This window comes from Salmo trutta, chromosome 23, assembly GCF_901001165.1.
Source record: "Salmo trutta chromosome 23, fSalTru1.1, whole genome shotgun sequence".
Lineage (NCBI taxonomy): Eukaryota > Metazoa > Chordata > Actinopteri > Salmoniformes > Salmonidae > Salmo > Salmo trutta.
Window position 1 is genome coordinate 23,956,625 of NC_042979.1, and position 288,358 is coordinate 24,244,982.

Consider the following 288,358-nt stretch of genomic DNA (forward strand, 5'->3'; position numbering starts at 1 on the left):
GCCTGGTATGGCATCCGACAAAAAGGCACTACAGAAGGTAGTGTGTACGGCGCAGTACATCACTGGGGTCAAGCTTCCTGCCATCCAGGACCTATATAATAGGCGGTGTCAGAGGAAGGCCCAAAAAATGGTCAAAGACTACAGTCACCCAAGTCATAGACTGTTCTCTTTGCTACTGCACGGCTAGCAAATAATATAAAATAAAATGTTATTTGTCACATACACATGGTTAGATGTTAATGCGAATGTAGAGAAATGCTTGTGCTTCTAGTTCCGACCGTGCAGTAATATCTAACAAGTAATCTAACAATTTCACAACAACTACCTTATACACACGCAAGTGTAAAGGAATGATTTAGAATATGTACATATAAATATATGGATGAGCGATGGCCGAACGGCATAGGCAAGATGCAGTAGATGGTATAGAGTACAGTAAATACATATGAGATGAGTAATGTAGGGTATGTAAACATTATATAAAGTGGCATTGTTTAAGTGACTACTGATACATTTGTTACATCCAATTTTTAATTATTAAACTGGCTAGAGATTGAGTCTGTATGTTGGCAGCAGCCACTCAATGTTAGTGATGGCTGTTTAATAGTCTGATGGCCTTGAGATAGAAGCTGTTTATCAGTCTCTCGGTCCCAGCTTTGATGCACCTGTACTGACCTCGCCTTCTAGATGATAGCGGGGTGAACAGGCAGTGGCTCGGATGGTTTTTGTCCTTGATGATCTTTTTGGCCTTCTTGTGACATCGGGTGGTGTAGGTGTCCTGGAGGGCAGGTAGTTTGCCCCCGGTGATACGTTGTGCAGACCTCACTACCCTCTGGAGAGCGTTGCGGTTGTGGGCAGAGCAGTTGCCGTACCAGGCGGGGATACAGCCCAACAGGATGCTCTCGATTGTGCATCTGTAAAAGTTTGTGAGTATTTTTGGTAACAAGCCAAATTTCTTCAGCCTCCTGAGGTTGAAGAGGCGCTGTTGTGCATTTTCCCCACGCTGGCTGTGTGGGTGGACCTTTCAGTTTGTCCGTGATGTGTACGCCGAGGAACTTAAAACTCTACACCCTCTCCACTACTGTCTTTTCAATGTAGATAAGGGGTTGTTTCCTCTGGTGTTTCCTGAAGTCCACGATCATCTCCTTTGTTTTGTTGACATTGAGTGTGAGGTTATTTTCCTGACACCACACTCCGAGGGCCCTCAACTCCTCCCTGTAGGCCGTCTCGTCGTTGTTGGTAATCAAGGCTACCACTGTAGCGTCGTCTGCAAACTTGATGATTGAGTTGGAAGCGTGCATGGCCACGCAGTCATGGGTGAACAGGGAGTACAGAAGAAGGCTGAGAACGCACCCTTGAGGGGACCCAGTGATGAGGATCAGCGGGGTGGAGATGTTGTTACCTACCCTCACCACCTGGGGGCGGCCCATCAGGAAGTCCAGGACCCAGTTGCACAGGGCGGGGTCGAGACTCAGGGTCTCAAGCTTAATGACGAGTTTGGAGGGTACTATGGTGTTGAATGCTGAGCTGTAATCGCTGAACAGCATTCTTACATAGGTATTCCTCTTGTCCAGATGGGTTAGCGCAGTGTGCAGTGTGATTGCGATGGTGTCGTCTGTGGACCTATTGGGGGGGTAAGCAAATTGGAGTGGGTCTAGGGTGTCAGGTAGGGTGGAGGTGATATGATCCTTGACTAGTCTCTCAAAGCACTTCATGATGACGGAAGTGAGTGCTACGGGGCGATAGTTGTTTAGCTCAGTTACCTTAGCTTTCTTGGAAACAGGAACAATGGTGGCCCTCAAGTGGTACCAGACTGCCAAATCTAGGTCCAAACTGTTCCTCTACAACTTTTAGCCCCAAGCCATAAGACTACTGAACAATTAATCAAATGGCCACTCTGAATATTGACATAGACCCTGCTGCTACTCTCTATTTACTATCTATGCATAGTCACTTTACCCCTACCTACATGTACAGTGGGGGAAAATAGTATTTGATCCCCTGCTGATTTTGTACGTTTGCCCACTTACAAAGAAATGATCAGTCTATAATTTTAATGGTAGGTTTATTTGAACAATGAGAGACAGAATAACAACAAAAAAATCCAGAAAAACGCATGTCAAAAATGTTATAAAATGATTTGCATTTTAATGAGGGAAATAAGTATTTGACCCCTTTGCAAAACATGACTTAGTACTTGGTGGCAAAACCCTTGTTGGCAATCACAGAGGTCAGACGTTTCTTGTAGTTGGCAACCAGGTTTGCACACATCTCAGGAGGGATTTTGTCCCACTCCTCTTTGCAGATCTTCTCCAAGTCATTAAGGTTTCGAGGCTGACATTTGGCAACTCGAACCTTCAGCTCCCTCCACAGATTTTCTATGGGATTAAGGTATGGAGACTGGCTAGGCCACTCCAGGACCTTAATGTGCTTCTCCTTGTGCTACTCCTTTGTTGCCTTGGCCATGTGTTTTGGGTCATTGTCATGCTGGAATAGCCATCCACGACCCATTTTCAATGCCCTGGCTGAGGGAAGGAGGTTCTCACCCAAGATTTGACAGTACATGGCCCCGTCAAATGATGCAGTGAAGTTGTCCTGTCCCCTTAGCAGAAAAACACCCCCAAAGCATAATGTTTCCACCTCCATGTTTGACGGTGGAGACGGTGTTCTTGGGGTCATAGGCAGCATTCCTCCTCCTCTAAACACTGCGAGTTGAGTTGATGCCATTTTTGTCACATCTGACCATAACACTTTCACCAGTTGTCCTCTGAATCATTCAGATGTTCATTGGCAAACTTCAGACGGGCATGTATATGTATTCTTGAGCAGGGGGACCTTGCGGGCGCTGCAGGATTTCAGTCCTTCACGGCGTAGTGTGTTACCAATTGTTTTCTTTTTGACAATGGTCCCAGCTGCCTTGAGATCATTGACAAGATCCTCCCGTGTAGTTCTGGGCTGATTCCTCACCATTCTCATGATCATTGCAACCCCACGAGGTGAGATCTTGCATTGAGCCCCAGGCCGAGGGATATTGACAGTTCTTTTGTGTTTCTTCCATTTGCGAATAATCACACCAAATGTTGTCACCTTCTCACCAAGCTGCTTGGCGATGGTCTTGTAGCCCATTCCAGCCTTGTGTAGGTCTACAATCTTGTCCCTGACATCCTTGGAGAGCTCTTTGGTCTTGGCCATGGTGGAGAGTTTGGAATCTGATTGATTGATTCCTTCTGTGGACATGTGTCTTTTTTACAGGTAACAAGCTGCGGTTAGGAGCACTCCCTTTAAGAGTGTGCTCCTAATCTCAGCTCGTTACCTGTATAAAAGACACCTGGGAGCCAGAAATGTTTCTGATTGAGAGGGGGTCAAAAACGTATTTCCCTCATTAAAATGTAAATCAATTTATATAATTTTTGACATGCGTTTTTCTGGATATTTTGTCTCTCACTGTTCAAATAAACCTACCATTAAAATTATAGACTGATCCTTTCTTTATCAGTGGGCAAACATACAAAATCAGCAGGGGATCAAATACTTTTTTCCCCCACTGTACAAGTTACCTCAACTAACCTGTACACATGCACATTGACTCGGTACAGGTACCCCTGTATATAGCCGCGTCATTGTTATTTTGTGTTACTTTTTATTTAATTTTTTACTTTAAAATATTTTCTTAACTCTTTCTTGAACTGCATTGTTGGTTGAGGGCTTGTAAGTAAGCAATTCACGGTAAGGTCCTGTTGTGACAATGTATTTCTTTTTTTGGTCTTGGGTTTTAGGTTATTGTCCTGCTGAACGGTGAATTCATCTCCCTGTGTCTGGTTGAAAGCAGACTGAACCAGGTTTTCCTCTAGGATTTTTCCTGTGCTTCCGTTTGTTTTTTTATCCTGAAAGACCCCTAGAGCTTGTCGGTGACAAGCATACCCATAACATGATGCAGCCACCGCCATGCTTGAAAATATGAAGAGTGGTACTCAGTGATGTGCTGTTTTGGATTTGCCCCAAACATAACGCTTTGGAAGGAAATTCAGGACATAAAATAATTTTCTTTGCCACATTTTTTGCAGTTTTACTTTAGTGCCTTATTGCAAACAGGATGCATGTTATGGAATATTTGTGGAATTTCTTTGCAGGAGGAATATTTTTTCTTCACTTTGTCATTTAGTTTAGTATTGTGGAGTAACTACAATGTTGTTCCATCCTTAGTTGTTGTCCTATTTCAGCCATTAAACTCTATACACTTTGTATGGTGTATCAATATACCCAGACACTACAAAGATACAGGTGTCCTTCCTAATTCAGTTGACAGAGAGGAAGGAAACCACTCAAAGATTTCACCATGAGGCCAATGGTGACTGTTTTAAAGTTCAAGGTCGGAATACGCATGGAGAGAAAAGTGTGTAAAAAGGAAAATAAGTTCCATTTACACTGAACTCTGGCTGGAATTCTCCCCTCAGTGTCTATGAAGCTGTGTTGCAGTGTATTCCAATGGTAGACAGACTTCTCTATTTAAGATGAAAGATATGAAAGTCCCCAATCATCTCCAACCATAAGTGCTATTGATCAAACTGCAGTATTGAGGTGACCTGAGAGAGACAGAGCATTTTCTGGGTGTTTGGTCTCAGCGTGAGTCAGTCACCTCACCTCCACACAGGCTCTTCCTATGTCCCCTCTCATAGCCTGGTGTTACAGATCAATACGGCCCCTAGAACTATGGAAGGACACACTGCTTCACAATCAGCCTCCAGAGCCTCTGTTACAGCCTTTGCTTGACTCTGCAGTGAGGCAGGAATCAAAGGCCTTTTAAATGAATACATGAGAGGTCTTTGTGGGCCCAAAAGCCCCTGACTGGAGCCTAGAGCTGTGTGTCATTCCTGGTATGTGTCTATTTCTTTCTCTCCGTTATAAAGAGAAAATGTGTTCAGCCGTTCACTGTGGAGATGGTAACTTATGTAACTTGTCCATTAGGTCCAGCCTCAAGAAGTTCATTAGAATTCTTATCATTCAGCTAGTTATGTAAGGTGAATTTTAATGGTGGGGTGCCTCAAAAATGTTGTAACTGTAATCATACATAGATTCAGTATTTAAACAACTGTTACTACTGCCCATTTAGTTGTGTCCTACAGTACATAGAATAGTGTCTCTGTAATCATCTAGTGGCATTACATATTATTTGTATTTCCTGTTTAAAATTACTGTGTTGGACCGTTGAGAGTACGTGAGGGAACTGGAAATGCACTAAGTCCTCTTTTTCCCCTCATGGTGAATAGTTTTCTGAGAGGATTAGACTGTATTATTAGATAGATTTTCCTCCAGGGGAAATAATATAAATCCTGTGAGCCCCAGAAGTGCTATCTGTAACCTTTGTTTTAACCTGCTGACTTAACTTCTATAATGCAACATGAGTGAAAATGCAAAGCTCTCCCATTTATCCCGTTTGTTTATGCCTGTCATGGATGGAACAACATGCTAGATTTCATTTCTTATGACAAAGGAAGGGATTGCCAGCAGTGGCTTTGTAACAGTACCTTGAGAAAAATTCTTGAAAAAGTCCAAATCTAATTTAAGTTTGCCTTTAGGCACATACATTAGATGCATGTATTTGTCCTTTGAATATTTTACTTATGAACCCAGCCTGGTCTCATAGACTAGACGTAACATAGTAAATGTAAATCCGTGACACTCAAATTATTATGATATGTTACGTTTGGTATACTCTTATAAAAAAGGCTTTCAAAAAGGTTCTTCATCTGTCCCCATAGAAGAACCCTTTACTTTATGGTTCCAGGTAGAACTCTTTTGGTTTCCATGTAGAACCATCTGTGGAAAGGGTTCTACATGGAACTCAAAAGGGTTCTGCCTGGAACCAAAAAAGTGTTATTCAATAGCACCTTTTTTTCTACGAGGGTATGGTTACATAAGACGAAAGTAGGGTGGTTGATCGGGGGGGATGGGTGTGCGTATAATACAAATGTCTAGCAACCCAAAGGTAGCGAGTTCGAATACCATCAAGGACAACTTTAGTATTTTAGCAAATGTTCAACTACTTACTACTTTTTAGCGACTTTTCAACTACTTAGCATGTTAGCTAACCCATTCCCCTAACCTTAACCCTTTTAGCCAACCCTTCCCACTAACCTTAACCCTTTAACCTAACTCCTAAACTTAACCCTAAACTTAACCCTAAACCCTAGCCTAGCTAACGTTAGCCACCTAGCCACCTAGCTCAACAAATCTTTTTGCCTGAGATGACGCTGCAAATGGCTATATTGGTCCGCTATTAAAGGCCCAGTGCACTACTTTATTTTTTATTATTATTTATAAAACGTATGCGGATGCAGAGGAATGCATTCTGATTTTTCAGGGGGTGCTACAGCACCCTCAGCACCCCTACTTCCCGTGGCTATGGATGTATCATATCTATAGTAATCCACCTAGACAGCTTGACTCAGGTCTATTCATCTGGCTGTTAGAATACAGTGCCTGAATATTTCCCACAAACTCTGCCATTCCACCTGCACCATTACACACACAAGAAAGGTGTGTGTCTCTCTCTCTCTCTCGCTCTAAGACTGACAAAAACAGACATGTTCCATCCACTCCCACTCACAGGAGCCCTGTCCACACATTAGATTATCTTGGATGAGAGCAGCTTGGGTAGGATAGCAGGGGAAAAAGGACAAACGCATTAGCGCTCTGGCTGTCATCGTTGTTTGAAGAGGAGACAAGACGGTTTGAGTGTGCTGGTGAGGCGAGTGGATTTACCCGAATTAGTCATCGGCTTAATAGGACCCTTGGGCTACCTTCATTATTCTACAAACAGCCAGCCCTTCCAACTCGGGTGAAACAAGGTATGAAATTAATGTATAAATATTAATGGCCGTTCAATGGAGGATGGCCTGCTTATCTTCTTAGGCTTGAAGAGACCGAATTTCAAATATAGATTTTTATTTAATTTATTTATTTCACCTTTATTTAACCAGGTAGGCTAGTTGAGAACAAGTTCTCGTTTGCAACTGCAACCTGGCCAAGATAAAGCGTAGCAATTCGACACATACAACAACACAGAGTTACACATGGAATAAACAAAACGTACAGTCAATAATACAGTAGAACAAAAGCAAACAAAAAGTCTATATACAGTGAGTGCAAATGAGGTAAGTTAAGGCAATAAATAGGCCATGGTGGCGAAGTAATTACAATATAGCAATTAAACACGGGAATGGTAGATGTGCAGAAGATGAATGTGCAAGTAGAGATACTGGGGTGCAAAGGAGCAAGATAAATAAATAAATAAATACAGTATGGGGATCAGGTAGGTAGATAGATGGCCTGTTTACAGATGGGCTATGTACAAGTGCAGTGATCTGTGAGCTGCTCTGACAGATGGTGCTTAAAGCTAGTGAGGGAGATATGAGTCTCCAGTTTCAGAGATGTTTTCAGTTCGTTCCAGTCATTGGCAGCAGAAAACTGGAAGGAAAGGCGGCCAAAGGAGGAATTGGCTTTGGGGGTGACCAGTGAGATATACCTGCTGTAGCGCATTTTACGAGTGGGTGCTGCTATGGTGACCAGTGAGCTGAGATAAGGCGGGGCTTTACCTAGCAGAGACTTGTAGATAACCTGTAGCCAGTGGGTTTGGCGACGAGTATGAAGCGAGGGCCAACCAACGAGAGTGTACAGGTCGCAATGGTGGGTAGTGTATGGGGCTTTGGTGACAAAACGGATGGCACTGTGATAGACTGATAGATGTTGTGAGAAAGTTTGGAGCAGGTCCCGTGGGCTGTTTGTTAGTGCTTGAACTGGACATGAGCGATCGAGTGATTAAGTCGTGCCTAACACTGATCTGGTCTTTTATCCGGCTCTTATCACTGCCATCAAGCTCTCAGCATCTCTTTATAAAGCAGGTAGGGCCATTATAGCCTGACAAATAGTTATTTTAGGGAGAAAAGAAACGTCAAACAAATGCAGGACTGAGAACACTACTTCCCTAAGGGGGCCTTGCTAAAAGCTCTATATCTCAGACAATATGTCTAGAATGGGGTTCAGAGTCCAGTACATGACAAATACTTGCAAGGCTGGCACCTATCAAACTTCTAAGTTGTCAGAGCTGTATCAACTGCAAAACATTCAGAACACATTTTATTTGATCTTATAGAGAAGCCGTAGTCAGGAAGATTGACTGAAGAATGTAAATGATTCCAGCAAACAGTACAAGAAAAATTATCTAAGACTTCTTTAATTTTGGCATGGTTATCACAGATGACAATAATCAATACAAGCTTTCCTTGAGTAGATTGACCTTTCCCTGTGGCCTTTTCCAGGAAGGACGGGGCATTGTGAGACACCCGACTCTTAGCAGGATTAAATTACTGCAGAGTAAACCCTGTCTCATCCAGACCGCTTCCTCTCAATATGCAGGACCTGCCATGGAGCCCAGACATGACATTTCACTCTGAGCCCCGACTCCAATATATTTCATTACATGACATCTGTGGCCACATCAGAGGAATGTAGGCGAACCGACCAGGGTGTCTGCAACTGACACACATCACAGATAGAGAAGAAGCTGTAGAATATATTGCTGACCTTTTACATAAAACATGACTCAATTTATTGACTTAATAGTGAGAGTCTCATTTAGGAGAGTGTTGAAAATACCAGTTATTGGAGAGAGAAAGTGAGAGGGAGAGGTGGTGGGGGGGAAGAAGAAGAAGATGAAGAAAAATAAGAAATGGGTCACTCTGTGTTTACTAACCTAAGATATTCTGCTTTCTTTTCCCTGTGCAAATGATAGATGGGACAATTTGGTATCGATGGCTGAACCACAGTCAGTGTGCAGCTAAGGGCTCATTCTTTATGTGGCTGTGCCAGCATGTTGATGGAATGCTGACCTAACACTCGCTGACAGAGAGCAAGCTTGAGGGCACCGAGAAGAGCTCTGTGTGATGTTGAGGAGAGGATTAGAAGATTCAGGACAGGGCCTTCACCTGTGGAGACCAACGGATTAGTGGATTTAACAGATATATCACATCACACAGCCATTTAAACAATGCTGGCCTTTGATTTGTGTGATCAACTTGTGTAATATCTACCCCAGTGAAACAGATTTATATGTTATGTGCCGGGAACGTTTTCACCAGCTATAATTACCAATACATCTGTCACTGACATCAACACTCCCCTCCCTCCATTCCACTCCTCTACCCCCTAACAGAGAATTACATTATTCTCACTATAGCCAGCCCTCTAATTTGTTTCCATCAGAGTAAATGTGTACTTATCATATTTCAAAGTCAAAATTCAATCAGCTGGAATATGGAGTATGGCCTCTGAGAAAGGTAGGCAGGGCACCACTAGAACAGCAGCATGCGGCAGAGGTGAAATAATTCCACAGTTAGACCAATCATACAGAAACCCATGCATGAGACATGTACCCCTAAGGGGATGAACTTGGCATTTGCTTACGGTTAATGAATGCACTCATTCATACCCACGTGCACACGCACACACACATGTTTCGCACTGCATTTCATCTTATTTTTCCCAAATTATCCTTATGTTAATAGTCACTGTCTACACCCCCCCCTCTCTCCAGTGTTGTGTTTCTAATGCTCTATGCATAGTGGGGTGTCACAGTAATAGGGTTTTGTCTGTATCAGTGTCTAGCATGGATCCTGTACCTGTGCGTCTAGAATAATTGCACCTGACAGGTATTGGAATCAATACAGTATGAGGGTCTTACTATAAACTAAGGTACCAGTGAGGATTTCCAACACTGGACAACTTGTTACAGCTGTTGTAAGTCATTGATAATAATCTGCCAATTGTGTTCGTCATTACATTAAGATATAAGGGGGATCATAGCTATTCAATAAAATCTACAAGTTGATTTAAACCCTTTATCATGGTTGGTGTCTTTATGGATTTGCCCACAATCGTGTGACATAAAACATTACTCTTCTACTAAACTAATATATGTTCATACCATGGATCATTTAGCTATTTTATTTAGAATTTTAGGACCCCTTCAGGTATGCAGATTTGTATTTCTTCTTATTTGATAAAATATTGAATTAGGTTACCTTCAGATGAGTCCCATGACACTTGTGGAGGTTGTAGAGCAAAACAGAGAACACCATTGTGTTTTGTGAGAGTCTCCCCTTTCCAAAGTGGTTTGTACGCCAACGTTTATGTGAGAAAACCGATTTTTCAAGATGTCTCATGGTCTGACAAACACGGCTGTAGCTCGGCCACAGATGCGGAAGGCCGACATATGAGGGTGTGGAGGATTGAGAAGCAGCCCATGCAAAGAACAGATATCTCTAGCTTAAAAGACCTCTCCATCACGGTTGATAACTCCACAGTGTCGCCCTCCTAGATTGCAAAGAGCCTTGGTGTGACCATGGACAACAACCTGTCGTTCTCTGCAAACATCAAAGCAGTGTCTCGCTCCTGTAGGTTTATGCTCTACAACATCCGTAGAGTATGACCCTACCTCACACAGGAAGCAGAGCAGTTCCTAATCCAGGCACTTGTCATCTCCCGTCTGGACTAGTACAACTCGCTGTTAGCTGGGCTCCCCGCTTGTACCATCAAACTCCTGCAACTTATCCAGAACACTGAAGCCCGCCTGGTTTTCAACCACTCCAAGTCATCTGTCTGACTACAAGCTCCCGCCTGCAGCATGAAAAATGTTGACCGTGCTGTAACGATCTCTGTTGGGTCCCGCAGGCATCCCGCCGGAATGCAGCCTTTTAGTGCAGTCAGTACACAACACTATGCTCATCATGTCTTAGAATGATCAGATGGTCCCAGCAGGGTCAGACAGCCAGGGAAGAACAGTCTACAGAGCTCAGGTGAATTTTACAGTATATTCAGTGAATGATTGATAAGAGAATTATCTAATAAAGGTAAATTAATCAATAAACCATGATGAATTATTAGTCATACAGCATGGTTAATGAATAATCAATGTAATGATCAATGTAGGGATCGATTGGTCTGATTAGTTCCGGAAAGTCCAGGAACCACTGGAGAGGGAAAGAAATGTGTGTATGCAATTAGTATAGAGAGCTAGAGAAGCAGATGGTCAAGGGAGTAAAACTTCAGAGAGTTCCTAACCTTGAAGGAAAGGAACAGGCTGAGCCAGAAGGTGATAAACAGTGTGAGAAGTTTATGGGGGTTGCAGGTCACCAACAGATTGTGTGTAAATGCATGTGCGTAAGTAAGCAAGAACTATATAATGACTGTTTTGTTATCCTGACGGCAGAACATTCTCATGAATAAAGCTACAGAAACCTTTTGCAGAAAGCTGAGTCCTTGCCTAATTATTTTAACCCATTGTCTTACAAACCTTGGGCATTAGTCAAGGCGAATTGATTATTGATTATTATCATCAAGATATAAAATTCCGATAACAATGATACAGAGGTAAATCTTGAATTGATGGGTAAACCTACAGTAGCTAAAGGACAGCAGCTTGAGCTTAAAGCTACAGTCTGGGATCTGGGAATAATGGTAATTTCAATTATTGAACCATGAATTAAATTATTGGATAATATAATGTATGAATGTAAACCAAGGTAATTATTTGTCATGCCTCATTTTAGGAGGGTCAGATGGTGACAGGGGTATCAGCAGAGTCAGGCAGCCAGAGAAGACCAGTCTGTGACAGCGGTGAGTTGAATTTTTGCAGATACAATACTTTATTCTTTCTGTCCAGGAAACACTGGACAAGCCAGATGCTATTTTAAGGCAGTCTGGCAAATCTCCAAAGTTGATTTCCAAACTGTATCAAGGGTTGATAGAGACTTTTCCTGATGATAGAAAACATGTCAAACAAAAATGTGCCGAAATCCTGGGAGACACTATTGATGATGATGAATGGCTACAGATATGTTAGAATGTGTCACGGTTGTCGTTGGTGAATGAGGACCAAAATGCAGCAGGTACGTGTATGCTCATATTTAGATTTATTCACTTACAAAACCACTGAATACAAAATAACAAAACCACTAGAACAAACGAACAACTAACAGTCTGGCAAAGCCTAGGGCTGAACACAGAACAATCACCCACCAAACACAAACACAAACACACCCTCATTTATGAGACTCTCAATCAAAGGCAGATAGAAAACACCTGCCTTCAACTGAGAGTCCCAACACCAATTCACCAGACATAGAAACAGACATACTAGACTCCACATAGAACTACCTAGACATAAACCAAACCCCGGACATACTAAATCAAACACCCTTTACACAAACACACCACCCCGAACCACATAAAACAAATACCCTCTGTCACGCCCTGACCAAACTACAAAACAATTAACCTTATATACTGGCCAGGACGTGACAGTACCCCCCCCTTAAAGGTGCTACCCCAGAAGCACCTTAACACAAAAAAAATTACCCCCAAACAATACCCAAAAGAAAATTCCCCCTTACTAAAGGGAGGGAAGGGAGGGTGGCTGCCGTCAACGACGGCACTGTGCTACACCCCCCTTCCCCAACCCACCTATATTGGAGGCGGCTCCGGCTCAGGCCGTTCCAGGCTGTCTGGGCAGTCTGGCAGCTCGGGACGGTCAGGGCAGTCTGGCAACTCGGGACGGTCAGGGCAGTCTGGCAACTCGGGACGGTCAGGGCAGTCTGGCAACTCGGGACGGTCAGGGCAGTCTGGCAACTCGGGCAGGTCAGGGCAGTCTGGCAACTCGGGCAGGTCAGGGCAGTCTGTCAGCTCGGGGCAGTCTGGGCAGTCTGGCCACTCCGGCAGTTCAGGGCAGTCTGGCCACTCCGGCAGTTCAGGGCAGTCTGGCCACTCCGGCAGTTCAGGGCAGTCTGGCCACTCCGGCAGTTCAGGGCAGTCTGGCCACTCCGGCAGTTCAGGGCAGTCTGGCCACTCCGGCAGTTCAGGGCAGTCTGTCAGCTCGGGGCAGTTCAGGGCAGTCTGTCAGCTCGGGGCAGTTCAGGGCAGTCTGGCCACTCCGGCAGTTCAGGGCAGTCTGGCCACTCCGGCAGTTCAGGGCAGTCTGGCCACTCCGGCAGTTCAGGGCAGTCTGGCCACTCCGGCAGTTCAGGGCAGTCTGGCCACTCCGGCAGTTCAGGGCAGTCTGGCCACTCCGGCAGTTCAGGGCAGTCTGGCCACTCCGGCAGTTCAGGGCAGTCTGGCCACTCCGGCAGTTCAGGGCAGTCTGGCCACTCCGGCAGTTCAGGGCAGTCTGGCCACTCCGGCAGTTCAGGGCAGTCTGGCCACTCCGGCAGTTCAGCGCAGTCTGGCCACTCCGGCAGTTCAGCGCAGTCTGGCCACTCCGGCAGTTCAGCGCAGTCTGGCCACTCCGGCAGTTCAGCGCAGTCTGGCCACTCCGGCAGTTCAGCGCAGTCTGACCACTCCGACGACTGTTGACTGACGGGCAGCTCCGACGACTGTTGACTGACGGGCAGCTCCGACGACTGTTGACTGACGGGCAGCTCCGACGACTGTTGACTGACGGGCAGCTCCGACGACTGTTGACTGACGGGCAGCTCCGACGACTGTTGACTGACGGGCAGCTCCGACGACTGTTGACTGGCGGGCAGCTCCGACGACTGTTGACTGGCGGGCAGCTCCGACGACTGTTGACTGGCGGGCAGCTCCGACGACTGTTGACTGGCGGGCAGCTCCGACGACTGTTGACTGGCGGGCAGCTCCGACGACTGTTGACTGGCGGGCAGCTCCGACGACTGTTGACTCGCGAGGCTGGGTTTACGCACTTGCCGTTTAGTGCGGGGAGCGGGAACAGGACGAGTCGGACTGGGTGGACGCACTTCCGGGTCCGCACGAGAGACAGGAGCTGGAAACCCAGGGCTATGGAGGCGCACAGCCGGTCTAGATCTTACCTCCTGCACAACCCGCCTTGGCTCGATGGAACTAGTAGCCCTGCACGAGCGGAGTGCTCGTACAGGGCAGACTGGGCTGTGCAGGGGCTTGATGGTAGCCGTGCGTAGAGCGGGAGTTGGGTAGCCTGGTCCTCGGAGGCGTACCGGCGACCAGATGCGCTGCGCAGGCATCCTCCTACCAGGCTGGATGCCCGCTCTAGCACGGCACCTGCGAGGGGCTGGAATAACTCGCACCGGACTGTGCGTGCGTATGGGTGAGATATTGCGCTTCTCAGCGAAACATGGCGCTCCCCACCTCATACGCTCCTCCATATAACCACGGGTAGCTGGCTTCCGGCTCTTCCTTCGCCTAGCCAAACTACCCGTGTGCCCCCCCCCAAAATTTTCTTGGGGGTGCCTCTCGTGCTTCAACGCCAGTCTTGTCCCTCGGAAACGTTCCCGGTCCATACCAGCCTTACTCCTATCCTCTCTCTCGCGTACCACCTGTTTCCAAGGAAGGCGATCTTTCCCTGCTTGGATCTCCTCCCAAGTGTAGGAGCCTTCTCCCTCCAAGATCTCCTCCCAAGTCCATCTCTCTCGTTTGTCCTCTTCGAAAATCCTCCGCTCCCTCCTCTGCTGCTTGGTCCTTTGGTGGTGGGTGATTCTGTCACGGTTGTCGTTGGTGAATGAGGACCAAAATGCAGCAGGTACGTGTATGCTCATATTTAGATTTATTCACTTACAAAACCACTGAATACAAAATAACAAAACCACTAGAACAAACGAACAACTAACAGTCTGGCAAAGCCTAGGGCTGAACACAGAACAATCACCCACCAAACACAAACACAAACACACCCTCATTTATGAGACTCTCAATCAAAGGCAGATAGAAAACACCTGCCTTCAACTGAGAGTCCCAACACCAATTCACCAGACATAGAAACAGACATACTAGACTCCACATAGAACTACCTAGACATAAACCAAACCCCGGACATACTAAATCAAACACCCTTTACACAAACACACCACCCCGAACCACATAAAACAAATACCCTCTGTCACGCCCTGACCAAACTACAAAACAATTAACCTTATATACTGGCCAGGACGTGACAGAATGCCCAGTCATGTTCATATAATCTCAGACACAAATTACTGTAGTTTAAAACCATCCATAGAACATACTATATTCCAGTGAAACTGAAAAATCATGCACCCAGAAATTATATTATTCTGCTGGAGGTGTAAAGCACAAAAGGGGACATATTTGCATATGTTGTGGTCTTGTGAAGTCTGGCTGAATTCTGGCAAATAGCATGTTCTTTTATCTCAGTATCTCTACAGATTCTCCTTGTTTTTGTTTGCTTGGAAATGTTGATACTGGAGACTTATCAGAAGAAACTGTAACCTAGCATTTATAGTGGCTAATAAATGCATTGCCATTAAATGGAAGGTTGGTGGTCCTCCCACAATGTATGGAAGAAATTAAAAATGATGTACAGTATCACTAGATTTGTTTTAAGATTAAGGGTATACTGTGCACATTTCACAAGGTCTGGATGCCTTATGGAATACTGTAAGAAAAAAGGAGGCTGTATTGGAAACATGCCCACGTCACGGGGGATTTAGGCAATCCCTAGCTGCTGGGCTGCTCAGTCCTGGCCCTGGGGGTCTGCTGTACTATTGTCACTCTGGTCATGGCCTAACACACCAGAAACCAATAATGAACGTCTCACTAAGATCCCAAAGCTGAGTGGGGTGTATTGGGTTGGGTGCTACAGAACCATGGACCCCTAGGGACAGGACGGGGAGACCCAGCTATATTACATGCAAGTAAAACGAGCTCTACAGTACTATTAGGCCTATGATATGAATTATATGGAGGGTGTACTGTTTCTGTGTGTTAAAAAAAGATGGGAAGGAAGTTGTGTTGTGTTGAGGAGAGAGTTTAGTTATTGACTAGACTGGTGGGGGATGGTCATGTGGGCGGCTCGGGTTGGCTTGGCGCCCTGGCTGAAATTTGATATAGAAGATGTCTTAAAGAATCAAAAGTTGACTTTGTACTTTATTTGAGTTGTTCATGTGTTAGGCTATTCATTAAAGGGGCAACACAATATTGATTATTGAATTATAATGTCTCTAGTTCAGACTTATAAATCACTTAAAAATATTTTATAATATCTTACCTAGCTGGATGACTGTGGGCATTTTTTCTTACTTTTTGTTGCTCTAAATAGAGATGGCTAGAAGGGCCATGGGTCATATTAGATTGTGTAGAAATGCAGGAAATGTGCTTCAGATGCCCATCAAAATGGGAGGACCCCCAGACCCCACGCCAAATTATGTCCCCCTCTGCAAATAGCACTGCTGGGTGAATTTAAAAGGTCATAGTCAATCGATCAATAATATAATAATACACTTAGCAAAAACTTGTGTTTTTTAATTTACAGTAAGTAGAATTTATGAGAATAGAAAGGTTCAGAACTTTTGTGAAACATCACAGAACAGTTGAAAAAATATATGGCAAATAAAAAAACTGGATGGTGTTCCGAGATAGATTGGAGGGGTTGAGTGGAGCCGAAGGACGGGACTAAAAACAAACAAAAGGTAACTATTGTAAAATATACTGTGTCCGTGAAATGTATATAGTATGTACAGTTGAAGTCGGAAGCTTACCTACACTTACGTTGGAGTCATTAGTACTCGTTTTTCAACTACTCCACAATTTTATTGTTAACAAACTATAGTTTTGGCAAGTTGGTTAGGACATCTACTTTGTGCATGACAAAAGTAATTTTTCCAACAATTATTTACAGACAGATTATTTCATTTACACTGCTCAAAAAAATAAAGGGAACACTTAAACAACACAATGTAACTCCAAGTCAATCACACCTCTGTGAAATCAAACTGTCCACTTAGGAAGCAACACTGATTGACAATACATTTCACATGCTGTTGTGCAAATAGAATAGACAACAAGTGGAAATTATAGGCAATTAGCAAGACACCCCCAATAAAGGAGTGGTTGTGCAGGTGGTGACCACAGACCACTTCTCAGTTCCTATGCTTCCTGGCTGATGTTTTGGTCACTTTTGAATGCTGGCGGTGCTTTCACTCTAGTGGTAGCATGAGACGGAGTCTACAACCCACACAAGTGGCTCAGGTAGTGCAGCTCATCCAGGATGGCACATCAATGTGAGCTGTGGCACGAAGGTTTGCTGTGTCTGTCAGCATAGTGTCCAGAGCATGGAGGCGCTACCAGGAGACAGGCCAGTACATCAGGAGACGTGGAGGAGGCTGTAGGAGGGCAACAACCCAGCAGCAGGACCGCTACCTCCGCCTTTGTGCAAGGAGGAGCAGGAGGAGCACTGCCAGAGCCCTGCAAAATGACCTCCAGCAGGCCACAAATGTGCATGTGTCTGCTCAAACGGTCAGAAACAGACTCCATGAGGGTGGTATAAGGGGCCGACGTCCACAGGTGGGGGTTGTGCTTACAGCCCAACACCGTGCAGGACGTTTGGCATTTGCCAGAGAACACCAAGATTGGCAAATTTGCCACTGGCGCCCTGTGCTCTTCACAGATGAAAGCAGGTTCACACTGAGCACATGTGACAGACGTGACAGAGTCTGGAGACGCCGTGGAGAACGTTCTGCTGCCTGCAACATCCTCCAGCATGACCGGTTTGGCGGTGGGTCAGTCATGGTGTGGGGTGGCATTTCTTTGGGGGGCCGCACAGCCCTCCATGTGCTCGCCAGAGGTAGTCTGACTGCCATTAGGTACCGAGATGAGATCCTCAAACCCCTTGTGAGACCATATGCTGGTGCGGTTGGCCCTGGGTTCCTCCTAATGCAAGACAATGCTAGACCTCATGTGGCTGGAGTGTGTCAGCAGTTCCTGCAAGAGGAAGGCATTGATGCTATGGACTGGCCCGCCCGTTCCCCAGACCTGAATCCAATTGAGCACATCTGGGACATCATGTCTCGCTCCATCCACCAACGCCACGTTGCACCACAGACTGTCCAGGAGTTGGTGGATGCTTTAGTCCAGGTCTGGGAGGAGATTCCTCAGGAGACCATCCGCCACCTCATCAGGAGCATGCCCAGGCGTTGTAGGGAGGTCATACAGGCACGTGGAGGCCACACACACTACTGAGCCTCATTTTGACTTGTTTTAATGACATTACATCAAAGTTGGATCAGCCTATAGTGTGGTTTTCCACTTTAATTTTGAGTGTGACTCCAAATCCAGACCTCCATGGGTTGATAAATTGGATTTCCATTGATTATTTTTGTGTGATTTTGTTGTCAGCACATTCAACTATGTAAAGAAAAAGTATTTAATAAGATTATTTCATTCATTCAGATCTAGGATGTGTTATTTTAGTGTTCCCTTTATTTTTTGAGCAGTGTATATATATATATATATATAATATTAAAAACCAAAGTTGCACTCATGTTAGGCCCTATATGTACAATTGTATAAATGATACAATTGTGTAACATTGAGGTCTTTGAAAATTACAATTACTGTAAATGCTTGAAAAAGTCCCTGAAAACCCTTGAATTTGACTTCCCAACGTATGTATGAACCATGCTTGAAAGGATGTATAGTCCTAGTCCTATGTTGTTGTATAGATGGAGTTATGGGTCAGTTTGTATATATTCACTTTTATTCCTCTAATTAAACACATGGAACTTTGTCAAAATTATTTTTATTTTTGTTTCAAAACATTTTGAAAATGTTATCCCAATGTCACACATTGGCCCCATTATTTATAGAAAGACCAATAAACACGTAATGTGTCTTACCTCAGACAAAAGCTTACTGAAAGCGCTTCCCAGGATCACACAAATTAGCTACCTGTTGAAAAGCACTTACCTTGTGGAAAATGATTTATCTTCGAGCCATTTTTGGTTGGGATCATTTATACAAAGCAGTCAGTGCAGTACAAGGGGACTCCACCATCTGCTGCAGTTGAAAGGGATATTTAGCATCAGAATTTGTTTAACCACTTGCTTTATCTGACAGGCGTGAAAGCTTGTTTCGCACCAGACTGTATATGAAAAAAACTCTCATAACAGAGTTCAACTGCTATATGTTCTAAGATCGATTGCAGATTAGTTTAAATGTTGTTCCCCCTCCTACCAGCAAATCCTGATCTCAGGGCAGATAACACTTGAGTATAAACAGAGGGAGGTAATTGCAGTCGTGTAAAAGGTTATGGAAAAATACGTACAGTGGGGGAAAAAAGTAATTGATCCCCTGCTGATTTTGTACGTTTGCCCACTTACAAAGAAATTATCAGTCTATAATTTTAATAGTAGGTTTATTTGAACAGTGAGAGACAGAATAACAACAAAAAAATCCAGAAAAACGCATATCAAAAATGTTATAAAATGATTTGCATTTTAATGAGGGAAATAAGTATTTCACCCCCTCTCAATCAGAAAGATTTCTGGCTCCCAGGTGTCTTTTATACAGGTAACGAGCTGAGATCAGGAGCACACTCTTAAAGGGAGTGCTCCTAACCGCAGCTTGTTACCTGTAAAAAAGACACCTGTCCACAAAAGCAATCAATAAATCAGATTCCAAACTCTCCACCATGGCCAAGACCAAAGAGCTATCCAAGGATGTCAGGGACAAGATTGTAGACCTACACAAGGCTGGAATGGGCTACAAGACCATCGCCAAGCAGCTTGGTGAGAAGGTGACAACATTTGGTGCGATTATTCGCAAATGGAAGAAACACAAAAGAACTGTCAATATCCCTCGGCCTGTGGCTCCATGCAAGATCTCACTTCGTGGAGTTCCCACTGTCCGGAACCAGGAGAGACGGCCCACTGTCCGCAACCAGGAGTGTCGCCCTACGGTCCGGAGCTCCCAGAGTCGCCCTACAGTCCGGAACCGAGTGAGACGGCCTACAGTCCGGAACCGAGTGAGACGGCCTACAGTCCGGAACCGAGTGAGACGGCCTACAGCCCGGAACCGAGTGGGACGGCCTACAGTCTGGAGCTCCCAGAGTCGGCCTACAGTCCAGAGCTCCCAGAGGACAGTCCAGGGTCTTCAGTGACTGGCCTCTGGCAAAGGTATGAAGTGGGGGTGGTTTGGTCAGGTAGGGGATTTAGGCCTGAGCCTAAGCCACCTCCACTGTAGGAGGTTTGGGGAGGGGGGGGGTGTAGCACAGGAGCCGTCGGTGACGGCAGCCACCCTCCCTTCCCTCCCTTTAGTTTTGGGATTTATTTTTGTTTTGGGGTTATTTTTGTTTTTTTGTGTGAGGTGCATCCGGGGTCTGCACCTTTGGGGGGGGGGGGGGGGGGGGGTACTGTCACGTCCTGACCAGTATAGGGGTTATTTGTTATTGTAGTTTGGTCAGGACATGGCAGGGGGTGTTTGTTTTATGTGGTTCAGGGTGTGTTTTGTGTATGTGTTTAGGTAGAGGGGTATTTGATTTATTAGTCCGGGGTTTGTTAGTCATTGTTCTATGCTAGTATATTTCTATGTTCTATCTAGTCTTTTGTATTTCTATGTTTAGTTTATTGGGGTTGGACCTTCAATTGGAGGCAGCTGGTTATTGTTGCCTCTGATTGAGGGTCCTATAATTAGGAGTTTGTTTTTCATGGGTTTTTGTGAGAGATTGTTCTTGTTTAGCTGTTTGCCTGACAAGACTGTCAAGTTCGTTTTGTTTTGTATACGTTTATGTGTTTTCCTTCTTCACCAAATAAAAAAAGATGTGTGTACATTTTCCCGCTGCGTCTTGGTCTCTACCCTACGACACCCATGACACTTACATATAAAACCTTGTTTGTTCATCGAAAATTGTGAATAACTCACCACAGGTTAATGAGAAGGGTGTGCTTGAAAGGATGCGCATAACTCTGCAATATTGGGTTGTATTGGAGAGAGTCTCAGTTTTAAATCATTTTCCACACACAGTCTGTGCCTGTATTTAGTTTTCATGCTTGTGAGGGCCGAGAATCCACTCTCACATAGGTACATGGTTGCAAAGGGCATCAGTGTCTTAGATGCATGATTTGTCAAGGCAGGGTACTCTGAGTGCAGCCCATCCAAAAATCTGGCAGTGGCTTTTGATTAAATAACATTTTCACAGAATCGCTTGTTGCAATTTTGATGAGGCTCTTGTTCAGATATCGGTAAGTGGACTGGAGGCAGGGCATGAAAGGGATAATGAATCCAGTTGTTTGTGTCATCCGTTTCAGGAAAGTACCTGCATAATTACGTACCCAACTCACTCAGGTGCTTTGCTATATCACATTTGACATTGTCCGTAAGCTTGTGTTCATTTGCCCACAAACAATCATACAATGATTGAAAGACCGGTGTGTTGTTCTTGTTAATGCAGACAGAGAAGAGCTCCAACTTGTTAATCATAGACTCAATTTTATCCTGCACATTGAATATAGTTGTGGAGAGTCCCTGTAATCCTAGATTCAGATCATTCAGGCAAGAAAAAACATCAGCCAGATAGGCCAGTCGTGTTAGTGTCACGACACTGACGGATGGTGGCGCCCCTCCTCGCCCGGGCGGCGCTCAGCGGTCGTCGTCGCCGGCCTACTAGCTGCCATCGATCCTCTGTTTCACTTTCTGTTGGTTAGGTCTAGGTTAGGCACGCACCTGTTTTGTTTTAGTTGTTAGTGGGGGGGGATGGGTATTTAGTCTAGCTAGGTAGGTTTGTGTTTTGTGCGTGATTGTTCTGTGTCAGGACTTATGTCGTTTGAGGAACGAGTGTTTCCCTCTGCCTGTGTTTTGTTTTGCCGCAGAGGTTTTTGTGGGCTGCTTCCCTGCTTAGTGTTTGAGCTGGGGTTTTGGAGCATTTGTTTGTATGCGCCCTGCCCTACCGTGTTCGTATGTTGTGGATGCTCATTAAAAGTGTATTCACGGATTTTCTGTCTCCTGCGCTTGACTCTGCCTCTCCTGCTTCCTTGAGCCAACCTTGACAGTTAGAAACTCGTCATCATGCAAGCGGTCAGACAAGTGAAAATGATGGTCAGTAAAGAACTTTAAACTCGTCTCTCAATTAAAAAAAACATGTCAATACTTTGCCCCTTGATAACCAGTGCACTTCTGTATGTTATAAACGCGTTATATGGTCGCTACCCATATCATTGCATAGTGCAGAAAATACACGAGAGTTCAGGGGCCTTGCCAATGTTATTTAATATGCATATTCTAGCTTCTGAGTTGGTGTAATAGGCAGTTAAAAATGGGCACATATTTTTTCAAAAATTCTCAATACTGCCCCCTATACCCTAACAGGTTAACAAAGTTAACCATTTTCACTGTAGTGTCCAAAACATCTTTCAAGCTGTCAGGCATTCCCTTGGCAGCAAGAGCCTCTCGGTGGATATTGCAGTGTACCCAAGTGGCGTTGGGAGCAACTGCTTGAATGCGCGTTACAACTCCACTATGTCTCCCTGTCATGGCTTTTGCGCCATCAGTACAGATACCAACATGAGCAGCAGCTACGTTTGGCTACATATGGACGATTAGTGGAAGTCCCACGAGAGAGTAACGGTTCATGTGATTGGATGTTAATTATTTGACTAGGCTACCTGTATTTGACATTGTGTTGTTATTTTGCTGAATTCTAGATGGTTTAATTTTATTTTTGGCAGTGAAACTTGGCTACTCAGGTGAGAAAAAAACCTCACCCCGTTGGAAAATATAAATGGACAGTTTGAAAATGTGAATATTTTTGTATTTATTTTTTATCCAATTTTTATTTGGCTTACCCCCGACAGCATTGCGCGTACCCCAGTTTGGGAATACCTGGTCTAGGGTATCTGAGAGGATGCTGTTGATATGAGCCATGACAGCCTTTCAAAGCACTTCATGACTACCAACGTGAGTGCTACGGGGCGGTAGTCATTTAGGCAGGTTACCTTCCCTTCCTTGGGCACAGGGACTATGGTGGTCTGCTTGAAACATGTAGGTTCTACAGACTTGGTCAGGAAGAGGTTGAAAATGTCAGTTAAGACACTTGTCAGTTGGTCAGCGCATGCTTTGAGTACACATCCTGGTAATCCTTATAGAGTTGATTGAGTGCGGTCTTAGTGCCAGCATCGGTTTGTGGTGGTAAATAGATGGCTATGAATCATACAGATGAGAACTCTTTTGGTAGATAGTGATCTACAGTTTATCATAAGGTACTCTACCTCAGGAGACCAATGGTGAAGATGGTGCCGGAGGCATTGGCATTGGCATTCGTCCCGCTAGCTAACGTTGAATTGCTGGAAAATAAATGGGACAAACTGAAAGCACGTATATCCTACCAACGGGACATTAAAAACTGTAATATCTTATGTTTCACCGAGTAGTGGCTGAATGATTACATTAAGAACATACAGCTGGCGGGTTATGCACTCTATCGGCAGGATAGAACAGCAGCCTCTGGTAAAACACGGGGCGGGGGCCTATGCATATATGTAAACAATTAAGCTGTAGACCACACTATCTACCTTGAGAGTTTTCATCTGTATCTTTCATAGCTGTCTACACACCACCACAGACCGATGCTGGCACTAAAACCGCTCTCATTGAGCTGTATACCGCCATAAGCAAACAGGAAAACGCTCATCCAGAGGTGGCACTCCTTGTGGCCGGGGACTTTAATACAGGTAAACTTAAATCAGTTTTACCTCATTTCTATCAGCATGTTAAATGTGCAACCAGAGGGAAGAAAATTCTAGAGCACCTTCACTCCACACACAGAGACACGAACAAAGCTCTCCCTCACTGTACATTTGTCAAATCTGACCATAATTATATCCTCCTGATTCCTGCAAAAATTAAAGCAGGAAGCACCAGTGACTCGGTATATAAAAAAGTGGTCAGATGAAGCAGATGCTAAACTACAGCACTGTTTTGCTAGCACAGACTGGAATATGTTCTGGGATTCTTCCAATGGCATTGAGTGGTACACCACAGCAGTCACTGGCTTTATCAATAAGTGCGTCAAGGACGTTGTCCCCACAGTGACTGTACGTATATACCCCAACCAGAAGCCATGGATTACAGGCAACATTCGCACTGAGCTAAAGGGCAGGGCTGCCGCTTTCAAGGAGCGGGACTCTAGCCTGAAATCTTGCTATGCCCTCTGACGAACCTTCAAACAGGCAAAGAACCAATACAGGACTAAGATCCAATTGTACTACATTGGCCCCCGATGCTTGTCAGATGTGGCAGGGCTTGCAAACTATTACAGGCTACAAAGGGAAGCACAGCTGAGAGCTGATCAGTGACGCGAGCCTACAGATGAGCTAAATAACTTCTATGCTCGCTTCGAGGCAAGTAACACTGAAACATGCATGAGAGCATCAGCTGTTCCGGATGGCTGTGTGATCATGCTCTCCTCAGCCGATGTGATTAAGACCTTTAAACAGGTCAACATTCACAAGGCCGCAGGGACAGACTAATTACCAGGACGTGTGCTCCGAGCATGGGCATACCAACTGGAAAGTGTCTTCACTGACATGTTCAACCTCTCCCTGTCTGAGTCTGTAATAGCAACATGTTTCAAGCAGACCACCATAGTCCCTGTGCCCAAGAACACTAAGGTAACCTGCCTAAACAACTACCGACCCATAGCACTCACATCTGTAGCCATGAAATGCGTTGAAAGTCTTGCCTCACATCAACACCATTATCCTAGAAACCATAGACCCAAGTCAAATTGCATACCACACCAACAGATCCACAGATTATGCAATCTCTTTTGCACTCCACACTGCCCTTTCACACCTGGACAAAAGGAACACCTATTTGAGAATGCAATTTATTGACTACAGCTCAGCACCATAGTGCCCTCAAAGCTCATCACTAAGCTTAGGACCCTGGGACTAAACACCTCCCTCTGCAACTGGATCCTGGACTTCCTGACGGGCCGCCCCCATATGGTAAGGGTAGGTAACAACACATCCGCCATGCTGATCCTCAACACGGGGGCCCCTCAGGGGTGTGTGTTCAGTCCCCTGTACACCCTGTTCACTCATGACTGCACGGCCAGGCACGACTCCAACACCATAATTAAGTTTGCTGATGACCCAACAGTGGTCAGCCTGATCACCGACAATGATGAGACAGCCTATACGGAGGAGGTCAGAGACCTGGCTGTGTGGTGCCAGAACAACAATCTCTCCCTTATCGTGATTAAGACAAAATAGATGATTGTTGACTACAGGAATAGGAGGACCAAGCATGCCCTAATTCTCATTGACGGGGCTGTAGTGGAGCAGGTTGAAAGCTTCAAGTTCCTTGGCATCCACATCACCAACAAACCAACATGGTCCAAGCACACCAAGACAATCATGAAGAGGGCACAACAAAACCTATTCCCCCTCAGGAGACTGAAAAGATTTGGAATGAGTCCAAGAGAGAAAGAGGTAGTATTGGTGTGTGTGAGACAGGGAAAGAGAGAGATAAGAGTGATACATAGGAAGCGTGTGGGAGAAGGTGAAAGAGAAGGAGGAAGAAAGTGAAAGGTGAGAGTGACTATACAATAGGTTATCATTTACCTGTATCCTATGTCCCAATAAGTGATTTGAAATTGTGTTGGAATTATTGTAATCAAAAGGAGAGACTTTGAGATTTCTTCAAAACAATCAAACTTTATTATTTATTTACTACAGTAATGGAGCTGGTCAGTAATCACCCCTGGTGGTGATCACTGAGAACTCAACAAGCTGGTTTGAGACACAACATTTTATGGCAAAGTCCATCCTCCTTCAGTCTACATGACAAACAACAGATGTATGTGATGGGTCACAATGTGAAGATTTGCATGAAAGATACTTATAAACAGTTCTCCATATTGGAGCCGTCTCCCCCTGGTACCCCAGTACAGAAACATTAACTCATGCTTTGGAATGCGGTATCACCCAAAGACATCGTAAATCTTCCAGAGGCCCATCCTCAGTAGAACACACACAAACAAGCATTCTAACAACCCCTTATTCTTTTGCATAAAACAACCATTTGATGCAATAACAGCATTATAGCATAGTCTTGTAATTTCCACCATAAAATCCGTGGACCCTATAAATGTCTATAACAGATGTACTGTATGTACTGTAGATAAAGAGAATTCCATGCACACACATCTGACTTTGTACCTACACGATACATTCCATTCCTAGCCATGTCAATGAACAGGATTGATATGATATGTGGGCTTCCGAGTGGAGGTGGGCTTCCAAGTGGCGCAGTGGTCTAAGGCCCTGCATTTCAGTGCAAGAGTCCCTGGTTCAAATCCAGGCTGTATCACATCTGGCCATGATTGGGAGTCCCATAGGGTGGCGCACAATTGGCCCAGTGTCGTCCGGGTTTGGCCGGGGTAGGATGTCATTGTAAATAATAATTTGTTCTTAACTGACTTGCGTAGTGGTAACTTAGGGATACGACAACATCCAGTGAAATTGGAAGGCGCGCAATTCAAATAAATAATCGTAATATTAAACATTCATTCAAGAAATTTGTGGAGTGGTTGAAAACGAGTTTTAATAATCTTAGGGATAGGCGTCCCGCCAGCCGACAACATCCATTGAAATTCAAATCAATAATCGGAACATTAAACATTCATGAACAAACAAGTATCTTATATAATTTAAAAGCTTAAATTCTTGTTAATCTAACTGCGATGTCCGATTTACAATAGGCTTTACGGCGAAAGCATAGCATGCAATTGTCTGAGGACGGCACCCCACATCAACATATTTTTCAACAAGCACAGGCTTCATAAAATCACAAATAATGATTAAATAAATCCCTTACTTTTGAAGATCTTCCTCTGTTTGCAATCCCAAGGGTCCCAGCTACAACATGAATGGTCGTTTTGTTAGATAAATCCTTCTTTATTTCCCAGAAAGTCAGTTTAGATGGTGCCATCGATTTCAGTGATCCACTCGTTCAACATGCAGACAAAGGAGTCCAAAAAGCTACCGCTAAACTTCGTACAAACAAGTCAAACAATATTTCTATTTAATCCTCAGGTACTCTAAAATGTAAATAAACCATCATATTTTGTACGGAAAGTAGTATGCTCAATAGGAAAGTAAAATTAGTAATCGCAAGCCCTCTCCCTCGCTCGCCGAAAGACTGATATTGTTCAGGTGGTCTACTAACCAAATCTCCAAATTCTTCCTTTTTTTTCCAAAGAAAAGCCTGAAACCTTGAATAAAGACTGTCGACATCTAGTGGAAGCCATATGAATTGCAATCTGGGAGATGGATTTACATAGGAACAATAGGTTTCCATTATAAAACACTGGTTGATTTTTCTTCGGATTTTCACCTGCCATATCAATTCTGTTATAGTCTCAGACATTTCTTTAAAAGTTGTCAAAACTTCAAAGTGTTTTCTATCCAATGCTACCAATTATATGCATATACTGGCTTCTGGGCCTGAGTAACAGGCAGTTTACTTTGGGCATGTCAGTCAGGTGGAAATTCAGGAAACTAGACCTATCCCTAAATAAAGAATACAATAAAAAATATGCTTCACATGCTAGAGTGAACAAACAGAAAAGGAGAAATACTTGAGATTGATTCCGCCCACAAATAGTCAACAGGTCCGGAACTCAAATTAACCTGTTGGGGATAGGGGGCAGTATTTGCACGGCCGGATAAAAAACGTACCCAATTTAATCTGGTTACTACTCCTGCCCAGTAACGAGAATATGCATGTAATTGTTTGATTTGGATAGAAAACACCCTAAAGTTTCTAAAACTGTTTGAATGGTGTCTGTGAGTATAACAGAACTCATTTGGCAGGCCAAAACCTGAGAAGATTCCAAACAGGAAGCGCTCTCTCTGACTTTTTCTTGGCCTTCTTGATCATCTCTAACCAAAACAGGGGATCTCTGGCATGACGTGACATTTTCTAACGCTCCCATAGGCTCTCAGAAGGCGCCAGAACGATGAATGGTGGCTTTGCAGGCCCTGGCTGAAAAACATTAGCTCATTTTGTAAGTGGTCGATCTGAGGACAATGACACTGGAGGCGCGTGCACGAGCCGACACCATGTTTACTTTCTCTCTCTTTGAACGAAAACAACGACTCCCGGTCGGAATATTATCGCTTTTTTACGAGAAAAATAGCATAAAAATTGATTTTAAACAGCGCTTCGAAGTATGGTAATGGAATATTTTGATTTTTTTTGTCACGAAATGCGCCGTGCGCCTGACCCTTATTTATCATTCGGATAGTGTCTTGAATGCACGAACAAAACGCCGCTGTTTGAACATAACTATGGATTATTTGGGACCAAACCAACATTTGTTATTGAAGTAGAAGTCCTGGGAGTGCATTCTGACGAAGAACACCAAAGGTAATCAAACTTTTCTAATAGTAAATCGGAGTTTGGTGAAGGCTAAACTTGCTGGGTGTCTAAATAGCTAGCCTTGTGATGCCGGGCTATCTACTTAGAATATTGCAAAATGTGCTTTCACCAAAAAGCTATTTTAAAATCGGACATATCGAGTGCATAGAGGAGTTCTGTATCATAATTCTTAAAAGAATTCTTATGCTTTTTGTGAACGTTTATCGTGAGTAATTTAGTAAATTGTTAGTAAATTCGCCGGAAGTTTGCGGGGGTATGCTAGTTCTGAACGTCACATACTAATGTAAAAAGCTGGTTTTTGATATAAATATGAACTTGATTGAACAAAACTTGCATGTATTGTATAACATAATGTCCTAGGGTTGTCATCTGATGAAGATCATCAAAGGTTAGTGCTGCATTTAGCTGTCTTCTGGGTTTATGTGACATTATATGCTAGCTTGAAAAATGGGTGTCTGATTATTTCTGGATGGGTACTCTGCTGACATAATCTAATGTTTTGCTTTCGTGTCACGTCCTGGCCAGTATAAGGGTTAATTGTTATTGTAGTTTGGTCAGGACGTGGCAGAGGGTATTTGTTTTATGTGGTTCAGGGTGGTGTGTTAGTTAGGAGGGCGTTTGATTTATTATTTCAGGGTTTTGAGTTGTGGTCTATGTTTATGTATTTCTATATGTAGTCTAGTGAGTGTGTTTCTATGTTGGGTTAATTGGGGTGGACTTCCAATTTAAGGCAGCTGTTTGGTGTTGCCTTTGATTGGAAGTCCTATATTAGTTGGGTGTGTTTGTCTGTGCATTTGTGGGAGATTGTTTCTTGTTTTGCTGAGTGAGCCTTTCAAGACTGTTTCGTCGTTCGTTTCGTTTTGTTATTTTTGTATGTTCATTTTGAGTAAATAAATGTCAAGATGAGCAAACACATACCTGCTGCGTTTTGGTCCTCCATTTCCAACGACAAGCGTGACATTTCGTTGTAAAGCCTTTTTGAAATCGGACAGTGTGGTTAGATTAACGAGTCTTGTCTTTAAAATGCTGTAAAATAGTCATATGTTTGAGAAATTGAAGTAATAGCATTTCTAAGGTATTTGAATAACGCGCCACAGGATTCCACTGGCTGTTACGTAGATGGGACGATTTCGTCCCGCCGGCCCTAGAGAGGTTAATCTACAGACACGGACGATTTCCTTACCATTGAAGAAGAGGCTAGTGCTCTGGCTGGAATCCATGCAACACTGGAAAAGTTGTGTGAGGAGGTAGCAGGGCTGAGGGGGAGTTTGGAGTTCAGCCAGAGTGAAATTCTCACGCTTCAAGGAGAAAACAAGGCACCCTCAGCCAAGGTACAAATCCATGATTCCAACATGGATTGTCTACTCAGGGAAAACAGGGTGATGAAGGAGTCGCTACAAGCCATACAAAGCTGTAGCATGCGTGAAAATATTTTTTTTTCTGGGATTCCTGAGGACGCATCCAATAATCCAGAGGGCGCGATCAGAGAATTCATGCAATCCACCTTGAAACTTCCTATAGAGACTGTAAACAAGGTGGCTTCCACCGAGTACACAGACTTGGAGCTCGGGTCCCCGACCGATCATCACAAAATTTGAACACTACCAACAAAAGGAGCTGATCAAAAGCAGGGGAAGGGAGCTTAAAGGGACCAAATTCGGTCTAAATGACGAATTTCCAAGGGAGATAAATGAATGTCGTAAGAGACTGTATCTGGTACAAAGGCAACAAAGGGAGCGGGGTAAGCGTGTCTTTCTCATTGTGGACAAACTCTTTGTAGACGGACAGCTATTCCGAGACAGCTCCATAATACCATGACTGTTCTAAATTCTACAGGGACTTCAGGTTATGAAAAAAAGAAAGTATGGGAACTGTAAAAATATCTGAACATTATGAAGTGGATATGAACACACACATACTCAGTTACACATACACACACACACACACACACCTGATCTCACTCTCTCTCTCTATTCTCTTCTCTTCTCTCTCTCTATTGTCGAGAACTGTTTTAAAATGTAATGTGTTTATTGTTTATCTTTTTTATGTATTCATCTACAAGTGTATATATGTTTACAACAAGCAAGGGGAAGATATCAGAATAGGGGCATTGGGGATTAACCTGTTTGATCTAGGGGGCAGTATTGAGAATTTTGGAAAAAAATATGTGCCCATTTTTAACTGCCTCCTACACCAACTCAGAAGCTAGAATATGCATATTATTGTTCAGGTTTGGATAGAAAACACTCTGAATTTTCTAAAACAGTTTGAATGGTGTCTGTAAGTATAACAAAACTCATATTGCAGGCAAAAACCTGTGAAAAATAGATTTAAAAAAAATTAGAATTTTGTGACTGTACTATTTAGTGTCATTGTTTTATAGATACCATAGTGAGAAAGGATTCAGTTCGCAACTCCTAAGGCTTCCACTAGATGTCAACGATCTTTATAAAGTTGTTTGAAGCATCTGTGATGAATACAGACCGAATTAGAATGCTTGTAAGTTGACACGTCATCACTTCATTGTTTGCGCCTGCGCATAAATCTGAGAAGAGTGTCTTTGTTATAATCGTTTATTCTAGACACTTGATAGGTTGTGTGAAAATATTACTGATGTTTACTGATGTTTCACGTTAAAAATGGACCAAAAGATTAATGCTAAACAACGTTTGACATGTTTGAACAAACGTAAATAGATTATTTACTAGGTTTTTTTTAGCTTTTCGGCGTGACTTTACACTGCCCACCTCATTTTGTGGGAGCCTACTGAACGCTAACTATTTGGACATAAATTATGAACTTTGTCAAAAGAAACCACATTTGTTCTGGACCTGGGATCCCTGGCAGCGCCTTCTGATGGAGATAATCAAAGGTAAGGGGATATTTAGAATGTTATTATCGATATTAGATGATGCTAATGCTAACTGTATAGCTTAGCTTAGCTTAGCTTATAGCTTAGCTTATGTTGTTAGCATAGTACCCAGTTTATTGCAAAATGTGATTTCCCAGTAAAGTTATTTTGAGATCTGGCCATTCGGTAGCAATTACGAGATGATAATATATTATTCTTTGAATGACAATATTATAATTTACCAATGTTTTCGAATAGTAATTCCGTGATTTGTAATGCTGGATTCACTGGGAGCATTCGAGCCGAAAATAATTCTGAATTTCACCGCGACTGTAAATGCTGTTTTTGGATATAAATATGAACTTGATGGAACTAAAAATGCATGTATTGTATAACATAATGTCCTATGAGTGTCATCTGATGCAGATTGTCAAAGGTAAGTGCATAATTCTAGCTAGTTTTCTGTCTGTTGATGCCCTTCTTTGAATTGGCTAAACATTACACGCAGCTATTGTCAATGTACTCTCCTCACATAACCTAACTTTATGCATTCTCCGTAAAGCCTCTGAAAATCGGACAGCGTGGTTAGATTTAGGAGATATATCTTTCAAATGGAGGAAAATAGTTGATTATTTGATTATTTGAAATGATTACTCTTGCAGTTTTGAATTCCCCGCCATGGTCACATGACAATGAATCCCAATACCGGGATAAGATCCTGCCCCCTGGTTAATAACAATTGTACGGAATACATTTGTATTGCAGTGAAGCCATCTCTAGAGCAATGCAAGGTCTCTTTCATGATCATGTGAAACGTCAATTGCTATGGAAATGCTGGGATGTGATTTTCATTGATGTTAAAGGTAATTATGATGCAACTATGATGGTGATACGATATGGATTACAATTATCATCAAGAATACTAAGGCTATACGCACTACATGTTGCACACATAGACACTCAACTATTTATTTGGGCATTCACACATTGTAGTCTTAATCTTATACAGACATCGTATACACTCACTAAATCACATTCAATATCATACACATCAACCAACTCAGATTGACTACACACATAATATCTTGTCTCAATTTTCTAACATCTGTGGCATTGGCTCACAGGCAAACAGGCAGGGGAATAAAACAAATATTGCTAGAACCTATTTCTTGAATTCTAAATATCAGACATTTGAAAGCTCTAGTTTTGACTGTCATAATACCTCTGATGGCAGTAACTTTACAAGCACTAATTATGGTCAATTTAGACTGAGAATAGTATCTAGTTATGGTAAGGGGTGAAATAAGTATAGCCAGTTATAATTGTAATGGTTTAGCATATTATAAAAAAAGGAGATCAGTCTTTACATGGCTAAAAGAAAAGAAATATAACATACTGTGTGTTGTTTACAGGAAACTCACTCTACATCCTTAGATGAAGTTGCGTTGGAAAAGGATTGGGTGGTGAAATAAGTTTCTGTCATGGACTAAGGAACTCAAAAGGTGTGATTATATTAATTAGCAAAAAAGTCACACCCTGGCCTAACCAAAATAGAGAACAAAAACCCTCTCTATGGCCAGGGCGTGACAGTACCCCCCCCCCCCCCCAAAGATGCGGACTCCGGCTGCAAAACCTGACTCTAAAGGGGAGGGTCCGGGTGGGCCTTCTTTATGGCGGCAGCTCTGGTGCGGGACGTGGACCCCGCTCCACCTTAGGCTTGGCCCACATAGGTGGCGCCTCTGGAGTGGGGACCCTCGCAGCGGGCCCCGGACAGGCGGGCGACTCTGGCAGCTCCGGACAGGCGGGCGATTCAGGCGGCTCCGGACAGGCGGGCGACTGTGGCAGCTCCGGACGTGCGGGCGACTCTGGTAGTTCCGGACTGGGGTCAGGCACAGGACTCACCAGGCTGGGGAGACATGCAGGAGGCCTGGTCCGTGGAGGAGGCACAGGATAGACAGGGCTGTGGGGGAGCACTGGAGATCTGGTACGTAGGCTTGACACCACTCTTCCAGGCTGAATGCTCAGGCATAGGACGAACTGAGCCCTCCCAGTGCCCCGGAGACACAGTACGTAGAGCCGGCACAGGATACCCTGGGCTGAAACGGCGCACTGGAGACCAGACGCGCTGAGCTGGCACAATCCGCCCTGGCTGGATGCCCACTCTCGCATGGCACTTGCGGGGGGCTGGCATATAGCGCTCCGGGCTATGAGCGCATACTGGAGACACCGTGCGCCTCACCGCATATCATGGTGCCTGACCAGTACCACGCTGCTTCCGGTAAGCACAGGGAGTTGGCTCTGGTCTATCGCCTGACTCCGCCAATCTCCCCTGACTCCGCCAATCTCCCCTGACTCCGCCAATCTCCCCATTTCTGGGGGGGGCTGCCTCTCATGCCTGCTGTGCTGCCTTGCCTCATATCGCCGCCTCTCAGCTTTCGCTGCCTCTAGTTCCTTCTTCGGGCGGCGATACTCCCCAGCCTGTCTCCAGGGTCCCTTTCTGTCCAAAATCTCCTCTCAAGTCCAGGAGTCCTGAACCCTCTGCTCCTCCATACCACGCTGCTTGGTTCATTGGTGGTGGGTAGTTCTGTAACAGTATTCGTCGTCTGAAGAGGAAGAATCATCGGACCAAAATGCAGCGTGGTAAGTGTTCATGCTTTCTTTAATAAACTGAAGACTAAAACAAAAATAACAAAGGGAAGAACCGAAACAGTTCCGTAAGGTGCAAAACACTAAACAGAAATTAACTACCCACAAAAACCCTGTGGGAAAAGGCTACCTAAGTATGGTTCCCAATCAGAGACAATGGTAGACAGCTGTCCCTGATTGAGAACCATACCCGGCCAAAACAAAGAAATACACAAAACATAGAAAAGGGCACATAGAATGCCCACCCTAGTCACACCCTGGCCTAACCAAAATAGAGAACAAAAACCCTCTCTATGGCCAGGGCGTGACAGCAGGAGGTGGGAAGCCATGGTATCGCTGTAGGAAACCAGATCACCAAGCAGAGGAGTGTTGGTGCAAAGACTTAGTAGACTGCAGAAGTTGTGGAAAAAAGGGTCACATCGAACGTGCATGTAAAAACAAAAAGACACAATCAAACAAAATTGCTGAACAAAGGAAAAGCGACCTCAGGAAGTACAAAACGAAAGTACATCATATTGAGCACACAGAGGATGAACAAAGTGATACCCTGTCTGAAGGGGAAGAATCTTTTCATGTTTTGTCCATTTCAGACAATGAACACGGATACTGGGTGACACCGCTACGATGGAAACGCAGTACGGATGCAAGTGTACACTGGAGCAGCCATATCTTTGCTGTCTGAGGCTGTATACATGGAGAAACTACATCACCTCACACTACAGCACACAAAGATGATGCTGAAAACATACACCGTTGAGATTGTTCCAGTGAAAGGAAGCGTGATTCTTACAGTGGAGCTCAACAAACAGAAGGTAAAGCTACCACTCTACATTGTGAAAGGCAACCATCCAGCATTGCTAGGACACACATGGCTGGAAAAGATCAAACTAAACTGGCAGGAAATTCACATGGTTGCAAAAGAGGACACAGACCTACAAGGGATATTGAGGAAACACGCAGATGTGTTCAAAGGAGAACTTGGCAGTATGAGGACATAACAGTTAAACTGACCGGAAACCAGACAGCAAGCCAAAATGCTTCAAAGCTAGACCTGTCCCATACGCCATAAAACCAAAAGTTGAAATTGAGCTAAACAGACTAGTCGAGAGTGGAGTATTGGATCCAGTGAATGTTAGTGAATGGGCTACACCTGTTGTTCCAGTCATAAAAAAAGATGGATCACTTAGACTCTGTGGTGATTTCAAAGTCACCATTAACCCAGTCTTGACTGCTGAAAAATATCCACTACCCCTCATTGATGACCTCTTTTCTGGTTTAGCTGGAGGACAAAAATTTAGTAAGATAGACTTATGTCAGGTCTGTCTACAGATGCATGTGGACCAAGAGTCACACGAACTGTTGACCATAGTGACTCACAAAGGACTGTACAGATACAGGAGGCTTCCTTTTGGTATCACCTCAGCTCCGGCCTTGTTTCAGAGAGCTATGGACCAGATACTGAGCGGGCCCATTGGGGTCCAATGTTACCTCGATGATATACTCATCACCGGCAAAGACGAGCAGGAGCACCTGAGAAACCTGAACGCTACACTACAGAGATTGGAAGGAGTACGGTCTGAGGGTCCGGAAGGACAAATGCGAGTTTTTCCGGCCCTCTGTTGAGTACCTGGGCCGGGCCACGTCATCGACAATTCGGGACTCCACAAGGCACCATCGAAGGTGAAGGCCGTTGCGGAAGCTCCATCCCCACAGAACGTGAGTCAGCTGAGATCATTCTTAGGACTACTGACATACTATGCAAAGTTTGTACCAAACCTAGCTAACATGTTAAAGCCACTGCATGAACTTTTGAACAAAACCAAACAGTGGAAGTGGACAGACAGATGTGAGGAGGCCTTCAAGAAAGTGAAAACAGCCTTAGCTCAGTCAGAGGCCCTAACCCACTTCAACCCCAACTTGCCATTACAGTTGGCATGTGATGTATCGCCTTATGGCGTTGGTGCAGTTGTCTCACACATCATGCCATCAAGTGAAGAAAGTCCAATTGCTTTCGCATCACGGACCTTAACCCCTGGTCGGGCTCCGTCCCGCATCCAGCGAAAAATCCTATCTCCATTAGCATAACAAAATTTAATATATATTTTTTTCAAATATAGGACTATGTTATATCGTTTTAGAGATACACCTCTCCTGAATCAAACCACGTCGTCCAATTTCAAAAAGGTTTTACAGCAAAATTAAAACATTAGATTATGTTAGAGGAGTATATCGTAAAAGTAGCCACATAGCCATTTTTCGACCAACCTCATGCATCACAAATAACCAAAAAACAGCTAAATGCAGCACTAACCTTTGACAATCTTCATCAGATGACACTCCTAGGACATCATGTTACACAATACATGCATTCTTTTGTTCGATAAAGTTCATATTCATATATAAAAACAGCCTTCTACATCGGCGCGTGACGTTGACTAACTATTTTCCCTCAAATGCATCCGGTGAAACAGGGCTACAATTTACTAAATTACTATTCGAAAACATTTTTAAAATGTAATATTGTCATTCTAAGATTTATAGATGAATATCTCTTGAAAGCACCTGTAATGCCAGATTTAAAAATAACTTTACTGGGTACTCAGAAAAATAGGCTACCGTCACAGGTCAGCGCCATCTTGGAACAATCGCATATCAAATCTACTCTTGTATACTATTGTCAATAATCCCGTACCTTTGATTATCTCCATCAGAAAGCACTTCCAGGAAACCCAGGTCCACAACAAATGTATTTTCGTTCGAAAAAGTTAATCCTTTACATCCCAATAGCTTGTTCTTGTTAGCGCGTTCTGAAGGCTGCTCCAAAACTACCGTCGGCCGCAGGACTCCTCTTTCAATAAAATGCATTTTTTTTAATTTAGGTTCGTTCAAACATGTCAAACGTTGTATAACATAAATCTTTAGGGCCTTTTTCAACCAGAGCTCCAATAAGATTCAAGGGGGACGATTGCATTGTCTTTCAAAACGTTTCGAAAGGGGAGGGTAGCCAGGGGCGCCGGCGTCATAATGGTGATGGCCCTCCTCATGTGACCACTTTCCACAGCGTCTCATTCAGTCAGTTTTCACAGTAGGAGAGTCAAACCACTTTGTAAAGACTGGGGACATCTAGTGGAAGCAATAGGAAGTGCTCAATGAACCATTGCTCAAGGTGTGATTTATAGGCAAAGTGATGAAGTTGAGTCCGCAATTCAGAATTCCACATCCTGTTACGATCGGTCTCAGGGTTTTGACTGCCATATGAGTTCTGTTATACTCACAGACACCATTCAAACCGTTTTAGAAACTTTAGGGTGTTTTCTATCCACAAGTATTCATTATATGCATATCCTAGCTTCTGAGTTTGAGTAGGAGGCCGTTTAAAATGGGCACAAATTCTTTTCAAAAATCGCTGTAGCGCCCCCATCCTAGGCGACCGTCAAGAGATTTTAAGTAAAGCCGAGAGCAATTATGCACAGATAGAGCGTGAAGCACTCGCCATTGTGTTTGGAGTTAACCTCTCTAGGGTAGGTGGGACGAAATCACCTACTCAACAGCCAGTGGAATCCCGTGGCGCGTTATTCAAATACCTTAGAAATGCTATTACTTCAATTTCTCAAATATATGACTATTTTACATCATTTTAAAGACAAGACTCTCGTTAATCTAACCACACTGTCCGATTTCAAAAAGGCTTTACAACGAAAGCAAAACATTAGGTTATGTCAGCAGAGCCAGAAATAATCAGACACCCATTTTTCAAGCTAGCATATAATGTCATATAAACCCAAACCACAGCTAAATGCAGCACTAACCTTTGGTGATGGTGTGGTGTGGGGGATGTGCTTTGGCAAAGTGGGTGGGGTTATATCCTGCCTGTTTGGCCCTGTCCGGGGGTATCATCGGATGGGGCCACAGTGTCTTCTGATCCCTCCTGTCTCAGCCTCCAGTATTTATGCTGCAGTAGTTTATGTGTCGGGGGGTTAGGGTCAGTCTGTTACATCTGGAGTATTCTCTTGTCTTATCCGGTGTCCTGTGTGAATTTAAATATGCTCTCTCTAATTCTCTCTTTCTCTTTCTTTCTTTCTCTCGGAGGACCTGAGCCCCAGGACCACGCCTCGGGACTACCTGGCATGATGACTCCTTGCTGTCCCCAGTCCACCTGGCCATGCTGCTGCTCCAGTTTCAACTGTTCTGCCTGCGGCCACGGAACCCTGACCTGTTCACCGGACGTGCTTGTTGCACCCTCGACAACTACTATGATTATTATTATTTGACCATGCTGGTCATTTATGAACATTTTAACATCTTGACCATGTTCTGTTATAATATCCACCCGGCACAGCCAGAAGAGGACTGGCCACCCCTCATAGCATGGTTCCTATCTAGGTTTCTTCCTAGGTTTTTGGCCTTTCTAGGGAGTTTTTCCTAGGGAGTTTTTCCTAGCCACCGTGCTTCTTTCACATGCATTTCTTGCTGTTTGGGGTTTTAGGCTGGGTTTCTGTACAGCACTTTGAGATTTCAGCTGATATACGAAGGGCTATATAAATAAATTTGATTTGATTTGATGATCTTCTTCAGATGACAATCCTAGGACATTATGTTATACAATACATGCATGTTTTGTTCAATCAAGTTCATATTTATATCAAAAACCAGCTTTTTACATTAGCATGTGACGTTCAGAACTAGCATACCCACCGCAAACTTTCGGTTAATTTACTAAATTACTCACGATAAACGTTCACAAAAAACATAATTATTTTAAGAATTATAGATACAGAACTCCTTTATGCAATCGCTATGTCCGATTTTAAAATAGCTTTTCGGTGAAAGCACATTTTGCAATATTCTGAGTAGATAGCCCAGCCATCACGGGCTAGCTATTTAGACACCCACCAAGTTTAGCCCTCACCAAAGTCAGATTTACTATAAGAAAAATGTTATTACCTTTGCTGTTCTTCGTCAGAATGCACTCCCAGGACTTCTACTTCAATAACAAATGTTGGTTTGGTTCAAAATAATCCATAATTATGTTCAAATATCCTCTGTTTTGTTCGTGCGTTCAAGACACTATCCGAAGGGTCGAAATTTTCCATTAGCGTACTTCGAAGCATGTCAAACGCTGTTTAAAATCAATTTTTATGCCATTTTTCTCGTAAAAAAGCGATAATATTCCGACCGGGAAACCCTGTTTTAGTTCAAAGACAGAGAAAATAAAAACATGGGGTCGCCTTGTGCACGCGCCTCAGTCTCATTGTACTCTGATCGACCACCATCCAAATGCGCTAATGTTTTTCAGCCAGGGCCTGCAAAGACATCATTCAGCTTTTTCCCGCCTTCTGAGAGCCTATGGGAGCCGTAGGAAGTGTCACGTTACAGCAGAGATCCTAAGTTTTCAATAAAGAGAGTGAAGAAGCCCAAGAACTTGTCAGACAGGCCACTTCATGTAAGGAATCTTCTCAGGTTTTTGCCTGCCATATGAGTTCTGTTATACTCACAGACACCATTCAAACAGTTTTAGAAACTTTAGGGTGTTTTCTATCCAAAGCCAATAATTATATGCATATTCTAGTTTCTGGGCAGTAGTAATAACCAGATTAAATCGAGTACGTTTTTTATCCGGCCGTGTAAATACTGCCCCCTACCCCCAACAGGTTAAGAAATTTCATCAGTTTCTGTTTGGCCGACGATTCACACTGCTGACGCACCATAGACCCCTCACCTCCATCTTTGGTCCCCACACCAGACACATGCATTGATGGGCGTTATTGTTATCTGCTCACCAGTACGATATCAAGTACAGAAGGTCTGAGCAGCACTGCAATGCAGACGGCCTCTCAAGGCTTCCCTTACCTGTCGCACACACTGAGCACTCCCAGTTCAGTTTGGATGCTTGCTATAGGGTTTTCGAGTCATCATACCGCCGCCACTGAGAAGGCAGGTGCTTGAAGAACTCCATTCAGGGCACTGTGGCATGGTGCGAATGAAGGAGATTGCACGCAGCTACTTTTGGTTACCAGGTCTGGACGCAGCTATCGAAGACAAGGTAAAGTCATGTTCTGCATGTCAAAAGATGAGAAACATGCCTCAGCTATAGCCACTACACCCATTGGACTTCCCAGAGGAGCCTTGGCAGCGAGTCCACATAGACTATGCAGGCCCACTGGAGGATTGTATGTTCTTAGTCGTAGTTGACGCACACAGCAAATGGCCTGAGGTCACAGTGATGAAGAGCACCTCAGCGGAGAGAACCATCCAAGAGCTACGGTCAATCTTCAGTCGCTTCGGCTTGCCAACGCAACTCGTTAGTGACAATGGCTCCCAACTGGTGTCTGAAGAGTTCCGGTCATTCATGGAAGCAAATGGAATTCAGCACATCAAGTCAGCGCCGTATCACCCTGCAACGAATGGCCTTGCTGAAAGGTTTGTCCAAACAATGAAGCAAGCTTTAAAATCATCACAAGGGAACAACTCCCTCAATAGGCATCTAAACACCTTTCTGTTAACCTACAGAAACACTCCCCACACTACAACCAAAGTGGCACCCGCGTCAGCCATGAGGAAAAGACAGCTTCGCACGCGACTCGACCTCCTGAGACCTCCAAAAACGAAACAGGTTGTACAGACACAACAGAGTGCACAGGTGGAGAGACGGAGCAAAGCAAATGGCAGAAGCTTCATAGCTGGAGAGAGAGTTCTTGCTCGGAACTACTGCAAAGGTCCAATGTGGATACCAGCTACAGTGGCTGCACAAACAGCGCCTGTGTCCTACACAGTTCACACACCGGAAAACATCATCTGGAGGAGACACGTGGATCAACTGTTGCCAGGAACCAACCTCAGAGATGACTCATGTCAAGTGACAAACCAAGATCAGCTACTGGAGACCTACCATGACTATGAGCTATCACCTGAACATCCACTGCAGCAACCTATAAATGTGGAAAGTGCTCCAGACTCACCTGAACCAGCCAGAGTGCCTACTCAGGGAACTGTTGCACCCCAGTCTGGGCATACACCATCACCACTCAGACTCAGAGATAATGTGACTGTAGACTCACCTGTACGTCGTCATTAACCTGCAAGAGAAAGACGACCCCCTGACAGGTTGACTATTTAGTTCAGACTAACCTCCGACATTGGGGCAGAATACACCCCAGGGTTAAGTCTGGGGACTGAGGCAGTCTACCCTCTATCCCTAGTTTAGAAAAGGTTATTCTGAAAAGTTCATTAATTTACATTAACCTCTCTAGGGTCGGCGGGACGAAATCGTCCCCCCTACGTAACAGCCAGTGGAATCCTGTGGCGCGTTATTCAAATACCTTAGAAATGCTATTACTTCAATTTCTCAAACATATGACTATTTTACAGTATTTTAAAGACAAGACTCTTGTTAATCTAACCACACTGTCCGATTTCAAAAAGGCTTTACAACGAAAACAAAACATTAGATTATGTCAGCAGAGTACCCAGCCAGAAATAATCAGACACCCATTTTTCAAGCTAGCATATAATGTCACATAAACTCAGAAGACAGTTAAATGCAGCACTAACCTTTGATGATCTTCATCAGATGACAACCCTAGGACGTTATGTTATACAATACATGCATGTTTTGTTCAATCAAGTTCATATTTATATCAAAAACCAGCTTTTAACATTAGCATATGACGTTCAGAACTAGCATACCCCCCGCAAACTTCCAGCTAATTTACTAACAATTTACTAAATTACTCACGATAAACGTTCACAAAAAGCATAACAATTATTTTAAGAATTATAGATACAGAACTCCTCTATGCACTCGATATGTCAGATTTTAAAATAGCTTTTTGGTGAAAGCACATTTTGCAATATTCTAAGTAGATAGCCCGGCATCACAGGGCTAGCTATTTAGACACCCAGCAAGTTTAGCCTTCACCAAACTCCGATTTACTATTAGAAAAGTTTGATTACCTTCGGTGTTCTTCGTCAGAATGCACTCCCAGGACTTCTACTTTAATAACAAATGTTGGTTTGGTCCCAAATAATCCATAGTTATGTTCAAACAGCGGCGTTTTGTTCGTGCGTTCAAGACACTATCCGAATGGTAAATAAGGGTCATGCGCACGGCGCATTTCGTGACAAAAAAATTCTAAATATTCCATTACCGTACTTCGAAGCATGTCAACCGCTGTTTAAAATCAATTTTTCTGCAATTTTTCTCGTAAAAAAGCGATAATATTCCGACCGGGAATCTGCAATTAGGTAAACAGACGAAAGAAAATAAAGCACGGGGTCGACTCGGGCATGCGCCTAAGCCCTTTGTCCTCTGATCGGCCACTTGTCAAAAGCGATAATGTGTTTCAGCCTGGGGCTGCCTCGACATCGTTCAGCTTTTTCCCGGGCTCTGAGAGCCTATGGGAGCCGTAGGAAGTGTCACGTTACAGCAAAGATCCTCAGTCTTCAATAAACAGAGACAAGAAGAACAACAACTTGTCAGACAGGCCACTTCCTGGTAAGAATCTTCTCAGGTTTTTGCCTGCCATATGAGTTCTGTTATACTCACAGACACCATTCAAACAGTTTTAGAAACACTAGGGTGTTTTCTATCCAAAGCCAATAATTATATGCATATTCTAGTTACTGGGCAGGAGTAGTAACCAGATTAAATCGGGTACGTTTTTTATCCGGCCGTGTAAATACTGCCCCCTAGCCCTAACAGGTTAAACAATACCCACGTTAATTTCTACTCCCGTCTCATGTCCTGTCCTTATATTAGTTGTATAAGTAATACAGTGTGCTATACAAGAGCATTGACCCTAGATGCGTCTGTTGGATGACTGGTATGATGTAGTTGTTGCGCGGCTTCACTGCAAGTATATTGTATGTTTCGGATACTCAATAATTATTTTTATTTTTTTATAAAAAGTAAAAAAATAAATCAACATATCAAAATAATCTTGTTTGTTTTATTCAGACTTTTATATGGATAGATGTTAACTGCCCTGAAATTTTCCTGAACGTTTCTGTGCAAAAGACTCAGAGAAAGACTCTACATTTTACATCTGTAGTGGTGTGTTGTTGAACATGAGTTTTGAGGGCTGGATCCACATAAACATTTTTGTCCCAAAACCACACTGCTGCTTGGGTTTCTCTCAAGCTGGCTTCTCTTCCACTCTGACAGAAGTCTGGACATAGAGTGTAGGCATCCTCTCACACAACCAGTCCCAAGACTCACACACACAAAAAAATGCAAACGTACACATGCACACACACACATACGCATGGGTGCAAGCAAACACAGCACAGCATGACACACACATACACACAAATCAAAGAGCTCAGGGGGTGGCAGATCCCCACAGCTCCTGTAGCATAACGAGTCGTGACAAGGCTGCTGCTGTGTGAATCCTCTTTCCTGGAGGATCAGATTAGCCATTCTCCTCTTTCCCTGCTGGCGGGAAGATGGCCGCCCTATCTCAGTATGGTGTTATGGTGAGCTGTGAAATGCACTGTAAAATGTTGGATGGCACTATTGTTCATCAAAAGAGATTCTTTCTGATCGGTATGACCCAAAATTAGGCTTTGGATCAATTTGCCTGAAATCAAATAATGAATTTGACAGATCAATGTGTTTTTTTTAATTGAATGAAAGCTTCTAAATTGCTTTCAGCACCTCATGTGCATTCGCATTGCATAGCGGTGAGTGCAATGTAGCGGTGGCAGCCTATCAGATCATTGGCCTAATGGGGTATTCTTTTTTGGCCACCCGTGAGGGTGAATGTCAATCCAGGTAATGTGTTCTGTATTTATTTAGATTTTTTTGATTATATGTTCACTACCAGCACTTAAACTTAAATTATATCTGTTTTAGTACTGAGATACTTAAGAGCCTGGAAAGGTTTTCATCAGTATTGTAACCAGTTCATGTGAAAGTCTTATGTAAAGAAGGTGTTTGGTGTCATTATTTAATGTTATGTAAACAACTTAATATCCCCCCCCCCCGCATATAGGCGCGCTATTGTTATTTTACGGCTGCTCTTTAATTACTTGTTACTTTTATTTCTTATTCATATTTGTTTTGAAGAGGCGCCTCCGGGATGCTGGCCTTCTAGGCAGAGTTCCTCTCTCCAGTGTCTGGTTTCTTTTGCCAATCTTCCTCTTTTGTTTTTATTGGCAAGTCTGAAATGTGGCATTTTCTTTACAACTCTGCCCAGAAGTCTAGCATCCCTGAGTCGCCTCTTCACTGTTGACGTTGAGACTGGTGTTTTGCGGGTACTATTTAATGAAGCTGCCAAATGAGGACTTGTGAGGCGTCTGTTTCTCAAACTAGACGCTCTAATGTACTTGGCCTCTTGCTCATTTGTGCACCGGGACCTCCCACTCCTCTTTCTATTCTGGTTAGAGCCAGTTTGCGCTGTTCTGTGAAGAGAGTAGTACCAGCGTTGTACGAGATCTTCAGTTTCTTGGCAATTTCTTGCATGGAATAGCCTTCATTTCTCAGAACAAGAATAGACTGACGAGTTTCAGAGGAAAGAACTTTGTTTCTGACCATTTTGAGACTAATCGAACCCACAAATGCTGATGCTCAAGATACTCAATTAGTGTCACGTCCTGGCCAGTATATAAGGTTAATTGTTTTGTAGTTTGGTCAGGGCGTGACAGAGGGTATTTGTTTTATGTGGTTCAGGGTGGTGTGTTTGTTCAAAGGGGGGTTTGATTTAGTATTTCCGGGGTTTTGGTTTATAGTCTATGTTTATGTATTTCTATGTCAAATCTGGTGAGTGTGTTTCTATGTTGGTTAATTGGGGTTGGGACTCTCAGTTGAAGGCAGGTGTTGTCTATCTGCCTTTGATTGAGAGTCCCATATATAAGGGTGTGTTTGTGATTTGTGGGTGATTGTTCTGTGTTCAGCCCTAGGCTTTGCCAGACTGTTTGTGGTTGTTCGCTCGTTCTCGTGTTTTTTTTGTTATTTTTTGTACGTTCATTGTTGATAGTTAAATAAAAGTCAAAATGAGCATACACGTACCTGCTGCGTATTGGTCTACCTTTTCAGACGACGATTTCGTTATATCGTCGGAAGACGAAGACGACAACCGTGACAATTAGTCAATTAATTCCATTCCCCACCCCCAAGAACCCCCCAATGCAACAACAACCAAGAGAATGAACTAAACAGAAAAAAGGAAAAGACAGAAGAAAACAGCAAACAACCACGCACATTTTTTTTAATAATACATTTAAAACAAAGGACATCAAGGACAACTAAAATCATGACAGCAATGCCAACTGTATATGTTTGTGTGCATGTCTGGCACTATTACATGTATGTGTGTGTATGCGTTTATTTGAATGAGAGTGTGTGTACTGTATATGCATGTGTACAAACACCTGTATGGCATCAGCCTCAGGCAAACCGACATTAGTTGTAAAAACACTGTCCCTCAATGCCATTCAAACATACTTTTTATTTTGTTTTATTTTATTTTATTTTTTTACTTTTATCTTTGACCATCATTCTATCTCCCGCACAGCAACTCCACTCCCACTTGTCTCCAATTCCACATCCCAACCCTTAGCTTCCCTCAGCCAATCCCATCTATCTTTGCTGGCCACCCACTTCGGGTTTCTGCGCAATACATATCTTTCAACAATGCTGTGATGTTTAACGTACAATTTCAATCTATGTAATCAAATACAATCCACAGATTGCGAGTTGAAGATAAATACTTTTACTAAGAGTATTAGTATATTAGTAATTGACTGACCCGGTCTCTCTAGATCTCCTAACAGTACTATTTCCAGGGTCAATTTTAGATCAATGCTATGCATTTTCAGCCATTCCTGAACCTGAGATCAGAAACAGGCTACAATACAAAAATAAATGGTCTATTGATTTTGTATCCTCACAACAAAATCTGCAGAGCTTTGGTAATTTTATGCCCCAAATATTCAACATTTTGTTGGTGGCAAGAATTCTATATAATCATTTTAGCTGAAAAGCACGAAGTCTTGAATCTTGCGTTGTTTTATATATCAACTCATACTGTCATGCCCTGACCATAGAGAGCACTTGGTTCTCTATGGTGTTGTAGGTCAGGGCGTGACTAGGGGGTGTTCTAGTCTTTTCATTTCTATCTTGGTGCTCTTGGTATGGTTCCCAATTAGAGGAAGTTGATGTTCGTTGTCTCTAATTGGGGATCATACTTAAGTTCTCCATTGTTCCCACCTGGGTTGTGGGATATTGTTTCAGTTAGTGCCTATGTGCGTGCTGTACTTCACGTTCGTTCGATGTTTTGTTGTTTCACTGTGAATTAAAAGTATATGGAACTCAACTCACGCTGCGCCTTGGTCCGCTGTACGACGATCGTGACACATACACCCTGAACCATGGAATCGGTACATCAAAAATCTCTTCCCAACTATTTTGCAATCTGTATGGCACCGGTGTCAACATCCTGGTTCTTAAATGAAACTGGTAGACTTTCCTATTTATGCTATTTTTATTCCTCTGCAAGCTTTGATCCTTTATATTGGGCAGAGAGACCAGTTCCCTACCTCCTCCCGCTGCCACCTGCCTCCTCCATTTTTGGGGTAATGTTGTAATCAATTGGTTGTACTCTTGGATGGAGCAGACCTTCCTGTACAATTCTGATAACTCCATGAAGGACATAACTCTACAATTCCAATATCAAAATCATTCTAGAACAAAATACTCTTTTCAAACATATTTCCCATAAATACAGGTATTTTATCAACCAGCACAACCAGAGTTCAGCCATAATATTTGTTGTAATATTTGTTCTATCTTTTCAGGGAAATAAAATTGAAATTGTAGCCAGCTCTGCAACGATTGTTTCAAAAAGAGAGATACTTTGAAAAAAAGTATCATTTTCAATTAATCGAAAATAAGACATAGCAATCTGCACAAAGGCAAAAAGGCAATTTTTAAGCAAAGGATGAGCTTTTCTTAGTAATCTACTTGAGAACCATTTAGGGTTCAAGTAAAACTTTTGAATAAGTGAAGCTTTTAGAGAGAGGTTTAGTGCTTTTATATTTAATAATCTCAACCCACCCAATTCATATTCATTAAATAGATAGGCACGCTTTATTTTGTCTGGTTTAGCGTCCCAGATAAAGCAAAATATTTTTTGCTTATATGATTTGAAAAACAAATCATCAGGAGTAGGCAGCACCATAAGTAAGTGAATAAACTGAGATAGGACTAAGGAGTTAATCAAGGCTTTTTTCCAAAAATAGACAGGTATTTACCTCTCCATGGTTGCAGGATCTTGTCTATTTTTACAAGTTTTATTGAAATTCATTGTTGAAAGCTTATTTATATATTTTATGATATGAATACCAAGTATGTCTACTTCACCATCAGCCTATTTTATAGGTAAACTGCAGGGTAATGTAAAAGTTTTATTTTTTAAAGATCCAATACGTAATATTGTGCACTTATCATAATTAGGTTTTTGTCCAGAGAGTGCAGATAATCACTGTAGATAAAGTGGAGGAGACAGGTTAAAGAATGATTTAAGCCTTGTGTAACGGCCGTCGTTGAAGAGAGAAGGGGACCAAGGTGCAGCGTGCTCATCATTATTTTATTTTAATTAAAGTGAACACGAAAACAGACCGACAGTTTCACAGGCTATAATAACAGCAGTGCAAAATACAACTACCCACAATGAGACAGGTGAAAACAAGCTCCCTAAGTATGACTCCCAATCAGGAACAATGATGTACAGCTGTTCCTGATTGAGAGCCACACCAGGCCAACAAAGAAATACAAAACCTAGAAAACCTAGAAACCCAAAACAAGAACATACACCAAAAACCCCCGGAACACAAACACAATACCCCTCTACATACACATAACCCCCGAACCATATAAAACAAATACCCTCTGCCATGTCCTGACCAAACTACCATAACCAATAACCCCTATACTGGTCAGGACGTGACACCTTGAGAATATTGAGACATGGATTGGGTTTGTGTGCCATTCAAGGCGTGAATGGCACGCAAGACAAAATATTTAAGTGCCTTTGAACAGGGTATGGTAGTAGGTGCCAGGTGCACCAGTTTCAGTGTGTCAAGAACAGGTCATAGATGAAAAAGGACAAAGGAGGCTAGCACAAATTGTGCAGAGCAACAGTCAACTGACAGTCCAGTACAACATTGGTGCTCAAAGAGACATAAAATAATGCCCAACTCATCATACCTTAACACAAATGGAGTATGGCAGCTGAGGAAAACACAATAAACTAGGATGTCAGTGGGCTAAGGAACAAAAATACATGACACTAGTGCATTGGATAAACATTGCCTGGTCTGATGAATCCCAGATCCTGCTGTTTCACTCTGATGGGAGGACAAGCGTATGGCTCAAACCACATGAGTACATGCATCCCTCATGCCGCGGATCAACATTGCAGGCTGGTGGTGGTGGTGTGATGGTGTGGGGTGAATTTTCATGGCACACATTGAGCCCTTTCATAAAAGTAGAGTAACGCTTGAATGCCACAGGATAACCTGAACATCATTGCCAATCAGGTGCATCCCTTCATGGGACAGCAGTGTATGCATCTGCAAATTCCTTTTTCAGCAGGATAACCAGGAATGGTTCCACAAACATGACGGTGAATTCTGCTTACTGCAGTGGCCTGCCCAGACACCAAATCTCAATCCAATTGATTATCTGTGGGATTACATGGTAGCTAGTAGGGGTAGAAATCCACTACCAGCCAACTTGACACAACTGTGGGAAGCATTGGAGTCAACATTGGCCAGCATCCCTGTGGATCGCTTTCGACACCTTGTAGAGTTCATGCCCCAACGAATTGAGGCGGTTCAGTGGGAAAAAGGGGGTGCAACTCAAAATTAGGAAGGTGAGCCTAATGTTTTGTACACACAGTATATGTAGCCTTAGAAATAAGGTTCATGAAATCAATAACTTGCTTTAACAGATAGCATTCACATATTGACCATCTCTGAGACTCACTTAGATAATTCCTTTGATAATACAGTAGTAGCAATACAGGGATATAACATCTATAGAAGAGACAGGAATAGCTATGGGGGGGTGTTGCTATATATGTTCAGAGCCATATTCCTGTCAAGTTTAGAGAGGATCTCATGTCAAATGTTGTTGAAGTACTGTGGTTGCAGGTTCGCCTGCCTCATCTCAAATCTATTATTGTGGGGTGTTGCTATAGGCCTGAATATAGACTGGTAACCATCAAGCTGTCCGCTCAAAAGGAAGCTTTCCACTGTAGCCAGTGCCTGTAATCTGGTTCAGGTTATTAATCAATCAAATAAAATAAAATGTTTTTTGTCACATGCGCCGATACAACAGGTATTACCATGAAATATTTACTTACAAGCCCTTAACCAACAATGCAGTTTTAAGGAAATACAGTTAAGAAAATAAACTAAAGTAAACTAAAGTAAAAAATAAAAAAAGTAACACAATAAAATAACAATAATGAGGCAGCTATATACAGGTTGTACAGGTACAGCATCAATGTGCCGGGGTACAGGTTAGTCAAGGTAATTTGTACATATAGGTAGGGGTAACATGACTATGCATAGATAATAAATAGCGTGTAGCGGCAGTGTACAGCAGTCTTATGGCTTGGGGGTAGAAGCTGTTATTATAGAGCCTTTTTGACTTAGACTTGGCGCTCCGGTACTGTTTGCTGTGCGGTAGCAGAGAGAACAGTGTATGACTTGGGTGACAGGAGTCTTTGACCATTTTTTGGGCCTTCCTCTGACACCGCCTAGTATATAGGTCCTGGATGACAGGAAGCTTGGCCACAGTGATGTATTGGGCCATACACACAACTCTCAGTAGCACCTTATGGATGAATGCAGAGCAGTTGCCATACCAGGCAGTGATGCAACCGGTCAGGATGCTCTCGATGGTGCAGCTGAAGACGTTTTGAAGATCTTGGGACCTATGCCAAATCTTTTCAGTCTCCTGAGGGGGAAAAGGCATTGTCGTGCCCTCTTCACGACTTTCATGATGTCTTATGACCATGAGAGTTTGTTGGTGACGTGGACACCAAGGAACTTGAAACTCTCGACCCGTTCCACTACAGCCCCGTTGATGTGAAGTGAATGGGGGTGTGTTCGGCCCTCATTTTCCTGTAGTCCACGATCATCTCCTTTGTCTTGCTCACATTGAGGGAGAGGTTGTCTCTGACCTCCTCCCTACAGGCTGTCTCATCGTTGTCGGTGATCAGGCCAACCACCGTGTCATCAGGAATCTTAATGATGGTGTTGGAGTCATGCTTGGCCGCGCAGTCGTGGGTGAACAGGAGTACAGGAGGGGACAAGCACGCATCCCTGAGGGGGCCCCGGGGTTGAGGATCAGTGTGGCAGATGTGTTGTTGCCTACACTTACCACCTGGGGCCGGCCCGTCAGGAAGTCCAGGATCCAGTTGCAGAGGGAGATGTTTAGTCCCAGAGTCCTTAGCTTAGTGATGAGCTTTGTGAGCACTATGGTGTTGAACGCTGAGCTGTAGTCAATTAACCTCTCTGGCGCATGTGGGACGAACTCGTCCCACCTACGTAACAGCCACTGAAATCCAGTGGCGCGATTTTTGAATCGTTAGAAATACTATTACTTCAATTTCTCAAACATATGACTATTTTACAGCTATTTAATAAAGACAAGAATCTCGTTAATCTAACCCCACTGTCCGATTTCAAAAAGGCTTTACAACGAAAGCAAAACATTAGATTATGTCAGCAGAGTGCCCAGCCAGAAATAATCAGACACCCATTTTTCAAGCTAGCATATCATGTCACATAAACCCAAACCACAGCTAAATGCAGCACTAACCTTTTATGATCTTCCTCAGATGACATACCTAGGACATTGTGTTATACAATACATGCATGTCTGTTCAATCAAGTTCATATTTATATCAAAAAACAGCTTTTTACATTAGCATGTGACGTTCAGAAAAAGCATAACCCCCGCAAACTTCCGGGGAATTTACTAACAGTTTGCTAAATTACTCACGATAAACGTTCACAAAAAGCATAACAATTATTTTAAGAATTATAGATACATTACTCCTCTATGCACTCGATATGTCCGATTTTAAAATAGCTTTTCGGATGAAGCACATTTTGCAATAATCTAAGTACATAGCCCGGCATCACAGGGCTAGCTATTTAGACACCCACCCAGGTCAGCCTCCACCAAAATCACATTTCCTATAAGAAAAATGTTCTTACCTTGCTTGTTCTTCGTCAGAATACACTGCCAGGACTTCTACTTCAATAACAAATGTTGGTTTGGTCCCAAATAATCCATCGTTATATCCAAACAGCAACGTTTTGTTCGTGAGTTCTAGACACTATCAGAATGCAACATCACGGTCTCTCGCATGGCGCATTGGCGTGACAAAAGATTTCTAAATATTCCATTACCGTACTTCGAAGCATGTCAACCGCTGTTTAAAACCAATTTTTATGCCATTTATCTCGTAGAAAAGTGATAATATTCCGACCGGGAATATGCATTGAGCCTAAACAGCCGAATAAAATTTCTTCTCAGGAGCGAATCGTGCACGCGCCTCATTCAAAGGTCCTCTGAGCCGCCACTTACCAAAGGCGATAATGTGTTTCAGCCTGAGGCTGCCTCGTCAACCTTCAGGTATTTCCCGGGTTCTGAGAGCCTATTGGAGCCCTGGGAATTGTCACGTTACAGCTAAGATCCTTACTTTTCAATAAACAGATGCAAGACGCACGACTCCTTGTCAGACAGGGTACTTCCTGCTTGAAACCTTGTCAGGTTTTTGCCTGCCATAGGAGTTCTGTTATACTCACAGACACCATTCAAACAGTTTTAGAAAATTCAGAGTGTTTTCTATCCAAACCTGAACAATAATATGCATATTCTAGCTTCTGAGTTGGTGTAGGAGGCAGTTAAAAATGGGCACATATTTTTTCCAAAATTCTCAATACTGCCCCCTATCCCAAACAGGTTTTAACAGCATTCTCACAAAGGTGTTCCTTTTGTCCAGGTGGGAAAGGGCAGAGTGCGATTGAGTCATCTGTGGATCTGCTGGGGTGGGTGTCACATTGCATAAGGATGGGAGACAGGAATATGTAATAGTTGGTTTTAATTCTAGACCCAAAACAAAGAGCACCAAAAAACAAATAAAACAGAGCACAGGTACTTACAAGACTAACGGACATAAGACAATGATCAACAAGGACGATGGGGAACAGAGGGAACAAAATCAGCAAAAAAGAAACATCCCTTTTTCAAGAGCCTATCTTTCAAAGATAATTTGTAAAAATCCAAATAACTTCACAGATCTTCATTGTAAAGGGTAGAAACACTGTTTCCATGCTTGTTCAATGAGCCATAAACATTGAATGAACATGCACCTGTGGAACGGTTGTTAAGACACTAACAGCTTACAGACGGTAGGCAATTAAGGTCACAGTTATGAAAACTTAGGACACTAAAGAGGCCTTTCTACTGACTCTGACAAACACCAAAAGAAAGATTCCCAGGGTCCCTGCTCATCTGCATGAAAGTGCCTTAGGGATGCTGCACGGAGGCATGAGGACTGCAGATGTGGCCAGGGCAATAAATTGCAATGTCTGTACTAGGACAGCGCTACAGGGAGACAGGACGGACAGCAGATCATCCTCGCAATGGCAGACCACGTGTAACAACACCTGCACAGGATTGGTACATCCAAACATCACACCTGCGGGACAGGTACAAGATGGCAACAACAACTGCCTGAGTTACACCAGGAACACACAATCTCTCCATCAGTGCTGAGACTGTCCGCAATAGGCTGAGAGAGGTTGGACTGAGGGCTTGTAGGCCTGTTGTAAGGCAGGTCCTCACCAGACATCAGCGCCAACAACATCGCCTATGGGCACAAACCCACCGTCGCTGGACCCGACAGGACTGGCAAAAAGTGCTCTTCACTGACGAGTTGCGGGTTTGTCTGACCAGGGGTGATGGTCGGATTCAAGTTTATCGTCGAAGGAATGAGCGTTACACCGAGGCCTGTACTCTGGAGCGGGATCGATTTGAAGGTGGAGGGTCCGTCATGGTCTGGGGCGGTGTGTCACAGCATCATCGGACTGAGCTTGTTGTCATTGCAGGCAATCTCAACACTGTACGTTACAGAGAAGACATCCTCCTCCCTCATGTGGTACCCTTCCTGCAGGCTCATCCTGACATGACCCTCCAGCATTTCAATGACACCAGCCATACTGCTCGTTCTGTGTGTGATTTCCTGCAAGACAGGGATATCAGTGTTCTGCCATGGCCAGCGAAGAGCCCGGATCTCAATCCCATTGAGCATGTCTGGGACCTGTTGGATCGGAGGGTGAAGGCTAGGGCCATTCCCCCCAGAAATGTCCGGGAATTTGCAGGTGCCTTGGTGGAAGAGTGGGGTAACATCTCACAGCAAGAAATGGCAAATCTGGTGCAGGCCATGAGGAGGAGATGCATTGCTGTACTTAATGCAGCTGGTGGCCACACCAGATACCGACTGTTACTTTTGATTTTGCCCCCCCCCCTTTGTTCAGGGACACATTATTCCATTTCTGTTCGTCACATGTCTGTAGAATTTGTTCAGTTTATGTCTCAGTTGTTGAATCTTATGTTCATACAAATATTTACACATGTTAAGTTTGCTGAAAATAAACGCAGTTGACAGTGAGAGGACCTTTCTTTTTTTCTGAGTTTATATACACATACTAATCAGGGGGAATGGGAACCAGGTGTGAATATTGAGACAATAGTCTGGGGTTGGTGGTCACAATCTAGTGACGCCTAGAAGACTGGGTGACGTAGACCTCCGGAGCTGGTGAACGGGATGAGCAGCAGTACCGGGTTAACCTCTCTAGGGTATGTGGGACCGAGTCAACAGCCAGTGGAATCGAGTAGCGCAATATTCAAATACCTTAGAAATGGTATTACTTAAATTTCTCAAACATATGACTATTTTACACCATTTTAAAGACAAGACTCTCGTTAATCTAACCACATTGTCCGATTTCAAAAAGGCTTTACTACGAAAGCAAAACATTAGATTATGTCAGGAGAGTACCCAGCCAGAAATATTCACACACCCATTTTTCAAGCTAGCACATAATGTCACAAAAACCAAAACCACAGCTAAATGCAGCACTAACCTTTGATGATCTTCATCAGATGACACTCCTAGGACATTGTTATACAATACATGCATGTTTTGTTCAATCAAGTTTATATTTATATCAAAAAACAGCTTTTTACATTAGCATGTGACGTTCAGAACTAGCAAACATACCAAAAACTTCCGGTGAATTTACTAAATTACTCACGATTAACGTTCACAAAAAACATAACAATTATTTTAAGAATTATAGATACAGAACTCCTTTATGCAATCGCGGTGTCTGATTTTAAAATAGCTTTTCAGCAAAAGCACATTTTGCAATATTCTGAATAGATAGCTCGCCATCACGGGCTAGCTAATTTGACACCCACCAAGTTTGGCGTTCACTAAACTCAGAATTACTATAAGAAAAATTGGATTACCTTTGCTGTTCTTCGTCAGAATGCACTCCCAGGACTTCTACTTCATCCACAAATGTTGGTTTTGTTCAAAATAATCCATAGTTATGTTCAAATATCCTCTGTTTTGTTCTTGCGTTCAAGACACTATCCGAACGGTGACGTGCGGACGCGTATCGTGACAAAAAAATTCAAAATATTCCATTACCGTACTTCGAAGCATGTCAAACGCTGTTTAAAATAAATGTATGCGATTTTTCTCGTAAAATAGCAATAATATTCCGACCAGGAGTCGTTGTTTTCGTTCACTCCGCCTCCGCCGTCCAACGAAGCCGCAGGGGACCTCCTCTCAGCAGGGAGGTAAGAGGTGCAACCACCGTGCTGAAGCCCCGGATGAACCTCCGGAAATAGTTGGCGAACCCCAGGAATTGCTGCACTGCTTTCATGGAGTTGAGGATAGGCCATGACCTGACTGCGCTGACGCGTTGCTACTCCGTATCCACTCCCTCCGTGGATATGAGGTAGCCCAAAAAGGACATGGACCACTGGAAAAACAAACCTTTATCTTGTTTAGCATATAGATCATGCTCCAACAGCCTTACCAGCACAGACCTGACTAACGAGACATGCTGGGCGCGGTCAGCAGAATAGACCAAAATGTGCCAAAATGTGTCCATAAACACTTTGTTAATAAAGGCCTGGAAAGACCATTAGACAGGCCAAAGGGCATGACGAGATACTTGTCATGACCGATGGTCGTGGAAAAGGCAGTTTCCATTCGTTGCCTGCACGAATGCGCACCAGATTGTAGGCGCTCCTCAAGTCCAGTTTCGTAAATTACTGCACCCTGTGCATTTGTTCGATGATGGTTGGGATGAGGGTTAAAGGATAGCTGAACTTAACGGTGGCTTTAATCAGAGTTCGATGATCAATGCAGGGGCGCAGTCCCCCATCTTTCTTCTTCACAATAAAAGAAGCTTGAGGAGGCTGGTGACGTAGAGGGGCAGATAAAACCTTGCTGGAGGCTCTCCTGTACCTAGGTCTCCATGGCCTCGGTCTCCACATAGGAGAGGGGATAGACGTGTACTCTCGGGAGGGCTGAGTTAGACAGCAGGTCAATGGCACAGTCCCAGAGGCGATGAGGGGGCAGGCGTGTAGCCTGGGTCTTCGAGAAAACCCGGTGCAGATCCTGGTACTCCTCTGGTAAATCCACTTGAGGGGATTGGTTCGGACTTTCCACCGTGGTGGGGTTGACAGATACCGCGAGACACCTCCACTGACACTGCTGTGACCAACCCAGCAGTCTCGTCTCTGTCCAGGAAATAACAGGGTTATGCCAACCAGGGGAGACCTAAAACAGCAGGGTGCGTGGGGGTGTCTATAATCAAAAGGGGGATCTGTTCTAAATGAGTGAGTGTCATGGGTCAGCAGAGAAGCAGGAACCATGATGTGATGTACGAGCCTTGTCCCCGTTGGACGTTTATCCAGGGCTTGAACCAGAAAGGGTGACTGTAGGGGAACCAAAGGGATGCATAATGCCGTGTCCAGTGCGCTATCTGACAGATTCCCGGCAGCTCCGGAATCAATCAGAGCTAACGGGAGTGAGGGGCTAGGGTATTCAGGGAATTTAATGGGAAACGCAATGGTTGAGTTGACAGAAAACGAGGGGAGATCTTGCATCCTGCCTGCGTTGGAGCAGGGGAATTCCCTGGCTTGCTACCTCCTCGCCTATGAGTGGATAAAGGGCAGGTTGGGGAAAAATGACCTCTTTCTCCACAATAGGAGCAGAGGCACAGATTCCTCTTTCTCCTATGCTCTGCCTTGGGCAAACGTGCAGTGCCCACCTCCATCGGCTCTGACCATGGAGCAGGTGTAGCCATGGGCTCCGGATTCCGGATTCCGTGCAGGTCTTTGTCTGACCTGTCCCAGACCTGCTGGAACCCTGACCTGTTCACTGGACGTGCTACCTGTCCCAGACCTGCTGTTTTCAACTCTAAAGACAGCAGGAGCGGTAGTGATACTTTCAAAGATCGGCTATGAAAAAGCCAACTGACACTTACTCTTGTGTTATTGACTTGTTGCACCCTCGACAACTACTATGATTATTATTATTTGACCATGCTGGTCATTTATGAACATTTGAACATCTTGGCCATGTGCTGTTATAATCTCCACCCGGCACAGCCAGAAGAGGACTGGCCACCCCTCATAGCCTGGTTCCTCTCTAGGTTTCTTCCTAGGTTTTGGCCTTTCTAGGGAGTTTTTCCTAGCCACCGTGCTTCTTCACCTACATTGCTTGCTGTTTGGGGTTTTAGGCTGGGTTTCTGTACAGCACTTTGAGATATCAGCTGATGTAAGAAGGGCTATATAAATACATTTGATTTGAAATTTGATTTGATTTGTCATTATGGGGTATTGTGTGTAGATTTGAGGATTTTTTTAAATGTAATCCATTTTAGAATAAGGCTGTAACGTAACAAATAGTGGGAAAAGGAAAGGGGTCTGAATACTTTCCGAATGCACTGTACATGGATGAACGCTTCTCCCTCTCTGTCATGGATGCCATGGTTGCCCTTAGTTAAAATATGTAATCCAGAGACAGGTGTTTTAAACAATAGCCTTTTTTCTGTGTTCTCTTTTTGGACTCTCAGTTCTTCATGTATCTTCTAAAAAAAGACGCGGTAGACAGGATTATCTACACATACTTAGCAGCTCAAGTTATAGACAGAAGCATGCTACATGGCAGACCAATCCGAAGTCATCTCTCGGAATGTCCAACACATCCATTATGTCAGCCAATCAGGATGGTTCCTGTATTTTTCTGTGGCTAAACCAACTAAGCTCGTAATTTTAACAATTTTATTCGTATTTACAGATGACATACAAATGTGTTATTAAGGCACATGAAAGTTCACATGTTCCAGGAGTCATTTCTGCAAAAAAAACACATTGTGATAAAACATTTTTAATTAAAAAAAAAATTTGATGCCTCCCGTGTGAAGTAGTGACGTGCGACATATGTCTAGTTTCTTTAAACTGGTCACATATGTACTAATGTGTGGGTAACTGTCAGCAATGTGTGTAAATGTTAATAGGACCTTTTTATTGGTTATTTTGTTCTTATTTTAAATTTGTGTAGATCTGTCCTTGAGCTATTCTTGTCTATTGATGTTATATATTTTCTCATGTTTTATGTGAACCCCAGGAAGAGTCGATGCTGCTTCAGCAACAGCTAATGGTGATCCGAATAAAATACTAAATAAATAAAATTAAAGTATTGGTTCTGTACACAGTTTAGCAGATGTTATAGATGGTGCTGCGAAATGCTTATGTTACTAGCTCCTAACAATGCAGTAAAATATCAAACAGATAGGCATACATAAATAATAATACAAAAATAATAATGAAATGTAAAAAAACAGAAAGAACAACAAGAAATCACGAAATGTTGGAACGAATCCAATAACAGCCCGAATAGCACTGTAACAGTAATACAAATGCAATCTTTACGTATCAGTGAAGACTCCTCAGAGGAGGAAGAGAAGGACCATCCTCCTCAGTGAATTTCATAAAAATGTAAATAGTGAAACATTTAAAAAGTTATCCTTTTTAGATAAAACTATACTAAATATATTCACGTTGTATAAATGATTGGAGACAGGCGCAGGAATTCGTATTAGGTGGGTTTAATACTCCACCCAAAACATACAACATGCCATGAAAAGGCACGGGGACGAAGCCCAAAACAAACACGTATACAAAAACACAGGGATGTAACCCAAACTAAAGAGAGAGGTTAAACCTCTTATAAATACACGGGACGAGACCCGCAATACACTACATGGGGAGAGACCCATAATAACAAATACAAAACAATACACAGGACGAGACCCGCAATAACAATTGCACAATACACGCAGAACAAAAGCCGAAATAAAAAAGCACAGGTACACACAGACCAATGGACATGGGAACAATAATCGACAAGACAATGGTGAACAGAGGGCACATATATGCAATTATTAATCAGGAGAACTGGAATCAGGTGTGAGTAATGAGACAGTTCAGTGACGGAATGAGCAGCAGTACCGGGGGAATCCATGACACACGTTACCAAATAATTGATTAAAACACAATGTTTTGCAATAAAGGTCTACAGTAGTGTTAGGTTCTTATTTTTCAGAGTAAATAACTCACGGACACTAGAGAAGCTTAACCAAGTTGAATTATTCCCAAAGGGTCGTTACAGCTGTAATTCAGACAAAAGACATGGCTTCCCCCGTGGTGGTATTCATACCCCACTTTGGGTGGAGTCTCCTCCTTATCTCTAAACATTGCATCCTTCTTGCTAAGCAGGGAACTAAGTGATATGAGCTTTCAACGGTTTCTCCCCTTATCAGTACTGTCACATGCAATTGTTTTGCCTGCACTCAGCACATTCCAAGCTTAGTTGTCGTAATGCAGAGAACTATTAACTTCTCACTCCTTTATATACTATGCGTCTGATCTATCATCTTTAATATCTCAATGTTCAAAGTTTACCCCGAATCCAACAGTCTCCCCCTTGAACCATATCGTCCTAATGTTACATTTACATAAACTTGTAAATTACTTATAAATGAACACACAATGACAATAAAACATGAATTAAAAAGAACAAACAATCATAACAAAACCTGAATTTAAAAAAATAACAAATTATTATAAAATGAACAAGCACTGATAACAAACATTCACTGTGAGGTTTACAAGCTCAGAGACTTATGGCCTCTGTACTATGATCACATCATACAAAATTTTATTTCCATCTCTCATCACACAAGAAAATGCCAATCCAGCTGAATATGCTGTCTTGCTCCATGTCAGATGAAACGCTTTTTGTTTCTCTACGTTCTCCTTCTGGTTCCTAATAAAGTGATAGCATAAGACATGGAAAGCAACAAAAATACATACAAAACATAATAGTATTAACAATGTGATAAGCTATGCATAATTATATATGCATGACAACCCAAAGTTTGAAACATGACAATTCCCACTCTATCTTAGCCTGACTATGTATTCAGGATACTTTTTGGCAAAAATGCTTTCGCCCAGTCTTCCCCGTCAGACTACAGGATCCAAGAGGTGTTCCCAAGTCAAGTCACTTGTCACAACGTCCACAGAAGGTGGCGCTGCTCCCCGGTCGGGCGGCGCTCGGCAGTCGTCGTCGCCGGCCTACTAGCTGCCACCGATCCATGTTTCAGTGTCTGTTGGTTATGTCTGTTTTAGTCCGCACCTGTTCCTTGTTTGTAATTAGTGTAATTATTTAGTTTGTCCGTTTTTTGTTTGGGATTTGTGCGGGATTGTTTTGTGTTACGTCGATGGTAGTGGGCTGGATTATTTTGTATTTTTCTATGTGTTTTGTATACGCGACAATATTTGATAGGTTTTAGGGTTGCCGGGCTGCTCCCCGTGTATTTTGGAGTTTGGAGCTGTTCTCCCTCCTGTTTGTGGATTGCACCCTGCCTAGTCGCTGTATTCACTCTGGACATTATTAAACATATATTCTACGGACCTCTATTCTCCTGCGCCTGACTCACCTGTTTCCTGCTACCTTGAATATCGTGACATCACTTTGCTCCCCATCTTCTCCATTTTGCGTATCCCTAATCAACGTTACATCCTCTTGAGGTAACTCAGCACTGTATATGCTTTCACATCAATGCCATCAACATGTTGTTTAGAGAATAATTACCCTAGCATCTATCCTCTTTCATATGATGCATTAACCAATAAAGCAGCTAACCCCAACCCAACTATGATGTTTAAATTAGCTCCCAGACACAACCCATCTGCATGTCTTACAATGGTCGGTCGGTCGGTCGCTCTCGCTCTCTCTCATTATTCAGCTGGACCTCACTTCACATGAGAACTATCCCCCCCCCCCCCCCCCCCCCCCCCCAAGGAGAGACATGACAATCTTTACCGCTGCAGGTGCTGTAAGGAGTAGTGTGTGTGGCCCAAACCAATGCTGTCCCAACACCCCCGCATAGTGTCTCTTGATGTACACTCAATCTCCAGAATTCAGCCCGTGCCCTTGGTTATCTCTGCTTTCACCTGAGTATATACACACACTGCAACACATGGGTCACTTCCTGATAACATAAACTGTCCTCCTATGGCAATATCACTAATTTGTGACATTTGAATAACAGCCTCCCCTGTACTCCCATCGGTCTCCCAGTTACCAGTTACCAATCCATGTGGCACGAGTCCTCATAAACTGATATCCCAACAATGCTACCAAAGTAACCCCTGCTACTACCAACATGGCCCATGACTAGTCCATTTCCATGCTGTCAATATAGCATCCTTCGCTACTAGTACTGCTTCTTCAGTTCCTGTCCCTACAGCGACTGCCGTGAGAATAACTCCTGCATGTAATTTGTCAAATGTTAGAAATTGGGAAAAAGATTAATGATTTGGGAAAAATATCCAACCTAACAAAACTCTGAGTCACAGGTTTCCTGAAAGTTTACCATAATGTCTGAAATGCCACCACTATCTCTTCTACTCTCACCATGATCTGGGTATCTGTAATGTTCAATTAAATCCCCATATTGTGTACAGTTAGCTGTCCTTCCTCTCCTATGAGCTATCTCCTGTATAGTTATAAACATACTTACACATTCTCAAATCAGTTAGTCTATATACATCAGTCCCTCTTCTGGAACAATGAAAACTCTTATGTTCCACGAAACCTAACATATTGACTTGAAAAGGAAAGAAAAAAAAGTACATGTTTAATAACTTAGCACCACCCATTGATGTGATTTAACATTACAATTCTGAGTACATGGGAGTACAAAAAAACTTTCATGGTTGACCCAAGCTATCAGGGCAGTGATTGGGGACACTGCCCTGTGTGGGGTGCCGTCTTTCGGATGGGACGTTAAACGGGTGTCCTGACTCTCTGAGGTCATTAAAGATCCCATTGCACTTATCGTAAGAGTATGGGTGTTAACCCCGGTGTCCTGGTTAAGTTCCCAATCTGGCACTCATACCATCACGGCTGTCTAATCATCCCCAGCTTACAATTGGCTCATTCATCCCCCTCCTCTCCCCTGAAACTATTCGCCAGGTCGTTGCTGTACATGAGAATGTGTTCTCAGTCAACTTACCTGGTAAAATAACGGTAAAAAAAAAAAAAAAAAAAAAAAAAAAATATCATCCAGTGATTTCTCTAACAAACCACCTCCCTCTGGGATGACACGTAGAGATAAGGTTTCTGGAGACTCTCGGCCAAATAAATTATAGCAGCGCCCCCACCCCTCATCGTTCTGAAGCAACTCTCTCTCGCTGTATACAAATCATAACTAAAACAGATTATAAATTATCCGACCCAAATTTAGAATGACAGTCCTTAGTGCTTACTTTGAGTCTAGGACTCAAATTCCAGCTCCTCAATTTAGCACACATCACCTCTGTTAGAACATATATTTATAAACAACCTTTTATTGCCGGTAATAACTCTTGTCATTACAGCCCCCCTTTGTCCTTGTTTTCCTGTCACGAGTGGCCTGGTAATGAAAGATCAGTATCTCAATGCATCCTTAGTCTAAATAGTTCACAGTGTGAGACCCCCACCTCCCTGTCATTCACCCGGCTCTTATCATTCTAGCGTGTCTTCTTTCGATAACGTTTACAGTTCATTTTCCCAACGACACATGTAACTTTTGCCTGTCACATTTCATGGCCCTTGATAATGTCCCAATTTTAATATCTAAGTAGATACTTCCATTTCTCCCACGTACATGAGTCTCTCACCTGAGCCGTTCTCTCTCTGCACGCTCACTCCACACGCGCTCTCAGTACTACGGCCTAGGTTAATGGCTCAGATTCAGATAAAAGTGGTAAACGGCTCTCATTGCATGCCTTATTCGCTCTTTCTTCAGTCGGTTAGGTAGTGTTTTGAGGTTTACACACATTGTTTGTGGTCATATTATACCATGCATTAAGACACGATCTAACGTCACCTTCCACAATGACCTCAAAAGAGCACAGATAATAACAACAGTTTAGTTAATTTAATTTCTGTTTCAGGAAATCCAGACAAGCATTGACTATATGACGAATTATTACATTTCCCTTTTATTAAAAACATTATCTCCATGACAAATGTCAACAAGCATAACAACATACTGTTACTGCTAAAACCATTTTCAAAATTAGTCCATACTCCCTTATTCTACTGGCGACCTTTCGGAAGAGGTACCAGATCATGAAGTTAGCACCCAAACCCTTCGCAGAATTCCACACTCCAGTATACCAATCTGGTGAAGTTTGTATCGAAACAAAAACACAAAATGAAATCAGTAATACCTATCTCACAATCCATTTGAAGTACCTCTCTTTCTCTTATTGTGTGCAGGGGAGACACTCTAGACCCAAACTGCTACAGACCGATATGTATCCTACCCTGCCTTTATAAGGTCTTCGAAAGCAAAGTTAACAAACAGATCACCGACCATTTCGAATCCCACCGTACCCTCTCCGCTATGCAATCTGGTTTCCGAGCTGGTCATGGGTGCACCAATGCCACGCTCCTAAACGATATCATAACCGCCATCGATAAGAGACAATACTGTGCAGCTCATCGACCTGGCCAAGGCTTTCGACTCTGTCAATCACCACATTCTTATCGGCAGACTCAACAGCCTTGGTTTCTCAAATAACTGCCTCGCCTGGTTCACCAACTACTTCTCAGATAGAGTTCAGTGTGTCCAATCGGAGGGCCTGTTGTCCGGACCTCTGGCAGTCTCTATGGGGGTGCCACAGGGTTCAATTCTCGGGCTGACTCGCTTCTCTGTATACATCAACGATGTCGCTCTTGCTACTGGTGATTCTCTGATCCACCTCTACGCAGATAACACCATTCTGTATATCTGGCCCTTCTTTGGACAGTGTGTTAACTAACCTCCAGATGAGCTTCAATGCCATACAACTCTCCTTCCGCAGCCTCCAACTGCTCTTAAATGCAAGTAAAACTAAATGCATGCTCTTCAACAGATCGTTGCCCACACCTGCCCGCCCGTCCAGCATCACTACTCTGGACGGTTCTGACTTAGAATATGTGGACAACTACAAATACCTAGGTGTCTGGTTAGACTGTAAACTCTCCTTCCAGACTCACATTAAGCATCTCCAATACAAAATTAAATCTACAATCGGCTTCCTATTTCACAACAAAGCATCCTTCACTCATGCTGCCAAACTTACCATCGTAAAACTGACTATCCTACCGATCCTTGACTTCGGCAATGTCATTTACAAAATAGCCTCCAACACTCTACTCAGCAAATTGGATGCAGTCTATCACAGTGCCATCCGTTTTGTCACCAAAGCCCCATATACTACCAATCACTGCGACCTGTATGCTCTCGATGGCTGGCCCTCACTTCATATTCATTGCCAAACCCACTGGCTCCAGGTCATCTATAAACCTTTGCTAGGTAAAGCCCCGCCTTATCTCAGCTCACTGGTCACCATAGCAGCACCCACCTGTAGCACGCGCTCCAGCAGGTATATTTCACTGGTCACCCCAAAAAGCCAATTCCTACCTTTGACCACCTTTCCTTCCAGTTCTCTGCTGCCAATGACTGGAACGAACTGCAAAAATCACTGAAGCTGGAGACTCATATCTCCCTCAATAACTTTAAGCACCAGCTGTCAGAGCAGCTCACAGGTCACTGTATCTGTAAATAGCCCATCCAACTACCTCATCCCCATACTGTTATTTATTTTATTTATTTTGCTCCTTTGCACCCCAGTATCTCTACTTGCACATTCATCTTCTGCACATTTATCACTCCAGTGTTTAATTGCTATATTGTAATTATTTCGCCACTATGGCTTATTCATTGCCTTAACTCCCTTATCCTACCTCATTTGCAGACACTGTATATATACTTTTTGTATTGTATTATTGACTGTATGTTTGTTCATTCCATGTGTAATTCTGTATTGTTGTTTGTGACGCACTGCTTTGCTTTATCTTGGCCAGGGCGCAGTTGTGAATGAGAACTTGTTTTCAACTAGCCTACCTGGTTAACCTCACAAAGGTGAAATAAAATAAATACAAAATAAAAATTAACATATATTTTCCCTTCTATATGCAGACTGACCACAGTACCTCTGTATATTACCCAAAGACGAGGACCTGAGGGAACTGGTAATGTTCCCCTTTCAAACACGTGATTCAAAAACATGTTAACTCAAAAATGAACAAATTTGAATAACTAATCAATTTAGAATTACAACTCTTTATAACTCCCTATGGAAAAAATAATAATCTCCTAAAGTAAATGTACAATTTGGAAAGAGACTGGTGTTTCTCATTCATTTTATAATTAAATCCCCCTGTTCCAATCATTTCTAGTGAGGTTGATCAGTGCTCACGAGGAATTTTAGGATACAGAGCATTCAACACCATTAAAATGTTTACTCTCCCTTTTCTTTCCCTGTCCTTCAGAAACCATTTAAATACCTTTCAAAACATTTCCATCCTTCTGCATACTCAATTTAACTGAATTGAAAAGACGCCACCCAATAAATCCCACAGTATCAACACACCACTAACACACATTCGTAACCAGTAAATGTGTGCATGCTGGTGAACCTTAGGTCGAGACCACACATGAACAGGCCTCACTTATTATCACTGAGTCTAACGATTCACTGGTCTCTATCCCCCAAAAATTCAAGTTTATTTTAGGTTTGGTAACCCCTATACCAATTCCTTGTGACCCCAGTTCATTTTAGGTTGGTAACCCCTATACTAATTCCTCAGTGTTTGGCCATATAATATACATTTGTTACCTTTAGAATCCATTCCCCTGGCATGTCGCCTAGATTCTTCAACCCAAAATACGTTTTCCTGTGGCAAATTTAGACAATTTCTCATTGTAAGGAATTGGCAATATTTAATCCCTGGCCTCTACTAAAAAGTTAGGTAAAACGTGATCGCATACGTCTTCCTTCACATAGAGACTGTAATCTCTATGAACCACTAATCGATCGAAAAAAGGATTTACACCCCTATGTGAAAGTTCCATTACTGATACTTTCTGGAGGATTTGTTGTTGCGCTTTTGAAACGATGCAAATGCTTGCCTGGCAGCATTTTCTCCGAATACAGCAGGCTCCATATCCACTTCACACACTCTTTTCCAATGACCAATAGCCCCACACCTAAAACAGGACTCTGTCTCCCTACGCTTTGATGCTTTTCCGCTACATTTCTTTGTCTTATCTTGGGCATTGAAACTATAGTTAGTGATTATCTCTATGTCCCTATTAACCACTCGCACGTCTGCGAGGTCAGTGGAGTTATATTCCACTCTCAAAACATCATCTTGAATTAAGTCTACTACCTCCGCAATTACCGTTTTGATCCCAGGGTTCAAACCTTCCATCAAAGCAGAAGTGCAAATTCTATCAATACCCTCCCGTTCCCAATCTTTCTGTGGCAGCGTACTGGTATTCATTCCGGGTTTATCGTGATGCATTTTTTGTTGATAGAATGCTGACATCAAAGCACTGGTATATTGAGCTTTTGATTCTGGTTTTATGTCTTATGCCAACTCATAATTGCCTTTCTGAATTCTTTATTTGATTTGAATTCACCATCAGCAGGAAAATTGTGTCCAATTTTGTCTAATTTGCTAAATTTTTCCCATATTCTACCCGAATTGGTAGAATGCTCATGCGCTTCTTTCAGCACCTCCATGGCTTTTTTCAAATCTGCTAGCTCTATATTACAGGGAGAATCGGAGCCGTTTGTCGCCATATCAATAGTTATTATTCCCTAAACTCTCCTGACGGTGTTCTGAATTTCTTCATTCCCGTCTATAACACACACCTTCTATTAACTATTTTCTAAGATGGCACTACACACTTCCCCGGATAATAATTAATGGGTCACGGCACTTAATACCTTGTATTAGTACTGATACCATAGCGTCTGCAAATGTATTACTGGAGAATACGGAGGACTTAATGGCTTTTTCCCGTATTGCCTCCAATATCCCTATTATTGATAACACACATCACCAAAATTATTCACACTTGTCTTCCTATTTCCACATAATCTGCCATGGTTCACCACTCCAACAGGACACAAAACTAATCTCCCATTCACACACACACTCACACCCTGCGCTATTACAGCCACTGCAACTGGGCCTTTTGTTCTCTCGTTACAGGTTTAGCAGGGAACCAACTCCACCCAGAATCATTATACAATGGGCCAACCGAATTAAACTCAGACTCTCCAGGTCCGTATCCCATAAATTGTTCAGCCTATGATTCTCATCTCCACAATATGTCAAAATGAGTGGAAACAGATATAGGAACTTGCCTACATTGTTTGTTGCCAGCTCTGCTCCACTGATCTGGACTCTTTGGTTTGACTACAAATCGTGGTGAACCCTGTTCACATCTGTTAGGTTCTAATTTTGAGTAAATAACTCACGGACACTAGAGAAGCTTAACCAAGTTTAATTATTCCCAAAGGGTCGTTACAGCTGTAATTCAGACAAAAGACATGGCTTCCCCCGTGGTGGTATTCTAACCCCACTTTAGTGGAGTCTCCTCCTTATCTCTAAACATTGCATCCTTCTTGCTAAGCAGGGAACTAAGTGATATGAGCTTGCAACGGTTTCTCCCTTATCAGTACTGTCACATGCAATTGTTTTGCCTGCACTCAGCACATTCCAAGCTTAGTTGTCGTAATGCAGAGAACTATTAACTTCTCACTCCTTTATATACTATGCGTCTGATCTATCATGTCTTTAATATCTCAATGTTCAAAGTTTACCCCGAATCCAACAGTCGTCTCAACAGCACTCTGTAGAGTAACACAATGGTCTAGCCTGAGGACAGCTAGTGTCCATCCTCCTTTGGGTACATTGACTTCAATAAACCTAGGAGGCTCATGGTTCTCGCCCCCTTCCATAGACTTTCACAGTAATTATGACAACTTCTGGAGGACGTCCTCCAACCTATCAGAGCTCTTGCAGCATGAACTGACATGTTGTCTACCCAATCAAAGGATCAGAGAATTAATCTAGTACTGAAAGAATAAACTACAGCTAGCTAGCACTGCAATGTATAAAATGTAAGTAGTATACTCAAAAAGAGTAAAAAAACAATAGTTCAACAGTTTTTAACAAATTAAACAAATATGCATGGAAGCAGAACATTTACATTAGAATCCTCTGCCATGAAGATGCATTAAAACAAGATGCCATTGCACCTTGGATGATAATAAAGCTGTGTATCAAAGTTTCCCGCTGTGAAAACTAAACTGTGCACAAGCATGTGATGTGATTCTCTGAGAGCCATGTGAGCTCATTAGCACTGTTGGATCTTTCCAGTGTCGGCCCCAACACAAACAGCTGACAAAACAAACTTGAAGTCCTGGAGGGGCGTAAGTCACAGTCACACACAAACACAGGCTGAAGCAGACTTGCACGCACACACACAGGCCACAAAAAAATAGGATGAAGACATTCTATAGCGGAAGGCTCTCAACAGCAACCCTAACCCCAAAGACTTAAATGTTTTATTTGTACCACTGGCTCCTTTGAGAACTCCCTGTTTTTACAAAATATTGTGCCAGATGATCCCTGTCTTGCCAAGCTAGTTTGACTCTCTGCAGGTGAGTCGGGGGTGTGTGTCTGCCTTACCGGACACAATTCTGTATTAGACTCTGTCTGTGGGTTTTATTCTGTGAATAATGTGAAATTGTACACTGCTCCAAAAAAAAAGGGAACACTAAAATAATACATCCTAGATCTGAATGAATGAAATAATCTTATTAAATACTTTTTTCTTTACATAGTTGAATGTGCTGACAACAAAATCACACAAAAATAATCAATGGATATCCAATTTATCAACCCATGGAGGTTTGGATTTGGAGTCCCACTCAACATTAAAGTGGAAAACCACACTACAGGCTGATCCAACTTTGATGTAATGTCCTTAAAACAAGTCAAAATGAGGCTCAGTAGTGTGTGTGGCCTCCACGTGCCTGTATGACCTCCCTACAATGCCTGGGCATGCTCCTGATGAGCTGGCGGATGGTCTCCTGAGGGATCTTCTCCCAGACCTGGACTAAAGCATCCACCAACTCCTGGACATTCGGTGGTGCAATGTGACGTTGGTGGATGGAGCGAGACATGATGTCCCAGATGTGCTCAATTGGATTCAGGTCTGGGGAACGGGCGGGCCAGTCCATAGCATCAATGCCTTCATCTTGCAGGAACTGCTGACACACTCCAGCCACATGAGGTCTAGCATTGTCTTGCATTAGGAGGAACCCAGGGCCAACCGCACCAGCATATGGTCTCACAAGGGGTCTGAGGATCTAATCTCGGTACCTAATGGCAGTCAGGCTACCTCTGGCGAGCACATGGAGGGCTGTGCGGCCCCCCAAAGTAATGCCACCCCACACCATGACTGACCCACTGCCAAACCGGTCATGCTGGAGGATGTTGCAGGCAGCAGAACGTTCTCCACGGCGTCTCCAGACTCTGTCATGTCTGTCACATGTGCTCAGTGTGGACCTGCTTTCATCTGTGAAGAGCACAGGGCGCCAGTGGCGAATTTGCCAATCTTGGTGTTCTCTGGCAAATGCCAAACGTCCTGCACGGTGTTGGGCTGTAAGCACAACCCCCACCTGTGGACGTCGGGCCCGTTTGAGCAGAAACATGCACATTTGTGGCCTGCTGGAGGTCATTTTGCAGGGCTCTGGCAGTGCTCCTCCTGCTCCTCCTTGCACAAAGGCAGAGGTAGCGGTCCTGCTGCTGGGTTGTTGCCCTCCTACGGCATCCTCCACGTCTCCTGATGTACTGGACTGTCTCCTGGTAGCGCCTCCATGCTCTGGACACTGCGCTGACAGACACAACAAACCTTCTTGCCACAGCTCGCATTGATGTGCCATCCTGGATGAGCTGCACTACCTGAGCCACTTGTGTGGGTTGTAGACTCCGTCTCATGCTACCACTAGAGTGAAAGCACCGCCAGCATTCAAAAGTGACCAAAACATCAGCCAGGAAGCATAGGAACTGAGAAGTGGTCTGTGGTCACCACCTGCAGAACCACTCCTTTATTGGGGGTGTCTTGCTAATTGCCTATGATTTCCACCTGTTGTCTATTCCATTTACGCAACAGCATGTGAAGTGTATTGTCAATCAATATGGCTTCCTAATTGGACAGTTTGATTTCACAAAAGTGTGATTTGAGCAGTGTATAAGTGTCCAGATGAGATCACCCAATGGTAAAAGTTGAATTGCGTGTTTACCAGAGCATCAGGCTGTGTGAGTGGAGCAGTGGCAGGCCAGACTCCATTGTGTATTCTGCCCTGTGTCTATTCTTTGCCTCCTGGGCCGTCCTGGGAAAACAGGTTCCGAGAATACCTTTATCTTCCTCTCCCTGTAGCATCCATCACTGTGTTTCTTAATGCTCCTTATATATACAGCAGGGGAAAGTCAGCCTGCCCTTGCCTTGCCAGAGGAAACATCCCATTGCATTAATGTACATGATTATTAAAGCTAGCTAACAAGTATAATACATGCATGACTTTCATGTAGAATGGTCAGAGGGTATGTTGTTCTATACAACACCTGCTTTAGATGGAAATGTTTCAATTGCCCATCACTGCATAGAAATCTGTCATAACCAACTAGCTATTGAACATGAGGTATTGACATAACTCAAAACCATGTTAGCCTGCTGAGCTAAAGCCAAGGTGCTTCAAAGATAATTTGTAAAAATCCAATTAACTTCACAGATCTTCATTGTGAAGGGTTTAAACACTGTTTTCCATGCTTGTTCAATGAACCATAAACAATTAATGAACATGCATCTGTGGAACGGTCAATAAGACACTTACAGCTTACAGACGGTAGGCAATTAAGGTCACAGTTATGAAAACTTAAGACACTAAAGAGGCCTTTCTACTGACTCTGAAAAACACCAAAAGAAAGATGCCCAGGGTCCCTGCTCAACTGCATGAACGTGCCTTAGTAAGCATGCTGCAAGGAGGCCTGAGAACTGCAGATGTGGCCAGGGCAATAAATTGCAATGTCCGTAGTGTGAGACGCCTAAGACAGCGCTACAGGGAGACAGGACGGACAGCTGATTGTCCTCGCAGTGGCAGACCACGTCTAACAACACCTGCACCGGATCGGTACATCCGAACATCACACCTGCGGGACAGGTACAGGATGGCAACAACAACTGCCCGAGTTCACCAGGAACGCACAATCCCTCCATCAGTGCTCTGACTATCCGCAATAGGCTGAGAGAGGCTGGACTGAGGGCTTGTAGGCCTGTTGTAAGGCAGGTCCTCACCAGACATCAGCTGCAACAATGTCGCCTATGGGCACAAACCCACCGTCGCTGGACCAGACAGGACTGGCAAAAAGTGCTCTTCACTGACGAGTCGCGGTTTTGTCTGACCAGGGGGGATGGTCAGATTCGCGTTTATCGTCAAAGGAATGAGCGTTACACTGAGGCCTGTACTCTGGAGCGGGATCAATTTGGAGGTGAAGGGTCCGTCATGGTCTTGTGGGGAGTGTCACTGCATCATCGGACTGAGCTTGTTGTCATTGCAGGCAATCTCAACGCTGTGCGTTACAGGGAAGACATCCTCCTCCCTCATGTGGTACCCTTCCTGCAGGCTCATCCTGACATGACCCTCAAGCATGGCAATGCCACCAGCCATACTGCTCGTTCTGTGTGTGATTTCCTGCAAGACAGGAATGTCAGTGTTCTGCCATGGGCAGTGAAGTGCCCGGATTTCAATCCCATTGAGCACATCTATCTGGGACCTGTTGGATTGGAGGGTGAGGGCTAGGGCCATTCCCCCCAGAAATGTCCGGGAACTTGCAGGTGCGTTGGTGGAAGAGTGTGGTAACATCTCACAGCAAGAACTGGCAAATCTGGTGCAGTCCATGAGGAGGAGATGCACTGCAGTATTTAATGCAGCTGGAGGCCACACCAGATACTTACTGTTACTATTGATTTTGACCCCCCTTTGTTCAGGGACACATTATTCCATTTCTGTTAGTCACATGTCTTTGGAACTTGTTCAGTTTATGTCTCAGTTGTTGAATATTGTTATGTTCATACAAATATTTACACATGTTAAGTTTGCTGAAAATAAATGCAGTTGACAGTGAAAGGACGTTTATTTTTTTGCTGAGTTTAGAATGAAAAAATGTAGTATAATGCAGTCTGGAGCTAAGACATACAAGTATACTTCAGTGATGGTTTTCGACAGTGTAATGGTTTGTTCAGGGGCTTGAGTTGCCATCTTACTGTTAAGTCCCATTCAACAGCACGTCTACTGCTCAATTTTGGAAGAAACACTAAAGCCTGGCACTATAGAAAAGAGTGATACAATTGAAAGTGGGGACACATATTACAGGGGATTCAGCTTTCATTTAGAAAGAAAAATTAAAGCTTTGCCTACATGGATTCAAAGAGGGAAAAGAATTGAAGTCTATCAAAAAGTGACCATTCACTCCACATAAGCAAAATTATTTTGAGAAATATTGTTTGTTCTTGCATTTTAAGTGAGCTAGCCTCCTCTCTCCTTAAAATCCCTGCAGATCAGGGTGCAACTCCGCCCACCAATGCCTCTTCAACCGGGTGCTCACAGACATGGCAATAAAATATTAATATCTCCAGCATCAAGATTCTACCACCACTACCGTCCCCTCCAACCTGCCCACCTCCTGCCAATTTACACCCGGAGGATTAGTTTCAAGTGAAAGGAGCCCCTTCACAGACAAGGCAAGGGGGGATCTAGACAGCGGGGTGAGAGACAGCTGAGGCACGTACCCGATTTATTCTGATTATTACTCCTGCCCAGAAACTAGAATATGCATATAATTAGTAGACTTGGATAGAAAACACTCTAAAGTTTCTAAAACTGTTTGAATGGTGTCTGTGAGTATAACAGAACTCATATGGCAGGCCAAAACCTGAGAAGATTCCATGCAGGAAGTGCCTTGTCTGACAATTTGTTGTCCTTCTAGGTTATCTCTAACAGAACTCTCTATCGAAAATACAGCATCTCTGCTGTAACGTGACATTTTCTAAGGCTTCCATTGGCTCTCAGAAGGTGCCAGAAAGTGGAATGAGAGCTCTGCTGTCTCTGGGCTAAGTACAGCAGCTCTGTTTCTTACCGGCCTGCCTGGGGACAGTGACACTGGACATGCGCGTTCATGTGAATTCTCCATTTTGTCGCCCGGTTGGAATATTATCGCTATTTTACGAGAGAAATCGCATAAAATGTATGTTAAACAGCGTTTGACATGCTTCGAAGTACGGTAATGGAATATTTTGACATTTTTTGTCACGAAATGCGCTCGCGCGTCACCCTTCGGATAGTTACCTGAACGCATGAACAAAACGGAGCTATTTCAAAATAACTATGGATTATTTCGAACCAAAACAACATTTGTTGTTGAAGTAGAAGTCCTGGGAGTGCATTCTGACAAAGAACAGCAAAGGTAATCCAATTTTTCTTATAGTAAATCTGAGTTTGGTGAGGGCCAAACTTGGTGGGTGTCAAATTAGCTAGCCTGTGATGGCCGGGCTATCTACTCAGAATATTGCAAAATATGCTTTCGCCGAAAAGCTATTTTAAAATCTGACACTGCGATTGCTTAAAGGAGTTCTGTATCTATAATTCTTAAAATAATTGTTATGTATTTTGTAAACGTTAATCGTGAGTAATTTAATAAATTCACCGGAAGTTTGCGGTGGGTATGCTAGTTCTGAACATCACATGCTAATGTAAAAAGCAGTTTTTTGATATAAATATGAACTTGATTGAACAAAACATGCATGTATTGTATAACATAATGTCCTACGAGTGTCATCTGATGAAGATCATCAAAGCTTAGTGCTGCATTTAGTTGTGGTTTTGGTTTTTGTGACATATATGCATGCTTTGAAAATGGCTGTGTGATTATTTTTGGCAGGGTACTCTCCTGATATAATCTAATGTTTTGCTTTCGCTGTAAAGCCTTTTTGAAATTGGACAGTGTGGTTAGATTAACGAGAGTCTTGTCTTTAAAATGGTGTAAAATAGTCATATGTTTGGGAAATTGAAGTTATAGCATTTATGAGGTATTTGTATTTCGCGCCACACGATTCAACTGGCTGTTGACTAGGTGGGACGCAAGCGTCCCGCCTTGTCCAGGGAGGTTAAAGGGGTTACAGTCTGCTGTGAAGCGTTCATCCATGTATACGAGTAAGAGTCGAGCTACATTTTCAGATATTATACGTTCTTTTATCGGAAAGTTGTTTTCATTGCAAGTTAAAGCATACTATAAGCAAGCTAACAAACGTTAGTTTGCTGACTCGCTAGCTAACATTACGTGTATGATCTGTGTAGTAATATTATTTGTATCTCAGAAAGGCATTTGACTTGCTAGTTATAGCCTAATGTTGGTTCGCTAGCTAACATTGAACCTAGTTGGTTAGCTTTAGCTACCTGCAGATTCATACTACAGCATTTCATGAATGGTGGCTAGCTATGACTAGCCACCACGCTATGAGGGCTCCCGAGTGGTGCAGCGGTCTAAGGCACTCCATATCAGTGCTAGAGGTGTCACTATAGATCCTTGTTCGATTCCAGGCTGTATCACAACCGGCCGTGATTGGGAGTCCCATAGGCGGCACACAATTGGCCCAGCTTCGTCCGGGTTAGGGTTTGGACGGGGTAGGCCGTTATTCTAAATAAGAATTTGTTCTTAACTGTCTTCACTGTATTTCATGAACATGTGTCATGTTTAGACAATAGTGACAAATTCACTTAGCTAGATGTGGCTGGAGGGTGGTTATAGCATTTCTTTCACATGACCCATCAATTTAGACAAGTGTGTCTGGGTAAGCGTCATCTAATAACTATAACATATTTATATTATATTTTTTATCTGGACACATTCTATTTTTGATATTGCTACTATGCAGATATGCAAGTAACAATTTCACTGTACCGTTTACACCATCTCTATCCTGTGCATGTGACAAATAAACATTGATTTTGTTTGATATAGTGTGTGTTTACCAGAGACAGTAATGTGAAGAACAACATGACCTGCACCAAAGTCAGATTAGGATATAGGCCAAGGACTAGATAAAGTGCATTTTTGCTACGACTTTCACCACTTTTAGTCTTAATCTTTGGTTGTTTACTACACTACTCACACTGCTTAGCACATGTCCTCACATGTGAATCTGTAAAGAGATGGGTGGGGCTAAGGCTTAATAGGGTGTGAATAGGTGTAGACAAAGAAGAGCTCTCCAGTAGGTGTACCAAAAATATTCAAGGGCCATTTTCTCAAAAGTGGGGTTACAAGTTTATCAACTTTCAAAGCAGAATTGCTTTCCCATTATTCCTCAACTGCAGTGTATGATATACCATTTTCTAGCTCTGAGTCTCTACTTTTACTCAATGTAAAAAACACTTTCAAATTGTGCAACATAAAACCGAATTGAGGCCTCTTTTAAGACTCTGTAATGTTTAATCTGTAGGTGTTGATTTCAATAACAATTTTCTTACATACATTAATGGATATTTAAAAATATAAACATGAATATTGAAAAAACACCGTCTTTGAATTTGCAAATTTTTCAATATATTGTTGAACATAATATACTCTAAGGGCATATCAAAGTTCTTACTAATGTATGAAAAGTGTTATTGAAATCAAAATACTACTCAAATTACAGAGCAAGCGCTAAAGCTTCAAATGACACCACATTTTGCTTAAACCTACAGATGAAACATGATGGAGACTTATTAAAGGAGGCCTCGGTAAGGTAGACATATCATAAATATGTCAACTGATAAAAAACATGTTCAATTATGCTTTTAAATACAAATTTCAAATATATGTCAATAATCCTCACTCCAAAAAACCCTTCTATGGATTAAATTTTGTGAAAATCAAAGAAAGTATGGTATTTTTATGTCTTGGTTTTGTGAGGAATCACTCTTTTCTTTCCTTTTACTTTCCATTGAACTTGAGAGATGATAGACAAATAATTAACTGAGATGTCATTAAAGTATGCCATATCTTCATGTGTCTTTTTATGTTGATGTCAAGGGTATTGTGTAATAATGTCTGCCCCATCAAAATTCACTCAGTCTCAGCTGGAGTCCTTTTTTAGATGTTCTTGAAAACAACCCTTAAAAAGATTCATGAATATGCATTTCAGTGTAGTCTCAAGGCTCAAACAAACCATTGTATTGTTCTCAAGGGAAGAATAACTTTAAATTGTCAAGTTAGACATCTATCCACATAGAGATTCAAAGGCACCCACAAATATAATAACCTAACAAAATGAACAATACCGTCTGTATGCCCTCCAAAATGTTCCCACAAACAGCTAACTCAGAAACATGTCACCTAAAGAAGACAAGCAGTTCTCAGCATTGTTTACTCTTCTCAGTTTTCGCCAACACAAAATAATGACTCCCTAGTTGTTCAAGAAAATGAAAAAGGTCTTAACTGTGCACCAGAATTTTTAAAGACTCAATACACTCGAGCAGGATTCCCCAACTGGTGGCCGGCGAACCAAATTTGGCCTGCAGGTGGGTTTCCCCCCCCCCCCCAAGTTTTCTGAGAATTTTTTATTTTTTTTGTATTGATTTATTTGAATTGTTTTACATAAAAGATACCATGTGCTCAAGAAGAAATCAGCCTGTGGCTGAATCTAGTTGATGATTCCTGCACTACAGGTACAGTTGAAGTCAGGAGTTCACATACACCTTAGCCAAATACATTTAAGCTCCGTTTTTCACAATTACAGACATTTAATCCTAGTAAAAAGTCCCTGTCTTAGGTCAGTTTGGATCACCACTTTATTTTAAGAATGTGAAATATCAGAATAATAGTAGAGAGAATGATTTATTTCAGCCTTTATTTCTTTCATCACATTCCCAGTGGGTCAGACGTTGACATTCTACCATATACTAATTGAGTGTATTGCCTTTAAATTGTTTAACTTGGGTCAAACTTTTCGGGTAACCTTCCACAAGCTTCCCACAATAAGTTGGGTGAATTTTGGTCCATTCCTCCTGACAGAGCTGGTGTAACTGAGTTAGGTTTGTAGGCCTCCTTGCTCGAACATACTTTTTCAGTTCTGCCCACAAATGTTCTATAGGATTGAGGTCAGGGCTTTGTGATGGCCACTCCAATACCTTGACTTTGTTGTCCTTAAGCCATTTTTCCACAAATGTGGAAGTATGCTTGGGGTCATTCTCCATTTGGAAGACCCATATGTGACCAAGTTTTAACTTCCTGACTGATGTCTTGAGATGTTGCTTCAATATAACCATATAATTTTCCTACCTCATGATGCCATCTATTTTGTGAAGTGCACCAGTCCCTCCTGCAGCAAAGCACCCCCACAACATGATGCTGCCACCCCCGTGCTTCATGGTTGGAATGGTGTTCTTCGGCTTGCAAGCATCCCCCTTTTTCCTCCAAACATAACGATGGTCATTATGGCCTATTTTTGTTTCATCAGACCAGAAGACATTTCTCCAAAAAGTATGATCTTTGTCCCCATGTGCAGTTGCAAACTGTCGTCTGTCTTTTTTATGGTGTTTCTGGATCAATGGCTTCTTCCTTGCTGAGCGGCCTTTCAGGTTATGTCGATATAGGACTCGTTTTCATGTGGATATACAGTGGGGAGAACAAGTATTTGATACATTGATGATTTTGCAGGTTTTCCTACTTACAAAGCATGTAGACGTCTGTAATTTGTATCATAGGTACACTTCAACTGTGAGAGACGGAATCTAAAACAAAAATCCAGAAAATCACATTGTATGATTTTTAAGTAATTAATTTGCATTTTATTGCATGACATCAGTATTTGATACATCATAAAAGCAGAACTTAATATTTGGTACAGAAACCTTTGTTTGCAAATACAGAGATCATATGTTTCCTGTAGTTCTTGACCAGGTTTGCACACACTGCAGCAGGGATTTTGGCCCACTCCTCCATACAGACCTCCAGATCCTTCGGGGATCGGGGCTGTTGCTGGGCAATACGGACTTTCAGCTCACTCCAAAGATGTTCTATTGGGTTCAGGTCTGGAGACTGGCTAGGCCACTCCAGGACCTTGAGATGCTTTTTTGCATTTTCCCATGATGTCAAGCAAAGAAGCACTGAGTTTGAAGGTAGGCCTTGAAATACATCCACAGGTACACATCTAATTGACTAATATGATGTCAATTAGCCTATCAGAAGCTTCTAAAGCCATGACATTAATATCTGGAATTTTCCAAACTGTTTAAAGGCACAGTCAACTTAGTGTATGTAAACTTCTGACCCACTGGAATTGTGATACAGTGAATTATAAGTGAAATAATCTGTCCAAACAACTGTTGGAAAAATTACTTGTGTCATGCACAAAGTAGATGTCCTAACCGACTTGCCAAAACTATAGTTAAGGTAGAGGGGGCAGTATTTTCCTTTTCGGATGAAAAGCGTGCCCAGAGTAAACTGCCTAATACTCGGGCCCAGAGTCAAATATTTGCATATTATTTGTAGATTTGGATAGAAAACACTCTGAAGTTTCTAAAACTGTTTGAATGATGTCTGTAAGTATAACAGGCAGGCAAAAACCTGAGATAAATCCAACCAGTAAGTGGGAAATCTGAGAATTGTAGTTCTTCTTTTGAATCCCTATCGAAACTACAGTGTCTGTGGGGTCACGTTGCACTTCCTAAGGCTTCCATTGGCTGTCAACAGCATTTAAAAACTTGTTTCATGTGTCTCCTGTTACTGGGCAGAGAATAGGAGCTCAGTCAATGAGTGGACTGCCTGGGACCAGTGAGTTGTTTACTGCGCGGGCACGTTTGGCGCACCACTCCTTCTTTTTCCTCTGTAATGAATGCACTATTCCGGTTGGAATATTATCGACGTTTTATGTTAAAAAGACCCTATGGATTGATTGTAAACAACGTTTGACATGTTTCTACGAACGGTAATGGAACTATTTGACTTTTCATGTCTGGATTTACGCTTGCGCGTTATGCCTTTGGATAGTGATCTGAACGCACAAACAAAATGGAGGTATTTGGACATAAATATGGAGTATTTCGAACAAAAACAACATTTATTGGGGAAGTAGGAGTCCTGGGAGTGCATTCTGATGAAGATCAGCAAAGGTAAGACAATATTTATAATACTAATTGTGAGTTTAGTTGACCCCAGAACTTGGCGGGTATCTGTATAGCTTGCTTTGATGGTTGAGCTATGTCCTCAGAATATTGAAAAATGTGCTTTCTCCGTATAGTTATTTTAAAATCTGACACTGCAGTTGCATTAGGGAGAAGTATATCTATAATTCTTTCAATAACTGTTGTACATTTTATCAACGTTTATGAGTATTTTTGTAAATTGATGTGCTCATTCACTGGAGGTTTTGGTGGGAATACATTTTCAGAACATCATGCGCCAATGTAAAATGGGGTTTTTGGATAGAAATATGAACTTTATCGAGCAAAACATATATGTATTGTGTAACATGAAGTCCTATGAGTGCCATCTGATGAAGATCATCAAAGGTTAGTGAATATTTTTGCTGTATTTTTGGTTTTGTGATGCATGTCCTTGCTTGGAAAATGGCTGTGTGGTTTTTCTTGTGAAGTTTATGTCCTAACACAACCTAATTTTATGCTTTCGCCGTAAAGCCTTTTTGAAATCGGACAATGTGGTTAGATTAACGAGAGTCTTATCTTTAAAATGGTGAAATAGTTGATTGTTTGAGAAAACGAAATTATGAGATTTCTGCTGTTTTGTATTTCGCGCCATGCGCCACGCGAGATCCCTCAGGAGACCATCCACCACCTCATCAGGAGCATGCCTAGGCGTTGTAGGGAGGTCATACAGGCACGTGGAGGCCACACACACTACTGAGCCTCATTTTGACTTGTTTTAAGGACATTACATCAAAGTTGGATCAGCCTGTAGTGTGGTTTTACACTTTAATTTTGAGTGTGACTCCAAATCCAGACCTCCATGGGTTGATAAATTGGATTTCCATTGATTATTTTTGTGTGATTTTGTTGTCAGCACATTCAACTATATAAAGAATAAAGTATTTAATAAGATTATTTCTTTCATTCAGATATAGGATGTGTTGTTTAAGTGTTCCCTTTATTTTTTTGAGCAGTATATATATATATATATATATATATATATATATATTTACCCCAAAAAGATATAGGGTATTGGAAATGATACAGACAATTACATTTATGGAAGCAACAGTCTTTCCGCAATATTAAGCTGATCCACCCCTAATTTGTATTTTTTTAAATAAAAAAAATAGGTCAGTGGTCAATGAGTTGTTTGTGTTTGATCCAGACCATTGATCTGCTCTCTCTCCTAGTGAGGATGTAAGTGCCTTTAGATGAAATTGGTGACTGTATCAATAACAGAAAGTGAGAGAACAATACATTCCAAGATTTACATCCATTGGTTGATAGATAGGAAGGGGATAATTGCTAAAGTTAGACCATAGGTTAAACAGCAAGTGTGAGGAATGCATTATTGTGCCGTGCTTATAGTCTAGAAGGTACAATTGTAATGTCTGCGTCCAACTCACACTCCCAAACACTTAGATCCCGGAACGCAGCCCACTTTCCAGCTCACTCTCCAGATCCCAATCACCGGAATTCTAATCACCTGTTCACACACCTGCATGTCATCATCCCACACTATTTAGTTCAGTTCCTTGCACCCCATCACTGTGAGGTATTGTTTGTTTTGAGGCACACTTTTTCGGAGCGCTGTTTTTTCCCGTCCTTCTCGCTACCCGCGTATGATTTTTTTCCTGCCTCACTCACGACGCATTTTGGCTATTCCCTGCCTGCACTGTTGCCATTTTTGGACCTACCATGTATGACCTGATGCCTGCCCCTGGACCCAGCTACCTGCCTCCTCCTATGGTCCCTTTTATTAAACACCTGCTGCACTCTGCACTTGAAACCAGCTCTCTGTCTCCCTCGTGTTCATTACAACATTAAATAAGTTAATGACATTCCACACATAGCTAATAAGAAAGACAAGAAACAAGACTCTATGCTGATACTTCCATATTCATTCCAACTATGCCCGTAGAAAAGGAAACAAAAGTGAATGTTATGCTTACTGGATGAAGTTAAACCAGCATTCAGACCAGCCTTCCTGATTGAACTTTTATCCACTACATTGTTTGAATTCAACAAACTCTCAAATGATTCCTGTGGAAAGTTCCCACAAAAGTAACTAAGAAATAACACAACCCATTCCCTTGGTCATATTCTTGTAGAATTCATTGGGGGGGTCTTGGTCTGGCACAGACTTGACTGATAATAGATGTTAATTTTCCTCTCCACTGCTTCCTCATTCTCCCCTGATACTTATATGGACATGCAGACCTTTGTTTCCAGGATAGACAACTGGAACTTTAACATCAACCACAACACCAGCAGCAGAAAAAAACAACACATGGCCTTATTTGAGCTGTTCTTGCCATAATATGGACTTGGTCTTTTACCAAATAGGGATATCTTCTGCATACCACCCCTACCTTGTCACAATACAACTGATTGGCTCAAATGCAATTCCACAAATTCACTTTTAACAAGATACACCTGTTAATTGAAATGCATTCAAGGTGACTACCTCATGAAGCTGTTTGAGAGAATGCCAAGAGTGTGCAAAGCTGTCATTAAGGCAAAGGATGGCTACTTTGAAGAATCTCAAATATAAATATATTTTTATTTGTTTAACACTTTCTTGGTTGCTACATGATTCCATATGTGTTATTTTAGAGTTGTGATGTCTTCACTATTATTCTACAATGTAGAAAATAGTAAAAATACAGATAAAATCCTTGAATGAGTAGGTGTGTCCAAAGTTTTGACTTGTACTGTATATTAGGGAAATTAGATAAAAGCAGTCAATCAAACATGGTCAATGGCATGCCATGGTGATTTATACAATATAACTACAATATTTTTTGTTGTTGCTTTTCTCTCGTCTCTGTGATACGAATTAACATAATAGAGAAGAGTGCTGAGAGCTAATTAACTCTAACTCATATGGTATCTGAGTCTAACCTGTTAAATCAGTCTAGTGCCTCCGCTGCTATGATTCATCTGTGGCTCGCTACTGGCTCTGGGTAAACATTGACCAATACCATTAAGACGAGCGCATCCTCTGCCTGCCTTCCCCTGGGAACATGATATCAAAGGGGTCACAGGCGCACAGCGATCAGAGCAGAGAACACTGAGGCATTGTACAGACCTGGCAGAATCAGAATCTGTCATCATCGCATTGCATAAAAGTGCTTTGACATCTGACACAACCATCCATTAAGTCTTTCGTAACCATTACGCAGTTTAACATGCAGGTAACATTTCAAAAGGCTATTAGAAAGGTTTACCTGGCCAGATTGCCAAATGAAAGTGAAATGCAATTTGAGAGTCTATCTTTTCTCCCCCAGCTCTTTGGGTGTTCCTCACCACTCTGACGGAGCTTAGAAATGTCATTACTCAATGTTTGCCCAGAGCCAGTAGTGAGCCACAGATTAATCATGGCAACGGAGGCGCTGGACTGAGTGGCTATCATATGAGTTACAGATAATTATCTCCCAGCACTTGTTCTCTATGATGTTAATTATGTAGTATGAGAGAGAGAGCGGGAGATACTCTTCTTTTTTTATGTTATTCAATAAGCGCACTTCCTGAACTTCGAAAGGTTAAAGCTTTTCTGACTTGATCATGGACTGTTATTTTTTTTATCATGGCCTCATGCTTCAAGCACTCCTTTAATAAACACTTGAAAAGAAAGATAATAGAACGAGTAAATGGAAGGGATGAAAGAGTGTCTCAGTCCAGAAGTGAGTACTTGGAGAAGTGGTGGAGAAGAGGAGTATCCCTGTCTGTTTCCATGTGAGATTTTAGAAGCAGGCACTTGAGTCTCCAATGTTGCCTTACATTCTCTGAATGTGCACAACTTCTCATCCTACTGGGCGCAAACTGCTAGAATCAACATTTTACAATGGAATTTCACAATGTATTGTGACATTAAATCTATGTTTGAAATATATATGGATTTGCAAAAAGTCAACCAATATTGTTTTCATATAATTTCAACCAATGTTGCAAAAATTGAAATTAGGGTAAAGCTTCAACTTAAATACAATGACTTAATCTGACTAACAAGTTGTTATATCAATCTAATTTCAACGTAATAAGGGCACAAGGCAAGACGCATATGCAGATGGTTAGAGTCTTTGTAGTTTATTTATAATCTAAAAGGAGTAGGCAAGAGAATGGTCGTGGACAGGCAAAAGGGCAAAACCAGATTCTGAGTCCAAGAGGTAAAGAGTGGCAGACAGGCTTGATGTCAGGGCAGGCAGAAGGGTCAGGCAGGTGGGTCCAGAAAAACAGGCAAGGGTCAAAAACCGGGAAGACTAGAAAAAGAGAATAGAAAACAGGAGCACGGGAAAACACGCTGGTTGACTTGAAAACATACAAGACGAACTGGCATAGAGCGACAGGAAACACTGATATAAATACACTGGGGAAAATAAGCGACACCTGTAGGAGGTGGAGACAAGAACAAGTGAAACAGATCAGGGCGTGACAGTAATCTTCAAAACCATGTACAGTACAAGTCAGAACTTTGAACACACCTACTCATTCAAGGGTTTTATGTTTATTTCTGCTATTTTCTACATTGTGGAATAATAGTGATGACATCAAAGCTATGAAATAACACATATGAAATCATGTAGTAACCAAGAAAGTGTTAAACAAATAAAAAATATGTTATATTTGAGATTCTTCAAAGTAGCCACCCTTTGCATTAATGACAGCTTTGCACACTCTTGGCATTCTCTCAACCAGCTTCATGATGTAGTCACCTAGAATGCATTTTAATGAACAGGTGTTTCTTGTTAAAAGTTCATTTGTGGAATTGCATTTGAGCCAATCAGTTGTGTTGTGACAAGTTAGGGGTGGTATACAGAAGATATCCCTATTTGGTAAAAGACCAAGTCCATATTATGGCAAGAACAGCTCAAATAAGCGAAGATAAACAACAGTCCATCATTATTTTCAGACATGAAGGTCAGTCAATCCGGAAAATTTCAAGAACGTTTGAAAGTTTCTTCAAGTGCAGTCGCAAAAACCATCAAGTGCTATGATAAAACTGGCTCTCATAAGGACCGCCACAGGAAAGGAAGACCCAGAGATTCCTCTCCTGAGAATAATTTCATTAGAGTTACCAGCCTCAAAAATTGCAGCCCAACTATTTAATTGGGCCAAGAAACACGAACAAATGAAATCTGTCCTTTGGTCTGATCCACATATGTCCAAATTTGACATTTTTGTAGGTGAACAGATGATCTCTGCAATTGTGGTTCCCACCGTGAAGCATGGAGGAGGAGGTGTGATGGTGTGGGGGTCCTTTGCTGGTGACACTGTCAGTGATTTATTTAGAATTCAAGAAACACTTAACCAGCATGGCTACCACAGCATTCTGCAGCGATATGCCATTCCATCTTGTTTGTGCTTAGTGGGACTATCATTTGGTTTTCAACAGGGACATGACCCAACACACCTCCAGGCTGTGTAAGGGCTATTTGACCAAGAAGGAGAGTGATGGAGTGCTGCATCAGATGACCTGGCCTCCTCAATCACCTGACCTCAACCCAATTACGATGGTTTGGAATGAGTTGGACTGCAGAGTGAAGGAAAAGCAGCCAACAAGTGCTCAACATATGTGGGAACTCCTTCAAGACTGTTGGAAAAGCATTCCAGGTGAAGCTGGTTGAGAGAATGCCAAGAGTGTGCAAAGCTGTCAAGGCAAAGGGTAGCTACTTTGAAGAATCTCAAATATAAAATATATTTTGTTTAACACTTTTTTGGTTACTAAATGATTCCATATGTGTTATTTCATAGTGTTGATGTCTTCACTATTATTCTATAATGTAGAAAATAGTAAAAAATAATGAAAAACCCTTGAATGAGTAGGTCCAACTTTTGACTGTAACTGTATATGTTGAAATTGAGTTGAAAATTCCTTGTAAAATGGTAAAGAATATCTTGTAGAATCTACTTGAAAATTGCAAGGCAATTCATCGCATGAGATGTTGTAAATACATGAAACAAAAATATAATGCAACATGTAAAGTGTTGGTCCCATGTTTTATGAGCTGAAATAAAATATTCCAAAAATGTTCCATATGCACAAATAGCTTATTTCTCTCAAATGTTGTACACACATTTGTTTACAATCCTGTTAGTGAGCATTTCTCCTTTGCCAAGAAAGTCTATCCACCTGACAGGTGTGACATTTCAAGAAGCTGAATAAACAGCATGATGTATACACAGGTGCATCTTGTGCTGGGGATGATAAAAGGCCACTAAAATGTGCAGTTCTGTCACACAACACAATGCCACAGATGTCTCAAGTTTTGAGGGAGCATGCAATTGGCATGCTGACTACAGGAATGTCCACTGAAGCTATGTTCGTTTCTTTACCATAAGCCCCCTCCAACGTCGTTTTAGAGAATTTGGCAGAATCTTTAACCGGCCTCACAACTGCAGACCACGTGTAACCACACCAGCCCAAGACCTTCACATCCGGCTTCTTCACCTGCAGGATCGCCTAAGACCAGCCACCCGGACAGCTGATGAAACTGTGGGTTTGCACAGCCGAAGAATTTCAGCACAAACTGTCAGAAATCACCTCAGGGAAGCTCATTTGCATATTCGTTGCCCTCACTAGGGTCTTCACCTGACTGCAGTTCGGCGCCGTAACCAACTTCAGTAGGTAATGCTCACCTTCGATGGCCATTGGTACACTGGAGAAGTGCGCTCTTCAAAAATGTATTCTGGATTAATCTCTACCGGGCAGATGGCAGACAGTGTGTATGGCCTCATGTGGGCGAGTGGTTTGCTGATGTCAATGTTGTGAACAGAGTGCCCCATGGTGGTGGTGGGGTTATGGTATGGGCATGCATAAGCTACGAACAATGAACACAATTGCATTTTATCGATGGCAATTTGAATGCACAGAGATAACGTGACGAGGTCCTGAGGCCCATTGTCATGTAATTCAACCGCCACCATCCTCTTATGTTTCAGCATGATAATGCACGGCCCCATGTCGCAAGGATCTGTACATAATTCCTGGAATCTGAAAATGTCCCAGTTCTTGCATGGTCTGCATACTTACCTGACATGTCACCCATTGAGCATGCTCTGGATTGACATGTACAACAGAGTGTTCCAGTTCCCGCCAATATCCAGCAACTTCATGCAGACATTGAAGAGGAGTGGGACAACATTCCTTAAGCCACAATCAACAGCCTGATCAACATTATTTGAAGGAGATGTGTTGCACTGCATGAGGCAAATGGTGGTCACACCAGATACTGACTGGTTTTCTGATCCACACCCATACATTTTTTTAAGGTATCTGTGACCAACAGATGCATATCTGTATTCCCAGTCATGTGAAATCCATAGACTCTGGCCTAATACATTAATTTCAATTGACTGATTTCCTTATTAACTGTAACTCAGTAAAATCTTTGAAATTGTTGCATGTTGCGTTTATATTTTTGTTCAGTGTATATTTAAGTGAAGTTGACAAGGTCATTTAAGTTAGCTTCACTCAATAATATTATGTTTCATTTACATTTATTCAAGTAAAACTAAAAATAACACTTGACGCGCTTACCCAAATATTGACAGTACAGTATACTAAAATTATTCATTTTTCTAACTCAAATGGTCCAATGCATTCTGTTTACTCAAGCCATTTGAGTAAATGTCTCAGGTTTTAGTGTACTGACTCCAAGTTATGTGCTGTAAGCATGTTAGCCTGCATTTCTGATTACTAATCGAACCCTTGTCCCTAAACCCTAGCCACCAAAGAACCACCTTGCCTTTTAATAGACTAGGAGGACCTTTTCCAATATAACTTTAACTGATCCTTTCAAATCTACAAGCTTGTGGCCATGTTTCACCATTGTTAGTGTTGTAAAACAAATGTGAAACTGAGACAAAATCTGTCTGGGTTTCCAGGCTAGGGGGTAAGAGCTTGGAAGGTTAACTTTGGCACGTTGTAGAATTTTGGTTTAAAGTTTGGTAATGTGTTTAGTTTGAATTTTTAAGTCTATTTCCACTTCAGTAAAACTTAAACACATGACGTGTTTAGAAAAAGTCTGGATGTTATTTTACACTTGCATGTTTATTTTCAGGCAAAGGTCTACCCCTAACCAAAATATGCCCCAAGCACCAAAAAACATATGCCACCGCTACCAAGAAGCAAAAGGCTAAAATGCAACACACGTCACCAAGTAATGACGGTGAGGACGACCCTTTACAATGTAAGCCAACTCCTTATTCTTGATCATTGTATTTGAGAAAGGTATTCTAATTGTAAAGACAATTGGCATGATGTTAAATCTTTTATTGCAGAGAATCATATTGCTCTCACATGGCTTAACCCTGGAGTGTAAGGGGTCTACTTTTTCCTTAATTGAGGGATCCTCCTCACCAAATTGCTGCAAAGGATCAGACCCTTTTCCTGTGACAGTCACAAGTATGAAACTCTCCATTTAGAATTTTGGTTTAAAGTGTGGTAGAAATTAGATTGTATTTAGGTTGCCTTGCAAATGTGTGTGGAAAATCCTGCACATTATTTTACACTTGCATGTGTTATTTTTTTAAGCCTTCCCACTAAATACTGCTCCGAATCGCTAGAACCTGTGCCAGTGCCACAAAGAAGCAAAAGGCTGAATTGCCCTGCAAGCAACCAAGTATTAGTGGTGAGGGGAAATGGCAAACTAAAGCACCACGCATGCCACTAAGTCTGGGGATGGGGAAACGGCAAACTACAACGCTGCACAAACCACCAAGCGATTATAGTGAGGAGGACCATTCACAACGTAAGCCAAACCCTTATTCTTGTTCTTCATCAATGTATTTGAGAAAGGTTACTGCCGTGTTGCTACCATGCTATGTTTTGCTGCCATGTTATGTCATTGTCTGAGGTATCTCTTTATGTAGTGTTGTGGTGTCTCTCTTGTCGTGATGTGTGTTTTGTCCTATATTATTATTCTTTTTTAATTTTAATCGCAGGCCCCGTCCCCGCAGGAGGCTTTTTGCCTTTTGGTAGGCCGTCATTGTAAATAAGAATTTGTTTTTAACTGACTTGCCTAGTTAAATAAAGGTTCAATAAAATAAAAAGTTAATCTAATTGCACCAAGAATTGCCATGATGTTTTAGCCTTCATGCTCCAGGGATAGGTCATGTGGGAGACCAAAGTTTCCTTCTGCCTCTTCAGATGAGAGAGCACCCTCACCAAAGCATTGTAAAGGCTGACCCTTTTCCCATGCCAGATGCAAGTATGACACATTTCTTTTTCAAAAATGTTTTATTATATTGAAATGATGCTATTATATTTATAAGTGAACAAATGTAAAACTACTTTGTTTCCTTTGAGAGATCCCTGACCTTTTAAAGGACAGTTGCCCGAGTCCGGTTGAAAAATTCGACTTCAAGCTGAATGAGACTGAGGAAGATTTACTGAAGATGGAAGAGCAGCTAATGGAGAATAATTGTAGAAAATACATGGTAAGAAATTACCTTGTCAGCTCAGTGATTCAATCTCGCAACCTTTCGGTTGCTAGTCCAATGCTCTAACCACTAGGCTACCTGCCGCCCCGAGTTGAATGACTATATTGCCATATGGTACTGGATGGAAAAATCCTGTACTTGTGTAATGCATTAGTGTCCTTTTGTAAAATTACAGATATCTCAGATCTCAAAGCTGTGGGGGAAGACATACTAGACCGGTTAAAAAGAGCAATGCACCGGTAAACTATTACTTTTAAATTAGTTCATGGTGTTTTGCTTGTAAAGTACATATTTTGTGTTCAATACAGAAACCTGACAAACAGCCTCATGTCAACAATAAATATGAAAGGAAATAAAGGGAACAGGGCCTTTGAGGACTCCAACCTTTGCAGCGTCATCATAGGTACTGTACAGTGGTGTCTATTCATGGATGCTAAGGGAAGCCAGGCTTCCCCATGCCCAAAAAATACACACATTTTATTTAGTATTTCTGTTTCATAATTTTCCTTCAATTTGCAAGAGGCTGAATGTATCTCACAGAAGAAAGCATCCGAGCGAGCAAAACAGCTCCCCTCTGTCTCTTTACGTGTAGGCCATCTATCTGATACTGTCTGGTCCAAACGAGTAAGACATTGCTTCCGCCTGTAACATTGAATGCAAGGGAGGCCAGCTTGGATTTGGCTTCTCTCCTATCAAATCACGTTGAGAGCATACTGTACATCATTAACAGAAACAACTTGAATTGTTGCATCTCGTTGTGTTGTTGTCCTCCGGTGGCTAGCTAACTAACTAGCTAAAATTGGCCCTTTTCCTAAATTAGCCATGCATGGACTTAGGGATTTGGACCTGTGGTTTGACTTAATTCTCCGTACCGGCCAATGATTATAACGGTGATTCTGATCCAACTATTAATTCATATATTGTTGTGCCCCTGACCTGAGACGATGGAAGTTCAATATGTAGCTAGATGTAGAAGGCTAATGTTAACTAGCTAATGTTGCCTATGAATGGAAGTTAGGCTAGCGAGCAAGCATTTTAGCCAGGTAGCCTAGGACTACAAAAAATAAAAGTGTGTACTGTATGACAGAGTGATAGACCGTTTCATCAACATGAAAGAGAGGAGGATGGCATTGGCATGTCTCTACAAGTAGGGTGAGACAACCTGTTTTTCTACTTGCACGAGCGCACGTGCACGCACACACACATGCACGCTCAAACAGAAATCAGAACCATGGACAGCCACATCCTATTTAGCTTATGTTGATTGGACTAAATCGTTTTTTTTATATTTTAGTTGTCACTGTATTAGTCTAAACAGAGGTGATTTGATGATGTTGAAATGGTGCTGGAATAGTGGAGACAGCTCCTGTTTTCTTTTCGACTCTCTGTGGTTCTAAATCAATAGTTGTTTAGTGGTCCGAAAATGTCAGAAACATTAACTTGCATAACCATGCTGTAGGTTATGTAACTGTTTGTTACATGCAATATGCGTCATGAAATGGTGTAAAGTACTTAAGTAAAAATACTTTAAAGTACTACTTAAGTTGTTTTTGGGGTATCTGTACTTTACTATTTATATTTTTGACAATTTTTACTTTTACTCCGCTACATTCCTAAAGAAAATAAGGTACTTTTTACCCACGCACCACTGCTGGTACAGTAGAGTCCAAATAATGACATTTTACATGACATTTGAATAGCTTCTCTAGCTGATATTAGTTCCCCCCCTTTACAGCTGGTGTGAGTCTTGGCAAATCAAAGGCTACAGAGGTGGAAATGCTACAGGCGATGTCAACCTGCCTGAAATATGCACCTTACCGCAAAAGGGGCCAGTGGGAGGGCCAATGAGGAAGAGGATGAAAGAGTTCTTAAAAAGTTAAAAGCATCAAAGCCTTTTCCGACAGTGCCTTTTTTTTGGTTTATTGTATATATCATTTGCTTCCAGAAGCCTGTGCCAGAAATGCCTTTTTAATTAAAAAAAGTGGCTTGTACATCTATTTTGTGGTGCAATACATTTTCATTTAAACCTTTCTTTACATGGACCCAAAAAATAGCTAAACTGTTTTTACATGGACAAATGCTGTTCCAAGTTACTGTACTTTACACAATGCTGTTCCAAGTTACTGTTCTAATTGTGTTACACAGATTGACAATGGTCTACAGTAGTATAGACCCTTAAATCTTGAAGATACATTTTGCACCATGAGTAGAATTGTATTATATATATCAGGTTGCTTTTCAAGAGTGTGCAACAGATTGATAGAACGATTGATAGTTTGATATCCTGATTGATAGTTTGTTTTCCTATTCTTAGCTCAGGCTCTTATCTTTATTTAATGTAAATAAGTTTACATCACAAAATGGCAACTATTTCTAAACATCTTATCAACACACTTTATGGATTGGTGACAATCCCTGTTGAATTCATGGTGTTTTGGTCAAACCAGATCACAATGTGTTCTCAAACTCACTCCAATATTTAAATGTAGTTGATTATAGTTTTTACATGCGATAGTACCTAAATAAAATAACTGTTGGCTGTCTTTTTGAGTGGGTGAATAACAGTTGACTCGTCATTGATCAATGTCTCAACCAAATATTATCCAAATACACGTTGAAATGACGGGGTGTGCCCAGTGGGATCATTCTTCACGTTTGAACTTGTCACACCCTGATCTGTTTAACCTGTCCTTGTTATTGTCTCCACCCCCTCCAGGTGTCGCTTGTTTTCCCCAGTGTATTTATCGCTGTGTTTCCTGTCTCTCTGTGCCAGTTCGTCTTGTATGTTCCAAGTCAACCAGCGGTTTTTCCCGTTCTCCTGCCTTTGCTATTCTCCTTTTTCGTGTCCTCCCGGTTTTGACCCTTGCCTTTTTCTGGACTCTGTAAACACCTGCCTGACCATTCTGCCTGCCTTGACTTCTAGCCTGCCTGCCAGTCTGTACCTCCAGGACTCTGAACTGGTTTTGACCTTTTGCCTGTCCACGACCATTCTCTTGCCTACTCCTTTTTGGATTACTAAACATCTAAGACTCCAACCATCTGCCTCCTGTGTCTGCATCTGGTCTCGACTTGAGTTATGATAGTATGAACTGTCCATGACAGACCCAGCAGACTTGGATCAGCTCCACCACACTGTCTCCCTGCAGGGAGCTACCATTGAGAGACATGAGGAGCTGTTACAGGACCTTCTGGAAGGGCTTCGTTCTCTGACAGAATGCCACGACTAAGGGTTTAAGGCTACTATTTAGATAATTAAGGAGTTAACTCATAGGCTGTCTGCCATCCCTGAGAGACCCCAACCTCTCGGTACATTTTTTTCCTTTTAGTGATGAGTTGGTACAGCCTACCTCGGCTCCCCGAGAACCCTGCATACCTCCTCCGGAGCGATATTCTGGAGATCCTGTCACATCTGTCGGAAGGATTGGACCAAGGCGCAGCGTGTAGAGTGCTCATCTTAATTTATTATAGGAGAACACTTAAACAGAAAAAATACAACGATCAACAGTTCCGTAAGGTAAAGTCTATAACGGAAAACAACCACCCACACCTCACAGGAAAAAAACAGGCTGCCTAAGTATGGCATCCAATCAGAGACAACGAAAGACACCTGCCTCTGATTGGAAACCATACTCGGCCACACATAGAAAATGAACATAGAAAATGAAAACTAGAACAAATCCCCATGAAACAAACCAACCCCAAAACACACAAAAACAACACACCCTGCCACGCCCTGACCATACTACAATGACAAATGACCCCTTTTACTGGTCAGGACTTGACAGATCCTGGTACCTGTCAGGGCTTTCTTTCTCAGTGCTCGCTTATTTTTGAGCTACAGCCATCTTCGTTCCCTTTGGACCGATCAAAGGTAGTGTTTATTATTACGCTAATATCGGGAAGGGCGCTCTCCTGGGCCACGGCTGTTTGGGAGCAACAATCCACACTTTGCTGTCATTTGGAGAAATTCATGGCGGAGATGAAGAAGGTATTAGAGTTTCCGGTATCCGGGAGAGACGCGGCCAGTAAATTTCTTGATTTACGTCAAAACTCCCGTAGTGTGGCAGACCATGCGTTTGATTTTCACACGTTGGCTGCCGAGAGTGCCTGGAATCCGGAGTCTCTCTTCGATACCTTTCTTCACGGATTATCTGAGGTGGTAAAAGATAAGCTGGCTGCACGGGAATTACCGGTAGATCTCGACTCCCTCATCGCCCTAACCATTCAAATTGATGGACGCTTAAGGGAACGCAGGAGTGAGAGGAGGTCTGGCTCGGGCACACATTCACCCGCTACGGCTCCCTCACCTTCAAAGGAATCCGGAAGTTCCTGAAGGCAGTTTTCCCGAGAGAATCCGAAGCCACGTGAGCTCCCTTGTGAATGATCAACGATCGGTGAGTTGGATTCTCCTGAGCCTATGCAATTGGGAAGAGCTAGGTTATCGGTTGGGGAACGCACACGTACGCTGAATTCCAACTGTTGTCTGTACTGTGGAGGGGCAGGACATTACATAGCTACCTGCCCTGTTAGGAAACCCTTGTCTCTGGTGGGTACAAGTACTTTGGTGAGTCAGACTGGGAATTCCCTAATTCCCATCACCCGCACACTTTTCTTGTGCTTGTGCTGTGGGGAGACCAATCTAAGTCTCTCTGAGTGCTCATTGACTCTGGGGCAGATGAAAATCTTACGGATGCTACTATTGCTTCTGAGCTAGGTATTCCCATTCAACCTCTCTCAGTTCCCATGGATGTTAGGGCACTGGACGGCCACTCAATAGGTGGAGTCACTCATAGTACTGTGCCCATTCAAATACGGATTTCCGGTTACCACAGTGAGACCATACAGTTCCTCCTCATTGCGTCTCCCCATGTTCCTGTTGTCTTGGGGTTTTCCTGGCTCCAAAAACATAACCCTGTTATTAACTGGACTACAAGCTCCATCTTGGGTTGGAGCCCATTTTGCCATTCCCACTGTCTTCAAGCAGCACAGCCTTCCCCCAGACGTCTTCCTCAGGACGTCAGCAAGTCTTTGGATTTTTCTGTCATTCCCACTGAATACCATGACCTACTTGAAGTTTTCAGTAAGGCACGTGCTACTTCCCTACCCCCGCAACGTCCTTATGATTGTGCCATTAATCTTTTCCCAGACACCACACCACCTCGGGGTCGGCGAAATTCTCTATCCTGGCCAGAGACCAAGGCTATGGAGGAGTACATAGAGGAGCTTCTGGCCACTAGGGCCATCCGTCCGTCTGCATCTCCTGCCGGCGCAGGGTTTTTCTTTGTGGAGAAGAAGGACAAGACCCTGCGTCTGTGCATTGACAACCGCAGACTGAATGACATTACTGTCAAAAATCGTTACCCTCTACCACTCCTCGGCTTTTGAACCTCTCCAGGGAGCCACCATTTTTTCCAAGTTATACCTTCTGAATGCCTACCACCTGGTTCGGATATGGAAAGGGGATGAGTGGAAGACAGCCTTCAACACAGCCAGTGGACATTATGAGTATCAGGTCACGCCGTTTGGACTCACCTCATCTTTCAGGCTTCGGTAAACGATGTGCTCCGGGACATGCTCAACCGTTTTGTGTTCGTCTACCTTGACGACATCCTGGTTTTTCCCGGTCTGCCCAAGAACATGTTCTTCACGTCAGGCAGGTCCTTCAGCGCCTCCTGGAGAACCAACTGTTCGTGAAAGCCGTGAATTGTGTGAGTTCCATAGCTCTAAAACCACTTTTCTGGAATATGTCATTGCTGAGGGTAATGTCCAGATGGATCCTGGAAAGGTGAAAGCAGTGGTGGATTGGCCTCAGCCAATGTCCAGGGTGCAGTTGCAACATTTCCTAGGATTCTCAAACTTCTACCACTGTTTCATTTGGGGTTACAGCACCCTGGAGGCCCCCCTCTCGGCACTCACTTCTCCCAAGGTACCATTCAAATGGTCTCCAGCTATCAACAAAGCCTTTGTGGACCTGAAGTATAGGTTCACAACAGCACCCATCCTCATCCATCCGGACCCGTCGCATCAATTTGCGGTTGAGGTGGATGCTTCTGATGTTGGAGTGGGGGCCATCATGTCCCAGCGATCTGCCCAGGACCAAAGGCTTCATCCCTGTGCCTTCCTGTCCCATCGTCTCAATTCTGCAGAGAGGAACTACGACGTAGGCAACCTAGAACTCCTGGCGGACAAGATGGCATTGGAAGAGGGGAGGCACTTGCTAGAAAGAGCAGAACAGCCATGCTTGGTCTGGATCGAACATTAAAATCTGGAATATATTCATACAGCCAGGCGCCTCAACTCCAGGCAGGCCCGGTGGGCTGTTGTGAACCAGATTTAACTTTACCATTTCCTATCGCCCAGGGTCCAAAAATGTGAAGCCTGATACTCTCTCTCACCTATACAGTTCCTCTGCCACACCCTTGACCTCTGAAACCATTCGCTCTACCTCATGCCTAGCAGCCACAGTGGATTGGGTTATTGAGACACTGGTTCGCAAGGCACAATGCTCCCAGCCTGGAACTGACGGGGGCCCGGCTAACCGGCAGTTTTTCCCCAACTCAGTCCCGTCCCGGGTCCTGGAATGGGCTCATTCCTCCAGGCTAACCTGTCATCCTGGTTCCTGCCGTACCCTAGCCTTCCTTCGACAACGTTTCTGGTTTCTCACAATGGTTCCTGACGTCTCTGCCTTCGTCGCCGCATGCACGGTGTGTGCCCAGAACAAGACTCCGGCAAGCTCCTTCTGGCCATCTTCAGTCACTACCGGTCCCTCATCGTCCCTGTTCCCATATCTCTCTGGACTTTGTCTCTGGGCTTCCCCTGTCTGATGGCAACACCGTCATTCTGACAGTGGTGGAACGGTTTTCTAAGGCCGCTCATTTTATCCCTCTCCCTAAACTACCCTCTGCCAAGGAAATGGCGCAGCTCGTGTTGCAGCACGTCTTCCGGATCCATGGTCTCCTGGTAAAAATGGTTTTACGACCGGGGTCCTCATTTCTCATCTCAGTACAACGCTGTGTACTACTCTCTTCACAGAACAGCGCAAACTGGCTCTAACCAGAATAGAAAGAGGAGTGAGAGGCCCCAGTGCACAACTGAGCAAGAGGACAAGTACATTAGAGTGTCTAGTTTGAGAAACAGACCTCAAATGGCAGCTTCATTAAATAGTACCCGCAAAACACCAGTCTCAACGTCAACAGTGAAGAGGCAACTCCGGGATGCTGGCCTTTAGACAGAGTTGCAAAGAAAAAGCCAAAGCCAAATCTCAGACTGGCCAATTAAAAGAAAAGATTAAGATGGGCAAAAGAACACAGACACTGGACAGAGGAAGATTGGACAAAAGTGTTATGGACAGGCGAATCTAAGTTTGAGTTGTTCGTATCACAAAGAAGAACATTCGTGAGATGCACATTTTTTTTAAAGATGCTGGAGGAGTGTTTGATGCCATCTGTCAAGCATGGTGTAGGGAATGTGATGGTCTGGGGATACTTGGTGGTAAAGTGGGAGATTTGTACAGGGTAAAAGGGATCTTGAAGAAGGAAGGCTATCACTCCATTTGGCAATGCCATGCCATACCCTGTGGACGGCGTTTAATTGGAGCCAATTTCCTCTTACAACAGGACAATGACCCAAAGCACAGCTCCAAACTATCCAATAACTATTTAGGGAAAAAGCAGTCAGCTGGTATTCTGTCTGTAATGGAGTGGCCAGCACAGTCACAGGATCTCAACCCTATTTAGCTGTTGTGGGAGAAGCTTGACTGTATGGTACATAAGAAGTGCCCATCAAGACAATCCAACTTGTGGGAGGTGCTTCAGGAAGCATGGGGTGAAATCTCTTCAGATTACCTCAACAAATTGACAACCAGAATGCCAAAGGTCTGCAAGGCTGTAATTGCAGCAAATTGAGGATTCTTTGATGAATGCCAAGTTTGAAGGACACAATTCAATTAAAAATCATTATTTATAACCGTATCAACGTCTTGACGTCTTCCCTATTCATTTTGCAACTTATTTCATGTGTTTTCATGGAAAACAAGGACATTTCTAATTGACCCAAAACTTTTGAACGTTAGTGTATACATTTTAGCCGAGCGATTAAGGGCCCTGCCTGCGTCGAGAACACACCAGGTGTGGCTTCCATGGTTCCAGGGGCTGAAATGGGAGGATATTTATCATCCCAGCACCCAGGCCTCATCAGTCTCTCGGAATGAGATGCTATCTTGGACGGCTTAATCTGGTTTCCAGTCGCAGCGTTTAACGCTCTTAGGAGGAGAGCGTGTCGCCTGTCAGGACTCATTGTTCCAGCCCAGCAGCCAAGAGGAGGAGAGGCCAGACTCACAGAGGTATTGAGGGTAGGAGAGGGAGAGAGTGTGTGCATGTGCATGCGTGTGTGCTTGTATGCATGCACACATATACAGTTACAGTCAAAAGTTTGGACACCTACTCATTCCAGGATTTTGTTTTATTTTTTACTATTTTCTACATTGTACAATAATAGTGAAGACATCAAAACTATGAAATAACACATATGGAGTCATGTAGTAACCAAAGAAAGTGTTAAACAAATCAAAATGTATAAAATACAGTGCCTTCGGAAAGTAGTAAGACTTTACTTTTTCCACATTTTGTTAGGTTACAGCCTTATTCTAAACTTGATTAAATAGTTTTTTTCTCTCATCAATCTACACACAATACCCCATAATGAAAAAGTTAAAACAGGTTTAGAATATTTTGCAAATGTATTTAAAAAAAAACTGAAATATCACATTTACATAAGTATTCAGATCCTTTACTCAGTACTTTGTTGAAGCACCTTTGCCAGCAATTACAGCATTGAGTTTTCTTGGGTATGAAACTATAAGCTTGGCACACCTGTATTTGGGGAGTTTCATTCTTCTCTGCAGATCCTCTCAAGCTCTGTCAGGATGGATGCACAGCTATTTTCAGGTCTCTCCAAAGATATTCGATTGGTTTCAAGTCCGGACTCTGGCTGTGCCACTCAAGGACATTAGGAGACTTGTCCCAAAGCCAATCCTGCGTTGTCTTGGCTGTGTGCTTCCTGTTGGAAGGTGAACCTTCGCCCCAGTCTGAGGTCCGCTCTGGAGCAGGTTTTCATCAAGGATCTCTGTACGTTGCTCCGTTCATCTTTGCCTTGATCCTGACTAGTCTCCCAATCTCTGCCGCTGAAAAACATCTCCATAGCATGATGCTGCCACCACCATGCTTCACCATAGGGATGGTACCAGGTTTTCTCCACGTGACACTTGGCATTCAGGCCAAAGAGTTCAATCTTGGTTTCATCAGACCAGAGAATCTTCTTTCGCATGGTCTGAGAGTCTTTAGTTGCCTTTTGGCAAACTCCAAGCGGGCTCTCATGTGCCTTTTACGGAGGAGTGGCTTCCGTCTGGCCACTCTACCATAAAGGCCTGATTGGTGGAGTACTGCAGAGATGGTTGTCCTTCTGGAAGGTTTCCCCGTCTCCACAGATGAACTCCAGAGCTCTGTCAGAGTGACCATCGGGTTCTAGGTCACCTCCCTGACCAAGGTTATTCTCCCCCGATTGCTCAGTTTGGCCGGGTGGCCAGCTCTAGGAAGCGTCTTGGTGATTCCAAACTTCTTCCATTTAAGAATGATGGATTCCACTGTGTTCTTGGGGACCATCAATGCTGCAGACATTTTTTGGTACCCTTCCCTAGATCTGTGCCTCAACACAATCCTGTCTCGGAGTTCTACAGACAATTTCTTCAACCTCATGGCTTGGTTTTTGCTCTGACATGCACTGTCAACTGTGGGACTTTATATAGACATGTGTTCGCCTTTCCAAATCATGTCCGATCAACTGAATTTACCACAGGTGGACTCCAATCAAGTTGTAGAAACATCTCAAGGATGATCAATGGAAACAGGATGCACCTGTGGTAAACCTGAACCTGAATACTTACAGTACCAGTCAAAAGTTTGGACACACCTACTCATTCAAGGGTTTTTCTTTATTTTTTACTATTACATTCCAGAATAATAGTGAAGACATCAAAACTATGAGATAACACATATGGAATCATGTAGTAACCAAGAAAGTGTTAAACAAATCAACATATTTTCTATTTGAGATTCTTCAAAGTAGCTACCCTTTGCCTCATCACCATATTGTTATTTATTTTATTTATTTTGCTCCTTTGCACTCCTTTGCACCGCTGGGGGTGAGCCGAATGAGAGAAAAGAGTATCCTGGATGGAGCTGGATCAGACAGGCCCTATCAGACAGGACGCTTCTGGGCTCACTGTGATCTGACACTTTTTCAAAAGCCCACAGCAGCTTCCTGCTACAGCCTAGCCAGTGTGACGCTAACCTCTGATTGATTAGCATTTATTTCTGCCATTAACCTGTTTGTCCACCTGACACCGTTGTTGTAAATTGGAGAAAAGCCCTACATGCTAGTATTGTTTCATTGGTTTTTGTTGGGTGAGGTTTTTCATCTGCCCTCATTCCTATGTTTCCTGAAGCGGATCATTATTGAGTTTTCCTTGATAAACACCATTAGGTAAATTGGCCTGCCGGAGAGAAAGAGCGATCCCAGTGGCCCACTCTCTCTCTCTCTACTGTTGCATATTTTGTTCCAAATTCCAAATTGAGCCAACTTCCCTTTAAGGACTTGGCAATGTGCTAATTTGTAGAACATGCTGTAATCATTAATAAAATACTTCAACATAAAGTCAGAGCCAACACAGGGGATAATTGTCATAAATGGTAATCTCTTGTGTACAGACTACCACCCAGTAAACCCGGGAAATGTTTTAAATAAAATATCCTTGAAAGTTTCTCCTAACATTCACTAAAATGTTGTTCACAACATCAGTAACAACCACCACAGAACATTCCCCAAACGTTCTCATTACGTTTCCAAGAAAAGAACCGAAAAATTGTATTCTGGGAACGTTCTTGCAACATCAGACAAATGTTTAAAACAACATTGTATAATCATAAGCACAACTGGACAGTTTTTGTGTTATGAGAACATTTGCCACAACCAAACAAATGTTCTAGGAACTTTCACTGAAACAATTTTGGTTTGCTGGGCAATATCTTTGGTATTTCTGTCATGTAGATCTGGAATTTTTACAGGTTACATGACAGATGATGTGTCCAAGATCATCGAGAGATGTATTCATCTAATCTGGAACCATAGTTTTTCCTGGTCGGGTCATGTGGTCAGAAAAAAATCCTGGACCTAATAATTTATCCAAATAACCTATCCATCCATTCCAAGAGAAAATAAGTGTATGAGTTCAAGGATAGAGTTATTGATTGACCTTTGCAGGAAGCAACACATGAGTCTAATTAGCTTTACTAAATTATAGAACCCTGGAAGATAAAGTAGGCTACATGCAGCTTTGACCTCCATGCAGGTTAGCTCAGACTGAATGCAGCAAATGGCTTTTTCCCTCTTGCTGAAATAGAAATATACACACCATAATTAACTGAACCTCAAGAGGAAAATAATTTAGCCTTGAAATGAATAGCATAGTTTATGTGAGGTACTGTATATTTCAGCTTTCAGCGATGTACAGTAGAGGTGCAGTTTGTGTGTGTGTGTGCGAGCACGCGTGCTTGGTCATCACTTCATGTGAGATTACTCTCCCTTTATAACAATATCTTGTCCACCTGTGTTTTATAATGGCCAGACCTACTGCATGTTGCTGAGTGAGGGGTAGAAAAACTACATGGAGTATGACACAGATGACAAAATGATGAGCTTGGGTAATATAATCAATTTGACCAATGATGGAGCAAGGAGTGTGTAAATGTAATTTCCTTTCTGATCGAGAAACAAGATGTACTTGACATTTCCTATGGCATCCTGAGCAATCTGTCATTTTGACCATTCTGTTCAATTGTCACGCATGATTCTAATCCAACGAACCCGACGACAGCAAAATAACTATGCAGACATGCCAAGCAGGTGTATTAATAACTTTACATGCTGGCAGCTTCCTATGAAAAGGGTGGACAGAATATAAACAGTTTCATGGCTAAACAGCTCAAACTGACTGGCCAAGAAATGTAGGTAGCCTATGCATAGTGCACATCCCTTCCTGAAATCATTCACATTTTATGTTGTCAAATGTAGTAGGAAAGGACAGTGAGAGTGAAATGCATTGAAACATGAAGTACTAGGAACCCTGGGGGTACTTGGCCTGTCCGTAGGGGGTACTTGAGAAGACTCATGAGACGATGAGAGGAACTTCAGGGCTAATCCAGGCAGAGCAAAATTCAGTTGGTGGTATGGTAACCAAAAAAGGTAGGGAACCACTGAAGTACATAATTCAATGGCCAATCTGTGTTTAAAAATCATGACAAAAATGCGCAAGATTTCTCTTTAATTATTAGTTCAAAAGTTCACATAGAAAAAAAAAGATTATAATGACATGTGGAAGTGGAGTGGCAAAAATTAGGACCAAGTTGCAGCTGCTCATATATTTTTTTGTGACAATCTTTGTTTCCCCCATAACTTTCAAGGATGCAATTTGTTCACTATTTTTTAATGCAATAAGCAACTTTAGCTCAGTCAGACATTCCCCTCGACAGTTGCTGACATTTTAGACCTAATTTCAAATGTAATAATAAAATTGACTTTTGTGACAACCAATGTGTCTGAATATCCAGTGATTTTGATAAATGCAATTATAGTCGGCCTTTCAGAGACTTGAACTCTTGTATTTCACTGTTGCAGGGGGTGGGCAGAGGAGTTTACAAAATATATCAAAATCTATAATAATGATGGAGGAATATTATTTTGGGTGGCAGTCTGTTTCTGCTTTAGACAGTTATAGCATGATGACTGTTTTCTGTACAACAACTAGACCTAGAAAATAATTTTGGTAATACTTTATTTGGATAGTCCATCTGTAGATGATCTACAGACTATCTGTAACATTTCAACTAACTATCTACTAACCCTATCTCTAACCCTAACCTTAACCTTAGCAAGCAGTTGCTGAACAACAGATAGTCTGTTGATAGTATTTCTGACTATCCAAATAAAGTGTGCCCGGAATTTTGGAAGAGACCATTTTGTTTGCCTCCCTGTTGTGCTGTCTATGTGTCTCAGCATCTTATCTGCTGTCACTCTGTCTGTCTGTCTGTCTGTCTGTCTGTCTGTCTGTCTGTCTGTCTGTCTGTCTGTCTGTCTGTCTGTCTGTCTGTCTGTCTGTCTGTCTGTCTGTCTGTCTGTCTGTCTGTCTGCCTGCCTGCCTGCCTGCCTGCCTGCCTGCCTGCCTACCTACCTACCTACAGGGCAATTCTTCAACCTCATTTTCATTATCTCCAGCACAATACCAGTGTCTACATATGTGAAAACTGCGCTCTCTGTAGCCAATGTGCGTAAGACCTTTAAACAGGTTAACATTCACAAGCCCGCAGGGCCAGGCAGATTACCAGGACACGTACTCAGAGCATGCGCTGACCAGCTGGCACATCAATACCATCATCCCAGAAACCCTGGATCCACTCCAATTCGCATACCACCCCAACAGATCCACAGATGACGCAATCTCTTTTGCACTCCACGCTGCCCTTTCCCACCTGGACAAAAGGACCACGTACATGAGAATGCTATTCATTGACTACAGCTCAGTGTTCAACACCATAATGCTCTACAAGCTCATCACTAAGCTAAGGACCCTGGGACTGAACACCTCCCTCTGCAACTGGATCCTGGACTTCCTGATGGGCCGCCTTCAGGTGGTGAGGGTAGGCAACAACACATCCGCCATGCTGACCCTCAACATGGGGGTCCCTCAGAGGTATCTGCTCAGTCCCCTGTACTTCCTGTTCAACCACGACTGCGTGGCCGCGCGACTCCAACACCATCATTAAGTGGTAGACCTGAACAGCAACGGCCAAGAGACAGCCTATAGTGAGGAGGTCAGAGACCTGGCAGTGTGATGCCAAGATAACAGCCTCTCCCTCAATGTGGGCAAGACAAAATAACTTATTGTGGACTACAGGAAACAGAGGGCCGAACATGCCTCCATTCACAAAGACAGGGCTGTAGTGGAGCATGTCGAGGGTGTCCACATCACTAAGGACCTACAGTGCCTTGCGAAAGTATTCGGCCCCCTTGAACTTTTCGACCTTTTGCCACATTTCAGGCTTCAAACATAAAGATATAAAACTGTAATTTTTTGTGAAGAATCAACAACAAGTGGGACACAATCATGAAGTGGAACGAAATTTATTGGATATTTTAAACTTTTTTAACAAAAAAAAAACTGAGAAATTGGGCGTGCAAAATTATTAGTTAATCAAATGGCTACCCAGACTATTTACATTGACTTATTTTATTATACACTGCTCAAAAACACACTTAAACAACACATCCTATATCTGAATGAAAGAAATAATCTTATTAAATACTTTTTTCTTTACATAGTTGAATGTGCTGACAACAAAATCACACAAAAATAATCAATGGAAATCCAATTTATCAACCCATGGAGGTCTGGATTTGGAGTCACACTCAAAATTAAAGTGGAAAACCACACTACAGGCTGATCCAACTTTGATGTAATGTCCTTAAAACAAGTCAAAATGAGGCTCAGTAGTGTGTGTGGCCTCCACGTGCCTGTATGACCTCCCTACAACGCCTGGGCATGCTCCTGATGAGCTGGCGGATGGTCTCCTGAGGGATCTCCTCCCAGACCTGGACTAAAGCATCCACCAACTCCTGGACAGTCTGTGGTGCAACGTGGCGTTGGTGGATGGAGCGAGACATGATGTCCCAGATGTGCTCAATTGGATTCAGGTCTGGCAAACGGGCGGGCCAGTCCATAGCATCAATGCCTTCCTCTTGCAGGAACTGCTGACACACTCCAGCCACATGAGGTCTAGCATTGTCTTGCATTAGGAGGAACCCAGGGCCAACCGCACCAGCATATGGTCTCACAAGGGGTCTGAGGATCTCATCTCGGTACCTAATGGCAGTCAGGCTACCTCTGGCGAGCACATGGAGGGCTGTGCGGCCCCCCAAAGAAATGCCACCCCACACCATGACTGACCCACCGCCAAACCGGTCATGCTGGAGGATGTTGCAGGCAGCAGAACGTTCTCCGCGGCATCTCCAGACTCTGTCACGTCTGTCACGTGCTCAGTGTGAACCTGCTTTCATCTGTGAAGAGCACAGGGCGCCAGTGGCGAATTTGCCAATCTTGGTGTTCTCTGGCAAATGCCAAATGTCCTGCACGGTGTTGGGCTGTAAGCACAACCCCCAGCTGTGGACGTCGGGCCCTCATACCACCCTCATGGAGGCTCTGGCAGTGCTCCTCCTGCTCCTCCTTGCACAAAGGCGGAGGTAGCGGTCCTGCTGCTGGGTTGTTGCCCTCCTACGGCCTCCTCCACGTCTCCTGATGTACTGTCCTGCCTCCTGGTAGCGCCTCCATGCTCTGGACACTACGCTGACAGACACAGCAAAGCTTCTTGCCACAGCTCGCATTGATGTGCCATCCTGGATGAGCTGCACTACCTGAGCCACTTGTGTGGGTTGTAGACTCTGTCTCATGCTACCACTAGAGTGAAAGCACCGCCAGCATTCAAAAGTGACCAAAACATCAGCCAGGAAGCATAGGAACTGAGAAGTGGTCTGTGGTCACCACCTGCAGAACCACTCCTTTATTGGGGGTGTCTTGCTTATTGCCTATAATTTCCACCTGTTGTCTATTCCATTTGCACAACAGCATGTGAAATGTATTGTCAATCAGTGTTGCTTCTTAAGTGGACAGTTTGATTTCACAGAAGTGTGATTGACTTGGAGTTACATTGTGTTGTTTAAGTGTTCCCTTTATTTTTTTGAGCAGTATATATATTTTTTACCGTAATTGTTTTGCACTGACTATTTGGCACTGGCTTTGTGCACACTCACTAGACTCTACCCACACAATCACACATAGGGTTGCAAAGGGTCGGACATTTTCCATGGGAAGCTAAGCTCTGGAATTTGGGGAATTTTGCTTAACTTCATCAAAAAAGACATTTCACTGCAGCTAATGTAGAAGGAAAAGATGTGTACATTTGCAAATACTGTGCCAAATCATATATGAAGAATGCAACAAAGATGCAGAATCATCTGGCCAAGTGCAAAAAGTTCCCTCAGAGCTCACAACAAGCAATCTCTGACAAAAGTCACTACTTCTATTCGAGGTGAAAATGATGAATCAGACACCTTATCGATAGCAACAGCTCATGGTCCTCCTGGAATCAGAAGTTTTTTGACTCAATGGAAGAACGTAGTCAAAGAAATGCTGATGAATGTCTTGCTCGAGGTGTGTATGCAACTGGTTCACTTCTGATGCTCACAGGCAATGTGTATTGGAAGAGATATCTGAATGTTCTTCGCCCAGCATACACCCCTCCAACCAGACATGCTTTATCTACTAATTTGCTGGATGCAGAGTTCAACAGAGTTCAAGTGAAGGTCAAGCAAATCACAGAGAAGCAGAATGTATTGCAATCATATCTGATGGGTGGTCAAATATTCGTGGGCAAGGAATAATTAACGACATCATCTCCACCCCTCAACCAGTATTATACAAGAGCACAGACAAAAGGGACAACAGACACACCAGTTTCTACATTGCAGATGAGCTGAAGGCAGTCATGAATGACCTTGGACCACAGAAGGTATTTTCACTGGTGACAGACAATGCTGCGAACATGAAGGCTGCTTGGTCTAAAGTGGAGGAGTCCTACCCTCACATCACACCCATTGGCTGTGCTGCTCATGCATTGAATCTGCTCCTCAAGGACATCATGGCATTGAAAACAATGGATGCACTCTACAAGAGAGCCAAGGAAATGGTTAGGTATGTGAAGGGTCATCAAGTTATAGCAGCAATCTACCTCACCAAGCAAAGTGAGAAGAATATGACCACCACACTGAAGCTGCCTAGCAACACCCGTTGAGGTGGTGTTGTCATCATGTTTGACAGTCTCCTGGAGGGGAAGGAGTCTCTCCAAGAAATGGCCATATCACAGTCTGACGATATAGACAGCCCCATCAATAGGATCCTCCTGGATGATGTATTTTGTGAGAGTGGTAAGCAGCCTGAAACTCCTGAAACCCATAGCAGTAGCCATTGCACGGATTGAGGGAGACAATGCCATCCTGTCTGATGTTCAGACTCTGCTTGCAGATGTAAGAGAAGAAATCCGTACTGCCCTGCCCACTTCACTGTTGCTCCAAGCAGAGGAAACTGCAGTTCTGAAATACATAAAAAATCATGAAGACTTCTGCCTGAAGCCCATACATGCCACAGCGTACATGTTGGACCCCAAGTATGCTGGCAAGAGCATCCTGTCTGGTGCAGAGATCAACAACGCCTATGGTATCATCACTACCCTGTCTCACCACCTTGGCCTGGATGAGGGCAATGTTCTTGGCAGTTTGGCGAAGTACACTTCCAAGCAAGGGCTTTGGGATGGAGATGTAATATGGCAGTCGTGCCAAAATATCTCATCAGCCACCTGGTGGAAGGGACTTTGTGGATCTGAGGCTCTTGCCCCTGTTGCCTACATCATCCTCCAAATCCCACCAACATCAGCCGCCTCAGAGCACAACTGGTCCTTGTTTGGGAACACACACACCAAAGCACGCAACAGGCTGACCAATACAAGGGTTGAAAAGTTGGTGGCCATCCGGGCAAATTTGAAGCTTTTTGAGCCTGACAACGAGCCATCCTCAACAAGGTTGGAAAGTGACAGTGAAGATGAGGCCTCAGTGTCTGATGTTCAAAAGATGGACATTGAGGAGGTCCAGGGAGAAGACATGGAAGCCTAAGAGGAAGAACCAAAGCTTTAGTTTCTAGACTATCATTTTATAGATGTATGTTGAAAACATTTTTGGGAGTTGCGATGGATCATTGGGGATCATTCAATATTCCCTTTCTTTTGTTGTTCAGTGAAATAATCCCATGTGAAGAGTCAACTCATTTAATTATAGTTCAATTCGTAACTAAATAGTTTTATTTTATTTCTATTGGAAGGATTTGATCATTTGCAATTATGTCTACTTATGGTTTATGTTTCTGTCTCCATATATGGTAAATATATCCAATGCAAAAAACATCTACATTTAAATGGTATTAATGTTAATTTGCATATATTTCTGTTAATTCCCATTTATTCCCGTTAATTCCAACAGAAAATTTCCACCTCTGAATATTCCCCAAAATGTGTAACCCTAGTCACACATACTACACTGACACTCCAACACACACAGACACACACACAGTACATACACTCACACACATATAAATATTGACGCCACACACATACACACTCAAGCATAGACACACTTTCACACTCTCCACATATGCTGCTGCTACTCTGTTAATTATATATCCTAATTGCCTAGTCACTTTTACCCCTACCTACATGTACATACTGTATTACCTCGTAACCCTGCACATTGACTCAGTACCGGAACTCCTTGTATATAGCCTCGTTATTATTATTTTATTGTGTTACTATTTCCTTTTTTATTTAGCAAATATTTTTCTTACTTTTTAAACTCTGCATTGTTGAGAATGGGCTCATAAGTAAGCATACGGTAAAGTCTACACCTGTTGTTTTCGGCGCATGTGACCAATAAAGTTTGATTTGATTCGATATGTGAAAACTGCACATTTCTACATTTTGTAGAAAAACATTTACATTTTTAAAGTTCTACATGATGATATCATCAAAAGTTAAAACATTTTAAAAACAGTGATTTTCAAACACTGTGACCTTTGCAGTGACGTGGTGAGCAAGAAAATACCAACACTCTCGCTAGAAACTCATTGCGGGTTTTGAAAATCAATTTATTTAAAACTTTTAATCCTACCCTGTGTCATAGAGAAGCATTATTTTAGGACGTTTCTTTTTATATTTTTAACCAAAGATCATAGAAACACTGTTTTCACATAATGTATGTAGACACTGGTTTCAAATCAAATCACATTTTATTAGTCACATGCTTCGTAAACCCCAGGTGTAGACTAACAGTGAAATGCTTAATTGTGGGGCCTTCCCAACAATGCAAAGTGAAAGGAAATAATATAAAAGTAAAACAAGTAATAATAAATACACAATGAGTTACAATAACTTGGCTGGAGATAATAAATATGAGGTTGAAAGGTGGCAGAATTACCCTTTAAGCCTTATACGTTATAATAGCCAAGCTAACGACTTATGTCATATGTGTTGCCCTGAATCAACACCTATCCTAAGTCTTAATTACTATTACAGTACTTCAGACTGGTTGATATGCATAAAATTTTTTCTTCATAATAAGATAATACATCAGGGTATTATCATTTATCTAACTATATATTTGGCTGGACAGCAAAAACACTTTAATTCCGTTTTTCTAATTTTCACTCTTTGTGCTGTTACTGCTCTTTGCCTTTGTATGGCTTGGATTTTGTATTTACTACAAATTTCACACTCTTTTTTTCTCAAGAACAAAATATATATTAAACAACACTTTGTCACAAGATAAAACATATACTACAAAGTCTGATTTCAGTCTTCACTCAATTTTGATCAAAAGTGTACTTACTGCATTTTTCCTTTGTAGGGCAGCATGGGCCACTGGCAATGTTACCTTTGCATTGTTTTTTTTTTTGTGTGTCAATTTCGACCAGCCCACCAAACAAAAAAATGGTCCAGCCAATCTGGCATTTGCCAGAATTGCCAATACGCCCCTGCCCACCTGGGAAGCCTACCTCTATTTTTTTTATTCTCAAGGAACACCTTTTAGACAAGCATATATATATATATATATATATATATATATGTATATGTATATGTATGTGTCGAAATGTTAAACATCCCAATGTCGTTTAAGTGTATGGTAGTTTAAGGAATTAAATCTCAGAAACCGGTAGGATTTACAGAGTGGAGACGATTTATAGATCTCACCATTTCTCTCTCGAAAGTTATCTCACAATCACACTGTAGCACATTCAACATGCACAAATAGAGGGCACTAACTCATAAAATCTCAGACTATGTATTATATATTATCAAATGTGGATACATAATGAATACTGTTACTTCTCTTCAGAATATAGGGAAATTAAACGTTTAATTTACGTATAGTGTTTTTCTATCTAGAAGAGCATTTGGCGAATCTACATTTATGAACCAAAAGTGTAATTTACAAACTTTTCCAAAATGGCTCCACATGTCAGAAATAGGTTTTTGTGAGTATGTTTATTGTGACATTTTATGTCTCATTTTAACCGAGAAAGAAAGACTTTGTAGTACGACAAGAATTGTACGATAGTAATATAACTTATCTAGCGCGCTAGATTTCTTTCACGTGCAAATTTGGAATGTATCGGCGCGGCGGGGGCAAGAGGGACCACAATAACAAGCCGGTGAAGAAGGATGAGAGTGACAGCAATAAATATGCCGAGCTTCTCGTGTTCGGCTATGCCTGCAAGCTGTTCCGGGATGACGAGAGGGCTCACTTCCACGAGCAGGGCAAACAGCTCATCCCATGGATGGGGGACAAGAACATCCTGATTGATAGGTCGGTTGAACAAACCTAAAGGAATTGTTATCCTAACCAACTTTCCTAATCCCAGATCTGTCTTTCGAAGGGACTGGTCGGATTTTTGCAAACATAACTGTGACATAAAAGTATTGGCGAACCATTTATCTAGCTTGCTAATGACGTCCTTTTGGCCTCATGAAACCGAAGATGCACTAACTATTAACAGGGTAGCAGAGCGTCATGTCAAGATGCTGTGTCCTCCTCTAAGTTTGCCATATATTTCAACAGTGAACACGCTCTACATGAGACTGACAGTTGGCTATGATGACCTGTAAAAATAGTTGTTTATTTGGAAATATACCCACTTGAACCATGAAGGGAATGACATATGTTGGGGTTGAGCGACCTTAATCTGCACGGGCCTGCCTCTTGTTTCGAATGTATGTGTGTGTCTCTCTATCACATAACCAGCCCTTATTTCCCCAGCAAGTAGCCTAAGGCTAAGGGGTCCTGCCTGGCCCCCCAATGCCAACCCCAGCGCCCACTCTGGAGAGGTGGAAGAGAGGAGCGAACGCAGGAAAATATCGTCCGTTTGGGTTCTTACGGATAGGTATTTATGTGCTCGGGTTTGTGTGGATGTACCTTTTTTACAGATATAGAAGGAATTATGCGTATTATATGGGGAAGTTAAACCCTGTAAGGTAAGAGGAGAGTTGTTTTCTTTTGTTTTTGTGTTCATGCAGGGCTGTTTCTCCATAGGGATTGTTGAGAGAGGAATGAGATAGGCTACACTGAGTAAGCTTGCCAGAAAACTGCACTAGATAGGCCTATGTCAGGAGTTGTTCAGGTTAGGCTGTCTGTATTGTGACGAGATTGCTCAGTTCCAGTACCATACACTCCCTCATGAAAGATTTGTGACTGAGGTAGCATGTTTTGTTGTTAAAAACTCTTGGTTTTAGGGTCCCATCTGTGTTGGTAAGTAGGTCCATGTGTTGTCTTTCCTCAGTTACTTCTTCTATTCCTCTAACCCCTCTCTTCACCCTACAGGTATGATGGGCGCGGTCACTTGCATGACCTCTCGGAGTACGACACAGGCTCGTGGAACAGAGACTACCAGCTGTCCGAGGAGGAGGCCAGAATCGAGGCCCTGTGTGATGAGGAGAGGTACCTGGCCATGCACACAGACCTTCTGGAGGAAGAAGCCAGACAAGGTAGACCAATCAGTCACAACTGGAGGATCATACTCTGTCTCTTGTGTCTGAACTGCTGAGCATTGCCTCCACTCATCTGCTGTGGAAGACAGTAAAAGTTTCAAGATTTGTTTTATAAAACTTTTTATTTTATTTTATTGATGTTACATTACCAGTCACCACCTATCTTTACAAGACCGTAGAACACGCAAACAAAACTCAAAAGACGCTAGCGTCCCACCTGCGGGACACAGCCAGTGAAATATCAGGACGGCAAATTCAAAACAACAAAATGTCATAATTCAACTTTCTCAAACATACAACTATTTTACACCAGTTTAAAGATACACTTCTCCTTGATGTAACCACATTGTCAAAAAGGCTTTACAGCGAAAGCAAAACATTAGATTATGTTAGGAGAGTACATAGACAAAAATAATCACACAGCCATTTTCCAAGCAAGGACATGTGTCAATAAAACCCAAAACACAGCTAAATGAAGCACTAACCTTTGACTATCTTCATCAGATGACACTCCTAGGACATTATGTTACACAATACATGTATGTTTTGTTCGATAAAGTTCATATATATATATATATATATATATATATATATATATATATATCCAAAAACAGCATTTTACATTGGCGCGTGATGTTCAGGAAATGTATTCCCACCAAAACTCACGGTGAATGTGCACATCAATTTACAAAAATACTCATCATAAACGTTGACAAAATATATAACAATTATTTAAAGAATTATAGATAGACTACCTCTGGATGCAACCGCTGTGTCAGATTTTAAAATAGCTTTACGGAGAAAGCACATTTTTCAATAATCTGAGTACATAGCTCAACCATCACAACAAGCTATACAGACACCCGCCAAGTTCGGGTCAACCTAAACTCAGAATTAGTAGTAGAAATATTGTCTTACCTTTGCTGATCTTCATCAGAATGCATTCCCAGGACTGCTACTTCCACAAGAAATGTTGTTTTTGTTCAAAATAATCCATATTTATGACCAAATACCTCCGTTTTGTTCGTGCGTACAGATCACTTATCCAAAGGCATAATGCGCGAGCGCGGTACCAGAGACGAAAAGTCAAAATGTTCCATTACCGTACTTGGAAGCATGTCAAACGCTGTTTAAAATCAATCTTTATGGTATTTTTAACGTAAAATTGCGCTAATATTCCAACCGGACAATAGCATATAATAGACACCATTCAAACAGTTTTAGAAACTTCAGAGTGTTTTCTATCCAAATCTACTAATAATATGCATATTGTAGTTTCTGGGCAAGAGTAGTAACCAGTTTAATTTGGGTATGTTTTTTTCATCCGGCTGTGAAAATACTGCCCCCTACACCCCAACAGGTTAAACACTGTTTCCCATGCTTGTTCAATGAACCGTAAACAATTAATGAAAATGCACCTGTGGAACGGTCGTTAAGACACTAACAGCTTACAGACGGTAGGCAATTAAGGTCACAGTTATGAAAACTTAAGACACTAAGGAGGCCTTTCTACTGACTCTGAAAAACACCAAAAGAAAGATACCCAGGGTCCCTGCTCATCTGCGTGATCGTGCCTTAGGCATGCTGCAAGGAGGCATGAGGACTGGAGATATGGCCAGGGCAATAAATTGCAATGTCCGTAGTGTGAGACGCCTAAGACAGCGCTACAGGGAGACAGGACTGACAGCTGATACAACACCTGCTTTACATGGAAATGTTTCAATTGCCCATCGCTGCATAGAAATGTGTCGTAACCAACTAGCTATTGAACATGAGGTATTGACATAACTCAAAACCATGTTAGCCTGCTGAGCTAAAGCCAAGGTGCTTCAAAGATAATTCGTAAACATCCAAATAACTTCACAGATCTTCATTGTGAAGGGTTTAAACACTGTTTTCCATGCTTGTTCAATGAACCTTAAACAATTAATGAACATGCATCTGTGGAACGGTCATTAAGACACTTACAGCTTACAGACGGTAGGCAATTAAGGTCACAGTTATGAAAACTTAAGACACTAAGGAGGCCTTTCTACTGACTCTGAAAAACACCAAAAGAAAGATGCCCAGGGTCCCTGCTCAACTGCGTGAACGTGCCTTAGGCATGCTGCAAGGAGGCCTGAGGACTGCAGATGTGGCCAGGGCAATAAGACAGCGCTACAGGGAGACAGGACGGACAGCTGATTGTCCTCGCAGTGGCAGACCACGTGTAACAACACCTGCACAGGATCGGTACATCCGAACATCACACCTGTGGGACAGGTACAGGATGGCAACAACAACTGCCCGAGTGACACCAGGAATGCACAATCCCTCCATCAGTGCTCAGACTGTCCACAATAGGCTGAGAGAGGCTGGACTGAGGGCTTGTAGGCCTGTTGTAAGGCAGGTCCTCACCAGACATCACCGGCAACAACATTGCCTATGGGCACAAACCCACCGTCGCTGGACCAGACAGGATTAGCAAAAAGTGCTCTTCACTGACGATTCACAGTTTTGTCTCCCCAGGGGTGATGGTTGCATTCGCGTTCATCGTCAAAGGAATGAGCGAGGCCGGTATCTCTGGAGCGGGATCGATTTGGAGGTGGAGGTCCGTCATGGTCTTGTGCGGTGTGTCACAGCATCATCGGACTGAACTTGTCATTACTGGCAATCTCAACGCTGTGCGTTACAGGGAAGACATCCTCCTCCCTCATGTGCTACCCTTCCTGCAGGCTCATCCTGACATGGCCCTCCAGCATGACAATGACACCAGCCATACTGCTCATTCTGTGTGTGATTTCCTGCAAGACAGGAATGTCAGTGTTCTGCCATGGCCAGCGAAGAGCCCGAATCTCAATCCCATTGAGCGTGTCTGGGACCTGTTGGATCGGAGGGTGAGGACTAGGGCCAATCCCCCCCAGAAATGTCCGGGAACTTGCAGGTGCCTTTGTGGAAGAGTGGGGTAACATCTCACAGCAGGAACTGGCAAATCTGGTGCAGTCCGTGAGGAGGATATGCACTGCAGTACTTAATGCAGCTGGTGGCCACAACAGATACTGACAGGTACTTTTGATTTTGACCCCCCCCCCTTTGTTCAGGGACACATTATTCCATTTCTGTTAGTCACATGTCTGTGGAACTTGTTCAGTTAATGTGTCAGTTGTTGAATCTTATGTTCATACAAATATTTACACATGTTAAGTTTGCTGAAAATTAACAGTTGATAGTGAGAGGACGTTTGTTTTTTTGATGAGTTTATATTGACTATATTCAGCTTGTCTGATGATTTATGCACACTGTTTGATTAAATAATTAAGAAACCCAAATGACTAGCGCGAGTCCGACCAGCAAGTTATTTGATTGTGCCGGGCACAGTCTTGCTGTGCTGTGTTAAAAACAACTAGCACTCATTGTCTCGCGCTCCTCCCTGCTCCAGCAACCACCACAGAACATCAACGTTTTTTCCCCGCTGTCTGTGTTGCTGAATCTGCAACATAAGTACAGCCATTTCTGACTGAAAAGTTCTGTTACTGAAATCCCTAATTTGTTTAGGGGAAACATTCCCTATTCCCTCAACCCTTGCTTTCTTTACGTGACAATGCATCACATGCACGTGACCTATTCGCACGGGACTAGTATTACTAGACAACGTTGGTTATGTAATTATTACTCCAGAATGTCCGTTATTCCAGAGGACAATTCGGACTGTATTCGTTTTTTCCCAAACTGCCTCCAGTAATTCTTATTTTTGTTCAATAAGTTGACAGTTATGACGGAAGCCTGGAGGTTTTTATCTAGGTGTGAAGATGCAGTATTTCAACATGTCCAGGTAATAGGGTCACACTGAACTCGAGCTTGGTTCCCAAGTTTCTAAACCATACCAAACATCTTTGGTATAGTGTCGGCATTATGTATATTTGAATTGAGGAAGTGTGATCATAGTCATTAGGATATTTTAGCAATCCGCAGTACATCTTAAATGCACCCCAGCCTTCAGATGTGATTGCGATGCGTTTTTAAGGCTATGGATTAGAAAGTTACTTTATAATTTCCAAACGCTTAGGCCAGTTGTATGTTGCTTTGCGATCTATTAACAGCAAGGCTTGCATTGAATAGGCTACTTTTTTTATTAATGCATTTGGCAATATTCAATTCATAAGCACAAAACATATAAACAAAAGCATTCACTGTGAAAGTTGATATGATATATGTAGGCCATTCATCTATAGCGTATGCGCAGCATTTAGTTCAATTGATCTAATCTGTTATTGGTTTCTTGTGCAAACCGCGGGCATCTCCTGCCACTATGACATTTCTCTCAAAACACAGGGATGTTGATTCTTGGAGTTTTCCAAAAAACAGTAGGTTATTCTGTCTGGAATTGTTACTCTCCTGCCATGTAAATTTTAATTTGGACAGGACTAAAATTACAGATATGGTGTTTTGTCCTCGTGCACATAATTACATAACCCGACTTCCCCCAGTAAAACTAACCCTGTCCAAATAGGGCACAGTAGTGCCTGACCTATAGCATATCATGATCACATCAATAAATTGTTTATTACAAACTCTGAACACTGTAACACGTGACAGCAAAATGGATGCAGAGGACGTGGCAAATAAACACGAAATGGGGGGATGTTTACTGGTTGCTCAGGAGGTAAAGGAAAAGTCATGTATGGAATAAATTTGAGTAGTTGTGTAAAACACTGGATATCAAGAAAAAGAAAGTAAGGCGCAAGCACTGCGTGCATATTATGTGTACCACACAGGCGCTGTATTGATTACAATATATTTCTGACTGTTTAGAACAATGTAAACAACACAAAATACCAGAGTGTCTGTTGTAACCTTTTTTGTTGTTAAGCCTTTATTACAGCAAATAATAAAAACAGTCACATTCATTCGTAAATGCAATTTTATAAATGGAAAGGTTTAAGCTAATTATTTAAGACTCGCTCATTTTATTTTAAGTCTTGCTCATTTTATTTTAAAACTAAAATTCTTGATTGCATGTCAAATCATTAATGACTCGTATGCTGTGTGATGACATGAATTTCTGAATGGTTGATACAGTAGCCTGTATAAGTATTGAAAATAAGTTAGTGTATTAAGACTAAACAGGCCTACAGATCAATGGGGGTTGTATAAGGCTGATATACTAAGCCTACTAATGATAATTACATTACTTATGATCTTAATAGTAATAGAAACAATAAGGAGCTCAAGAAAATCAGCATTGTTATTATAAATATAATTTCCCTGACAATTTTTGGAGTCGTGTTGACAAAACGAAGTAAATTATAAAAATAATGTTTTAACAAAAAAAAAAGTTAAGTCTTTTTAAAGCAAAGGTTAAAAACAGCCGAATGTGTGAAATTGTTTACTTGACATGTTGTTGCATGAGGCTTGGTGCTCACAGAATCAGTAGGCTATTAACCTCCCAATTAGTCAACAGCCAGTGGAATCGCGTCGCGCGAAATACAAATACCTCATAAATGCTATAACTTCAATTTCTCAAACATATGACTATTTTACACCATTTTATAGATACACCTCTCCTGAATCGAACCACGTTGTCCAATTTCAAAAAGGCTTTACAGCAAAAACAAAACATTAGATTATGTCAGGAGAGTACCCTGCCAAAAATAATCACGCAGCCATTTTCAAAGCAACTAGCATGCATCACAAATACCCAAAACACAGCTAAATGCAGCACTAACCATTGACGATCTTCATCAGATGACACTCCTAGGACATTATGTTACACAATACATGCATTTTTTGTTCGATAAAGTTCATATTTATATATAAAAACAGCAATTATATCGGCACATGACGTTCAGAAAATATTTTCCCTCAAATACTGCCGGTGAATCAGCGCCACAATTTACAAAAATACTTGCCATAAACATTGATACAAAATTAAACTGTCATTCAAAGAATTATAGATGAACATCTCCTTTATGCAAACGCTATGAAAGATTTCAAAAAAGCTTCACGAGGAAAGCACTCTTTGCAATAATCTGAGTACTGAGCTCAGAAAAATACACTAGGCTATACAGATAGCTGCCATCTTGGGGACATCTAAGATTATTCCCTTACCTTTTGATCATCTTCATCAGAAGGCACTTCCAGGAATCCCAGGTCCACAACAAATGTTCGATAAAGTCCATAATTTATGTCCAAATAACTCCTTGTTGTTCGTGCGTCTAGTAAACTACTCCAAGTGTAGAAAGCGCGTGGACGATGTTGCGACGAAAAGTTTAAAAAAAGTTGTATTTACGTTCGTTCAAACGTTGTAAAACATCAATCTTTAGGGCCTTCAGAACGTGAAGATTCAATAATATTTCAACCGGACGGTTCCTGTGTCTTGAAAAAGGGTTTGGAACGGGAGGATCCTCGCTCGTGAATGCGCCCCAAGAAGTGATGTCACCCCCTGCCTCAACTTCCCCTCCTTGTCATTCGGGCTCTGTTCATCGTAGAAGCTTCAAACAACTTTGTAAAGACTGTCGACATCTAGTGGAAGCCGTAGGATTATTACTACGTCACAGTGTATTCAATAGGAAACAACTTGAAGGGAGCCCATGCGTCCAGATTTCCACTTCCTGGTAGGATTTCTCTCAGGTTTTTGCTTGCCATATGAGTTCTGTTATACTCACAGACACCATTCAAACGGTTTTAGAAACTTCAGTGTTTTCTACCCAAATCTACTAATAATATGCATATCCTAGCTTCTGAGTCTGAGTAGGAGGCAGTTTAATATGGGCACACATTTTTTCCGAAATTGTCAATACTGCCCCCTAGCCCCAACAGGTTTTAATCAAATAGGCAACAATTGCAATATCTGTCTTATTTCTGTAGATATATTGAGGATTTAAAAAGCAAGGTACAGTGGGGGGAAAAAAGTATTTGATCCCCTGCTGATTTTGTACGTTTGCCCACTTACAAAGAAATGATCAGTCTATAATTTTAATGGTAGGTTTATTGGAACAGTGAGAGACAGAATAACAACAAAAAATCCAGAAAAACACATGTTAAAAATATTATAAAATGATTTGCATTTTAATGAGGGAAATAAGTATTTGACCCCTCTGCAAAACATGACTTAGTACTTGGTGGCAAAACCCTTGTTGGCAATCACAGAGGTCAGACGTTTCTTGTAGTTGGCCACCAGGTTTGCACACATCTCAGGAGGGATTTTGTCCCACTCCTCTTTGCAGATCTTCTCCAAAGTCATTAAGGTTTCGAGGCTGACGTTTGGCAACTCGAACCTTCAGCTCCCTCCACAGATTTTCTATGGGATTAAGGTCTGGAGACTGGCTAGGCCACTCCAGGACCTTAATGTGCTTCTTCTTGAGCCACTCCTTTGTTGCCTTGGCCGTGTGTTTTGGGTCATTGTCATGCTGGAATACCCATCCACGACCCATTTTCAATGCCCTGGCTGAGGGAAGGATGTTCTCACCAAGGTTTGACGGTACATGGCCCCGTCCATCGTCCCTTTGATGCGGTGAAGTTGTCCTTTCCCCTTAGCAGAAAAACACCCCCAAAGCATAATGTTTCCACCTCCATGTTTGACGGTGGAGATGGTGTTCTTGGGGTCATAGGCAGCATTCCTCCTCCTCCAAACACGGCGAGTTGAGTTGATGCCAAAGAGCTCCATTTTGGTCTCATCTGACCACAACACTTTCACCAGTTGTCCTCTGAATCATTCAGATGTTCATTGGCAAACTTCAGACGGGCATGTATATGTATTCTTGAGCAGGGGGACCTTGCAGGCGCTGCAGGATTTCAGTCCTTCACAGCGTAGTGTGTTACCAATTGTTTTCTTGGTGACTATGGTCCCAGCTGCCTTGAGATCATTGACAAGATCCTCCCATGTACTTCTGGGCTGATTTCTCACCGTTCTCATGATCATTGCAACCCCACGAGGTGAGATCTTGCATGGAACCCCAGGTCGAGGGAGATTGACAGTTATTTTGTGTTTCTTCCATTTGCGAATAATCACACCAAATGTTGTCACCTTCTCACCAAGCTGCTTGGCGATGGTCTTGTAGCCCATTCCAGCTTTGTATAGGTCTACAATCTTGTCCCTGACATCCTTGGAGAGCTCTTTGGTCTTGGCCATGGTGGAGAGTTTGGACTCTGATTGATTGATTGCTTCTGTGGACAGGTGTGTTTTTTACAGGTAACAACTGAGATTAGGAGCACTCCCTTTAAGAGTGTGCTCCTAATCTCAGCTCGTTACCTGTATAAAACACACCTGGGAGCCAGAAATCTTTCTGATTGGGAGGGGGTCAAATACTTATTTCCCTCATTTAAAATGCAAATATATTTATAACTTTTTTGACATGCGTTTTTCTGGATATTTTTGTTGTTATTCTGTCTCTCACTGTTCAAATAAACCTACCATTAAAATTATAGACTGATCCTTTATTTATCAGTGGGCAAACGTACAAAATTAGCAGGGGATCAAATACTTTTTTCCACCACTGTACATTTTTATGAGTTAGGCTATTGATTATAGACCTTAATTTGGGGTTTCCTTTCTCATCACTTTTCTTAGATAATAAGGCAAAGCCTATTTTCTCATCTCCTCATTCTGCTGCTGCCTTTGGTCTCAACACCAATATGCTGGTTAACTTTGCTATTATGTACAAAGCAACATGGTCTGGGAAGAGGCACAAATTCAACAGCGCACTGATGTGTTTCTGAACCGCCGACAGCGACCTCTATCCAAGGCGGGAGAAAGCACATTTGTTATAAAATATTATTTTTGTTAGTGTTGCACCATTGTTTTTATGTAATATAACCATTTACAATTTCAGTAGCACATGTCTTAGTAGCACATGTCTCCACAGTGGATCAGTCCACTCACAGTCGTGAATCAGACAGGTCTCTGTACACCATTTTATATCCATCCATCTATCCATCCATCCATCCATCCATCCATCCATCCATCCATACAAAAAATATGTTATGGGGTTAGCCCTACCGTAGTGTAACTTTTTTCATGAATTTTTAACTAAGTTCCTCTCCTGTCCAAAGATTTCTATATTATTGGCTTAAAGTCTTGAGTGTTGAAATACACATCATTTTAAAAAGACTATCCTAAGGTTATTTTAGCAATGCTGCACACTTCATAGCAAATATTCTGTCACTTTTAATGAAATAGCTCTGACGATTACATAAAGAATCACCTTTGCTAAATTAAATCTAGCCTAAGTGACTACTTAAATTAAATAGTTTCGAAGGGTTTAAGTGAAATATGGTGTTTAATTCCCAAACTGACTGAGTCCTCATGTAATTTGTGTTACTTTTGTCCCCTCACGCTCGTGCGCCCTTGAGTAGTGGGGCTTTAGCAATTATCCATGTGGGGACACGAGACGCATAAAAAATATTTTTCTTGTTAGATGGGAATTTGACTTTGATTCCTCAGTCCTTTACTGTGAGATCAATTGCAATAGAAAAGTGTGGTGTTATAAGGTAAACTTGGCTTCGATCTGCTTTAGTTTTTGTCAGCTCTCAGGTCACAGCGTTCTTTACATCCTTAACTATGCAGGATGGATGGAATGATGATTTTGAATTAATCCAATGTTTTTGTCTCATGCTAGAGGCAATAACAACAGTAGCCTATTATGGCTGTATTTTTCAATACATCTACCGTTCCATTCCCCTCACTCGTCCAATATGTATGTTTGTCTCACACAGAGGAAGAATACAAGCGTCTTAGTGAAGCTCTGGCAGATGAAGGCACCTATAACGCAGTGGGCTCCCGCTACAGCGCAGACTACTACGACCCTTCTCAACCCACTGAGGAAGAGGAGGCCAACAGGGAGACGGGTGAGCACACACACACATAAATGCACACACATTTAAGTTATGTATTTGAATCCACAAATGACATGCATCACAAAAAAGGAATTAAAATTCAAGTAAACTCACACATATATTTACAATACCTCTTGATGCCACTTGTTACCCCTTGAAACCACTGAGCATCTTTCTTTGACCTGCCGTTAGGGGGAGAGAGGGGAGAAAGAGAGAGACATACATCTCACACTAGACACATGAATACACTGGTGGAGAGGCTCACATATCACCTTTAATGAAAACCCTATGATTAATTATTTAGCATGGCAGGCTCCCTGGAGTCACATAAACCACTATTTGAAGCCCTGGAGCTATACAAAATAAAGCTTTTTCAAGTTTCGGCACTGAATGTGATGTCTTACTGGCTAGCTACTCTACTGACTTTTAATCATCTGTGAGGTCCAGTGCTGGGCTCCAGCCTCTTCACTAGGCCCAGTGAACAGCCGATCTGCCAACTTCTGTCTGTAGAGTCCGAACAGTTTGGGCTGCACACTAATATTACCCCTCTGTGGAAAGGTGAGACTCTCACGAATATGTACATGTCGGTTGTTTTGCACAAGACACGTCTGAAGGTCCCCCGGTACCAGTTTAAAAAATGAATGGAAGTATATTTCCTGATCTTTCAGATATAGGACAGATACTTAAGAACAAACTTCCTTTTGATTTTTTTGGGGGGGATTGTCTGCTGTTCCATGTAGTGAATCTGTTACTCAATACGTATGCATGGGCTAATAGCAGTAAGGCTAAATTATATATTTAAAATTCAAAATCAAAGGGCTAAATAATCCTTGGTTATGACCTTCTTAAAACAATGTAATATAGTTTAGTAGAACCCCCACGGCTAGGGCTTAGTCTGTAGAGGGTTGTGGCTGTCAGGACGCTGTGCTCTGCGTCAGTCCTATTTGAATGCCCCTCCAACTGGTAATAACTAGTGGGAAAATCGTCTATCATCCCTGAGCTTCCACTTCTCCCACATGCTGACCTCTGACGTCACCTACAAAGGAAATTACCTCAATAACAACATTTTTGGCAAAACATTATTTTAATATAAGCAATCTATTAATATATATATTTTTTAAACACTATAATTTGTTTGCGAGCATGATAGCTGTACTTTTAGTTTGTGGTTGATGCAGCTTGTTTGCCATTAGCCAATCAGCGTTTCTCAACTATTCTGAACAAAAATATCAACGCAACATGTGAAGTGTTGGTCCCATGTTTCATGAGCTAAAATAGAAGATCCCATACATTTTCCGTACTCACAAAAGCTTATTTCTCTCAAATGTTGTACACAAATTTGTTTACATCCCTGTTAGTGAGCATTTCTCCTTTGCCAAGATAATCCATCCACCTGACTGACAGGTGTGGCTTATCAAGAAGCTGATTAAACAGCATGATCATTACACAGGTGCACATTGTGCTGGGGACAAAAAAAGGCCACTTTAAAATGTACAGTTTTGTCACACAACACAATGCCACAGATGTTTTGAGGGAGCGTGCAATTGGCATGCTGACTGCAGGAATGTCCACCAGAGCTGTTGCCAGAGAATTTGTTTATTTCTCTACCATAAGCCGTTTTAGAGAATTTGGCAGTACATCCTACTGGCCTCGTGTAACTATGCCATCTCAGGATCTCCACATCCGACTTTTTTTCTTTTTTTCTGATTGCAGTTCGGCTTCGTAACCAACTTCAGTGGGAAAATGCACACCTTTGATGGCCACTGGCACGCTGGAGAAGTGTGCTTTTCACAGATTAATCCCGGTTTCAACTGTACCGGGCAGATGGCAGACAACGTGTATGGCGTTGTGTGGGCGAGCGGTTTGCTTATGTCAACGTTGTGAACAGAGTGCACCATGGTGGTGGTGGGTTTATGGTATGGGCAGGCAGGCATAAGCTAAAGACAACGTTGATGGCAATTTGAATGCACAGAGATTCCATGATGAGATCCTGAGGCCCATTTTCCTGACATTCATCCGCCGCCATCACCTCATGATAATGAGCATGATAATGCTGTCGCATGTCCCAAGGATCTGTACACAATTCTGAAAATGTCCCAGTTCTTTCATGACCTGCGTACTCACCAGACATGTCACCCATTGAGCATGTTTGGGATGCTCTGGATCAACGTGTACGGCAGTGTGTTTGTTGTAGGCTTGGGTGGTATACCGTATACCGGGGTATTTTGAAATAGCCGCAGGATGGTTTTTCAATACCGTCAATACTGTTGAAACTATTTCTTATGTTGTTTTTTTTTACATTTACATTTTTTTTTGCAACTTTTTAAATACCTGCAGTCAACTTGTGCAATACATTAGGAGATAAAGAAAATCCCCTTCTTGATTTCACCTGTCACATAATTTTTCGTTGAAGCTTACCGGTACTCCCCAGTCACGTGGTGTTTACAAGCACACAGCAACTATAGACCGGAGCCTTGTGAGTCACTCACTGTTGTGCAGCATGCGGCAGGGGATCTAGTCACGTTATGAAATTCATAAGTACAGTTTTGCCAGCAAGATAACTTATTAGTTATAAGACAACTGTTTGAAATGTGCTAAATGCTCAGCAGTTGTGCATTTGGTTTGCTAATTTTGTAGCTAGTTAACTATCTAGTGGTTAGCTTCTTCCAAAGTCAAGCTTTCCTTGGTAAAAGCAGAGAATCCCCTCCTGGATCAAGAGCCTTGATGTCTAATATTTGTTTTGTGATTGCAGTAAACTGTGAGTAGTATTTCTGACTTACTTATGTATCTTTGAGCTGGGATTTCTGTCCTACAAGTAGTTTAGGTCAAGGATTGTATAAAATGTTTGCAATGCGCTCGTTAGCATTTAGTTAGCATTCTCTATGGGATTGTACATGTATGTTAGCATTACTAACCTTCGGATTAGAGGCCCAGTGGGGTTTGAAAATAGCCCCCCTTCTGTTCAGTGCCGGTATTACAGAATATCCTTTTATGGCACAAGGTCGGTATGAAGGTAGGACAACCTGGATACCTCCCAAGCCTAGCGTGTTCCAGTTCCCGACAATATCCAGCAACTTCGCACAGCCATTGAAGAGGAGTGGGATGACATTCCACAGGCCACAATCAACAGCCTGATCAACTCTATGCGAAGGAGATGTTGTGCAGCCTGACGCAAATGGTGGTCACTCCAGATACTGACTGGTTTTCTGATCCACACCCCTACTTTTTTTAAGGTAACTGGGCTCCCGAGTGGCCCAGCGGTCTAAGGCACTGCATCTCAGTGCTAGAGGCGTCACTACAGACCCTGGTTTGATTCCAGGCCGTATCACACCCGGGCGTGATTGGGAGTCCCATAGGGCAGCGCACAATTGGCCCAGCGTCGTCCGGGTTAGGGTTTGGCCGGGTTAGGCCATCATTGTAAATAAGAATTTGTTCTTAACTGTCTTGCCTAGTTAAATAAAGGTTAAATAAACAAATAAATACAAAATATCTGCATTCCCAGGCATGTGAAATAGATTAGAGCCTAATGAATTTATTTCAATTGACTGATTTCGTTATACGAACTACAACTCAGTAAAATCTTAGAAATTGTTGCATGTTGTGTTTATATTTTTGTTCAGTGTAATTTAAAGTTTTATACCCCTGAATGTGCGCACGGTCTCTCTCGGGCACACTCTGATCATCAAGTCACCTCGTGCAAGTGAGCAGCCTTCTAGCAAGCAAGCTAGCTAGCAAAATGGCTAATGGCTAATTCTGAGTGGTCTAAACGTGCAAATAACATTCTGACATGAACAAATGTATTCGAAATCGCATTCATACCTGAAAGGAAGAAATATACAAATAAATCACACGGCGATGTAGCTTTGGCTTCAAGTCACTTGTAATGAGTGAGCTGGGAAGCCCTGTAGGATTTAAAAAACATTTTTTTGAACCTTTATTTTAACTAGGCAACTCAGTTAAGAACAAATTCTTATTTATAATGACGGCCTACCGGGGAACAGTGGGTTAACTGCCTTGTTCAGGGGCAGAACGACATATTTTTACCTTGTCAGCTAGGGGATTCGATCCAGCAACCTTTCGGTTACTGGCCCAATGCTCTAACCACTAGGCTGGCTACCTGCCGCCCCAATTTCTAGGTATAACCAATCAAAATCAGATCAGACATCATTAAAGCGCAGAGATTGTATAATCAACATTTAGATAAATTAATTTCATATTACTTACTGGTATACATTGTGATTCTGTATTTTTGTTATTATTAAGGCACTTATAATTTTATCACAAAAGCACGTGAATGCATCCAACTCGTATTTACTACTTCAAAGCTGAAAATACCACCTTCCCAATTGTTTATGAACGCAGCATTATACAACCCCTCCCACCCGTTCCCCTCTAGCCAACGCCAAAGTGCCCCTCCCTCAGCAGATGGTACACTACTACTGCTGTGTGTCTGAGTGCTGTCATCAGTACTGTCACCTGGCACTGCCTGAGATTACTCAGCAGTACAAAACTCCTCTGTGTGTGTGTGTGTGTGTGTGTGTGTGTGTGTGTGTGTGTGTGTGTGTGTGTGTGTGTGTGCGCGTGCGCTCGTCTCTGTTGTGGTATCGGCGGCCGGGGCACACCTCGGGCGACCAGCGGTGCGCCTGATTAAATCAGCACAAGACAAATCTATGCTGGGCTCCTTGGCTGCAATGTTTGGCATTAATGTGCTTAACCTCTACATCCATCTGCAGCCTCCCCACATTGAACTAACGCATACAATTTTAATCAAATTTCCAGCTGACCTGTCCATGTGTTATGTCACACTGGGGGGGAGTGGGTTAGATGTAAATAATTGTGACAGGGACCACCACCACCCAGAAAGTTAAGAGTAAGTAAAGCTGAAACTGAGTGCTTCGGGCAACGTGGCCGAATGAGAGTGGGTAGAGGAAGGAGAGGAGGAAATGTTGAGTGCTTGTTGTGTGTCACAGTGACTGTAGGTTGAATCCTAATCTCTCTTCTTCTCTCTCTCCCTGACCTTGTGGGTTGTTCCTCATCAGAGGAAACGGAGCCGCAGGAGAGCGAGGAACCCTTCGTGGCGCCCCCGGGCCTGGCGATCCCCCCCGATGTGGAGCTGGTGAGTACCCTGCACTACTTCATGCTAATATTGAGGTCATTTAAGTTCATCTGACTATGATACCCTGTCATTTACATACAAGTACCTTTCTCCTGTCAAAGTACCTTTTCTAAGAAACACATGAAAGTAACTGATTAACTCCCTGACCTTTAATGTAAATATGAATGTATTTGTGTATATACCGGTATGTTTTTAATCACATTTTTCTAAGTAGAGAAATTATAAGCCATATATCTGGAATGGATAATGTGGACCATAGGGTTGCAGAATGGGTTTTAACCCATAAGTCTAAGCCGGGGGCGGGCGGGTGGGGCGGTTCTACTAAGCTATATGGATTTGTGTTTAAAGGTCATATCAAGGATCATTTACCTATTTGATTTTGAAGTTTAAGACCCATTGAAGTATAAAAAATATATAAATATTTGATGAACATTTTTATTTGGCCTTACTGCTATTAGCCCATACAAACGCATTGAATAAGAGATTCATGGAACAACATGGAACAACAAAGTCCCCCCCAAAAATCTAAAGGAAGTTTGTTCTGAAGTGTCTGTCCTATATCTGGGAGAGATAAGAAAGACCAGGAAACATATAAGTTACACGTTTTTAGGGAGCTTTCAATTGTCATTCTTACTGCAGAAATGTCCACCAGAGCTGTTGCGAGAGAATTGAATGTTAATTTCTCTACCATAACCCGTCGTTTTAGAGAATTTGGCAGTACGTCCAACCGGCCTCACAACCGCAAACCACGCGTATGGTGTTGTGTGGGCGAGAGGTTTGCTGATGTCAATATTGTGAACAGAGTGCCCCATGGTGGAGTTGTGGTATGGGCAGGCATAAGCTACAGACAATGAACACAGTTACATTTTATCGATGACAATTTGAATGCACAGAAATACCCTGACGAGATCCAGAGGCCAATATTTTTAAGGTATCTGTGACCAACAGATCTGTATTCCCAGTCATGTGAAATCCATAGATTAGAGCCCAATGAATTTATTTCTATTGACTGATTTCCTTATATGAATTGTAACTCAGTAAAATCTTTGAAATTGTTGCATGTTGCGTTTATATTTTTGTTCAGTATACATTTGAACAATGGTGGGTCCAGGATCTAACAGTTTACATAACACTCACTATTATGGAGCCGTGGAGAGGGAAAAGGAAGGGAACGGAGCAGCAAACAGCAGAACTTGCTTGCGAGTGTTGTGCATGTGATAGACAGTGACTGGTGCAGTATTGATGTTGCGAGGCTGATCAGACTGCAGACAGACCAATAGACAGACACAGGCAAGTGGTGAGTCGAACGATAAGGCTTCTTATCTGGAGGATGGTATTGAGGTCATCACTCACATCCTGCAGCCTGGGAGGAGACTGAGAAGAGGAGTCTGCTGTGCTGCTTTAGTTTGCGTCAGTCAGTATCATCCCAGTCCACTAGGACAGACTTTCCACTCCGCTGCTGCTTCCCCCATTGACCGTCAGTTGCCTTTCATCTGCAGGCTCCTTCCAACTCAAGAAGGGGAGGCTTTCATCTCAGCATGGCCTCGTTTTTTTTATTTTTTATTCTCTCTCTCGCTCTCGCTCTCTTTTTCTCTCTCTTTTTCTCTCTTTCTCTCTCACTTCAGACTGACACAAACACACACACAAACTTACATACACCCAGGGACGTGCGCATGAACACACGCATAGTAATTCAATATAGACGCAGCTGACAGAGAGATCTTCCTCACTCTGGCTGTCAGTGTCCTCTGTGATGTCCAGACACACATGCGCATCCTTTCCACGTGTCCTTGTAATGAGATTTCGATTGGGTACCCTGCGAAGCCCTTCCAATTGCGCCGTCTTGAAACGGCCAATTAGTCAAAGCCGGCGCTATTCTCAGAATATCTGATTTGAACTATTAATTTGGGGATGTGGCTGTGTTTCCCCCGTTATCACAGGCAGTCGCCGGTCTGACAGCCTGGGGGGTGGGGAGAAGGAATCGTCTCTCTCTCTGCTCTTCTTTTCTGTGTTTCATGATTCGATAAGAAGTTCCTCGTTAAAATTCTAAATTGCGAGTTTAGTTTATGCTCTCGAAAAACGCGTAAGTGTGTGTGTAGTGGAATGTTACTACAGAGTTCAGGCCCAAGCGTCTTCTCTCCAAACGATTTCATTTGATGAGAAATGTGTGTTTTTGCTAGTTTTTTCTGAGGGTAACTAACGAGAATGATTCATCATTGAAAGTACACAGTCACAGTGATATTGAATAATCGAGTCCCAATGATTTCCATCTTGTATGTATTTAGTAAATGATTGTTAGTGAAGAAGCTATTAAACCTCAGCTACAGTCTTTAGGAAATAGAATTTGGTTGATCCCCCGCAAAGAATTAACTGCCACACTTAAAACCTGTTTCATGTCACGTTGTAGCGTAATTATCTTTTTCGTCTTTGCTTTTGAAGTGATTACTCTTGTGCCTCAGTTATTAAATACAGTTACATTAACTTGCCCAACAGGAGAGTCTGGGGCCGTATGTATCAAGCATCTCATACAAGGAGTGCTGATTCAGGATCCCCTTTCCCTGTTAGATTGCAATGAATAATGTTACATGGAAGGTGGCCTTGATCCTACAGTCGTGGCCAAAACTTTTGAAAATTACACAAAAATATTAATTTCCACAAAGTTTGCTGCTTCAGTTGTCTTTAGATATTTTTGTCAGATGTTACTATGGAATACGGAAGTATAATTACAAGCATTTCATAAGTGTCAAAGGCTTTTATTGACAATTACATGAAGTTGATGCAGAGAGTCAATATTTGCAGTCTTGACCCTTCCTTTTCAAGACCTCTGCAATCCGCCCTGGCATGCTGTCAATTAACTTCTGAGCCACATCCTGACTCATGGCAGCCCATTCTTGCATAATCAATGATTGGAGTTTGTCAGAATTTGTGGGTTTTTGTTTGTCCACCCGCCTCTTGAGGATTGACCAGAAATTCTCAATGGGATTAAGGTCTGGGGAGTTTCTTGGCCTTGGACCCAAAATATCGATTTTTTTTTGTTCCCCGAGCCACTTAGTTATCACTTTTGCCTTATGGAAAGGAGCTCTATCATGCTGGAAAGGCATTGTTCGTCACCAAACTGTTCCTGGATGGTTGGGAGAAGTTGCTCTCGGAGGATGTGTTGGTACTGTTCTTTATTCATGGCTGTGTTCTTAGGCAAAATTGTGAGTGAGCCCACTCCCTTGACTGAGAAGCAACCCCACACATGAAAGGTCTCAGGATGCTTTAATGTTGGCATGACACAGGACTGATGGTAGCGCTCACCTTGTTTTCTCCGGACAAGCTTTTTTCCGGATGCCCCAAACAATCAGCAGTCCGGTCCCTGTATCTTTTGCAGAATATCAGTCTGTCCCTGATGTTTTTCCTGGAGAGAAGGGGCTTCTTTGCTGCCCTTCTTGACACCAGGCCATCCTCCAAAAGTCTTCGCCTCACTGTGTGTGCAGATGCACTCACACCTACCTGCTGCCGTTCCTGAGCAAGCTCTACTGGTGGTGCCCCGATCCTGCAACTGAATCAACTTTAGGAGACAGTCCTGGCGCTTGCTGGACTTTCTTTGGCACCCTGAAGCCTTCTTCACAACAATTGAACCGCTCTCCTTGAAGTTCTTGATGATCCGATAAATGGTTGATTTAGGTGCAATCTTACTGGCAGCAATATCCTTGCCTGTGAAGCCCTTTTTGTGCAAAGCAATGATGACGGCACATGTTTCCTTGCAGGTAACCATGGTTGACAGAGGAAAAAAAAAAATCCAACCACCACCCTCCTTTTGAAGCTTCCAGTCTGTTATTCGAACTCAATCAGCATGACAGAGTGATCTCCAGCCTTGTCGTCGTCAACACTCACACCTGTTATGATGTCAGCTGATCCTTTTGTGGCAGGGCTGAAATGCAGTGGAAATGTTTTTTGGGGGATTCAGTTCATTTGCATGGCCAAGAGGGACTTGGCAATTAATTGCAATTCATCTGATCACTCTTCATAACATTCTGGAGTATATGCAAATTGCCATCATACAAACTGAGGCGGCGGACTTTGTGAAAATTTATATTTGTGTAATTCTCAAAACATTTGGCCACGACTGTAGATCAGCATTCCTACTCTTGCTTGATACATACATCCCCAGGTTGTCACCTATCCTTAACCCCACACTTCATTTGACTTAGTGTGTTTCTTCTTCCCCTTTCCAGCCAGCGACCACTAAAACCCATGCCATCATTGAGAGGACCGCCAACTTTGTGTGCCAGCAGGGGGCCCAGTTTGAGATTGTTTTGAAAGCCAAGCAGTCTGGCAACTCCCAGTTTGACTTCCTGAACTTCGAACACTACCTGAACCCCTACTACAAACACATCCTGAAGGCCATGAAGGAGGGCCGCTATACTTCCGCCGCTGACAAGCAGGATTTACAGGGTGAGTCACAGAGATTAACGAAAAGGGTTTATATAGAATGAGTTGTACATCATGGGATACATAGTATATGTTACTATCTAATACATAATACATGTGGAAATCTTACAGAACAGTGGCACAGAATACATTTTAAAGGGATACTTCGGGATTTTGGTAATGAAGCCCTTTATCTACTTCACGCAGACATAAAAATGGTATTCACAAGTTCATCTGACTGGGGAAGTACATAAAGGGCTCTATTACCAAAATCCTGAAGTGTCCCTTTAACAACAGAATACATTAATAGAATTCAGAATACATGGAGTACTTATTACTGTAGTATGCGACTATAGTATTGTTAGGTTCTAAATATCAGAGTAAGAACTCGGCGGACACTATAAAAGCTTCAACCAAAGGATCTAACAGCTGAACAGACAAAGACATGGTTCCATCAGTGGTAGTATATATTTTGGGGGCGGCAGATCTAGTGGTTAGAGCATTGGGCCAGTAACTGAAAGGTTGCTAGATCGAATCCCTGAGCTAACAAGGTAAAAATCTGTTGTTCTGTCCATTGTTCCTAGGCAGTCATTGTAAATCAGAATTTGTTCTTAACTGACTTGCCTAGTTAAATAAAGGTTAAATAAAAAATATATATACAGTGAAGGAAAAAAGTATTTGGTCCCCTGTTGATTTTGTACGTTTGCCCACTGACAAAGAAATGATCAGTCTATAATTTTAATGGTAGGTTTATTTGAATAGTGAGAGACAGAATAACAACAAAATAATCCAGAAAAAAGCATGTCAAAAATGTTATAAATTGATTTGTATTTTAATGAAGGAAATAAGTATTTGACCCCCTCTCAATCAGAAAGATTTCTGGCTCCCAGGTGGGTTTTATACAGATAACGAGCTGAGATTAGGAGCACACACTTAAAGGGAGTGCTCCTAATCTCTAATCTCAGTTTGTTACCTGTATAAAAGACACCTGTCCACAGAAGCAATCAATCAATCAGATTCCAAACTCTCCACCATGGCCAAGACCAAAGAGCTCTCCAAGGATGTCAGGGACAAGATTGTAGACCTACACAAGGCTGGAATGGGCTACAAGACCATCGCCAAGCAGTTTAGTGAGAAGGTGACAACAGTTGTTGTGATTATTCGCAAATGGAAGAAACAAAAAAGAACTGTCAATCTCCCTCGGCCTGGGGCTCTATGCAAGATCTCACCTCGTGGAGTTGCAATGATCATGAGAACGGTGAGGAATCAGCCCAGAACTACACAGGAGGATCTTGTCAATGATCTCAAGGCAGCTGGGACCATAGTCACCAAGAAAACAATTGGTAACACACTACGCCGTGAAGGACTGAAATCCTGCAGCGCCTGCAAGGTCCCCCTGCTCAAGAAAGAACCTATACATGCCCGTCTGAAGTTTGCCAATGAACATCTGAATGATTCAGAGGACAACTGGGTGAAAGTGTTGTGGTCAGATGAGACCAAAATGGAGCTCTTTGGCATCAACTCAACTCGCTGTGTTTGGAGGAGGAGGAATGCTGCCTATGACCCCAAGAACACCATCCCCACCGTCAAACATGGAGGTGGAAACATTATGCTTTGGGGGTGTTTTTCTGCTAAGGGGACAGGACAACTTCACCGCATCAAAGGGACGATGGACGGGGCCATGTACCATCAAATCTAGGGTGAGAACCTCCTTCCCTCAGCCAGGGCATTGAAAATGGGTCGTGGATGGGTATTCCAGCATGACAATGACCCAAAACACACGGCCAAGGCAACAAAGGAGTAGCTCAAGAAGAAGCACATTAAGGTCCTGGAATGGCCTAGCCAGTCTCCAGACCTTAATCCCATAGAAAATCTGTGGAGGGAGCTGAAGGTTCGAGTTGCCAAACGTCAGCCTTGAAACCTTAATGACTTGGAGAAGATCTGCAAAGAGGAGTGGGACAAAATCCCTCCTGAGATGTGTGCAAATCTGGTGTTCAACTACAAGAAACTTCTGACCTCTGTGATTTCCCACAAGGGTTTTGCCACCAAGTACTAAGTAATGTTTTGCAGAGGGGTCAAATACTTATTTCCCTCATTAAAATGCAAATCAATTTATAACATTTTTGACATGCGTTTTTCTGGATTTTTATGTTATTCTGTCTGTCACTGTTCAAATAGACCTACCTTTAAAATTATAGACTGATCATTTCTTTGTCAGTGGGCAAATGTACAAAATCGGCAGCGGATCAAATACTTTTTTCCCTCACTGTACCCCAATTTGGGGTGGAATCTCCTCCTTCTCTCTAAACATTACATCTCTGTTGCTAGGCAGGAAATTAAGGGATGCGGGTAATAAACTGTTCCTTCTCCCTTAACGTGACCTGACCTCGGCCCCCTTCCTCACTAATCCACAGCTCTCCACCTTTATCAATGCCTGACAAGATGTGATCGTCTTTCCTTCACTCAGTACATTCCAAGCTTAATTGCCTCTACCATATACATCCCTCCTACAGATAACCATTCACTTCTGGTGTAGGACTATGGCACCCCTCACGTCTCTGATATAACTAATGATTAATAATATTCAAAGTTTAGAAATCCAAACCCATCAGTATGCATTGGTTGAAGCTAAGCCAATATGACGCCAAAATTCGCAAATCAACTTGATTGAGCCGTCCGGCCTTTATTAAGAACCACATGCCGGATTTTTAACAGGGCCGTTAGCTAATGAGTTTTCAGAGTATTTTCTTCTTCTACCTAGATCAAATATTAGACGTTGGAATAAAACGAGACTATAATGTCCATAAAGTGACCATTGGTTTGAAAATGTTTCGTATTGACTAAGTTTGTAGGTGCAACAGTTTTTATTAAATGTAGAATTTATCTTTCTCGTAAACTTTTAAGTTGATTTAAGAGCCAACGATGTGCTACCTTTTATGTAGCATTTCTGAAATTAACCTTTCTGGCGCAGGCGTTCTGCTAGCGACCCACCTCGACAACATCCAGTGAAATTGCAGAGCGCGAAATTCAAATTACAGAAATATAAATATTTAACATGAAAATACAAGTGTTATACATCAAAATAAAGCTTAACTTCTTGTTAATCCAGCCGCTGTGTCAGATTTCAAAAAGGCTTTACGGCGAAAGTACACCATGCGATTATCTGAGGACAGCGCCCCGCATACAAAAGCATGAAAAACCTTTTTCAACCAGGCAGGTGCGCCACGAAAGTCATAAATAGCGATATAATAAAAGACTTACCTTTGAAGATCTTGTTCTGTTGGCACTCCAAAAGGTCCCAGCTACATCACAAATGGTCCTTATGTTCGATAAAGTCCTTCTTTATAACCCCAGAAACTCTGTTTAGCTGGTGCGCTTCATTCAATAATCCACCGGTTTCCCTCCTTCAAAATGCATACAAAATTAATCCCAAACGTTACCAATAAACTTCTCCAAACAAGTCAAACAACATTTATAATCAAACCTCAGGTACCCTAATACGTAAATAAACGATAAAATTTAAAACGGAGAATCGTTAATGTCTTTACCGGAGATAAACAACAAAGAACGCACTCTCATCCACGCGCATGAAAACACTACATCCAAAATGGGAGCCACTTAGAAAACTACAAATTGTAGTAAATTTTTCCATAAACAAGCCTGAAACTCTTTCTAAAGACTGTTGACTTCTAGTGGAAGCCCTATGAACTGCAATCTGGAAGGATTTCGCCTCATAATAAACAGGACAGCATTGGAAACAATGGTAGGCTGAAATTATAATTTTTTTGGATGGTTTGTCTTCGGGGTTTCACCTGCCATATCAGTTCTGTTATACTCACAGACATTATTTTAACAGTTTTAGAAACTTTAGAGTGTTTTCTATCCAAATACCAATTATATGCATATCCTAGCTTCTGGGCCTGAGATACAGACATTTTACTTTTGGCACGCTTTTCATCCGGACGTCAAAATACTGCCCCCTAGCCCAAAGAGGTTAACATCTTTTCAGCTGAATCTCAGATATCTCAGAGTTCTATCTAACCAGATCAAGCAACTCTGTTGCTCAGTAATAACACAGCTGCTGCTACAACATGCTGCCAGTCATATGAAGTAGAACAAACGCTACTGTAGGTATATGGTGATATTCAAGCTGTGGTTAATCAATAAATGCAAACCGTTAGGTAGCTAGCTAGCTAAATTTACCTATCTAAATTTACAGTTGAATAGTTAACACACACACACACACACATGGACGCAGCGGTCTAAGGCACTGAATCTCAGTGCAAGAGGCGTCACTACAGTCCCTGGTTCGAATCCAGGCTGTATCATATTCGGCCGTGATTGGGAGTCCCATAGGGTGGCGCAAAATTGTCCCAGCGTCGTCCGGGCCGTCATTGTAAATAAGAATTTGTTCTTAACTGACTTGTCTAGTTAAATGAAGGTTACACACGCACACAAACACACACACACCACACTGACCAAAAAGTAACTGTAGGGCCAGACAAAATTGATCCACTGTTTAAGGGATTTTCCCCCCAGAAAAGGCGAGCGAGCGGAAAAAAATAAAATAATAATTCATTAGGCGGATAAGGAATAAGAGTACTTTACTACATTGTCCTAGGCTATATGGACATGAACAATATGCAAAATTCCAGACTGATTTTCAGATTACTATTATTAATACATAAATTAATATTAATGAACATTATTCACATAGAATATTGCATTCTATTATACATTCTATCATATTCAAAAATATTTTTTTTAAAAACCGATGTATTATCAGTTATACTTAATTGTATAGCCTAACAAATTCAACAATGATTGACAATTAAATAATTGTAATCAAATTAAAATGTTGATGCATAATAATGGGTTAATTACCTGAATGTTTCTCTATAGCCTAGGCGTTAACAAAATATTCATACAAATATGATTAGGACTCTCATAGACAAGGCCTTGTAGAAAAAGGGTCAATCAAGTTAGGTCTGCCAAACTAATATAGCATTGGGAAAAAATACATAAATCCAGCCATAGAGTATAACCTTTAATCATCAAAAAAAATGTTGTTTAACATGCACAATTAGAAGCATCAATCTATATAGAGCAAGTGTGACTAAATTCGAAGCCAATAACTTTCCTCACTGCATCTTCCTTTGATTGTCTCGTCTGGCTGCCACGAAAAGCCCCCACCTACTGATCTGCACGAAGTGTGTGCCTTGCCACTGGCAATGTACTTTGCTGGACATGCTAGCTGTTCTCGGCGGTACATCATCACTTCAATCGCATTCCGTCATGGTGTTATCGGTTGGCCTACTACTACTACTGGTAGTACCGGTAAAATGTAAGTTATGAATCGCAAATCACCATACAGCTGACACACTTCGATTTCATCCATCATTTTCAGTTCAATTTGGTTGTCCAAAATACTGTCAGCTTGCACTGCGTCTTTGCTGATGAATGTCCTGATCTCTGGCCAGTCAATTGGTTAAATTACATTGTTGTTTCGTCTATTAATCGCTTCTAATAGATCTGAAAATGATACAATAACCATGTATTTAACCGACTGTTTATTTATAATGAGGGACGTCCCACGTTTAACCTGGACACATAACTAGTAGGAATTTGCACTGTCTTCAGCCATGACTGCATGAGAGAGAAATTAAACATCTGCACGTCGCCTACATGTGGGAGCATGTGTTTTTCACTGTCCAATCCGAGGCTTGAACATAATCTGAGCGCGTGTCGGAGGCTGTTTAGTCTCTTGGACATCAACATGGGAAAGCCTCAAGGGAGAGCGGACAGTGCATTATAAACAAAGAGCCGCATATATTGGCCAAAAAATAACACATCTGAATTTAGTTTTTTGGATTGTGGAGAAAAGTGAGGCGGGGCATCCGTTAAACAGTAATTCAACTTTGTCTGGCGTAGACAATTAGTAGGTGATGTAGGAAGAAAAGTGTTTCCAATGACATCTTATTTACTGCAAAACATGGAAATGTGCTATTTTCCTGGATGTTGATGTTGGGGTGGTGCTGAAGATAATAAAAATGAAGTTGAAATATTTTGATATTTCTCTTTTAAAGGTTACAATAGCACTGCTAATGACAGACTAATGGCAAATCTGCCTTTGCATGTGGAAATGTTGTATAATGCAGCTTTAACAGAATATTACTTTCCAGTGTAAAAACCATGGACATTAAAAACAAAACAAAAATTAAGTGAGAAGGAGGGATTGGTCTGAAGCTGAAAAATAAGTTAAATTCACCACAATGCCTACTCCACCCATGCTCTACCAAGGTTTTCCAGCACACAGCTTTGACCTACTACAGTAGCTATGTTTGTCTGTTGTATTTCAAATAATGTCTATGTAGGTTGCTTAGGATTCAAACCTTCTAAAACAGCCTAATTCACTCTTCAGAGGAATAATGGACTTTACAGTGTCCTGCTATTAAAATAATGTATAAATACAGTATATACAGTGCATTCGGAAACTATTCAGACCCCTTGATGTTTTTCACATTTTGTTACGTTACAGCCTTATTCTAAAGTGGATTGAATTTAAAAACAAAATCCTCATCAATCTACTCACACTACCCCATAATGTCGAAGTGAAAACAGTTTTTAGAAATGTGTGCATATTGCTTAAAAGCAGAAATACCTTATTTACATAAGTATTCAGACCCTTTGCTATGAGACTTGAATTTAAGCTCAGGGTATCCTGTTTCCATTCATCATGCATATTTCTCAGAATGAGAACGAGTTGCCAGTTCTTATATAAATGTGCCTTTTTATGCTCATTGCACATTTTATAAAACACAGACTAGACAGCTAGCACATAAGTCTGTGGCTAAAATGCTGCTAGCGGTATGTGATACTCTCGTTTTAGTAGGGTCTGCTCTGTTCTACATTTTGTTAGTTGAGACATGAAAAGGGTGTTGTTAGAAAGGTTTTTGTCTATTAGAGTAAAACGATATCTCTAAGCGTTTCGGTGTCCATTTTACCGATTCTGTTGGACCAAACCTCAAATGCAAATAGCGAATTTAAACTGCTTGTTGTCAGAGAGGATGTTGTCATTCGTCTTTGTGGTGAGTGGCAGGGGAAGGGGCTCGGTGTCTGTGTTTGAGTGCGAAGGAGCACACTGGACTGAAGCAGCAAAGCAGACGAGACCAAAAAGACAGAGCTCTCATAAAAACGAAGGGAAAAAAAGATAAACCTCTTGTGATCCAGGCATTTGGAACAATACGCTAAAGCATCAATTCGAAATACTTTGATATTGCCCAGCCCTAAGCTCAAGCTATATTTTGACAGAGGGGAAATCAGTATGAATGAGTACAACTTTATGAAAGTGGATAACCCTGTGACACCTGTAATATATGCAGTCCCTAAAGTCCATTAACGCCCTACTAACCCCCCCGGATGCTCTATTATTAACCAGAATAGGGAGCCTGACAGAACAGATATCCAGTATTTTTTACTCATTTCTCAAGCCGTATCTCCTCTTTACCCTCCTTCACAAGGGACTCTATTGACATGATTCATGTACTCAAGACTATTCCCCAGGTCAATGAAAACATCCTACTCGCCTGTTTTGACGTTGAAAGCCTACAGTATACTCGTCTATACCCCTCCAAAATGGCCTAGAGGCCCTGGCTTTCTTTTTGGACCAACGCCCTCTGCCTAGCTCCTCATGTGTCAGAGGCCTAGCAGAGCTGGTACTCGCAAAAAACAGTTATGTTTAGAAGTTACTTTTTCCTACAAACAAAAGGAACCGCTATGGAGAGTACAATGGCACTCAATTATGCCAGTATTAGACTCTTAGAACATGATCACATTCTCAACCCTGAGCAAAATCCCTTTCTATCCAAGGTCAAACTATATCGACGTTATATAGACGATATATTGGTATTATTTGATGGGATCTGGCGAGCTGGCCAACCTGCGGACCGAACCTATCTGGCCGGCTGGAGCTCTGGTCCTGCCGGCCAGATACAGTGCATTCGGAAAGTATTCAGACCCCTTGACTTTTTTCACATTTTGTTACATTACAGCCTTATTCTAAAATGGATTGAATGAAACATTTTCCTCAACTATGTACACACCATACCCCATAATGAGAAATCGAAAAAAGGTTTTTTGAAATGTTTGCAAATATATATAAAATAAACAAATACCTTATTTACGTAAGTATTCAGACCCTTTGCTATGAGACTCAACATTTAGCTCAGATGCAGACAGGATTGTGTCGAGGCACAGATCTGGGGAAGGGTACCAAAAAATGTCTGCAGCACTGAAGGTCCCAAAGAACACAGTGGAATCCATCAGTCTTAAATGGAAGAAGTTTGGGACCACCAAGACTCTTCCTAGAGCTGGCCACCCGGACAAACTGAGCAATCGGGGGAGAAGGACCCTGGTCAGGGAGGTGACCAAGATGTTCACTCTGACTGAGCTCCAGAGTTCCTCTGTGGAAATGGGAGAACCTTCCAGAAGGACAACCATCTCTGCAGCACTTCACCAATCAGGCCTATATGGTAGAGTGGCCAGACGGGAAGCCACTCCTCAGTAAAAGGCACATGACAGTCCTCTTAGAGTTTGCCAAAAGGCATCTAAAGACTCTCAAACCATGAGAAACAAGATTCTCTGGTCTGATGAAACCAAGCTTCAACTCTTTGGTCTGAATGCCCAGCGTCACGTCTGAAGGAAGCCTGGCACCATCCCTATGGTGAAGCATGCTGGTGGAAGCATCATGCTGTGGGGATGTTTTTCAGCGGCACGGACTGGGAGACTAGTCAGGATCGAGGGAAAGATGAACGGCGCAAAGTACAAAGAGAAACTTTCTGAAAACCTGCTCCAGAGTGCTCAGGACCTCCGACTGGGACGAGGGTTCACCTTCCAACAGGACAACGTCTCTAAGCACACAGCCAAGACAATGCAGGCATGGCTTTAGGACAAGTCTCTGAATGTCTTTGAGTGGCCCAGCCTGAGGCTGGACTTCAACCTGATCAAACATCTTTTGAGAGACCTGAAAATAGCTGTGCAGTGACGCTCCCCATCCAACCTGACAGAGCTAGAGAGAATCTGCAGAGAAGAATGGGAGAAACTCATCCAAATACAGGTGTGCCAAGCTTGTAACGACATCCCCAAGAAGACTCGAGGCTGTAATCACTGTCAAAGGTTCTTCAACCAAGTACTTAGTAAAGGGTCTGAAATACTTATGTTAATGTCATATTTCAGTTTTTTTTTTATTGTAATACATTTCTAAAACCTGTTTTTGCTTTGTCATTATGGGATATTGTGTGTAGATTGATGAGGGGGAAAAGCAATTTAATCAATTTTAGAATAAGGCTGTAACCTAACAAAATGTGGAAAAAGTCAAGCGGTCTGAGTACTTTTCCGAAGGCACTGTATATAGGTCCGGCCAAATACACTACAGGATCAAAAGTATGTGGACAACTGCTCGTCAAACATCTCATTCCAAAATCATAGGCATTAATATGGAGTTGGTCCCCTCATTGCTGCTATAACAGCCTCCACTCTTCTGGGAAGGCTTTCCACTAGATGTTGGAACATTGCTGTGTGGACTTGCTTCCATTCAGCCACGAGCATTAGTGAAGTCGGGTGCTGATGTTGGGCAATTAGGCCTGGCTCGCAGTCTGCGTTCCAATTCATCTCAAAGGTGTTCGATGGAGTTGAAGTCAGGGCTCTGTGCAGGCCTGTCAAATTCTTCCACACTGATCTCGACAAACCATTTCTGCATGAACCTCGCTTTGTGCATGGGGGCATTGTCATGCTGAAACAGGGAAGAACCTTCCCCAAACTGTTACCACAAAGTTGGGAGCACAGAATCGTCTAGAATGTCATTGTATGCTGTAGCGTTACGATTTCCCTTCACTGAACCTAAGGGGCCTATCCTGAACCATGAAAAACAGCCCCAGACCATCCTCTTCCACCAAACTTTACAGTATGCATTTTGCATTAGGGCAGGTAGCGTTCTCCTGGCATCTGCCAAACCCAGATTCGTCCGTTGGACTGCCAGATTTTGAAGTGTGATTCATCACTCCAAAAAAATGCGCTTCTACTGCTCCAGAGTCCAATGGCGGCGAGCTTTACACCACTCCAGCCGATGCTTGGCATTGCACATGGTTAGTTTAGGCTTCTGTGCGGCTGCTCAGCCTTGGAAATCCTTTTTATGAAGCTCCGGACGAGCAGTTCTTGTGCTGACGTTGCTTCCAGAGGCAGTTTGGAACTCGGTAGTGAGTGTTGCAACTGAGGACAGATTCTTTTTTTATGCGCTGCAAGCTTCAGCACTCAGAAGTCCCATTCTGTGAGCTTGTCAAATCAAATCAAATTTTATTGGTCACATACACATGGTTAGCAGATGTTAATGAGAGTGTAGCGAAATGCTTGTGCTTCTAGTTCCAACCGTGGAGTAAGCATTTATTTGGGGGTTATTTCTGAGGCTGGTAACTAATGGTAACTAATGGTAATTTATGAACTTATCCTCTGCAGCAGAAGTAACTCTGGTTCTTCCTTTCCTGTGGCGGTCCTCATGAGAGCCTGTTTCATCGTAGCGCTTGATGTTTTTTGTGACTACACTTGAAATGTAAAAGTTATTGTAATGTTCCGTATTGACTGACCTTCATGTCTTAAAGTAATGATGGACTGTCAGTACTTTTTGCTTATTTGTCACAACACAAAAGGCCTGTTTTTATCTGCATTATGTTCACTGACAGATGTGCCGCGTGCTCCCGACTGTAGGCTATGCCTTATTGGGCTACACACAATCCACAGCTAGGCTATTTTTTTTAAAGAAGCTATTGATCCTCGGTGGATAATTTATGGGCCTACTCATGGTGTAGTAGGCTATTCTGAATTATTTATTTTCTTTCTGAACAGACAGCTGTAATTCTATAACTTTGGCAAATGTATTTCAATTTATCAGGGGAGCTACAGCTCCTCCAGAAGACTTTACACATCTATGATTCTATAAGGAAATAAATGAATTGCATCGCTGGAGAGATGAGATTTGCAGGCTCATGTCTATCAGAGCAGAGAAAGGGGGAGAGATCATATAAAGTTAATCTTATTCTAGTTCTGTGAGAGATACAGTTGCACTTATGACACAGCCACTCCCAAGCATTGGTTTCAAACATAGGTTAGTTACTGTGTTGCGCAAACCATAAGTCCTGGCTGGCCCAACCCGAATCAACTCAGAATATCTGTCCCGGGCTGAAAATCTACTTTTTCACTTTGTTTTTTTGTGGGGGGCAGGAGACTTAATGACATTTTGATTGCTTTTATTATAATTTGTACATAGCAAAAAGTGGAATTATTTTTCATGCCATGAGAGGTACCAGATCTTGACAAATAGGTTCCGGAACAAAACAGTACGAAGCGGAGAGGTGGCGCATCCTGTTTTGGGAAGATCCGGCTCAAATTAAGCATTGGAAGTCGGAGATTTCCGAGGTCCCAGTTGTTTTGAACACTGTATTAGTCTCAGCCGAGCGAGGGAAAGAACAGCAGAGAGTCAGCTCTTATGGTCCCTGCTCTCTCCTTCCTTTCCTCCAGGTGAGACTGACCAGAGAGAGCAACCTGGTCTCATTTCGTATTCTTCTGTATGTAAATTCAAAACACTCCGATATGTTACGAATTACAATTCGTATTATAATTTACGAATTAGCAAAACGTATAAAATGTTACTAATTTGTAAAATGCATGATATGTTATGAATTCTAGCTAGGTGGCTAACGTTAGCTAGGCTAGGGGTTAGGATTAAGGTTAGGGTTAAGGTCAGCTAAAAGGGTTAGGAGAAGGGTTAGCTAAATAGTTGCAAAGTAGCAAAAAGTAGTAAGTAGTTGAAAAGTGGCTAATTAGCTAAAATGATAAAGTTGCCTGTAATGAGATTCGAACTCGCAACCATCTGTGTTGTTATTTTATTAGGAAAGCAGCAGCTACTCTTCCTGGGGTCCACACAAAACATGAAACATGACATAAAAACAGCAGCTATTTGCTGTATTCTTTGACAGTCTCTTGCTGGTCATGGTTTTAGAAGTTATGAAATCATGTAGGATAGTATTATGTAGGATAGTATCAATCTTTGCTGTGGCCGGGGGTCGTGGAAACTTGAAGCACGGTGATTTGAGCAATCCGATTGGCCAGCGCAGTAGGCGCACTCGATTAGCCACATATCTCCCGGTCCGCTAGGAATGCCTTTAAGATGGACCAGTTGATCGCGGCATTGTGGTGCTCATGTGAATTCTTTATTTTTCAGCTTCAGACCAATACCTACTTCTTACTTAAAACAGTTTTTTGTTTGTAATATTCTTTATTCATACTTCAATATATTTTCTGTAGACTCTGATTCTGATGATGATGGGGATGGCAACTACCTTCACCCCAGCCTGTTTGCTCCTAAGAAGAGCTCTCGCCTTGAGGAGCTGATGAAGGTAAGGACTAGTGTGTGTGCTCTGACTAGTGTGTACTCTACCTGGCCCAACATGACCTCTACCTTAACGCTTATTATTTTCCCTGAGCGTTTTCATCTATTGAAGATGGTCTGAGAGGTGCATTTTACTGTACACTGGGCTGAGATTATTGGATATGAGAAACCATTACTGTGAAAAGCACTTGTGAATTCTTCACCATATTGCTTTGTTCTGTTTTATTCAGACAAATAGTTATCTTGGCTGCAGAGGGAAGAAAACTGTACGACTATAGACTGAGTTCATCTGAGGGCCTTTCTGGAGCAATTATCTCCCATCCATAGGGGCTTTGCCTGTTCATTCCAACCCACAATATGTCTATTAAATGTTCATATTTAACTTTTTATAGGATTTAACCATTTGGTAATTGCGCCAATGGTTAGGTTTTTAATGTTCAAAAGCCCATACACTTCTGAATTAATAGCACATTATTGTTAAGTTGTTCTATTCGATGGCACAATTTGGCCTGAGTTCAAAGCATCTCACTTCAAAGTGCTTTAGACCTGAATATCAAGAGAATGTCATCTTTCCTTTAGAACTTTGAAGTCTGTTCATTGAAAGGGTTTTGATAACTCATATGCCAACTCTTTTTGATTACACCAGATTGCACACCATAAGGCTGGAGACACTGTTATAAATCAACAGTATGTTTATAAATTATTCAAAGGCCACACTAATAAATGACTTGCGATAAGTAGGTTATACCACATAACATAGAGAAATATAGCATAAAGAAACTGTTTCTCTGCCTTGACTTGTTGCCCTCACATAAGCTAGAGGTGTCTCAGTTTCACAACTCTATATCTTCCCATTGTTGAGGGTAATAAAAGAGCTGCTGATTGTTGTTCTAAGCCTTCTAACCAGATCTATTTGTGTTGTAGCCTCTCCAAGTCATGGACCCAGACCATCCACTGGCAGCGCTGGTCCGGAAAGCCCGACAGGAACAGAACGGAGCCGCCGCTGCTGTAGCTGCCGCTGCCACGGCAACCAAGCCAGTGGAAGTGCCCGCAGAGCCGGCTGTGCCAGCCACACTGGCAGAGTACACAGCTGACCGTGAGTACAGTTTCTCATTTATGAGAGTCGAACTGGGCAACTGTGAAATCCAATACCTGAGGAGCATTCATATTGGCTCCGAGGGAGCCTCTTCATCTCAGTTTAGTCCTGGTCCACTTCATTTCTCTTGCCATTTTCTTTTTCATTTCCCTTTCGACACGAGCTCAGTCTCACACAGGCAGAGTGGCACTCAATTGTCTAGTATTGATCACTGAACCCCTGGAGGCGAAAAGAATGGTCCACTTGTTAGAATTCTCTTTGTTTGAGAGGGATATTGGTGTTCACATCAGATTAGAATGTCTTTCGGGGGAAAGGTACATTGAATCAACAAAATATTGATCAGGCACATGTTCCCACTGGCAAACCTTCAGTTATTCATGTCACAGATTGTGTTCACAAATTGCTGAGATCAACATAAAGTACCTAGATCAAATATGCCCAGTTTTTCTGATAGAGATTCTGGGCTGTACTTGAGATTGAGATGAACTGGCAGCAGCAGTGTTGGATTGATGATGTGGAGTGTGGCCAGAGGGGCTGTAGCTGTGGAGGGTACCCTGCAGCTCATCGTGGAAAAGCTCATTAACATGGTCTCCTGTAGGCCCATGACTCATTACACTGCTGAAATGTCCTCTACCAGGAGTTCAATAGTAGAAAGCCCTTCACCACTAGAGCAGTGCAATGTTGATCAACCTGAGAAATTCAGCTTGGTCAATACTTTTCCTTGAGGACTGGTCAGCATAGACTGTATCGAGAAGCGATTTTCACCACTTGTCCTTGGGTGGATTGTGAGTACATAAAGGTTCTTAACACTTTTCAAAGTCTCAGAGAAGGTATTTTTCACTCATTTCTTATCCTTGAAGTGCCCCATTCATTTTCGGAGCTGCAGTGATGTGTTGTTTTGGATGTGCTGACAAACTGAATTCTCCTCGCTTTTCATTGACTGCAGTGTTTGCTTTGCGCTGAACGCCGGTGGACTGAATCCAAAGCTGTTTGTCTGGCCGCCCCACAGATGTGTTTGCTCCCTCTAAATGCAGACATAATTTCCACTTATTTTCCTGCTCTCCCACCCACCCACCCATCACAACCATTTCTCCACCCTAGTGCTACAGGCAATGACCAGTTCTCTCTCGCTTGACCCAAACCCTTGAAGACATCCACTGTTATTCAGCTCATGCACTCTTCATCCTAAGCAACAGACACAAGAACACTCTAACTTTAGCTCAGTGCTCACTGCAGGACTGTACTTTTCCTCAAGCAAATCTAGGGAAAAATTGCAACATCACAGAATCACTAGTCTTGCAGGGCCATCCTTCCAAAGGGTGTCCGAGGCTACAAAATCACCATTTCATTTCTTGCTTAAATCTTAGCCAGTTTCTCTCTACTGTCTGCATTAATTGTACGTGATGGATGTTGAAGGTGCTGGTGTGATATGGGGTGCCAGGCTACCCTATTTGTCTTTGAGAGATGTTCCTCGCAATTTGGCTGGTTGTATTTTCCAGGGTCAACCCCGTCTCCCCTCTTTTTGTCTGAACTGGAAACTGAGAAATTGTCCTGGTGCTTGGGAGAGACAGCTCAAGCTGATTGTACTGATTTGTCTTAATTAACATGACTTGAAGAGCTTCACTGGTTTCATGAGGTGGGAAAGAGAGGGAGGGAGAGCGGTGCTCTGCTTAACACTCCCGACTTTGACACCACTGCCGCCGCCACCACAGCATCACACAGCAGTACAGACATGGATTTTTAATGTGCTGGCTTATGGCGACAAGATAATAATTTTTGAAAGATTTTGCTCCCATAGATCCGACTTTGATTTCTGTGTATGGCGCCAGTTCTCTGGGAGAATCTCTGTAAAACTCAGACTGGAGACGATCAAAGGCACTAAAGGAATAGACTGCTCAATGTGATCCTCCAGTATCTGCCAATGAGGCAGGTATTGAATGAGAATTAGGCAAGAGGAGTTAAGACTGTGTAACAGTTTTGGGCTGTTCTCAACTACCCAGACTCCATAAGCGCTCAGCTTTGGAGCTCCTTTTAAGTTGATTTAACTTTGGTAGCGCTTGAAGGTAGGTTGGGCCTAGTTCCTTTAACCTTGAGTGTTTCGCGGTGTCATCTGATTGAACTGACACAATCACTTATTCCCTTCCATTCTGCTGGTCTATGGATTCTCTGTTGCAATATTGGAACATTCTACATTCTAATACAGTCATCATGAGGCATATTAGATTATTTGACAACATTTCCTAGAAATTTCGAGAAGCTGTCAAGAATGCACTATGAAGACTGGGCTTTTCTTTCTTAAATCTAATTGTATTGGTCACATGCTTTGTAAACAACAGGTGTAGACTAACAGTGAAATGCTTACTTACGGGCCCTTCTCAACAATGCAAAATGAAAATAGAGAAATAATAGAAAAGTAATAACACATAATAATAATAAATACACAATGAGTAACAATAACTTGGCTTTATACATTGAGTACCAGAGAAGGGTTTATGACTTGGGTGGCTGGAGTATTTAAAACATTTTGGTGGCTTCCTCTGACACTGCCTGATATAGAGGTCCTGGATGGCAGGGAGCTCGGCCCCAGTGATGTACTGGGCTGTATGCACTACACTCTGAAGCGCCTTGCGATCGGATGCCAAGCAGTTGCCATACCAAGCGGTGATGCAGCGATTCAAGACTGTGTTGGTGTGTGTTGACCATGATAGATACTTAGTGATGTGGCACAGGGATTACAGGAGACGACTAAACATGCACCCCTGAGGGGTCCCCGTGTTGAAGGTCAGTGTGTCGTATGTGTTGTTGCCTACCGTCACCACTTGGGACGGCCCGTCAAGAAGTCCAGGATCGAGTTGCAGAGGGAGGTGTTCAGTCCCAGGGTCCTTAGGTTAGTGATGAACTTGGAGGGCACTATGGTGTAGTCACCTCACGTTTTTAGTGCACCCTTGTGTGCTATGCCGGTAATACTTGAAATCCCAGTAACATAGTCTAGTCTGTGTTAGCAAAACAGTCCTGTAGCTTAGCATCCGCAAGGGAAAGCTTTGTATCCATTTCTGTGCGTGGTGAAAAGGTGATCTAGAGTGTTTTATAAAAAAAATCTCTAGTTGCACAGGTGACATGCTCGTAGAAATGAGCTAAGACTGATTTCAGTTTCCCTGCATTAAAAGCACCACCGCTAGATGAGCATTTTCTTGTTTGCTTACGGACCTAAATAGCTCGTTGAGTGCGGTCTTAGTGCCGTCATCGGTTTGTGGTGGTAAATAGAAAGCTACTGTATGAAAAATATTGATAAAAACTCTTTGTAAATAGTATGGTCTACAGCTTACCATGAGGTATTCTAACTCAGGTGAGCAGAACCTCAAGATGTAAATTATCCATGTCCTTGTTCAGCCACGACTCCAAGAAACACAGGATATTACAGTTCTTCAGGTCCCGTTGATAGGATAGTCTTGAATGGAGCTCTTCCAGTTTGTTCACCAGTGATTGTAGAATGGAGGGTAGAGGCGGTTTATTCACTTGTCAACGTAGTTTCATCAGGGTGCCCGCGCTTTGGCCTTGCTTACGCCGCATCTTTCTTCTCCGAGTCTGGGTGACTAGGGCCTGGTCTGGGGTGAGCAGTATGTCCTGCACTGCCGACTCGTTGAAGTAGAAATATTAATCCAAATCGAGGTTAGTGATTGCTCTTCTGATGGCCAGAAGCTCCTTTCAGTCATAGGAAACAATGGCAGAAACAATATGGACAAAAAAACCTACGACCAGCACAGAAAAACACACAAAATAGCACCACTGGTCAGGAGCCCTTAAAACGGCAGCTTTCCAATCCAATGCCATTCCTGTTGGGTGACATGCGTCCCTATCTGTCTTGACCTCAGAGGCCCGATGAGGCAATGCAGCCTAGTTTTAACAGTCCACAGACAAGCATCTCACAATACACTGTACTGTACATCCATCCACAATGACTCACCAACACTCCCCTGCTGAAGCAGTTTGTCTGTCAGTTTCACCCACCCCATTTTAAACAATTGCTACCAGTGAACGTTTTCCCTGATCAACAGGCTGTTACCCTGCAGGTTATGAATCCTTATGCATTCAGTAAGTGGGCCATTTTATTAATCAGCAGATGTTCCCTTGTTCGCAGGCCGACTTTCTGTTTTGCACACTTTTTCATTCCCACTTTTAGTTTTTCCCAAGAGAGCAGCACAGAGATGGAATTAAAGTTATTCTATTCTATCGCTCCCTGTCTGGTTTGGATTGCATTCCCAGGTTCAGTGCTGTAAGCATCTCACCAGACACAAACTGGCCTGATGGGTATTGATTGGAGACTGTTCTTGAACCTCAACACTACTCGTGGCGCTGTGCTCAAGAGGCTGCCCATGAAAATGATTATCATTTGGAGTGGCTGGGGAAGGAGCAGCACTTTAATGTCTGCTAAAGTATATGGTTTGGAGAGAAAATACCTTTGAGTCAGAAACACAAGGCTGTAAGGCTGAGGTGGTGGGATCCTGAGGAGCTCTCTTGGCTCTGTGTGGTGTTAAGGTCAGAGAGAGGCCAGTGGAGGATGATGGATGGATGAATGTGCTGTAACTGTGCTTTCAGAACAGCAGCTCTGCTGCTTAATCCTGCTGTCAAATAACACTCCAGCACTTACAGTTGAAGTTGGAAGTTTACATACACTTAGGTTGGAGTCATTAAAACTCATTTTTCACCCACTCCAAAAATGTTTTGTTAACAAACTGTAGTTTTTGCAAGTTGGTTAGGGCATATACTTTGTGCATGACACAAGTAATTTTTCAAACAATTGTTTACAGACAGATTATTTCACTTATAATTCACTGTATCACAATTCCAGTGGGTCAGACGTTTACATACACTAAGTTGACTGTGCCTTTAAAGAGCTCGGAAAATTCCAGAAAATGATGTCATGGCTTTAGAAGCTTCTGATAGACTAATTGACATAATTTGAGTCAATTGGAGGTGTACCTGTGGATTTATTTCAAGGTTTACCTTCAAACTCAGTGCCTCTGCGTGACATCATGGAAAAATCAAAAGATATCAGCCAAATACCTCAGAAAAAAAATGTAGACCTCCACAAGTCTAGTTCATCCTTGGGAGCAATTTCCAAACGCCTGAAAGTACCACGTTCATCTGTACAAACAATAGTACGCAAGTATAAACACCATGGGAATACGCTGCCGTCATACCGCTCAGGCAGGAGACGCGTTCTGTCTCCTAGAGATGAATGTACTTTGGTGTGAAAAGTGCAAATCAATCCTAGAACAACAGCAAAGGACCTTGTGAAGATGCTGGAGGAAACGGGTACAAAGGTATCTATATCCACAGTAAAACGAGTCCTATATCGACATAACCTGAAAGGTCGCTCAGCAAGGAAGAAGCCACTGCTCCAGAACCGCCTTAAAAAAAGCCAGACTCTGGTTTGCAACTGCACATGGGAACAAAGATCGTACTTTTTGGAGAAATGTCCTCTGGTCTGATGAAACAAAAATGGCCATAATGTCCATTAAGACCATTGTTATGTTTGGAGGACAGAGCTGACAGAGCTGTCAGGTGGAATGGGCCAAAATTCACCCAACTTATTGTGGGAAGCTTGTGAAAGGCTACCCGAAACGTTTGACCCAAGTTAAACAATTTAAAGGCAATGCTACCAAATACTAATTGAGTGCATGTCAATGTCTGACCCACTGGGAATGTGATGAAAGAAATAAAAGCTGAAATGAATCATTCTCTCTACTATTATTCTGACATTTCACATTCTTAAAACAAAGTGGTGATCCTAACTGACCTAAACAAGGAATTTTTACTGAGATTAAATGTCAGGAATTGTGAAAAACTGAGTTTAAATGTATTTGGCTAAGGTGTATGTAAACTTCCGACTTCAACTGTAACTGAGCAGCATGGACATAGTCCTCCTTCTCTGTCTTTGTCTCTCTCTCTTTTCTGTCTTTGTCTCTTTCCTTCCTTTCCTACATTTTGTATTTTCATCTCATTCTTGTATATAACAATAGAAAAGATAAGCGTCTGTCAATGAATCCTAACCATTGACTCGGCATCAAGAGGGATGTAGCAAATAAATATAAACCATGTGAATGATGGCTCTCCTACAGGTTTCCAGCCTTGTGCATATTGGATGGGTCTTCATAACAGTCGACCAGAGCGGTGACTAATGAGTTAATATCATCCAGTTTACCCTTTGACAAGACAAGCCTCTCTTTCCCAATCTCCATTGCTTCCTCTTCCTCCCTCCTTCCCGCCATCCTTTCTCCTTCCCTTTTTCTGTCTCTCTCCATCCTGTACGCTCCATCAGGGAGGGAAACCACTGCCACAGTAGCAGACCCTGTAGAGTATATAATGCACAAGCACAGATCAGCAGGCTCAGACACACGCGCACAGACACACAGCTGTATGCTGAACCGGAAGCCCTCATCCTCCAAATCCCACAATTTTGCTTTTAGTATTTAGTATTTATTAGGATCCCCATTAGCTGCTGCCAAAGTTTCCTGGGGTCCAAACAGGAATAAACCTATTACGTCACTACAACCTACATCATAAATAAAACAAGACATCATACAAGACATTACTACATTATTATTATTATTATTATTATTATTTAAAAAATACAATATAAGATGTACAATAATACAATATTACAATGTGTGATTGTTTGTGTAGAGTGTGTGTGTGTATGCGTCCATGTCTCCACAGTCCACATTGTGCCGTGAGGTATTGTTTTATCGGTTTTAATCTGATTTTACTGCTCGCTTGAGGTACTTGATGTGGAAGAGTTCCATGTAGTCATGGCTCTATGAAGTACTGTGTGTTTTTCAGAGCTTGATGATGAGTTGGGTATTTGAATCAGCTGTGTAGTGCTAGGGCAAAAACCAAAACGTGCACCCAGGGGAAACCCAGGACCGAGTTTGGGAAACCCAGCATTAAAGAACACCCTCTGTGTTCCGTTAGACAGATTACTTTCCACCCACAATTTGGCACAGGGTGTAAAGCCTTAACACATGTTTTTTAGCAGTAAACTATGATCGATAATGTCAAGCTGCACTTTCTAGTCTAATAAAACAGCTCCCACAATCATCTTATTATCAATTTCTTTCAGCCAAACATCATTTGTCAGTGCCGTACTTGTTGAGTGCCCTTCCTTATAAGCATGCTGAAATTTAGTTGTTAATTTGTTTACTGTGAAATAGCATTGTTTCTGGTCAAACACAGTTTTTTACAGAAGTTTACAAAGGGTCGGTAATAGGCTGATTGGTCGGCTGTTTGAACCAGTAAAGGTGTACTTTGCTTTTCTTGGGTAGCGGAATACCTTTTTTTCCCCTCCAGGCCTGGGACGCACACTTTCCTGTAGGCTTAGATTGAAGGGATATAGTCCGCTACCACCATCAGTCATTTTCCCTCCAAGTTGTCATTACCAGGTGGTTTGTCATTGTTGATAGTCAACAATATTTTTTTCACCTCTTCCACACTCACTTTGGTGATTAAAAATGAGAAGGCTTGTCTTTCATAATTTGGTCAGTTATGCATAGATATAAAGGTTCAGAGTTTTTTTTTTGCCATGTCATGCCTAAATTTGCTAATCTTGCCAATGAAAAACTCATTAAAGTAGTTGGCAATATCAGAAGGTTTTGTGATGAATGAGCCATCTAATTTAATGAAGGATTGTGCTGAATTTGCTTTTTTGCCCAAAATGTAATTTAAGGTGATTTATTATTCTGATGGCTAGCCGTATCAAACAGAATGTGAAAACTCAACTTAATACAGTTACAGTCGATCTCGTTATGGTTGTGATTCTGAGCAGTCAAGAAATAAGTCTTGGTGAGGGGACCATTTTTTTAGATGAAGGTGCCATTTTGAGCTACCTTCCACTGATCACCACACCCACAAATCATGACAAACACCCCTCTTCCCCATCTTGCTGCTGTTGCCATTGGCAGTGAGCTGACAGAATTTGTTAATACAGTCTGATAGGTGATGTGAGTGCAAATTTGCCGGCTCAAGGTTGTCAGAACGAACCTGGGTAGCACCTCCTAGGATCAATTATTACACCTAAAAATAGCAAATTTTCATCGCAAACACAGTCAGTTTGACACTTACACAATTAGCATTTCCCAATTACCTACCCACAGTAACAGTATGAGCCAAACTTTGACTTGCACCAGGGAACCCTTTGACTTGCACCAGGGAACCCTTTGACTTGCACCAGGGAACCCTTTGACTTGCACCAGGGAACCCTTTGAATTGCACCAGGGAACCCTTTGACTTGCACCAGGGAACCCTTTGACTTGCACCAGGGAACCCTTTGACTTGCACCAGGGAACCCTTTGACTTGCACCAGGGAACCCTTTGACCTGCACCAGGGAACCCTTTGACTTGCACCAGGGAACCCTTTGCACGGTAACGTACCACACCTTTATATTTCCCTGGCTCCCCATACTCCTTTCCCACGGACGTTAGTTTCTTCTCCACACTGAGTCTGGATCTGAGTACCTCCCTGACTTCAATGATGGCTGTCTCAGACTGAAGTATGTAGCAAATGATAGATCAACAGAATAATTAACTTTGAGTCAGTCAACCTTTTATATTGCCTATTTTCTGGGTTTTTTCTTCCCCTTTGAAAATATAATCTGAACACTTATGAGTGAATCTGTCAGTTGTTTTATTCATAACCTGTGTTGATCCCGGTCGGTATGCCAGTATGATTTCTTATTCCTGCTGTAAATTACTTTCTCTGAGCTGCTGATATGCTTGATTGAGTCTGAAATGGGAAGTGGGATTGTAATGATAGGCTTTGGAAATGAGTCTTTGCAAATTGTTTTTGATATCTGCTTTTAAACGCATTATGATTTCCAACAAGCTGATCCTAATTATTCTTGTTGGGCCAGAAGAAAAGACTGTTCCCCTTGTTTCCCCATCCTCAACTGACAAAGTACATTTCATTAATTGGACAGCAATCAGGAATAGATTATTAAACATTTTAATTTCTATCAGCGTGGAGTTGAGCGAGCAGTCCTCTGTGAGCGAGGCTAAGATCCTATTAGAAATTAGGTCTGACCTAAATGTATATATGTTACCCCGCTCAGCACTGCAGCACACCCACACACTCTAACACAATAAGCAGGCCTGTCCCATCCAGTGCTGACTTACACGCCTGCTTGTTAACAGGGGAGACACGCAAAAACACATGCAATTGAAGTATTGGCATGAATTCCTTTTTGTGCCGTGAGCTATTTTGAGATGTTAATTGATCATCACTTCTCTCTCTCTGACCTCTCCACAGAGAACATAGCAGCGATGTATTATGGGTACTGCATGCTACCTGATGGGACCTACTGCCTGGCTCCGCCTCCCCCAGGGGTAGATGCCAACGCTTATTACAGCTCCCTACCCTCTGGCAGCATGCTGGCTGCGCCCTCTTACTCTGGAGCCCCGCCCCCTCCAGGGACCACGCCCCCTCCACCTCCTGAGCCAACCACACGGTTCATCTACACGGCACCTCCGACTAGATTTCCCATTATCCCACCGCCAACTACAGTTCCCAGCCAGGTCCCAGTCCGCCTCTCAACTCCTCCTGCTCCTGTTGTACCTGCTGCTATCATACCAGAGACCAGGTGTGTGGTGTGGACAGTTATTGGAGAGAAGTGGATATATGTTTTCTCGATCCTTATACTACCTATTTTTCCCCCACATAATGTGATGCATTGCTAAGCACGTTTCTTTCTCTTGCCTCTTTCTCTCTCTCTCTCTACGTCTCTGCCTATCCTTCTCTCTTAAATCAGTTCGCGGCCCCCTGCTCAAGTTGCTGTGGCAGCGCCGGCCATCATTCCCCCTCCCCCTGACATCCAACCGGTTATTGACAAGCTGGCTGAGTACGTAGCCAGGAACGGTGTCAAGTTTGAGACCAGCGTCCGCGTCAAGAATGATCCGAGGTGAGCAGAAACAGACACTGCTCCTCTCCTTACTGAATAAAGGTGAACGCCTACAATGTACTATTTGTTTAATATAATGGCTGGACATCTTATGTGTGTTTCTATCTCCAACACAGGTTTGACTTTCTGCAGTCCTGGAACCAGTACAACACCTATTATGAGTTCAAGAAGCATTACTTCATGAAGAAAGAGGGAATCAGCCTGCCTGAGGTATTATTGTCCTCTGCTTCCCTTTTCCCTCTCTCTGAGCAGTGTGCGTTTAATACCATTTTGCTTGAATTAATTATATACCCTCTGGGGATGTGATGGATCTTAATTCAATATTGCCTTTCATTCACTGAAATTCTCTCCAGGTTGCTTTTTAAAAGGCTCTAAAGTATTGGAAGGCTGTGGCTCTTAGGCTTTCATGCTTGAGATCAGAGATCATCAATTGTGTGTGCATAAAGTGCCTTTCATGCTGTCCAGATATCAAAAGGCCTGCCTGCCCTTGACTCATGTGTACGCTCCGGGGTTACTGGGGAAAAAGGAGGTGGTTTAAGCAGTCCGCTTAACATAAACCAAGCCAATTCTACTTAAAAAAAAGGTTTGTCAAGGCTGTTTGAAAGGTTTGTTTTGCTTACCAGGTTCAAATCAAAGTTTATTTGTCACGTGTGCCGAATACAACAGTAAAATGCTTACTTACAGGCTCTAACCAATAGTGCAAAAAAGGTATTAGGTGAACAATGGGTAAGTAAAGAAATAAAAACAACTGTAAAAAGACAGTAAAAACAGTAGCGAGGCTATAAAAGTAGCGAGGCTAAATATAGACACCAGTTAGTCAGGCTGATTTGAGGTACTATGTACATGTAGATATGGTTAAAGTGACTGAACAGAGAGTAGCAATACCGTAAAGAGGGGTTGGCAGGTGCCTTTGGTGTGGTTTTCTCAATGAATGGCACCTGCCTGTTCAGCTCCTTGATTCAGCCCCCGGGGCGCAGCTCTACCCTAATCAACACCCTGTCTCTCTCTTTCTCTCACAATATTTCTGTATCTCTCTCTTATCTGATTTTAGTGAGAGGACATTGGTTTTTAAGTATAACACACCTAAGTCTGTGAATTAACCCTGGACCAAGCGAAGCATTTAGCCATGCAGCCGTGCTTTGTTTTCTTGCTCAATTCCCCAGTTTTATCACACAACAGATGGATGTCAGGTACTTCTCCATTATTCAACAGAGATGTATTTTTTACCTTCCCCTGGGGTGTCGGCCGACCGACTCTCACTGGTACTTTTCTAGTGCTCATGAATCTAGCCACGACCCAACACATTAACAGTGCTGCGATACGTGTACAAAGTATTAAAAGCTACTTGAAACTCAGTCAACATTTTACATGGCTCATCTCTTGGTAGACATGTATTCAATTGCGTGACATTTGAAAGCCGTTATGAAGAGAATACTGTTCATTTGTGTTTGGTAATTATTGGAAAAGTGGTTGGCTGGTAATTCTTAATGGGCTCAGGTGGGAGGCAGACGTAGTACTTTGTAAAGATATTCTATAACAGAAGATATCAAGGGTGAGCAGTAACAGACAGAGAAACAATTTATTCATCCATTTGCTTGCTAAGTGCTTTAAGTGGTTTATTTGTACCCCTGGCATGAACGATTGCTCGAGCTGATAACATTACAGTAAACAAATTAGCAAACTTTAAAGGCAGGGGAATGATATAAAAAAAGTGACTCTGCCTTTCAAACTTTGATTTTAAAGCACCCAGGCTTTTGGAATGATTGGTCTTCGCCCCCTGGTTAAATTAATTTGCTGATCCCAGCCCGTTCCCCGCACCTTAAAAGTGTCTCACTGCGCAGGTTGTTAACCTGTGTCAGATTAAATCTCGGCTTTAGTCTTTAACGAGGATGTTGAAGGTATTTACTCCTTGGTTCTCTGTGTACTCTGGGTGAGTTTGTGTAAAAACGGCTAGCTGGAGCTGGTCTGGTCGGTCAGTTGGATATGCCCACACCCATTACAGTGCTTTTGGAAAATATTCAGATTCCTTGACTTTTTCAACATTTTGTTACGTTCTAGCCATATCCTAAAATTGATTAAACAAAAAAAAATCCTCATCAAACTATACACAATATCCCATAATGACAAAGCGAAACAGGTTTTTAGAATTTTTTGCAAATTTATATTTGGGCTCTGGCTGGGCCACGCAAGGACATTCAGAGACTTGTCCCGAAGCCACTCCTTCATTGTCCTTGCTGTGTGCTTAGGGTTGTTGTCTTGTTGGAAGGTGAATCTTCACCCCAGTCTGGTGACTGACTAGCAGGGTCTCTCAGGGGTAGTGTCTCTCAAGGGAGTAGCCAGGCCAGCTAGGGGAGTATCGGCTGTGGTGGCGCGACAGTGAGGGTGGCTCTAGCTCGGTTGCCTAGAGCGGTGACAGTCAGGAGAGTAGCGCCGGTGACTCAGGCTGGGAGGGCCTGGAGTACGCCCTCCTGAGCTCTTCCTGCTCATGATGCAGGTCCTCATATTTTCTCTGCAACTCCCTACTGGAGAGGGTGTGGTCACTCCATGACCACAGACGGGCCTGTAGCAGGGCTGGTAATCTCTTAGATGAGAGAGGTGTGTAGGGCCTCGCAGCTCCTCTTCCTCAGGTTCATGACGGCTTCATGTGGCGGGCTGAGGTGGGTTGTGACAGGCATCTCTTGACGAGATGCACAGATTCTTTTCGGGGCACCTCAATATCTCAACTATAGCAGGTCAGAATCCGGCGATACGAAAGACCATGTAAAAACTGCAAGCTGGAGCTGGTCTGAGTGGTCGGAATGCCCTCACCCGCTATATACTTAAAATCAAATAACATTTTATTGGTCACATTCACATATTTTGGTTACAAGTCCAACACTCTAACCTCTAGGCTACCCTGCCGCCCCAGGGCTGTAGGCCAAACAGGGATTGACGGGGCTGTAGGCCAATCATGTTGAGAGGGCTGAACTTTTTTACAGTCTGATGGTATGGACTGGAGGTTCGGTGAGCTGAGTTGCCTCTCCTCAGACCCTCCCTGCACTCTGCCTAGAGCTGGCTGCATTCCGAAGGCTTCTGCTTTGGGAAAATCCCCCCCCCCTCCTCCTCCTTGGAAGAGCACCTTCTCCTTATCAGCGCCATGTCAGACAGCGGCTGACTTTCACCAGCGTCTCTTCCCTCCATCCCTGTGTGTGTCCCACTCCCTTCCCTGTCACAGCTCCCTACACAGCACTTAGGTACTGCTACCTGCAACCATACCGCAGCCATAGTTAGGGAAAAAGATTATCAGTGTTCTTTGCACTATACTCTCTCTTTCTAACTCACATTTATCTTCTCTGTACCCGCTGTGCTGCTCATATGAGACAAAGACAGTGTGGAAAATAGAAGAACAGCGGATAGGATAGAGAGTGGAACAATGACAAAAGATTGAATGAAACACAAAGAAATAGTGGTGAAAGGGAGACGATGGCAGGGTTGTTACAAGGTGAATTGGAGGAAATGCTATGTGAGTTCCCGCAGAGTAGTTCTGGCTCTATCAGCAGCGTCTGTTTTTATTTGGCGACTGCGGCTGTGATTTCTCTTTCAGGGGAGCAGGGGATCTCTGCTCTCTGGCCTCAGTGGAGTTCTGCTCCCCTGGCTGACTCTCCCACCAGGCTGTCCCTCGCTCTGCAGCAAAATCTGGACAATTTGTTTAATTCATCCAGTGTCTCCATTCCTTAATTAGGCATCCAGCTCAATTAGAAGCCGTGTCAACAGAGATGAAATGATTCAGTCTGGCTGTGGCTGGCCTGGCTGCTTGGTTATATGCCTGGCCACTTTGGCCGGGTTATGTACTGACTCTCTGCTTAAGGTACCTCTTTAAACCCGGCAGTGCACTTGAACTGTCTGATGTATCAGAGCTTAGAATGTACCTCAGATATTCACACTCATCCTCGGTTTAGATTTATATAGATGAATATGGTTACATCTCATCCAGGCAGTTTGTATATGCGTTTGTCTATGTTCATTGACCGTTTTATCATAAGCCACCATTTATTTTGATGATATGTTTCCACCAGAATCATTTCCTCTACGTTTACGTTGTGCTCTATCGTCAATCGCACCTGAGCACTAAAATTCCAGTGTGTATCATATGATGCATGAGCCCATCTCATTCCAAAGCAGACAGTTTATCTGTAACCACTCTCGAATGGATCTTTGTGCAATGCTCTCTCTAAGCTGCGCGCGTGCGCTGGCTCGCAGCTCCCCGGGACTGCCCCACAGAAGAAATGTATCAGCCCGCCCAGAGAAGCACGATATTGAAGTTTTCCCCCATAATTAACACCATCAACGTTTCCCTTTACTGTGGGAATTGTAATCGAATCAACGCAATATTAGCAACTTTCAATGCAACATACCGAAGCACAACGAGATTGTGTTGTAAGCAGAACGCATCGGAGTAGGATTCTCTTGCATTGACACGCATGACTCAGCCCATACTCTACACATACCGGTGCGCCATAACCAGTCAGCTTCAGTAGGCCAACAGTAAATGCAAATAGACCATTGCCATATATGGATTTGTGCCATTCACTTTGAACTGGACTTTTTACAGCATGTGAGAGTGAGAGCTGCGTATGGGCTTGTTTTGAGATCAAAGCAAGAGCTGTGTGTAGCCACGTGTGCACATTTGTTCATATCCTTAACTAGTTAGTGAGTTATTAGCCCAGTTAAACATAATTTGCAGTCAGCAATATGGGAGCGGTTGCTTCCTACAAGAGCACAAAATGTCTACATTTCTAGATATCTTTGAAAAGCGAGTCAGGTAAACAGATTTTTTTTTTTGTCTTAAAGGGACAGTGTTGTATTTTGACACCGGCTTGAATAAGCTATGTAGGCAGAGGTTGGCGTATTTTTGTCTTATTCTCTGTAATAATGGTATGGGAATAATAATGCATTTATTTTGTAAAGTGGTTTCATGCATCAAACAACACAACATTTTCAGTCACCTCCTTGTCTGAAGGACAAGTGGATAAACAGGTTAATGTCAAGCCCTGCATGTTTTTATTTTATTTCAAAAGTCTCATGGAATGCAGGTCTAAATTGAACAACACACCTTTACTACTACTGTAGGCTGAATGATAGAACAGCTATTTCCATGTTAAAATGTTATGGGATGCATTTTCTTAATTGTTTTTGATGGTAGGCCACTGTTAGGCCAACATTATGATCAAATAGCCACAGTAGCCTACTTAACCACTGTCTGAAACTGTAACTTAAAGCGGGTACAGCCTCAGTGTTCACAGTAAACGCCTGCTGGAAGTTGCACAGAATTTTTACAACCTTGAAGTTTGTGCTCAGCAGACCTATAATAAATTGCAGGGAACATTGCTTATATGCCACGCTGAATTAAAGCGCCTATGTGCTCCTATCCTACCGAATCAGACAGTGTATTACCAACCAACCCCGGGTGCCATTATGACAGATTTATTTTTATTTCACCTTTATTTAACCAGGTAGGCCAGCTGAGAACAAGTTCTCATTTACAACTGCGATCTGGCCAAGATAAAGCAAAGCAGTGCGACAACAACAACAACACAGAGTTACACATAAACAAACGTACAGTCAATAACACAAAAGAAAAATAGAAAGATTTATGTACAGTGTGTGCAAATGTAGAATAGTACGGTGGTAGGCAATAAATAGGCCCTAGAGGTGAAAATAATTACAATTTAACATTAATACTTGCGTGATTGATGTGCAGATGATGATGTGCAAGTAGAGATACAGGGGTGCAAAAGAGCAAGAGGGTAAGTAATAATATGGGAATGAGGTAGTCGGGTGTGGGGTGTATTTACAGATTGGCTGTGTACAGGTACAGTGATCGGTAAGCTGCTCTGACAGCTGATGCTTAAAGTTAGAGAGGGAGATATAAGACCCCAGCTTCAGAGATGTTTGCAATTCGTTCCAGTCATTGGCAGCAGAGAACTGGAAAGAAAGGCGGCCAAAGGAAGTGTTGTCTTTGGGGATGACCAGTGAAATATACCTGCTGGAGCGCGTGCTACGGGTGGATGTTGCTATAGTGACCAGTGAGCTGAGATAAGGCGGGACTTTACCTAGCAAAGAATTCTAGATGACTTGGAGCCAGTGGGTTTGGTGACGGATATGTAGTGAGGGCCAGCCAACGAGAGCATACAGGTCGCAGTATGCTCACGTTGGCTGGCCCTGACCAGGAATACGACTTTCCCGAAGTGGATCCTCTGTTTGGTCCACCACCCTGGACAATGGATCGGATCCCAGCAGGCGACCCAAAACAACGGCGCTGCAGAAGGGGCAGACAGAACGGTCTTTTGGTCAGGCTCCGTATATGGGCACATCGCCCACCGCTCCCGAGTATACTACTTGCCAATGTCCAGTATCTTGACAACAAGGTAGACGAAATCCAAGCAAGGGTTGACTTCCAGAGAGACATCAGAGATTGCAACATTCTCTGCTTCACGGAAACATGGCTCACTCGGGATACGTTATCTGAGTCGGTACAGCCACCTGGTTTCTTCACGCATCGCGCCAACAGCAACAAACGTCTCTCTGGTAAGAAGAAGGGCGGGTGTGTATGCCTTATGATTAACAAGTCGTGGTGTGATCATAACAACATACAGGAACTCAAGTCCTTTTGTTCACCTGACCTAGAATTCCTTACAATCAAATGCCGACTGCATTCGATTATAATCACAGTCGTGTATACCACCCCCCAAGCAGACACCGAGACGGCCCTGAAATAACTTAATTGGACTCTATGTAAACTGGAAACCACATATACCGATGCTGCGTATATTGTAGCTGGGGATTTTAACAATCTGAAAACAAGGCTCCCTAAATTTTATCAGCATATCGAATGCGCGACCCGGGCTGGCAAAGTCCTGGATCATTGTTACTCTAACTTCTGCAACGCATACAAAACCCTTCCCCGCCCTCCTTTTGGCAAATCTGACCACGACTCCATTTTATAGCTCCCAGCCTACAGACAGAAAGTAAAACAGGAAACGCCTGTGCTCAGGTCTGTTCAACGCTGGTCCGACCAATCTGATTCCACGCTTCAAGATTGCTTCGATCACGTGGACTGGGATATGTTCCGGATAGCGTCGAACAACAACATTGATGTATATGCTGATTCGGTGAGTGAGTTTATTAGCAAGTGCATCAGTGATGTTGTACCCACGGCGACTATCAGCACCTTCCCCAACCAGAAACCGTGGATTAATGGCAGCATTCGCACAAAACTGAAAGCGACCGGAAAAATAACCGAATACAAACAGTGTAGCTATTCCCTCCGCAAGGCAATCAAACCAAGCGAAGTGTCAGTATAGAGACAAAGTAGAGTCGCATTTCAACAGCTCAGACATGAGAGGTATGTGGCAGGGTCTACAGTCAATCACGGACTACAAAAAGAAAACCTGCCCCGTCGCGGACACTGATGTCTTGCTCCCAGACAAACTAAACAGCCTCTTTGCTCACTTTGAGGACGATACAGTGCCACGACACGGCCCGCTACCAAAACCTGCGGGCTCTCCTTCACCGCAGCCAACGTGAGAATCATTTTAAACGTGTTAACCCTCGCAAGGCTGCCGGCCCAGACGGCATCCCTAGCCGCGTCCTCAGAGCATGCGCAGACCAGCTGGCTGGTGTGTTTACGGACATATTCAATCAATCCCTATCCCAGTCTGCTGTTTCCACATGCTTCAAGAGGGCCACCATTGTTCCTGTTCCCAAGAAAGCTAAGGTAACTGAGCTAAACGACTATCGCCCCATAGCACTCACTTCTGTCATCATGAAGTGCTTTGAGAGACTAGTCAAGGATCATATCACCTCCACCCTACCTGACACCCTAGTCCCACTCCAATTTGCTTACCACCCCAATCACACTGCACACTGCCCTAACCCATCTGGACAAGAGGAATACCTATGTAAGAATGCTGCTCATTGACTACAGCTCAGCATTTAACACCATAGTACCATCCAAACTTGTTATTAAGCTTGAGACCCTGGGTCTCGACCCCGCCCTGTGCAACTGGGTCCTGGACATTCTGATGGGCCGCCCCCAGGTGGTGAGGGTAGGAAACAACATCTCCACCCCGCTGATCCTCAACACTGGGGCCCAACAAGGGTGCGTTCTCAGCCCTCTCCTGTACTCCCTGTTCACCCATGACTGCGTGGCCATGCACGCCTCCAACTCAATCATCAAGTTTGCAGACGACACTACAGTGGTAGGCTTGATTACCAACAACAACGAGACAGGGAGGAGGTGAGGGCACTCGGTGTGTGGTGTCAGGAAAATAACCTCACACTCAACGTCAACAAAACAAAGGAGATGATCGTGGACTTCAGGAAACAGCAGAGGGAGCACCCCCCTATCCACATCGACGGGACAGTAGTGGAGAAGGTGGAAAGTTTCAAGTTCCTCGGCATACACATCACGGACAAACTGAAATGGTCCACCCACACAGACAGCGTGGTGAAAAAGGTGCAACAGTGCCTCTTCAACCTCAGGAGGCTGAAGAAATTTGGCTTGTCACCTAAAACACTCACAAACTTCTACAGATGCACAATCGAGAGCATCCTGTCGGGCTGTATCACCGCCTGGCACGGCAACTGCTTCACCCACAACCGTAAGGCTCTTCAGAGGGTAGTGAGGTCTGCACAACGCATCACCGGGGGCAAGCTACCTGCCCTCCAGGACACCTACACCACCCGATGTCACTGGAAGGCCAAAAAGATAATCAAGGACAACAACCACCCGAGCCACTGCCTGTTCACCCCGCTATCATCCAGAAGGCGAGGTCAGTACAGGTGCATCAAAGCTGACACCAAGAGACTGAAAAACAGCTTCTGTCTCAAGGCTATCAGTGTTAAACAGCCATCACTAACATTAAGTGGCTGCTGCCAACATACTGACTCAAATCTCTAGCTGCTTAATAATTAAAATTGGATGTAGTAAATGTATCACTAGTCACTTTAAACAATGCCACTTTATATAATGTTTACATACCCTACATTACTCATCTCATATGTATATACTGCACTCTATACCATCTACTGCATCTTGCCTATGCCGTTCGGCCATATATCCATATATTTATACGTACATATTCTTATTCATTCCTTTACACTTGTAGATGTTGTGAAATTGTTAGGTTACTTGTTAGATATTACTGCACGGTCGGAACTAGAAGCACAAGTATTTCACTACACTCGCGTTAACATCTGCTAACCATGTGTATGTGACCAATAAAATTTGATTTGGTAGTATATGGGGCTTTGGTGACAAAACGGATGGCACTGTGATAGACTACATCCAGTTTGCTGAGTAGAGTGTTAGGGGCTATTTTGTAAATTACATCTCCGAAGTCAAGGATCGGTAGGATTGTCAGTTGTACGAGGGTATGTTTGGCAGCATGAGTGAAGGAGGCTTTGTTGCGAAATAGGAAGCTGATTCTAGATGTAATTTTGGATTGGAGATGCTTAATGTGAGTTTGGAACGAGAGTTGACAGTCTAACCAGACATCTAGGTATTTGTATTTGTCGACATATTTTACCCCAGGCTTTTATCCCAGGCTTTTCATGTGTTGTCTCTCTGAGCCGAGGTTGGGAAGGCAGTGTGAGTTCAGGGAGAGGCCAGTGGAAGATGTAGGTGGAGAGGAAACAGATCTGTTCTCATTCACTGTCAATGATTAGGCCTAAGTAACTCAGTCATCACCTCCTAAGGGTAATTTGCCAGCATATTCACACTCAAGGGAGTTGGTGTCCCATTGTCACTCAACAGTCAACTGCATTCTGCTGCCCCTGAGTATGAAATTAATCTGAAATATGAATGAATGTTCGCATTGTGCTGGTATTGGACTGACAATGCCTATGTGCCTTATCTACAGTATAATCCAGTAGCATAATCTCACACTCACCTAACCTTGTATAACCCAACTGCTACCATTTTGATGCAGTCTTGTGGTTCAGCGGGTGTTGAATAGCTGAACACCTGTGTCACATTCCTGTAAAGCTCTACGGGCAACATTACTGTTCAACCACTCTAGTTGTGCACAGGGAACTAATTTGCTCTGTTGTATGCCCCCCCCCCCCCCCCCATCATGGTTGCCAGTTCACTCAGCATGATGACTCACATTTTATATTTGTTTTCCTCGTTGGGTCTTAGCAGTGCTACCATCAGAAACATTGTGTGCAAAAAAAAATGCAGGCGCCGTCTTACATGCACCGGTTTGGGAGTTGTAGAGTCGGCTGTAGAGGCTGCTGTGATTTTCCATTGTTGTGTCGTGTTTCCTTTAGGTTTGAGAAAGTGAAAGGTCATTCGAGATCAAGTGAATAGTTTGATGTAGTTTTAACTCAACATATTTAATGTTACCAGAGTCTGCTACCAGAGTCAGAAGGCCTCAGTGGAGCAGCGGAGGTCAAATGTAGGCTTGAAGTTTTTCACCCACTTTGGGGAACCATTTGTCATCTGCCAAATAGAATCCATTAACTTGTCTCAGTCCAGGGAGAGAGAAATTTGTAGTATGGAGTCCGTACTCTGTCACAAAGCAGGCTGCACCCACCTGCAAACCAAGCGGCCGACTAACTAGCTTATCCATAAACTATGAGGTCTGCTGGTGATTTGGGGAACAGCTATGTGGGATGCAGCCTCTTTCATTTCTATTATTAATCTGCTTTTCATATTTATTGGGGGGAAAAAATGGTCTGTGAAATCAATCAAAGGAGGCATCAGCCAGTGATTGGGCTTGTTGTGGCCCTGCCTCTGGGGTTTGTCAGATTGGTCTTGACAGCACCAGCCACCAGTTCCACTACTATATGAATTAGTTTTGTTCTGTGACCTCGTTTAACTGGGATGATGATTGTCTGTAGCCCAGCCTTAGTTTTGTGTGGCGGTTTCTCCCATCAATTTAATGGTTATTTGTTTTCTTCTCATTGTTGATCCTCGCTCCTCGGTGGTGTAATCACTCCGCCTGCTGCCATGTCGGCACTAAGCTATAATCATCAATATTGTTTTTCTATTGCTTGCGCTGATGGTCGAGATAGCTGCTGCTTCAACCCAGCAGAGGTTTGGCAGCTATCTCAGTGTTTTACTAAAATGATGTGCTTTTGACTGGAGCTTAATGAAAAGTGGGAAGCATCTGTGGGCCTCCAGACTTCTTCAACCTCATGAGGAAAGTCAGAGCAGGCTCATAATTGGCTCGCATTCAGACAGATCTCCAGTTATTTATGAAAAAGTTGCCAAGAATTGTTCTACAACATGAGACAGGTATAAGTGACTCATAAAATGAATATAATGTTATTATAGCTTGAATTAAAGCAAGGGGAACTACAAGAATGTTCCAAATGCACCCTGTTCTGCATCCGAGTGTCTGGATACTACACAATTGCATACTTCACATCACCCTGCTTGTATGGTGCATGAAATAGGTTTTCTCCTCTCAGTATTAACTATGAATATAGAATATGTTCATTCTAACAGTTGGCTGTAGCAGCTTGTGTCAGAATATAATGCTAAATCCACAGCTCTGCTCCGTTCTCCCTAGCCTGAGCACCCAAGTGTTTGGCAGATGCTGCCAATCTTTAAGGTGCTCTTTTGACTTTGTAAATGAAAGCTCCCATTTTAGACTATTCATTAAAATAAAATTGACCTTAGGCGTGATTGCTACATTCGCCTTCAGTCCAAACAGATTGAAGAAAGAGAGACACTGTGAAAAACAGATTAAACATCCCCCCAGTTTTCTCAGTTGTTTGTGTTTCTGACAATTTCACCAGAAGGAAACACATTTGCCTTGTCACACACACACACACACACACACACACACACACACACACACACACACAAACAAACCTAAACTTACACAAACACACACACTTACACGTTCTGCAAATTAGAGCAATATCCATAGTTCTATGACTGATTGGGTCCAGGGTTCCCAATGATCAATTTTGAGGCATTTAAGTTACAGCAGAAAAGACCTGATAATGGAACCAGAGGTGGATGCAGGCAGCAGGGAGTTTTTTGGGGGGCTAGCTAGAGTGAGAGAGCGATGTAGTTCTGTTGTAGAGTATCTCTCCAGGGACAGCTTGGCTTCTGGGGCTTCAGCTGGTTCCTGCTGAATAAGATTAGCCTTATTGTAGCTTGTAGCTCTTCCTCAAAGCCTTGTTCTACACGGTGAAACCCATTTTAGATGGGAACATTTTAAATGCTCTTTCACCCACTTTTATTGCAGTGTTCTGTAGTGTTTTTTTTGTGGTTGTGTGTCACTACTGGCTTGATGAGCAGAGAATACATGATCAACTACTGCTGTGTGTGTGTGAGCTTCACTTTAAAGCTAGGGCTAACCTAAGGCTGTTAAAAACAATCCACACACACAAACACATACTGTACAAACACACTCGCACACTTCCTCTCATGCGCACACACACACACACACACACACACACACACACATCTTTTTCATGATGCACCACTGGTGTCTGCAGTTTAGGGCCTTGTTTACAGGCTACTCATGATGCGTCATCCTTAGTTAGCTTTTGGCTGTCGCAGTCCCTTCCCTCCTGTCTCCACCAGCTGCTGGGGCTGCAGGCCTGACTTTGGTGCCTCCTTGCTGGGTTGTGGATGTCCACTCTCTCTGGCAGTGGTGTCCCACCCCAGGGCCAACCACATTGCATGGCTGCCTCTGTCCCTGCCTGTCCCCCCTCCAGCTCCAGCCTCCATCAAAGGGCCAAAGTGACACAGTGGTGGGGAGAGTAGTGGGAACCTGATTCATCAATATTTCAGATATTTCCCCCACTACTGCTTTGTCAAATTCAAGGGAAATGTCCTTTCAAGCTGCTTCTCCGAATAGACATTTTCAGTAGAGAGAATAGTGCCTGGCGTGCTTTGTTTTACCCTCTTCCAGACTCTATCCTTCTCCCTCCTCTTCTCTCCTCCACTCTACTCCTCTACTGCATCCTTTCATACTGTAAAGTCTCTGATCCACAGGAGTGAGTACTATGCCCGCTCCTTCTCTCCCTCCCCCCTCTTCCCCCTCCCTTCCTCTCTCTCTTTCCCCTCCAGTGACGGAGGTCAATTCATCACCTTCCTTAAGCCATTCGTTCTCCCGCCTGACTTTAAAGCTCGGTTAGTCTCGTGGCAAAAACCATTGTTCTTGATTTGTGCCTGCATCTGTGTGACTCTGCTCTGCCGGTACGTGAGAGAGCCTTTGAAGGGCCAAGACGAGGAGGAACACCTCCGCGTCCTTGAACACAAGTGGTTCAGTTAATTCTCTCTCCTTTCTTTAGCTTTCCTTTTCCTATTTTTTTCTCTTTTCTCTTTCCTTTTTGTTGTTGTGTCCCAGTTCCTTAGTTGAGGTAGTAGCACCACCTCTCTTAGACACTGTGTGATGACATATGATGTTTGATGCATTCAGATCCCGTATCTCTTTTTTTCTCACCTCAGGCCCCTGTTAATGAGGTATGGTAAGTCAGTACTGACTTACATGGACAACTCTTTCATCACACTCTGTTCTGGGCAGTCATCTCATCCCATCTAGGGTTGCAACATTCTGGGAACTTTCAATAAATTGGTTGGAGGATTCAGGATTTCCTGCTTATTCCCTCCTTAATCCGGGAATCATAAAATCAAATTGTATTGGTCACAGTTCCACTTCATGGTGTCTGGTTCTAGCTCCCTCCTCCAGATGTTTTGTGGGGGACTGGAGGTTGTTTAGTTTACATCCATGGGTCATTGCTGTAGCCTTGTTTCACCCTTTTATCTATTACCCTTTTGTCTATCATGGATTACAAAAGGAAACCCAGCCGCGAGCTGCCCAGCGACGCGAGCCTATCAGACAAGCTAAATGCCTTCTATGCTAATTTCGAGATAAGCAACACTGAGCCCAATCATGAGAGCACCATCTGTTCCGGACGACTGTGGGATTTCGCTCTCCGTAGCCGATGTGCAGTGTTTTCCACTAGCGTCGGCTTGCTATAGACACACATTTTCAGCCGAGTACTTTTTCCATTTAAATTAACTAGGCTTCTTTTTTACAATTCGCAAGTCAGAAAAAAAGCCAGCCAAGCCCTCTCCCGCTAGAATGAATGGTTTGCATCTTCTAGCTATCTATTGATAGGACAGGCACCTGGCAGTCACAAAGTGAGCGATGACAGGGAAACATTGCTAGTTTGACAGTCATCTGTCTGTCCCGCCTCCCGTTACCTGTGTGTCTGTGTGTTGTGAACGCTGTGGTTGCAGTCAAATGTCTTTACACGGAGAGAGAGGGCATGATGCTCCTTCGTCTATGTAAGTCAATTTTCACGTCCCATATAATGTGGTAACGCTGAGTCGAAATCCACTTAGCCTATTGTTTTCTGGCATATTTACTTTATTTTGCGTGTTTCATATGCAGCCACAAGGTGCTGACACATAGGTTTGCTGTATGTTGATTGATGAACATAAAGCTTGACTAGTTTATATATGGTGTCGAACTGATTGAATAAAGTTGATATCATATATCCTTGTCATTCATAAATCATAGAACATAGTTATATGCCCAAGATATCACATCGGGACAAGTAAACTAAAGTTTTCCTTTTTTTGTATTTTCTATATGAATGCTGCGTTCAAAACAATTGGGAACTCGGAAATTTCTGACTTCAGTGCATTCAACATAACTGGGAACTCTGAAAAAAATAATCTCAGACTGGGGAAAAATAGTTTTGAACGGTCATCCAAACTGGAATTCCAAGTCAGAAACTCTGGTATCTTTCTAGAACTCTGACTTGAACATCACAAACGTCATGATTTGACCTCGTTTTTTCCTGAGTTCCCAGTTGTCTTGAAAGCACCAGAAGTCCATCAGGAATTGCCAGACAGTGACGTTAAACGCCCACACCAGTAGAAATCCACTTTTTCGAGCGGAGAGACGATGGCCAAAGCCTACCCATGATGTTCCACAATGATGTAAGTCAATAAATCATCGTTTTCAGTCAAAGTATGATATATTTTGGCTTGAAGTGCCAAATCAGAATGTGTGACTTTGGATGTTTCTGTGAGTCTTGCATGTCTTTTCCTACCAGATGACGTGCAAATTCTTTTCAGCCTATGTTTTATTTCAGGGCTGGGTTATATTTAAATGTTAACACCCACTAACATGGCAATGGTTAATAATCAGAAACACTTGCTGCAAAGTTCTTCCAGGTAGTTGAGGCCTAGCCTGTCAGCTACAAAGGCAGCCTTGTCAGACCTATTGGCCACCAATCATGACATCATGCATAAAATATGAAGTAGGATTATGAGTGTCTAGTCTATCCTCATGTAAGGAGATGTGGGAGAAAATAGCCTACATATTGTTTTCTTGTCTCTTAACGGCTAGCCTAAAGTCCAGACTCTTCCTATCATATACCTACTAGCGAGCTAGTGATGACTATTCGCTAACATACAACATGTTCTCCGATCTGGTGCTCAGGATCGTCCCTTTCCTCCTCTGTCTCTGTATTGTTGTCTCTACCTTCCTGCCCCTTGTGCTGTTGTCTGTGCCCAATGTTTGTGCCATGTTGTTGCTGCCTTGCTATGTTGTCTTAGGTCTCTCTTTATGTAGTGTTGTATTGTCTCTCTTGTCGTGATGTGTGTTTTGTCCTATATTTATATTTTTTATTTATTTTTAATCCCAGCCCTCATCCTCTCAGGAGCCCTTTTGCCATTTGGTAGGCCATCATTGTAAATAAGAATTTGTTCTAAACTGACTTGCCTAGTTAAATAAAGGTTAAATTTAATAAAATACTGAGCTGGCATGGTATAGGCTTAGGGACTGTATTCAGAGGACTAGACATGAAGCATGTGTTCTCCCCACTCTGACTGGGCCATGTCGAACTGGCTGTCCACTGGTCCCTCCACCACTGTATGTTGCTATGATTAAACCCCTCGATCAGTGTCCCGTAGTAAATGGTGCACAGAGCGGACAGAGCATTCCAATGAGAACCAGGCCGACAGAGAGTGGGGGAGAGGAGTGATCGGCCCTACGTAGTGTGAAATGGCTTTCCCTTACCGTTCAGCCTGCAACCAACCCTCACTGTGTCTGACTTGCATCTATTTTTGACTGTCAACTTTTAAACCCAATCCCAAACAAAGCTATGCAAATAGCATGCTGACATCACTTAGCCTAGCACAAAGCATCATAAGTACAAAGCGTTTTAAAAGTACAATGCAGAAACAGACAAATGGATTTCGATGAAATATAAAAAGCACCACCCTTGTAAGTTCTAAATCATTTTCACTTCACTAATTGATGAGCTCTAAAAAGGTATAGTATTGGATCTGGCATGTTCTAATTTTTAATTCTTAGGACAATCCCCATCACTTTGTTCTTTAAAATAACTCTCCATCTCAATTCAAATGGCTTCATTGGCATGGGAAACAACATGTTTTCATTGCCAAGCATTGGAATAGACAATAAACTAAAAGGAAATAAACAATTGAAATACTCTAACAGTAAAGTTTTAAAAGAATATAGACATTTCAAATGCTATATTATTGACTGTGTTCAGTGATGAAACGATGTGCAAATAGTTGAAGTATGAAATGGAAAGTAAACCGATACATAGGTTTTTATTTAGAATGGTCTTTGTTCTTCACTGGTTGCCCTTTTCTTGTGACAACAGGTCAACAAATATTGCTGCTGTGGTGGCACAATGTGGTATTTCACCTAATAGATATGGGAGTTTGTTTTCAAATTCTTTGTGGGTCTCAATAGAAGGGCTATGCTCACTGAGTCTGTACATAGTCAAAGCTTTCCTTAATTTTGGATCAGTCAGTGTTCAGGTATTCTGCTACTGTGTACTCTGTTTCGGGCCAACTAGCATTACAGTTTGTGCACTTTCTTTTATTATTCTTTCCAATGTGTCAAGTTAAGTATCTTTTTGTTTTCTCATGATTTGGTTGGGTCAAATTTGTATGCTGTCCTGGAGCTTTGTGGGGTTTGTTTGTGAACAGAGTCCCTGTAACAGCTGGCTGAGATTCATCTCTCTGCAGGTGTGGGCTTTGTTATGGAAGGTTTGATAATCACTTATTTTTAGGTGGTTGTAGATTTTAATTGCTCTTTTCTAGATTTTGATAATTAGCTGGAATCATCCTAATTCTGCTCTGCATGCATTATTTGGTGTTTTACGTTGTACACAGATTGTTTTTCCCGAATTCTGCATGCAGTCTCAATTTGGCGTTTGCCCCATTTTGTGAATTCTTGGTATTGAGTGGACCCCAGACCTCACAACCATAAAGGGCATTGGGTTCTATAACTGATTTGAAGTATTTTCAGACAGATCCGAATATCAACTTGTATTTTCCTTTTGATGGCTTATAAGGCCCTTCTTGCCTTGTTTCTCAGATTGTTCATAGCTTTGTGGAAGTTAAATGTGGTGCTGATTAGGGATGCACGATATATCGCTGAACATATCGGAATCGGCCGATATTAGCTAAAAATGCCAAAATCAGTATTGGCCCGACCTCTAGTTTAACGCCGATGTTGAAGCCTGATGTCAAAGCTACCGTGCATACCTATATAATGTAGGTACATAACTTAATGACGCCACGTAAAATGTTGCGCTACACGTGCAACACAGCATTCCTAACCTAGCCCACAATGTCTGCTGTGTGGATCGAGCAGTCAACAAGTCGAGCAGTCATTTGAAAGAGTAAGGACATTTCAGCGAGACATCCATTAAAGCCAAGGTAATGGAATTCATTCCCCTTGACAATCAACCGTTCTCTGTCGTGGGTGATGTTGGCTTTCGCCGACTGATCGAGCACTGGTACACACTACCAAGTGCGCTATTTTTCAGATGTTGCCCAACCGGAGGTACACAGTAATAGCGTCACTGCTATTAGCGTCACAACATACATACTATGGAATGCCGTTTGGGTCTTTGCATGTGTCAAAAAAGATATAGTAGCTGTACAAAAAACGTCTGCAAACACCGGCCACGAACGATGTGTTTACAATACCGCGTTGGTAATAAAGCATCATTTGCTCGGCTGCAACTTCTGGGGTAGCTAGCTTTAGCTTGGTACCTAGCTAGCACCAAAACAACCAGCCTGATAACAATGACCAGTAGAAACTGCAGTCATTTTCATTATTCTTAGCAATGATTTAGGAATTTAATTAATCAAATAAGAACTGTCTTATAAATTAGGGTTATTTTAGATGATGACACCTAGCTATATAGTTAGCTAGCAAGCTATAGCTACTGAAACAGATTATGTCGTTTTGCTATGTTTTTGGGGAAGAACATTGTTTGCATCCATAAGCTATCTAGCTTTTTTTTATGACCAGCACTGTAGGTGTGTGAGACAACTTTACCAGCATCATATCATACGTATCGATGAATCGTTGTGACATATGAAATACGAGTGATAGTGTAATCAATGTGTAATAACTATGTAAAAAATTCATGAACACGTTAAAGTATTATGTGACGTGCAGTCATATTCAGGTCCTGATTGGTCAACAAGCTTATTTCACATGTCAAATAGAATTATTTGACACGCATAGACCCAAACGGTGTTCCATAGAAATCCTGGTTGAGAATGAAATGACTGAACAACGAAACAGCACAGCAAGTAAGTGATTATGTTTTACTGGTAATGGGGACATATGGAAATGCCAACAAAATAACTTTTTTTTGTGTGTGTGTGTGACCTTTATTTAACAAGGCAAGTCAGTTAAGAACAAATTCTTATTTACAATGACGGCCTGGACCAATTGTGCGCCGTCCTATGGGACTCCCAATCACAGCCGGATGTGATACAGACTAGATTTGAACCAGGGACTGTAGTGATGCCTCTTGCACTGAGATGCAGTGCCTTAGACCGCTGCGTCCATGTGTGTGTGTGTGTGTGTGTGTGTGTGTGTGTGTGTGTGTTAACTATTTAACTGTACTAGAATGCTTAAAAGGCCGCTAAAATGTTAAATATCGGTTATCGGTATCAGGTTTTTTTGGCAAGGCATATATCGGATATCAGTATCGACCAAAAATGTCATATCGGTGCTTATGTTTAGGCCGAGGTAGGTATAGTTTTTTTGTGTGCTCTAGGGCAACAGTGCATTCATGGTCCTGGCAACTGGATCTTTTTTGGAACACCATTATTTTTGTCTTACTGAGTTTTACTGTCAGGGCCCAGGTCTGACAGAATCTGTGCAGAAGATCTAGGTGCTCCTGTAGGCCCTCCTTGGTTGGGAACAGAAGCACCAGATCATCCGAGTCTAGTAGGGTGAGGCCGGGTGCTGCAGAATGTTCTATTGTTAAAGAGGATGGGGCTCAAGCTGCCTACCTGTCTCACCCCCAGGCTCTGAGGAAAGAAATCTGAACCTCTCTCTCTTTGTCTTTATCCTCCTCTCTCTCTCTCTCTCTCTCTCTCTCTCTCTCTCTCCGTAGTGTGGCTCTCCGTCAGACAGAGTGGGCCCAGCAGAGGGGGAGACTGATGGTGGCAGCGTGGGTAACTGTCCCTCTGACAAATTGATGGAGGGCAAGCTACTTAAAGGTAAGGCGTGATGAAGACGTGGACACAGATGCACATGTGCGCATACACGCACCCGCAACACTCACACATATATACATTATTATTATTACTTTTTTTTTTTTTATCTTTATTTTAACAGGGAAAACAGACTGAGACCTGGATCTCTTTTACAGCTGTGCCCTGTGTAAACATGTTGACATATACAGTTTTAGGCATACAGACAACAGCATTTCAAACATGCAAAACAAAGACACAATTCAACAGAAACAATCACAGATAACATCATATTGATCCTCCATAACATTTTTAAAATGGGCAAGGGACACCAGAGTGTCTAACTTAAGTTGGATCTGCAGTTTGTTCCATAAATAAGGCGCAAAGGAACTAAAGGCAGTCCTACCCAACTCTGTGGAGACCGCAGGAGTCTCTAATGTAATCCACATCTGTGATCTGTTTTTAAAATTTGTATATCTAGTGGAAATTAATGATCATATATATGGAGGTAGTTTTAAAAGAAGCGCTTTATAAATAAGCGCTTTATAAATAAACAAGAGAGCATGTTGCTCTCGCCTCACAGATAGAGAGGCCCAACCCACATGTTGATAAAGGATACAGTGATGAGTTTTGTAACTATCACCCGTGATAAACCTGAGTGCACAATGGTAAATAGCATCCAGTGGTTTTAATGTGTTTGCCGATGCATGCATATAGATAATATCACCATAATCTAAAACGGACATAAAAGTAGCCTGCACAATTTGTTTTCTATTTACAAAGGACAGACAAGCCCTGTTTCTGTAAAGGAACCCTATCTTGAATTTGAGCTTTTTTCCCAATTCAGTAACATGTTTTTTAAAATAAAGCCTATCATCTAACCATACCCCTAAATATTTATATGCAGAGACCTGTTTGATTTGAGTACCATCCAAGCTAGTGATTACAAAAGTGTTTCTAACTGAGAGTTTAGACCTAGAAAAAAACATGACATTTGTTTTCTTAGCGTTTAAAACAAGTTTAAGCTGTAAAAGAGACCCCTGTAGTATCCTAAAATCAGACTCCAACTGCATTAAAGCTTGGTCCGCTGTTGGAGCAATAGAGTACATCACTGTGTCATCTGCATATAAATGGAAATTACAATATCTGACATCATCACCAATGTTGTTTATATAAAGTGAGAACAATAGTGGGCCAATTATTGAACCCTGAGGGACCCCTTTAAGTAACTGTAAGGAGTCAGACTTGACCCCGTCGACCATGACGGCCTGAGTTCTATCTTTAAGATAGTCATAAAACCATCGGCAGGCATCTGTGCCCACTCCTATAGATGACAGCTTACTCAAAAGGATAGCATGGTCTACAGTGTCAAAAGCTTTTGACAAATCTACAAACAACGCAGCACAGTGCTTTCTATCATCTAAGGCATTTGCAATATCATTTACAACAAGCATAGTGGCCGATGTGGTACTGTGTTTAGATCTAAAACCAGATTGATTGGTGCTAAGAATACTGTTAGCAGAAAGAAAAGACTGTAACTGTTTGTTGACTATAGATTCTAGGATCTTTGCCAGACAAGGGAGCCTAGAGATGGGTCGATAGTTATCCAAATCACTACCGTCACCTCTCTTATGTAATGGCAGAACAAAAGCTGCTTTCCACACCTTAGGGATAATTCCTGTGCTTAATGTTAGATTAAAAATGTGTGTCACTGAACCAGCAATGATAGGTGCAGCACACTTAAGTAAGAACGGGTCTAAATTGTCAGCGCCTAAGGATTTCTTAGTATCAATGGCACACAGGGCAGCTAGAACCTCTGCTTCGGTTATTTTCTGGAAACTAAAAACAGGGTTACCATTTTTCAGAGTAACGGTTGAAAAGCAAGACGAAAAATCAACTAACTGGCCAGTGCCACAATGGCCACTTTTCCTTTCAAATAAAAAACCAGCAGAGATGAAATGCTTATTAAAAGCATCACAAATATCTTTTTTTTTCACTTAGGATACAGGAATCTGAGGTAATTTGCTTAGGAAGAGAACCAGCAGAATTCCCCCGTTTCAGTGAATTAACGGTTTTCCAGAATTTTGCAGGATCTGTCATAGCATTAAGGAAGTAATTTGATTTTGCCTTTTTGACAGCTGCAGTACATTTATTTCTCAATTGCCTAAAAAACAGCCAATCAGCTGGAGTACCTGTTTTCCTCGCCAAGGCCCAGGCCCGATTCTTTTGCAGGAAAAGACCTGACAATTCACGAGAGAACCAAGAACTGGTTCGGTTTCTTACTCTGTGATTCTTAAGCGGGGCATGTTTATCAGACATAGAGGTAACAATAGAAGAGAAAAAAGCAAGGGCTAAAACCGGGTCCAGAAAGCAGCAAGTGGATAAAAACTCAGAGTGATATAAGTCAACATACGCACGTCAACATACATACGCACACGCAACATACACAAGGAGGCACAGTTTGTGTGTGGGGGTGGCAAGCGTGCGTGTGAGGTTGGCTGGTTGGTTGTGTGTGTGTGTGTGTGTGTGGCTTAATTTGGAGCTATCAGCTAGTAAATGGCAGTCATGATTAAGTGGCTACAGGCTGTTCATAAAGCGGTCTGGTTGACTGAGGCTCATGTCTGGCCCATGGTAATGACATTAAACCCCCAGCTGTAGATACTCACTCTGTCTGCCTGAGGAAGGTTAATGGTATATGGTAAAAGGAGTGACTGTTACCTCTAACACATTTTCATCTCAAATGACAGCTCACTTTAATCAAACGCCGCCTCCTCTCTCTTTCACCTCTGCCTTTCTTCCCAGCGTCCTTTGCGCCGATCTGTTTTGCCATCAAAGCCAAAGAAATTGACATGCTGCTGCTGGAGAAGAACCGTGTGCGGCTGGACGACGACTCGGACGATGACCTGGACAAGTTGCTGGGGGAGGAGGGTCTGGAGGCCCTCCTAGACGGGGCGGAGATGGTGGTCAGAGAGGTCCCTGCCACCCCCGCCCCCGAGGAGAAGAGACCCACTCTCACCCTGGAGGAGCTGGAGGCTAAACAAGGTAGCTAGCTATTTAATGTCCCAATGTGGCTGCACTTTACATATTAAGGAACGTCTTATTTTACTTTAGCTAAAAGCTTTTTTGGAATACCCCTCAATTGCCCTGTGTTGCTCAGTTCGTAGAGAATGCAACTTGCAACTCTGAGTTGTGGGTTTAGTCAACCCTGGAGCTGTTCAATACCCAACAATGATGTATAAAACCACTACTGGATGTCACTTTCAATAAAAACATGTAAATGGCATACACTAACACAGAACCCAAACTGGGTGCGCGCGTGCGCCATCGTGCATAAATTAATTTTGTCCCCCCACACCAAACGCGATCACGACACGCAGGTTAAAATATCAAAACAAACTCTTAACCAATTACATTAATTTGGGGACAGGTCGAAAAGCATTAAACATTTATGGCAATTTAGCTAGCTAGTTTGCACTTGCTAGCTAATTTATCCTATTTAGCTAGCTTGCTGTTGCTAGCTAATTTGTTCTGGGATATAAACATTGAGTTGTTATTTTACCTGAAATGCACAAGGTCCTCTACTCCGACAATTAATCCACACATAAAACGGTCAACCGAATCGTTTCTAGTCATCTCTCCTCTTTCCAGGCTTTTTCTTCTCTGGACTTTATATTGCGATTGGCAACTTTCATAAATTAGGTGCATTACTGCCACCGACCTCGTTCGTCTTTCAGTCACCCACGTGGGTATAACCAATGAGGAGATGGCACGTGGGTACCTGCTTCTATAAACCAATGAGGAGATGGCAGAGGCAGGACTTGCAGCGCAATCTGCGTCACAAATAGAACTGACTTCTATTTTAGCCCTTGGCAACGCAGACGCTCGTTGGCGCACGCGAGCAGTGTGGGTACAATAATTGAATAATATAGATTTCTAAATGTGTTTTTCAACGCACGCGACGCGAGCGTTGTTGTCAGGGTATGAGTGTACAACACATTAGGGACACCTTCCTAATATTGAGTTGCACCCTCTTTTTCCCTCAGAACATCCTTAATTTGTCAGGGCATGGGCTCTACAAGGTGTCGAATACGTTGCTGGCCCATGTTGACTCCAATGCTTCCAACAGTTGTGTCAAGTTGGCTGGATGTTCTTTGGGTGGTGGACCATTCTTGATACACTCGGTACACTGTTGAGCATGAAAAACCCAGCAACATTGTTGTTCTTGACACACTCAAACCGGTACACCTGGCACCTACTGCCATACCCTGTTCAAAGGCACTTAAATCTTTTGTCTTGCCCATTCACCCTCTGACTGGCACAAATACACCAATCCATGTCTCAAGCTTAAAAATCCTTCTTTAACCTGTCCCCTTCATCTACACTGATTGAAGTGGATTTAACAGGTGAAATCAATAAGGGATCATAGTTTTCACCTGGTGAGTCTGTCATGGAAGGAGCAGGTGTTCCTAATGGTTTGTATACTCAGTGTATATTGTTTTATATTATAAAAGTTGGTCAACTGAAGTGTCATACTGTAGTTTGTGCACCTCAATGATAAATATAAAGGGAACAGAGACTGACGTGTGAATGGCCTGTACTAGTCAGCCTGTCTGTGTGCTGGCTTGCTGTCTCAGTAGGGAAGAAGTCCAGCAACTCTTTGAGGACAGTGGAAGTTGATAAAAATGCTTGTTAAAACCAACACGTTCCGAAGGCTACTGCATTTTTAACAACTTCCACTGTCCTCCAAGAGCTGCTGAATTTCCTCTTCACTTCAGTTTGCTTCTCTATTCATGCACCTGATATGTTAAATGACGTACAGAGGGCCCCGTCCTCTGATGATCAGCAGGTCAGCAAGCTCAATCACCTCACCGTCCTCACCCACCTCAGGCTCTGAATGTCATTACTGGTCTCTCTCTTTCTCTCTCTCTCGCTCTCTCCCTCTCTTTCTCTCTCTATCTTTCTCTGGTAATATGGCTCTGCTCGCTGGGAGGGCAGCGGGCGGACTAGGAAAGACATCGCTCTATCAAATACACATGCACACTTTGCCTTTTTGCTGGAGGTCAGACGAGCCGTGGGAGGGGGAGAGAGAGAGCGAGCTTCCAGGAAGGGCGTAGGAACAAATTGGATATAGTTAAGCACAGTCGTATTTCTCACCATGGCTTAGCCCATAATGGAAATATAAAGTGCGTTCGGAAAGTATATAGACCCCTTTTTCTACATTTTGTTACCTTACAGCCTTTCTCTAAAATTGATTAAATAATTTTTTTGTCTCATCAATCTACACACAATTACCCCATAATGACAAAGCAAAAACGTATTTTTTGGGGGGTACATTTTTTTAATATTTTTTTTTTAAATGTTCAGACGCTTTACTCAGTACTTTGTTGAAGCACCTTTGGCGGCGATTACAGCCTCGACTCCTCTTGGGTATGACGCTACAAGCTTGGCACACCTGTATTTGGGGAGTTTCTCCCATTCTTCTCTGCAGATCCTCTCTAGCTCTGTCAGGTTGGATGGGGAGGGTCACTGCACAGCAATTTTTTGGTCTCTCCAGAGACGTTCGATTGGGTTCAAGTCCGGGCTCTGGCTGGGCCACTCAAGGATATTCAGAGACGTGTCCCAAAGCCATTCCTGCGTTGTCTTGGCTGTGTGCTTCCTGTTGGAGGTGAACCTTCGCCCCAGTCTGAGGTCCGCTCTGGAGCAGGTTTTCATCAAGGATCTCTCTGTACTTTTCTCCGTTCATCTTTCCCTCGATCCCTGCCGCTGAAAAACATCCCCACAGCATGATGCTGCCACCACCATGCTTCACCGTAGGAATGGTGCCAGGTTTCCTCCAGACGTGACGCTTGGCATTCAGGCCAAAGAGTTCAATCTTGGTTTCATCAGACCAGAGAATCTTGTTTTTCATGGTCTGAGAGTCTTTTTAGGTACCTTTTGGCAAACTCCAAGCAGGCTGTCATGTTCCTTTTACTGAGGAGTGGCTTCCCGTCTGGCCACTCTACCATAAAGGCCTGATTGGTGGAGTGCTGCAGAGATGGTTGTCCTTCTAGAAGGTTCTTTCTCCCATCAGAGGAACTCTGGATCTCTGTCAGAGTGACCATCAGGTTCTTGGTCACCTCCCTGACTAAGGCCCTTCTCCCCCAATTGCTCAGTTTGGCTGGGTGGCCAGCTCTAGGAAGAGTCTTGGTGGTTCCAAACTTCTTCCATTTAAGACTGATGGAGGCTGCTGTGTTCTTTGGGACCTTCAATGCTGCAGAAATGTTTTGGTACCCTTCCCCAGATCTGTGCCTCAACACAATCCTGTCTCGGCACTCTTTCTCTGGACAATTCCTTCGACCTTGTGGCTTGTGACTTGCACTGCCAACTGTGGGACCTTATCTAGACAGTTGTGTGCCTTTCCAAATCATGTCCAATCAATTGAATTTAACAGTCAAGTTGTAGAAACATCTCAAGGATCATCAATGGAAACAGCATGCAGCTGAGCTCAAAGCAAAGGTTCTGAATACTTATGTCAATGTAATATTTCATTTTTGTATTTTTATACATTTGGAAAAACCTGTTTTCGCTTTGTCATTATGGGTGTTGTGTGTAGATTAATAATAGGTTTTATTTAATTTAACCAATTTTAGAATAATGCATGTGTGACTCATAGAGCCTATTCCTAATGTTTAGCATGCATTAAGCCTGTTCTCACACACACGGGCACCAAATATTATTGTATTTAGGCCTACCGTAAATTCCGGACTATAAGCCGCAACTTTTTTCCCAGCTTTGAACCTCGCGGCTTAAACAATGACGCGGCTAATATATGGATTTTTCCCACTTTAAAAAAAAACACATTCTGTGACGTGCTCAGTTTTTTGCCGGCATGAAGCTTTCATTAGACCAATGAAATTGCCGAACGGGTTACGGTCAAACAACTTTTTTGTTTACTGTTTAGATTAAATCGAGCGCTCTCAAACTTCCCATCATTCTGATTACGGTAGTCATTTTGTCACCCTCATCATGGCAAAGACACGGAGAAATGCATATGATGCAGCTTTCAAGTTGAAGGCGATTGATCTGGCTGTTGGAAAAGGAAATAGAGCTGCTGCACGGGAGCTTGGTCTTAATGAGTCGATGATAAGACGTTGGAAACAGCAGCGTGAGAAATTGACTCAGTGCAAAAAGACAACTAAAGCTTACTGCCAATTTGTTATTTTTTGTTACAAGCCGTGTTTCGTTAAAGCCTATTTATTTTTGTTACAAGCCGTGTTTCGTTAAAGCCTATTTATTTTTGTTACAAGCCGTGTTTCGTTAAAGCCTATTTATTTTTGTTACAAGCCGTGTTTCGTTAAAGCCTGTGTAAAGTTAATTTGTTTCAATGTACCGGTAGGCACCTGCAGCTTATAGACATGTGTGGCTTATTTATGTTTAAAATAATAGATTTTTTAAAATTCAGTGGGTGCGGCTTATATTCAGGTGCGCTTAATAGTCCGGAAATTATGGTCGTTTTAGGTGCTGGTTCAGTCTGACAACACACACACCCAGCCCTAGGGGTCAATAGGAATGGAACATCTGTGTGATTATCTCAGTCAGAGGAGACGCAGGGTAAAGAAAGGGCCTGGCAAGTGAAATGAATTGCTGTGTGACAGGGATGCTGTCACTCAGTTAGATTAAAGGGGGTATTAATCACAGACAGGGGAAACCTAATCTGTAATAATGGATCATCAAGGACGACAACCACCCGAGCCACTACCTGTTCACCCTGCTTCCATCCAGAAGGCGAGGTCAGTACAGGTGCATCAGAGCTGGGACAGAGAGATTTGAAAAACAGCTTCTATCTCAAGGCCATCAGACTGTTAAACAGCCACCACTAGCACAGAGAGGCGGCTGCCTACATACAGACTTGATATCATTGGCCACTTTAATAAATGGAACACTAGTCACTTTAATAATGCCACTTAGAATGTTTACATATCTCGCATTACTCATCTCATATGTATATACTGTATCCTTCACTAACTATTCTTAGCCGCTCTGTCACTGCTCATCCATATATTTTATACTTACAGTTGATGTCGGAAGTTTACATACACCTTAGCCATATACATTTAATCTCAGTGTTTCACAGTTCCTGACAGGATCTCCACTTTATTTTGGAATGTGAAATGTCAGAATAATAGTAGAGAATTATTTATTTCAGCTTTTATTTCTTTCATCACATTCCCAGTGGGTCAGAAGTTTACATACACTCAATTCATATTTGGTAGCATTGCCTTTAAATTGTTTTACTTGGGTCAAACGTTTCGGGTAGCCTTCCACAAGCTTCCCAGAATAAGATGGGTGAATTTTGGCCCATTCCTTCTGACAGAGCTGGTGTAACTGAGTCTGGTTTGTAGGCCTCCTTGCTCGCACACGCTTTTTAAGATCTGCCCACACATTTTCTATAGGGTTGAGGTCAGGGCTTTGTGATGGCCACTCCAATACCTTGACTTTGTTGTCCTTAAGCAATTTTGCCACAACTTTGGAAGTTTGCTTGGGACCATTGTCCATTCGGAAGACCCATTTGTGACCAAGCTTTAACTTCCTGACTGATGTCTTGAGATGTTGCTTCAATATATCCACGTAATTTTCCTTTCTCATGATGCCATCTATTTTGTGAAGTGCACCAGTCCTTCCTGCAGCAAAGCACCCCCACAACATGATGCTGCCACCCCTGTGCTTCACGGTTGGGATGGTGTTCTGTGGCTTGCAAGCCTCCCCCCTTTTTCCTCCTAACATAACGATGGTCATTATGGCCAAACAGGTCTATTTTCGTCAGACCAGAGGACATTTTTCCAAAAGGTACGATCTTTGTCCCCATGTGTAGTTGCAAACCGTAGTTTGGCTTTTATATGGCGGTTCTGGAGCAGTGGCTTCTTCCTTGCTAAGCGGCCTTTCAGGTTATGTCGATATAAGACTCGTTTTAATGTGGATATAGATACTTTTGTAACTGTTTCCTCCAGCATCTTCACAAGGTCCTTTGCTGTTGTTCTGGGATTGACTTGCACTTTTTGCACCAAAGTACGTTCATCTCTAGGAGAGAGAACACGTCTCCTTCCTGAGCGGTATGACGGCTGCTTGGTCCCATGGGGTTTATACTTGCGTACTATTGTTTGTACAGATGAACGTGGTACCTTCAGGCGTTTGGAAATTGCTCCCCAGGATGTACCAGACTTGTGGAGGTCTACAATTTTTTTTCTGAGGTCTTGGCTGATTTCTTTTGATTTTCCCATGATGTCAAGCAAAGAGGCACTGAGTTTGAAGGTAGGCCTTGAAATACATCCACAGGTACACCTCCAATTGACTCGAATGATGTCAATTAGCCTATCAGAAGCTTCTAAAGCCATGACATAATTTTCTGGAATTTTCCAAGCTGTTTAAAAGCACAGTCAACTTAGTATATGTAAACTTCTGACCCACTGGAATTGTGATACAGTGAATTTTAAGTGAAATAATCTGTCTGTAAACAATTGTTGGAAAAATTACTTGTGTCATGCACAAAGTAGATGTCCTAACCGACTTGACAAAACTATAGTTTGTTAACAAGACATTTGTGGAGTGGTTGAAAAACGAGTTTTAATTCAGTTTTAAATGACTACAACCTAAGTGTATGTAAACTTACGACTTCAACTGTATATATTCTCATCACATTCCTTTACTAGATTGTGTGTATTAGGTTTTGTTGTGGAATTGTTACATATTACCTGTTAGATACTTCTGCACTGTCGGATCTCGAAGCATAAGCATTTCGCTCCACTCACAATAACATCTGCGACCATTAACATTTGATTTGATGGATTGTAAAACGATCACACAGGCAGCCTGTGATTATCGATGGTGGGATTCAACAAACAGTAGACTATCCCTGTGTGTCTTATGTGTGTGTGGGTCCATTTAGCAGACAGCATTGGGTGTCAGCACACACTCTGTATCATGACCAATGATTCAGACAGACCACCTCAATTGTTCTTTACTGCCTGAAAGCCCCAAGCCTGTGCTGTTATTGAGTGAGACCAGTGGCAGCTCTCATTACTAAAGAGTATGTGGGTGGTCGTGCATTGACGTGTGCGTATGCTGTCTGTCTAATCTGCCATTAGGTCCTTTGTTACTTATGCCGTTCTGAAGTAACATTTACAACAAAAATAATAATTTGTTCCATCATCCTCCCTTAGTAGTGTTGTAAACAATAGCATGAATAGTTTTACTGATGGCAGGCTCAGACTGAAACCAAAATGTATTTATTTTAAAGCAGAGCCAGTGATTTGATTGCTAAAGCACTTAAGTGGCCAAAGGACCCCACTGATTGGGGCGTCTCTCACACACACAGACTGAACAGCTCTGTCTGTCTGTCTCCCTGCCTGTCTGTCTCGCTCCTCTTTTCTTTTTTTATGTTTCTCTTCGTCACTGTCTTCTCAGTCTTTCACTCACTCCATCCATCTCACTTGTTGTTTCTCCTCTATCTTTCAATGTATACTCTTTCTAAGTTGCTTGCTCTCTCTCTGTCTCTCTCAATTCAATTCAAGGGGCTTTATTGGCATGGGAAATATGTTTACATTACCAAAGCAAGTGAAATGGATAAACAAAAGTGAAATGAAAAAAAGTGAACATTAAATATTACTCTCACAAGTTCCAAAAGAATAGACTTTTAAAATGTCATTATGTCTATATATACAGTGTTGTAGCGATGTGCATCTCTTTCTTCACTCTCTCCGTATTAAGTGAGTGGGAGTCTACCATAGAGTGGTATAGTATATGTAAGGTCTCTGTCACATTTGTTGGTGCAGTAATGTTAGTTCTGTTCCTGATGTGTTCACACTAAGCCTCAAATGATTCACCTATGATTCGCGGCCAGCCTATTTATAGAAAGAAGTCCGTATTCACCCCCTATGGTTGTGTAATATAATGACTTGTTTTCTAGCTCTCCCTGTGCGTTTTCGATGAACAGACTAGGGAAGATTGCAGAGGATGATCACAGACACACAGTAAATTGAGCTATTGTATTGTCAGGCTGGGCAATTTAACCCCTCGCTGCAGTCGATGCCCAGGGTCCACGTTAATATAGTCATCATGATCACTGTCCTCCATCATTTGTTCCTGTCTCATCTATTTCTCCCCATTCTCTCCTTGTCGTCTCTCCGTCATTGAACAGTTATGTTGAGCTGTGTCTACAGAGAGGAATGTAATCAGACACTATTTGCAGATGATGGCACTAGACCATAATAGCTTATTTCCCTGTTAAACACTAAAGTGCCATTCACACTACATCTGCCCTCCACTATAGCCTATATATCCACAAACTTTACCTTGGAGGTGAGGGTCTGGGAATGGTGAGCTGAAATGTGACCACACACTTCAATACATTTGTCTACTCTTTTTCAAACAGTGTCTTATCCCATCCCATCCTATGCCCCTCACTTCATTGCGGTGTTAATGTCTACAATATGTACCTAAACCACTCTGTCTCCCTTCCTCTGCCTGCATCTTCATCATTATCTTCCTCTACTGCCTCAGCTTTCGTTTGCTAATCTGCCGCCACCAGCCCTGCTTTCTTGTCTGCCCTCCTCCACTCTCCCCCGTTCCATTTGATCCTCCACTGCCCCTCGTTCTCCCCCGCTCTCATCTCTTCCTCCCCCGTATTTTCTCTCCTCATCTGCTCTGTGTCGATCTCCTCCCCAGCCAAGCCCCAGCTGAGCCTCACAGTACAGTAGCTTTTCTCTTTCACACCTAGACACACAAGGGAATCCCTCGCTCTCAGCACATCCCTGACCCCTTCTCTCTCCCGGACTCTCCCTCTTAACAGTAAATACTCCACTCTCTCTGTCTCCCGACATCCAAGCAGAATCTCTGATGAATCTATATCTGACCTTTTCCTCTCTCCTAACAGAAACTATGATTCCGGTGTATCAGATATCAGACCCCCCTCTCACTCTCCACCCATGCAGAAGCTATGATGTCAATATATACTATAACTCACCTCGCTCTCGCTCTCAGCCAATTCAATTCAAAGGACTTTATTGGCATGGGAAACTTACAGTGCATTTAGGAAAGTACTCAGACCTTTTGACTTTTTCCACATTTTGTCACATTACAGACTTATTCTAAAATGTATTAAATCGTTTTTTCCCTCATCTACACACAATACCCCATAATGACAAAGCAAAAAACTGTTTTTTTTTGTGTGTTTTTGTTACCCAAATGTATTTAAAATAAAAAACATAAATATCACATTTTACATACCGTAAATTCCGGACAACTTTTTTCCCACGCTTTGAACCCCGCGGTTAAACAATGACGCGGCTAATATATGGATTTTTCCCGCTTTCAATTTTTTTCTCTCCAAAAAAACATTGTGACTTGCTCAGTTTTTTGGCAGCATGAAGCTTTCATTAGACCAATGAAATTGCCGAACGGGTTACGGTCAAACAACTTTTTTGTTTACTGTTTAGATTAAATCGAGCGCTCTCAAACTTCCCATCATTCTGATTATGGTAGTCATTTTGTCACCCTCATCATGGCAAAGACACGGAGAAATGCGTATGATGCAGCTTTCAAGTTGAAGGCGATTGACCTGGCTGTTGGAAAAGGAAATAGAGCTGCTGCACGAGAGCTTGGTCTTAATGAGTCGATGATAAGACGTTGGAAACAGCAGCGTGAGGAATTGACTCAGTCCAAAAAGACAACTAAAGCTTACTGCTAATTTTTGATTTTTTGTTACAAGCCGTGTTTCGTTAAAGCCTATTTATTTTTGTTACAAGCCGTGTTTCGTTGAAGCCTGTGTAAAGTTCATTTGTTTCAATGTACCGGTAGGCACCTGCGGCTTATAGACATGTGCGGCTTATTTATGTTCAAAATAATATATTTTTTTTAATTCAGTGGGTGCGGTTTATATTCAGGTGCGCTTAATAGTCCGGAAATTACGGTAAGTATTCAGACCCTTTACTCAGTACTTTGTTGAAGCACCTTTGACAGTGATTACAGCCTCGAGTCTCCTTGGGTATGACACTACAAGCTTGGCACACCTGTATTTGGGGAGTTTCTCCCATTCTTCTCTGCAGATCCTCTCAAGCTCAATCAGGTTTGTATGGGGAGCATCACTGCACAGGTCTCTCCAGAGATGGGTTTCAAGTCCGGGCTCTGGCTGGGCCAGTCAAGGACATTCAGAGACTTGTCTCGAGGCCACTCCTGCATTGTCTTGGCTGTGTGCTTAGGGTTGTTGTCCTGTTGGAAGGTGAACCTTCGCCCCACTCTGAGGTCCTGAGCGCTCTGGAGCAGGTTTTCATCAAGGATCTCTTTTCTCTGATACTGACTAATCTCCCAGTCCCTGCCGCTGAAAAACATCCCCACAGCATGATGCTTCCACCACCATGCTTCACCATAGGGATGGTGCCAGGTTTCTTCCTGACATGACGCTTGGCATTCAGGCCAAAGAGTTCAATCTTGGTTTATCAGACCAGAGAATCTTGTTTCTCATGGTCTGAGAGTCTTTAGGTGCCTTTTGGCAAACTCCAAGCAGGTTGTCATGTGCCTTTTACTGAGGAGTGGCTTCCGTCTGGCCACTCTACCATAAAGGCCTGATTGGTTGTCCTTCTGTAAGGTTCTCCCATCTCCACAGAGGAAATCTGGAGTTATGTCAGAGTGACCATCGGGTCAGCACTAGGAAGAGTCTTGGTGGTTCCAAACTTCTTCCATTTAAGAATGATGGAGGCCACTGTGTTTTTGGGGACCTTCAATGTCGCAGAAATGTTTTGGTACCCTTCCCCAGATCTGTGCTTTGACACAATCCTGTCTTTTTTTTCACCTTTATTTAACCAGGTAGACTAGTTGAGAACAGGTTCTCATTTACAACTGCGACCTGGCCAAGATAAAGCAAAGCAGTGTGACCAAAACAACACAGTTACACATGGGATAAGCAAACATACAGTCAATAACACAATAGAAAAATCTATATACAGTGTGCAAATGTAGTAAGATTAGGGAAGTAAGGCACTAAATAGGCCATAGTGGTGAAATAATGACAATTTAGCGACGGGTATGTAGTGCGGGCCAGCCAACCTGGGCATACAGTTCGTAATGGTGTCCGTATATGGGACCGTATATGGGGCTTTGGTGACAAAATGGATGGCACTGTGATAGACTACATCCAATTTGCTGAGTAGAGTGTTGGAGGCTATTTTGTAAATGACATCAAGGATTGGTAGGATAGTCAGTTTTACGAAGGTATGTTTGGCAGCATGAGTGAAAGATGCTTTATTGCGAAATAAGAAGCCGATTCTAGATGTAATTTTGGATTGGAGATGCTTAATGTGAGTCTGCAAGGAGAGTTTACCGTCTAACCAGACACCTAGGTATTTGTAGTTGTCCACATATTCTAAGTCAGAACCGTTCAGAGTAGTGATGCTAGTCGGGCGGGCGGGTGCTGGCAGCAATCGGTTGAAGAGGATGCATTTAGTTTTGCTAGCAGTAGGAGGCCACGGAAGGAGTGTTGTATGGCATTGAAGCTCGTTTGGAGTTTTGTTAACAGTGTCCAAGGAAGGGCCAGATGTATACAGAATGGTGTCGTCTGCGTAGAGGTGGATCAAAGAATCACCAGCAGCAAGAGTGACATCATTGATGTATACAGAGAAAAGAGTCGACCCGAGAATTGAACCCTGCGGCACCCCCATAGAGACTGCCAGAGGTCCGGACAACAGGCCCTCAGATTTGACACACTGAACTCTGTCTGAGAAGTAGTTGGTGAACCAGGCAAGGCAGTAATATGAGAAACCAAGGCTATTGAGTGTGCCGATAAGAATGTGGTGATTGACGGAGTCGAAAGCCTTGGCCAGGTCGATGGAAACGGCTGCACAGGACTGTCTTTTATCAATGGTGGTTATGATATTGTTTGGGACCTTGAGCATGGCTGAGGTGCACCCATGACCATCTCGGAAACCAGATTGCATAGTGGAGAAGGTACGGTGGGTTTCGAAATGGTTGGTGATCTGTTTGTTAACTTGGTTTTCGAAGACATTAGAATGTCAGGGCAGGATGGATATAGGTCTATGACAGTTTGGATCTAGAGTTTCTCCCCCTTTGAAGAGGGGGATGACCGCGGCAGCTTTCCGATCTTTAGGGATTGCAACAATTTCTGCAAATAATTTTAGAGAGGGTCCAGATTGTCTAACCCAGCTGATTTGTAGGGTCCAGATTTTGCAGCTCTTTCAGAACATCAGCTATCTGGATTTTGGTGAAGGAGAAGCGAAGGGGTGCAGAGCTGTTGGCCAGGGTAGGGGTAGCCAGGTGGAAGCATGGCCAGCCGTAGAAAAATGCTTATTGAAATAATCAATTATTGTAGATTTATCGGAGGTGCTTTTATTCTCCATGGACTTTACGGTGTCCCAAAACTCTTTGGAATTAGTGCTACAGGATGCAAATTTCTGTTTGAAACAGCTAGCCTTAGCTTTCCTAACTGACTGTGTATTTTGGTTCCTGACTTCCCTGAAAAGTTGCATATCTATCATATTTATTTATTTTGCTCCTTTGCACCCCATTATTTATATTTTTACTTTGCACTTTCTTCTACTACAAATCTACCATTCCAGTGTTTTACTTGCTATATTGTATTTACTTTGCCACCATGGCCTTTTTGCCTTTACCTCCCTTATCTCACCTCATTTGCTCACATTGTATATAGACTTATTTTTTCTACTGTATTATTGACTGTATGTTTTACTCCATGTGTAACTCTGTGTTGTTGTATGTTGTCGAACTGCTTTGCTTTATCTTGGCCAGGTCGCAATTGTAAATGAGAACTTGTTCTCAACTTGCCTACCTGGTTAAATAAATACAAAATAAATACAAAATATCACGGGGGCTTTTCGATGCTAATGCAGTACCCCACAGGATGTTTTTGTGCTGGTCAACGGCAGTCAACTCTAGAGTGAACCAAGGGCTATATCTGTTCTTAGTTCAACATTTTTTGAATGGGGCATGCTTATTTAAGATGAGGAAAGCACTTTTAAAGAACAACCAGGCATCCTCTACTGATGGGATGAGGTCAATATACTTCCAGCAAGGTCGATTAGAAAGACCTGCTCGCTGAAGTGTTTTAAGGAGCTTCTGACAGGGATGAGGGGTGGTCGTTTGACCGCGGGCCCATTACGGACGAAGGCAATGAGGCAGTGATCGCTGAGATCCTGGTTGAAGACAGCAGAGGTGTATTTAGAGGGCAAGTTGATATCTATGAGGGTGCCCATGTTTACGGATTTAGGGTTGTACCTGGTAGGTTCCTTGACAATTTGTGTAAGATTGAGGGCATCTAGCTTCGATTGTAAGATGGCCAGGGTGCTAAGCATATCCCAGTTTAGGTCACCTAACAGTACGAAGATAGATGGGGGGCAATCAATTCACATATGGTGTCCAGGGCACAGCTGGGTGCTGAGGGGGTCGTTAACAAGCGGCAACAGTGAGACTTATTTCTGGAAAAGTGGATTTTTAAAAGTAGATGCTCGAACTATTTGGGCACAGACCTGGATAGTATGACAGAACTCTGCATGCTCTCTCTGCAGTAGATTGCAACTCCGCCCAACTCTTCGGCTAGCCGGGAGATGGGCCTAGCTCGAGGCTAGCTCAAGGCTAACTGGTGCTTGCTTCGGGACAGAGGCATTAGCCAGCAGTAGCTACTCGGTTGCAGATAGCTGCGATGATCCAGTGTAATGGCCCAGAGCTTGCGGCGGGAATCCGGTAATGTTGTGGAGAAAAGCAGTCTGATATGCTCTGGGTTGATATCGCGCTGTTGTGACTGGCAGGTATTGACCGAGCTAAAGCTGGCTGGTGTCCAAGCTAAAGGTGAAGACTGCTAGCTGTGGCTAACAGTTACTACTAGCTAGTAGTTAGGTAGCTCTGATGGAAGTTCCAGTTATAACGTATAAAAATAGCAGATCCGTACCACATTGGGTGAGGCGGGTTGCAGGAAAGTATATTTAGATCGTAGGTGGAAAGTGAGATTAAAAATATATACGAAAGAAAACGACGAAACCGGCTATTTACATGGAACAAGACAAATGCTCGTCCAGCTGCTACGCCATCTTGGATTAATCAAGCTCGACGGACAATTCCTCCGATCTCATGGCTTGGTTTTTGCTCTGACATGCTCTGTCAACTGTGGGACCTTATACAGACAGGTGTGTGCCTATCTAATTATTCCCAATCAATTGAATTTAACTCAGGTGGACTCCAATCAAGTTGTAGAACCATCTCAAAGATGATCAATGGAAACAGCATGCAGCTGAGCTCAATTTCAAGTCTCATAACAAAATGTCTGAATTCTTATCTAAATAAGGTATCTGTTTTTGTTTTTTTATACATTTGTAAACATAAAATAAAATGTTAGGTTGTCATTATGGGATATTGTGCGTAGATTGATGAGGGAAAAAATAAACGGTAAACATTACACTCACAAAAGGCATGTGTTCTCCCCACACTGACTGGGCCATGTCGAACTGGCTGTCCACTGGTCCCTCCACCACTGTATGTTGCTATGATTAAACCCCTCCATCAGTGTCCCGTAGTAAACGGTGCACAGAGCGGACAGAGCATTCCAATGAGAACCAGGCCGACAGAGAGTGGGGGAGAGGAGTGATCGGCCCTACGTAGTGTGAAATGGCTTTCCCTTACCGTTCAGCCTGCAACCAACCCTCACTGTGCCTCACCTGCATCTATTTTTGACTGTCAACTTTTAAACCCAATCCCAAAACAAAAGCTATGCAAATAGCATGCTGACATCACTTAGACTTAGCACAAAGCATCATAAAAGTACCATAAAAGTACAATGCAGAAACAGACAGACATCAATAGATTTTGATGACATAAAAAGCAAGTTTTAAGTTCTAAATCATTTTCTCTCTCTCTGTTTGTCTGTAGCCAAGCAGAAACTATTCATCTTTATACTGTACCCGACCTCTCCCTCTAGCCAAGCTGAAGTTGGAGGACCGTCTAGCTGCAGCCGCCAGGGAAAAGCTGGCCCAGGCCTCCAAGGAGTCCAAGGAGAAGCAGCTGCAGGCGGAGAGGAAGAGGAAGGCAGCCCTGTTCCTCCAGACCCTCCGGAACCCCCTCACTGGAGAGCCTGAGACCAGACGGCCCGACGAGACCCCTGCCATGCCTGAGGTATGGAGGCATACGCACACACACACACTGTGATGGTGACAGTCCCAGTAGCGATATGCCAGGCATAGAGATGGATTTCCTGTTCCTAATGGAGTTTCTTCATCAAGGAGCATATTGTAATTTGCACAGCTGACAGTAATGGACACGCGTGTGTGTGTGTGTGTGTGTGTGTGTGTGTGTGTGTAGTGTGTGTGTGTGTGTGTGTGTGTGTGTGTGTGTGTGTAGTGTGTTTTTTCCGTGTGTGCACGTGTTCAGGACACGATTTACTTTAAGTTACTTTCACACACTTTCCAAAACACCACATCCATTGGGTCTGGAGCACCCAAGCAGGGAAACAAATCATATCATATATCACACACAGCCTGAACAGAGATAAGAGAGATCTGCCCAGAGTTGTGGTCGGTCATTGTGGTCTGCCATATTTAAGTAAGTTGTTGTGGATCAATGAGGGGAGATTCTGTGTTCGGACTATTCTACTGTTGTTACTGCTGCCTGTTGTCTGCTGCCTGTTGTCTGCTGCCTGGTCTTCAATGACGGACACTGAGCAGTTATTAGATTTCTCTTGCTGTTCCCTGTAGTTAATAACACTTACACCTAGTCGGTGTCTAAACTATGGGTGTGGGTGTGTGTTTGTGCGGACACAGAGTTATGGAGAATACATGGGAAAATGAAAACAAGTCACCGCAATTACGGTGATTGTATCACACACCCCACTCCACCCGCTGAGACACTGTCCCCATTAGCACGAGTGGTGGGGTGTGAAATCTGGAGAATCAGACGTTGTTTTCCCAGCCATTGAACGTGTGTAGGCCTAGAGCAGGGGCTCTCCAACCCTGTTCCTGAGGGCTACCGTCCAGTAGGATTTCAGTCCAAACCTGTTCCTGGAGAGCTACCGTCCAGTAGGTTTTCAGTCCAACCCTGTTCTTGGAGGGCTACCGTCCAGTAGCTAATCTAGCGCACCTGATTCTAATAATTAGCTGGTTGATAAGCTGAATCAGGTTAGTTACAATTGGGGTTAGAGCGAAGACATACATGAGGGTAGCTCTCCAGGAACAGGGTTGGAGAGCCTTGGTCTAGAGGAAGACCTCTTCGTGCCAACCTCTCCTGGGATATGCCTTTTCTCCCCACCGAACAGATGAGAAGTTTCTTAGTTCTTTATTGTCTGTGTGAACTTGGCTGCCTGTCGGTCCACTTCCTTCCAAGGTTTCCCCCCACAGGCTTAAGAAAATATATTTACACAGGCATCTGGGAAATATGTATTTTTAGTGCGCTTGTTGTCATAAGTGGATATTGCTGTCTGCATCCTCTAGCTATAATGCATTTCCAATATGAATTTTCCTTTAGATCCCTGGCTCTCCATCTAGGCATTCCCCTTAATTGCCGTTTGGTTCGCCACTCCCTCTCTCCCCCTCTCTTTTTCTCTGATACAGCTCCTGTGTGAAGAAACATATTAGTGATTTTTATATCCATCTTTTTAGACCATCTTTATGTTCATTTTTAGTTTCAGTCCCCTCTCCCTGAGATGACAGGCTGTGTCTATCTGTTCTCCCTCCTCCACTCGGCCCACCCTGAAGTTAAGTGACCCAACCTGGTCCACCCTCCTGTTCCGTCGTAAGCAGCTAACGGCAGCCCGGCCCAGTGGGGAGTTTACGACTACCCCCGCCACACTCCACCACCCCCCTATTTGTCAGAGTTACTCACCGCCGGTGACCTATGGCGCCTGTCTCACAGGTTTTTGCCACTGCAACAAAACCGGGAGCCAGCGGTGAAGCTGGCATCTTGTCGTTTTCCACTGTGAAAAATAAAGCCCTATTTAACTTTCCCATCAAAGCGGCCTATCATGCCTGACTAGTAGAGAGGCTGTGTTCGTACATGAGTACCTGTATTCTTTACTGGCTGCTTTTACAGTGGAGCGGTAGCTTATAAAGCTCTTCTCAGGAGGAGTATATTGAAGCAGGCAATCCCCTGCTAGGATTTCAACCTGCTACTGCTTTGTGACCAGAGCACCTCCACGACACCTGTCGAGTCTTAACCCCCCAGTGGTAGTTTAAAGATACTGATTGTTGTTTTAGCCTTTGTTTTTGCCAAAGTGTCCAACTTTCCACTTGTTCCCCAAAATTCTCAGGGCTCCGGTTGCTTCTCACCTCACCCTTGTTAGAGAGAGAGAGAGATTAACAGACTCCGCTGTGTCAAGCGAGACTAAGCCACTTCAAAGTGTAAATAAGATTCAAGGAAAGTGTTTGATGTTGGGAGTGTCTGTCCACAGTGAAAATGCTGTTTGTCTGCTCTCTCTTATGTGTGTCCAATGGGTGACATCCCTGTCTGGGGACATGGACAGTCACCTGTTCAGCCAGGTGGCACTGGGAGGTGTCCTGTCATGGCTGTGTCCTCTCTGTCACTCTGGCCAGCTGTGCTGGGAAGGATGTGCTCCGTCTGGACAGGACAGGAGGGCTAGACTACATTGATGAGGATAAGTTGTTTTCAGGCTAGTGGAGTTTGCTAAACTTGATTTTTGTAGAGCACTGGGTGCTTTGTTCTTGTGACTTCACTACAAGTAAAATGATTTGTTTTCCTTAACTTTAACGATGCCATAGACTTTGCATGAGTGGCTCAGTGAATGACGAACACTACATCTCTTAGAATAGCTGTTCGAGAACACTGCAATGGCACTAATAGCCCTTTCTCCTCGCCAGAGGAACAAATGGTGGTTGTTGTCGTTTCAGAGATCTCCTTGCTGCCAGTCGCTCCTTTATGACAGTTGCTGCTCGGTGTATTATCGTGTGTGTGTATTGTCTAGTGGTTGTGCGTGTTGTGCGTTGTCGTGAGGAGTGGTGACAGTGACGCAGACTTAGTGTTCCATTATGAAGAAGGGGTGACGCTGAAATAATCAACTCTCTACAGGGCTCGGCAGCAGGAGTACTATCAGCACACAGAAAGAGATTTACATTTATTTTGTGAGGCACCGTTTCATCTGGGGTTAGGGCTGTGATGGGAGCCTGTCAGGAACACAGAGAAATGCTGACTGGCTTTAGCAAGGGACTGCCAGAAGGTGAAATAAAGAGAGAAAGATTAACTTGAATCATATTTTTAAGAAGAGGTTTGTGGTATGACGTGCGTCTTTGAGGTTAATTCCTGAAAAGAGAACTGGGTGATTGACTTAAATGAGAAGCGTTCTGGAGAGGGAAGAACACAGAGAGAAGAGGTTCTGAATCATTACAGCCATCATTGTGGGAGAGCCAGGGCCAAGGCGGCACGGCCTATGCTAAATGTTAACTCCACAAAAAAAAAAGTACTTTTCTTTTTAGACTGCAGAGTGAGTTGGTAGCACGGAAGGAGATTGTGGGTAATAGCCCTGTGTCAATCAAGGACTTTGATTGACATTATTAAATACGTCAAACTTAAGCAGAAATGGAATAAATGCCGATCCGGCCACATTCACACTTGTGCCCTGGCTCCCTCTTCACCTGTTTAGAAACTGAACTCCCCTCTCCGTTGTCTTCAGGTTCATTCGGTTCACACACAAAGGCTTGATGTCTGTGAGGCACGGCAGTCAAATCAGTCATTTGAGCTGACACTATATACGAACACAGACCTTTTATCGACACTTTTTTTCAGCTTACAGTCCTGCAGCCACCCCAAATTGTTGGAGGAGATTGCTTCTGAAGATGGATTAATTTCCGTGTGAGGGGCTGATATGTGATGCCTTCTGAAATAACTTATTTATACCAATTCATTCGCCACAGCTCTCTTTTTCTGTCTCCTTCTCTCCCCTCTCTCTGTCTTTATCTGCAGCCTGAATACAGTAAACCACAGTCGTATTTCTCCCTTAGCTTAGCCCATAATGGAAATATAAAGTGCATTCGGAAAGTATTCAGACCCCTTGACTTTTTTGACATTTTGCTATGTTACAACCTTATTCTGAAATTGATTAAATAAATGTCTTTCCTTATCAATCTACACACAGTGCCCAATAATGACAAAGCGAAAACAGGTTTTTAGACATTTTTGCAAATTAATAAAAATACTAATTCAGAAATACCTTATTTATATAAATATTCAGAACATTTTCTATGAGACTCGAAATTGAGTTCAGTTGCATCCTGATTCCATTGATCATCCCACAGTTGACAGTATGTCATTGCAAAAACCAAGCCATGAGGTCGAAGGAGTTGTCAGTAGAGCTCCAAGACGCCAAACAATGTCTGCAGCATTCAATCAATCAATCAAATGTATTTATAAAGCCCTTTTTACATCAGCCTATGTCACAAAGTGCTATACAGAAACCCAGCCTAAAACCACAAACAGCAAGCAATGCAGATGTAGAAGCATGTTGGCTAGGAAAAACTCCATAGAAAGGCAGGAACCTAGGAAGAAACCAGGCTCTTTTACGTAGATGGAAAAAAGCTGTCCTTGAAACAGTCTTGAAATGTTCTTCAAAGAGAGATCAGGGTCCAGAGTAACGCCGAGGTCCTTTACAGTTTTATTTGAGACGACTGTACAACCATCAAGATGAATTGTCAGATCCAACAGAAGATCTCTTTGTTTCTTGGGACCTAGAACTAGCATCTCTGTTTTGTCCGAGTTTAAAAGTAAAACATTTGCCGCCATGCACTTACTTATGTTTGAAACACAGGCTTCCAGGTAGCGCAATTTTGGGGCTTCACCATGTTTCATCGAAATGTACAGCTGTATATCGTCCACATAGCAGTGAAAGTTAACATTATGTTTCCGAATGATATCACCATGAGGTAAAATATATAGTGAAAACAACAGAGGTCCTAAAACGGAACCTTGAGGAACACCGAAATTTACAGTTGTTTTGTCAGAGGACAAACCATCCACAGAGACAAACTGATTTGTTTCCGACAGATAAGATCTAAACCAGGCCAGAACTCCAAAAGAATGTGGTGATCGATGGTATCAAAGCAGTACTAAGGTCTAGGAGCACGAGGACAGATGCAGAGCCTTGGTCTGATGCCGTTAAAAGGTCATTTACCACCTTCGAGTGCAGTCTCAATGCTATGATGTGGTCTAAAACCAGACTGAAGCATTTCGTATACATTGTTAGTCTTCAGGAAGGCAGTGAGTTGCTCCGCAACAGCTTTTTTGAAAAATGTTGGGAGGAATGGGAGATTTGATATCAGCCAATTTTTAGTTTTTTATATTTTCTGGGTCAAGGTTTGACTTTTTCAAGAGAAGCTTTATTACTGCCACTTTTAGTGAGTTTGGTACACATCCGGTGGATAGGGAGCCGTTTATTATAGGACGGCCAAGCACAGGAAGCAGCTCTTTCAGTAGTTTAGTTGGAATAAGGTCCAGTATGCAGCTTGAAGGTTTAGAGGCCATGACTGTTTTCATCAATGTGTCAAGAGATATAGTATTTCAAAACTTGAGTGTCTCCCTTTGATCCTAGGTCCTGGCAGTCCGTAATTTTATTTCTAATGATCATGATGTTCTCGTCAAAGAAGTTCATGAATTTATCACTGCTGAAGTGAAAGCCATCCTCTCTTGGGGAATGCTGTTTTTTAGTTAGCTTTGCGACAGTATCAAAAAGACATTTAGGATTGTTCTTATTCTCCATCCTATTTTTCCAACTTAATTGAGATCAAGCGGTGGTGAGGGCTCTTCAATACTGTGCGGTACTGTCTTTCCAAGCTAATCGGAAGACTTCCAGTTTGATGTAGTGCCATTTCCGTTCCAATTTTCTGGAAGCTTGCTTTAGGGCTCGGTTATTTTCTGTATACCAGGGAGCTAGTTTCTTATGACAAATGTTTTTTTGTTTTTAGGGGTGCGACTGCATCTAGGGTATTGCGCAAGGTTGAATTGAGTTCCTCAGTTAGGTGGTTAACCGATTGTTATACTCTGACGTCCTTGGGTAGGCAGAGGGAGTCTGGAAGGGCATCTAGGAATCTTTGGGTTGTCCGAGACTTTATAGCACGGCTTTTGATGATCCTTGGTTGGGGTCTGAGCAGATTATTTGTTGTGATTGCAAACATAATAAAATGGTGGTCCGATTATGAGGAAAAACATTTAGATCCAAAATATTTATTCCACAGGTCAAAACTAGGTCCAGATTATGACTGTGGCAGTGAGTAGGTCCGGAGACATGTTGGACAAAACCCACTGAGTCGATGATGGCTCATCTGTTGACTTTTCCATGTGAATAATAAAGTCACAAAAAATGTGAATATTATCTGCTATGACTACAAGGTCCGATAGGAATTCAGGGAACTCAGTGAGGAACGCTGAATACGGCCCAGGAGGCCTGTAAACAGTAGCTATAAGAAGTGATTGAGTAGGCTGCGTAGATTTCATGACTAGAAGCTCAAAAGATGAAAACGCAGTCATTTGTGTTTGTAAATTTAAATTTGCTATCGTTAATGTTAGCAACACCTTCACCTTTGCGGGATGCGCGGGGGATTTGGTCACTAGTGTAACCAGGAGGAGAGGCCTCATTTAACACAGTAAATTAATCAGGATTAAGCCATATTTCAGTCAGGCCAATCACATCAAGATTATGATCAGTGATTAGTTAATTGACTATAACTGCCTTGGAAGTGAAGGATCTAACATTAAGTAACCCTATTTTGAGATATGAGATATCACAATCTTTCAATAATGACAGGAATGGAGGTCGTCTTTATTCCAGTGAGATTGTTAAGGCGAACACCGCCATGTTTAGTTTGCCCAACCTAGATCGAGGCACAGACATGGTCTCAATGGGGATAGCTGAGCTGATTACACTGACTGTGCTAGTGGCAGACTCCACTAACAGCCTGCTGCCTGGCCTGCACCCTATTTCATTGTGGAGCTACAGGAGTTAGAGCCCTGTCTATGTTCATAGATAAGATGAGAGCACCTCTCCAGCTAGGATGGAATCCATCACTCCTCAGCAGGCCAGGCTTGGTCCTGTTTGTGGGTGAGTCCCAGAAAGAGGGCCAATTATCTACAAATTCTATCTTTTGGGAGGGACAGAAAACAGTTTAACCAGCGATTGAGTTGTGAGACTCGAGACTCGGCCTCTCAGTCGAGCTCATCACTCCCCCTAACTGGGCGGGGGTCAAAGACAATTACTCGATGCCGACACATCTTTCTAGCTGATTTACACGCTGAAGCTATGTTGCGCTTGTTGACCTCTGACTGTTTCATCCTAACATCATTGGTGCCGACGTGGATAGCAATATCCATATACTCTCTATACTCGCCAATTTTAGCCTTAGCCAGCACCATCTTCAGATTAGCCTTAACGTCGGTAGCCCTGCCCCTGGTAAACAGTGTATGATCGATGGAAGATTCTTTTAAGGTCTAGTACTGCGGGTAATGGAGTCGCCAATGACTAGGGTTTTGAATTTGTCAGAGCTAATGGTGGGAGGCTTCGGCGTCTCAGACCCCGTAACAGGTGGAGGAAAGACCAGAGAAGGCTCGGCCTCTGACTCCGACTTGTTGCTTAATGGGGAGAACTGGTTGAAAGTTTCTAACGGCTGAATGAGCGACACCGGTTGATCATTCCTACAGCATTTCCTTCCAGAAGCCAAGAGAAAATTGTCCAGCTGCGGGGACTGTGCGAGGGGATTTATACTACTATCTGTGCTTATTTGTGGCACAGATGCTGTTTCATCCTTTCCTACACTTAAATTACCCTTGCCTAACGATTGCGTCTGAAGCTGGGCTTGCAGCACGGCTTTCCTCACCATAAGGTGATCGTTCTCCTGTATATTATGAGTGCAGCGACTGCAACTAGAAGGAATAATGTTAATTTTACTACTTAGCTTCTTCTGGTGGAGGTCCTGTAGAACCATGTCCAGATAAAGCGTCCGGGGTGAAAAAGTTGAATGAAAAAAAGTTGAGCAAGGGGAAAAAATGTACAAACGGTAATTTAAAAGTAAAGACCGTAAAAAAACAGCAGCACGTGAACAAGTCCACAAGTTTGACAGGAAATTACGTCAAGGTGGAGGAGGCCTCTATCATTCTTAAATGGAAGAAGTTTGGAACCACCAAGACGCTTCCTAGAGCTGGCCGCCCGGCCAAATTGAGCAATCGGGGGAGAAGGGCCTTAGTCAGGGAGGTGACCAAAAACCCAATGGTCACTCTAACTGAGCTCCAGATTTCCTCTGTTGAAATAAGAGAACCTTCCAGAAGGCCAACCATCTTTGCAACACTCCCTCAATCAGGCCTTTATGGTAGAGGGGCCAGACGGAAGCCGCTACTCAGTAAAAGGCCCATCACAGCCCGCTTGGAGTTTGCCAAAAGGCACCTAAACCATCAGAAACAAAGATTCTCTGGTCTGATGAAACCAAGATTGAATGGCAAGTGTCACATCTGGAGGAAGCCTGGCAACATTCCTACTGTGAAGCATGGTGGTGGTAGCATCATGCTGTGGGGATGTTTTTCAGGGGCAGGGACTTGGAGACTAGTCAGGATCAAGGGAAAGATGAACGGAGCAAAGTATAGAGAGATCCTTGATTAAAACCTGCTCCAGAGTACTCAGGATAATAAGATGGCGCCGAAGAACATGGCTGACGTTTTACATTCTCCCATTTGTTTTTGCATTTTGTGTAACTTATTTTTTTACTTATTGTGTACATAATGTTGCTGCTACTGTCTCTTATGACTGAAAATGATGGAGTGATTACTCACCACGGACTGGAAAAAACTGCATCTGCATCTCCATCGGTGAAACAGCTTATGTTTCAATGAAGATACAGACAATATAGAGCTAGCGGGATTTTTCATGCACCTGCAGAACAGTGACGCTACCTCTGGTAAGACGAGGGGTGGGGGTGTGTGTCTATTTGGCAATAACACCTGTCTAATATTAAAGAATTCTCGAGGTATTGCTCACCTGAGGTAGAGTACCTTATGATAAACTGTAGACCACACTATCTACCAAGAGAGTTCTCATCTGTATTATTCGTAGCCATCTATTTACCACCACAGAACAAAGCTGGCACTAAGACCGCTCTCAACCAACTCTATAAGGCCATAAGCCAAGATGAAAATGCTCACCCAGAAGCGTCTCTTCTAGTGGCCGGGGACTTTAATGCAGGCAAACTTAAATCAGTTTTCCAACATTTTTACTATCATGTCACATGTGCAACCAGGGGGGAAAAATCCTAGACCACCTTTACTCCACACACAGAGATGCATACAAAGCTCTCCCCCGCCATTCATTTGGCAAATCTGACCATAATTATATCCTCCTGATTCCTGCTTACAAGCAACAATTAAAGCAGGAAGTACCAGTGACTCGCTTAATACGGAAGTGGTCAGATAACGTGGATGCTACACCACAGGACTGTTTTGCTAGCACAGACTGGAATATGTTCTGGGATTCATCCAATAGCATTGAGGAGTACACCACCTCAGTCATCGGCTTCATCAATACGTGCATCGATGACGTCGTCCCCACAGTGACTGTACGTACATATCCCAACCACAAGCCATGGATTACAGGCAACATCAAGCTAAAGGCTAGAGCTGCAGCTTTCAAGGAGCGGGCGACTAATCCGGATGCTTATAAGAAATCCCGCTATGCCCTCAGACGATCAATCAAACATGCAAAGCGTCAATACAGGATTAAGATTGAATCCTACTACACTGGCTCTGACGCTCGTCAGATGTGGCAGGGCTTGCAGACTATTACGGACTACAAAGGGAAACCCAGCCGCAAGCTAACCAGTTACGCGAGCCTACCAGATGGGCTAAATGCCTTTTATGATTGCTTCAAGGCAAGCAACACTGAAGCATGCATGAGAGCACCAGCTGTTCCGGACGACTGTATGATCACGCTCTCCGTAGCCGATGTGAGCAAGACCTTTAAACAGGTCAACATTCCCAAGGTTGCAGGGCCAGACGGATAACCAGGACGTGTACTCAGAGCATGCGCGGACCAACTGGCAAGTGTCTTCACTGACATTTTCTCCCTGACCGAGTCTGTAATACATACATGTTTCAAGCAGACCACCATAGTCCCTGTGCCCAAGAAAGTGAAGGTAACCTGTCTGCCTAAATGACTACCGCCCCGTATGGTAGCCATGAATTGCTTTGAAAGGCTGGTCATGGCTCAGATCAACAGCATCATCCCGGAAACCCAACCGCCCCAACAAATCCACAGATGACGCAATCTCAATCGCACTCCACACTGCTCTTTCCCACCTGGACGAAAGGAACACCTATGTGAGAATTCTGTTCATTGACTACAACTAAGCTAAGGACCCCGGGACTAAACACCTCCCTCTGCAACTGGATCCTGGACTTCCTGACGGGCTACCCCCAGGTGGTAAGGGTAGGCAACAAAACATCTGCCACACTAATCTTCAGGACGGGGGCCCCACAGGGGTGTGTGCTTAGGCCCCTCCTGTACTCTCTGTTCACCCATGACTGTGTGGCCAAACACGATGGTGGTAGACCGAGTCTGTAATACCTACATGTTTCAAGCAGACCACGATCGTCCCTATGCCCAAGGAAGCGAAGGTAACCTGCCTAAATGATTACCGCCCTGTGGCACGCTCTTCGGTAGCCATGAAGTGCTTTGAAAGGCTGGTCATGGCTCACATCAACAGGATCCTCCCGGACACCCTAGACCCACTCCAATTCGCATACCGCCCCAAAAGATCCCTGGATGACGCAATCTCAATCGCACTCCACACTGCCCTTTCTCACCTGGACAAAAGGAACACCTATGTGAGAATGCTGTTCATTGACTACAGCTCAGCGTTCAACACCATAGTACCCAAGAAGCTCATCACTAAGCTAAGGACTCTGGGACTAAACACCTCCCTCTGCAACTGGATCCTGGACTTCCTGATGGGCCGCCCCCAGGTGGTATGACCACTGCAAATCTACGAAGACCCGGCCGTCCCTCTAAACTTTCAGCTCATACAAGGAGAAGACTGATCAGAGATGCAGCCAAGAGGCCCATGATCACTCTAGATGAACTGCAGAGATCTACAGCTGAGGTGGGAGACTCTGTCCATAGGACAACAATCAGTCGTATACTACACAAATCTGGCCTTTATGGAAGAGTGGCAAGAAGAAAGACATTTCTTAAAGATATCCATAAAAAGTGTCGTTTAAAGTTTGCCACTAGCCACCTGGGAAACACACCAAACATGTGGAAGAAGGTGCTCTGGTCAGATGAAACCAAAATCGAACTATTTGGCAACAATGCAAAACGTTATGTTTGGCGTAAAAGCAACACAGCTCATCACCCTGAACACACCATCCCCACTGTCAAACATAGTGGTGGCAGCATCATGGTTTGGGCCTGCTTTTCTTCAGCAGGGGCAGGGAAGATGGTTAAAATTGATGGGAAGATGGATGGAGCCAAATACAGGACCATTCTGGAAGAAAACCTGATGGAGTCTGCAAAAGACCTGAGACTGGGACGGAGATTTGTCTTCCAACAAGACAATGATCCAAAACATAAAGCAAAATCTACAATGGAATGGTTCACAAATAAACATATCCAGGTGTTAGAATGGCCAAGTCAAAGTCCAGACCTGAATCCAATCGAGAATCTGTGGAAAGAACTGAAAACTGCTGTTCACAAATGCTCTCCATCCAACCTCACTGAGCTCGAGCTGTTTTGCAAGGAGGAATGGGCAAACATTTCAGTCTCTCGATGTGCAAAACTGATAGAGACATACCCCAAGTGACTTACAGCTGTAATCGCAGCAAAAGGTGGCGCAACAAAGTATTAACTTAAGGGGGCTGAATAATTTTGCACGCCCAATTTTCAGTTTTTTATTTGTTAAAAAAAGTTTGAAATATCCAATAAATTTCGTTCCACTTCATGATTGTGTCCCACTTGTTGTTGATTCTTCACAAAAAAATACAGTTTTATATCTTTATGTTTGAAGCCTGAAATGTGGCAAAAGGTCGAAAAGTTCAAGGGGGCCGAATACTTTCGCAAGGCACTGTATCTCTCCCTTTCCATCTCTCCATATCATGACTATTCAGCATTTTTCCGTATAGCTATGGAGCAGATAGATGGGTCATATACAGGTAACTGCCAAAGTTAAGGCATTAAAAGTAGGATCATAAAATATGACTTGGATCATCACACATGGTCTGTTTGCAAAATCTGAATTCATTTCAGTAAACAGACTGGCTAAAAGCCTGATGCGTCACAATTTGGGATTCAAATTGGAAACAATTTAATCAAATACACATTTTCAGTAATTGCCAGAGGATCATTGGGAGAGATGCCTTCTGTGGCAGGCAGCTTCAGCACCAGGACATCTGATTAAACAGCTAAGGAGGCTCGCAAAGTGCCAACTTCACATTATGGATGAGAAACAGCCTCACAAGAATGAAGTAGAGTCAGTGAGGTTTCAGCAGATGTATCAAAATCTACTATTTAGGCACTTTTTTCTTTGGCCCTGCATCTGGGCCTTCTCTCTCCTCCCCTCTCGTGTGACAAATCTTCCCTGTGCAAGAGCACAGTTTTTGCCGAGGTCACACTCTGCATTCTGCTGAGAGAACTAATCCCGGTTCAATTTAGGTCAGGGTACGAGCAGAGAGTGCTCTTCAATCTCCGGCCTTGAATTTATGTATAAACTAATTAAAGTGAGCAGAGGCAGGGCCCCTGATTGAACACTCCAAATAGCCTCATTTCCTGCGGCTCTATCGATCCCACAGTTATTTGCAACTTTTCTCCATTTTGTTACTCCGAGGATAGAAAAAAAGACAGAGAGCGCAATTAAAAGGAAAACAGGCCTGTAGTTTTTTTCTTGTTTTTCTCCTTCTGCTGCCTTCTGGTTTTGTTTCTGCATGCTTTCATTAGTCTTCTACGCAACATTAAATTCTCAAAGCATAGTCCAATAAAACACTTGTGCGAAGAGAAGAAGACGAGAGCTCTAAATGTTCTGTCAGGCGTCTCTGCCTAATGCGGTCTAGGAACTTCTTAGTTTCTTGATCCAAACCAGATTTGGGGTAGAAACTAGAAAGTGAGAGTCTTTGAGCTCTGGAGTCTGTTGGGCCGTTTCACGATTGGCCCGAGGTGCAGGCAGGATAGTAGGTGGCCGGGTGGAGGGGTTAGGTACTGGTGTTGTCTCAAGGTTTACTTTTTCCTTTGTAATCTGTCCAATCCATGCTAAACTTGCAGCAGGATCTGGGCTTTAAGAAGGTATTACGTTACGGGTAGGTGTATCCATCCACAGAGGGGGGAGTGGGGAACTAGCTGGGCTATCCAGAAACAAAGCCTGTTCTCTGGGACGGGGACAGGAGACAGACATCCTCAACAGGGAGCAGAAGTTGGCATCACTCGCCTGGTACGCAGTACCCCTGTGAATGTTCTTCTCTTCAATATGTTATTGCATTTACAATTATCTGTCAAATTTAGATTAGTTATCACATGGTTTACCATAGCTTTGCTAATGTTTTTAATAAATCAAATTCAATCAAATTTTATTGGTCACATACACAAGCAGATGTTAATGTGAGTGTAGAGAAATGCTTGTGCTTCTAGTTCCGACAGTGCGGTAATATCTAACCAGTAATCTAACAATTTCACAACAACTACCTAATACACACACAAAGGGATGGAATAAGAAAATGTACATATAAATATAAGGATGAGCGATGGCCGCGCAGCATAGGCAAGATGCAATAGATGGTATAAAATACAGTATATCAATATGAGATGAGTAATGTAAGATATGTAAACATTATTAAAGTGGCTTTTTTTAACCTGTTTAGGATAGGGGGCAGTATTTTCACGTCCGGATAAAAAACGTACCCGATTTAATCTGGTTATTACTCCTGCCCAGAAACTAGAATATGCATATAATTGGTAGATGTGGATAGAAAACACCCTAAATGACAAGTCAGTGGCTGACAGCACATCATCTGCTGCTAAACAACAGAGCTGCAGCTTGCAGGTCGCGGAGTGATCTTCAAGAAAACAGCATAAAAAATATTTGGTAAACGATGAAGCACACATCTTCCTCCCACTCACGCAGCTGCCAAACTGAGCTGAGATACCACTGCTAAACAGTGAGCGCAGTTGCACTTGGCCAAATCAATTCCAGTAATGAATTAACCTGTTTAGGATAGGGGGCAGTATTTTCACTGCCGGATAAAAAACGTCACCGATTTAATCTGGTTACTACTCCTGCCCAGAAACTAGAATATGCATATAATTGTTTGATTTGGATAGAAAACACCCTAAAGTTTCTAAAACTGTTTGAATGGTGTCTGTGAGTATAACAGAACTCATATGGCAGGCCAAAACCTGAGAAGATTCCATACAGGAAGTGCCCCCTCTGACCATTTCTTGTCCTTCTATAGCCTCTTTATGGAAAATGGAGGATCTCTGCTGTAAAGTGACATTTTCTAAGGCTCCCATGGGCTCTCAGAAGGCGCCAGAACGGGGAATGATGACTCTGCAGTCCCTGGGCGAAAAACAGTAGGGCATTTGGAAAGTGGTCGTTTTGAGAACAATGACATGGGTGCATGCGAAGACTCCATTTTCTATTTTCTGTGTTTGAACGAAAACAAGGTCTCCCGGTTGGAATATTATCGCTATTTTACGAGAAAAATCGCATAAAAATTGATTTTAAACAGCGTTTGACATGCTTCGAAGTACGGTAATGGAATATTTTGAAATTTTTTGTCACGATATGCGCCGGCACATCACCCTTCGGATAGTGTCTTGAACGCAAGAACAAAACGCAGCAATTTGGATATAACTATGGATTATTTGGAACCAAAACAACATTGGGTGTTGAAGTAGAAGTCCTGGGAGTGCATTCTGATGAAGAACAGCAAAGGTAATCCAATTTTTCTTATAGTAAATCTGAATTTGGAGAGTGCCAAACTGTGGGTGTCAAAATAGCTAGCCATGATGGCCGGGCTATCTATTCAGAATATTGCAAAATGTGCTTTCACTGAAAAGCTATTTTAAAATCGGACACCGCGATTGCATAAAGGAGTTCTGTATCTATAATTCTTAAAATAATTGTTATGTTTTTTGTGAACGTTTATCGTGAGTAATTTAGTAAATTGGGTGGGTATGCTAGTTCTGAACGTCACATGCTAATGTAAAAAGCTGGTTTTTGATATAAATATGAACTTGATGTATGTACCTGCATGTATTGTATAACATAATGTCCTAGGAGTGTCATCTGATGAAGATCATCAAAGGTTAGTGCTGAATTTAGCTGTGGTTTTGGTTTTTGTGACATTATATGCTAGCTTGAAAAATGGGTGTGTGTGATTATTTCTGGCTGGGTACTCTCCTGACATAATCTAATGTTTTGCTTTCGTTGTAAAGCCTTTTTGAAATCGGACAAGGTGGTTAGATAAAGGAGAGTCTTGTCTTTAAAATGGTGTAAAATAGTCATATGTTTGAAAAATTGAAGTTTTGGGATTTTTGAGGAGTTTGTAATTCGCGCCACGCCCTATCATTGGATATTGGCGAGGCGTTCCGCTAGCGGAACATCTAGATGTAAGAGGTGACTAGTGATCCATTTATTAAAGTGGCTAAAGATCTGAGTCTGTATGTAGGCAACAGCCTCTCTGTGTTAGTGATGGCTGTTTAACAGTCTGATGGCCTTGAGACAGAAGCTGTTTTTCAGTCTCTCGGTCCCAGCTTTGATGCACCTGTACTGACCTCGTCTTCTGGATGGTAGCGGGGTGAACAGGCAGTAGCTTGGGTGGTTGTTGCCCTTGATTATCTTTTTGGCCTTCCTGTGACATCAGGTGGTGTAGGTGTCCTGGAGGTCAGGTAGTTTGCCCCCGGTGATGCGTTGTGCAGGCCGTACCATCCTCTGGAGAGCCTTGCGGTTGAGGGCGGTGCAGTTGCCATACCAGGCGGTGATACAACCGAACAGGATGCTCTCAATTGTGCATCTGTAAAAGTTTGTGAGGGTTTTAGGTGACGAGCCAAATTTCTTTAGCCTCCTAAGGTTGAAGAGTTGCTGTTGCGCATTCTTCACCACACTGTCTGTATGGGTGGACCATTTCAGTTTCTCCGTGATGGGTGTGCCGAGAAACTAAAAACTTTCCACCTTCTCCACTACTGTCCTGTCGATGTGGATGGGGGGGTGCTCCCTTTGCTGTTTCCTGAAGTCCACGATCATATCCTTTGTTTTGTTGATGTTGAGTGTGAGGTTGTTTTCCTGACACCACACTCCGAGTGCCCTCACCTCCTCCCTGTAGGCTGTCTTGACGTTGTTGGTAATCAAGCCCACTGCTGTTTTGTCGTCTGCAAATAAGCAATAGGATAGAACTCGTCTCATTTGACAGATAATCCTTAATGCAATAACACATACTGAAAGTTTAAACTTTGCTTTGCACATATATTCTAATGGCAAACTTTCATCTGAATACCCTCCAAAAGAAGTGATTGGACGAGGTCAGAGTCCCTGCCCATCTTCCGAAAACGTCTGAAACCCTACCTCTTCAAAGAGTCTCTTAAATAAGGCATTTCAATTTGCACTCGACTTTTCCTACTAGCACTGACTTTGGTGACAAAGGCTTCTTTATTGAGAAACAATGTACACAACTGTGATATCAACTAGCTATGTTAAAATGAATGCAGCAAATGTAAGTCACTCTGGATAAGAGCATCTCCTAAATAACTAAAATATAAACATAGAGTATGGTAAGGAGCACAGTAAGCCCAGTGGCAGCAGAGACCACGCTCTGATTGGCTGAGGCATAGCTGGGTCAAGGTTCACCACACATTCCAGCACAGAGACAAAGTATACTTCTTCATCTGACTTAGCAGAGTTGCTCCATACATCAGCGCATACGGGCCACTGATGATAAATACACAATATCAGTAAACAGCATTGCCAGCCCCCTATACCACACAGTCTGCTTGGCTAATTCCTTTAGATTCCGCAATGCCCTCCAGTGGGTGTTGAAGACAGCCCAGTACGTCACTGGGACCGGGCTCCCACCCATCCAGGACATCTACTTGAGACGGTGCCTGAGGAGGTCCCGCAGAATCATCAAGGACCACACATACCCCAGCCACGAGCTGTTCACTCCCTTACCATCGGGGAGACGGGTCCTTCTCAACAATGCAACAAGAGAAGATAACAACATGAACATTGTGTGTCTGTCTGTCTGTCTGTCTGTCTGTCTGTCTGTCTGTCTGTCTGTTTGCGTGCGCACACCCACGAACTCACCCACCGCTGGCCACTGTGTCCTCTGTTGAATTGAGTCATAAATCGTTCACTGTGGACGGCCCCATCTCCTACTCCCCAACCCTTCAAATCTATTGATTTATTTATAGAATAAATCCCAAGCAAAAAGTTCATACATATTGATGCCTTTCAATCTAATCTCGTAAATGATTGAGTATGATACATTCTCTGTGTGTGCACTTACATGAAGATGTTTCGGCAGGAGCGTAGGCGTGGGTGTGTACGTGCCTGTGTTTGTAAGTACGGTATGTGTGTTTGCAAGTGTGTGTGCATCTCTCTTTCTCTCTCGTTTCTCTGCTTGTCTCTTTTTCTCTGCCTCCCTCCTTACCCAGGGGCCCTAGTCACTTCCCTCTAGAGCTGCTGTGGCGCTCTAATTGATTGTGCTCTTTGTCTCTGGGCTGACATGCTCTGTTCAAAGGAATGGCCTCTCTCCTGGGAGACCTATGTCTCTCCAGTAGGTAGCTCAGCCTCTTAAAAGGGCCTGCCGGAGCCCAGCCAGAGGCCAGCCGGGCTAATGGGCATGATTAGAGACAAAACCGGGGTGGAGAAGTGAACTGCAGACACCGCTATACTACTCCCCCTTTCTTCCTCTTGCATGCGCGCTTGCTCTTGTTCTCTCTTTATTTTTCTCTATATATTTTTCTCTCTCTCTCTCTCTCTCTCTCTCTCTCTGTCTCTCCTGGCTACAGATATCTGAAGTGTCTGCACTTCAAATATTGATATCCAAAGTGTCTGCCTGTCCTGGCCCATAGTCCCCCTCTCTCCCAGCACCTCAGGGATATGTGGTGCTTTTCTAAGGGAGACTGTCAGGCTTCTCCTTCTAAGTGGCTTTCAAGCTACATTTTTATTATGGCTTCCGTGAGTGACCTGCCAGTTAAAGAATCAATGCGTTGCCGATTTAAGATCTGTGTCCCACTAAGATAGGCCTAGCGTAAAACTTCCATTTTTAGCCTGGGCGTTTATTTTCTTAAATCAATGAGCACAACAGGCGCTTATTAGAGACAGGCTTCTATTTGAGCCAGGTGTCTTCATCCTTAATGCACACAGCTTTTGCTACTTTGCATAGTTAAATGTTTAATTCCAGCATTCACTTCCAGCGGTATACACTACCGTTCAAAAGTTTGGGGTCACTTAGAAATATCCTTGTTTTTGAAAGAAAAGCAAAACATTTTTTCCATTAAAATAACATCAAATTGATCAGAATTACAGTGTAGACATTGTTAATGTTGTAAATGACTATTGTAGCTGGAAATGGCAGATTATTTTATGGAATATCTACATAGGCGTACAGAGGCCCATTATCAGCAACCATCACTCCTGTTTTCTAATGGCACGTTGTGTTAGCTTAATCCAAGTTTATAATTTTAAAAGGCTAATTGATCATTAGAAAACCCATTTGCAATTATGTTGGCACAGCTGAAAACTGTTGTCCTGATTTAAAGAAGCAATGAAACTGGCCTTCTTTAGACTAGTTGAGTATCTGGAGTATCAGCATTTGTGGGTTCAATTACAAGCTAAAAGTGGCCAGAAACAAAGAACTTTCTTCTGAAATTCATCAGTCTTCTTGTTCTGAGACATGTTTAAGTGACCCCAAACTTTTGAACAGTTGTATCTATGAAATCAAATCAAGGTTTATTGGTCGGGTACACAGCTTAGCAGATGTTATAGCGGGTGTAGTGAAATGCTTATGTTACTAGTTTCTAACAATGCAGTAAAATGTTAAACAAGTTCAAAATTAATTAAAACGTTTTTTTAATGTACTACAAAAAATGCAAGAAATCTCTAACGTTGGGACGAGTCCAATTAACAATCCAAATAGCAGTAATCAAAATGCAGTCTAAGTATGTACAACGGAATAATTTACTCAAGACGTACTAAGAATGATATGTACACTGCCTTTGGAAAGTATTCAGACCCCTAGACTTTTGCCACATTTTGTTACGTTACAGCCTTATTCTAAATTTGATCAAATAAAATGTTGTATATTTTAGATTCTTCAAAGTAGCCACACTTTGCCTTGATGACAGCTTTGCACACTCTTGGCATTCTCTCAAACAGCTTCACCTGGAATGCTTTTCCAACAGTCTTGAAGGAGTTCCCTCATATGCTGAGCGCACTTGCTGCTTTTCCTTCACTCTGGTCCAACTCATCCCAAACCATCTCAATTGAGTGGAGGTCAGGTGGTTGTGGAGACCAGATCATCTGATGCAGCACTCCCATCACTCTCCTTGGTCAAATAGCCCTTACACAGATGTGTTGGGTCATTGTCCTGTTGAAAAACAAATGATAGTCCCACTAAGCTCAAACCAGATGGGATGGCGTATCACTGCAGAATGCTGTGGAAGCCATTGTTGTATTCTGGGTTAAACTTGGAACATTGCTATCCTAGAGACTGGTTTTTACATCAGAAGTTAATGTTTATCTGTAGTAGCCAGATGGCTTTGGAATGTGCTGGGTGGATGGGAAGAAGTCACAGGATTGCTATAGGGGGGTGGAGATCTTTGGATTAGGCATCAAGGGGGTTGAGGTCAGGTCAGATCCCCTTAGGGTAATCAACCATTGTTTCTCCCTTATCACTTCGTCTTATCACTCGAACCGTGAAAGATGTAAGGATTGGAGAGAGAGGAGTGCCTAAATTGGAGTATATATACTTGTGGTGGTGGAAACATGTTTTGTCTAATGCAGCTGTATTGATCCTCTGGGAAGAATAAACTTGGTTAAGCTTTCATAATGTCCGTTGAGATTCTACAATGTAGAAAATAGTAAAGCCAACAAGACTCTTCCTGGAGCTGGCCGCCATGCCAAACTGAGCAATCGGGGGAGAAGGGCCTTGGTCAGGGAGGTGAACAAGAAGCTGTTGGTCACTCTGACAGAGCTCTGGAGTTCCTCTGTGGAGATGGCAGAACTTTCCAGAAGGACACCCATCTCTGCAGCCCTCCACCAATCAGGCCTTTATGGTAGATTGACCAGACGAAAGCCGCTCCTCAGCAAAAGGCACGTGACAGCTCGTTTGCAGTTTGCCAAAAGGCACCTAAAGACACTCAGACCATGACAAACAAGATTCTCTGTTCTGATGAAACCAAGATTGTCTGAATGCCGAGCATCACGGCTGGAGGAAACCTGGCACCATCCCTACAGTGAAGCATGATGGTGGCAGCGTCATGCTGTGGGGATGTTTTTCAGCGGCAGGGACTGGGAGACTAGTCAGGATCGAGACAAGGATGAGTACAGAGGTATCCTTGATGAAAACCTACTCCAGAGCGCTCAGGACCTCGGACTGAGTCATTGCTTCACCTTCCAACAGTACAAGGACCCTAAGGGCAAACCCAAGACAACGCAGGAGTGGCTTTGGAACAAGTCTCTGAATGTCTTTAAGTGGCCCAGCCAGAGCCCGGACTTGAACCTGATCAAACATCTCTTGAGAGACCTGAAATTAGCTGTGCAGCAACGCTCCCCATCCAACCTGGCAGAGCTTGAGAGGATCTGCAGAGAAGAATGGGAGAAACTCCCCAAATACATGTGTGCCAAGCTTGTAGCGTCTTACCCAAAAGACTCAAGGCTGTAATCAATGCCAAAGGTCCTTCCACAAAGTACTGAGTAAAGTGCCTGAATACTTAGTGGTTTGTCCTTTAAAAGTTGCAGCGTACTGCGACACAGCTTGCATAGTGCTGCAGAATTCTATGGCACATTATTTAAGTGCCAACCACTGGTACCATTAATGCTAGTTAGTGCAAGTTTGACCACCAGAATGCATCTTTGAGAAGCATTTGGTAGCCTTCAATAGTGGCTGTACTAGAGAATTTAAAACAATTTTTGTAAGAACATAGTATATGGAACTGATTTTAAGAAATGTTGCTTAATTAATTTGATTAATATTATGGTGTTTCTATTCCAAGAAAAATGAAAAACCCTCTGGGTTTCAGTTAGGATCGAACAGAAAATATGGTGCTGTACAACGTGATGGTCGGGAGTAGGCTACAGTTCTGGGCTATTTAGCTAAAGAAACCCCGTGTTGTGCGGGCCCGCAGGAGACCGGGGTTCAATTCCCCGATGGGGAGGAAGGAGTAGGCTGTCCTTGTAAATAAGAATTTGTTCTTAACTGACTTGCCTAGTTAAATAAAGGTTACACTAAGAGCATAACATTTCTACACCCTAATTTATAATTGAAGTCTAACTAATACCCAAACGGAGATTCAGTCAAAATAAAAATCTCATTGATTTGTCAAGACCAGTCCCCATTCTTGTCTCAGAGCAGCGCGAAACGGTTCTAAAAGAGTTGTAGACTATTGCTTCTATTTTCAATATGCGCTTTAAATAAATAAGACCTACACCACTTTTAGCAGCACATTACTCATCACTAGTGAGGCTCATGTTGCCTACGATAGGCTTACAGTATATCAAAAAATATGACATGACTGTCCGCCAAAAATTACATATAGAGGATTGGAGGATTCTAAATTAAAACCAAAAGCCGCCTCATGGGTCTCCTGTTGGAGGCCGGCACGGGTATCTGTAGCAACGCATATTGCGTTGCGATGCGGTGACTTAGCTGCACCACTGGGGAGGCCCCATCCACATAGTGTCAAAATACAGAGAGGTGTTGGAAAAGGTATATTGTCCTGCTGATGGGCTATTATAATACTGTGCATGGTGTCCAGGTCAGGATAACCAAAAATGTATTTATTAAAGACTATCAGAAAGAATGTTGGTACTTATTTATTTTGATCCAAAGCCATGCATGAGTGAGTCACTCAGCTTTATGTAGGTGCTGGCTATATGACTGTGCCATCAACTTGATGGTAATAATAACGATATTTTGGAGGTTCTTTTGTTTATTTTTTAAACGAAAGTGAGCGATTTTAATCTGAATTAAAGCCAAAATAATATTTGTAAAGGCCAAAACATTTCTGTTTTTAGATGGAGAGAAACGCTGGGCCAATTGTGCGCCACCTTATGGGACTCCCAATCACGGTCGGATGTGATGCATGATAATAGTAATACTTTTTGTTCTATTATTTTTGTTTTTTTCTGGTGGATTAAACAAATTGCAACCAATCACAGCCAGTTGTGATACAGCCAACCTAACTAAGAAATACATTTGACGATATAATTCTCCCCCTACCCTCCTCCTAGGCAAGTCTATTGTCCAGCTACCTGCTAATAGCCATAATGGCGCTGTACAACGTGACCGTGTGTGTTTGAAAGAGTATTTTCCACTAAGCAACAATTTGTTAACCTTCATTAGACAACTTTTTTCCAATATTTCGTTATGGATCCATAACTAAATAAACATTGGCATTTTGAAAGAGTATTTTTATCATTATTTAAAAAAAGCATAAATATGCCATTATTAGTTACATTGTTTTAGTTTGAACATGCAGACTGGCACTAAGAACAGCGGGAACATTTCCCTAGTCAGCGCCATTATTAGTGCAATGCTCCTTGGTGTTGCTCCGTGCTTCCCAGTGTGGCTAGGTGGGGGTCCACTCCCCCTTCCTCCTCCTCCCTTCCCCATGGTCCATCTTTTGTGCGCCGCTCTGAGGTCCATCCCGTGACCCCTGCCATGACCAATATATTTTGTCCTGCTAATAGAGTTAATAATGTATCCAACTGGCTTTTATAGAATTCTAAATGTAATAATAATAATCGCTTTGTTAAAAAAATAACAATATTTTGGAGATTCCGTTTTCAAATAACGTAAAATGAGTGAGGAGAAAAAAACGTTCTCGGTGAGACATTGTTACTAGTTAGTAAATAAAGCCAGTTTGTTATTTGGAATTATTCATTTCTGTTTTTAGAGGGAAAGAAACAAAAAACCTACAGTCATCTCATGGGTCCGCCAGTCTAGGCTGGCATGGGTAATGAACCAGCATCTGTAGCAATACAGCTTGCACTGCTATGCATTGTCTTAGATTGTTGCGCCACTCATGTGCTGTACAATGTGACCGGTCAGGAGTGGGCTACAGTACTACAGTAAGAGCAAAAAATCCTAAAATAATATCAGAACTTTAGTGTAACAACAGTTTTAGTAAGTAATACTGAAGTCGTGCACAATTCAGTTTCTATTTAGATTGTCGCCCATTCATTGTCAGTTAGACACAGTAGGACCCAAAAGCATAATCAGTGCTCTAACTCCCCCTTGTGGTGGTCTGGAGCAATGAAGTGGTGACGCAGCGTACCGTACTAAACCACAAATTACCTCTAAGTCCCGCAGCATAATTGCAAAAATGCCTAAAATCCTGTTTTAGTAGTTTTAGCCATTATGGGGTATATTGTGTGTAGATTGATGTGGGGAAAAAAATTGTTAATCAATTTTAGAATACGGCTGCAATGTAGCAAAATGTGTAAAAAGTCAAGGGGTCTGAATACTTTCCGAGTGCACTGTACATCAGTAGATATATTAGAGTGAGCTATGTCAAAAATTCTGTATTTAAATAAATATGTGGTGTGTGTATAAACTAAATACAAAGTACAGTAGTAAAAATATTACAATGAGCTATGTCTGGGAAACAGGAAGTGTGTGCGTGTACACTACCTGCCAAAAGTTTTAAAACACCTACTCATTCAAGGGTTTTTCTTTATTTTTAAAGTGTCTGCATTTGTTGCTGGCATGTCATGCCTAAGTTTGCTAATCTTGCCAATGAAAAACGTATTAAAGTAATTGGCAATATCATATCATCAATATCATTCATCACAAAACCTGTGATGATTTTTACCAGCGGGGAGAAGTCTCTTTCTCCCTTTCTCTACCTCACCCCCCCTCTTTCTTTCACACTCTCTCCATCTATCCACCCACTCTTTCCCTCTCGTATGGTCCCTCTGTCTCTCTGATAGCCAGTGTTGGCTTTTACCTGAACATATGCGTGGATCTGGGGTGTTTAAACACGCAGCCAAGCTTTCAGGAGCTGGCAAATCATCTGCCGACCCCAATCAACTGGCATCGAATGCAGCTAGCTAGTTTAGCCTACTCAAACAGAGAAGGATGCTATGTTAGCTAGCTGGCTATGGCTATCCAACACTGGAACTCTTCCAAGTCAAGGTGATTGATTGCCTTGTTTTCCCTGGCTGGCACAGTTTGTGTGTTTTAGAGTTGTGTCCAGAACGCCCCCCCCCCCCCCCCCACACACACACACACAAAATTGAAATGTTGCCTCTAAACTCTGAAACACCAGCAAAGCCGCAGGGCCTGGCTGTTGGGTCTGGCTTTGCTATTGTACCAGAAGCAGTCACAGTTGGCCATAAGTGTGAATTATTTATTGATTATAGGGCCAGAACCTGATCTTCAGATGTAGTTCCGTTCACTTACATATACAGTGTATATATGCCATTTTGCAGACGCTTTTATCCAAAGCGACTTAGTCATGCTTGCATACATTTTACATATGGGTGGTCCCGGGAATCAAACCAACTACCCTGGCATTACATGTCCCATGCTCTACCAACCGAGCTACAATGGACCACTTGTAAACATATTGAGTCTGTCAAAGCCAGCTAATCAAAGAGTATTAAGAGTGAATGGTAGAGCTTGAGCTGTCACTGGAATCAGGCTTCTTGGTACCCTGTGTTTTGTGTGTGTGCGCGCGCAAGGCCAAGCAGGTGTCGGGCTACAGTGCACAGGTGGGATGTGTTGAAAGTACAGTTCTGGGTGCCAAAGTGGAGTGGCCTGATTACAGTACAACAACAGTCAAGGCAAGGTGACCTGGAGCAGTTTATTTGCACACAGGGAGTTGCGGATTCTGGCTATTTTCCCTCCCTCGTTCATCACCCTTCTCAATCACCCTCTGTCCATTTCTCTTTCCCTTGTCTGCCCTCTCTCTCATTCTTTGCTCCATATCTGTCCCTCTGACACCCTCTCTCGCTCATGATGGACTGTTTCCATCTCTCTCTATCCATCTCTCTCTTCTTCTTTTGTCCCTTTCTGAAACACACTCTATCTCTCTCCCTCCTCCTCTCTTTCCCTGTCCCATTCTCCTTACACTGGCATCCCTCTCTTCTTCTCTCCAGTGTGGAGGTGTGCTTCAGAGAGAGCAGCCTTCCCTATCTCTTGGGAGCAGGCGTGAGAGACCAGACACACTCTCCTCTTCCTCGACCCATGGCCCTTGTGGATAAACCTACCCAAACGTCATGCTGTTCTTAACCCAAAGTGAAATCAAACCCCAGACATCCTCCTCATTATCTGCCCTGAGCCACCGCAGTGCACCGCACTACCAAATATTCGTACCAAAAACTTTATCAAAGCCAATAACACAGATCTCTCTCCTCTTCTCCGCCTTCGTCTCTCCTCTTGCTCTGTCTGGAGCAGCAGGGGAGGGAAGAACGTGTGTCTCTCACTCATTCCATGTGAGGGAAAGAAAGGTGGAGGAAGGAGTAGTCCTGTTTCACTCAATTGGGACAGAGTAGTTTCTAAATATGCTGTGAAGAGAAGACATTGTCCTCGTCTCCTGAGAGCTCTTTTGATTCACCGTTGCCAGAGCCGAGTCTCAATAGATAAGGTGACATTCACACTGCCTCTCTCTCGTGCGCTCTCTCGCTCTGTCTCTCTCGCTCTGTCTCTCGTGCGCGCTCTCTCTCACACGTGCTCTCTTTCTCTCTCACACACACTTTGACTTGTTCCACATATGAACACTTCCTTACCTAACGTCACCAGTATTGCACACACCTTACACATCATAATCAAGTCCTTGCTAGGGCTTTTCCATGGCAAATAAAGCTTGGGAAATAAATACATGTGTTGTTTTTCTTCTCTCAATGGCGAAATTGTATTTAAATGCAGTTTGATGGCACATGGCGCTATATTGACTGGCACCCAGTTGTGATGTTGGATCCAGCGGCGGGCAGAAGATCTAATATAACCAGACAGACACATACTGAAGTAATTAGAGGCACTTTCGTGCTGACAGTGGAGAAGGGCCAATTATGTTTTGTTAGCCAGGCAGGCAGGGCAGGGTGCTAGCTATCTGGCTGCATTGTGTTGTGTAACCAGCCAGTATCTTTTAATTAGCAGCTGAGTAAGTCTGAGGGAAGAACCAACCAGAACCAGCACACAGCGAGCAGTAATTATGGACAGAGCCAGGACTAGGAGCTCACCGCCCCAGGGCGTTGCCTTTTGCTTCGGCCGGTCGAGTGCACACATACACACTCACGCAGACGCACACACACACACACACACACAACCTTGATTGGAGATGCAGGCTGAATTAGATTGTCTCCCAGATGACCTTAAGCCAGTGGCTGTAACGGAGGAGACAATTGTGAATGCCCTCGTCTCGCTCTCTCTCTAGCGCTATCGCTCCCTCACTTCTCTCTCTCTCTAGCTCTATCGCTCCCTCACTTCTCTCTCTCTAGCTCTATCGCTCCCTCACTTCTTCTCTCTCTCTCTAGCGCTATCGCTCCCTCACTTCCTCTCTCTCTCTAGCTCTATCGCTCCCTCACTTCTCTCTCTCTCTAGCTCTATCGCTCCCTCACTTCTCTCTCTCTCTAGCTCTATCGCTCCCTCACTTCTTCTCTCTCTCTAGCTCTATCGCTCCCTCACTTCTTCTCTCTCTTTCTAGCTCTATCGCTCCCTCACTTCTCTCTCTCTCTCTCTCTCTCTCTAGCTCTATCGTCCCTTACTACTTCTCTCTCTCTCTCGAGCTCTATCATCCCTCACTTCCTCTCTCTAGCTCTATCGCTCCCTCACTTCTCTCTCTCTAGCTCTATCGCTCCCTCACTTCTCTCTCTAGCTCTATCGCTCCCTCACTTCTTCTCTCTAGCTCTATCGCTCCCTCACTTCTTCTCTCTAGCTCTATCGCTCCCTCACTTCCTCTCTCTCTAGCTCTATCGCTCCCTCACTTCCTCTCTCTCTAGCTCTATCGCTCCCTCACTTCTCTCTCTCTAGCTCTATCGCTCCCTCACTTCTTCTCTCTAGCTCTATCGCTCCCTCACTTCCTCTCTCTCTAGCTCTATCGCTCACTTACTTCCTCTCTCTAGCTCTATCGCTCCCACACTTCTTCTCTAGCTCTATCGCTCCCTCACTTCTCTCTCTCTCTAGCTCTATCGCTCTCTCACTTCTCTCTCTCTAGCTCTATCGCTCCCTCACTTCCTATCTCTCTCACTCCTCAGCACGCTTATTCTGAGAGGGAAGCCTTCAGATTTTCTTGCACTCGTTAAACTAGAAAAGGCCCAAGGTGCAGATCTGTCTGTCATTAATATGCCCTCTTTCCCCCTCCTTTTCTCTCCTCCGCTCATCCCTCTCGCTCTCTCTCTTTCCTTCTCTCTATCCTAGCCACAGCTGCCAAAGTTCCCAGTGGCCCCCGTCGTCTCTGTCCCCCCTCTGTTGGCTTCCAGAGCACCTGTGTACCCTGCTGATCAAAGACCCCCTGACGTCAATGCCTTCAAAAGCAAAGAGCCCCCCTCTTCCTCCCTCCTGCTACCCACCTCCTCATCCTCCTCTACCTCCAGAAGACCGGCGAAGGTGCGGGACAGAGCGAAAGGAGACAGAGACAAGAAGAAGAAGAAACACAAGAAGAGGTCACCGGCGAGATCCCGGTCTCGCTCCAAGTCGCGGTCCAAAACCAAGCACGCCCTGCCCAGCGCCTACAAAACAGTCCGCAGGTCTGGGTGAGTGGTCCAACCCCTATCCCCACAAGAAACTGTCTCATCACAACATGGCCTTTACAGTGGAATAGGTGTTATGTGGCCTGAGGCTCAGACTTTTGAACATAATTAATTAACGATCAAACTGCTCTGTTTATGAACCTACAGTACCTGATGCCTCTACCGTGCCTACTGCCTAATGAAGGAAGTGGCTTTCTGGCTGGCTGGCAGTATTCTTTTGCAGCAGCTTCACTATAGCGTGTCGGCTTCCTCTCTCTGTTTCCCGATGCCTCAACACACTCAAAGTTTTTCATGTCAAATGTTTTCTCCCCCTCTCACTCTTTTTGAAAATCACGGCCAGTTTGTCATTATCAGCGGGTGGAGTTGCTGTAATTATGCCAGCCTCGTGTCATTCTGACGAGCCTTAATGTAATTTCACTGAGATTTAATCCTTTCTGCCCGAGGTTTTAAATCACTTACGGTATGTGAATTAAAGGGCTTAGATTGAGAAGGGGGCCTCTACTGAGCCTCGTGTCAGAGATTTCACTCCTCTAATGTGCAAGCATGCCAAATTTCATCCCTTAATCATTTTTTTTTCTCCTCGACCGCGAAAGTCAAAATAAAATACAAAAATCCTGGTTGCGGGAGAGTGAAATGGATCCCTGATAATGAGCAGTCACAGAATCAGTCAGCGTTTTGTTTTGTGTTGGGAGGCTGGAAGAGGCTATCCCCAGCATCTTCCTTACTAATCCTGAGAATGATGTCTTGGGAATGGAGCCTTCCTGCAGGTGGCTAGCTGGCTGCGTATATGTTTTTGTGCATCCCAAATAGCACCCTGGGAAAAAGTTGTGCACAATTTAGGGAATAGGGCCCTGGTCAAAAGTAGTGCACTATATAGGGAATAGGGTGTCATTTGAGAGGCAGCCTGTCTGTCTGGGTCTCAGGGGTGACAACCGAGTTAAGCTGGCAGCTCACTCTCCTCGTGTCCTTTCTCCCCCTCATCTCCAGCTCTGTTAGTGGCACGCTGAGTGCTGTCAGATACTGAAAGGATTACACACACACATGTCTCTGACCCTGTCATAACTGTCCATCACACAAAGACAGAGCTACACACTCATACAGGGAGAGAGGACATTGGTGTCATGCTGCTCGACACCATTAGCCCAGAGCAGTCCAATGGACCTCTCTCTCTCTTCCCCCCCTTACTTCCTTCCTTGTGGTTAATGAGGACCCTGGCTGTGACACGGGGGGAGTTTCCCCCCTCATTAACTCATCAGCTGCTCTTCATTAACTGGCCTACTACTTTCCCACCATCTCTCTTTCTCTCTCCCTTCCCCTCCCTCCTCCTCTCTGTCCATCATCTGCATCCTGTCTTAGTCTCATGGTCAACTCTGTCCTGTCAGCCCTCTGACATTGTCTGTAGTCATTGACAGGTCTGTCCTGCCCCCATCCTTAGCCCCTGAACCCTTGCTCCACCTCTGGGGGTTAAATTGGGGCTTTTTGCCCCGGGGGAAGTCTAAGATCATTACCAGTGGAGTGTAGAGGCCCCCGTGGGCCCATGAAGGGCCAGGATGGGGTCAACAAAATCCATACAGGACAGATAATGAGGTAGGAGATTCGGGGATGGATGGGAAAGAGCAGCTGCTAAGAGTCCTAAGGATGCATCCCAAATGACACCATATTTCCTATAGGCCCTGATCAAAAGTAGTGCACTATAAAGGGATTAGAGTGCCATTTGGGATACAGTCTCGATGTGGACAGAACTCATCCAATTTGCTCTTTAAAGTGTCTCTTTGATGGAGGTTTGGAATCATTGATCATATGCTCTGGTACTCTGCTCAGGCTAAGTGGATGTAGATTTTCCCCTGAATTTTAAATTGCCCTCAACCCCTTCCTCTGACAACTTCCTTTTTGCTCACTTTGTGGCCTCTTCAGCCCCTATGGCAGAGGATGACCTCTCTGTTTGTGTTTATCCTCGGGCCAAATTGGCGTTCGTCCAGCGGTCCACTGTGTCCCCGGCTGTACTTTTTAAACGGCTCCATTAGATTACGTTTTAATCTGTGTGTGGCCAGTTTGTGTGTGTGCATTAAATATGTTTCTCTGTGGCTGTCTCTGTGTCTGAGGGAAAGTAGATCCAGACATGCACGTACACTAGTGTTCTTAAATAAACGCTCATTTGTAGCTGGGTGGGGGTTGGAGGGGGTTGCCTTTAAATCAGGAGAAATGTGATTGTTTTTGTTATTATTGCGTGAGTCATTTGGTGTCGTTGTTGCTCTTGACAGTGGGATGTGAAACGGCTGAATCACCATGGTAATGGCGTAATGGCTGTCCTGTATTATAAAGAGGGAGAGAGAGGAGCATGTGATTTAACCACTCTGTAGACACTCAGGTTGCGTCTCAAATTGCAACATATTCCCTATATAGTGCAGTACTTTTGACCAGAGCTTTGTGCACTCTATAAGGAATAACGGACCATTTAGAACACAGCCACTGACATTTACATAGTGGCCTCTTGTCCTCCCTTAATATGTCCAATCTAATGGAGAGTGATCTTAATTGGAGCAACAGATGGTAATATTAAAGTACAATTTTACTTTGTTTTTTAACCAAATCTGTATTTTGGATGTTTTAGAAGTTATCAGACACTTTTTTGGGGGGTGCGATTTGGTTTTGAGAAACTTACCCCACCAGCGATAGACTTCCTCATGTTCATTCTGCAGTTTCAGGGGCACAGATAAAATATTAACAAACACTCCAAAAACACCCAGCTACTACTTCTCTGCGTAGCCCATGCATGTGCACACCAAAAAATATAGCACTTGAGTCCAACAAAATTTAATATTATAACGTTGTGGATAAAGTTCAGAATGACACAATTTCATGTGTACAACGTCTAAAGACCTGCATCATTGCCGTTTCTAAAATGACCTATTTGGGTGTTTTTGGAACCTTTGCCAATGCTTTATCTGTGCCCCTGCAACTGCAGAACAAGCTTGTGGAAGTCTATCGCTGGTGGGGTAAGTTTCTCAAAACCAAGTGAAATCACAGAAAATTGACCGGACACTTCCATAACATGCTATTTACTACCAAATACAGATGTGGTTAACCCTTTAGACCCAAATAGAATTCTAGAATGCTGATGTAGATTGTCTTGAAAAATCTCAGTAATCTCATTTTGTCATACATTTAAAACAGACAGACATAACTCAAAAACAAAGAACAAATGACAATTACACGTTTTAGTTTTAAAGAACACAACCTCAATAGGAATAACACTAATTTTGTCTTCCATTGTCTAAAGACACTATCAAAAAACAATTAACACAACAAAAAACCCTAGAATACATTTGACTAAATGACTTACTCAAAATGTACCAAGTATAATATAATATACTTATAAATATTATTTACATTCAAATAAAAATGTTTTCCAAAACGTGAACAGAGGACTATATTCAGAAAGTATTTCAAAAACCACACAAAGTAGTCTGTAAAAATTGAGTATGAAAAAATGCAAACAGCTATTCAGAAACTATTTCAAAATGTAGATTGAGACACACAAAATGTCGAAATAGTAACCTGCTTTGACAATAATTCAGTGAATGCAACAAGTATTAGATTGATACAAACACAACTGTTAGAGACAATTTTCCCATATTTCACACTGCCACTTTAGTGTTTGCATTTAGCCTACAGTATCTCATGGAACTTCTGGAAGCATGTCACTTTTCTTGCCTGACAGACTAACTAGTAATAGCATGCAGCTTGGGCCATTTCCATATGAATTATATCGGTAGAAACAAGACAAAACAACCAACAGCTAAACACGGCAACTATTTCCATGAGACACAGAGCAATCATTCAAGCTTCACCTCTGATGTGCTTGCCAAGTGATCATGACAGGACTTGCTAATCTGACAGTTATTCCCCAAATTTCACAGCATCTAACATCGACAACACCAAACATACATCTGCTCTTTACTTATTTCACTCACCTCGACATCATCGCTTTTCAAAGTGCAAGGACGTGTCTGTATCACCAACCACTATACTATAGATACAGCCTCTTTCACAGTGAAAAAGTTGTCTGCTTAGGCGCCTTCATTTTGAGTAATGAAGTAAAAAAAAATGTAAAGTCAAATGACAGCATATCCTGTTACTGGTTGATGATAACAGCCACGTGAATACGACAGCAGGTTGTTTGCAAGTTAATTTTGCGATATAGACACATTATTGTTCGTAAAACAAGGGCGTTCGCGGCCGCTATCCGCTATATATATATATATATATATATATATATATATATATATATATATATATATATATATATACTGCTCAAAAAAATAAAGGGAACACTAAAACAACACATCCTAGATCTGAATGAATTAAATAATCTTATTAAATACTTTTTTCTTTACATAGTTGAATGTGCTGACAACAAAATCACACAAAAATAATCAATGGAAATCCAATTTATCAACCCATGGAGGTCTGGATTTGGAGTCACACTCAAAATTAAAGTGGAAAACCACACTACAGGCTGATCCAACTTTGATGTAATGTCATTAAAACAAGTCAAAATGAGGCTCAGTAGTGTGTGTGGCCTCCACGTGCCTGTATGACCTCCCTACAACACCTGGGCATGCTCCTGATGAGGTGGCGGATGGTCTCCTGAGGGATCTCCTCCCAGACCTGGACTAAAGCATCCGCCAACTCCTGGACTGTCTGTGGTGCAACGTGGCGTTGGTGGATGGAGCGAGACATGATGTCCCAGATGTGCTCAATTGGATTCAGGTCTGGGGAACGGGCGGGCCAGTCCATAGCATCAATGCCTTCCTCTTGCAGGAACTGCTGACACACTCCAGCCACATGAGGTCTAGCATTGTCTTGCATTAGGAGGAACCCAGGGCCAACCGCACCAGCATATGGTCTCACAAGGGGTCTGAGGATCTCATCTCGGTACCTAATGGCAGTCAGGCTACCTCTGGCGAGCACATGGAGGGCTGTGCGGCCCCCCAAAGAAATCCCACCCCACACCATGACTGACCCACCGCCAAACCGGTCATGCTGGAGGATGTTGCAGGCAGCAGAAAGTTCTCCACGGCGTCTCCAGACTCACGTCTGTCACATGTGCTCAGTGTGGACCTGCTTTCATCTGTGAAGAGCACAGGGCGCCAGTGGCGAATTTGCCAATCTTGGTGTCCTCTGGCAAATGCCAAACGTCCTGCACGGTGTTGGGCTGTAAGCACAACCCCCACCTGTGGACGTCGGGCCCTCATACCACCCTCATGGAGTCTGTTTCTGACCGTTTGAGCAGACACATGCACATTTGTGGCCTGCTGGAGGTCATTTTGCAGGGCTCTGGCAGTGCTCCTCCTGCTCCTCCTTGCACAAAGGCGGAGGTAGCGGTCCTGCTGCTGGGTTGTTGCCCTCCTACGGCCTCCTCCACGTCTCCTGATGTACTGGCCTGTCTCCTGGTAGCGCCTCCATGCTCTGGACACTACGCTGACAGACACAGCAAACCTTCTTGCCACAGCTCGCATTGATGTGCCATCCTGGATGAGCTGCACTACCTGAGCCACTTGTGTGGGTTGTAGACTCCGTCTCATGCTACCACTAGAGTGAAAGCACCGCCAGCATTCAAAAGTGACCAAAACATCAGCCAGGAAGCATAGGAACTGAGAAGTGGTCTGTAGTCACCACCTGCAGAACCACTCCTTTATTGGGGGTGTCTTGCTAATTGCCTATAATTTCCACCTGTTGTCTATTCCATTTGCACAACAGCATGTGAAATGTATTGTCAATCAGTGTTGCTTCCTAAGTGGACAGTTTGATTTCACAGAAGTGTGATTGACTTGGAGTTACATTGTGTTGTTTAAGTGTTCCCTTTATTTTTTTGAGCAGTATATATATATATATTTTTTTTTTACGTCAGTCGATGGCCGTTATGGGTTCTGAAGAGTAAACTTGGCCGTTAAACAACTTTAAAAGTGAAAAGTGGTAAACTCTACTTAATAAGTGGAGACTCCGAACTGTTTCAAAATATTTTTTTCTTTGCCCTCCATCTCAATATAGTAACTATGACCACACCCATGAACAGTACTCTGATTGGTAATAAAACTGAGAGGTGGGTAGAGCAGTAGAGGTCAGAGTACAGGGCATGGGGGCAGTTAGGTGGCCAGGGAATAGGCTGGGGCGTGGGAGGTCAGCCCCAGAGACCAGCTGCTGGTTAAAGCAGCAGATTGTAAAAAATTGGCATTTTCCCTCCGATTGAGTATTTCACACCCTCCATCTCTCCTCAGTGGTCTCAGTGCTTCACCACTAGAGAAAAGCTAGTTTGGCCTCGGGCACTGGGGAAAATACTGCATATTTCGTTTTTTATGTTGCTTTGAGTTTTCCTCTCCGTGCTTCCATCTGTGTTCCCTCTTCCCACCTCTCTCCCTCTTTCTTTCTCTCTCACTCCCCCCTTCTCTTCTCCCCCCTGTCTCTCTCTCCCTCCTTCCATCTCTGTGTTCATCTCTCATTCCCTGTGTCTATCTGCAGGTCTCGCTCCAGGTCCCCTGGGAGGAAGAACAGGGGGGACAGAAGGGCTCGCTCATCTGAGAGGAGGCGTGAGGAGAGGGAGAGGGAGCGCTACGGCCCTGCCGCCTGTCGCCTTGGCAACAACCTCGCTCTGCCCAGGAGGCACTCCAGATCTAGGTAGGTAGGGCTGGGAACCTTGGAAACAGTCATAAAGGGGAAACAGTGGGACAATGCTGTGAGAGAACTACATTTCTGTATTCAATGTAGCAGTTTGAGCTCCAGCAGCTCAGTGACTGTCTGTTTTGTCTCTCAATCCATTACTTCCTGAAAGGGTTTGTGCAGTTTCACCATGTCTCTCTCTATCCCTCCCTCCCTGTGCTCCAGGTCCCCTCATGAGAAGAGGAAGAGTAAGAGTTCTAGGGGCCAGCTCCAGAACAAGGGCTCCTCCTGTTCCCCTTCCTCATCCCCCGGCAGAGCCAAGAAGTCCCCCAGCGCCTCCCCTCCCACAAGCCCCACCTCCAGCCTCTCCAGGTAAAGCACCCCACCTCACCAGGCTGTTTATTAGGGCTGTCCCCAACTTTAAAAAATCTTGGTCGACCACGAGTCGTCTGTTCTTTCGACAAATCGATTGGACTGCATTTTGAAGCGTGTATTTCTCCATATATTGACACATCCGATGTGTTTTAATCAAATCAACTACACGACGTGACCAAATGTATGTGGACATCTGCTCGTCTAATACCTCATTCCAAAATCATGGGCATTAATATGGAGTTGGTCCCGCCTTTGCTGCTATATATTTGCTGCCTCCACTCTTTTGGTAAGGCTTTCCACCAGATGTTGGAACATTGCTGCGGGCACTTGCTTACGTTCAGTCACAACAGTATTACTGATGTCAGGCACTGATTAGGCCTGGCTCGCAGTAGGCATTCTAATTCATCTTAAAGGTGTTCGATGGGGTTGAGGTCAGGGCTCTGTGCAGGCCAGTCAAGTTCTTCCACACCGATCTCGACAAACCATTTCTGTATGGACCTCGCTTTGTGCACAGGGGCATTGTCATGCTGAAACAGGAAAGAGCCTTTCCCAAACTGTTGCCACAAAGTTGGAAGCACGGAATCGTCTAGAATGTCATTGTATGCTGTAGCACTGAGATTTCCCTTCACTGGAACTAAGGGGCCTAGCCCGAACCATGGAAAAACAGCCCCAGACCATTATTCCTCCTCCACCAAACTTTACAGTTGACACTATGCATTGGGGCAGGTAGCGTTCTCCTGGCATCCGCCAAACCCAGATTCGTTCGTCGAACTGTCAGATGGTGACGCGTGATTCATCACTCCAGAGAACGCATTGTCCACATACTTTTGTATGTAGTGTATATTCACTGAGCTTGTTTGATGCTTTAAGCACACTGTTTGATTAAATAATTAAGACACACAAATTACTAGTGGGAGTCCAACCAGCAATTGATTTGATTGTGCAAGTTCTGGGATCAGACTTGCTGTGCTGTGTTTAAAAAAAATAAAAGACACCAAGTGACTGTGACTAGCACCCATTGTCTCTCTCTCCTCCCTGCTACGGCACCACCACCAAACATCAAAGTGTTTATCTCGCTGTGTTCCTGAATCTGCAACATAATTATAGCCATTTCTGACTGAAAAGTTCTGTTACCGAAATCCCTAATTTGTTTAGGGAAAAGCATTCCCTTAACCCTTGCTCTCTGACACATGTATGCATGTAACCAAAGACCTATTCGCACGGGACTAGTATTACTAGAGAATGTTGGTAATGTAATTATTACTCCAAAATATATTGGAGCAATCTGAGGTATGTCGTAAATGCCTCCCAGCCTTCAGATGTGAGATAAACAGTCCAATTACACTTGATGTGTTTTAAGTCTATGGATGAAAAAGTAAACTTATCATTTCCAAACATTTAGGTCAGTTGTATGCAGCTTTGTGGTCTATTAACTGCAAGGGTTGCATTAAATAGGCTCAATATTTTTTGCTTAAGCGTTTGGCAATATTCAATAAATATGCAATAAACATACAGTACCAGTCAAAAGTTTGGACACACCGACTCATTCCAGGGGTTTTCCTTTATTTTTACTATTTTCTACATTGTAGAATAGTAGTGAAGACATCAAAACTATGAAATAACACATATGGAATCATGTAGTAACCAAAAAAGTGTTAAACAAATCAAAATATATTTTAGATTTCAGATTTTTCAAAGTAGTCACACTTTGCCTTGATGACAGCTTTGCACACTCTTGGCATTCTCTCAACCAGCTTCATGAGGAATGCTTTTCCAACAGTCTTGAAGGAGTTCCCACATATGCTGAGCACTTGTTGGCTACTTTTCCTTTACTCTGTGGTCCAACTCATCCCAAACCATCTCAATTGGGTTGAGGTCAGGTGATTGTGGAGACCAGGTCATCTGATGCAGCACTCCATCACTCTCCCTCTTGGTCAAATAGCCCTTACACAGCCTGGAGGTATGTTTTGGGTCATTGTCCTGTTGAAAAACAAATGATAATCCCACTAAGCGCAAACCAGATGGGATGGCATATCGCTTCAGAATGCTGTGGTAGCCATGCTGGTTAAGTGGGCCTTGAATTCTAAATAAATCACAGACGATGTCAACAGTAAAGCACCATCACACCACCTCCTCCGTACTTCACGGTGGGAACCACATATGCGGAGATAATCCATTTACCTACTCTGCTTCTCACAAAGACACGGCAGTTGGAACCAAAAATGTCAAATTTGGACTCATCAGACCAAAGGACAGATTTCCACCGGTCTAATGTCAATTGCTGATGTTTCTTGGCCCAAGCAAGTCTCTTCTTCTTATTGGTGTCCTTTAGTAGTGGTTTATTCGCAGAAATTTGACCATGAAGGCCTTATTCACGCAGTCTTCTCTGAACAGTTGATGTTGAGATGTGTCTGTTACTTGAACTCTGTGAAGCATTTATTTGGGCTGCAGTCTGAGGCTGGTAACTCTAATGAACTTATCCTCTGCAGCAGAGGTAACTCTGGGTTTTCCTTTCCTGTGGCGGTCCTCATAAGAGCCAGTTTCATCATAGCGCTTGATGGTTTTTGCGACTGCACTTGAAGAAACTTTCAAAGTTCTTGACATTTTCTGGATTGACTGGTCTTCATGTCTTAAAGTAATAATGGACTGTTGTTTCTCTTTGCTTATTTGAGCTGTTCTTGCCATAATATGGATTTGGTCTTTTACCGAATAGGGCTATCTTCTGTATACCACCCCTACCTTGTTACAACCACAACTGATTGTCTCAAACGCATTAAGAAGGAAAGAAATTCCACAGATTGACTTTTGACAAGGCACCCCTGTTAATTGAAATGCATTCCAGGTGACTACCTCATGAAGCTGGTTGAGAGAATGCCAAGAGTGCTTTTTTTAACACTCTTTTGCTTACTACATGATTCCATATGTGTTATTTCAGAATTTTGATGACTTCACTATTGTTCTACAATGTAGAAAATAGTAAAAAATCTTGGTCAACCAACAGCCTATCAACCACACAATTGACCAGTCGAATAAATGGGGTCAGCCCTATGTCCATTATCTTGTCTACATACTTTTTATCTGATTTTATTAATTTACATTTACACTGAAAACGTTTTACATAAAACATAGAAAAACACAAATGCAAGTGAAATGCTCGCACTGCGGAGCCCTGACAACCTGCCAACATGGCTGGTGAAATAGACATCTTATCCACCAATGCCAAAATCTACCCACAGATGGCGGGTGTTAATATGAGGCCCTGTCTCCATCCCTCCCGGCCACTGAAATCCCTCTCACTTTACTCTCGCTCTCTTTTCTCTCTATCTCCCTAATCTTTCTCCCTCTCTCTTTTAACCCTTCTATCTTTTTTCTCTCCCCTCTCTCTCCCCCCCCCCCTCCCTCCCTGTCTGTCTCCCTGTCTGTCTCTGTTTGTCTGTCTCTCTGTCTCTTGCTCTCTGTCTGGCTCCCTCTGTCTGGGGGAGGCAGACAGAGGGATTTCTTCGGAAAGAAATAAAACAACAGTAAAAAGACAGGCTATATATGCTATATAACAACAGTCTACCTGTGTCTCTCTCTCGCTCTCTCCCTCTCTCTTTAGGGACGGCTCACAGGAGAAAGATAAACAAGTTCCCTCAACCGTCTCCTCCATGCAGTCCAAAATCACTCAGGTACCTCTTCTTCACTGTCTCACTGTACAGTGCCTTCGGAAAGTATTCAGACCCCTTGACTTTTCCACATTTTGTTATGTTACAGCCTTATTAAAAAATGTATTACATTTTTTTTAAATCCTCAGCAATCTACACACAATACCCCATAATGACAAAGCTAAAACAGGTTTGTAGAAACATTAGCAAATTTATAAAAAAAGAAACAAAGAAATACCTTATTTATGTAAGTATTGATTGGACATGATTTGGAAAGGCTATCTATATAAGGTCCCACAGTTGACAGTGCATGTCAGAGCAAAAACCAAGCCATGAGGTCAAAATTGTCCGTAGAGCTCCGAGACAGGATTGTGTCGAGGCACAGATCTGGGGAAGGGTATCCAAAAAATGTCTGCCCAATTGAAGGTCACCAAGATCACAATGGCCTCCATCATTCTTAAATGGAAGAAGTTTGAACCCTCCAAGACTTTTCCTAGAGCTGGCTGCCTGGCCAAACTGAGCAATCGTGGGAGAAGGGCCTTGGTCAGGGAGATGACCAAGAACCCAATGGTCACTCTGACAGAGTTCCAGAGTTCCTCTGTGGAGATGGTTTTCCTTCTGGAAGGTTCTCCCATCTCTGCATCAGTCCACCAATCAGGCCTTGGAGTTTGCCGAAAGGGACCTAAAGACTCTCATACCATGAGAAACAAGATTCTCTGGTCTGATAAAACCAGGATTGAACTCTTTGGCCTGAATGCCAAGCGTCACATCTGGAGGAAATCTGGCACCATCCCTACAGTGAAGCATGGTGGCGGCAGCATCATGCTCTGGGGATATTTTTCAGCAGCAAGGACTAGGTGACTAGTCAGGATCGAGGCAAAGATGAACGGAGCAAAGTACAGAGAGATCCTTGATGAAAACCTGCTCCAGAGCGCTCAGGACCTCAGACTCCTGCGAAGGTTCACCTTCCAACAGGACAACGACCCTAACCACACAGCCAAGACAAGTCTCAATGTCATTGAGTGGCCCACCTAGAGCCCAGACTTGAACCCGATCGAACATCTCTGAAGAGACCTAGAAATAGCTGTGTGGCAATGCTCTCCATCCAACCTGACAGAGCTTGAGAGGATCTGCAGAGAAGAATGGGAGAAACTCCCCAAATACAGGTGTGCCAAGCTTGTAGTGTCTTACCCAAGAAGACTCGATGCTGTAATCGCTGTCAAAGGTGCTTCAGCAAAGTACTGAGTAAAGGGTCTGAATACTTATGTTAATGTAATATTTCGGGGGGGGGGGTTTCTTCGTCATTATGGGGTATTGTGTGTAGATTGATGAGGGAAAAACTATTTCATCAGTTTTAGAATAAGGCTGTAACCTGACAAAGTGGAAAAAGTCAAGGGGTCTGAATACTTTCCGAATACGCTGTATTTATATTAACATGGGCCCATATTCACAAAGCATGACAGAGTATGAGTTCTGATCTAGGATGATGTCCATATAATCTTATTCATTAGGATCTTAAAGGTAGAACTGATCCTAGATCAGCACTCCTATTCTGAGACGCTTTGTGAATACAAGCCCAGATGTCCTAGCATGTATTCCATAAAGCACTTTACAGCATGGTGTTGTACAGGTACTCCATATCTCTCATTATGACATGTGCACAAAGCACAGCAGTTCAGAATCAGCTCATTGTTAGCTGGGATGCACACAGGGACTGTGGTTCCAAGGATAGTCGGCCCTTGTGGCAGCAGCATTATACAGAACACACCGCTCAGAGATTTCAGTACACTGATCCCAGCACAGATTACATAATTTCCATCTTCGATCTCTGTGGGCTCAGAGCAGCTGATCTCTGAACTCAGGTCGGATTTTACATTTAACATTCCTCCTCTGTGTTCAGTAATGTGCACATAGGCGTTTTATTTGTTGTGTTTATCTCCCTGTCCTGGTGTTTCTGGCTCTCTCTCATCTCTCTCATGACTTTATGTGCGCAGCAGCAGCTGACAGCTGAGGAGAGCTAGTTTACATTACAGAGGCTTTAATCTCCAGGAGAGAGAAAAAGAGGATCAACTCTTCCCCGAAAGTCCTGACTTTAACATATTACGCAATCACCCCCTCTACTAGTCACTCCTCTGGTAAGCTGTTGGGTTGGAGAGAGAGAGGTTCTCGTCTCTGTCTCTGGGTAGGATCACACTGCCTGTTCAGCAACAGGGCTATGAGTCAGGAATAGGGAGGTTGTTATATGAGATCTATGAGGGAAGCCATAATGTAAAGTAGACCATTAAGAGAGAGATATTGGAGTTTTAAAACCATATGTTTGAAATAACTTAAAAGCTTAAATCACAGCTGTGGGTGTGCGTTTAAAAACACTGCTTCCTCAGGCGGCGTCTTTTAACTACCTCACACCTGTTGTAAATTCATATGGAATCTTTACGTTTGCTCTATGGTTTATTTGATGTCTTACTTTCAGGCTGTGAGAGCGTTCATTCTCCAATTACATGAATGTCTTTCTTGGCGTATATCACAAAGCCATACCTTAACAAGGCCCCTTTAGAAGTTCAAGCCCCTGTCCTCTCTCCATTTGATGTTCTGTATCTGTCCTCAGTCTGATAAAGAGCCCCATCTGATAGCCCTCTGACTACAACCAGACCCCTTCATAAAGCCAGCCAGTTGGCCCAGGATGAGCACCTCCATAGGGGGTCAGCGAGAGAAGAGGAGAGACTTACCTGGAGCAGAGAGCAGGCTTGGGCTGAGGCAGAGAAGCCTGTGTAGTATGGAAACCAGCCCACCGTCAAAGATCAAGACATTCACAGATAGAGCAAGCCGTAGGGAGAGAGAATGGGGTAGGTTGTAGAAAGAGGAGGCGAGGGAAAGAGATGGGGGTTTCAGAAAAGAGAGAATGAGAGATTGGCATAGGTCATGAATAGAGTGTGGGTTTGGGAAAGAAGGGGTTGAGGGACAGACAGAATTAGAGGAGACTAACATACAGACCTGTAGAGATGGACAGACAGAATTAGAGGAGACTAACATACAGACCTGTAGAGATGGACAGACAGAATTAGAGGAGACTAACATACAGACCTGTAGAGATGGACAGACAGAATTAGAGGAGACTAACATACAGACCTGTAGAGATGGACAGACAGACAGACAGAATTAGAGGAGACTAACATACAGACCTGTAGAGATGGACAGACAGACAGACAGACATAATTAGAGGAGACTAACATACAGACCTGTAGAGATGGACAGACAGACAGAATTAGAGGAGACTAACATACAGACCTGTAGAGATGGACAGACAGACAGAATTAGAGGAGACTAACATACAGACCTGTAGAGATGGACAGACAGACATAATTAGAGGAGACTAACATACAGACCTGTGGAGATGGACAGACCGACAGAATTAGAGGAGACTAACATACAGACCTGTAGAGATGGATGGACGGACGGACGGACAGAATTAGAGGAGACTAACATACAGACCTGTGGAGATGGACAGACAGACAGACAGAATTAGAGGAGACTAACATACAGACCTGTAGAGATGGACAGACAGACAGAATTAGAGGAGACTAACATACAGACCTGTAGAGATGGACAGACAGAATTAGAGGAGACTAACATACAGACCTGTAGAGATGGACAGACAGAATTAGAGGAGACTAACATACAGACCTGTAGAGATGGACAGACAGAATTAGAGGAGACTAACATACAGACCTGTAGAGATGGACAGACAGAATTAGAGGAGACTAACATACAGACCTGTAGAGATGGACAGACAGACAGAATTAGAGGAGACTAACATACAGACCTGTAGAGATGGACAGACAGACAGAATTAGAGGAGACTAACATACAGACCTGTAGAGATGGACAGACAGACAGACATAATTAGAGGAGACTAACATACAGACCTGTAGAGATGGACAGACAGACAGAATTAGAGGAGACTAACATACAGACCTGTAGAGATGGACAGACAGACATAATTAGAGGAGACTAACATACAGACCTGTGGAGATGGACAGACCGACAGAATTAGAGGAGACTAACATACAGACCTGTAGAGATGGATGGACGGACGGACGGACAGAATTAGAGGAGACTAACATACAGACCTGTGGAGATGGACAGACAGACAGACAGAATTAGAGGAGACTAACATACAGACCTGTAGAGATGGACAGACAGACAGAATTAGAGGAGACTAACATACAGACCTGTAGAGATGGACAGACAGACATAATTAGAGGAGACTAACATACAGACCTGTGGAGATGGACAGACCGACAGAATTAGAGGAGACTAACATACAGACCTGTAGAGATGGATGGACGGACGGACGGACAGAATTAGAGGAGACTAACATACAGACCTGTGGAGATGGACAGACAGACAGACAGAATTAGAGGAGACTAACATACAGACCTGTAGAGATGGACAGACAGACAGAATTAGAGGAGACTAACATACAGACCTGTGGAGATGGACAGACAGACAGAATTAGAGGAGACTAACATATAGACCTGTGGAGATGGACAGACAGACAGACAGACAGAATTAGAGGAGACTAACATACAGACCTGTAGAGATGGACAGACAGAATTAGAGGAGACTAACATACAGACCTGTAGAGATGGACAGACAGAATTAGAGGAGACTAACATACAGACCTGTAGAGATGGACAGACAGAATTAGAGGAGACTAACATACAGACCTGTAGAGATGGACAGACAGAATTAGAGGAGACTAACATACAGACCTGTAGAGATGGACAGACAGAATTAGAGGAGACTAACATACAGACCTGTAGAGATGGACAGAATGGAATGGTAAAGAGAATGTGACATGGATCGAAGATAGAACCTTTACATGTACGATTCAATGGAGTGGCCTTGGTAAAGAATAGAAACTGAAGACATTGTCAGCATCCTTTCTACTCTTCCTCTTTATTTCTTTCCCATGGCTCTGAAATCCAGTCCACTCATCCTCCTCTCATCCTGGATACTGTATTGTGACCTCTTGTTTTCTGCCCCCCTACTGCTCTCCTTTCTACTGCTCTCCTTTCCTCCTCTCACCCAGCCCCCTCTCACTCACTCATCCCCAGGCTCATGATGAACTTTTCTCCTCTCTCTCGCTCTTTCTGCTTATTGAGCGTGTTCATTCTCCCTGCTCCGCTGGAGGAGAGGGTTTTTATAGTCCCCTAATGAAACTGAGACCTGCTCTCATAAATGAATGAAATCAAATCCAATTTTATTCAAATCAAAGTTTATTTGTCACGTGCGCCGAATACAACAGGTGACCTTACAGTGAAATGCTTACTTACAGGCTCTAACCAATAGTGCAAAAAGGTATTAGGTGAACAATAGGTAGGTAAATAAATAAAACAACAGTAAAAAGACAGGCTATATTCAGTAGCGAGGCTATGAAAGTAGCGAGGCTACATACAGACACCGGTTAGTCAGGCTGATTGAGGTGTATGTCCATGTAGATATGGTTAAAGTGACTATGCATATATGATGAAGAGAGAGTAGCGGCAGCGTAAAAGAGGGGGTGGCGGGACACAATGCAGATAGCCCGGTTAGCCAATGTGCGGAGGCACTGGTTGGTCGGCCCAATTGAGGTAGTATGTACATGAATGTATAGTTAAAGTGACTATGTATATATGATAAACAGAGAGTAGCAGCAGCGTAAAAACATGGGTTAGGGGGGCACACAATGCAAATAGTCCGGGTAGCCATTTGATTAACTGTTCAGGAGTCTTATGGCTTGGGGGTAAAAACTGTTGAAGCCTTTTTGTCCTAGACTTGGCACTCCGGTACCGCTTGCCACATGTTTTGTAAACAACAGGTGTAGACTAACAGTGAAATGTTTACTTACGGGTCCTTCTCAATGTAGAGAGAAAGAAAATAGAGGAAAAATAATAACCCAATAATAAATACACATGAGTAACGATAACTTGGCTCTATACACGGAGTACCAGTACCGAGTCGATGTGCAATGGTACGAGGAGGTGGATATGTACATATAGGTAGGGATAAAGTGACTAGGCAACAGGATAGATAATAAACAGTAGCAGCAGCTTATGTGAGTCAAAAGAGTTGGTGCAAAAAGGGTCAATGCAGGTATTCCAGATAGCTATTGGTTAACTATTTAGCAGTCTTATGTCTTGGGGAGTGGGGAGTATGACAATGCTTACAAATATTTAGAATTAAGTTGTTTGGACGTTAGAAGCATTTTCTGTCACGCTCAAGTACAGTACATGCCACGCTCCCTCTCCACCTTTACACGTTCCCTCACACTCTGAGTCATACGCCTCTGTCTTTGACACTTTCCTGCTTTCTCTCTCAATCACACTCACACATATAGTACTTAAAACACACTCCCTCCCTCTCTTTCATCAATTTCTCACCTTAATAAAGCAGTATCTGTGGAGGCTTCAGTACCAGCCCTGTTTAAAGCCCCAGTCTCACATCATCTACTCAGACATTAACTCCATTATCCATACCGCCATCTTGTTATACCTTTTGTCTCAATTTGCTGTGGTGATCCTGCTCCTCCTTCCTGCTGTTTTTACGACCGCGTGGAGGTCACTGTGGTCAGGCTGTACTCTCTTCAAGGACCCTGACCACCACCACTGCTTTCACTCAGATTTATCCCTCAGTGTGTGTGTCTGTTGGTCTCTGTGTTTGTGTGTGCATGCGTATTCGCCTTTTTTCTCTGTGCGTGTGTGTGCTCTTGCTTGCTCACTCATGACGGAGGAGAAGGAAGAGAACAGCGGGAGAGGAGAAGGAAGAGTAGTGATATGCAATAACTCCCCACGTCAGCCCTGAGCAAGGAGAAACTTGTATGACAAGCGGCTTATTCAGCGGCTCACGCTGAAAGATTTAATATATCCCCTATTTGGTGTATAATCTCCAGGTTGGACTGTGGTCAGATTGGGACTGCTTACCTAACTAGGAGTGGATCTGATGGCCTTCTATTGCAGGGAGGAGAGAAGCTGTCCTATAGCCTACTGTCATAAATAGTCAGGAATACATTAAGCTGTCCTGGTTGAAAGATAGCCCAGGGAGGGAGGAAGATTTGTGTTTGTGTTGAATTGTGATGGTGGGGAGGCTCTGAGAGAGTAGACAGAATATAGGACTGTAGGTTTCTTAACCAAGACATGTTTCCTCTTTTCCTCATTATTGGTATTTTATATGGCACACTCACTCACTGTCTCCCCTTCCTCTCTCCCTCTTTGTGTCTGTTTATATCTTTCCTCTCATCTCTCTCTCAATCTCCCCCTCTTCCCTTCTCTCTTCCCCTCTCTCTTCCCTTCCCTCTACCCCTCTCTCTTCCCCTCTCTCTTCCCTTCTTTCTACCCCTCTCTCTTCCCCTCTCTCTTCCCTTCTTTCTACCCCTCTCTCCTTCTCAGGATCTGATGGCTAAAGTACGTGCCATGCTGGCTGCCCCTAAGACCTTCCAGCCCAACACTTCCTGAAGAGGCTTAGCTTTATAGCAGCTGATTGGAAAAAGGGTGGAGCTTCACCATGTCTGCCTCTCTATGACGACAGCCTCCAGCGACAGGCCCTCAACCAATCAGCAGGCAGCGTCTTTTGCCTGGAACTGTTTCCTCTGTCTGACTTTTATTTAATCTACTTTTGATACTTAACTGGGTGAGCGTATCTACAGTATGTTTCAAATGGCAGTAGATGTGAAGCGAGCAGAGTAGATTAGCTCGTAAATCAAATACGTGGGACTGTTCTACGTGTCGAGAGAGTGCCTGCATCACAGCAATGGTCACACAGCAACCTGCTAAAGTTTGGATGCCCCTGTTCCCAACATCTGTTTTCAGCACGAATAAAGACAACAGAGCTTCAAAGCGCAGAAATAATTAATAAAGTAAATTGCATCTTTCAAAAAACGAATTCTATGTTCTCCAAATTGATGACGGAGAGCTTTGCAGTGTAATTGTGCAGCTGCCAGAGCGCCTGAATGCTATCCTTCTGTGAAGGATTGTTTTCTTCATTTCTTTCTCACTTTCTCCCTCTTCATCTCTTTCCATCTCCGTATGTCTCTTCATTTCTCTTTCTCTCACTCTTTTGCCAGGTCAGTTTTAAGCTGGGGTCTCTATTTCCAGTCTGTTGTCAATCACTTCCAGTGTGTGGCCTTCAATTTTTGTTTCTAAGTTTGTACATGGCTGATTGTGGAGCTGCTTTCTTAACACGAACTGTCAATAAAGTTTGAATGATGATTTAGCAAAGTGTTAAGGTGTTCTCAGTCAGTGGAATCTGTCTGGTACATAAAGGTCAGGGCTCACGTTTCCTATGAATTTAATTCAATTAACCTCAACAGTTAATTATTGGTTGGAAATGAATGAGCAAATATTGACATAGCAGAAATAGATTAAGTAGAGATACAGTCATACATGCTCCCTCTTTTAAGGACAAAGCAGACCGTGCAAATGAAGGTTAAAAGCAACAGTGGTTACCAGGGCTGGAGTGAGGGTAAATCATGAGGGAGCGGTCTCCTCACACAAACTGTCCACAAAACACAGGGACATTCCTTTCTCTCACACAGAAACGCAAAGGCGTCTGAGCAGGTTTCTAGGTCCACCCCAGGGATGAGGGAACATATCTGAGTGTCCCAGTAGCACACAGGGAGCTGGGGCCCCTAGCATCCGTGTATCTTTCATGCTCTACTGTGTCATCATCATCCCACTGAGGCCATGGCCCAGCCTCACACACACAGCAGCCACACTAACTATACACACTGTATACATCCAGTGTCAGTCTAACTATATACACACACTATGTTCATCCACTGTGTCACTTTTTTAATCCACTCTGTCACTATTTTAATCCACTGTGTCACTATTTTCATCTACTCTGTCACTGTATTCATCCACTCTGTCACTTTTGTTCTCAGTCCTTGAAATTGCACATTCCTCACTTGTTTGGTTTTCCTTAGTGTCATTGTCTGAATCAAGTGAAAAATAATGCAGACCTTCTGCAAAAGGCTTAAGCAGTATAATACTACTGGAAGCAAACCATTTTTTGCAGCTGGTCTGCTTTACTCAGTACAATGGTGCTGTGTACTGAAAGGTTTGTATAGATCATTTGCCTTTTCAATGCACAGCTAATTATTCATATCAATCTGTTTTCTGTACTCTTACCAACTAATGCATAATGTTCTAATTACAGCAGTTAAGAGGTCTCTGCCAAATGGTGTGTTTTTCATCATGGAAATATAACTTATAAAATAAGTGAGTATTTGCCTATGATTGCATTAATCACTGAAATAAAGGTGTACTATACAAGTGGAGGCTCCTCAAAGGAGGAAGGGAATGACCATCCTCAGTGTATTTCATAAAAATATAGATTGTAAAACATTTAAAATGTTATCCTTTTTAGATAAAACTATACTAAATATAATCACATGTCACAAAATAATTTATTAAAACACTATTTTGCAATGAAGGTCTACAGTAGCCTCAGCAGCACTCTGAAGGGTAGCAGCTGGAGGACAACTAGCTTTTGTCCTCTGGGTACATTGACTTCAATACAAAACCTAGGAGGCTTATGGTTCTCACCCCCTTCCATGGATTTACACCGTAATTATGACAACTTCCGGAGGACGTCCTCCAACGTATCATAGCTCTTGCAGCATGAACTGACATGTTGTCCACCCAATCAAATGATCAGAGAATGAATCTAGTGTTGAAGGCTTAAGCTACAGCTAGCTAGCTAGCACTGAAATGCATAAAATGTGGTGAGTAGTTGACTCAGAGAGAAAGACGATAGTTATTTTTTTCCAAAATGAAGAAGAAGCAAGAGATTTAATCATTTTTTAAACTTTTCAGTTTCACTTACTTAGCTAGCAAATGCGGCTATCTAGTTTAGCCTACTCAAACACCCTGCTCAAATAGAGGGATACTATGTTAGCTAGCTGGCAATGACTATCCAACACAACACTGGAACTCTTCTAAGTCAAGGTAAGCTTTTGGTTTTACAAATGTATTGTTGTAAGTGCTAAACTGCAGACCGACTTCACTGTAACGTTACTGCATGAGTTCTATTAGCTAGGTTGACTATGACGTTACTTTAGCTAATATGGTGACAACGATGATATGGTTCAGCTTGGAAAGGTTTTTTCACCTGGTCACATACAGCTGATGTGTTGTGCATTGCAGTCCACAAGCGAAGGGGAAATGTGAGAGGAGGAGAGCGCATTGATACGATAAGGAATACAACATGGCTGCAATGAAAGTGAACTGTGTTTATGCGGGATCTAGGGTGTATTCATTCCGCCGATTCTGTTGAAAAACATTTCTTAAAAGAAACAAAACGGTAATTAACATACCTGAATTTGTCCAACAGAAACTTGTTTGCAACTGTTGGACTAATGATTACACTACACCAAGGTGGTATTGAGTGTGTCACTTGTCAGCTCAAATTTTTCTCTCGACCTGTGTGCACCTACGTTGTAAACTTTAATTCTTCGGCTAGGATGTAGCAACCTCATGATGGGTATAGGGTAAATCTGAGTATCATGTAGTAGCCTAAACCTATTGCTGTTACATTGAACTGGGTGAATGGAATATGAATGACAGTCACATATAGTCACATTCATATTTACATCTGCTTGTCGTTTTCTCTTTACTGTATGACACAGGAGCTTGGGAATGCTGTAGCTTGCATCGCCAAGTCTGTGTTGAAAATATACTTTCTTTTTGTCCAAATAGACAGCTGCACTGGCTTTGATAACACAGAGGAGCGATGCCTTAGACAGCATTTTTCACTGGGTAATTGTCCGGCACCACTGAGGAATAGATCCGTACGGTTTTGGCTATTAGAATGGATGCTTTTACTAGAATGCTTTTCTGAAGGATGATTGCACAAGCTTCTTCCCAATGCAGTAATTATTTTGTGTGCTCTGAAGTTTGAAGTTTGTCTAGAATCTGGCTCTGGCCAGTCCCTGATGTCAGAGAGCAGCCTAGTGAAGCTAAAGGCCAGTGAAACACAGTGTTTGTGCTTCTAGCTTCCATTACTGTCCTTTCCTCGTTTGACATGTTTAGCATTTCTGCCAATGACTGATCGCAGATTGCAGGAAATTGTACTTTTGTCCAGCTCTTAAAAACAAATGGCTTGCTAAAAATGTGGCTGAGGAAAATGAATAAGGCTAAATCCATATAGAATTAATAGACTAATGGTGTCAATGAAGCCTGGAGGATTATGAAGGAACGAATGGAAATGCCCACATAGTCTTAGGAGACTGCCATTTTGTCATTGGCACCCTTGGCTCATGTGGGGATTGGTGGGGGGGGCGGGGTGTGACTGCCTGGTGGACGGGTCTCAGGGGCCCTTCCCTCCCAGGCCCGCTGGGTCCCTTGCAACTAGGTTAATTCTGGGTGATGATGATCCCGTATGTTAGGAGTAAACATAATTTGAATAAAACAGCACTTCTTGCCCACTCATAACGCCACCAATGGTCCCTGCAATATCCACGATGACCCTGTGCCTGCGATCCAATTGGTTCCCCGGCACACTAAAATGAATTCGCTCATTGTGTGTGTGTGTGTAGGCAGAGGCGAAGCCACAGCAGGGCCAGGCAGAGGCCCCGCCAGATTGAACACTGGCCCACCCAATCAGTATGGCTTACAAAAAATGAATTAAATTAATATGATTGTGTTTGTATTGTCTCCTGACTAATCAGAAATGTTAAAAATCAGATGGTACTCCCCCTCCCCACACACACACATACCTAATAACTATCTAACTGTGAGCTAGCTAGTCACAAGTTATGGCAACACAAAGTTCACTCATGCGCTTAAAAAAAACACAGCTGGAGGATGAAGACACAACACCTGCTCCACTACCTCCAACGGCCGAGCCCAATCTGTCAGAGTTGTCGTCAGTCCATGAGGAGGCTAGCATGGCTACTGCTTCGACTTCCACAGCCCAGCTAGCTCACCATCGCCCAGCCCCAATAGTGTGCAACTGCAGCCCTCAATTCGGGGTGTTCCTGGAGGTGGGCACCCCCCCTCCCTTTTGAATGTGGGTCAAAAGGGAAATAAAAGTATTATCTGAGTTTTTATCCCCCCACCCCCTCCTTGCTTGCTAGCGACACAGGTAGACAGTGTCCTTTGCTCCTGCCTGCCGAACACCTGCCCTCACCGTAGTTAACAGAACTGCATGAAAACGGTGCATAACAGGCAGAGGACACTGTCAAAAAAAAGGACACACCAAAAAAATCCAGAAAAACGCATGTCAAAAATGTTATAGAATTATTTGACAGGCCAAGATAAAGCAAAGCAGTGCGATACAAACAACAGCACAGAGTTACACATGGAATAAGCAAACATACAGTCAATAATACAATAGAAAAAGTCTATATACAGTGTGTGCAAATGAGGTAGGTAAGGCAATAAATAGGCCATAGTGGCGAAATAATTACAGTATAGCAATTAAACACTGGAGTGATAGATGTGCTGAAGATAAGTGTGCAAGTAGAGATACTGGGGTGCAAAGGAGCAAAATAAATAACAGTATGGGGATGAGGTAGTTGGATGGGCTATTTACAGAGGGGCTATGTACAGGTGCAGTGACCTGTGAGTTGCTCTGACAGCTGGTGCTTAAAGCAAGTGAAGGAGATATGAGTCTCCAACTTCAGTGATTTTTGCAGTTCGTTCCAGTCATTAGCAGCAGAGAACTGGAAGGAAAGGCGGCCGAAGAAGGAATTGGCTTTGGGGATGACAAGTGAAATATACCTGCTGGAGCACGTGCTACAGGTGGGTGCTGCTATGGTGACCAGTGAGCTGAAATAAGGTGGGGCTTTACCTAGCAAAGACTTATAGATAACCTGGAGCCAGTGGGTTTGGCGATGAATATGAAGCGAGGGCCAGCCAACGAGAGCATACAGGTCGCAGTGGTGGGTAGTATTTGGGGCTTTGGTGACAAAACGGATGGCCCTGTGATAGACTGCATCCAATTTGCTGAGTAGAGCGTTGAAGGCTATTTTGTAAATGACATCGCCGAAGTCAAGGATCGGTAGGATAGTCAGTTTTACGAGGGTATGTTTGGCAGCATGGGTGAAGGATGCTTTGTTGCAAAATAGGAAGCAGATTCTAGATTTAATTTTGGATTGGAGATGCTTAATGTGAGTATGGAAGGAGAGTTTACAGTCTAACCAGACTCCTAGATATTTGTAGTTGTCCACAGTTTTACTTCCATTTAAGAGCAGTTGGAGGCCACGGAAGGAGAGTTGTATGGCATTAAAGCTTGTCTTGAGGTTTGTTAACACAGTGTCCAAAGAAGGGCCAGAAGTTTACAGAATGGTTTCGTCTGCGTAGAGATGGATCAGAGAATCACCAGCAGCAAGAGCGACATCATTGATGTCGGCCCGAGGATTGAACCCTGTGGCACCCCCATAGACTGCCAGAGGTCCGGACAACAGGCCCTCCGACTTGACACACTGAACTCTGTCTGAGAAGTAGTTGGTGAACCAGGCGAGGCAGTCATTTGAGAAACCAAGGCTGTTGAGTCTGCCGATAAGAATGTGGTGATTGACAGAGTCGAAAGCCTTGGCCAGGTCGATGAAGACAGCTGCACAGTATTGTCTCTTATCGATGGCGGTTATGATATAATTTAGGACCTTGAGCGTGACTGAGGTGCACCCATGACCAGCTTGGAAACCAGATTGCGTAGCAGAGAGGGTACGGTGGGATTCAAAATGGTCGGTGATCTGTTTGTTAACTTTGCTTTCGAAGACCTCAGGGTAGGATACATATAGGTCTGTAGCAGTTTGGACCTAGAGTGTCTCCCCCTTTGAAGAGGGGGATGACCGTGGCAGCTTTCCAATCTTTGGGGATCTCAGACGATACGAAAGAGAGGTTGAACAGGCTACTAATAGGGGTTGCAACAATTTTGGCGCACAATTTTAGAAAGAGAGGGTCCAGATTGTCTAGCCCGGCTGATTTGTAGGGGTCCAGATTTTGCAGCTCTTTCAGATCATCAGCTATCTGGATTTGGGTGAAGGAGGAATTGGGAGGCTTGGGCAAGTTGCTGTGGGGTGCACAGGGCTGTTGACCGGGGTAGGGGTAGCCAGGTGGAAAGCATGGCCAAACATAGAAAAATGCTTATTGAAATTCTCAATTATTGCAGATTTATCGGTGGTGAGAGTGTTTCCTAGCCTCAGTGCAGTGGGCAGCTGGGAGGAGGTGCTCTTATTCTCCATGGACTTTACATTGTCCCAGAACCTTTTGGAGTTTGTGCTACAGAATGCAAATTTCTTTTTGAAAAAGCTAGCCTTTGCTTTCCTAACTGCCTGTGTATATTGGTTCCAAACTTCCCTGAAATGTTGCATATCGCGGGGGCTATTCGATGCTAATGCAGCACGCCACAGGATGTTTTGTGCTGGTCAAGGGCGGTCAGGTCTGGATTGAACCAAGGGCTATATCTGTTCCTGGTTCAACATTTTTTGAATGGGGCATGCTTATTTAAGATGGGGAGGAAAGCACTTTTAAAGAATAACCAGGCATCCTCTACTGACGGAATGAGGCCAATATCCTTCCAGGATACCCGCGCCAGGTCGATTAGAAAGGCCTGCTCGCTGAAGTGTTTTAGGGAGCGTTTGGCAGTGATGAGTGGTGGTCGTTTGACCGCAGACCCATTATGGATGCAGGCAAGGAGGCAGTGATCGCTGATATCCTGGTTGAAGACAGCAGAGGTGTATTTGGAGGACAGGTTGGTTAGGTTCATTGCTTGCTGTTCAGCATTGCTTGCTCTTTGTGGTTTTAGGCTGGGTTTCTGTATAGCACTTTGTGACATCTGCTGATGTAAAAGGGCTTTATAAAAAAAATTGATTGAGGTGGTGCAGCGGTCCTTCGTCGGCAAATTTTGTCGGTCATAGCTCTAGAAAGAGGCCTGAGTTCCAGATTTACAATTACAAGTTGGATGACCGTTCAAAACGTATTTTCCCAGTCGGAGCTCATTTTATGTTCTCTATAGTTATGTACTTGAACATGTATCAATTTGTCACATTTGGGCAGACTTGATACAACATTTTGAACAGTGATGCAATGGTTCATTGGATCAGTATAAACGTTGCACATACACTGCTGCCATCTAGTGGCCACAATCTAAATTGCGCCTAGATTCCTAAGTGATATTATGGCCTTTCTCTTGTATTTCAAAGAAAACACATTTTTTTCTTTGTATTATCTTTTACCAGATCTAATGTGTTATATTCTCCTACATTAATTTCACATTTCCACAAACTTCAAAGTGTTTCCTTTCAAATGGTATCAAGAATATGCATATCCTTGCTTCAGGTCCTGAGCTACAGGCAGTTAGATTTGCTTATGTCATTTTAGGTGAAAATTGAAAAAAAGGGTCCGATCCTTAAGAGGTTTTAAGCAACAAAATAAACTGGATGAAATTGACAAGGTTAAGGCAGAGGGTGCTATCATCAGATCAAGGAAAAAATGACTTGAAGAATGAGAGCAAAACCTTGGCCGGCGCAAGAATGAATCCGTTGGATAGGAATTTGATTTCCATTTCCATGTTTTGTTCATGGGACATCCTATGTGGACATATGTTTACTGTTTTATAATAATTAATGTGTTCAATAAATTGTATTCGTGGAGTGCCGTTGTTACAATTATGAAACGTATAAATGTATTTTTTTAATGACAAAGTTAAAATAAATACCCCAACCACAAAGACGCACAGTCAGCAAGATGCATGGTCAAATGAGAAAAACATCAGTAGCTTAAACATCATTACAAGCGCCAAATGTGCTATCACAAAAGCAATAATAAATATGTGTTGATATGACAGCAGTCAAAAAGTCAATTATCAGTTGGAGCACGTCCATGTCACATAGCCTAAACAACGAAAGCTGTTGAGTGCGTTGCTAATTTTGTTTCTTGCTTGCGATGTAGGGCCTGCTCTCAGTGATACAATGTTTATGCTGATAATAGCTCATAGTAGTGATGGGTCATTTGCGAACGAGTCGGCTCTAAGAGCCAGCTCTTGTAGGTGAACGTTGGTAGTCGGCTCACAGAAAAGCCGAATCTATTTAGTAAAATATTAAAAAAATTAAGATATGAATAATCCAAATATTTAAATGAATAGAATTAACTAATTCAAAGAACGAAAACATTTATAAAATAATATAGACCTAAATGCTCAAGCGCACACATTCGTTCTGACTGTCTGCTCAGACTAACAGCCTCACCTGTTGTTTCTGTCAGTCAGACACGCAGTGTCAACCAATGAACCAAAGATGCGTGAGGGAGGACCATGCCAACTCACAGTCACACACTTAGCAGCCGAGGAAAGAGAGGAAGGACAGCTGTGAAAACAACAGCTGGGAAATGAGTCGGAAGCACAGTAGCATTTGGATACATTTTAATAATGTAGTCAAAGTTAGAGCACAGTGTAGAATTTGCCAAAACATAATCTCATATAAAGCCGGTTCTACGCACAACCTACACCGGCATATGCGAACTGTGCACCCAACTGTGAAGCTATCTGTAGCGGAGCTTCGAGAAACTAGCGGGCCTGCTAGTGATATTGGTGGAGCCAGCACCTCCACACGTGGAGATGTATCCACTCAGTCAAGTAGGCCTACTCCGCGAACCACAGCAACGCAGTCTTCTATGCACCAGTTTATGCCAAAGTCTACGTCTGTAGCAAAACAAGGCCAAATTGATATTGCATTGGCTAAAATGATTGCCACCGATTTTCAGCCATTTTCGATCGTGGAGGACAGAGGTTTTAGAAATTATAGCAATAGTCTAAATTCAATGTACACAACTGAAAGCAGGAAAACCCTTTCAAAATCACTTATTCTACAACTGTACGAGAGCACACAGGCTTCAGTGCGGGAAAGAGTCCAAAAAGCTACTGCAGTTTGCCTTACCACTGACTGCTGGACATCAAGGGTAACCACTTACATGTCGGTTACATGTCACTTTATGAAGACTTTTCGATGTATAGCTGTCTTCTGGACTGCTTTGAGTTCAACGACAGACACACCTCAGAGAACTTGGCAGAGGAACTGTTAAGAGTGGCCAGAGAATGGCAAGTAGATGGAAAAGTGGTCTGTTGTGTTGGTGACAATGCAGCTAACATAACCAAAGCCATGAACATTTTATAATGGACCCATCATCCATGTCTTGCCCACACAATTAACATGATTGTAAGAGATGCTCTGAAGGTGATGAAGCCCACTGTAGACAAAGTGAAAGCAGCCATGGAAAACTTCCACAGGAGCACAGGTGCTGAAAAACTAAAGTATACACAATGCCAGATGGGGATGCCTGAGCTGAGGCCTAAACAAGACTGCACTACAAGGTGAAATTCAGCATTTTATATGTTGATGCGGTTTCTTCAGTCAAAGGATGCCATCATCTCTACCCTGGCCATTGTCAATGCACCTGTTGATGCTCTGACCCAAGAGGAATGGGAGGTGGAGGAGGTATACAGAGTCCTGGAACCCTTTGAGCAGGTCACTATGGAGATCAGTGGAGAGAGGTACAGTAAGCAGTTTTTACTACGTCATTATTTAATCCAGTATTATATATGTACAGTTGAAGTCGGAAGTTAACATACACTTAGGTTGGAGTCATTAAAACTCATTTTTCAACCACTCCACACATTTCTTGTTAACAAACTATAGTTTTGGCAAGTCGGTTAGGACATCTAATTTGTGCATGACACAAGTGATTTTTCCAACAATTGTTTACAGACAGATTATTTCACTTATAATTCACTGTATCACAATTCCAGTTGATCAGACGTTTACATACACTAAGTTGACTGTGCCTTTAAACAGCTCGGAAAATTCCAGAAAATGATGTCATGGCTTTAGAAGCTCCTGATAGGCTAAATTACATAATTTGAGGTGTACCTGTGGATGTATTTCAAGGCCTACCTTCAAACTCAGTGCCGCTTTGCTTGACATCATGGGAAAATCAAAAGAAATCAGACAAGACCTCAGGAAAAGAATTGTAGACCTCCACAAGTCTAGTTCATCCTTGGGAGCAATTTCCAAACGCCTGAAGGTGCCAAGTTCATCTGTACAAACAATAGTACACAAGTATAAACACCATGGGACCACGCAGCCGTCATACCGCTCATGAAAGAGACACGTTCTGTCTCCTAGAGATGAACGTACTTTGGTGCGAAAAGGGCAAATCAATCCCAGACAAACAGCAAAGGACCTTGTGAAGATGCTGGAGGAAACGGGTACAAAAGTATCTATATCCACAGTAAAACGAGTCCTATATCGACATAACCAGAAAGGCCGCTTAGCAAGGAAGAAGCCACTGCTCCAGAACCACCATATAAAAGCCAGACTACGGTTTGCAACTACACATGGGGACAAAGATTGTACTTTTTGGAGAAATGTCCTCTGGTCTGATGAAACAAAAATGGAACTCTTTGGCCATAATGACCATCGTTATGTTTAGAGGAAAAAGGGGGAGGCTTGCAAGCCGAAGATCACCATCCCAACCGTGAAGCACGGGGGTGGCAGCATCATGTTGTGGGAGTGCTTTGCGACTGGTGCTCTTCACAAAATAGATGGCATCATGAGGGAGGAAAATTATGTGGATATATTGAAGCAACATCTCAGGACAGTCAGGAAGTTAAAGCCTGGTCGCAAATGCGTCTTCCAAATGGACAATGACCCCAAGCATACTTCCAAAGTTGTGGCAAAATGGCTTAAGGACAACAAAGTCAAGGTATTGGAGTGGCCATCACAAAGCTCTGACCTCAAACCTATAGAAAATTTGTGGGCAGAACTGAAAAAGCATGTGCAAGCAAGGAGGCCATCAAACCTGACTCGGTTACACCAGCTCTGCCAAGAGGAATGGGCCAAAATTCAACTTATTATGGGAAGCTTGTGGAAGGCTACCCGAAACGTTTGACCCAAGTTTAACAATTTAAAGGCAATGCTTCCAAATACTGAGTGTATGTAAACTTCTGACCCACTGGAAATGTGATGAAAGAAATAAAAGCTGAAAGGAATCATTCTCTCTACTATTATTCTGACATTTCACATTCTTAAAATAAAGTGGTGATCCTAACTGTGTCACAAGGGTCGTCGAATGGAGACCAAGACGCAGCGTGTAGAGTGCTCATACTTTACTTTAATGATAACACTTAAACAAAACGACAGCCAACAGTTCCGTCAGGTGATACTCACAAAACGGAAAACAACTACCCACGAACCCCAAAGTAAAACAGGCTGCCTAAGTATGGCTTCCAATCAGAGACAACGATAGAGAGCTGCCTCTGATTGGAAATCATACCTGGCCACAACTTATAAAATGACAACATAGAATGAAACTCTAGACAATCCACATAGAAAACATAAAACCCAAAACACATAGACAAAACACCCCCCCTGTCACGCCCTGACCAATCTACTAGGGGAAAATGACCTCATACCAGGGTCAGGACTTGACAAACTGACCTAAAACAGGGAATTTTTACTAGGATTAAATGTCAGGAATTGTGAAAAACTGAGTTTAAATGTATTTGGCTAAGGTGTATGTAAACTTCCGACTTCAACTGTATATGAGCCGAAGATGAGAATGTAGTGTCAGTAGACAAAACACGAACCTGAACTAATAAGTTACTGTTCTCTCTTTTCAGCTATGTGACAGCCTCAAAAATGATAATCCTGTGTAAGGGTCTGCAGCGAATCACAGCCAGCTGCCAGAGTGAAGCAAATATAACCACAGGACATGTGACAGAGTTGATGGATACCCTATGTTCATCAATGGACAGAAAGTTCCACAGAATGGAATATAATCACGTGCGATCAGAAACCGCTGCACCTGACCCCAGGTTTAAGAAGTTAGCCATCAGTGATTCCAGAGCGATTGTTGAGGCTCTTCAAAGAATAACCTCAGCAGCAGGGAGGGACAGCTGCAGCAGTCAGCTGGCTCAGGCACCAGGGCAACAGGAAGAAGAGGGATCAAATGGAGCAGAAGCACCAGCAGTAGTGCCACAAACGTCTGCTGTTTGGATGCTGTTTGACAAGAGAGCAACTGGGGATTCACCACGAAGGAATCCCTCAGCAGATGCCATAATGGAGGTCCGATCCTATTTGGAGGAGCATTTCTGAATGCAAATCTCCCATAAAAGCAAAATATGGTCAGCATTGCTGTGTGCTGCTGGTTATAACATGGCAATAAAGAAGAGAGAGAAAAGAGGGACCAGTTTAGTGGGATGCTGCAGTTTTGCACATTATTTATTTTTCTTTGATATGGTGCAATATTCTATTATTATCTTGTTCAGATTGTATTCATTTTGAATTGTTACATTTATATGCACTTTGTTTATATACATTAAGAAGTTATACTTTAAATGCAAATGTTTAATAGCATTATTTTTCAGAACAAACCAATGCATTTTTAAGTACATTTGCTTGGGAGCCAAAAGAGCTGTCTCTTTTTGGTGAGCTGAGCCGAACGAGCCGGCTCACTGAAAAGAGCCGGAATGCCCATCACTAGCCCATAGAATTCTCTCTGGCTTGTTCTATTCCAAACTGTGCTGTCCCCTCTCCTGTCTCACCATTTCATTTGGTGGTGGCTTGGGCACCTGCTCAGTTCGCACAATTCTGGCTTTTTTTGCACTTGTGCCTCGGAGGTGTAGGTTCAGGTTGAGGCTCAGAATCAGAAGAATACTCATCAAAGATGTCATCATGATTAATTTCTTCCACACCATCTGAGTTGTTTTCATTCAGATTTTGTAGCAACGCTAACGAGTGCATCCATTCGTCTTGGTGTTCTTGCCATTGTATTTGGAGTACACGCTCTCTCTGTGTACTCCAAATAGGCCAGAGTAGACTGATAGAGTACATAACATTTTGAGATTGTAATTGGAATAGATCAATACAGTAGAATCGCCGCCCTGTTATTCATTCTCAATTGGTGATTCCATAATTATGCATCGTTCGCTTCCGCTCGCTCATCAACTCACCCATTCTCCCCCATCATACTTTAGCCTACTACATTTATTTAATCTGTTATAATATGTGTGAAATTAGTTTTGGTTTAGGTTTTGGTTTCTAGTTTAGGTTTCCTTTCGAGGCATTTATCGGGGAGATTATCAACGGAGCACGGCTTCTTCAACTATCCGGACAAGGGGGCGCAACAGGGAAAACCATATAAAACTGACATGCCCTCCTAAAACTGTCTATAACACCTGTTATGTTTGTGAAATTAAGATTCTAACAACGACAGTGTGTATTATAGACTTATTTAGGAAAAGTCAAGGACGGAGGAGGGCATGACATTAAAAATGGCAGAGTAATAAAACATTTTAATTCATGAGCAGTCCAAATGACTGCTGTAGAGGATCTTTTGTAGGTTTTATAGTAACGACATGTAATTTAACTGTAAAAATGTATTAGCCTACCTTTTTTAATGTGGCATGAACACAACCAGTCATAATGTTTTCATCTGATTCTAAAACTAATCACTTCAAAAAGTATGTTTCCTTCGCACGTTAGTCAAAAATAGCATCCGATCGACCGAAACAGCGCCCTTCTGTCTTACAATATGTAGGGACATTTATCTGCTGCGGTCTGGCAAAAAAGAGAATGTCATGCCATACTGTTTTAGTCCAGACAGCATCAGACACATGGTCTACACATACTGAGACAGAGAGTCACTGTTTCGATTGCTCGGATGCTTCATCTGACAATGATGGGTCTTTCTGTCGGTGCACATCTCTGTCAAATAAATTATCAGTATTTTATTTCGACAGACGAGGTACGGTAGGGCAGATCAGGAGGTAAGTTAGGGCAGGCCAGGCCCCTATAGACCTGCCCATAACGCCGGCCCTGAGCAGAACACTGCGTATTTTTTCAGACCTGTAGAAATGTATATCTAAAAGTGACACTACTCAACAGTTAAATGTGAATGATATGATCTCTGATGATCCTAGGATAATTACCAATTACTGTGACAATTTTTACAGGAACTTACAATATATACCTCTTGGTAATGTGAGAAGTCTGCAGCACAGTTCTTGGAAATGTTACCCTCTATTGATTCTTCTGAGCAACACTTGTGTGATAAAGCCATCTCCTTAGAGGAAATTATAGAGGCTATTGATCACCTTAAAATGAACAAATTCCCTGGGGTTAATGGTATTACTACAATTCTACAAAGTTGTTTTCCAAAGAATTGGCTCCCTTTCTATTATAAGTGTACTCAGTCTCTGAGAGTATAGCCAATGAAGTACTCCCTCACACTAGTATCGCAAGGTTTAATTACTCTAATTCCTACTCATTGATAATTGGCGTCCAATTGGCCTCTTAAATAACGATTATAAGATAATAGCACTTGTCCTTGCTAAACAATTAAAGGCTGTTTTTGGATGCCATTATAGATGGGTCCCAGTCAGGGTTTATGAGAAATAGACACATCTAAAATAATATCAGACTGGTACTAGATATCATAGATTACTCAGATTTGGTCTCTCAGTTTTATACTCTTTTTGGATTTTTATAAAGCATTTGATACAGTAGAACATGACTTTATTTTTCATGCCCATGTCTCAATATTCTTGATTTCCCCCTACTTGAATAACACTTTCAAGATTAATTGGATTAAGCAATTCCTGAAGAATCCTACAACAATATTTAATTTTATCTTGAAGTATGTTTTTTTCTAATTTAGGTGGCCTCAAATTTCTCCTACTGTGTTATTGAAAAAATCCTGACATATGTATCTAATTTCCATTAACAATCCCTTTTAGCATTGTCTTTGATCTACAAGCACAATGTTTCTTCACACAGATATTTTACCTGGAACAATAGAGATATCTTATACAAAGGCAAGTTCTTGTTTTTGGAGAACTGGTTCCAAAACAATCTTCTGTTGGTGAGTCAAACATGCAATGATTAAGGTATTTTATTTAAATATGCCACATTTTTGGATTTTCATAAGGTACCGATAACTCCAAAGGAATTTGCTGTAGTTTTTGATGTAATCCCCTCTGGAGTTATTGTACTTTTTAAGGATGTGGCCGAATCTATGCCCTCTTCTTTACCATCTTTTGATCCAGCTGACTCACCAGTAGGCAATATATGTTTCTCTCCTACTGTTTTTGACAACAATTGTATTTTATTTATTTCACCTTTATTTAACCAGGTAGGCTAGTTGAGAACTACTGCGACCTGGCCAAGATAAAGCAAAGCAGTGCGACACAAACAACAACACAGAGTTACACATGGAATAAACAAACATACAGTCAATAACACAATAGAAAAAGTCTATATACAGTGTGGGCAAATGAGGTAAGATAAGGGAGGTAAGGCAATAAATAGGCCATAGTGGTGAAATAATTACAATTTAGCAATTAAACACTGGAGTGATAGATGTGCAGAAGATGAATGTACAAGTAGAGATACTGGGGTGAAAAGGATAAGAAGAAAAAAAAATAATAACAGTATGGGGATGAGGTAGTTGGATGGGCTATTTACAGATGGGCTATATACAGGTGCAGTGATCTGTGAGCTGCTCTGACAGCTGGTGCTTAAAGTTAGGGAGGGAGATGTGAGTCTCCAGCTTCAGTGATTTTTGCAATTCGTTCCAGTCATTGGCAGCAGAGAACTGGAAGGAAAGTCGGCTTTGGGGATGACCAGTGAAATATACCTGCTGGAGCACATGCTACGGGTGACCAGTGAGCTGAGATAAGGTGGAGCTTTACCAAGCAAAGACTTATAGATGACCTGAAGCCAGTGGGTTTGGCGACGAATATGTAGCGAGGACCAGCCAATCAGAGCATACAGGTCGCAGTGGTGTGTAGTATATGGGGCTTTGGTGACAAAACGGATGGCACTGTGACAGACTGCATCCAATTTGCTGAGTAGAGTGTCGGAGGCTATTTTGTAAATGACATCGTTGAAGTCAAGTATCGGCAGGATGTAAGTTTTACGAGGATATGTTTGGCAGCATGAGTGAAGGATGCTTTGTTGCGAAATAAGAAGCCGATTCTAGATGTAATTTTGGATTGGAGATGCTTAATATGAGTCTGGAAGGAGAGTTTACAATCTAACCAGACACCTAGGTATTTGTAGTTGTCCACATATTCTAAGTCAGAACCGTCCAGAGTAGTGATGCTGGACGGGCAGGCAGGTGCGGGCAGCGATCGGTTGAAGAGCATGTATTTAGATTTACTTGCATTTAAGAGCAGTTGGCGGCCACGGAAGGAGAGTTGTATGGCATTGAAGCTCGTCTGGAGGTTAGTTAACACAGTGTCCAAAGAAGGGCCAGAAGTATACAGAATGGTGTCGTCTGCATAGAGGTGGATCAGAGAATCACCCGCAGCAAGAGCGACATCATTGATGTATACAGAGAAAAGAGTCAGCCTGAGAATTGAACCCTGTGGCACCCCATAGAGACTGCCAGAGGTCTGGACAACAGGCCCTCCGATTTTACACACTGAACTCTGTCTGAGAAGTAGTTGGTGAACCAGGCGAGGCAGTCATTTGAGAAACCAAGGCTGTTGAGTCTACCGATAAAATGTGGTGATTGACAGAGTCGAAAGCCTTGAAGACAGCTGCACAGTATTGTCTCTTATCGATGGTGGTTATGATATCGTTTAGGACCTTCAGCGTGACCTGCTCGGAAACCAGATTGCATAACGGAGAGGGTACAGTGGGATTCAAAATGGTCGTTGATCTGTTTGTTAACTTGGCTTTCGAAGACCTTAGAAAGGCAGGGTAGGATAGATATAGGTCTGTAGCAGTTTGGGTCTACAGTGTCTCCCCCTTTGAAGAGGGGGATGACCGTGGCAGCTTTCCAATCTTTGGGGATCTCAGACGATACGAAAGAGAGGTTGAACAGGTTAGAGGTTGCAACAATTTTGGCAGATTATTTTAGAAAGAGAGGGTCCAGATTGTCTAGCCCGGCTGATTTGTAGGGGTCCAGATTTTGCAGCTGTTTCAGAACATCAGCTATCTGGATTTGGGTGAAGGAGAAATGAGGGACGCTTGGGCAAGTTGCTGTGGGGGGTGCAGGGCTGTTGACCGGGGTAGGGGCAGCCAGGTGGAAAGCATGGCCAGCCATAGAGAAATGCTTCTTGAAATTCTTAATTATCGCGGATTTATCGGTGGTGAGAGTGTTTCCTAGCTTCAGTGCAGTGGGCAGCTGGGAGGAGGTGCTCTTACTCTCTATGGACTTTACAGTGTCCCAGAATTTTTGGAGTTTGTGCTACAGGATGCAAATTTCTGTTTGAAAAAGCTAGCCTTTGCTTTCCTAACTGCTTGTGTATATTGGTTCCTAACTTCCCTGAAAAGGTGCATATCGCGGGGGCTATTTGATGCTAATGCAGCGCGCCACAGGATGTTTTTGTGCTGGTCAAGGGCAGTCAGGTCTGGATTGAACCAAGGGGTATATCTGTTCCTGGTTCTACATTTTTTGAATGGGACATGCTTATTTAAGATGGGGAGGAAAGCACATTTAAAGAATAACCAGGCATCCTCTACTGACTGAATGAGGTCAATATCCTTCCAGGATACCCGGGCCAGGTCAATTAGAAATGCCTGCTCGCTGAAGTATTTTAGGGAGCCTTTGACAGTGATGAGGGGTGGTCGTTTGACCGCAGAAACATTACGGATGCAGACAATGAGGCAGTGATCACTGAGATTCAGGTTGAAGATAGCAGAGGTGTATTTGGAGGGCAGGGTGGATAGGATGATCTCTATTAGCGTGCCCATGTTAACATATTTCGGGTTGTACCTGGTAGGTTCATTGATAATTTGTGTGAGATTGAGCACAGACCTGGATAGTAAGACAGAACACTGCAGTCTATCTCTGTAGTAGATTGCAACCCGCCCCCTTTGGCAGTTCTATCTTGTCGGAAAATGTTATAGTTAGGGATGGAAATTTCAGTGGTTTTGGTGGCCTTCCTAAGCCAGAATTCAGACACGGCTAGGACACCCGGGTTGGCAGAGTGTGCTAAAGCAGTGAATAAGACACATTTAGGGAGGAGGCTTCTAATGTTGACATGCATGAAACCAAGGCTTTTACGTTTACAGAAGTCAACAAATGAGAGCGCCTGTGGAATGGGAGTGGAGCAAGGCACTGCAGGGCCTGGATTAAACTCTACATCACCAGAGGAACAGAGGAGGGGTAGGGTAAGGATATGGCTAAAGGCTATAAGAACTGGTCGTCTAGAACGTTCGGAACAGAGATTAAAAGGAGCAGGTTTCTGGGCGTGGTAGAATTGATTCAAGGCATAATGTACAGTACAGACAAAGGTATGGTAGGATGTGAATACAGTGGAGGTAAACCTAGGCATTGAGTGACGATGAGAGAGGTATTGTCTCTAGAGACACCATTTAAACCAGGTGAGGTTACCGCATGTGTGGGAGGTGGAACAAAAGGTTAGCTAAGGCATATTGAGCAGGGCTGGTGTCTCTACAGTGAAATAAGACAATAATCACTAACCAAAACAGCAATGGACAAGGCATATTGACATTAGGGAGAGGCATGATCATAGGGTCCAGTGAGTAGCTAGGCGGGCTGGAGACACAGCGATTCAGACAGCAAGCAGGCTGGGGCAAGCAGAAGGGCCTTAGAGGGACGTCGTGATGGAAGAAGTCTGTTGTAGCCCCCTCGTGCGGTTACATCGGCAGACCAGTCGTGATGGATCAGCAGGGCTCTGTGTAGTAAAAGGGTCCAGGCCAATTGGCAAAATAGGTATATTTGCCCAAGAAATTGGCTGATGGACATCTTCAGCTAACAGTCCAATATGCTCTAGACAGCAGCGGGCCGCGGCTAGCAGATGGGCATTCAGGGGACATCGCGACGGAGGAGCCTGTTGTTAAACCCCCTTGGGTGGATTACGTCGGTAGTCCAGTCGTGATGAAGTTTTGATTTGATTTGATGAATCGGCGGGGCTCCGTATCGGCAGTTAAAGGGCTCCAGGCCAATTGGCAAAATAGGTATTGTAGCCCAAGGAGTGGCTGATGGACGTCTTCAGCTTGCCGGGATATGGGCCTAGCATAGGCTAATTGGTGCTTGCTTCTGATAGGCTAATTGACATAATTTGAGTATATTGGAGTAGTACCTGTGGATGTATTTCAAGGCCTACCTTCAAACTCAGTGCGTCTTTTCTTCACATCATGGGAAAATCAAAAGAAATCAGCCAAGAACTAAGAAAAAGAATTGTAGACCTCCACAAGTCTGGTTCATCCTTGGGAGCAATTTCCAAACACCTGAAGGTGCCACGTTCATCTGTACGAACAATAGTACACAAGTATAAACACCATGGGACCTCGCAGCCGTCATATCACTCAGGAAGGAGACGAGTTCTGTCTCCTAGAGATGAACGAACTTTGGTGCGAAAAGTGCAAATCAATCCCAGATCAAGCGCAAAGGACATTGTGAAGATGCTGGAGGAAACAGGTACAAAGGTATCTATATCCACAGTAAAACAAGTTCTATGTCCACATAACCTGTAAGGCCGCTCAGCAAGGAAGAAGCCACTGCTCCAAAACCACCATAAAAAAGCCAGACTGTGGTTTGCACATGGGGACAACTGCACAACTGTGCACAACTGCACATGGGGACAAAGACCGTACTTTTTGGATAAATGTCCTCTGGTCTGATGAAACAAAAATAGAACTCTTTGGCCATAATGACCATCGTTATGTTTGGAGGAAAAAGGGGGAGGCTTGCAAGCCACAGAACACCATCCTAACCGTGAAGCACGGGGGTGGCAGCATCATGTTGTGGGGATGCTTTGCTGCAGGAGGGACTGGTGCACTTCACAAAATTCATGGCATTATGAGGTAGGAAAATTATGTGGATATATTGAAGCAACATCTCAAGACATCAGTCAGGAAGTTAGATCTTGGTCGCAAATGGGTCTTCCAAATGGACAATGACCCTGTCACGACTTCTGCCGAAGTCGGCTCCTCTCCTTGTTCGGGCGGCGTTCGGCGATCGACATCACCAGCTTTCTTGCCATCGCCGCTCCATTTCTCACATGTCCATTTGTTTTGTCTTGTATACACACCTGGTTTTCATTCCATAATCACACTGCATGTATTTAGTCCTCTGTTCCCCTCCACCACCTGTTTGTACCTGTTTGTTTCCCTGATTTTTTTCCCCCGCATTCCCAGCATAAGGCGCTCGTCGATTCAGGCGCAGCTGGGAATTTTAGCGTTAGCACTTAGTTTAGGGATCCCCGTCATTCCTGTAGTTAGACCTTTCCCTGTTCATGCTCTGGATAGTCAACCATTAGGGTCAGGGCTAATCAGGGAAGCCACCATCTCCCTGGGCATGGTGACGCAGGGGGGTCACGAGGAGAGAATCAGTCTCGTCCTCATTGACTTTCCTGCATTTCCCGTGATAACCAGGCCTTCCCTGGTTAACTCATCATAACCCCACTATTTCCTGGCAACAGACGGCTCTCACGGGGTGGTCGCAAGAGTGCTCGGGAGGTGTGTAGGGGTTTCCGTTGGTGCTACCACGGTGGAAAGTCCAGACCAGATCTCCACCGTGCGCATCGCCCCAAAATATGCTGATTTGGCTCTCGCCTTCTGTAAAAAGAAACTCAATTACCACCTCATCGAAGGGGTGATTGTGCGATAAATCTCCTGGCAGACGCTGCGCTTCCCAGGAGTCACGTGTATCCCCTGTCGCAAGCGGAGACTGTTGCTATGGAGACATATGTCTTTGAATCCCTGCGTCAGGGGTACATTCGGGTCCTCCACTTCACCTGCCTCCGAGTTTCTTTTTTGTGAAGAAGAAGGATGGAGGTCTACACCCGTGCATTGACTATAGAGGTCTCAATCAGATCATGGTGAGGTACAGTTACCCGCTACCTCTTATCACCACGGCGATTGAGTCAATGCATGGGGCGCGCTTCTTCACGAAACTGGATCTCAGGAGTGTGTATAACCTGGTGCGTATCCGGGTGGGAGACGAGTGGAAGACAGCGTTTAGTTCCACCTCAGGGCATTATGAGTACTTAGTCATGCCGTACGGGTTGATGAATGCTCCATCAGTTTTCCAATCCTTTGTAGACAAGATTTTCAGGGACCTGCACGGGCAGGGTGTAGTGGTGTATATCGATGACATTCTGATATACATCTCTACACGCGCCGAGCATGTGTCCTTGGTACGCAAGGTACTTGGACGACTGTTGGAGAATGACCTGTACGTCAAGGCTGAGAAATGCCTGTTCTTTCAGCAGGTCGTCTCCTTCCTAGGGTATCGCATTTCCACATCAGGGGTGGAGATGGAGAGTCCGCATTGCAGCGGTGCGTAATTGGCCGACTCCCACCATGGTAAAGGAGGTGCAGCGATTTTTAGGGTATGCCAATTACTACCGGAGATTTATCCAGGGTTTTGGCCAGGTGGCTGCTCCCATTACCTCACTGCTGAAGGGGGGTCCCGTAAGGTTGCAGTGGTCGGCTGAGGCAGACAGGGCTTTTGGGCAGCTAAGAGCTCTGTTTACTTCAACTCCCGTGCTGGCCCATCCGGATCCCTCTTTGTCGTTCATAGTGGAGGTGGACTCGTCCGAGGCTGGGATAGGAGCCGTGCTCTCAGCCCTCGGGTACGCCACCAAAACTCCGCCCCTGTACTTTCTTCTCAAAGAAGCTCAGCCCAGCGGAGCGTAACTATGATGTGGGGGACCAGGAGCTGTTGGCTGTGGTTAAAGCGTTGAAGGCATGGAGACATTGGCTTGAGGGGACTAAACACCCTTTCCTCATCTGGACTGACCACCGCAACCTGGAGTACATCCAGGCAGTGAGGAGGCTGAATCCTCGTCAGGCAAGGTGGGCCATGTTCTTTACTCGTTTTGTGTTTACCCTGTCCTACAGACCAGGTTCCCAGAATACGAAGGCAGACGCACTGTCCCGGCTGTATGACACAGAGGAGCGGCCCATGGATCAGACTCCCATACTCCCGGCCTCTTGCCTGGTAGCGCCGGTCGTGTGGGTGCTGGACGCGGACATTGAGCAGGCGTTGCGTACAGAGCCCGCTCCCCTCCAGTGTCCTGTCGGGCGTATGTACGTTCCGTCTGCTATACGTGACCAGTTGATCTATTGGGCCCACACGTCACCCTCCTCTGGTCATCCGGGGATCGGTCGGACGGTACGCTGTCTGACTGGGAAGTACTGGTGGCCCACCTTGGCTAAGGACGTGAGGGTTTATGTTTCCTCCTGCTCGGTGTGTGCCCAGTGTAAGGCTCCGAGACACCTGCCCAGAGGTAAGCCTTACCCGTTCCACAACGGCCTTGGTCACACCTGTCTGTGGATTTTTTAACCGATCTACCTCTTTCACAGGGAAACACTACGATCCTGGTCATTGTGGATTGTTTCTCTAAGTCCTGTGTCTCCTCCCTCTGCCCGTTCTTCCTATGGCCCTACAGACTGCGGAAGCCCTGTTTACTCACATCTTCCAGCACTACGGGGTGCCTGAGGATATAATGTCTGATTGGGGTCCCCAGTTCACGTCGAGAGTCTGGAAGGCATTCATGGAACGTCTGGGGGTCTCGATCAGCCTTACCTCGGGTTTTCACCCCGAGAGTCACGGGCAGGTAGAGAGAGTCAACCAGGATGTGGGCAGGTTTCTGCGGTCCTATTGCCAGGACCGGCCGGGGGAGTGGGCGGCGTTCGTGCCCTGGGCCAAGATGGCACAGAACTCGGTTCGCCACTCCTCCACTAACCTCTCCCTCTTTCAGTGAGTATTGGGGTTCTGGCGCCGTGGCATCAGGGTCAGACCGAGGCTCCTGTGGTGGACGACTGGTTAAGGCGCGTGGAGGAGACATGGGAGGCCGCCCATGTTCACCTCCAGCGAGCTGCGCTTCGCCAAAAGACCAGCGCGGACCATCACCGCACCGGGGGAACGGGTCTGGCTCTCGACCCCAAACCTGCCCCTCCGCCTGCCCTGCCGGAAGCTGGGTCCGTGGTTTGTGGGGCCATTCAAAGTCCTGAGGAGGGTGAACGAGGTGTGTTACAGATTACAGCTTCCCTCTGATTACATTATTAACCCCTCATTCCATGTGTCTCTCCTCAGGCCGGTGGTGGCTGGTCCGCTCCAGGAATCTGAGGTGCGGGAGGTCCCTCCGCCCCCTCTGGACATCGAGGGGGCCCCGGCGTACTCCGTTCGTTCCATCCTGGATTCGAGGCATCGGGCAGTACCTTCAGTACCTCGTGGACTGGGAGAGACACGGTCCGGAGGAGAGGTGCTGGGTTCCGGTTGCAGATGTTTTGGACCCCAAACTGCTGCGGGAGTTTCACCGTCGTCGGCCGGATCGCCCTGCGCCTCGCCCTCCGGGTCATCCCCGAGGCCGGTGTCGGCACGCCGCTGGAGCCGCACGTCAAGGGGGGGGCACTGTCACGACTTCCGCCGAAGTCGGCTCCTCTCCTTATTCGTTCGGCGATCGACGTCACCGGCTTTCTAGCCATCGCCGCTCCATTTCTCATATGTCTATTTGTTTTGTCTTGTTCCATACACACCTGGTTTTCATTCCATAATCACACTGCATGTATTTAGTCCTCTGTTCCCCTCCATGTCTTTGTGTGTAATTGTTTCATGGTTATCGTTACGCGCCAGACTGGGTTTTCATGTTTCTGTGTTTTTTGCACACGGTTTGTTTATTTTGTATTACAGTATCTTGTATTGAACATTTATCGCGCCTTAACCTCCAGCCCACGAGGCAAAAGTGTTTCAAGAAGCTGCGTTCTTCTGTTATTTTCTCCACTTCCATAATAAAGTCTGCGCTTGTTCAATACTCCCTGGCTCTCCTGCACCTGACTTCTCCACCAGCAGCGCACAGCCTTGACAGACCCCAAGCATACTTCCAAAGTTGTGGCAAAATGGCTTAAGGACAACAAAGTCAAGGTATTGGAGTGGCCATCACAAAGCACTGACCTCAATCCTATAGAAAATGTGTTGGCAGAACTGAAAAAGTGTGTGCGAGCAAGGAGGCCTACAAACCTGACTCAGTTACACCAGCTCTGTCAGGAGGAATGGGCCAAAAGTCACCCAACTTATTGTGGGAAGCTTGTGGAAGGCTACCCGAAACGTTTGACCCACGTTTAACAATTTAAGGGCAATGTTACCAAATACTAATTGAGTGTATATAAACTTCTGACCCACTGGGAATGTGATGAAAGAAATAAAGGCTGAAAGAAATCATTCTCTCTACTATTATTCTGACATTTCACATCCTTAAAATAAAGTGGTGATCCAAACTGACCTAAGACAGGGAATGTTTACTAGGATTAAATGTCAGGAATTGTGAATAACTGAGTTTAAATGTATTTGTATATGTTAACTTCTGACTTCAACTGTATATATATCCATAAAAATGATGTCTATGCTTTTCACAGTGGAGAACAAGTTTATACATTGCATGGCTGGGCAGATGAGACAGTGTAGTAGTACGTTGCTAGGTAATGACGTAAAACAATGCCAATTTATATGTATCTACTGGCCAGATGTATGTTGCCTAGTATATCATGGACAGGATAGGCTCTAACAATTGGAATTCCAAACCAGCCATTTGGGGGTTCAGAAATGTCCATCCCTTATTGAAGTTTTGGACAGCTGCTGTTCTACTAAGGGCCATCCTCACCCTTCTTATGACTTCATGTACTGTCGAGACTCTTCTCCACTACAGGCCATATCAAAACAGTCCTGTTGTCCCTTGAAAGGGAACTTAGTGTCTCTTTGGACTATGATGACATAATCTCCATATTCAACATCAAGGCTGGGCTGTAAAACGTGAAACACACAAGAAAGGTAAGCCTGAATACTGTTTATTTATGATTTTGCCTAATGTTTTCATGCTTGCTTTGGTAGGCCAGGCATATATGTGTTTGATTCAAACTGAGCTACTGTATTCATCCACCGTGATGTTAGGTTATGTATGATGATTTCATGTTTTCATGCCTGCCTTGGTAGGCCAGGGTTATGTTTGCTGGTTCCAGTGAGCTATTGTATTCAGAACTCAGTGGTATTATGTATAGTGATTACATTTTTTCATGCCTGAATGCCTATACAGAAGTGTTTTCTTATTCAAAGTGAGCTATTAATTTCATACCCACAGTACAGTTCAAGATATAGGCCTAAAGTGCATGTATTGTATTTTGTGTGGTTGTTTTCATATGGCAAAAGTATGCACTTTTGGGCTTAATAAAAACACTTTCAGGGCTTTCTCTTCTATATTGCTTCTTCGTGCAATAGTACAATAAACAGTTTGCACGTATTCCAATCCAGTGCCGAGCTGGTGTCTGGCCGATGCGCTGACCATGGTCCTGAATCCACTTGTTGTGCCTGTAGGCCTGCTGTAGATCGCTTCTTTGAGTGGGAGTGGTCAATTTGATCTAATAATATGTTGATTATTTCATTAGGTTGGACTGTCAGACTGAACACTTCATCCATTATTTTGAGACAGTATAATTTTCCCCATTTTATCACTGCACTTGTCTGCTTCTGTAGACTCTCTCTCTCTCTAACTCTCTGAATATGTAGGTGATACAAATATTTCATTGTTTGTTCACTGTCGGACTCGGACAGTCGGCCTGTTTTATCAGCGGTTGTGTAGTTGCGCACTTGCGCTGCCTACTTGGCAATAATAACCGGCCTGTTGTATTTTTGTTGTTGTTATTGCACAATTTCTAACTTACAGTACATGTGGTGTAGTGGAAGTTATATGCAGGTTACGCCATACACCCACATTTGTCAATGTGGGTTTGAAAGTGTGAGTGGTAAACTATAATATAGGCTTATATTATTCAGCACCACGGGCAGGTAATGTGGCTTGGCCGGCTCTGGCTGAGCCCGCAAAAGTCAAATAAAAGATTTCAGCAAAGGACAGATCCGCACTACGCTCCATTCTCTGACTCCTGATATTCACATTCATAACGAGAAATGTGCATTTATTCCCATGAGTTCCACAGTTTAGACTAGCCTCTTTATTTAGCTTGTTCAATAGAAGAGCTTTAGGGACAGGATATGAGGATTAGGCCAGGGCCCTGACTCAATCTGGTAGCCATCACCATTGACTCTATAGACTAAATAGCCTAAGCTTACAGACATCATGAGGCAAAGACTACAGCATAGAAAAGTTATACAAGAATATTAATATTAGGGTAGAAATATGTGGGAACCATGGTGTATGGAATTGAATGTTGCCTAGGCCTTTTTGTAATCCATAAATCTCCTCTAGCAAAATGTACAATGCAGAGATGAATCAGCAGCGACTAGCATCCAAGCCTGTAGCTGCTGTGAAGTGTAGGAACTCGAGTATCCCGTTCTCATTTAACGCACCACCACAGAAATCTGTACCTTTTCTTTCCTCCGTGCTCATCAGGTCCATTAGTCCAACATATCAGCCACAAGGGCTAGGCCTATTACTTAATTATTGATGTCATGATGGATTTATTTCGCATTACCATGATTTTAGGTCATTCAGAGTAGGCTACATCTTTTTCTCATATAAGTTTTTACACAGGGCAACCTTCATTTTGCCAAATTAAAGTATACCCACTTCTCCATTCACCACGACTACACCACTGATGTCTGGGTATTTTTGCTGGAAAATGAACTACTACTGCTGCAATGGAGCCTGGGATTGCATGAATGCACCTGGTAGGGGTGGGGAGTATGGTGATGGTAGCTATGGTGATGTGGGGTACCACTTGCACCTAAATGGGTTATATATAGCCTGGTCCCAGATTTGTGTGGGCTCTTGCCAAGTCCATAGATGTCCAAATTTAGCATGACAATGAGTGACAAGTTGGCATGACAAAAGGTAACAAGGTGTTGGAATGACAATGAGTGACAAGGAGTTGGCATGCCAATAGGTGACAAGGAGTTGGCATGGCAGCACAAACAGACTGAGGCTGGGAATAGTAGTACTGTTCTTCCCAAAACCAATGATTTGGTGTGCTTTCTCTGTGTCCTCTTTCATCCACTGATTGGTTTGTTGAATGATACCTCAGAGGTGTTAGAGATGCCTTTGTTAACCTTCAATGCTATGTCAACTTAGAGGTTGGCAATCTAATGTGTATAGAGCCATTGTAACAGCAAACAGCTAGCGTGATTACTGTGGTTTTGACTTTCAACTTGAATGCAATAACTTGGGCTACTTTTCAGAACTTTTTACCTTTTTTCTCCAAAGATCAAAATAAACAAGGAAAACCTAAAAAAGACTCAGATGTTCATCGCTTTCATTTGGCATCTCCTCTGGGTTGGATTGAATTGGGTTGTAGCCTCTTAATGTTCATCAAAGTTAGTTTTTTGTTGCTAAACCTTTGTGAGACCATGTCAAGCCCCCCGCTCTGCTCTGACTGACTCATATGGCTTGTATGAGTACTGCTGTGGTTCAGGGGAGGGGGACAAGAGAAAGAATATTTTATCAAAGCCGCTGAAGAGAAATTCCTCAGTGATCATTTGCAAGTGAAATGATCACAGGGACCTGGGGACGAGAGAGAGAGAGGCTGCAGACGGAGAGAGAGGCTGCAGACGGAGAGAGAGTCTGCAGACGGAGAGAGAGGCTGCAGACGGAGAGAGAGGCTGCAGACGGAGAGAGAGGCTGCAGACGGAGAGAGAGGCTGCAGACGGAGGGGGTGAGAGTGGGTGGGGGGAGCTGGAGAGAGGGGAATGTGCTACCATGCTTTTGGAGCTTCTCTTCTCTGTGTGTCTGACTCCACCACCGACTGGCTGCCACAGTCATAGAATTAGGAATTAGAATCATTTAAACAATTTATAGGTGTCACACCCTGATCTGTTTCACCTGTCCTCGTTATTGTCTCCACCCCCTCCAGGTGTCGCTTGTTTTCTGGACTCTGTACTCACCTACCTGACCATTCTGCCTGCCCTGAACTCGAGGCTGCCTGCCACTCTGTACCTACTGGACTCTGGTAATGACCTTTTGCCTGTCCACAACCATTCTCTTGCCTATTCCCTTTGTATTTATTAAACATCTTCAACTCCAACCATCTGCCTCCTGTGTCTGCATTTGGGTCTCGCCTAGTGTCATGATAATAGGATATCTATGGCTGCAGCATTACAGATTATGAAACAATCTGTTGAAAAACAAGTTTTATTTTTATCAGTCATGTCCAACTCGGGTGCTTTTCCCTAGTGTTCTCAGGTACTCCAGGTATAATGGTCCGTGATCAGGTCTCCTGGCTGTGTCCAGTGCTATTTTTTCTGATTAGTCTGGGTCTGGTCAGACAGACAGTGAGTGGAGGTCAGGGGGGGTGAGTGTATGTGGACAATCTCAAGGACTCCTGCTCCAGTCTCACAAAATCCTCAAACTTACCAGACAACTAGGACCCATCAATGTCACATCTCTAATAGTTTATGAGCCTCACACATTCCACCCCTTTAAATATCCATCCACCCTTCAAACTGACATGCTTGCTCCTGGATGATGCTCCTGCCAGACCGAACGTGTGGTGAAGGTTTATGGCGCCTGCAAGACCTTTGTCTGTTTGTCTGCATGTGTCTGAGAACTCATTCAAAAAAGCAGTGATGGCCCCCCTGTGTCAGACAGACCCCTCCCATACACACACACATTCTTCTCAGCTCGTAAATTCTCTCAGCCCGTTCCACTAATAGAATGTCATGTCCCGACCTGATGGAGCGTAACTAAAAGGAGAGAGTGGGGAGTTAAGCACCTGTGTAGCACACCTTTCAGCCCCCTGCTAAAACATATCTTCACATACACCCCCTCCCCCTTTACCCTCATACAGGGGCAAGCATGTCAGTATGAGGGTGGACTCTGTTGGTTCAAAATATTTATGCATTTATATGAATGTTTATGTAAATGCACAAACATTTCTGTTGCCTAGGGGAGTTTTTTTAATGGAGGAATTGTGATACAGAACATGTTTTTTATTTTTCCTTTCGCAGTCACCTTGAGTTAGGGTGAAGACTGGATGTGCGTGTGTTGTTCATGTTGTGCGTCATTATGACACAATTGTGTTTCCACAATACTAAGTCCCATATTCTATTCATTAAGTTGCATTCAATAGTCTGTTTATAGTCTTTCACCTAAAATAACCCACAGTTATATGATTCTTTGACAATGATCCTAACATTGCAGTAGAAAGCAATGGTATGTCTGAGTTTCTAAGTCAGAGATTACAGAATGCATCTCATTCAGGACATAGTGCTCGAACATTCTGCTTCACTCCTTTGTAAACTAAATGCACTTGTGAACTTCTAAGCAATGATTCACAATCGGCTTGTTTGTGAGTGTCCGCATTGTATTCTGTGTTGCTAAATGTGTCTTTGTGGCCTCTCTTCTCTGCTGGACATGCTGACACTTTCCCTGTGACATTGTGACATGTGACTCAGAGGGTCCAGTGGACTGGATAGTCCCTGTGACCGGAGCCAGCCATCCCTATTAGTAGGTTTGTCTGGGATCCTTGGTACGAGGGATGGAGACCCCCAGTTAAAAGGTGAGGGAGAAGGGATGAGGATGTTGAGGGTTTCCCCACAGGTGAGGGAGAAGGGATGAGGATGTTGAGGGTTTCCCCACAGGTGAGGGAGAAGGGATGAGGATGTTGAGGGTTTCCCCACAGGTGAGGGAGAAGGGATGAGGATGTTGAGGGTTTCCCCACAGGTGAGGGAGAAGGGATGAGGATGTTGAGGGTTTCCCCACAGGTGAGGGAGAAGGGATGAGGATGTTGAGGGTTTCCCCACAGGTGAGGGAGAAGGGATGAGGATGTTGAGGGTTTCCCCACAGGTGAGGGAGAAGGGATGAGGATGTTGAGGGTTTCCCCACAGGCGAGGGAGAAGGGATGAGGATGTAGAGAGTTTCCCCACAGGTGAGGGAGAAGGGATGAGGATGTTGAGGGTTTCCCCACAGGTGAGGGAGAAGGGATGAGGATGTTGAGGGTTTCCCCACAGGCGAGGGAGAAGGGCTGTTGAGGGTTTCCCCACAGGTGAGGGAGAAGGGATGTTGAGTGTTTCCCCATATAATGCAAATAGTTCTGTGGATTTCCTCTTGTTTTCTGCTTTACCCTAAAGGGTTGTTGCTGAGGAAAAGTGGATTCAGGGTTTTCTTTGATTGGAAATGAAACATAGATGACCTCGATAGGTTCTAGAGTAATAAAACATAGATGACCTCGATAGGTTCTAGAGTAATGAAACATACATGACCTCGATAGGTTCTAGAGTAATGAAACATACATGACCTCGATAGGTTCTAGAGTAATGAAACATAGATGACCTCGATAGGTTCTAGAGTAATGAAACATAGATGACCTCGATAGGTTCTAGAGTAATGAAACATACATGACCTCGATAGGTTCTAGAGTAATGAAACATACATGACCTCGATAGGTTCTAGAGTAATAAAACATAGATGACCTCGATAGGTTCTAGAGTAATGAAACATAGATGACCTCGATAGGTTCTAGAGTAATGAAACATACATGACCTCGATAGGTTCTAGAGTAATGAAACATACATGACCTCGATAGGTTCTAGAGTAATGAAACATTTACAGAACATGGGAGGACGTGATAACTTTCCATTTATGTAAAAAAAAAAAGGAAGGTTTCCGGCGAATGATAGTCATGCGAGAAATGCAACTAATTTTCCATGGGGTATGTGTTTCTGATTAGGGGAGATGTGAGAGGAGGGGGAGAGCCAGGGGAAGGGGTGTTGCAGGTAGTTGGAGGTAGTTGGCCTCCGTCTCCTTTTGTTTCCCCCATAACTCAGTCTGCTGGTCTCTGACTGATGATGTCACATAACCAGGGCCTCACAGATCACAGATCTGGCTCTCATCACCAAACTATTTTCTTTCCAAAGTGATTTAAAATGTGTCAAAAGTGGCAGCAGGGTCCCTGCTTGGTGAAAAGAAAAACCCTCCCTTCAGCAGAGTGAGCTATCAGGCTTCATCTTCACACCAAACTCAGGGTGCAATTTCAGACTGGCGTGATTGCGGTCTGATTGCCATGCAGAGTGGACACTATTTTACCTGTTATTGTGTTTCTCCTGTGTGTGTGTCACACACATTCAGAAGAAAATGCACAGACAAATGTAATTTCCCTAGCCATTGCATCCACATTTATATGAAAGTCACACAGTTAGAACATAGAACATTGTTCTCGTTACGAAAGCATGTAGCCTCTCTCTTCTCTCTTTCTCTCTCTTGCTGTTTCTCTCTTCCCCGTTTCCTGTGTTCTTCTCAGACATTATGCGTGTGTCCCTTGAGGACTGATGTCCATATGGCAGAGAAAGAGACAGAGCGGTCAGGGAAGAGTAATCCTCTTAGCCTAATTGGCCAATGTGAGCCGTTCGGAGCGCTGGAGTGTTTGTTGGAGAGAACAAATTCCCCCAAGGTCTCAGCTGGACGTAGATCCTTTTGTGTTTCCCTTTTGTTTGGGGCTGAATTTGTTAGTTCTCTCTCTTTCTATCTCTCTGTCTCTCTCTCTCTCCCTCGCGAATGATGGGATGCTGGCCGAACTGAGGGAGATGGGGAGAGAGAGAGAGAGAGATGGAGACAGTGGGGGTTTGCCTGGCTGAGCGAATCGGGCATCGGAGGGGGCTAATTTTGCGCAAACCTCCCGTCTGCAGCTGTCTTCTCCAATGCTGGGCTGTTCACATGCAGAGACAGAACTTCTCCCCCAAAGGAGAAGTGCAGAACAGCCATTGCCCACACAAAACACAACCCCTTCCATCCTCTGTGGTTCCAGCCCCTGGGAAGACCCGCTCATCCAGACAATGTCCCTGAATAACCATGTCATAATACAGCCAGTCCCTTGTGTCATTAGAGAAGAGCAGTTATGAATGAAGCTACAGTTGAAGTCGGAAGTTTACATACACTTAGGTTGGAGTTATTAAAACTCATTTTTCAACCACTCAACACATTTCTTGTTAACAAACTATAGTTTTGGCAAGTTGGTTAGGACATCTACTTTGTGCATGACGCAATCATTTTTCCAACAATTGTTTACAGACCGATTATTTCACTTATAATTCACTGTATCACAATTTCAGTGGGTCAGAAGTTTACATACACTAAGTTGAATGTGCCTTTAAACAGCTTGGAAAATTCCAGAGAATTATATCATGGCTTTAGAAGCTTCTGATAGGCTAATTGACATAATTTGAGTCAATAGAAGGTGTACCTGTGGATGTATTTCAAGGCCTACCTTCAAACTCAGTGCCTCTTTGCTTGACATCATTTGAAAATCAAAAGAAGCCTTAGACCCCAGAAAAACAATTGTAGACTTCCACAAGTCTGGTTCATCCTTGGGAGCAATTTCCAAACGCCTGAAGGTACCACGTTCATCTGTACAAACAATAGTACGCAAGTATAAACACCACGCAGCCGTCATACCGCTCAGGAAGGAGATGTGTTCTCTCTCCTAGAGATGAACGTACTTTGGTGCGAAAAGTGCAAATCAATCCCAGAACAACAGCAAAGGACCTTGTGAAGATGCTGGAGGAAATGTTACACCCCTGAAAAAGGGGAGAAATAATCACGAGAGTGATACGGTATTGTTTCCTCACTGAGAACTTTTACTGCAATAAGGAAAAGACCGCGATTTCCCCGCGAACTTGGGTGGAGACCAGAGCAATCGATCTCAGGCTCATAGATTAAAGAGCATTTAGTAGATCACAGATTAACACTTTTCCCCTTCAATTAAGCACCACAAAATAAAGTAATCAATATAACATTTACACATTCCTTTTACAATTCTTACCCTTTGTACACTTGATGGATTTGAACTTTTTAACAAAATTATATGAATGTTATCAATCTCTATCAACTAATACAGAATGCATGATCTTTTTAACCTTAGATGTTTTAAGATCCTCACATACTATGAACTTACTAATACTTTTTAATGTATAACAGGCTATGAGTATTTCCTTTAACCTGTCACAGAAACAGGTACAAAAGTATCTGTATCCACAGTAAAACGAGTGCTATATCGACACAACCTGAAAGGCCGCTCAGCAAGGAAGAAGCCACTGCTCCAGAACCACCATTAAAAAGTCAGACTATGGTTTGCAACTGCACATAGGGACAAAAATCGTACTTTTTGGAGAAATGTCCTCTGGTCTGATGAAACAAAAATGGAACTCTTTGCCCATAATTACCATCGGTATGTTTGGAGGAAAAACGGGGAGCCTTGCAAGCCAAAGAACACCATCCCAACCGTGAAGCACGGTGGTGGCAGCATCATGTTGTGGGGGTGCTTTGCTGCAGGAGGGACTGGTGCACTTCACAAAATAGATGGCATCATGAGGAAGGGAAATAATTTTGTGGATATATTGAAGCAACATCTCAAGACATCAGTCAAAGTTAGATCTTGGTCACAAATGGGTCTTCGAAATGGACAATGACCCCAAGCATACTTCCAAAGTTGTGGCAAAATGGCTTAAGGACAACAAAGCCAAGGGCTTGGAGTGGTCATCACAAAGCCCTGACCTCAATCCTATAGAAAATCTGTGGGCAGAACTGAAAAAGTGTGTGTGAGCAAGGAGGCCTACAAACCTGACTCAGTTACACCAGCTCTGTCAGGAGGAATAGGCCAAAATTCACCAAACCTATTGTGGGAAGCTTGTGGAAGGCTCCCCGAAACGTTTGACCCAAATTAAACCATTTAAAGGCAATGCTACCAAATACTAATTGAGTGTATGCAAACTTCTGACCCACTGGGAATGTGATGAAAGAAATAAAAGCTGAAATAAATCATTCTCTCTACTATTATTCTGTCATTTCACATTCTTAAAATAAAGTGGTGATCCTAACTAACCTAAGACAGGGAATTTTTACTAGGATTAAATGTCAGGAATTGTGAAACTGAGTTTAAATGTATTTGGCTAAGGTGTATGTAAACTTCCGACTTCAACTGTAAGTATGTTTGTGTAACCGGTTCTGTACTGGTACCTTTCTGCATTGTGTTCTGGTGAGGTGTAGGTGAAAGGGAAGGGAAAGCTCTGGACACAATTCTGCCGGTTGTCTCTCTTTTAATGACTGCAAGAAATGGATACAAATGCAAAAACGTTAATGCTGCATCTTGACTCTCATACACAAGTATATTTCCCTCTCCTCATCAGGCTTTGAGCAAACTCACATCAGCAAAAAATGCATTGTACAAAATGTACATGTTAATATTTTCAAAAGAATCACATTTAATTGTATAAATGTTGTACACCAATACACTAATAATTTGATAATAACTGCTAAGTATTTCTTTGAGTGTACTATTGTACCCGAGGCATACAACAATGCAATATCTGACATGACCGGACAGGTAACAAAATGAACGACAGCTAACTAGGCACATTAAACATGATATACTAAAATGTCACAATTCACAACAACTGCATGGAATGGATACAAATGCAAGGCGAACATTAATGCTGCCGTCTGGTCTCTCATACACAAGTATATTTGTCTGACAAAAGACAAAAGACAGTGCAGAATGCCACCTGAAAGAGACCTTCTCCCGCACCCAAAGCTAACAGTAGCTGGGCTAGCCTTGCAAAGTTGCAATCAAAGTTGCACTCAAAAATTGTCCCCATTCACGCTAATACAGTATATATTCCTACCAACAGTAGTGCGAACAACACTAAATCAATGACGATTTCATTTTTGCTTGTCTTTTTTGTGCATTTGTGAACATTTGCTAACATGTACATACAAAAGACCGGAGCACACATAAACACATACCTCTCCTCATCACGCTTTGAGCAAACTGAGCAGTAAAAGCATGGCTCCCGTTGATGACATCACGACATCAACACAATTTAGAAAATAAGTACAATAAAATTGTTCAGTTTTGAAAGTCGTGTAATACATCTTAAAATAAATTAAAATAAATGAGGGATTTTTGATGAAATACATAAAGCATATTTTACACCATCACCCCTCCTGAATTTAACCAAAATCCTGAATGCATATCAAACAGGATATAAAGTGCAAGGACAACAAACTCTACTGAGTCATTACTGGCACAAGTGAACACCAAGATCTCATCTTTGGTCTCTGCTATACAAGCCATCTGCTGGGCAGATTCAGAGGAATCAGGCTCGAGAACCTGCTAGACTAATACAATGCCAAGTACACCATACAACACTCGTTTTCACATCACATTATCCCTTGACACCATTCTACACATCATTTCGATGTTTCTACATATCAATGAATATTCCTCAAAACAAAAGAAGAAATAAAGAAAACCCTTTTTAAAACAGAGTGATAATAAACTGGGACTTCTTTCTTAGTTTGGCTAAGCCCTTAATAGTGAATGGTCTCTGAGCCATTGTCTCAATAAAATTATTTACAGATTTCACTTCCCTAACCTTGCGTGTTCTGACCATATCTTGCGAATCACCTGAACCTGGTCTTTGTAGGTCTTGGTCTCTAGCTAAATCAGCTAGCGCAATGGAGTCAGGAATGCCTGAAGGTTCTGTGTCAGGGACTACAGCTACACTGTCATAGTCAGGAATGCTAATGGCAGTCTCATTATTGAGAGGTTGCTGGGCTTGACAGTCTTGGTCTGGATTGTCCCTACAGCTGTACACTGAATGGTCTTGCTCCATCTCATAGCATACTGACTCCTGTTCCTCTGAAGATTCCTGACTTGCAGCGTAATCTACTCCACTGAGTACCATGAATTGGTTATATCTCCAGAGCTTTCCTCTTCATCATAGTCTGAAAGGTCCATTGACTGAACCTCACACTCTGGATCTACTTCTCCATCTGATTCAGATAAACAAGAACCATCCTTAAGCGTTTCTACCGGCAGAAAGCTGATGTCTAGAAGAAGGTTCCGATGTACCACCTTGGTGTTTCCTTTATCATCCACCAGCTTATATATGTGTGTATGTAGGTTTCTGTCAATGACAGTGTACACCTTAGCTTCCCACTTGTCTGAAAGTTTTCTTTATTTTTTGTTAGCAAGAAGCAGTCTGTCTCCTTTGTTCTGGTGAGTGCCCCTGACTTTTCTGTCATAGTTTTTGGTCTGTTTCTGTTGTTCCTTAACTTCACTAGGGTAGGGGGCACTATTTTCACCTGAGAAAAATCCATCCCGGAAGTGGGATTTTTTAAATTTAGTTGTTTTCTATTGAATGCCATTACAGTATCCATTGACTTAGGACTCAAATTGCACTTCCTATGGCTTCCACAGTCTTTAGAAATTGTTTCAGGCTTGTATTCTGAAAAATAAGTGAGTAAGACCACTTTGAATGAGTGGACCATTCAGTGTCCTTTAGGTTTTTCATGCGTGCAACCGAGAGCACGCCTTTCTTGTTTTCCTTTTATATTGACAAGGCTTTTGTTCGGTTGAAATGTTATTGATTATTATGACTAAAAACAACCTGAGGATTGATTATAAACATCGTTTGACATGTTTCTACGAACTTTACTGATACTTTTCAGATTTTTTGTCTGTCTGTTGTGACTGCCTTTGAGCCTGTGGATTACTGAACAAAATGCGCGAACAAAATGGAGGTTTTTGGATATAAAGAGGCACTTTATCAAACAAAACTAACATTTATTGAGTAAATGGGAGTCTTGTGAGCGTAACCATAAGATCATCAAAGGTAAGTGATTCATTTTATCACCATTTCTGACTTGTGTAACTCCTCTACATGGCTGGTAACTGTTTGTAATGATTTGTCTGCTGGGCGCTGTTCTCAGATAATCGCATGGTATGCTTTCGCAGTAAAAACCTTTTTGAAATCTGACACCGTGGTTGGATTAACCTCTCTAGGGTCGGCGGGACGAAATCGTCCCACCTACGTAACAGCCAGTGGAATCCTGTGGCGCGTTATTCAACTACCTTAGAAATGCTATTACTTCAATTTCTCAAACATATGACTATTTTACAGCATTTTCAGGAGAAGTTGTTAAACTGTGCTGTTCTTGCTCATCCGGATTTTACAAGGCCATTGATCCTGTCAATCGATGCCTCCCTGGACAGGTTGGGGCTGTACTGTCTTAAATACTTGCTGGTGAAGATAGAGCATGTCCCATCACTTGTGGCTAACAAAAGAAATATCCTGCACACAAACTTGAGTTTTTGGCCTTCAAATGGAGTGTGTGTGAAAATTTTAGCCATTGGTGTTCTTCGTCAGAATGCACTCCCAGGACTTCTACTTCAATAACAAATGTTGGTTTGGTCCCAAATAATCCATTGTTATATCCAAACAGCGGCGTTTTGTTCGTGCGTTCAAGACACTATCCGAAAGGGTAAATAAGGGTTACGAGCACGACGCATTTCGTGACAAAGAAATTCGAAATATTCCATTACCGTACTTCGAAGCATGTCAACCGGTGTTTAAAATCAATTTTTATGTCATTTTTCTCGTAAAAAAGCGATAATATTCCGACCGGCAAAGCCTTTTTACATTCAACGAGAGAGAAAGTAAAAGCATGGGATCCCCTCGTGCACGAGCCTTAGTCTAATGGCCCTCTGATCGGCCACTATCCAAACGCGCTAATGTGTTTCAGCCTGGGGCTGCCTCGATATCATTCAGCTTTTTCCCGGGTTCTGAGAGCCTATGGGAGCCATAGGAAGTGTCACGTTACAGCAAAGATCCTCAGTCTTCAATAAAAAGAGCCAAGATGAACAAGAACTTGTCAGACAGGTCACTTCCTGTATGGAATCTTCTCAGGTTTTTGCCTGCCATATGAGTTCTGTTATACTCACAGACACCATTCAAACAGTTTTAGAAACTTTAGGGTGTTTTCTATCCAAAGCCAATAATTATATGCATATTCTAGTTACTGGGCAGGAATAGTAACCAGATTAAATCGGGTAAGTTTTTTATCCGGCCGTGTAAATACTGCCCCCTAGCCCTAACAGGTTAACCTCTTATGGCTAGGGGGCAGTATTTTCATGGCTGGATAAAAAACGTACCCGATTTAAACTGATTATTAGTCCTGCCCAGAAACTAGAATATGCATATAATTATTAGCTTTGGATAGAAAACACTCCAAAGTTTCTAAAACTGTTTGAATGGTGTCTGTGAGTATAACAGAACTCATTTGGCAGACCAAAACGTGAGAAGATTCTGTACAGGAAGTACCCTGTCTGACCATTTCTTGCCCTTCTTTGTCATCTCTATTCATTACAAAGGATCTCTGCTGTTACGTGACACTTCCTACGGCTCCAATGGGCTCTCAGAGCCCGGGAAAAACCTGAATGACGTAATTCAAAGCCCTGGCTGAAACACACGAGCGCTTTTGCTAAGTGGTCTATCAGCAGACAAAAGGCTTAGGCGCATGCACTGGCCGCCCCCGCCTTTCTGTTTTTCCCTCTTTTTACCGAAACGCAGATTCCCGGTCGGAATATTATCGCTTTGTTACGAGATAAATTGCATAAAAATTGATTTTAAACAGCGGTTGACATGCTTCGAAGTACGGTAATGGAATATTTAGAAATATTTTGTCACGAAATGCGCCATGCGTGCGACCCTTCTTTACCATTCGGATAGTGTCTAGAACGCACAAACAAAACGCCGCTGTTTGGATATAACGATGGATTATTTGGGACCAAACCAACATTTGTTATTGAAGTAGAAGTCCTGGGAGTGCATTCTGACAAAGAACAGGAAAGGTAAGACCATTTTTTTTATAGTAAATCTGATTTTGGTGAAGGCTAAACTTGCCGGGTGTCTAAATAGCTAGCCTGTGATGGCTGGGCTATGTACTTAGAATATTGCAAAATGTGCTTTCAGCAAAAAGCTATTTTAAAATCGGACATATCGAGTGCATAGAGGAGTTCTGTATCTATAATTCTTAAAATAATTGTTATGCTTTTTGTGAACGTTTATCGTGAGTAATTTTGTAAATTGTTAGTAAATTCCCCGGAAGTTTGCGGGGGGTATGCTAGTTCTGAACGTCACATGCTAATGTAAAAAGCTGTTTTTTGATATAAATATGAACTTGATTGAACAAAACATGCATGTATTGTATAACATAATGTCCTAGGTGTGTCATCTGATGAAGATCATCAAAGGTTAGTGCTGCATTTAGCTGTCTTCTGGGTTTTTGTGACATTATATGCTAGCTTGAAAAATGGGTGTCTGATTATTTCTGGCTGGGTACTCTGCTGACATAATCTAATGTTTTGCTTTCGCTGTAAAGCCTTTTTGAAATCGGACAGTGTGGTTAGATTAACGAGAGTCTTGTCTTTAAAATGCTGTAAAATAGTCATATGTTTGAAAAATGGAAGTTTTCGGATTTTAGAGGAATTTGTATTTCGTGCCACGCCCATCATTGGATATTGGAGCAGATGTAAGAGGTTAACCTGTCTGGGAACCTGGGACGCTTGCATCCCACCCTAGTCAACAGCCAGTGGAATCGCGTCGCGCGAAATTCAAATACCTCATAAATGCTATAACTTCAATTTCTCAAACATATGACTATTTTACACCATTTTATAGATACACCTCTCCTGAATCGAACCACGTTGTCCGATTTCAAAAAGGCTTTACAGCAAAAGCAAAACATTAGATTATGTTAGGAGAGTAACCTGCCAAAAAAAATCACACTGCCATTTTCAAAGCAACTAGCATGCATCACAAATACCCAAAACACAGCTAAATGCAGCACTAACCTTTGACAATCTTCCTCAGATGACACTCCTAGGACATCATGTTACACAATACATGCATTTTTTGTTCGATAAAGTTCATATTTATATATAAAAACAACATTTTACATCGGCGCATGACGTTCAGAAAATATTTTCCAGTAAAAAATGCGTACCGGTGAAGCAGCGCTACAATTTACAAAATTACTATTCGAAAATATTGTTAAAATTTAATATTGTCATTCAAAGAATTATAGATTAACATCTCATGAATGCAACCGCATTGCCAGATTTAAAAATAACTTTTCTGGGAAATCACACTTTGCAATAAACGACGTGGTATGCTCAGAAAAATAGGCTAGGCGATACATGTTAGCGCCATCTTAGAACCATCTAAAATCAAATATACTATTGTAAATATTCCCTTACCTTTGATTCACTTCATCAGAAGGCACTTCCAGGAATCCCAGGTCCACAACAAATGTAGTTTTGTTCGAAAAAGTTAATAATTTATGTCCCAATAGTTCCTTCTTGTTAGCGCGTTCCGAAGGCTACTCATAACGTACGAGGCGCGCTGGACTTAAAATATATATTTACGTTCGTTCAAACATGTCAAACATTGTATAACATAAATCTTTAGGGCCTTTTTCAACCAGAGCTTCAATAATATTCAAGGCGGACGATTGCATTGTCTTACTAAACGTTTTGGAACAAAAGGGTTCCCATGGGCGCCCGCGTCATAGTAGTAATGGCCCTCCCCCTGTGACCAACTTCCCAAGCCTCTCTTTCGGTCAGTTTGTACCATAGAAGACTCAAACCACTTTGTGAAGACTGTTGACATCTAGTGGAAGCCTTAGGAAGTGCTAAATGATTAATAAGTCCCTGTGTGTTTCAATGGCAAAGGCTTGAAAGTGATTCCACACATCAGATTTCCACTTCCTGTTAGGATTTGTCTCAGGGTTTTGACTGCCATATGAGTTCTGTTATACTCACAGACACCATTCAAACAGTTTTAGAAACTTTATAGTGTTTTCTATCCAAATCTACTACTTATATGCATATTCTAGTTACTGGGCAGGAGTAGTGACCAGATTAAATCGGGTACGTTTTATTTTCCGGCCGTGCAAATACTGCCCCCTATCCCCAACAGGTTTTAAGGCTGTTAAGCGCAGAATCACTCTCATTAGTCCAGTCAGAAGATTGCAACTTTCTGAAGCTGCCAGCTTGCTTTTCAGCTGAGCATTTTATTTAATACATTTTTGAATATGGCTGTAACGTAACAAAATGTGGAAAAAGTCAAGGGGTCTGAATACATTCTGAAGGCACTGTATACTATATTAGCGTAAATGGGGATAATTTTAGTGTGCAATTTTGCAAGGCTAGCTCAGCTACTATTGGCTTTGGGTGCGGGAGAGGGTCTCTCTCAGGTACAGACAGCATGTGTTTTCTGACGATTTTATCATGGGCATTCTGCACTGTCTTTTGTCTTTTATCAGGCAAATATACTTGTGTATGAGAGACCAGATGGCAGCATTAACGTTCGCCTTGCATTTGTATCCATTCCATGCAGATGTTGTGAAATGTGACGTTTTTGTATTTCATGTTTATTGTGCCTAGTTAGCAGTCGTTCATTTTGTTACCTGTCCGGTCATGTTAGAAATGGCGCTGTTGCCTCATTAGTATGCCTCAGGTATAATAGTACAATAGTACACTCAAAGGAACATTTAGCACTTATTAGCAAATTATTAGTGTATTGGCGTACAACGTAAATAAAATTACATTTGAGTCTTTTGAAAATATTAACATGTACATTTTGTATAATGCATTTTTGGTTGATGTGAGTTTGCTCAAAGCCTGATGAGGAGGGAAATATACTCGTGTATGAGAGTCCAGACGCAGCATTAACGTTTTTGCATTTGTATCCATTTCTTGCAGTCATTAAAAGAGAGACAACCGGCAGAATTGTGTCCAGAGCTTTCCCTTCCCTTTCACCTACACCTCACCAGAACACAATGCAGAAAGGTACCGGGACAGAGCATCGGATCATCGGGAATCGCCCTTGATCAACACCAGTTTGGTCGTCGGGAGTTGCTATGCTATAGATAGGTTGGAATTGAAATCTCTTACATTTCACAAGAAAATAAATTATGTTGTGTTAGGTATATCTCTTAGATTAACTCTGATTCGTTTGAAATTGTTTATACATATATTTCATTTTATTTGCATATCATATAGTGAATATGACTTATACTGTTGGAAAAGGAGACCGTGTTTCCGGTGATGAGCTTGAACTGGGTCTTGGAAGAGGGAGGTTTTTCAGGGAGTTGCCTCAGACCCCAGACAGATGTTGTAGATTCACCCATCTTTTGCATTACTCGGGTGCCTAAAGACATTTTATTTATTTAACCAGGTAAGTTGACTGAAAACACATTCTCATTTACAGCAACAACCTGGGGAATAGTTTCAGGGGAGAGGAGGGGGATAAATGAGCCAATTGTAAGCTGGGGATGATTAGATGGCATGAGGGCCAGATTGGGAATTTTAGCCAGGACACCAGGGTTAACACCCCTACTCTTACAATAAGTGCAATGGGATCTTGAATGACCTCAGAGAGTCAGGACACCCGTTTAACATCCCATCTGAAAGACAGCACCCTTCACAGGGCAGTGTCCCCAATCACTGCCCTGGGGCATTGGGATATTTTTTAGACCAGAGGAAAGAGTGCCTCCTACTGGCCCTCCAACACCACTTCCAGCAGCATCTGGTCTCCTATCCAGGGACTGACCAGGACCAAACCTGCTTAGCTTCAGAAGGAAGCCAGCAGTGGGATGCAGGGTGGTATGCTGCTGGCTAGACATACCCTCAGCTCCTGTAAAAATGCCTAGTGACGCCCCCTCAGATAGTTCAGAGGTGGCCAATCCTGATTTGGGAAATCTTATCACACTACTCACTCATTTAAAAAAAAAATGATTTAACCAGGCAAGTCAGTTAAGAACAAATTCTTATTTACAATGAAGGCTTACCGGGGAACAGTGGGTTAACTGCCTTGTTCAGGGGCAGAAGTACAGATTCATTTTTTTACCTTGTCATATCTGAGGTTGCTGGATCAAATCCCAGAGTAAGAAGGAAGGTGAGAGGAAGGAGGATAGAGGTGCACATGCTCAGAGCACCAGTACAGGCCAGACATTGACTGAGACACCCTCCCTTAATTTATCAGGTATGACGTGAGAGAGCCCCCATGTTTCAGAGGGGATGGGTCTGACAAGTGCTCAGTACATGAATGGGAGGAGCTCATGGATGCTTAACTAAGGAAAAGTGGCGTTCCGGTCATAGTTACAGGAGATCATGTCCAAGCTTGTGGGGAGAGTTACAGACATCGTAAAGATAAGACTCTGCAGCAAAACATCTCTGAAACCGCATGAGAACCCTAAAGTGACAGTAGATATATTGAAACAGCATTTCAGTGTGTCGACATATTCATCCATGCCTCTTGCTGATTTCTATAACACTTTGCCAATACTAGGTGAAAATGTCATGGAGTACTGGATCCGTCTGAACAAGGCAGTAGATGTGGCCGACGAGTGTTTGTGGAGCCACGGTCTAAGCATTGAGGACTCCAGTCGAGAGGTAACGATGATGTTTGTGAAACACTGCCCAGATCCTTCTCTTTCTGCGGTTCTGAAGTTCAAAACAGCTGATTGGTGGCTGGCAGCTGAGATACAAGGATGTCTAGATGAGTATTAGTCTGAAATGAAATCCCTAATGCTGACCAGGCCAAAGCGCCCTGCTGCTGGGAGACAGGTGGCCACACATGTCCAGACGCTTGTACATGAAGATGAAGTGACTTGTTCAGTGTCTCCTAGCCAGAGTGAGGTACTTGTCAAACCCTCTAATCAAACTGGGGGAAACTGATTGCAAACCTTGATAAGTCTACTTGATTGTGTGCTAAGGCAACCCCTGCCAACAGCTCTGCACCCCCCGTAGATAATGGCCCAAGCCCAACCCCGCTTCTCCTTCACCCAAATCCAGACAGCTGATGTTCTGAAACCAGACAGCTGATGTTCTGAAATGGATGCAAAATCTGGATCCCTACAAATCAGCTGGGCTAGACAATCTGGACCCTCTCTTCCTAAAATGATCCGCCGCCATTGTTGCAACCCTTATTACTAGTCTGTTCAAACTCTCTTTCGTATCGTCTGAGGTTATTAAAGATTGGAAAGCGGCAGCGGTCATCCCCCTCTTCAAAGGGGGAGACACTCAAGACCCAAACTGTTACAGACCTATATCCATCTTGCCCTGCCTTTCTAAAGTCTTAGAAAGCCAAGTGAACAAACAGATCACCAACAATTTCAAATCCCACCGTACCTTCTCCGCTATGCAATCTGGTTTCCGAGCTGGTCACGGGTGTACCTCAGCCACGCTCAAGGTCGTAAATGATATCATAACCGCCATCGATAAAAGTCAGTACTGTGCAGCCGTCTTCATCGACCTGGCCAAGGCTTTCGAGTCTGCCAATCACCGCATTCGGCAGAATCAACAGAGGGGCCTGACCGAAGAGAGGAGACGCTGCGATGGGGACGAACAACACAAAGAGAGGCGAGGAGCTGAAGGGGGCCTGGACAGAACCAGCTGAGACTGTGAAGCGGGAGGGGGACCCAAACCAACAAAGTCGGCGGCTGCTGGACCCAGATCAGAGACGCTGCTATGAGTGCGGTGAGCCAGGGCACCTCGCATGGAGCTGTCCCGTCCGGGAAGAGGCCATGCCGGGGACACGAAGAGGTACCCAACGGTGCCAGTGAGGATAACCACCAAGGGGGAGTGCCAAATGCACGTGGGAGCTGTTCCTAACCTACCCGTGTCCATTCTCCTCGGTCGAGACTGCCCTCTCTTCCAGGCACTGTGGAGGAGGGACCTGGGGAGGCGAGCACGGGAGGTAGGAAGAAAAGGAAAAAGGACGGTGGCCTGTGCAACCCAACCCCCACCATGAGAGGTGTCCACTGGGCTTGAGTTGGACCCGGAGGAGGGAGACAACCCTGCTCAGGCAAGCGAGTCCCTGTATGAGAAAGACCTCAGGCTCCCCTTTATGGAGGTGGAGGCCCTAGACGGACCTCCCGACACTGGAATCCTCACAGGTCAGTTTGGGAAGGCCCAGTTAGAAGACCCCAATCTCCAGAACGCTAGGGGCCAGGTGATTGTGGTGGATGGCGTACTGTTTCCTGGGGTAAGTGATTGGCGCTACCCCCACTTCGCAATCAAGCATAATTTATTGTATTAGGTAGTAAAGCATAATGGAGAGACAAAAGACTTCTTACTCATACTCAGCCAGTATGTTAGGACTGTGTTGCAGCTTGCCCACACCCACCTGCTTGGGGCACACCTGGGGATGGAGAAAACCAGGGAGCGGATCGGGAACCTGTTCCACTGGCCCGGAGTCAAGCACGCCATGGAGGACTACTGCCGTAGTTGCCCGGAGTGCCAGATCACAGCTCCGAGGGTGCATTATCGAAACCCTTTGGTTCCCTTGCCCATTATGGGTGTGCCATTTGAGCGGGTGGCAATGGATCTGATGGGTCCATTGGTGAAGACCGCGAGGGGACACCAATACATCCTGGTAATCATGGATTACGCCACCCGGTATCCTGAGGCAATCCCGCTACGCACGGCGGCAGCAAAAGGTATCGCACGGGAGCTCTTCCAATTATTTAGCCGGGTGGGTATTTCGCAGGAAATCCTGTTCATGTCTCGTGTGATGAAAGATGTCTGCAATCTGTTACAAATCAAACAGGTGAGGACCGGTGTGTACCATCCACAAACGGACAGACTGGTGGAACACTTCAATAAGACTCTAAAACAGATGCTGAAGGTCATTGAGAGAGATGGGAGGAACTGGGACCAGCTGCTGCCCCATCTGATGTTTTCAGTGCATGAGGTACCCCAAGCATCCACGTGGTTCTCCCCCTTTGTGCTCCTGTATGGCCGTCGGCCCTGCAGGCTGCTGGACCTAGCCAAGGAGGTCTGGGAAGAGCAGACTACCCCCCTTCGCAGCGTAGTAGAACATGTGGAGGAGATGAGGGAGAGGATGACGGCAATTTGGCCAGTGGTGAGAGAGCACATGGCCCAGGCACAATGTGCCCAGGAGCGCGACTACAATCGGGGGCCCCAACCACGAGAGTTCCAACCCGGTGAGAAGGTCTTAGTGCTAATCCCTACAACGGAGAGTCAATTCCTGGCTATGTGGCATGGGCCCTACAACATCGTTGAGCGGGTAGGCGATGTCAACTATAAGGCCCGCCAACCGGGGCGGAGAAAACCCCTCCTGCTTTACCATGTGAACTTAGTGAAGAAATGGCACGCACGCGAGGTGCTGTGCATAATGTGGACCCGGCCACAGCAGGGCCCGCCCTCGGTCAAAGTTGCAATTGGGGAACATCTCAGCCCGACCCAACGACAAGAGCTCAGAGAGTTGGTCCAGCGGAATACGGCCGTGTTCTCCGAGGTGCGTAAACGGCCATACCGGATACCAGAAGCCCGGCGGGTGGTGGTCCAGTGGGAAGTGTCAACAATGCTAGAAATGGGGGTACTGGAGGAGTCACACAGTGGGTGGTCTAGCCCCATAGTGCTGGTTCCAAAACCGGATGGAACCGTCCGCTTCTGTAATGACTTCCGGGGCCTGAACGAGGTCAGTAAGTTCGATGCCTACCCCATGCCCCGGGTGGACAAACTGATCGACCGCTTGGGGATGGCGAGGTATGTCAGCACCTTGGACCTGATGAAGGGGTACTGGCAGGTGCCACTGGCAGCGGCCTCCCGGGAGAAGACTGCCTCCTCCACCCCGGGCACCACGAGGCACCATCGACCTTTCAGCGACTCATGGACCGCGTCCTGCGGCCCCACAGTGAGTACGCAGTTGCTTATCTGGATAACATCATTGTGGACAGTGACAGTTGGGAATCTCATCTTTGTAAGTTACAGGGCGTGGTTGTTTCGCTAAGGAATGCAGGCCTGACCGCGAACCCCCACAAGTGCAAGCTGGGCTACGCCAAGGTGGAGTACCTGGGATATCAGATCGGGAGGGGAAATGTGAAACCCCAAGAAGAAAAAAATCGCTGCCATTAGGGGATGGCCAGTCCCCCGAACCAAGAGGCAGGTGAAGTCATTACTGGGGTTAGCAGGGTACTACAGAAGATTTGTACCTAACTTTGCCGCAATAGCTTCATCTCTCACAGACTTAACAAAGGCACGACTACCCCAGACAGTGCAATGGACGGAGGACACAGAGGCGGCGTTCCAGGCCCTGAAGGATGCGCTATGTTCGCACCCGGTACTCGTCACCCCGGACTTCTCAATAAACCTCCTGGTCCAGACAGACGCATCTGACACAGGGGTAGGGGCCGTTTTGTCACAGGAGCAGGAAGGTGAGGAGCACCCCATCATGTACGTCAGCAGGAAGCTCCTCCCGAGGGAGAAGAAATACTTGATTGTTGAGAAGGAGTGCCTCGCCGTGAAGTGGACACTGGACACCCTCAAGTATTACCTCCTTGGGAGGAAGTTCACCCTAATCACTGACCATGCCCCCCTTGTGTGGATGGCAAGAGGTAAGGACACGAATGACCATGTCACCCGCTGGTCCCTGTCCTTACAGCGATTCTCTGTCATCCACAGGTCAGGGGCCCAGCACGGCAATGCGGACTCCCTCTCCAGGAGGGATGCAAACCTATCCCTGAGCATGCCTCCCTCCCAGTCAGGGCTAAGGGGGTGGGGGGGTGGTATCTCAGGAGGTCTACCCCGGGGATGGTAATAGAGGGGAGGTAGGTGAGGCGACGTTGGCTCCCTCTGCTGAGAATATGGGAGCTGGTCACCCCGACACGGACAGCTCTAAGAAGAGGTAATTAGAGAAAAGTGCCAACCAGCCGTGGAGGCCAAATAAAAGGAGCACGGCAGCACACTGCGGGAGAGAAGGGGGAGAGACCGACACCAAGCAAAAGTAGAGAAGAAGGACCAAGCGAAACCTAAGTGATTTTTTTGTTATATTTATTTTCTGTCTTAGTAAAGTTGTTTTTGCGGACTAAAGCCTCCCTTTTTCTGTGTCAATCTCTGCACGCTCAACCCAACACCCCACTGTTTACCACATGCTATTGACTGTACATTTGTTTATGCCATGTGTACTCTGTGTTGTTGTTTTTGTTGCACTGCTTTGCTTAATCTTGGCCAGGTCGTAGTTGTAAATGAGAACTTGTTCTCAACTGACCTACCTGGTTAAATAAAGGTGAAATAAAAAAAATAAAAAAAGAACAGTCAGACAACAGTATGACTGCAGCACCCACCTAACCATGGGTACTCTAACAAGAAACACTGCAAGGTGTGTAAAGGTACAAACCACTCTACGCTTGCAACTGTAGAAGGGAGGGTCTGTGTTTGTCATGCTTCAAGTCAGGTCACTGGAAGAAAAACTGTCTGACGCCTGGGCCTAGTTACAGTCAGGAGCCCACACAAGCAACCAATGGGGTGGAGGGAGGATATGCGTTTGTAGGGAGGATATGCGGGTCAAGAGAAACAAACCCTCAAATGTGATGAAGATTTAGAATGACGATATGTGAATGCATATTGTGCAGGACCAGAAGGGGTTCGGATCATAGCGCAGAATATACAAAGAGAAACGCCAATTGATGAACTGTTTTATGCCCCAGTCACTGTAAATAACCAGTTTCAATTGAAAGGTATGCTTGACACCGGCTCCATGACTTGTACTTTAAGCAAGGCAGCAGAGCAAAGCAGGCTTACTGAAAATATTAGTCTAGAGAAGAAGCCACTGTCAGAGCCAGTCATTCTCATTGGTGTAGGAGGGAAAACAGCACAACCAAAAGGCATATAAATTGACCACCCCTTAAGGAATGGCACCTTTTTTTATATTTTCACCTAAAATGACATACCCAAATCTAACTGCCTGTAGTTCAGGCCCTGAAGCAAGGATATGCATATTCTTGGTACCATTTGAAAGGTGTCACGACTTCCACCGAAGTCGGTCCCTCTCCTTGTTCTGGCGGTGTTCAGCAGTCGACGTCACTGACCTTCTAGCCATCGCTGATCCATTTTTCATTTTCCATTGGTTTTGTCTTGTCTTACAACACACCTGGTTCCAATCTCATCAATTACATGTTGTGTATTTAACCCTCTGTTTCCCCTCATGTCCTTGTCGGTGATTGTTTGTTTGTATGTGATTTGCAAGTTATGTTCTGGTGCGTGACGGGTTTTGTACCCACTTTTGTTATTTTGTATATGTTGATTTTCTGAGTTTTGTGAGCACTTATTAAACGACTCCATTTACACCAAGTTCGTTCTCCTGCGCCTGACTTCCCTGCCACCAGCACGCACCCATTACAAAAGGAAACACTGAAATTTGTGGAAATGTGAAAGGAATGTAGGAGAATATAACACATTAGATCTGGTAAAAGATAATACAAAATAAAAAAAAACATTTTTTTTGAGAACTGGAGACTCAAATCAGAATATACTGTACTTAGCAGCAATCACCTGCAGTTGAATACTTCTTGATCATGATGACTAGCCTGACATGTTGGCCGAGTGACGAAATGCCAGGAAAAATATGGACAGTCACCCTCAACCAGGCTGTCACACTCCTTGCTAAACAAGAGCATCTAGTATGGGGGAGGCTTCCCAACAGTGTGCTAACGTCTCCAGGGAGCATTATTGTGGTCGAATCCACTTCATCCAAGACCATGCCACAAAACATCATGGTGGGCCAAGTCATCACACCCATGTGGGGCGACAGGTGGGTGCCCATGAAAGTCACTAACCTATCATTCTAAAGAGAAACTGCAAGCTGGCTAATGTGTCTCCCTGTCTGGCTGTGGAGGACTTCACAGTTTTCCAAGGCTCCTGAAAGATGGAAGGGGGAACTTTAGGGAAGCAGCCCGTCACAACCGGCCGGCTCTGTAGATTTGAAGTAGAGACTGCTAGATGTAGGGTTGGGAGCGGTTGACATCGAACCCTATAAAATCAGTGAAGCAACAAGAGGAATTAGTTCAGTTACATATTAACTACAATGATGTGTTCTCCAAGAGCTGGATTGTGGCGAATCCAAGGGCTTTGAGCATCACATTCGGCTCATAGATGACAGACCGTTACGCCTGCCATATTGTAGGGTTCCGCCTGCCCACTACCAGAAACTACGACAAGTATTGACGGAAAAGGAGGAACAGGAAATAATCAGGAAGTCCATCAGCGAATATGCTTCCCCTCTAGTAATGGTGTGGAAGAAAGATAGTGGGCTCCGTATATGTACAGACTTCAGATGGCTAAATGCAAGGACACTCAAAGATGCACACCCACTTCCACACCAATCTGACTGTCTGCAGCCCTAGGGGGCAATACCTACCTCAGTACAATGGACTTGACGTCAGGCTTTTACAACATACCTATGTGTGAGGAGGACAAAAAGTATACAGCCTTCACTACCCCACTGGGTCTGCATGAATACAATCGAATGCCGCAGGGCCTATACAATAGTCTGCTTCATTTTTGGGGACGTAAACTTCAGTAAACTTGAGCCCCAAAAAATGAGATTTCCTGCGTAAGTCGTTGAAATTTTTGGGTCATGTCATTAATGGTGATGGGGTGGCTGTGGACCCGACAAAGGTGGATGTGATATCCAAGATGATGAAGTCGGATCTAATGAAGGAAGATGGGTGCATGCCCTCAGTACGAAGGAGCAAATCGTTCCTAGGAAGGACATTCTACTATCAACATTTCATTCCAAACTGTTCTGCTATTGCCAAGCCACTCTTTGCTCTCACTGCAGGTCAGAAGAGAAGGTGGAAGGTGAAGTCAATCTACACACAATAACCCACAATGACAAAGCGAAAACAGGTTTTTAGAAATGTCTGCTTATTTATATGTATGTTTTAAGTACCTTATTTACATAAGTATTCAGACTCTTTGCTATTAGACTCGAAATTGAGCTCAGGTGCATCCTGTTTCCATTGATCATCCTTGAGATGTTTCTACAAATTGATTGGAGTCAACCTGTGGTAAATTAAATTAATTGGGCACCTGTCTATATTAGGTCCCACCGTTGACAGTGCATGTCAGAGCAAAAATCAAGCCATGAAGTCAAAGGAATTGTCCATAGAGCTCCGAGACAGGATTGTGTCGAGGCACAGATCTGGAGAATGCTATCAAAAAATGTCTGTAGCATTGAAGGTCCCCAAGAACACAGTGGCCTCCATCATTCTTAAATGGATGAAGTTTGGAACCACCAAGACTCTTCCTAGAGCTGGCCGCCTTGCCAAACTGAGCAATCGGGGGAGAAGGGCCTTGGTCAGGGAGGTGACCAAGAACCTGATGGTCACTCTGACAGAGCTCTAGAGTTTCTCTGTGGAGATGGGAGAACCTTCCAGAAGGACAACCATCTCTGCAGCACTCCACCAATCAGGTCTTTATGGTAGAGTGGCCAGACGGAAGCCACTCCTCAGTAAAAGGCACATGACAGCCCGCTTGGAGTTTGCCAAAAGTCACCTAAAGACGCTCACACCATGAGAAACAAGATTCTCTGGTCTGATGAAACTAAGATTGAACTTTTTGGCCTGAATGCCAAGCGTCACGTCTGGAGGAAACCTGTTACCATCCCTATGGTGAAGCATGGTGGTGGCCGCATCATGCTTTGGGGATGTCTTTCAGCGGGAGACTAGTCAGGATCGAGGTACAGATGAACGGAACAAAGTACAGAGAGATCCTTGATTCCAGCCAGAGCCTGGACTTGAACTTCTCTGGAGAGACCTAAAAATCGCTGTGCAGCAACGCTCCTCATTGAACCTGACAGAGCTTGAGAGGATCTGCAGAGAAGAATGGGAGAAACTCCTCAAATACAGATGTGCCAAGCTTGTAGCGTCATACCCAAGAAGACTCGATGCTTTAATCGCTGCCAAAGGTCCTTCAACAAAGTACTGACTAAAGCAGGGGTGTCAAACTCATTTTAGCTCAGGGGCCACATGGAGGAAAATCTATTCCCAAGTGGGCCGGACCGGTAAAATCATGGTATATATATAACTTAAAAACAACAACTTCAGATTGTTTTCTTTGTTTTAATACGATCAACATAAAAC

The 288,358-nt window shown here is 43.3% G+C and overlaps 1 protein-coding gene across 4 annotated transcripts; it reads left to right on the forward strand.

Annotated features, from left to right (window-relative positions):
• The first annotated feature begins 108,188 nt into the window (after positions 1–108,188).
• Positions 108,189–236,922, forward strand: LOC115159637 (splicing factor, suppressor of white-apricot homolog). Of its 4 annotated transcripts, XM_029709559.1 has the most exons (19): positions 108,506–108,554; positions 109,005–109,219; positions 109,566–109,729; positions 119,426–119,557; positions 124,585–124,661; positions 128,882–129,101; positions 141,432–141,523; positions 142,441–142,612; positions 151,917–152,247; positions 152,416–152,565; positions 152,682–152,775; positions 171,991–172,096; positions 174,872–175,111; positions 190,041–190,234; positions 217,658–217,992; positions 224,512–224,667; positions 224,875–225,021; positions 228,623–228,692; positions 236,095–236,922. In XM_029709559.1, exons 2-19 carry the CDS (start codon positions 109,044–109,046, stop codon positions 236,158–236,160), a joined length of 2,922 nt encoding a protein of 973 aa, XP_029565419.1. In that variant the 5' UTR covers positions 108,506–108,554; positions 109,005–109,043; the 3' UTR covers positions 236,161–236,922. The 4 variants fall into 4 exon arrangements, with proteins under 4 accessions (XP_029565417.1, XP_029565418.1, XP_029565420.1 ...); XM_029709557.1 differs by lacking the exon at positions 109,005–109,219 and having other exon boundaries at positions 108,189–108,554; XM_029709558.1 differs by having other exon boundaries at positions 108,421–109,219.
• The last annotated feature ends 51,436 nt before the right edge of the window (positions 236,923–288,358 follow it).

Coding starts and splice junctions, on each gene's coding strand:
- LOC115159637 (XM_029709557.1), top strand. CDS start 108,355: ATGTATCGGCGCGGCGGGGGCAAGAGGGACCACAATAACAAGCCGGTG. Junction 152,566..152,681: donor CGCGTCAAGAATGATCCGAG/GTGAGCAGAAAC, acceptor TCTCCAACACAG/GTTTGACTTTCTGCAGTCCT. Junction 152,776..171,990: donor AGGGAATCAGCCTGCCTGAG/GTATTATTGTCC, acceptor CTCTCTCCGTAG/TGTGGCTCTCCGTCAGACAG.